This window comes from Microcaecilia unicolor, chromosome 1, assembly GCF_901765095.1.
Source record: "Microcaecilia unicolor chromosome 1, aMicUni1.1, whole genome shotgun sequence".
In the NCBI taxonomy this organism is placed as follows: domain Eukaryota; kingdom Metazoa; phylum Chordata; class Amphibia; order Gymnophiona; family Siphonopidae; genus Microcaecilia; species Microcaecilia unicolor.
The window spans coordinates 626335297-626623654 of record NC_044031.1 but is presented as its reverse complement, the minus strand read 5'-3'; the positions used below and the strand labels follow the sequence as shown (position 1 = coordinate 626623654).

Here is a 288358-nt window from a genome sequence, read left to right as displayed (position 1 = left end):
TAGGGAGGAATTTGGGGTGGGTTTGGAGGATAACTCTGTCATGGTAGAACCCACTAGGGCTCGAAGTTTGTTTACTCTTCTGACAGAAGAACTTTACTTTATATGTGTGGAACTTCAAAGAACAGGAATGAAGTGGTTCAAAAGGAGGTTTTATGAGAGCCATTGTAATGACATTGAGATCTCAAACCACAGGGGAGGGGGGAGGGGGAGTTGATAGGTTTGGCATGAAATTGGAACATTTTTTGAATGGTGTCTTTTATGTTTTTCTGGCTAATTTCGTTATCTTTGAAATATATTGTTGGCCCTTTGCCAACTCGTGTCCTCAATAAAAATATTGAACTATAAAGATAACACAATGATTAAAAATGTAATTATTGAACTTTAAAACACAACCTTAATACTTGTTTATTAAAATTATAAAATACATATCCTTAAGAAACTGATGCTGTGTCTTCATAATTTTTGCTCCTTGTCAGTGTACCGTGAGATGAAAAAAGTTGAAAATCACTGTCATAGAGAAACTAAATACAGAATCATGTAGCATAAATGATCTACTACCTAATGAAACAGACATGTTCATAGCAATTAGAGAAGTTCAACTAGAAAGTAAGTCAGTTTATTCTTTCATTTGGATTATTAGAAGGAAAATTTGGGAAGCAAACTACTTTTTACTTACTGAGAGGTCAGTTCTCAAACTCACTGCCTAGGTGCAAAGTCTACAGATTTTCAACCTAATTTTCAGAGGAAAAGTATGAGTGTATTTTCCCTTTCAAAATTGTCCTGTTCTGTCCTCTGACAGCCTTGCACTAGTTTATAGTCTGACCCTAAAATGTGTTTAATGCCTTTACTGTTATTCTCACTTTTAAGGATTTTTAGTGCTGCAGTCCTCACTGCAAAGATATATGAGCAATGCATTGTGCAAAATGTAGTCTCACATGTAAGGCAGCCACACCTGTCTGTATAAGGACTGCTGCAAGACCTCTTCTCTTTCTCAGCCAAGCTTGGCTCCTTTGACTACCTGCTATCATTTCCTGGTCATTCTTACTGTCTCTGTCCTGAGAGGTCAGCCAGGTATGACCTTTCCCTCCAATTGAGGGCTGCCCTCTGGGACCACCCCTGCTACCTGATGGCAGGCTCTGTCCCTATTGGTCCCTTTACTTCCTCCTCCCTAGGCCTGTGTGAGCCCCTTCTTGATCTCTCTTTCTCCGTGAGGAATTTTTTATCTTGCTTCAGACAGCAGGTCCTGCTAAAGCCCTGGTAATTAACTCGTTTTTTACCTTGTAATATATCTTTCTAATAAGGTATTGCATATTCCAGCCACCCAGCTCTGAACTACCTGGCATCTGTTTAACTGTTCTCTCACCTCTGAAATAAAGCTGCCTTTCATCAGATTTCTATCTCCAACCACTGATTCAGCTCTCAGAACAAAGGAGTCTCTGCTGCCATGGGGCAATACTTCTGAACATCTGACTGTGAGTGAATTATCTATATTTATTCAATAAAGGAAATTTCAGAAAATAAATAGGCGTCAGCTGTGTGCTGATGTGCCAAGGTTATACTCCAGGATATTAAGGCTTTAGAGGTATAAATCTTGAGAGGCCTGACACGTCCACAGGTAAAGAGTTCCTGTGAATTCAGCACTGGCTTTTTTGTGCAGCTGCAATTCAATTGAAAAATAATTTGTATAGTTTTGAAAATCTATTCCTTGTCAACAAGTGAGTGATATCCATCTCATATCAGAAATAACTTTTACTTAAATTTGACAATAAATTTCACATACAGTATACGTTCGTAATTGTGTTTTATAAATGCAAGGTGTGTAAATTGCTTTAAGGAGAGGGTCTTGTTTAAATGATTACATGCCCTTTTTTGATAACCAAGTATTTCCTGGTGCAGGGCATTTTCAAACACAAAGGGATTACCATTTGTTCATGACACAGATGAGGTCAGTCTCTGCTTTGGAGATACTGACAAATCACAAATGCTGCTAGAGAAACAAGTATTTTTCATCCCCAGCTGCTCTTAAGGTCTCGATTTTATCATCCTCCACCCCCGGGTGCACCTCCCTGCCTGCTTGTAATTACTATGTACAGTGGTAAAACCAGTTTCTTTCAAGGAAGAATAAAAGCTTTGGTGTCTTTCACCAGTTTCCTTTTCTCATTTCCTCCAACGCCCCATTACTTCCTGCATGAGGGATCCCTGGAGTGTATTGTCTCATATCAGGATTCCCTCCCCCTCCCCCCTTGAGATTTAAGTTGTAAACCAAGACCAGGGCAGAACAGGGCCAGACATCCACACTTCACATGTAAGCCCAAGGCCCACTATTCTGAGTTTAATGGGTTGGAGGTTCTTATGCTTCTATGTGTTGTGGTAGACACTTTTCTATTTTAAATATGATTTTTTTTTCAATCTCTCTCAGTAATTGCAGGATCCTCGATATAGGGGACTACGATTGGATATTTTAGATTTTCTTGAAACATAGTTTGCTTGCTTTTATATTTTGGTTTTGCCTTTGTTATATTCAAATTTCTATAACAAGTATTTTGCTTATAAAACCCTTATTCTTTATAAAAATACAGTTTAAAAATGCTTTTAAATTGGCATCAGAGTCATCTTTGTCTTCAAGGGGTGATTTTCAAAAAGAAAAGGCAGAGGGTTGGGTAGAGGAAGAGGAAACGAGCTGCAAAAGTACAAAGACTAGGGGGACACTCTAGGAAGTTACATGGAAATACTTTAAAAACAAATAGGAGGAAATATTTTTTCACTCGGCGAATAGTTAAGCTCTGGAACTCTTTGCCGGAGGTTGTGGTAACAGCAGTTATCTGGGTTTAAAAAAGGTTTGGACAAATTCCTGGAGGAAAGGTCAATAGTCTGCTATTGAAACAGACAGGGCCATGCCAACCCGGTAAGCGGGGTAAGGATGGCAGGGGGGCACCTGCCAATCAAGGGCGCCGCCGGCGCCGGCCAAGTGTAGTATTAAAAATTAAAAAATAAGTCGTGTTGGCGCGTCGGCGCCTATGCGCTTGCGCTGCTCTGCTGCCTTCCTGTCCTGTGCGCAGCGCTCGGCTGTTTGGCATCGCCCCCAGCTCTTCCACGCACGCGCCTTGGATTGGAGCCTCGCTCGTCGTGGATGCGGAGCAGGAGCACATTGCCAGGCAGGCGCAGTCCAAGTCTCCGACCGCCGTCGAGTTATTTCGAGAGTGCTGAGAGGACAGCGGAGAGGACAGAGGAGAGCCACTGCTTGGATTGGATCGGATACGCAATTAATTTTGTTTTTTGCTGACATTGTTTTGATTACTGTAATGGCCCTGGGCGAGCCTACTTATGGAGATAAAGAAAGTGCATTTGATGATTTGGCCCTGCAGGTTGGGGGAACTGGGAGTGAACCAGCTGGGAAGAAAGGAACAAAGGCAAGGAAATTTCTGGGGGGGGGGGGGCGCCAACTGATAGTCTGCAGGGGGGCACCAGAGACCCTTGGCACGGCCCTGGAAACAGACATAGGGAAGCAACTGCTTGCCCCGGGATTTGTAGTATGGAGTGTTGCCACGATTTGGGTTTCTGCCAGGTACTTGTGACCTGGCTTGGCCACTGTTTGGAAAACAGGATACTGGGCAAGATGGACTATTGGTCTGACCCAGCTACTCTTTTGTTCCTATGTTCTTATGAGAGTATTCTCTTTCCCTGTCTGTTCTCAGGCCCACCATTCTCTCTTCCCTCATCAGACTCATCTTTTGCTGCTGCTGCCCTTTCCTGTTTAAGTCATTTTCCTCTGGTCAGTAGGGGATGTTCATGCCCAGGACCGTAATGGTCCAACTTCCTCCCTGCTAAGGCTGCTCTACAGGGGCTCCTGGAACCATATCAGTCTGGCCTCTTTTTCCTCACCATAGCAGGAGAGAGGGGGGTAACAATTGCGTGATAAATATTCCTTGCAAATCATAGAAATACAGAAACAGAAAACAATGAAGGCAGATAAAGACTATACGGTGTGGGGGAGTAGCCTAGTGGTTAGTGCAGTGGACTTTGATCCTGGGGAACTGAGTTCAATTCCCACTGCAGCTCCTTGTGACTCTGGGCAAGTCACTTAACCTTCCATTGCCCCTGGTACAAAATAAGTACCTGAATATATATAAACCGCTTTGAATGTAGTTGCAAAAACCTCAGAAAGGCAGTATATCAAGTTCCATTTCCCTTTCCCTTCTATATGGCATGCCATTATTTACATTTGCTCAGAATGGGGTTTTCACTAGCAAATAAGCATGTAATAATATTTCTGAGACACAAGTTTCTTGAAATGTTTCCTGAAAAGCAAAAGTCACACAATGGACTGAAGAAAAGTATGTGCAAAAGCGATATTACCAGCAAAATGTTAAGGTGTGGAGGAGTGTGAGCGTTTAGATCAGTGCATCATTGATGACCATGTTTAGCAGTGATGCAAGCATCTCTGCACATGCTTTACAGCAAATGATGGAAATTTTAAACATGCACTTTAAACTTTCAGTGGTAATAACTGAAATTCAGTATATTTTTGCATGCACATTGATTTTGAGCATAATGTTCTTTCTGTTCACATATATCATTTTCATTTGTTATTAAATAGGCTTCAACTTCTTCAGAACACAGCTGCAAGACTGATTTTTAGATGCAAACAATATTATAGGGTTACTCCCCTTCTGATAAATGTTGACTGGCTCCCTGGTCAGAACACAGATCGTTCATAAAATTTCATGTATTATTTTTAAAGCTTTTTATTTTCTTTTCCATGAAGTTTTATTAATTTTTAAATGAAAACATATACAATAACAACATGTAACAAAACTAAGAGCAGTATATAACTATATGTCAAGGAGTATTTGTACATCTGATCGTATGCAGTCATACAAATGAAAGAGAAAAAACAAATGACAAATAAGAGTTCTACATCAAATAAAAGTGTTCAAAGAGTCCACATGTTCAGTTAGAGAGGACCAAATGGCATTCTTCTTAATTATTGAGCCTGTGCGTTCAGCTGAGGCAAGTTCATACTTGTGATATAATAATACTGATTGCCACCAGAAGTGCTCATTAAGTAACAAGGAGTTTTTCCAGTTAGTGAGTATAATTTGTTGAGCAATTGTAACTAATATATCAAACAGTGACTTCTGATGACTAGATAATTGTATGACTTCAGAACAAGATTTAAAAATAACCAGTGACAATCAGTGGCATAATCGAAAGAGAAGGACACCCATCTTGTGACACAAATCGGGAGATGGGCGGCCTTCTCTCAGGGTCGCCCAAATGGGCATAATCGAAAGCCGATTTTTGGCGTCCTCAACTGCTTTCAGTCGCGGGGACAACCAAAGTTCACGGGGGCATGTTGGCAGTGTACCAAAGGCGGGACAGGGCGTGGTTAAGAGATGGGCGTCCTCGGCCGATAATGGAAAAAAGAAGGGCGTCCCTGACGAGCATTTGGCTGACTTTACTTGGTCCAATTTTTTTCATGACCAAGCCTCGAAAAGGTGCCCAAACTGACCAGATGACCACCGGAGGGAATGGGGGATGACCTCCCCTTACTCCCCCAGTGGTCACCAACCCCTCCCACCCCCCCAAAAAAAAAATTAAAACACATTTTTCCAGCCTCTATGCCAGCCTCAAATGTCATACCCAACTACATCACAGCAGTGTGCAGGTCCCTGGAGCAGTTTTTAGTGGGTGCAGTGCACTTCAGGCAGGCCCATCCCCCCTACCTGTTACACTTGTGGTGGTAAATGAGATCCCTCCAAAACCTACCCAAAACCCACTGCACCCACATGTAGGTGCCCCCCTTCACCCCTTAGGGCTATGGCAGTGGTGTACAGTTGTGGGGAGTGGGTTTTGGGGGGGGGGGTTGGGGGGCTCAGCACCAAAGGTAAGGGAGCTATGCATCTGGGAGCAATTTGTGGTCCACTGCTGTGCCCCCTTAGGGTGCCTAGTTGGTGTCCTGGCATGTCAGGGGGACCAGTGCACTATGAATGCTGGCTCCTCCCATGATCAAAGGGCTTGCATTTGGTCTTTTTTGAGATGGGCATCCTCGGTTTCCATTATCGGCGAAAAACGAGGTCGTCCAACTCTAAGGTCGACCATCTCAACATTTAGGTCGACCATCTCTTAGGTCGACCTAAATGTTGAGATTTGGGCGTCCCCAACCGTATTATCGAAAAGAAAGATGGACTCCCATCTTGTTTCGATAATATGAGATGCCCTGCCCCTTCACAGGGATGTCCTCAGAGATGGGCGCCCCCGTTCGAAAATGCCCCTCCATGTTAATGGGATATCAATTTGAAATATCTTACAGATGATTCTCCATATTGTCTTCCAAAAAGATTGAATTTGTAGACATTCAAAAATCATATGAACTAATGTTCCTGGTGAGATTTGGCAATGTCAACAGAGATTCTGCTGCTATCTGTCCTCTTAATTCTGTTTCCAGGGCTTCCTTTCCATTTATTTCTTTCCTTTCCTCCTTTCTTCATTTCTGGTCCTCAGCTTCTGCCTATTTTCTTCATCCATGTGCAGTTTTTCTCCTCTCTTCCTTTTCCCTTATCTTATCTCCTTCCTCACTCTTCCCTCCCCTCCATCCATGCCCAGCATTTATTCTCTCTCCCCTCCTCTCCCCCTACCCTCCATCCACCCATGGCCAGCAGTGACCCTTCTCTCCCCTGCCCTCCATCCACTCATGGCCAGCGACCCTTCTCTCCCCTGCCCTCCATCCACCCATGTCCAGCAGTGACCCTTCTCTCCCCTGCCCTCCATCCACACATGCCCAGCAGTGACCCTCCTCTCCCCTGCCCTCCATCCACCCATGTCCAGCAGTGACCCTCCTCTCCCCTGCCCTGCATGCACCCATGGCCAGCGACCCTTCTCTCCCCTGCCCTCCATCCACCCATGGCCAGCGACCCTTCTCTCCCCTGCCCTCCAGGGCCGTGCCGACATGGTAAGCGAGGTAAGCATGGCAGGAGGGCGCCATCCTCTGGGGGGCGCCCCGCCGCACCATGCTTACCTCGCCCTCTTCTCCCCAGATCCTTGTCCTTTTTTTTTTGTTTAAATTTACCTCTCCAGCATGTGGCAGCATAGCGTTAGTGAGGAGGCGGCGCTCCCCCGCCCCGACGTGTCAGTCTCTTCCCTTCGCTCGGTTCCGCCTTCTTCTGACGTCAGAAATGACGTCAGAAGAAGGCGGGACACTGAGCGAAGGGAAGAAGACACCTCGGGGCGGGGGAGCGCCGCCTCCTTCTCACTAACGCTACGCTGCCGCGCGCCGGAGAGGTAAATTTAAACAAAAAGGAAAAGGATCTGGGGAGAAGAGGGCGGGTAATGTAGCGATCGTTTTCGGGGGGGGGGGGGCACCGGCGGGGCCAACTGCAGGGGGGCGCCGGAGACCCTAGGCACGACCCTGCTGCCCTCCATCCACCCATGTCCAGCAGTGACCCTCCTCTCCCCTGCCCTCCATCCACACATGCCCAGCAGTGACCCTCCTCTCCCCTGTCCTCCATCCACCCATGCCCAGCAGTGACCCTTCTCTCCCCTGCCCTCCATCCACCCATGTCCAGCAGCTCCCCGAAGAATTCGATAGTCAAGGTAGGATCTGTGAGGGACCAGATCCGGAGGGCGGAGGGAGGGAGAGCCGGCTCGCCCTTTCGAACAACCGGCTCGCAAGTCCAGCCAAAATTTAACAACCGGATCTTGCGAGCCAGAGCAAGCCGGCTCCAGCACACCACTGCTATCTATTGATCATAAACAAGATTGAGTGTGGGTGAATATAAAGTTTTCTTTTAAAAGTGATTTCAGTGACGAAGTGGTGAGGGAATGGAAAGGAATAGGATGTGTTCAGGATTGTTCAAGAAGAAGCCAAATGGCAGAGTAGTTGCTTTCAAAAGGAAATCAACCACATCTTTGTTGGGCAATAAAGGCCTTGTGAATGATACAGAAGGAAATCAGGAAACATAAAACCAAATTTTTCTTTGGGTGCTTTTAATTTTGTGAGAGGTGTGGTTTTGTGAGAGAAATTCTAATTTGTTTAGACTTCCAAAGGAAGGAGGATAGAAGTTTTTGAACTTGTTTATAGAAGGAGGTGCTGAAAAAAACAGGAATCATACTTACTATGAAATTTATTTTCAAGCTTTTTATGGTCAGTCTTCTTACCTTGTGATTGCCTTACTGAGTACATTCAGCTTCCTCCTTTAATTCTCAAGACTGGAAGTTACTTAGGGGCTCATTTTCAAAAGAGAAAAATGTCTAAAAAGTGGCATAAACCAGCATTTGGACATTTTTCTTGCCAAAATTTCCAAGTTGGTATTTTTGAAACCCATTTTCCAGACATTTTTCTATGCTGTTCATCTGCAGTGTGTCCAAATCTCAAGGGGGCATATTAAAGGCACAATTTGGGTATTCCTAAGACCTGGATGCCTTTCAGCCATAATGGAATAAATGAAAAACGTCCCAGACTAAAACTAAGCAGATCCTTGGAGTAGCCTAGTGGCTGGTGCAGTGCACTATAGAGAAAGAGACCCAGGCCCATAATCCACTCTAATTGTTACACTTGTGGTGGAATGTGTCAGCCCTCCAAAACCCACCAAAAACCTGCTGTACCTACATATAGGTGACACCTGTAGCGATAAGAGCTATTGTAGAGGTGTATAGAGTGCCCCACTGCTCTGCTGGAATGTTTGTGTGGTCTGTCTAGAAAGAATTCTGGCTCCTCCTACATCCCAATGGCTTGATTTTGTGCATTTTTCACTTGCCTTTTTTTTTTTTTTTTAAAAAGGACCAAAAATTAAATGCACAGAGCACAAAAATATCTATCAGGGGGGTGGGGGGGGGGGGGGGGGGGAAGGGGATTGATATACTGCCTTTCTGTGGTTTATTTTGCAACTACATTCAAAGTGGTTTACATATTTAGGTACTTATTTTTGTACCAGGGGCAATGGAGGGTTAAGTGACTTGCCCAGAGTCACAAGGAGCTGCAGTGGGACTCAAATTCAGTTCCCCAGGATCAAAGTACACTGCACTAACCACTAAGCTACTCCTCCACTCCAGCAAGTGGCCATTTAAAAAAAAAAAAAAAGAAGAAATGATAGATGTTTTGCTGTTTCAAAAAAAATCACATTTTTGCTATTCAGATTCTGAGGAAAATGTCCAAAGTCGGACTTAAACGTCATATCAAAATACCTCTCCACATCTTCCATCTGTTAAGAGCAAGGAGATTTAATGACAGGAGACAATCAGGCTTATTTTTGAAAATGATCGCTGGCGATCTTCCGACATAAATCGGGAGATGGCCGGTGATCTCTCAAAAGCAGCGAAATCGGTATAATCAAAAGCGGCTTTTTTGACACCATCGCCGCTTTCCCCTTCGCCGCGCCAGCAAAAGTTCAAGGGGGCATTCGGTGGCCTAGCGAAGGCGGGACATGGGCGGACATGGGCGTAGCTACCAGATGGCCGGCTTTCGTGGATAATGGAAAAAAAAAGCGGCGTTAAGCAATATTTCGCCGGATTTACTTGGTCCTTTTATTTTCACGACCAAGCCTCAAAAAGGTGCCCCAACTGACCAGATGACCACCGGAGGGAATGGGGGATGACCTCCCCGTACTCCCCCAGTGGTCACCAACCCCCTCCCACACTAAAACAATAAAAATAAACACCTTTTTTTACCAGCCTGTATGCCAGCCTCAGATGTCATACGAGTGGCCTAGTGGTTAGGGTGGTGGACTTCGGAACTGAGTTCGATTCCCACTTCAGGCACAGGCAGCTCCTTGTGATTCTGGGCAAGTCACTTAACCCTCCATTGCCCCATGTAAGCCGCATTGAGCCTGCCATTAGTGGGAAAGCGCGGGGTACAAATGTAACAAAAATAAAATACCCAGCTCCATGACAGCAGTATGCAAGTCCCTGGAGCAGTTTTTAATGGGTGCAGTGCACTTCAGGCAGGCAGACCCAGGTCCATCCCTCCCTAGCTGTCACACTTGTGGTGCTAAGTGTTGAGCCCTCCAAACCCCCCAAAACCCACTGTACCCACATGTAGGTGCCCCCCTTCACCCATAAGGGCTATGGTAATGGTGTAGAGTTGTGGGGAGTGGGTTTGGGGGGATTTGGGGGGCACAGCACCCAAGGTAAGGGAGCTATGCACCTGGGAGCTATTTGTGTATTTTTAAAACATTTTTAGAAGTGCCCCCTAGGGTGCCCGGTTGGTGTCCTGGCATGTCAGGGGGACCAGTGCACTACAAATGCTGGCTCCTCCCATGACCAAATGCCTTGGATTTCGCCGGGTTTGAGATGGCCGGCATTTTTTTCCATTATCGCTGAAAAAAAAACTGGCGATCTCAAACCCGGTGAACTCTGGCATTTGGCCGGGCTAAACCATATTATCGAAAAAATAGATGGCCGGCCATCTTTTTCCATAATACGGTTCCAGCCAGCTGTTACGCCGCCGCCAAAATAGATCGCCGGCGACGTTCGATTATGCCCCTCAATATGTCACAAGAGTGAAGCTGGTCTCCACCCACTCCATCCAAGGAGGTTTTAATTCTCCCCAGTGCAGCTACCACCATCTGGGTACACCCAAAACAATGTAATTGATAGGGCAACAAGCTCCGCCTACTGGCCAGCCCACATAATGGGCTAGATATGCTCAGGCCATCTCCTGTTATTAAACCTCCTTGGTTAAGGGAGTCACCTATAAAAGGAACTTTCATAGCTCTTTCCTTTCTCAATCTGCACATCTTTGGAATAGCCTTACCCTATTAGGCAGGAAAGATCTCATTCCATAACTTCTCTTTTTCATAAGTTTCTATAGTCATATATATCAACTATATTTATTCTTAGCTTGTATTTTTTCAATGTTTAATTAGAATCTTTTGGTTGTATACTGCTCAGGACCTTCGTGGAATAAGTGGTTTATAAAAGCCTAGATTAGATTAGATGTTCAAGGTTCAAGGCTGCATTTATTTTATTAATTATCTGATTTCAAGCCATCAAAGCGGTTTACATTACAGTAATATCCAAAAAAGGAAATAGAAATATAATGTATTAGAGCAAAGCAAAGATACATCAGACTTGTGCTTCACAGGACTCCGTGATCAATAGCTGTCCCCTAACCTAACAAACCTGATTTATGTATTGAAAACTAACTGAAAAAGATGTCTTTAGCAAAACTTTAAACGAAAGAAGGGAGGTCTCCAAGTGTAGGAACCGCGCTCCATTATGTGGGCCCTACCACACTGAACACTGATTTCCGAAATGTACAAAGGTGGATGTTCCGTACTGAGGGGACATTCAGTGAATGTTGTTGGCTAGAGTACAGAATCCTTGATGGAATATATGAGACAAAAATGACGGGGAACCTGTATATTTATTTATTTATTGCATTTGTATCCCACATTTTCCCACCTCTTGCAGGCTCAATGTAGCTTACAATACATCATGAATAGTGGAAGTATCATTGAAAATGAACATTTAGTGTTACAGAAGGATCATGGGCTACATGATAATGATCAAGCATGATAGTAATATAACAAGCAAATGATGTAAGACATTTCTGAATATACAGTATGTGGAGGAGTTGTGTATATTCACATTGGTTGATCTTTGTGGTAAGTCTTGTTAAAGAGATGGGTCTTCAGTAGTTTGCAGAAGTTCGTTAGTTCGTAAATCGTTTTTAGGTTGCGCAGCAATGCGTTCCATAGCTGTGTGCTCAAGTAGGTAAAGTTTGATGCGTGCATTAGTTTGTATTTTAGACCTTTGCAGTTAGGGAAGTGTAGGTTAAGGAATGTGCGGGATGATCTTTTGGTATTCCTGGGAGGTAAGTCTATCAGGTCTGACATGTAGGCTGGTGCATCTCCGTGAATGATTTTGTGAATTAGGGTGCAAATTTTGAATGTGATACGTTCTTTGAGTGGGAGCCAGTGTAGGTTTTCTCGTAGGGGTTTAGCACTTTCATATTTTGTTTTACTGAATTTGAGTCTAGCTGTAGTGTTCTGGGCTGTCTGAAGTTTCTTGATTATTTGCTCTTTGCAGCCGGCGTAGAGTGCGTTGCAGTAGTCTAGATGACTAAGCACCATTGATTGTACCAAGTTATAAGACCTTGAATATCCGTAATAAAATTTTGTACACAATATGGTGTTCCACCGGAATCCAGTGTTCAGTTCTCAGTAAAGGGGTCACATGCATATGATTTTCAACTGCAACTTAACTCATCAGAATGGGAATCAAGTCTGGCAAATTGTCTCTACTCTTTTTGGTCTCTCCACACCTATAGCTCCTAAGCTAATTATTTTTGGTTTCTTATTACTTGAAGATTCCCTGGAGATTAACCAGTCTAAAATTTCAACATCCTAATGGCGATAGCTCTCAAACTGGTTTTAATAACTGGAAAGATAATACCAAACTAAATATTCATTTTTGGTGGCACTCTGTGCTACAAACACACAAATTTGAGCTTTTGCTTGCCAGTAACCTTAAATCTCTACTGTATACTCATAAGGTCTGGTTGGCCCTTGAACCAGAGGTATAGCCAGGTGGGTCACCAGAGGAGCGGCCGCTCCCTCAAATGGACTTATGATGGCGAGAGCGCCTATTTTTCATGTGATCTGTCACATTTAAAATATGTGCCGGCGCTGTTGGAAGTCTGATCTCTGCTCTCCCTGCGCCCTCATCCTGGCTATGCTTCCGCCTTGAACATTATTTAACAGCATCTGATATTGGTTCTTAAATATTGCTTTCCCTTCCTTCTCATAGTTGTCCTGCAGTAGCCATCTCATCATCCTTATTCACTATCTTTTTTCATCCCCCTTTTATTTCTCTTCCTACTTATTTACTTTAAACATTTCAATTTAAGTTCTCTCTGAATTAATTGCAACTGCTTTACCATTGATAACTTAATTGCCATTGATTATTGTTACATATTCAATAACAGTGGATTGAATGTACATCTAATTCTCATGTTCTTGCTGTATTTTTATCTATGTTTTATTGCATTTTGTTATTGAAAACTTCAATAAAATTTATTAAAAAAAGAGTTACATGGTCATACTTTCTGGAATTAAAAAGCTGTTTCATGGCAACATTTTGTATTAATTGTAATCACCTGATCTCTCTCTGACCAATGCCCATAAGTGCAATACAGTAGTCCAGTCGCTTGATAACAAAAGCATGGATGATAACACAATGCTGTGTGGTCAAATAAGTGTCAAACAGTCCTAATCCGTCTCAGTTGACAGAAACAGGCTTTAAGAAAAGATGACACGTGAGCTTTAAAAGAAAGGTTAGCGTCCAGTATCACCCACAGAACCTTGATTGTGTCACTGGCCTGAACAGTCATGGCTCCAAAATGAAGCTATGAAGTTTTGAAGTACTTTTATTATGTCATGATTTGCAAAGAATATTTATCATACCACATATTTGTTGCATGATCATTTTATTACATTACATTTAATGCTTGTATGCCACATACCGACACACAGGGTGGAAGTGAACAGATTCCAAGAAACCAGCCCAAACAAAGAGTAAGAGCATCAAAGTAAGTTTATTGGGACCCAATACGGTCCATACTTTGGCATGCAAGCCTTCATCAGGGGTCTAAAAATCATAAAAACATATCAACGTAAATAAATAAACATAAAACGAATGAAATATAAAATGTCAAATGTCAAATATAAAATAAAGCACACAGTAGCAAAAAAAAAGGGTTATATATAAAATAAAATAAATGTCAATCACATTATAATGAATGTGTTAAAAAAAGCAACCATGTTTAAAAGTGGAACGACCATTATTAGAGAGTAAAAACCATGTTTTACTGATGTGCATCAACCAAAAGATAAAGAGTTGTGGAAGCTGCATAACTGAAGGAACAAACACAATCATGGCCACAATAGGAATGGAGCAGAACTGTACGTACCAAAATACAACAGATCGCAACGGCACTGTTGAGAACAAGTGAGCCTTTATAAAAGCACAATCATAAGGCACTGGGAAAGGGCAAGAAAACACAAAGAAAAATTATGTTGAATAAAGACTCTCTTGGTGGATGGTTGGGAAGTCTTTTTTCCCAACAGAGAGCGTAACCATGCTGTATGATGCACAACACCCAACGGTTGGAGGTCATGAGGGGTGTCTGGGATTTTTAACCCCGCTGCTGCCTTGGATATGAGCATTGGAGTGTAGAGCTCTTAGGTGGAGGAGGAGGAGGAGTGTAATGATGCTTAGGCATATAGGGGCTGATATTTAGATTGTGGGAGGCAGCTCGGCTAACCGCAGTCGGCAGTGAGACTGGATATCCAATGCCGGGCTGTTTCCAGTGACCGCCATTGAATATCCAGTTTATTTTTGGCTGGTTTAAATTTAACTAGCCAAGGTAATACTGAGCGCTGGCCATTCCTGGCTGGTTAAATATTTATTTATTTATTAGGATTTATTTACCACCTTTTTGAAAGAATTCATTGAAATATTGGGGGGGGGATAGTAATTGGAGTGCTTAAAACCTCCTGCAAATCTTCTGGAAGAAGAGGTAGCACGTCTATGGCCTGGATAGAGTTTTTATAGTATCTGTAAGTTTTTTGATTAGGTTGGCCACTACTTTCTCGACTTTGTCACCAGACAAGTTTTCTTCACAAGAATGGGCATCTGCTAGATACTCCTGGACAGCAGATTGAAGGTCGGAGACCCTGAGCCAGGAGAGATAGTGTACTGCTACTGCTAAGATGGAAATGCATGAATAGACATCAAAGGCTGAACTCGCCAGATATATTACGACAGTCGAGAAGTTTCCTGTGAAGCTTACAGAATTCCTCAGCCTTCTCAGGGGTAAGAATTCTGCAAAAGATAGAGTACTCTGTATTAGAGATTTCAAGTAAATTGTGGAATAAAGTTGCAATTGGTTAGTATTGAAGCCTGAAAAGATTTGGCCGAAATAGTCCAATGTTCTAGCTTTTCTTCCTAGAGGAGCAGAAGCATGAGATCTTGTACTGAGAGTGCATTTTAAAGCAGATTCCACAACTAGGGAATGGTGCGATAACTGTTTTCTCAGACCCCGTGCATTTCTGTATCCTAATCCTATACATTGTATCAATTTTCTTTGGGGCGACCATGTACTGTCATTACATTACATTAAAACACTTCTATTCCACAGTTACTTGCTTGGTTCATAGTGGATCACAACCAGGCTCTAGACATCCCTAGTAAAAATTAAAGTAACATCAATACTTCAATAATATATGCTGATGTATGTTTCTACAAATACTGTATTGTTTTAAAATTAATAAAGTTAAAAAAAGTAACATCAATATAAACTTTAAAAAAAAATCATCCTCACTGTCATGAATATAATAAATACAGTTGTAATATCCAGTCAACATTTGCCTAATACAAACTTTTTGAATAGATATCTTCATTGCTTTTCTGAACGTCATGTGGAGGGGCATTTTTGATATGACATTTAAATCCGACTTTGGACATTTTGTTCAAAACATCTAAAATTCAAATGACAAGTGATTTTCGAAAATGAAAAACATTTATCTTTTTGGTTTGAAAATGGCCTTTTCCTAGACATTGCTGTGCTCAGTACATTTATCTTTTGGACCATTTTCGGGAAAAAAAAAGTCCAAGTGAAAAATGCAAAAAATAAAGCTATTGGGCTATAGGAGGAGCCAACATTCTTAGTAGACTGGCCAAACATCCCAGCAGAGCAGTGGGGCACCCTAGGGGGTGCTGCAGTGGACTTCACGTAAAAGGTCCCAGGTACATATCTCACCCTTATCCCCTTATATTGTGTGGTGAGTGGTGAGCGCTCCAAAACCCACCAGAAACTAACCATACCCAACTATATACCTCTACAATAGATCTTATGTCTGCAGGTGTCAACTATATATGGGCATAGTAGATTTTTCGTGGGTTTTGGGGGGGCTGGCACTTTCCAACACAAGTGAACCAGTTCAAGTGGATTATGGGTCTGGGCCACCTTCTCCACAGTGCACTGCACCGACCACTAGGCTACTCCAGGGACCTGCTTGCTACACTAATAGGACTGGGTATAAAATCTGAGGCTGTCAGAGACTGGTATGTACTGTTTTATTCAGGGCCACTGGGGGGGGGGGGGCAGGGGGGGACAAAGTTCCCCAGGCGCGGGCCTCCAAGGAGGGCCCTTCGCCTCAGTCCCCTCCACCTGCCCCCCTCCATCCACCACTGGGCTGGGCCCCCCTGCATTCAAATCATAGCGCCTCACCTCGACCTTGCTCCGTGTGAAGGAAGTGTAGCAGCGGCAGTCTGCAGATCGCCTCCCTTTGGGCCTTCACTCCCTGTGTCCCGCCCTCGTCTGATGTAACTTGCGCGACGGCGAGACACAGGGAGGGAAGGCCCAAAGGAATGCGATCTGCAGACTGCCGCTGCTGCGCTTCTTTCACACAGAGTGAGGTCGAGGTGAGGCGCTATGATTTGAATTCAGGGGGGCCCGGCCCAGTGGTGGATGGAGGGGGGCAGCAACGATGATGATCTCAGGGGAGCGGTGGGGGCGGCCTTGCCCCGGGCCCGGCCCATCTCTTGGCGGCCCTGGTTTTACTCACATCTTTGGTGGGTAGGAAGGGGTCAGTGACCATTGGGGGAGTAAGGGTGGGGTCATCCTTTATTTGTACAGTGGTCATCTTGTCATTAAGGGCACATTTTTGTGGTTTAGTCATTATTTTTTTATTTATATATTTACACTTATTAATCAGGTATACAATAATCCATAAACCTGAAAGGAATCAGAAAAATAGAACCCTCAAAAAAGAGAGAAATAAGATAAGCAAAGAAAACTATCTATTATGTAGTCCACAATATTTAGGGGTCAAATAAGAAAAATAATGGAAGAAAAGGAAAGAAAACTCCCCACAAGGAAGCAGTTTTAGGGGGTCTTTTATGTTGGCGCGCTGGTGTTTTTAGCACGCATTAAAAATAAGTGCGTGCTAAACGCTAAAGGCGCCAATGTATTTTTATGGACGTCTTTAGCATTTAGCGCGTGCCTATTTTTAACACATGCTATAAACGCCAGCATGCCTACTTAAAAGACCACCTAAGTAAACAACAAACTCCTGCAGCTGGTTCACATTAACTCTGAGGTGAGTCATTCAATCCCACTACTATACCAATTACTTCTCTGGCCATTATAAAATCATTCAATTGTTTGGGTTCAAAAAAAAAGGAAGTTCTTAAATTGAAAAAAAAAATACAACACTTAGCAGGAAATTTCAAAATAAATGTGGCTCCCAAAATCAATGCTCTCGGCCTAATGGCCAAAAATTCTTTCCTACGCCTCTGCATAGCTTGTGACAAATCAGGAAATATATGAATATTTGAACCCAAAAACTGTTCATTTAAATGTCGAAAATATAGCTTCAAGACATAATCCCTATCCTATTCCAAGGCAGATGTCTCTAGGAGAGTCGTTCTGGCTGTTATAACCTCCAAGGAGCTTTCCAGAAAAGCTGTTAAATCTAATTCTTCTGGCCTCTCACCCCTTGCACCAACTGGAGTCAAACTACCAGGTTTTCCTCCCAAAATCAAATATTGAGTTCTTACTAGTGGAGGTATATTTTCAGATGGTATTAGCAGAACCTCTCGAAAGTATCTCTGTACCATTTCCATGGGTGAGATAACCAGGGATATAAGAAAGTTTAAAAACCTCAAGTTATTTTTCCTTTATTGATTTTCCATGTAGTCTAACTTTCAGACCTTTAAAGATCTGTCCTTTAGTAATGATAGCTCAAGTTGTTTCACTTCTGCCAATTGTTCTGCCTGCCTTTTTAGTTGTTTTCCATGTGAGGTTAACAAATCTCCTTATTTCTCCACCTTGGAAGAGATAGTCCCACAATCCAACTTTATCACTGACATTGCCTATTTCAGGTTGGTGTCCATGGCTTTGATAGCCTGCCAAAGAGTATCCAAAGTCACTACAGCTGGTTTCTTAATCTCCCCCAGCTCCAGTATGTTACCTCAGAAGGAACCTCCTCCACTTCATCTTCTCGCAGATCAGATCTCTTCACTGCCAAACAGGCTCCAATCTGGCGTTCTCTCTTTGGGAGACTTTTCCGAAAACCTTGGGAAAGCGAACTCATTCCTAAAGGTACCGCGAACACAGTCCCAGGTTGTGTGTGTCCTGGGGGGGGGGGGGGGGGGGGGGGAGGGGTCGGCCTCTGTTCCAGGCTCAACAAGACCTGATCCAAGCTAAGGTCTGCCGAGTCTCTCGGTGGTCCTTTTGTAGCAGAAGCTGCTGTCTCAGTACTGTTCCAACTAAAGTAGTTTGGATTAGACGTCACAGAGCTACTGAGACTGGAGGGAGAGCCCTCGGAGCTCCTTTCCGCTTTCCCAAACTCAAAGTCAATTAGGTCCAACCAAAGCACCCACCAGCTTCTAAGGTAAAGAGCAATACCATCTTGACCCCTATCTTCTCCAGTCATTATTAAAACACTAGTAAAACAGGCCTATATCTGACACAAATGAAACGGGCGCTAGCAAGGTTTTCCTTGGAGTGTATGTTTGAGGGAGTATGTGTGAGAGTGACTGTGTGAGAGAGAGAGAGTGAATGTGCGAGTGTGTGTGTGTGACAGAGAGAGATTGAAACTGGGTGCGAGTGTATCTGTGTGAGAGAGAGTGTGTGTGTGAGAGTGTGTGTCAGGGGCCCCCCCTCCCTCCCAGTTCCAGTGTCACCCCTTCCTCCGTGTTCCAGGGTCGTCCCCTCGCTTCTTTTTCTAGTTTTTGTACAGGTGGTGCATTCCCTCCCTCCTCCCCTCTCGTCCCCTCCCCCGAATTCCAAACTCCTCTCCTCCACTGAGTTCCAGACACCCCCTCCCTTCCCCGAGTTCCAGACCCCCCTCCCTCCCTCCCTCCCCCTGAGTTCCAGGCCCCCCTCGAGTTCCAGACCCCACCTCCCTGCCTCCCTCCCTCCGATTTCTAGACCCCTCCTCCGAGTTCCTGACCCCTGGACCCCCCCTGCCATGACCCTCTCGAGCCCCCCTTCCAGCCGCCAACCCTCCCCCGCTGCCATCACGTACCTGTGCTGGCGGGGGACCCCAACCTCTGCCAGCCAAAGTCCTGTTCTCAGCCGTGCGGTGTGGACGAATGATCTGATCAAGTTTGAATCTGTTTGTGTGCATGCGTCTGACATCCTGTGTGAGAATCTGTATGTAATGATGTCTAGTGTGTGTCCTTTAATATGGGTGGACTGCATATTTGGCCAGTGAAGATCCCATAGTTGGAAGAAATCCTTGCATTCATGCACGTTTATTGAGTTAGTATCTTCAAGGTGAAGGTTGATATCCCCTACTATAAGAAGGTTGTAGATAGAAACACATGTGTTCGATATAAAATCCATAAAGTGTGTTTGGCAATCCTGCCAGTTACCTGGTGGCCTATAAAACAGGACTACGTTTAGGTGGTCATGTAGGGTTGGATGATTGGTTCTAACTGAGGCAATTTCAAGTTGGGGAAGTATGGATTCGGCCATGGTTGTGACAACGAAGTGGGAGCTATAGATTATAGCTATGCCTCCTCTTCTTTTTCCATTCCTTGTCCAGTGGGTAATTCTGTAACCTGGGGGGCATAGATCTAAAATTATGGGGTCTTTGAGGTCATGAATCCAGGTTTCCCTTAGGAATAGAAGATCGAGATTGTCTGTTGTGATCCAGTCTGTTATTGTCGTTGTTTTGTTAACTACAGATCTGGCATTTATATAACCCAGTTGTATTGGTTGGTAGGGTTTGGATGGGGACGAAGTTGTATTAATTTTTATTAGTTGTCTATCCTCTTGGTATCTGGGTTTGTTGTGTCCTTTCTTTCCTTTATGTTGGTTGTGCCCGTAAGTAGTAGATTTTCCATTTAATTGGCTTTTATTCTTTTGGACAGGTGTATTGTTTTTGGGTTGTCTGCAGGGTTTGTGTACTGTGGGTAAAGTATTGTCTGTGAGAGGGGTTGTCAGTGCGTGGTAAAATAGGGGAAGAAAATAGATTATTAAGAGTAATTTGTTAATATTCATATTGGTGTTGATTTGTATAGTACAGTTGGAGCTGATGGAAGTCAGTGTTCACCAGTGCAAAGCAGTAGTGACTGATTAAAATTTACAGTCAGTGGTGCAATTTGGTGTAATGCAGTATGGTGCAGTAGGATTAGTTAAAGGTCAGAGTCAACAATATAAGTCAGATGAGCTCTCAGATGAGCCCTGGCAGTACATCTGAGAGAATGTGTTCATCTTGGAAATCCCCTGGCTGATGAGTGAGGTTTATTTATGTCATGGAATGCAGAAAACAATCAGGAAGTGTTCACTTACTGTAGAGCAATAGTTTCTGGCTCAGTTCAATTTCATGTTTCACCTGCTTTTCTTTTGTACCTTCTTTAGCGTCTTACTTTACGTTTCTGCCAGAACTGTTCTGTTATTAGGATTAATTGTTACTGTGAATCTGTACAGAACAAGTCATGACCTGAATATTACTATACACACAAAACAAACCTGAGGCAAAAATTAATATGAAATATGAAATCAGGAACACGAAGTTGATACAGATCATCCCATTCAGCCTATGCAATTCAATACCTACTGCAATGCCAGGAGACCGCACTAATGCTCCAAATTACTAAATTGGCCTTAGCTAGGTTTAGAGTAGATTTTAATGTGCAATAACTGTTAATGTGAACTTCAACAACAATTAACACATTATGTCTACAGTGCTCCAATAAACATCTAAGGCAAAATGTCATATTAAGGGCAGAGAGTATGCATAGCAATTAAAGCAGATGCCATTAACCCTTTTAATGGGAAAGGTGGGGGAGGGGGGAATAAACAGAAGTTGGCAAAGCAATATAATTTTATGGTTCATAATGTGATAAGAAACCCAGATTTCTGTTGAGATCTCTTTTCTTGTGGTCAAAATATTTCATCCTCATCATATTAACTTATAAGGTCTTACATTCCTGGATTGTTTTAACATTTTCTGTTAGTATTCTGAGCATAAAGTCACTGATGCACAGCTCTGGTCTTCAAAGTGCTGTTTCCCACTGAGGTGTCACCCTGGCTAGCTTTGTGATGTTTAGTGTGGTGTCTGTGTGAGTTAATTCTTGTCTTATCCCAGGCTTTACCCCTCATTCTCCTATAGCTACAGATCCTGAGCTTATCCCAGGCCATACCCCTCACTCCCCCATGTCTAAGATCCTCTGTGCTTATGCCAGACTTTAAACCTCATAGCTAAGGATCCTCTGTGCTTATCCCAGGCTTTACTCCTCACTCCCCCACAGCTAAATATCCTCTGTGCTTATTCCATGCTTTACCCCTCTCTTCCCCCAAAGCTAAGGATTCTCTGATGTTTCCCAGACTTTACCCCTCTCTTCCTTCATAGCTAAGGATCATCTGTGCTTATCACGGGCTTTACCCCTCACTTCCCCCATAGCAAAGGATCCTTTGTGCTTATCCCAGGCTTTACCCGTCTCTCCCCCAACAGCAAAGGATCCTCTGTGCTTACCTCTGGCTTTACTTCCTTGTTCCGTGTGTGTGTGTGTGGGGGGGGGGGGGGGGGGTTATAGAACACTGCCCTCACACTTAAGAAAAGTCCCTCTCTAACTAGCCTGGGCCTGCCAGAGGCTTACTCAAAACTGTTACTAACCCAGAGAAACTGTTGCACCTGAGATTCCTGGCTTGTGAGGTAACAGGCTCCAGCTCTCAGGTGAATATAAGTGTTTACTTTCACATTTTCTGGCTGAGTTATTCCTAGAACCACTCCAGAACCTCACCCAGGGTCTCACATGTTCTGGCAGTAATGGAATCCTGAACTTATCCTGCCAAAGGAAGCTGAATCCTTGACCATCGGGGTGCTGCTGGGCCTATTAAACAGCACTATGCTGGGACTTTGGGCAAAAACTAGGGCAGGGCTAATCCCTTTTGCCCAAAGTCCCGGCATAGTGCTGTTTAATAGGGGCACGTATGGCTAGTGCCAGACAGGTAGGCCTTTTTTTTTGTCTGGTGTACCTTGTGGTCCATGCTGCTTACAATAAAAACATGGATGGAATTACTACTACTACTACTATTTAGCATTTCTATAGCGCTACAAGGCGTACGCAGCGCTGTACAAACATAGAAGAAAGACAGTCCCTGCTCAAAGAACTTACAATCTAATAGACAAAAAATAAAGTAAGCAAATCAAATCAATTGCAGTGCTCTCTGAATTTAGGAGCTTCCATAGATGGAGATCTAGAGAGGAGGAAGGTGATGGGTCGGACAACCCCGACCTTTTGGACAGCCTACCCGAATGGAGTAGTGAGGGAGCTATGGGGAATTTAAAAAGGGTGCAGTCAGACGATTTCCCCTAGAGCAGCCTGAGCTAGAGTTGTGGCAGTAGATGGGAATCCTGTGGGCAACCAGGACCCTGCTAAAGTAGCGCCTCCCTATTTTGTGATAAAGAATGACTTGCTGTATAGGGTGGCCAAGGGAACCCTGGAGGGAGAAACGGTATAGCTGATATTAGTACCCCAGCCCTACCGTAGGCAAGTCATGCAACTAGCTGACAGTCACCTGCTAGATGGTCACCCAGGGGAGGAGAAGACCCGGGAACAGATTTTATCCTGTTTTTTCTGACCAGGCGTATTTAAGCAAGTAGGGTTCTTTTGCTAGTCCTGCCCAACCTGCCAGTTGAATAGTCCTGCGAGTGTGCCACCTGCCCCTATTGTGCCCATGCCCCTTGTTGACACCCCATTTGAACAGATAGCAATGGACTTTGTTGGACCTCTGGAATGCACTACCTGTGGCCATAAATATATTCTGGTTATTTTGGATTATGCCACTTGCTATCCAGAGGCCATTGCACTGCATAACATGAAAATCACCACAGTGACTAAAGTGCTGTGGGAAGTCTTCTCCCGGATGGGGATCCCGATAGAAATATTGACTGACCAAGGTACTATCTTTATGTCCTGAGTTATGAAGTAAGTGTGTGCGGTCTGGTGGAATGCTTCAATAAAGTTTGTGGCTTAAGATGGAAAAAACTGGGATTCTCTACTTCCATACATACTGTTCACCATCTGGGATGCACCCCAGAGTTCAATAGGATTCTCTCTATTTGAACTATTATATGGGAGATGGCCTAGAGGAATTCTGGATATGGTTTGAGAAGCATGGGAAGAGGAACCCAGCCTAGGAGGCACTTGGCTGAATATGTGCTCACCATGCAAACAAGGCTAAAGAAATTTATTGAAGCCACCAAGCTTTGCCTGGAGAAGACTGAAGTGGGTCAAACCTGAGCCTACAACCAGAAGACATTTCAATTAACCTTCCAGGCGGGAGACAGGGTCCTAGTCCTTTTACCCTTTTCTGAAAGTAAACTGTTATGCAAGTGGCAAAGTCCTTTTGAAGTTGTGGAAAGAACCAGACTTGTCAACTATAGGATGGCACAACCTGAGAAGAGAGACAAGACAAAGGTCTTCTACGTCAACCTGTTAGTTTCCATGACAGCAACCCTAGTTCAAAGAGTCAACTTTGGGACGGAAGTCCCGACAGACTCTGGACCCTTGCAAGTCTCATTTGGTGACCAGCTCTCTGGCTCACAGAGGGCCAACCTGGAACAGTTGATACCCAAGGATGAAGATATGTTTTCCGAAGGGCCAGGTTGGACTCACTTTGAAACTCATGATAATGATCACTGAACCAGGGGTGGTAGTATGGTAGCGTCCCTATCAAATCCCAGAAGCCCGGCAGCAAGCGGTGACGAAAGAAGTCACTGAAATGCTAGAATTTGGAGATATCGAAGAGTCCACTAGTAACTGGGCATCTTCCATTGTGCTAGTACCAACGTTGGATGGGATATCCAGTTTTGCATTGATTTCCGGAAGGTGAATGCTGTCTCCAAGATGGAGGCCTATTCAATGCCAAGGGTGGATGAACTCATTGAATGGCTGGGAGGGGCCCGATTCATTTCGACCCTGACCTGACAAAGGGGTATTGGCAGGTACCTCTCACCCCAGCCGCCAAGGAGAAGACAGCCTTTTCAACACCCCAGGATTTGTTCCAATTCACAGTGCTCCCATTTGGCCTTCAGGGAGTCCCAGCTACCTTCCAATGCCTTGTGGATCACCTATTTAAACCCCATGGCAGCTATGCGGCTGCCTACTTTGCCGAAATCATCATCTACAGTAAAGATTAGAGGAGCCATCTCATCCAAGTAGAAGCAGTACTGGACAGTCTATGGACAACTGGGTTATCAGCGAATCCAAAAAAGTGCTTCTTGGGAGGACAAAAAGTCCAGTATCTGGTGTACTTGGTCAGAAAAGATAAAATGAGACCCCAGATCCAAAATATAGAGGCAATCACCCGGGTGCCAGTACCCCAGATGAAGAAGCAAGTACAAGCCTTCCTTGGGATCATGGGGTATTACCTCCAGTTTATTCCCGGATGTGCTGAGAAAGCAGAACCGCTAATCCGCCTCCTGCAGAAGAAGACCCCCGAGAAGATACACTGGACGGAAGAGTTGGAAGTGGCCTTCCAAACTCTGAAAAGGTATATTTGCTCAGAGCCGGTGCTGGTCAGCCTGGATTTTAACCGGCTCTTTATCGCACAGACTGATTCATCAGAGGTTGGGCATGAGGCCGTTCTGGCCCAGGAAGTGGATGGGGAAGACCATACGGTGGCATACATTAGCCAGAAGCTGTTCCCAAGAGAAAAGAACTATGCACTGATTGAGAAGGAGGCTCTTGTTGTCAAGTGGGCCCTGGAGGTATTCCAGTACTATCTACTGGGTTGAAACTTCCTGATGGTCACTGACTACCAGCCTCTATAGTGGATGACGTGACAGAAGGATTTGAATGCATGTGTAATATGGTGGTTCCTCAGCCTTCAATCTTTTCACTATCAAATGAAACATCGGGCAGGTCGAGAGCATGCTAATGTAGACTTTTTGTCCCGGGAGGTGGACCCTGAAATAGCAGGTGATCAACTGGATACAGTTGAGCTGAGAGGTAGGATATGTGAGGGGGGTTTATAGAACACTGCCCCTTACCCTTAAGAAAAGTCCCTCTCTAATTAGCCCAGGCCACCTTAAGAGCATTGGTCCCGCTCCAGGAGAAAGTGTGTTGGAAGGGGCGAAGTCAATACCAGGGAGTATGAAAGACAGGCTAAGGTTAAGGAGACCCAGAGAAAGAAGAACTAAAGCCCAAGTCTATGCCATTATGGTTAGCTGCTGTGACCTGGCTGAGGTAAGCCAACTCTGTTTCTTAAGACTTGCAAGCATTAAACATTTACTTTCACCTTTATATACTGGCTGAGTTATTCCCAGAACCACCCCAGCAACCTGACATGGGATCTCACACTCCCTAATTAATATTAATCTTTGTTTGACTGATATTTCTAAGTGATTGTGGATGGTAAACTGAAATGTAAACCAGGAATGTCAGAGATGCTTTGGATAGGGAGGGCAAGGCTATTTCTAGGAGTTTAATTTCTATTGGGTTGAATACTAGTACCTGTGACACTTGTAGTACAGGATTTGATGTCAACTGATTAAACTAAGCTACTCTTCCACTAAAAAGTTTCAGTCACTGTAGGTTGATTTTTAGTAGGCCGTGGACTGGTTAAAATTATCCAAATAACATTAGTTGTGTATTGAGTTGAACATTCATTTGAGGCAGGTGGTCTATAAATATAAAAGTATTGTAACATGTGAGTAATATAGTATGTGGTTTACAGTGGGCTATAGAAACCCGAAGGTAATGTGCCAATATCCCAGAAGAGACATTTGTGCGAGGTGAGTCTAGTGTCAGTGGCATGAGCTTGGGGACACGTTTGGAAGAAAAAAATGCCAGTGAGAGGAATATAAACTGGATTCTTAACACTGCTTTTAGAGATATTGAGATCACAGTGCAGCTGCACAGATAAATGACACAGCGGCTGGTGGTACCTTGGAGACAACAGATTTACTGAAGCACAAGTTTCTGAGGGCAAGAGTCCAGATGCACCAATAAATCTGTTCATGTCTAAAGTGCTTCCAACGTCCCTAACACCCTGGCTACTACAGACAAACACAGGGCAGTTTAAACTATGATGCATTAAACAGTCCAGGCTCTGGAATTAGAGAAAGAAGGGACATGGTCACGGTACCATTGAGGCAGATAAGCGAGTTGACATTTCATGGTTTGCAAAGCAGTGCTTCCGTTAACCCAAGATTTCTGAATAATTGTTTTATTATTTTAGAAAAAGCAACAGAATGAAATCAAGGCTTGTCTTTATTACCTAGAGACCAATTACATTTTATTATAGCTAATATAGTTTCAGTTTGGAGGTGGGCTCACACTTTTCTATGTATAGTTTGGGAGAGGCAGGCTCCTTGTTTTTCTATATTAGCAATAATAAATTCATTCATCCATTATAAAAACACTTGCATGAAACGTCATTAAAGTGACATACACATATGGAAAGAGAGAGAATTTTGGATGTATCGGATGAGCTCAGGGGTCCAACAATGGCAAAAGGTACAGAGTTACAGATCCAATCCTAAACAAAGGTATGTGGGGGTGGGGGAGGGTAACCTGTACAGAGCAGCAGATACAATCTTAAGCAAAGGCATAGAAAGGGGTAACTTGTACAGAGCAAGAGCTAAAACCATAATCAAAGGCATGGGGGGGGGGGGGGGGTAACCTGTACAAAGCAAGAGAGACAACCCTTAACAAAGGTATAAAAGGGGTAACCTGTACAGAACAAGAGATCAGGGCTGGTCTTAGGCAGAGGCGACCGCATAGGGCCCCGCGCTTAGGGGGGCCCCGCACGGCGCGCCTCAACTCTGCCTCTCCCTGAGTCCGACCCCCGCTCGCTCGGACCGCATGCGGCACGGCATCCGCATCATCATGATTGATCCCACGCCGCTCACGCCGATTCGTTCAGTGCCCCCGTCAGCTCTCTCGCGCAGGGTTGCCAGGTGGAAAAATTTTTTCCCACCCAATCGAGGCCAAATCCAGCCCAAAACCCGCCCAAAGTCAAACCCCGCCCCTGACACCCCACCCCCGTGTCATCACCCCGCCCCCGCTGTCATCAACCCCGCCCCCGCTGTCATCGGCCCCGCCTCCCCCGTCACCGGCCCCGCCTCCTCCATCATCGGCCCCGCCCAAAACGTCACTAACCCCACCCCCCGCGGCTGAAAAAAACGCTTTTAAAACCGCCCAAAAGACCCAAAAGGAGCCCAAAAAACCGCAACCCGCCGCGGGCAAAAATTACCTGCGGCAGGTCGCAGAAAACCGCCCAATTGGGCGGTAAAACCGTCCACCTGGCAACACTGCTCTCGTGAGTCTCGCCACGCCCCCCAGTGAAGTCCCAGCAGCAGGCAGCAGCACAACGTGCAGAACTCGATGGCCCAGCCCCGCCCCGACACAGAAGACAGACAGTTGCAGGCTTGCAGCAGGCACGACGAACGTCTCACCCCAGCTTCCTTCCGCCTTCCCGCTCAATTATGTCCCGCCTCCTTTGATGGTGTTTCCTGTTTCTGGACTACGAGGGCGGGTGGGAGACGAGTCATTGAGTGGGAAGGGAAGGAGCTGGAGCGTGGTCAAATCCTGAGCCATCGTCGATTCGCTGGGCCCTGGGGAGTTGAAGTGCGGCAGTGGCAGTGCCGAGTCCGAAGAAAGTCTCAAGTGAAGTGGAGCAGCACGAGCAGTGAGCACCCACACCCACCCACCCACCACCACCGCCTGGAGGAGCAATGAGCAAGTTTGCCCAGTGATTCGGAAGGTATGATTGATGATTGATGATGCAGACTTTTGGTTGAGACTGAGACATCAAGTTCTTTCTGGAACCCAGGCTGAGGCTGCATGTGTGCTTAGGTGTTAGAAGAAGCTTAGCTCTGGTCTCTGGAGTCAAACCCAGGTGGTCTTCTATTAGCAGATTAACTGTCTCTGTCTGGGCTGGGCTGGCCTCTAAACCAATCTTTTAATGCATAAAGGTTCTTTAAATACCATAAGACAGTGGTTCTTTCTTTCTTTCTTTCTTTCTTTCTTTCTTTCTTTCTTTCTTTCTTTAATTATTTAAAATAAAACCAAACCAAGTTAACATGGAACCAGATTTTTGTTGGTGTCAAGTTTCATAACTCACAAGACAACTAACAATAGAAAATGTTTCATGATAGCATTGTGCTTATTATTTCAATCAGTTTTTTTTGTACAAGTTTAGCTTCATTTGTCTTTATTTGAAATTTCATAAATAAAATTTTTTCTAAAAATGGAATAATCTTATCAGTGGGGCACAGCTATGGTGGGGTGGGGCTACGGTGGGGCCCCACCAAATTGGTCTGCATAGGGCCCCGCACTTGCTAAGACTGGCCCTGCAAGAGATACAACCCTATTTAAAGACATGGGGTTGAGGGCAGAGCAACAGATGCAACCCTAAACAAAGGAACAGAGGAGAGTAACTTGTAGAGAGCAAGAGATACAAACCTAAACAAAGGCATGGTGGGGTGGGGGGGGGGGGGGGGGGTAACCTGTACAGAGCAGCAGATACAACCCAAATCAAAGGTATAGAGGAGAGTAACCTGTATAAAGCAAAAGATACAGCCCTAATAAAAGTCACAGAGGGGGTAATCTATCCACAGCAATACACACAAACCTAATCAAAGGTATAAAGGAGAGTAACCTGTATAGAGCAAGACATACAACCCTAATCAAAGGCACAGAGGGGGTAACCTGTATAGAGAAGCAGACATGACCCTAATCAAAGGCATAGGGGGGGGGGGGTAACCTGTACAAAGCTACACCCCTAAACAAAGGCATAGAGGAGAGTAACCTGTATAGAGCAAGACATACAACCCTAATCAAAGGCACAGAGGAGAGTAACCTGTGCAGAGAGTCAGATATAACCCTAATCAAAGGTATAGAGGGGGTAACCTGTACAAAGCAAGAGATACAGCTTAGCCACGGGTGGGCCTGGGTCCACCCAGTTTGAGCTCAGGCCCACCTAGCAGAGCTGCACCTTTAACATAGCTGGCGTGGAGTGGATCAGGCTGGGCTCTCGAGGTCCTGCATCTCCCTCCCTTAAGTGTTGCTCTCATGTGAATGGGTTCCCACATGCTACCTGCTGGTGCCGCTAAGCCGGAAGCCTCCGTTCTGCTGTGTCCCAGCCCCCTCTGTTGCAACTTCCTGTTCTGACTAGGTGCCGGGACACTGCAGAAAGGATGCTTCAGACTTTGGGGCAGGCAGCGTGTGAGAATTGCTGCCACTGCTGGACACCAGTTCACACAAGAGCGACGCTTAATGGAGGGAGTTGCAGGTCCACAGGAGCCCAGCCTGCTTCCCTCCACGCTGGCGCTGTCAGGAACCTGATCATAGAAAGTTGTGGGGTGGGGAATGAGAGATGCTGTGTGTGGGGGGGGGGGGGGGATGTCATAGAGGGAGAATTGTTGGACATGAACATGGGAGGGGAGGGGAGGGGATAATTGTTGGACATAACAGTGGAGGGAAAGGTGAGATACTGCATGGAGGGTGAGAGGGATGAGAGAGGGAGAAATGCTGCATGGCCATGGAGGGTATGAGGGGTGAAAGAGGGAGAAATGTTGGACATAGGGTTGGAGGGGAGGGAGATATGCTGCATGGAGGGTGATAGGGATAAGAGAGGGAGAACTGTTGGACAGGGAGGGGAGAGGAGAATTGTTGGATATAAGGATGGAGGGGGAGATGATGTATGGAGGGTGAGAGGGATGAGAGAGGGATAAATGGACATAGGGTTGAAGGGGTGGGCGAGAGGCCACATGGAGCATGAGAGGGGTGACAGAGGTAGAACTGTTGCATTGAGGGTGAGAGAGGAAGAATTGTTGGACATGGGGAGAGGAGTGGAGAATTGTTAGACATAAGGGTGGAGAGTGTGAGATGCTGCATGGAGGGTGAGAGGAGTGAGAGAGGGAGAAATGTTAGACATAGGGGTGGAGGGGAGGAAGAGATGATGCACGGGGAGAGAGAAGAAATGTTGGACAAGGTAGTGGACAAGAGGAAGGAAAAAATGCTGCATTGGGGAGGAGGAAGAGACATTTTGGGTACAAGGGAGGGAAAGAGAGATGGTGGATAATAGGAGAGAGGGAGAGATTTTGGATATGGAGGAAGATGATTGGGAGGGAGAGGAGAGAAAGAGGGAGATGTTGGATTTAGGAGCAGAAGAGTGGAAAGTGAGGGAAGAGAAAGGGAGAAATGCTGGAGAAATGGGGGAATGAGCAGGAGGGAAGAGAGAAGGGACAGGGAGATGTCAGGCTATGAGAGTGGAGATGGGGAGAAAGAGGGAACAGTTGCTGGGCTAGAAGGGTGGAGGGGATGGTGGAATCATGTGGGAGAGGCCAGGAGGAGGTGACAAGGAAATGAATGAGATGATAGTGATTATAGAGAGTAGAAATATGGTAATGGGGATTAGAATAAAAATGGAAGAGAATTGAGGGCTAGGGAAGGTTTGAGATGGGTCTTGGGAGAGCTACTGGGTGGGAGAAGATTGAAATTTGATAGATGGCTGAAAAGTAAAAGGAGGAGAAGGGTGATAGAGGGTGAAATTTGAGTTGACAAAGAGCAGAAAAGAAAAAAAAAGAAAAAAAAAAAGAGGAACGAGCTAAAAAGGAATGATCAATATGTTAGAGGCAGGTGTAGTGAGGGAATAGCAAAGCACCTGACTATATGATAGATCTCATCATCCTACCGCTTTGGAATACGTTCCGACTCTCCCGGTCATATCTTACCCTTCACTATCCAAACTGCAACGGAATCAAGTACAAGTCCACATATGCTACCTCCTTCTCTTTCGTTAGCACTCAGCTTTGGAATTCTTTACCGAGGACCATCAAAACCATCACAGATTATCTAACTTTCCGGAAATCTCTGAAGACCATGTTATTCAGAAGTGCCTACCCTGCGGACTCTTCCAGTGTCTCCACTGCTGGAAGCACTCCGATCTAGAGATATTTGGACATATCCCCCTTCCCTCTTCCCTCAAAGTTTCCCTTCTCCTTCCATCCATTCCTATTCTTCCCCATTATCTCTTGTAGGTTTGCTGTATTAGCTTCATTTTACTGCATTGGCATCTGCCTCTGTGGTGCATTGTAAGCCACATTGAGCCTGACACTGTTGGGAAACTGTGGGGTACAAATGAGATAATAAATAAATAAATAAATAAATAGACAGGAGAAAAGACAAATGAACAGCAGCCACTTGAAGAAGAATTAGCAGATGGCAAACAGGAAAGCAGAAAAGAGAAATGAGAACCAACATGATGGAAAAATAAAATGTCAAGACCATAAAGGTAGAAAAAAGAATTTTATTTTGATTGCTTTAAAAGGAATATGTTAGCTTTGGAAAATGTGCATAGTAAATGTCTTTGTATTGTGTTCAGTAGAAAAGGAAATGCATTTCTGTTTTTTTTCTCTCCAGTGTTGTAGTACATGCTAGATTTATCTTCTTGGGGTTCCCAGCTCAATTTTTGTCTAAATATTGTTATTTCTATTTGTGATCCCTTGTTATGTATTTGGTGAGGGTCTATCAGTGTGTTGATCAAGTCTCTACAGAGCTGTAATCTGCATTCTCAGATACGTGAACTGGTCACTGTTTTGTTTTCTTTAAAAAAAAAAAAGTTTGTTGCAAAAGTGTATTTTTTATATAAAAGATAAAATAACACATTGGATGCAAATAATTATGACAAATTGGAGAGCTTCGGATCTAGAATAGTTGTGTGCTATAGGAGATCCAGTAGTTTATTTTAGAGCCATATATGATACCTCATTGTCTTTCAAAATTAAACAAAAATTACATATGTTGATGCAATAAATTGATTCATAGTGTGTTTGGTTAGTAAGCATTTTGATATAGTTGCCACTTAGTGTGCACTCCTGGACACTTTGTGGTGTGATAGTAATGGCAGGTGGGGAAATTGGAGGGGAGGCAAAGAGAAGAGGGGTTCAGGGAGAGGGGGCTCTCCTCTATTTTCTGACCTGGGCTGTAGCACAGCTAACATCGGTCCTGACCCTTGCTGTATAGCTGGTGGGGATCCGCAAGCATACCCCGTTATGGAATTCATCCAAAGACAGTCAGAATTCCCTTCTCCCAAGCTCTGCAGTCGATGACAGCATCCTTGAGCCACCGATAACTATACGTGCGTGAGGTGCTGGTATTAATGGCTTAGGGACGATGCTGCTGCCTGCCAAACTTGGAAAAAGGGAATTCTGACCACCTTCAGAGAAAATGTAATTTATATTTGAGGTGGGGGTAGGGCGGGGCAGAGAAAATGTTGTACCCACCCACTTTGTTCTCAGGTCCATCCAAAATTTGCTGTCCAGCTACGCCACTGGATACAACCCTAATCAAAGGCATAGAAGAGTAACCTGTACAGAGCAGCAGATACAACCCTAATCTAAGGTATAGAGGGGGGTAACATGTACAGTGGGGCAGATACAACCCTAATCAAAGGCAAAGAGGAGAGTAACCTGTACAGAGCAACAGATAAAAACCTATTTAAAGCCATAGAGGAGAGTAACCTGGACAGAGCAAGAGATACAATTTAAAATAGTCAGTATTGCTGATTACATTAAAAGCCGAATAGGGCACACACCAACCATTCCAAAAATCCCCAGGGGCAAAAAAAGCCCGGTGGGTATGCAGCTCATGGATCTACCTCATCAACGTAGCAACATTATACATCCTAAGGTCAGGCAAGCGGATCCCACCCAAATTCCAATCCAAAATTAACTTAGAAAAACTAATACAAGGGCATCTTCTGTGCCAAATAAAGTAACCAGCAATAACATAGTAGCATAGTAACATAGTAATGACAGTAGATAAAGACCTGTATGGTCCATCCAGACCTGTAAAGCCTATCATCTTGTGGGGTGACCCACAATGGGAGCATCTGGAGAAGATACAACAATTTTGGCAGAGGCACCGTCATAAGCAGAGCCACCCTGCCCAAGAAGTTAATTGGAAGATCCTTCCATCTAACACAAAGCTGTTTAATGGCTTCTAACTTGTTGCACACATTCTTTTTATATAGCCAAGTGGGGTCTGCACTCAGAAGAACACCGAGGTACTTAATTCCCACCTCCACCCAGGAAAGGGGAAAATCAGACATTTGAACACGTCGACAAGGGTGTGCGAGATAGGCAAGGCCTCTGTCTTGATAAAGTTAATCTTTAGACCTGCAAAGGCCCCAAACTCACAAATAATCTGCATAACTCGAGGCAGATTAACAGTTGCCTGCTCTATGATCAGGAGCATGTCATCTGCAAACAGATTTATTCGGTACTCAAACTCTCTGAGCTGGACACCCAACAAATCTCCATCCTGTCGAATTTTTGCCGTCAGTGGCTCCAAAGAAAGAACAAAAAGGAGCAGAGAGAGTGGGCATCCTTGTCGCATGCCCCTACCCAAATGAAGCACCGGTGAAAGAGAGTCATTAAGAATAATTTGGGCAGAGGGATTCTTGTAGAGAGCCTGGACCCACTCCAAAAAAGGTCCCCTGATACTAAATCTTGCCAGGACCCAGAATAGATATTTTCAGATCACCCTGTCAAAGGCCTTTTCCGCAACCAGGCTGGCCAGAATCGCATCCCCAGGGATAGTCCTCCCCTCGTAAAGGATCTGTAGAACCTTCAAAAATGTTATCTGACCCAAAGCGGCCAGGGACAAAGCCAACCTGGTCTGAGTGAACCAACTGGGGAAGAAACGTGTTTAGCCTGGACACCAAGAGGGAAGCCAGCATTTTTATGTCCTGATTAAGTAACGGGATGAGGAGATAGGATCCCAGCAGCTCTGCATCCTTCCCCAGCTTTCGTAAAACTGTAATAAACACATGATTCATTGTACAATCCAATTCCTGGGTAGTATGCAGGTCATCATTAATAGCCAAAAAAGGTTGGACAAGTAAATCCAACCCAGATGCAGTGAACCCTTCTGCACAAAGCCATAACCTGATGAAAATAGCGCTACTCCAATCACCCAGGCTCGGGTATTCCCGTCCTCCAAGCTGCGACATGCATACAATAAAAGAAACAGGACATTAAAGCAAGGGGTGGGCGAGAGAGTATGCTGCTCTCATTTCATTCCTCAGGGTCAAAGAGGGCTCTTCCGGTAAGCTGTGGGGTTTTAGGCCCATTCTCCGGCACCTCCTTTCCCTGCAGGGAGCTCTGCTTTGGTGTGAACACTCTTTCTCAATCACCAGGGCTCCCTGACTGTTTGCAGCTCAATCTCCCCTAGATGGCACCGTGTAATGGGCTGCTTCTTTCACTGCAGCCCTCCGCCTTATTATTTGTTTCTACTGGAAGGCTGAGGAGTGGCTGTTCCTTGGATTTAAATAGCTTGGAATTTAACCTCTTTTTCTCTTGCCTGCCTTACATAAGTACATAAGTATTGCCACACTGGGACAGACCAAAGGTCCATCAAGCTCAGTATCCTGTTTCAAACAGTGGCCAATCCAGGTCACAAATATCTGGCAAGATCCCAAAACAGAACAATACATTTTATGATGCTTATCCCAGCAATAAGCAGTGGATTTTCCCAAGTCTAATTACTTCCTGTTTTAACCTACTTTCTGAGGAGAGGAATGCTTTGTGATCAGCAGTGTGTCTCTGATTAACATTTTCCTGTTTTGTCTTCTAGGTAATCAATAGTAATAGAATAAAATAAAACATAGAAAAGATAATAAGATTATACCTTTTTTATAGGACTAACTACATTTGTTGATTAGCTTTCGAAGGTAGCCCTTCTTCGTCAGATCAGAAATAAGCAAATTTTGATAAGTAACAGCATATATAAGTGAAACATCAAAGTATTTCAGTGACAGTCTGAAAGGATGAGGGAGGGGTGGGCTCCTCTCAGCCCTGTTTCTCACCTAGCCCACCCCTCCCGCATCCTTTCAGACTGTCACTGAAATACTTTGATGTTTCACTTACATATGCTGTTACTTATCAAAATTTGCTTATTTCTGATCTGACGAAGAAGGGCTACCTTCGAAAGCTAATCAACAAATGTAGTAAGTTAGTCCTATAAAAAAGGTATAATCTTATTTTCTTTTCTATGTTTTATTTTATTTTATTCTATTTCTATTGATCACCTTTAAAAGTGGACTAACACGGCTACCACATCTCTCTACTCAGTCTTCTAGGTCAGAAGCAGTTGGACATCCGTACACAGTCACACCAACTACTAAATTTCTAATTTTGCATTTGATCCATAGCAAATTGTTAGGAAATATGAGGGAAGACAGGAGGGTTCTGATGAGGGTTTTATCTGATCCATATAGTCCATGAATACATTCATGCAATTATACCACCTAACTCTGAACATGGATGGTGGATTTATGAATGGATAATCCGCGTTCTACTGTACTTCCTACTTCACCAGGGTGATGCTCTCATTTTAGGAGACCTCCCTCCTCCAATACAATAATAAAGGGCTGCCAGACTGGAGGTGGAACTTCTCTACAACATCCCTGTAGGCCACCTCTATGTTCCTCTCTGTCTCCCTCAGCTCCTCCAAGTCTGCTACTCTAGCTTCAAGAGAATGAACTTGTTCTCTGAGAGCTAGGAGCTCTTTGCATTGAGCACACAGATATAACCTCTCAGCAACTGGGAGATAATCATACATGTGACATTCAATGCAAAAGACTGGATAGCACCTCTCTCACTGCTGGACTGCTGTCTATATCGTAGTATTACTGAGTTGATTAATAATTTAAAACTTGTTAAGGTATTAGGGATATTAGACTAATATAAATGAGCCTTTAGATTATATAGTATATTGTGTGATTTATTTAGTGTTTGCTTCTCAGAAATTAATAAAATATAATTAAAACTCTGTAATGAAGACTCCTCATTTTGTTATCTTATTTGGAATAATTGACTATAAATTAAGACTACAATTGAACGGATGAGCAAGAGGTGGGCAGGAGTTGCGGAGGGGAGGGCCTGAGGGGGATCCAGGGAGAGTGAGTGTCATAGAACCATGTATGTTGGTAGTTCCCAGTCTTCTGGAACCCAATTTGATTTGGCAGGAGGAGTTGGTGAGACCTGAAATCATTGTCCCTATGCGCCTGTCAAGTGTTTCACGCAAGCCTTTTTGGGTAATGGGTCTCAAGTTTTCCTAGGATACCAGAGCTTCTGTAGTACTAAATTGTCCTACATTCCCATCCTGCCACTAGAAAGACTGGATTTGAAGGGCATAAACAATCAATGAAGATATATAATTTAATTTGACGCATTTATGTTTTGCTTGACCAGCCAGTTCTGAGCTGATTACAAGCATAATCATACACAATACAATGTAATACAATACAAAACTAAACAGATCATAAAAATACATAGCAAAATATAATACACCTTCAAGAAGATATGCTGTGTTAATACATCAATGTTACCTGTCTTACCAGTTATTTCTTACAAATGTTTCCTATGGCCATCTCAGCTGCTTTGAAAGGCTTTGCTTATATACAAAAGAGCAGGTTACATGAAAAGGTGTTGTAAAGTCATTGAAAGGCTTCAAAACAATGTTAAGAATTATTCTAGAGCATTGTATTCCAAAAATATTATCCTACTTTCCAAAATCAGAATGATGATGAAAGTTAACTATACTGGTCCCCATTGTAGGGCCATTATCTAGACTATGAGGATTAGCCGAAGTTCTTGGTCTGAAGAGTTAAAAAGTACAGGGAAGATGGATGCAGTTTCAACGGACAAAAATTAAACCTTATAAACCTCATTAAGTTCCTCCAATCACTGCAGCTGAGGTACACTACCACAGAAGACAAGTACACAATGAAAAACAAAAAAATTATCATATACTATCTCCAAGATTAGCCAGAAGGGATGAAACCTTCTCCAAAACAGTTATTTCGCCCTCCTCTAAGCTAATAGTACAGACTAAACAAAAATAGCCTAATTCACTATACACTCGATTTAGAAGCGCCATCTATTAAATAGAACCAATCAAATGTTTATTGAACAGTCAAGTTTTTAAACTAGGCCAAAATATCATATACGTAGCTCTTAATATTCCAAATAAAAGTTGGAAGAAGATTCCAGAGCTCAGTTCCTTTACCAACTAATGTCCATTGTTTCGTGGTTTTCAACATACAAAAAGCTTTGGATCAATTAACCAATTTTATTTCTGTCACTGAAAGGAGACATTGTGAGGGGGTATAAATTATCACAAAATCTGTTAAGTAACTAGGACTGAGACCGTAAAGAATTTTTATTTATTTATTACATTTGTATCCCGCGCTTTCCCGCTCATTGCAGGCTCAATGCGGCTTACATAGTAACAAGAAAATACAATCTGTAGTATCAGAATTAACAAAGGAGGTATTTAAAAACAAAAACTAAAATTTTAAACCCAATTCTAGCCCTTAAGGGTAACCAATGTAACTAATTCAAATAAGGTGTTAAATGTCAAATCTCCTAAACTAGTTTTGCTGCAGCATTTTTGAAACAGGCTAGTGAATCAGAAGACAAAAGGCCAAATTTGGTTCCAAACAAGGCAACTTTATTGCTAGCAAGTGAACAGTACCGAGTAGTCTCGGGACACTGTGTGTCGCGAATCACCTGACACTTACATTTATACTTCCCTACTGGGCCTGCGCACTAGGCCCCTTACACGTCACATTTGGCATGCGCAGTAAACAGTTGTAGTTTTTACAGTGCATAGTTGTAGTTCTCAGTACGTACATACGTCATAATACTGAAAAGATACTGGCGAGAGAAACGAAACTTAGCAGCTTATTCTACATACACACAATGCTCCTTTCTAGCACAGGAGATAAGGCTCGTCGGCTCAGAGATGCAGGGCGGGGGTGTTAGCACCCTCCAAGGCCACCTTTTCATGTGGCATCTACGTGCAAGCTGATCTTGTACTGGCCTTGCTACTACAGTTACAGTTACAAGCTATATGTCTAATAGCCCTGCATTCTGTCTTACATTAGTAAACAATAAAACTGGGTAAGGCACAAAAGTCCAGTGCATTTATAAAGTATGGCTAAAAGGCCAAAAGCAGAGGTAGAGTCCATAAGTATAAGTCCATCAGTAGGCACAAAACATGAGGTTGTTCTGGTGGTCAGTAGTATACATAGTATTCGAGTAGTATCCGGCGTTCCACTCCTTCATTCCCCCCTTTTGATACTTGAACATCCATCTGGTGGAGAGTATCACCTCCAGGAACCCTGAAAAAGGAAAGAAAGGACAAGGATAGTTAGCGAGAGGCAACAAGCGAGCCCTAAGCCCTTGCGCAGCCGTTGGTTGCTTCGCCGGGGTTGAGACGGAGGGCCCCTAGTGGAATCCCCCTCCCTTTGTATCCGGTCTTATGCTGACACAAGGGTACTGGCCCATTAAGTGACTCAGGAGGTGAAAGGTGCACGTCAGCCACAAGGTGCTTCATCGTCAGCTTCATCAGACTGGGGAATGGGGGAGTACATCTGGAGAGCCATAAGTTGGGCAGCAGCACGGCGGTCAGCGATGCTTTCCATGGTGGAGCGGAGACACCTGAAAACTAAGGGGAGAGACAAAGGAATTAATAAGCAGGACAACAAGAACAGGCCACCCATGACGAGGAGGCCCTTCAGGCTCCCTGAGGTCGGCAGCCAGTTGGTTAGGGAAGAGGTCCAGTCCCAAGCGCTGTTCCAGGTTTGGACGGGGACGTGGGCCAATTTGACCATTCGGTCAGTTATCTCACTGATGACTTGGCTCTGGTCATCAATCTGTAAGCAGCAATTACTGAGGTTAAACTTGCCGCACACTCCGCCTTCCTGGGCCAAGAGGTAGTCAAGAGCCAAGCGATTTTGGTAGACTGCGGTAATGAGCTTAGTGTTCTGTCGGGCTAGGATGTTGAGGGCAAAGGCCGAATCATTGGTAAGGATCTCAAGCACCGCCTGCAAGCGGATAATGATATTTAGCATGTAGATAGGAGTACGGTACCCGTAGGTACCATCTTCAGCCCATGTGGCCGGTCCATAGTAATGAATGATACGTTCTGGAGGCCATTCGTTGTCTTTCCAGTCTCCGATCTGGACTTTGGGTTTGGTGTTTGGCAGGGACCGTTTACGTCTGCCAATGTTTGCAGGCCCCTTTTCCATGTAAAGGGGGATGCCCAACGTCTCGCCGACTCGCAGGGGTAGGAGGAAGAAACTAGGTCGGACGGTGCCCAAGAGACAGGTACCGTACCAGCGGACAGGGAGCTGTTCATATGCCCTACGGCCGCAAATATAGTAGTAGCCCTCCGGGGCTACCCACTTAAGGGAGGCATTCCCTCCGTGTGTCCATGTTGCGTTCAAGGTGGGTTCAGTCCAGATGGGCTCCGGGGCAGGCAGGCGGTCCGTCTGCCACCAGGTATGTCGACTTCCGTTAAACTGAAGGACCCCCGTGCAAGCGGAATCTCCCACGGGCACAGAATAACGCTTCGATGGCGCTCGACTAGCGCAGAGGGTACCTATGATGTTGGTTCTCAGGGCCCATTCGTATGGCTTCGGGCGCTGGGGAAAGGTAATGTTAGTGGTGTTCAGCGCATCCCACGTATGCTGTCGGATCTCCTTCGCTTCCCACGGCCATTGCTCACCCATATCGGTGCCTCCACAGACGAAACAGTTGGTAATTCCCAGGGAGAAGGCAATGTTTTCGGCCAGGTTGAGGAACATATTCCGAGCTTCTGTGGAGATGGGGAACTTAGTCGCTGCTTCTTCAGCGCGGGCAATTTCGTCGAATACATCCTGGTACCCGACAACCGTAGTCTGGTAGTGTGTGGGTGACTTCTCCTCAAGGCTCTGATATATGGTAATATACGTCAGCGGATCCATTCCTCCTCCGTCTATGCCAAGGCCCCACGTCCCGCGCCATGGCATGTCGTGGCCTCGGATGGGCCAATCTAGAGATACAGAGTTACCAGCACCTCGACGGAATTCGCCCAGGCCGGTACATCCGGCATAGCCTCCTCCCGTATAAGCGCAGACTCGTTCCCAGCCCGAGGCTCGAGTGTCGCCGGCACAGGGGAGCCAAACCCAAGGGGAGCAGCATCTCATGTCTGGACTGAAGGGGCAGACATACTTGTGGTCGTTCAGATATGCCTGACGCCAACTTTGGCTTCCACACTTACGGGACCAGGGGTGTTTGTCCATGGCGGCACAAACGTCAAAGGTGAGTGTAGCCACAGTTTGGATACCGCCAACAAGGATGCGAGTGGAATTGACGTAATACAGAATGCCATCTCCTTCGACCCCCGGGGGCCCGGCCACATACGCAGGGAGTCCTACACTGAGGGTGACATTGTAATATCTTGGCTTGGTGGGGCTATGGCAGACGGTGAGGTTGCCTTGGAGGCATCTGTGGAGCTGTTGGAGGCCCTCCGGGGTGATGATGGCACACGCCGGTAGGAGCTTGCAATCGCCCTCTGGTGGCTGCGTCTGGTGGATGAGAGTGGTGACCAGGTGATATCCTCCCTCTATACGATAGCGCACCAGGCGCAAACATTCAGTGCAATTCTGGCTCAGGGTGGTAGGATGGCTCGAAACTGAGCAAAGGAGGAGGAGTAGGCTCAGCATTATATATGTGGTGGGAGGTATCCGAGCCTTTGCAGCAGGAAGATGATGAGACCCACGATGATGGCTGCAATGAACAAAGAGCCAAAGACGCAGTGGGTCCAAAAGCTGAGCTCCTGTTGCTGGGCAGGCATGGATCTGACGATTCACGTTTTCCTGAGGGTTAGCCGTAGTGGAGCGTCAGGATGTTGATGTGCAGTCCAGCGCTTCGGGGCGCTACTAGTAGAAGCAGCGGGCTTCAGTCGGGTCCAATGTATCCACACTGGATTACCTGCAATTTTAACAGCGGTTGGGGTTGTTAGGAGAACAAGGGAGGGCCCCTTCCATTTGGGTTTCAGACAGTCAGAGTCATCCCACTCTTTTACCCATACCTCCTCTCCTATCGTGAACCGGTGTATGGGACTGGTAAAAACCAGGGGAGCTACCCTCTCAGTGTATTGCTGGATGTCTTGCACTACCTCGTGTAAGGCTTTCATCTGTCTCACTAAGGAATTCTCGCCCTGTATCTGCAAGGAGTCGGGAAAAGAGGGTAGTGGTGGTGGCCTGGCATACATCATCTCGTAAGGGGTAAGGCCGGTCGCCTTGGGGGTACACCTGAGATGTAGCAAGGCCAGTGGCAGCAGGTCGGGCCATTTGGCTTTAGTTTCTTGGCATAGCTTGGCTAGCTGGTTCTTCAGGGATCGGTTAGCTCTTTCCACTATTCCACTACTTTGGGGTCGCCAGGCACAATGCAATTTCCAGTCGAGGCCCAGTCTTGTACTGAGCTGTTGAGTTACCTCACTGGCAAAGGCAGGCCCGTTGTCAGAGTTTATCTGCTTGGGGAGACCGTATCTGGGTAAGATATGATGAATCAACAGGGAGGTGACTTCTTTAGCCATTTCCGTTCTAGTGGGCTGGGCTTCAATCCATCCGGTGTATGTACACGCCGCAACTAGGATAGCTTTGTAGCCCCGGGCCGGGGGCATATGCGTGAAGTCGATCTGGCAAACGTGAAAGGGCCTAGTACCTCGGAGAACATGTCCTGGCGCAGGACCAGGCCCTGTTCTGGGGTTGTTCCGAGCACAAGTTGCACATTGACTAGAAGCATTTTTGGTCCATAGAGATAGTTTGTTGATGTAGTAGGTTTTCTCAAGTAGGCGCCCCAGAGCGTCCCTGCCCAGGTGGGTGCGGTCGTGAGCCTCCTTGGCCACCGTCCAGGCCAAGGCTTCGGGTATCCATATGCGCCCATCCTGTAGTATCCACCAGCCATTTCGTGATTCTAGGCCCTCCTGCCGGGCCCACTCAGTCTCTTGTGGGGCATAGATAGGGGTCTCTGTGGGGAGCTGGACGACGAGTACGGGATCAGAAGGGCGAGAGGAGTAAGAGAGGTGACTTGCCCTTTTTGCAGCATCATCCGCCCGTTGGTTACCGCGGGCAATAGGGTCCGTCCGGCCGGTGTGGGCCCTACAATGCATCACAGCTACTTTCTTTGGCTTCCACACCGACTCGAGTAATTGGCAGATCTCAGTGGCATTTGCAAGTCCTTTCCCCTCAGCTGTCAGAAATCCCCTCTCCCTGTACAAGGCTCCATGCACCTGGAGGGTGAGGAAAGCGTATTTGGAGTCAGTGTAGATGTTAACAACTTTTCCTTCCGCCCACAGGAGGGCTTTGGTGAGGGCAATCAGTTCCGCCTTCTGGGCTGACGTTCCGGGCGGCAGGGCCATAGCCTCGATCACGTGGTCCTCCGATACAACAGCATAGCCAGCTTTTCGACTTCCCTCTATTACTTCGCTACTTCCGTCGGTGAACAGGTTGATGCCCCCTTGCCAGGGTTGGTCCTTGAGGTCAGGCCTGCTGGAATGCACTGTGGCCATTACCTCCTCACAGTCATGGAATGGTGGTTCAGGGGCTGGAAGGAGGGTGGCGGGATTCAGGTTAGTTGTGTCCAGGATCCGCACCTCCGGATTTTCGCACAGGAGGGCTTGGTATTTGACCAATCGGGAGTTGGTCATCCATCTGGGTCCGTGGCTCTCGAGTAGGCCGCGGATGGTGTGGGGTGTAGTTACAAAGAGTGTTTGGCCGAAGGTGAGCTTATTGGCCTCGTGTATCAGCAGACAGGCAGCTGCAATGCTTCGTAGGCAGCCCGGCCATCCTCTTGCCACGTTGTCCATGCCCTTGGAGAGGTATGCTACAGGGCGTTGCCAGGTGCCGACCAGTTGGGTGAGGACTCCAAGTGCCAATCCCTTCTTTTCGTCGATGAACAAGTGGAACGGCTTAGTCACGTCTGGCAGGCCGAGCGCTGGTGGGGCCACAAGGGCCTCCTTGAGGTCCTGAAGGGCTTTCAGTTCGTGTTTCTCCCACTGGAGATTTTGGCCCTCGAGTTCAGGTCCTTTCAGTTTGGCGTACAAGTCTTGGGTCAGGACAGCGAAGTTGATGACCCAGATCCGGCAATATCCAGCGGCTCCGAGGAGTGCCCGCAACTCCTTCTTATTCGCGGGAGTGGGTTGGTTGCGAATGGCTTGGGTCCGGGGCGTACCAAGCCTTCGGGTCCCTTCTCGGAGGCGAAATCCCAGATACTCGACCTCGATCTCGCATATCTGGGCCTTCTTGCGACTGGCCCGGTACCCCTGGGCTTCCAGGGTTTTCAAGAGGTAAAGGGTAGCTTCTGCACAGTCCGTGTACGTTTCACGGGCCACCAACAGGTCATCTACGTATTGGACGACCGGCCCGTACTCGTCTTGGTACGTTTTCAGGTCCTGGGCAAGTTGGTCACCAAAGAGGGTGGGCGAGTTCTTGAATCCCTGGGGGAGTCGTGTCCAGGTAAACTGCTGCTTATTACCAGTCTGTAAGTCTTCCCACGTGAAGGCAAACAATTTCTGGCTGTCGGCGGCAAGGGGGATGGAGAAGAAGGCGTCCTTCAGATCAATGACACTATACCACTTGCTCTGGGCTGGCACTTGGGCTAAAATGGAGTAAGGGTTCGGTACGAGAGCAACTATGTCGGCCACCTGGTTGTTGACCTTCCTCAGGTCCTGGACGGGTCTGTATTCTGATGTTCCTGGCTTCTTAACGGGCAGTAAGGGGGTGTTCCACGCGGATCTGATCGGTTTAAGGACCCCTTGTTGAAGGAGTTTCTGTAGATGAGTTTGCATACTATGCCGAGCGGCATAAGGGATGTGGTATTGTCCTTGGTTGACAACTTGAGCATTTGGTTTGAGTTCAATCCAGATGGGGATAGCGTTAACGGCCAGTCCTCCGGGGTTCACTTCTGCCCATACATCAGGCACCTCATCCATTATGGCCCGTCTCTGCTGAGCAAAAGGGGTGTTCTGGTCGTATCGACAGTCGCCAGGCCCGGCAGTTGGGGGAACGTGTAGTCTCCATTCTTCTCTTACTGGGCAGATAAGTGTTACTGGCCGATCTTCAAAGCTGGCTTCCACTTCACCCGTGGTCTTGAACTTCAAGGTGGCTTGGAGCTTACAGAGTAGGTCTCGACCAATCAAGGGGACTGGGCACCCGGGGATGTGTATGAACTGATGAGACACCATCGTCCCTCCGATCTGGACTTGGCGTTCCTTGAGAAGGGGTGCTGCAAGTGATTTTCCCGAGGCCCCCACAATTGGTATGGTTTCTCTCGTGGCCGGGGCTATGGCAGTGGTGATAACAGATCGCTGGGCCCCCGTGTCTAGTAAGGCTTTCATTAACTGCGTCCCCACTCGAATTTCCACCAGAGGGTCAGTGGGGACTCTGCCCTCCCGGTCTCTTCATGCGGTACTGTCCCGGGTAGCGTCGACAGCCATCTGCCATTCCCTTTGGTCGTCCCGTCCTCGACCTCCTCGGCCTCGGCCCCGGCCTCGTCTGGGGCCCCCTGCGCGGTCGTTGGTCTCCTCCTCTCTCGGGCGGTCCCAAGGTTCCTCCTCTCTCGGACGGTCCCGTAGCTCCTCTGGGCAGTCAGCCCACCAGTGCCCTTCTTGCCGACAATTTGCACACTGGTTCCGTCCTATGGGGGACCGTGTTCCTCTTGTCCTTCTTGCCCTCCCCTTTGGTCTAGACCTCATGCGCTCCTCCAGTACCGTGGCCAGCACATCTGCCTTCTCCCGCATCCGTCTAGTTGATTCCTTCCGGGCCTCCGTCTTCTCTTCTTGGTCGCGATATCCGAATACGCGATCAGCTATAGCTTTCAGTTGGCTGATGCTCATCCCTTCAAACCCCTCCGTTCTCTGCAGCTTTCTTCGTATGTCCGGTGCTGACTGGCTAACAAAACTCATAACCACGGTTGGGAGGTTCTTGGGATCTTCAGGGTTTATTGGACTGTGCCTTCTGAATGCCTCCATAAGTCGTTCAAGGAAATTCCCCGGGCTCTCGTCCTTCAATTGGACTACACTGTGGATTTTTCCCATATTTGTAACCTTCTGCTTCCCCTTCTTTAAGGCGGCCAGGTACGCCTGCTGATACCTGCGGATAAGGGTCTGGCCTTCAGCCGTTCGGTAATCCCACGCAGGGGCAGCGAGGGGCGCCTCCGTTTCTATTAGATTCTGTAAGTTTGCATGGGCTGGGTTCGCATCCCGAACAGCTTGCTCCATATTCTGCTGCAAGAGACGGCGTTCTTCCGTTGTCAGAATATGGGCGCTCAATTGTCTAAGGTCTCCCCACGTAGGATTGTAGCTGTATATAATTCCTTCCACCAATTCTACCAACTGTTCGGGTTTCTGATCATATGATGGCCCGTGCAATTTCCAATTATACAAGTCGGCACTGGAGAAGGGAACGTGGCTGTAAACTGTTGATTCAATGGGCTGGCCCCCTTCCTCTGCCGGGTTAGGGGTAAAAGTGGTAGATAGTCGGACTGGGTATATATTGATGGGCCCCCCTTTACGGCCGGGAGGGAGGGCCTGTCGCGGACTTGATTGGGGAAACCGGGTAATGTTCTTCACAACCCGTTTGCTCTTCCGGGTACTCGCTTGGCCAGCTGGTTCAGGTGAGGCTGGAGGGGAAATCTCTTCGGTCTCCGACTCTGACCCGGAAGCTTCGGCGTTATCCGGGCCTTCTGCTAGGCCCGCGAAGTCGGGGTATAAAGGGGCATATGGCGGTGGTGCGATATCATCTTCATATGCTTCCGCCGTAGCAAGTATCGGGGCCTTTGGAGGCTTCTTTTCGGGCAAACCCTGAACTTTCCCTCGGGTTTCCTTCGGGGTTTTTATTTTAGAAAGTGTGTTGGTAGTACGGGGCGTAGTTCCTGCCTTAACAATGGTAGCAGGGGGCGTGGTCTCAGTGGCTTCTACGCTAGGGGCGGTCGGCCGTATAGGGGCGGTCCCTGCGGCCTTCTGAACGGCAGCGGTTGCCGGGCTTTGGAGAGCGAAGGCATAGGTCGACAGGGCTTTAAGTTTAGTTTTCCGGCCTTTTCTCTGCTTTACCACCATGAGGGCGGCTTTCTCTACCTTCCGTTGGGCCCAAGCCGGCGGATCCCGGACTACATCCAACCACGCTTGGATGTACGGAATGTCCTCGGGACAGCCTGGGTTCCCTTCAACTATGACTATATTCATGACTGCCGCCACCTTTTCGTACTCAAATGACCCTCCCGGGGGCCATTCAGCAATCCCTAGCCCTGGCCACATAAATTGACATCGCTGTATCATCCCGGCCCTGCTACATTTATCTTGATCGAACACTTCGCTAAAGTGTTTCGTCATTAATTCTAACGGTGTGGACCCACCCCCGCCCATCCTAACCTGAGTGCCAAAGGATAGGTGACGGACAAAGGGGGAAAGGGGAGGTGGAGGAGTAAGGGGTCTCGTTCCACCAGACACAGAAGGTTCAACACTCGGCCTGACCAGATCGCGGTCGCCCGGCCTGGAACTGCAAGCCCATTCACACACTCTCATACGCCACAAGAAACCCTCCCCTTCGCCGCTCGGTTTCTTCGTCGGAGCCTAGTGAGTTTCGGGACCTGGTCTCTATTACCAATAGCCCGTATTAGTCACTGGCTAAAAGAGGGTGATCACGCCTCTTCTTCGGCCCTTACTGGGCCGGTCACTACGTAGAGTATACTTGCCTGTCCGCCGGGGTCGCAGGCCGCGCCGTCGTACGCTTCTCCCTGAAATAGAAAAGGTGCCTTGCCGGAACCACACAGCCCCCTCTACAGTCGGGCGGAGTTGATCGGCCCTCCTCCGGGAGATGGACGCTGAAATCAGCGGTGGCCACTCACCACCTTCTCGGGAGGGGATCGATGACCCGATCCGACCGCAGTGGGGGAGGGGAAGAATATAATCCGATTTCCCTTTTGATAACACTCCTGGCTGGCTCGCCAATGAAACAGGCTAGTGAATCAGAAGACAAAAGGCCAAATTTGGTTCCAAACAAGGCAACTTTATTGCTAGCAAGTGAACAGTACCGAGTAGTCTCGGGACACTGTGTGTCGCGAATCACCTGACACTTACATTTATACTTCCCTACTGGGCCTGCGCACTAGGCCCCTTACACGTCACATTTGGCATGCGCAGTAAACAGTTGTAGTTTTTACAGTGCATAGTTGTAGTTCTCAGTACGTACATACGTCATAATACTGAAAAGATACTGGCGAGAGAAACGAAACTTAGCAGCTTATTCTACATACACACAATGCTCCTTTCTAGCACAGGAGATAAGGCTCGTCGGCTCAGAGATGCAGGGCGGGGGTGTTAGCACCCTCCAAGGCCTTTTCATGTGGCATCTACGTGCAAGCTGATCTTGTACTGGCCTTGCTACTACAGTTACAGTTACAAGCTATATGTCTAATAGCCCTGCATTCTGTCTTACATTAGTAAACAATAAAACTGGGTAAGGCACAAAAGTCCAGTGCATTTATAAAGTATGGCTAAAAGGCCAAAAGCAGAGGTAGAGTCCATAAGTATAAGTCCATCAGTAGGCACAAAACATGAGGTTGTTCTGGTGGTCAGTAGTATACATAGTATTCGAGTAGTATCCGGCGTTCCACTCCTTCATTTTGAACTGCTTGTAATCTGCGTATTTGTTTTTATGAAAGATAAATACAATAATCTAATGTAGTAAGAAGCAGAGGTTGAACAATCCATTTCAACTGTTATCCCTCAAAATATTGCTTAAGTCTCTTCAGCAATTTTCATTTAAAGAAACATTTCTGAACGACACAACTAATATACAAATCCATGGATAGCCTGGAGTCAAGAATAACTCCTAACAGTTTAATATTTGATTTCAACAAAATTTCAACCCCTGCTAATTTTGGATTTATTTGAGGCATCATCTGCCTAGAATTCCCCACCCATAGAATATTTGTTTTGGCAGATTAATCTTAAAATGATTCAGAAACATCCAAATAAAAGTAGAACGAAAATCACTGTTCATCACAGCATAAAGTGCAGACAAATCGGAATGCATAGGAAACAAAAGCACTGTAGGAGCAAAACTGTTGGAATAATGTATTGTGTTTTACATGCATTGTCTGTCAGCAATGTTTTTTTTTTCTCTGTGATTACTCTGTGACCTCTGATGTCAATTACCTAGAGAGGTCACACCCATGCAACTTCCTGTGGGGGTTAGACACAACACAGCACATGGAGCTCTAATGGTCTCTCCTAAGCTGAGGATCTATGTTGTGAGCATCCATTACCATCTAAGCACATGGAAAGAGCTGATAAACCAAATGTATTATATTATGTTATATAAGCCTGCTGAATATATATCTAACTACAAACTGTGAGTAAACAGATGTTTTGTTACTTCAACTTTAAAGTGACTCAGCAGTGAATTATTCTGGGGTGTATGTGAGAGAGATGAAGAAAAGAAATTAACATTTCTAAAGCTGAAGCTGTGTGTATAACAATCTGCTAATTATTTACTACAAATAATCCAACAAAAGGGTTATGGGCCCAGCCCAGGAATTGAAAAAGGAAGAAGAGAAATATTACCAGGCAGTGAAAAAGCCAAATTTTTCTCTTAAGTTTTAAAAGAAAGATTCAGTCTGTCTCTCTCTCCCCCCCCCCCCCCCCCACACCAAACAGTAAGCAATGGCTGAGGGAGGAAATTCACCATTTTTCCACTCTCTCAAGGTGCCTAAATTAACTGAAAATAATTATCAGCTATGGGAGCTAAGATTCAAATGTCTCCTTCAAGCAAAGAAATTAAGCATATGTTTAGACCAAAACAAAACAGCTGAAAATATGGCTGAATGGGACAATGCAAACTATTATGTGAAGTGCATGTTTTTTGAAGCTCTCTCAGAGAAACAAGCCATATTGGTGGAGGCAAAAGATACAGCAAAGGAAATTTTAGAAAAACTGAGAACTATGTATGCAACTACATATGCAAAACAGCAACCAATTTGGTTGGCAGAGTTAAATGAAACCAAATTAAGGGATAAAAGTAAGTGTAATGATCACATTACGCATCTTATGTCTTCATTTCAAAAGCTAGAACTTTCTGGAATTCCCATGTGTGATGCATTGAAAAGAGCATTTCTTTTTACCTCACTATCAAAGAAGTTTGATGTCTTTAGGTCTGTAAATGAAGCCATTGAAGGGCAATCGTTTGAACAGGCAGCATCAAAACTGAGGCAGGAATGCATAATTAATGATTTTGAGGAGATGTGTTCTCAAAGACAGTCAGAGAGAAATGAAACAAATTTCTTGGCAAAGAATAGAGGAAGGCGGAGCTATGGGAAAACTCCACCCAAGGGCAAGCTGATTTGCTATTCATGTGGAAAGGAGGGACATGTATCTAAATGGTGTAAGGAAACACAAAACACCCCCTCTAGCTCACCTAAGCCAATGGAACAAAAGAATTTTCCAAGCAGGAAATGTATGAAGGACAATGATAAACATAAGAGCTTTCTAATGGCAGAAAAATCTTTGACTATGGTAAATAATAATTCAAATGAAAGTACTTGGATTTTGGATTCGGGGAGCACATGCCATTTAACCAATTGTAAGGATTTCTTTCAGGAAATGAGTCCAGAAGAAGGTGTTCTTCATACTGCAAACGCAGGGACTGCTAAGATCCAAGCAAAAGGCATTGGATTCTTAAAATGCAAAGTGTCTAATGAAGTTAAAGAAATTCCTGTAAGTGATGTCTTGTATATTCCCCAAGCAGTTTGCAATATGCTTAGTGTATCTACATTAGATAAGAAGGGATTTGTGATTCATTTTGAAAACAGTAAGTGCACAATCTCTAAAAATGATGAAGTGTATGCTGAAGCTTTTATGCATAATGATATTTATAAACTAAGCATTTCAGGTGAAGCCTCACATATGGCGCAAGTAAGGAAGAATGATGGTAAATGTAGTCTGGAAATCTGGCACCGCCGCCTGGGACATCGTGATTTTAAGGTGATCCAGGATCTTTACAGTAAGCAACTTGCTACAGGCATTGAAATAAGTGCAGATACTGGTAAAATGGAGAAATGCATAGACTGTGTTACTCAAAAAGGTGTGAGACCCTCATTTCCTGCATACACAAGAAATAGGAGTAATAAAGTACTGGACTTAATACACAGTGACTTATGTGGACCGTTTAATATCCCATCATTGGGAAATAACAGATTTGTGCTAATATTCTTGGATGATTTCTCTAGATACTGTGTGGCCTATTTGCTGAAAGAAAAAAGTCAAGTCACAGACATGCTGAAGAAATACGTAGCCATGGTGAGCAATAAATTTGAAAGAAAACCAAAGGTTCTTCAGACCGACAATGGTGGTGAGTTCACTTCACAAAGCATGCGCACATTTCTAGAACAAGAAGGCATTCAGCATATCACAACAGTAGCTTATACACCAGAGCAAAATTCTGTTGCAGAGAGAAAATTTAGGTCACTTGTGGAAATGACCAGATGTATGCTGTCAGATAGCAATCTCCCTAAAAGACTATGGGGGGAAGCCATTCTCACAGCAGTGTACCTACAAAACAGAATGCCAACTAAAGGCGCTGAGCGCACACCACATGAGACATGGCATGGTAGGAAGCCAAACCTGTCACACATAAGAACATTTGGAAGTACAGCATATGCTCATGTACCAAAGCAAAGAAGGCATAAGCTGGATTCCACAACAGAAAGGGGCATTTTAGTTGGCTATGCTCCAGGACACAAAGGATATAGAATTTTGAATCTGAAAACTGGCATTGTTGGCATAAGACATGTTACATATTTTGATGAAAACAAAAGGGTTGATAAAGGCTGGATTATCCCAGATGAGCCTTATCATCCAGAATATGAAACTAGAACCATAATAGACATGCCAGTGTATATAAATGCCATACCAAGGCAGATGTCTGAAAGCAACTCATCTGTATCTAACGAGGAACAGGCAGAGGAAGCAGACACAGAAAGGATCATTGAAGAAGACAGTACAGTTGGAGAAGGGGAATCAATTGGAGAAGGACTCTCAGATTTAGAGGATGCGGAAAGGTCGGACCAACCTGTTGTCAGACGCTCATCCAGGGAAAACAAAGGTGTTCCACCCCCAAGACTGTCTTACCTAACAAAGTCAGCAGAAGCTCAAGAGCCCTTAACATGGGATGAGATTGAGAAAATGCCAGCAGAAGAAGCTGCTGAATGGCGTAAAGCTGCACAAGAAGAAATTGATGCATTGCATAAAAATAAAACTTGGATTCTTACAAAATTACCTCCTGGCAAGAAAGCTATAGGATGCAAATGGGTATTCAAGTTAAAAAGGAATGCACAAGGAAAAGTGGAAAGGTATAAAGCCAGATTAGTCGCAAAGGGATATCTTCAAAAATATGGAGAAGATTTTGATGAAGTGTTTGCACCTGTAGTGAAACACACGACAATTAGAACACTTCTGAGCATTGCAGTCTCAAAAGGCATGCAAGTCAACCACATTGATGTGAAAACAGCATTTCTTCATGGAGATATAACTGAAGACTTGTACATGGAACAGCCAACAGGTTTCATAAATACAAAACAAAGACAGCTAGTGTGTAAATTAAACAAAGGTCTTTATGGATTAAAGCAAAGTGCAAAATGTTGGAATGACAAATTGCATGAAATATTGACAAATTTAGGATTTAAGCAAGGTGAAGCAGATAAATGCTTGTACACTAGGTGCAGAAATGGACAATATGCATACATTTTAGCTTTTGTTGATGATCTGCTCATTGCAAGCGAAAGTGAGCAAGAGTACAAGGACATTGTAAAATATTTAAACCTGAATGTTGAGATAAAAGAACTTGGTAATGTGTCATACTATCTTGGTATAGAAATTGAGAAACAAAATGATGGTTCTTATCTTCTAAGCCAGAAGCAGAAAATAAATGAGCTTATTGAAAGTTTAGGTATGCAAGATGCCCAAGTTGTAAGCACTCCCATGATCACTGATTTTCTGAAGGATGAAACAGTAAGAGAACCTTTACCAGATAACATCCAATATAGATCAGCCATAGGTAAGCTTTTATATCTGACTACCACATACAGGGCTGATATAGCAAATGCAGTAGGAATTTTGAGCAGAAGGGTCAGCTCACCTACCAAATCAGATTGGACTGCAGTTAAAAGGATGGTAAGATATTTAAAGGGTACCATTGATTGTAAATTAAAGATTTCAGCCAATAGTAATCCAAAACTAATATGTTACTGTGATTCAGATTGGGCAGGGGATCATTCTGATTATAAATCCACAAGTGGATATGTGTTTATGTATGGAAATGTACAAATTTCTTGGGCCAGTCATAAACAAAGTATTGTGAGTCTGTCTTCTACAGAAGCTGAATATGTGGCTATATCAGAAGCATGCAGAGAACTGATGTGGATTGAAAAACTTTTGCTGGATTTTGGAATAGCTGAACAGAGACCAATCCAGATAATGGAAGATAATCAGAGCTGCATCAGACTGTCACAGAATGACAAGGTTCAGTCACGCACCAAGCACATCGCAACGAAATATCACAACGTGCGAGAGCTGGCGAAAGAAGGGGTTATCAGTCTACACTATTGTCACACCAGTGAGATGACAGCTGACATCATGACCAAACCGTTACCCAGAGAACGTTTTGAGAATCTGCGAATAAAGCTTGGACTTTGTATGAATTAATAATTGCATGACAGTTATGCATGAGAAGGGGTTTGTTGGAATAATGTATTGTGTTTTACATGCATTGTCTGTCAGCAATGTTTTTTTTTTCTCTGTGATTACTCTGTGACCTCTGATGTCAATTACCTAGAGAGGTCACACCCATGCAACTTCCTGTGGGGGTTAGAAACAACACAGCACATGGAGCTCTAATGGTCTCTCTCTAGCTGAGGATCTATGTTGTGAGCATCCATTACCATCTAAGCACATGGAAAGAGCTGATAAACCAAATGTATTATATTATGTTATATAAGCCTGCTGAATATATATCTAACTACAAACTGTGAGTAAACAGATGTTTTGTTACTTCAACTTTAAAGTGACTCAGCAGTGAATTATTCTGGGGTGTATGTGAGAGAGATGAAGAAAAGAAATTAACATTTCTAAAGCTGAAGCTGTGTGTATAACAATCTGCTAATTATTTACTACAAATAATCCAACAAAAACAAGCAGTATTTTTTTTTTTTTTTTGGTTACATTTGTACCCCGCACTTTCCCACTCATGGCAGGCTCAATGCGGCAGGCAATGGAGGGTTAAGTGACTTGCCCAGAGTCACAAGGAGCTGCCTGTGCCGGGAATTGAACTCAGTTTCTCAGGACCAAAGTCCACCACCCTAACCACTAGGCCACTCCTCCACACTATGTATGAAGTATGAAGCACTATATGTGTTCCTACATAACAAAGATATTTGGGATTATAATACATGGCACTATCCAACATTAATAACCTGACTTCAAAAATGCAGAATCAAGCTTAGTCCATCTTTCGATGTAAAGCCTGTTATTTGCTGAATCTGCCACTTTGCATATAGACAAGGATCCTGATGTGCTAGAATAACAATGTTGTCATCAGCACCGACATCATGGCCAGACCAGACCAGACTCTTGGAGTCTCCCATGCAGCTGGAGAGACGCTGTGGCTGGCAAGTTGTACATTGTTTATGAAACCCCGGCTTCTTGTCAAGGTGACCCCCATCAGCGTAGAGCCAAGGTCGGGACCCCTGAAGTCTTAATAATGGGGAAAACAGTGTTATGTTTGCATCACACCAAGGCCAGGATGTACGTCATTAGCATAGCTGTAGCCCACGATTTCTGTATAAAAAGGGGCCCTTACATGAGGCAAAGGGCTGCTGTGTTGACATTCCATTCAAGGAGCACCTAATAGTGTTTGGGAAAACCCTACTGGAGCATGAAAAAAGATAACTTAAGGCACTTGATCAATTGACACAATCTGGTCTAACATTATCATTAGACAAATGTAAATTTTTACAGCAGTTAAACATGTTGGGCACACTCCAGTCGATATTCAGCCAGCAGCGGTCAGCATTTTTTCTAAAAACTCTGACCATCACTGGCTAGATTAGCCACTCATATTCAGTGCTGGACCATATCTGGGCAACAGCACTGAATGTCTGGGGCTACTTGAAAGGGCCCTGGCTGCTGGAGCTTATGGGACCTGCATAAAATTTTGTCCCCCTCCCGAACCAGCCATTTTTCTGGGATTTGGTTAATATTTCGCACTGTATCCTTATTCCTGTTTGTGCTTTTTCGTGTGGCCTCCAGAGTCTCTAATCACGGTCCACACTACTTACACAATCCAATTCCTCCCAATCGTTATCTTAAGAGCTGGACAGCGGATAAAACTTATTTAGACTGAAATAAAGAAAAAAGGACCAGAGAAGCGCTTCTCGGGGTTAACACTGGTTTATTTAATTATCCAGAGATTAGGATAAAAAATTAAGAAGATAGTCATAAGAATAGTCTAGGTAGGATATGGTAGAAATAAGAACATATTACAGAAATAGAAATTACAAATGAAAAGTAGGCCAGGGCAGACTCCCAGTTCTCTGGCATGAGACAGGAGCACTGCACACTGACCTGCCTCCTGTCTGGCAGAGAGATATTATATAGGATTTCTTTTTCTCTTTCAATACCAGAGGAGCACAGGAAGGGGGAAGGGTTTCTTCTTACCCCCCTTAATTAGCATCCCATGTTCAGGCAGGATCTCCTGACAATAAAGAAATATATAGCATCTGTTTCTATTTCCTTTTGAGGATGCATTTGGTCTGCTGTCCAAGTGTCTTGGACATACCTTTCTTAAACCTTTTAATTAGTATTTTCTCCTATTCTGAAAGAGGAGAAAAAAGGTTAATTATTGTTTCCTTATAGAGTTGTTATAGAGGTGTTATGTTTCTCTTGTCAATAGAACTATTGCTTTTGACTCCAGGGACCAGGGAGATAGTGTTTGAATTGTTCTAGGCAGAGAAGGAAATAAGGTGTTACCTGATTGTGGTTGTAAAAGGGAAATTCTGTCCTGGATATATTAGCCTTACTTCCAAGGGCATGGGAAAGAGTTCTGTTTCTCATGGGAAAGAATTCTGTCTCTTGGCCATATTAAAAGGGGAGAGATTCTCCCCCTTCTGCAATAATGTTTTCTTATCCAGTCCTTATTACAGGATTTCTATCTCTCTCTCCTCTGTCAACCCTGCCCCCTACACCTGGAACTTCCTTTGATCTGCATCCTAAAAGTCTCTCAAAGGCTAATACACACATTCATATGGACAACAAATGGCAGGAGCTCATTGTCTTTCACTTGCTTGGTCAGAGGACTGTGGGGGGAAGAGGTGGGGGTACTTGCTTCACCTGGCCTGCTTAATATCATTGTAATTTACAGAAAAAAGAGAAATTTCCACTTCTCCTCGTCTGTACATTAATTCTTAGATATTAGATATTTAGCAGCACTGAAACTGCTTGGTTCAGGCCTTCATAAGTACAATGTACACCTCCACCAACATTCCCTAATTGGAAGTATAACTGAAATAGATGATAAGTTAGTGTAAATGTTTTTTTAATTGTAGTATTTTGAGGGACTTTAAGACTTGCTGTGAATGATCTTCCCCAGCATCCTTTGAATGGTTCACCGATATGTAGCCTTTACAAAACCCAACTCTTCCTTATTAGAACATGCAGGAAGGGCTGCAAGGCACCATTTGCTTTGCTTCTTACGAGAACATTTGGTTGCAGCTTCTGCAGTAATTCAGGGAGTTCTACCTGCCTTTAATCACACAGGAGCCAATGTGATGAAGTGCAGGAGGTTTTGCCCAGAGTTTAGCACAAGCTCTGCGTTACTGCCCCTGCTCAGTGCTTAAATACAAGCTAACTGTGCAAAGGCTCAGGCTGACATCAGCACACAATTTATTCAAATCTCTCAGTAATCAAGGCATTAGCTAGTAAACACAGATTGAAAGAAGTGTGTAAAAGACCTAAATGCAGATTGCAGGCCTTTTCAAATGCAGCTTCTTGACAGTTCAATCTACATCTTCACACATGAGCAACTCTAGAAAACAGTAGCCAAAAAGCAGTGGAAGACTGCAGGGAACGAGGGGTTTGATGGAGGTGCAAAGAAGCAGAAACCAGTGGAGAAATCTTATCAGTTAATACTTTAAACACTAGCATTAGGATTTTCTAGGAGGGACTTGGCAGAGAAAATGCCCCAAGCCCAGCTGAAGGCAGCCTGTCTTGATCAATACTGCTGTCAGCATCAAAAGGGGACTGCAGGGAGGGGGATGAAGGTAGTGCAAAACATGCTGGACCTGTGGGGGGAAGGGCAGAGAGTGGAGGGGGAGGGAGAGGGAGAGATGCTGGATCCATGGGGGGGGGGGGGGGGGGGGGAGGAAGCGGGGAGTAGAGGGGAAGGGAGGGGGAAATGAAAGATGCTGGACCCGTGGAGGGGGGCAGTGGGAAGGGGAGAGACCAGATAGGAAGAGAGTGGGAGAGACATGTTACCCGAGGGAGGGGGACAGGACAGAAGTCAGAAAGAGAAAGAGATCAGATTGGGGGGGGGGGAGCTAGACATAGAGAAAGACAGGGACATAGAGAACAGATACTGGGCAGCAAAGACCATAGGGATAGGGGGCAATGCTGGACATGGGGGGGGGGGGAAAGATACACAGAGGGGAATTCTAGAAAAGGGGTAGTAAAGACACAGAGGAGCAATGCTAGACACAGGAGGAGGTATAGGGACAAAGAGAGGACATGCTGGACAGGGCAAGACAGAGACATTAAGGGGAGATGCTGAATATAGAGGGGAGGATAGGGACATTGAGAGGGTAGATGCTGAACTTGGAGGGAAGATAGGGACAGAGATGGTGATGCTGGACAGGATGGATAAGGACACAGAAGGAAGATAGTGAACAGCATGGCACAGTCATCACTCCTTCAGCATAGCACAGGAGAGCAATGAATAGTCAGCGCTCCCTCAGCATACCATAGGAGAGCACGACACAGTCAGCGCTCCCTTAGCACACTACAGGACAGCATGGCATAGTCAGTACTCCACAGAAGAATAAAGCACAGTCAGCGCTCACTCAGCACATCACAGAAAAGCAGGGCACATTCATCAATCCCTCAGCTGAAGGAGAGCACGGCACAGTTATCATTCCTTCAGCACACCACAGGAGAGGACAACCCAGTTATTGCTCCCTCAGCACTCCACAGTAGAGCACTGTATAGTCAGCACTTCCTCAGTAAACCACAGGAGAGCACAGCACAGTCAGCACTCCCTCAGCACTCCACAGGAGAGCACAGCATAGTCAGTATTCACTCAGCACACCATAGAAGAGCATGGCACAATCATCATTCTCTCAGCACATCACAGGAGAGTACAGCACAGTCAGCATTCCCTGAGCACACCACAGAAGACCACAGCATAGTCATCACTGCCTGAGCACACCATAGGAGGGCACAGCACAGTCATCACTCTCTCAGCACTCCACAGGAGAGCTCGTCACAGTTAGCACTGTCTGAGCACCACAGGAGAGCATGGCACAGTCAGCATTCCCTCAGCACTCCACAGGAGAGCATGGCACAGTCAGCATTCCCTCAGCACTCCACAGGAGAGCATGGCACAGTCAGCACTCCCTCAGCACTCCACAGGAGAGCACAGCACAGTCAGCACTCTCTCAGCACTCCACAGGAGAGCTCGTCACAGTTAGCACTGTCTCAGAGCACCACAGGAGAGCATGGCACAGTCAGCATTCCCTCAGCACTCCACAGGAGAGCATGGCACAGTCAGCACTCCCTCAGCACTCCACAGGAGAGCACAGCACAGTCATCACTCTCTCAGCACTCCACAGGAGAGCTCGTCACAGTTAGCACTGTCTCAGAGCACCACAGGAGAGCATGGCACAGTCAGCATTCCCTCAGCACTCCACAGGAGAGCATGGCACAGTCAGCATTCCCTCAGCACTCCACAGGAGAGCATGGCACAGTCAGCACTCCCTCAGCACTCCACAGGAGAGGACAACCCAGTTATTGCTCCCTCAGCACTCCACAGTAGAGCACTGTATAGTCAGCACTTCCTCAGTAAACCACAGGAGAGCACAGCACAGTCAGCACTCCCTCAGCACTCCACAGGAGAGCACAGCATAGTCAGTATTCACTCAGCACACCATAGAAGAGCATGGCACAATCATCATTCTCTCAGCACATCACAGGAGAGTACAGCACAGTCAGCATTCCCTGAGCACACCACAGAAGACCACAGCATAGTCATCACTGCCTGAGCACACCATAGGAGGGCACAGCACAGTCATCACTCTCTCAGCACTCCACAGGAGAGCTCGTCACAGTTAGCACTGTCTCAGAGCACCACAGGAGAGCATGGCACAGTCAGCATTCCCTCAGCACTCCACAGGAGAGCATGGCACAGTCAGCACTCCCTCAGCACTCCACAGGAGAGCACAGCACAGTCAGCACTCTCTCAGCACTCCACAGGAGAGCTCGTCACAGTTAGCACTGTCTCAGAGCACCACAGGAGAGCATGGCACAGTCAGCATTCCCTCAGCACTCCACAGGAGAGCATGGCACAGTCAGCACTCCCTCAGCACTCCACAGGAGAGCACAGCACAGTCATCACTCTCTCAGCACTCCACAGGAGAGCTCGTCACAGTTAGCACTGTCTCAGAGCACCACAGGAGAGCATGGCACAGTCAGCATTCCCTCAGCACTCCACAGGAGAGCATGGCACAGTCAGCACTCCCTCAGCACTCCACAGGAGAGCACAGCACAGTCAGCACTCTCTCAGCACTCCACAGGAGAGCTCGTCACAGTTAGCACTGTCTCAGAGCACCACAGGAGAGCATGGCACAGTCAGCATTCCCTCAGCACTCCACAGGAGAGCATGGCACAGTCAGCACTCCCTCAGCACTCCACAGGAGAGCACAGCACAGTCATCACTCTCTCAGCACTCCACAGGAGAGCTCGTCACAGTTAGCACTGTCTCAGAGCACCACAGGAGAGTACAGCACAGTCAGCATTCCCTGAGCACACCACAGCATAGTAATCACTGCCTGAGCACACCATAGGAGGGCACAGCACAGTCATCACTCTCTCAGCACTCCACAGGAGAGCTCGTCACAGCACTGTCTCAGAGCACCACAGGAGAGCATGGCACAGTCAGCATTCCCTCAGCACTCCACAGGAGAGCATGGCACAGTCAGCACTCCCTCAGCACTCCACAGGAGAGCACAGCACAGTCATCACTCTCTCAGCACTCCACAGGAGAGCTCGTCACAGTTAGCACTGTCTCAGAGCACCACAGGAGAGTACAGCACAGTCAGCATTCCCTGAGCACACCACAGCATAGTAATCACTGCCTGAGCACACCATAGGAGGGCACAGCACAGTCATCACTCTCTCAGCACTCCACAGCGGAGCTCGTCACAGTTAGCACTGTCTCAGAGCACCACAGGAGAGCATGGCACAGTCAGCATTCCCTCAGCACTCCACAGGAGAGCATGGCACAGTCAGCACTCCCTCAGCACTCCACAGGAGAGCACAGCACAGTCATCACTCTCTCAGCACTCCACAGGAGAGCTCGTCACAGTTAGCACTGTCTCAGAGCACCACAGGAGAGCACAGCACAGTCATCACTCTCAGAGCTCTCTACAGGAGAGCATGGCACAATCATCACTCCCTGAGCACTCCATAGGACTCTGAGTCCATTCAGCCAACGTACTCTAACAATGTTCCAACTGGTACAATCCGGACAAGGCTGGGACACTCTGTAACAATATTCACTGCTCCTCATACGTCTTGTAACGCAAATCCCATACCATTTTCGTAACTTTTCTTTGCACCGCTTCAATTCTTTTTACATCCTTAGCAAGATACGACCTCCAAAACTGAACACAATACTCCAGGTGTGGCCTCACCCATGACTTGTACAGGGGCATCAACACCTCTTTTCTTCTGCTGGTCACACCTCTTTCTATACATCCTAGCAACCTTCTAGCTACGGCCACTGCCTTGTCACGCTGTTTAGTCGCCTTCAGATCCTCAGATACTATCACCCCAAGATCCCTCTCCCCGTCCGTACATATCAGACTCTCCCCGCTTAACACATATGTCTCCTGTGGATTTCTACACCCTAAGTGCATCACTTTGCATTTCTTCGCATTGAATTTTAATTGCCAAACCTTAGACCATTCTTCTAGCTTCTGTAGGTCCTTTTTCATGTTTTCCACTCCCTCCCGGGTGTCCACTGTGTTACAAATTTTAGTATCATCTGCAAAAAGGCAAACCTTACCTTCTAACCCTTCAGCAATGTCCCTCACAAATATATTGAACAAAATTGGTCCCAGCACCGATCCCTGAGGCAATCCACTACTCACTTTTCCCTCCTCCAAGCGAATTCCATTTACCACCATCCTCTGGCGTCTGTCCATCAACCAGTTCCTAATCCAGTTTACCACATCAGGTCCTATTTTCAGCCCATCAAGTTTATTTAAGAGCCTCCTGTGGGGAACCGTGTCAAACGCTTTGCTGAAATCTAAGTAGATTAAGTCCATAACATGTCCACGATTCAATTCTCCGGTCACCCAGTCAAAGAATTCAATGAGATTCGTTTGGCACGATTTCCGTTTGGTAAAACCATGTTGTCTGGGATCTTGCAACTTATTGTCTTCCAGGAAATTTACTATCCTTTCCTTCAGCATTGCTTCCATTTCTTTTCCAATAACCGAAGTGAGGCTTACCAGCCTGTAGTTTCCAGCTTCTTCCCTATCACTACTTTTGTGAAGAGGAACCACATCTGCCATTTTCCACTCCTACAGAACCTCCCCCGTCTCTAAGGATTTATTAAACAAATCTTTAAGAGGACCCGCCAGAACCTCTCTGAGCTCCCTCAATATCCTGGGGTGGATCATGTCCGTTCCTACGGCTTTGTCCACCTTTAGATTTTTAAGTTGTTCATACACACTCTCTTCCGTGAACAGTGCTCTATCCACTCCATTCTCATATGTACTTTTGTCAGTCAATTGTGGTCCTTCTCCAGGATTTTCTTCTATGAAAACAGAGCAAAAGTATCTGTTTAGCAGATTTGCTTTTTCTTTATCATTTTCTACATAGCAGTTCGTAGCATCTTTCAGTCTCACATAGTAACATAGTAGTTGGCGGCAGATAAAGACCTGCATGGTCCATCCAGTCTGCCCAACAAGATGAACTCATGTATATACCTTACCTTGATTTGTACCTGTCTTTTTCAGGGCACAGACCGTATAAGTCTGCCCAGCACTATCCCCTCCTCCCAACCACCAGCCCCGCCTCCCACCACCGGCTCTGGCACAGACCGTATAAGTCTGCCCACCACTATCTTCGCCTCCCAAAAACCAACCCCTCTTCCCCCCACCAGCTCCACCACCCAATTTCGGCTAAACTTCTGAGGATCCATTCCTTCTGCACAGGATTCCTTTATGTATATCCCACGCATGTTTGAATTCCGTTACCGTTTTCCTCTCCACCACCTCCTGCGGGAGGGCATTCCAAGCATCCACCACTCTCTCTGTGAAAAAATACTTCCTGACATCTTTTTTGAGTCTGCCCCCCTTCAATCTTATTTCATGTCCTCTTGTTCTACCACCTTCCCATCTCCGGAAAAGATTTGTGTGCGGATTAATACCTTTCAAATATTTGAACATCTGTATCATATCATCCCTGTTCCTCCTTTCCTCCAGGGTATACATGTTCAGGTCAGCAAGTCTCTCCTCATACGTCTTGGAACGCAAATCCCATACCATTCTCGTAGCTTTTCTTTACACCACTTCAATTTTTTTTACATCCTTAGCAAGGTACGGCCTCCAAAACTGAACACAATACTCCAGGTGGGGCCTCACCAACGACTTATACAGGGGCATCAACACTTCCTTTCTTCTGCTGGTCACACCTCTCTCTATACAGCCTAGCAACCTTCTCGCTACGGCCACCGCCTTCTCACACTGTTTCGTCGCCTTCAGATCCTCGGATACTATCACCCCAAGATCCCTCTCCCCCTCAGTACATATCAGACTCTCACCGCCTAACACATAAGTCTCTCGTGGGTTTCTACTCCCTAGGTGCATCACTTTGCATTTCTTCGCATTGAATTTTAACTGCCAAACCTTAGACCATTCTTCTAGCTTACGCAGATCTTTTTTCATGTTTTCCACTCCCTCCCGGGTGTCCACTCTGTTACAAATCTTAGTATCATCCGCAAATAGGCAACCCTTACCTTCTAACCCTTCGGCAATGTCACTCACAAATATATTGAACAGAATCGGCCCCAGCACCAATCCCTGAGGCACTCCACTACTCACCTTTCCCTCCTCCGAGCGAACTCCATTTACCACCACCCTCTGTCGTCTGTCTGTCAACCAGCTCCTAATCCAGTTCACCACTTCGGGACCTATCTTCAGCCCATCGAGTTTATTTAAGAGCCTCCTGTGGGGAACCATGTCAAAAGCTTTGCTAAAATCTAAGTAGATTACGTTTATAGCATGTCGATGATTCAATTTTGCAGTTACCCAATCAAAGAATTCAATGAGATTTGTTTGGCACAATTTCCCTCTGGTAAAACCATGCTGTCTTGGATCTTGCAACTTATTGGTTTCCAGACAATTCACTATCCTTTCGTTCAGCATCGCTTCCATTACTTTCCCAATAACCGAGGTGAGGCTTACCGGCCTGTAGTTTCCAGCTTCTTCCCTATCACCACTTTTGGAAACTACAGGCCAGTAAGCCTCACCTAAATTCCCTTTTTTGTCTTCCTCCTTTCACTAATATACCTGAAGAAATTTTTGTCACCCCTCCTTACCTTTCTAGCCATTTGTTCTTCCACTTGCGCTTTCGCCAGACATATCTCTTTCTTGGCGTCTTTTAGTTTCATCCGGTATTCCTCTCCGTGTTCCGCTTCTTGAGTTTTTCTGTACTTCAGGAACGCCAGCTCTTTAGCCTTTATTTTTTCAGCCACTTGCTTGGAGAACCATATCGGTTTCCTTTTTCTCTTGCTTTTATTTACTCTCTTTACATAAAGGTTTGTGGCCTTGTTTATAGCTTCTTTCAGCCTGGACCACTGTCCTTCCACTTCTCATTCGCCCTCCCATCCCATCAGCTCCTTCCTCAGGTATTCCCCCATTTTACTAAAGTCAGCATGCTTGAAATCCATGACTTTGAGTTTTGAGTGGCCGCCCTCCACTTCAGCCGTCATATCAAACCAAACCGTTTGATGGTCACTGCTGCCCAGGTGAGCACCCACTCGGACATTTGACACACTATCCCCATTTGTGAGCACCAGATCCAGCGTCGCTCCCTCCCTCGTGGAAGCAGAGCACTTTGAAAAGCATCCACGATCTCTCTACTTCTTTCCGATTTTGCAGACGGAACCTTCCAGTCTACATCTGGCAGATTGAAATCTCCCAGCAACAGCACCTCTCTCTTCTTTCTTAAGTTTTGAATATCCGTGATCAGATCCTTATCTAGTTCCTCCAGTTGTGTCGGGGGTCTGTAGACAACACCCACATGGACAGAGGTTCTATCATCTCTTTTTAAGGTGATCCATATTGCTTCTTCTTTTCCCCAGGTCCCTGTCATTTCAATTGCCGTGATATCATTTCTCACATACAGAGCTACTCCTCCACCTTTATGACCATCTCTATCCTTCCTAAATAGATTATAGCCTGGTATGTTTGCATCCCATTCATGGGAACCATTTAGCCATGTTTCTGTGATTGCAACATTGTCTAGGTCATGAACTTTATTGCTTAGACTGTGAGCATTTGTGGTTATCGCTTTCTATCTATATTTCCTGGTATGTGTTTCAACATTAGTGATTTGGGGGTGTCTTATCCCTTTGGGTCAGTGGCGTTCCTAGGGGGGCTGACACCCGGGGTGGATAGCCGATGCGCCCCGCCCCCGGGTGCAGCGCCACCTCAGAACAGCGCGACGCCCCCCCGGCAAAAGAACCCCTCGATCCCCCAGCGAAAGAACCCCCCCGGGTGCACACTGCTGGGGGGGGGGGGGGGTGCTGCGTGCCTGCCGGCTCTTCGTTTTCATGCTCCCTCTGCCCCGGAACAAGAAGTAACCTGTTCTGGGGCAAAGGGAGCATGAAAACGAAGAGCCGACAGGCGCGCGGCACCCCCCCCCCCAGTGGTGTGCACCCGGGGCTGACCGCCCCCACCGCCCCCCCCCCCTTGGTACACCACTGCTTTGGGTACCTTCCTATCTTTTTGTTCCACCTTCATTGCTTTTCCTTCTGCCTCCATTCTATTTTCAGGAACATCACAGTGCTGTAATGGAGCAAAATAATTCTGTAGGCAGGGCCGTGCCAAGGGTCTCTGGTGCCCCCCTGCAGACTATCAGTTGGTGCCCCCCCCCCCCCCATTTCGCTTCTTCATTAGATGTTTCTCCATTGCTACCTGTCTTTCCTTTAGACTGAAAACTACAGGCCCAGCCAGACCTGACAAAAGGGTCTACCACGCCCTTCAATGTCAAGCATATACTAGAAAACTGTAAATTAGCTTACACAAGAAAGCAGTTTAAAAAAATAAACACAATTCCTGCTGTTTCTTAACACTGCTCTCCAGAGAAAGCACTGCCTTTATAAAGAGGCTTTTCAGTAGGACTTAGCCTATTAAAAACTATTAGCATAATTAGGAATGGCCAGCCCTTGTAACTGCAGAGACCTAAGCTTTGATTATGCATGTTCCTGTCTTTGTTACAGTGGGGGGGGGGTCTCTTCATCTCATTTACACAGTCTGACCTCCCTGGCTCACTGGGAGCCCAGTCTCTTGGAGACTGCTATACATTGCAAAATAAGATAGCAGATGTAAATTCTCAAAGTGGACATATTCCAAACACTAAAATGAAAATAAAACGATTTTTTTCTACCTTTGTTGGCTGGTGACTTTCTTTTTCTGATCATGCTGGCCCAGTATCTGATTCTGTTGCTGGTATCTGTCCTCTTAACTCTGTTTCCAGGGCTTCCTTTCCACTGTATGTATCCCTCATTGATAAGTCTCTGACTCTAAAGTTTAGCAATTTCATTAAAGCAAAATGTATTTTCAAATATCACAAACTCTCCCTATCCAAGCAGAATGTTTTATATAAAAACAAACACACAAAAAAAGCAATCAGATTTTTACTTACCAGCTATTCTACACTATACGTCAGCTAAACTTCCTCAGCCAATTAAATGGATTTTAGCTGTAGCTATGACAATTATGTACACATCATTGCAGTCATGCCCTCCTCTCAGTGTACATGCTCAAAAAACAAAAACTTTGAACCACTTACAGATAACAATTACACTATTTATTTTTTATTTCTCCCCAGTCTCACTTGCACACCTGCCTCCAAACCTGTTCTCTTTAATATGAATGTTGTTCCAGCTCACCCTGAATGAAAGTTGTTCACACACCAAAGCCATAAATAGCTGCTGGTTGTAGTCTTTGAAGCAGCTTTAGCAGAGCAGCGTGTCTGTCTCAGTACTGCTGGGCTACCTTCACTTCCTGATGCGGGAAGGGCAGGGGAGAGAGGAGAATCACAACTTCAGGTAAAAGATTTTGCAAGTGAATGGCGCCCTCTAGAGGTCGGCGCCCCCCTGCATTGCTTACCTCGCTTACCATGTCAGCACGGCCCTGTCTGTAGGGGCAACGCTTGTGAGGATGCTTCTGTGTTACATAACGAAGTCTGCCTGAGCCTACCATGAACCATCTATTCTTAGGTGGTTTTATCCTTTGAGGCAGTGGTGTGAATTTGGCTTGATTCTGTGCCGTATGATTTTGTGGAGTCTTTGAAGCTGCTTTAAGTGCATCTAATTCCTGCTTTACTTTATTGAGCTCCTGTTTTAAACTAGTGAGCTGATGACATATAGGGCAAGCCTTTAATCTCCAGATGATCGGCCTTAATTAAAGCACCACAATTATTACAGAGAATAAGAGTCATCCTGATTTATTGGAATGCAGTGGCGTACCAAGGGGGGGGGCGGTGGGGGCGGTCCGCCCCGGGTGTCAGCGGGTGGGGGGTGCTCCGCGAGAGCCGACAGTTTTTTTTTAATCCATGCAGCGATCGTTGATGCAGGCAGCGCCTCGCGTCTGCCCTGCATGAACTGAAAAGAGGAAATCGCTTTGCTGACGTCGGGCCTTCCCTCGCTTGTTGTCCCGCCCTCGAGGAAATAGGAAGTTACCTCAAAAGAGGGCGGGACAACAAGCGAGGGAAGGCCCGACGTCAGCAAAGCGATTTCCTCTTTTCAGTTCATGCAGGGCAGACGCGAGGTGCTGCCTGCATCGGCGATCGCTGCATGGATTAAAAAAAAAAAGCAGAGTGGTGGCTTTAGGGTGAGGGCTCAGGCCTCTCGATGGAGGGGGGGCTCAGAGGGGAGAAGGGGATTGGTGAGGTGCTCAGAGGGAAGAAGGGGATTGGGGAGGGTGGTCATAGGGGAGAAGGGGATTGGGGAGGGTGGGGGTGCTCATAGGGGAGAAGGGGATTGGGGAGGGTGCTCAGAGGGGAGAAGGGGATTGGAGAGGGTGGGGGTGCTCATAGGGGAGAAGGGGATTGGGGAGGGTGCTCAGAGGGGAGAAGGGGATTGGAGAGGGTGGAGGTGCTCATAGGGGAGAAGGGGATTGGGGAGGGTGCTCAGAGGGGAGAAGGGGATTGGGGAGGGTGGTCATAGGGGAAAAGGGGATTGGAGAGGGTGGGGGTGCTCATACCGTAGGGGAGAAGGGGATTGGGGAGGGTGGTCATAGGGGAGAAGGGGATTGGGGAGGGTGGGGGTGCTCATAGGGGAGAAGGGGATTGGGGAGGGTGCTCAGAGGGGAGAAGGGGATTGGAGAGGGTGGGGGTGCTCATACCGTAGGGGAGAAGGGGATTGGGGAGGGTGCTCATAGGGGAGAAGGGGATTGGAGAGGGTGGGGTGCTCATAGGGGAGAAGGGGATTGGGGAGGGTGGTCATAGGGGAGAAGGGGATTGGGGAGGGTGGGGGTGCTCATAGGGGAGAAGGGGATTGGGGAGGGTGCTTAGAGGGGAGAAGGGGATTGGGGAGCTCAGAGGGGAGAAGGGGATTGGGGAGGGTGAGGGTGCTCAGAGGGAAGAAGGGGATTGGGGAGGGTGGGGGTGGTCATAGGGGAGAAGGGGATTGGGGAGGGGAGTGCTCAGATGGGAGAAGGGGTCTGGGGGGTCTGACAAGGGGGCAGGAGGGAAAATGGGTCCATGCCTGGGGCAGGTGGGAGAATGGGTCTGGGGCTGAAAAGGGGGGATGCAAGGCATGTGGTGGATGAAGGGGGCTGGAACTGGGGGCTGAAAAGGAGGGTATTTGGGATAAGGGGGCTAGTACTGGAACTGGGGGCTGAAACGGGGCAGGGGCTGAAACTGGGGGCTTTAAAGGGGACAGGGAGAACTGGCTGGGGCTGAAGCTCGGGACTGATGGGAGAAAAGGGCTGGGGACTGGTGGGATAGTGGGGCTGAAAAGGGGGGCAGGTGGGAGATGTGGGCTGGGGCTGGAACTAGGGACAGGTGGAATAAGGGGGCTGAAAAGAGGGGGCAGAGAGAGAGGGGACAGACCCTGGATGGAAGTGGGGAGCGTGAGGGAGGGCAGACCTTGGATGGATGGGAGAGGGAGGGCAGACGGATTGAAGAGGCAGAGAGAAAGGGCAGATGGTGGGTGGAAGGGGGAGAGAGAAAGAGGGCAGACTGGGGTAAATGGTGGATGGAAGGGGCAGAGATAGAGGGCAGATGTGGATGGAAGGGAGAGAGAGATGGCAGACTGGGGCAGATGGTGGATGGAAGGGGCAGAGAGAGAGGGCAGACACTGGATGGAAGGGACATTAGAGAGGGCAGACACTGGATGGCAGAGAGTGAGCGAAGACATGCTGGATGGAAGGAAGACAGTGAAAAGAAGATGAGGAAAGCAGAAACCAGAGACAACAAACTGTAAATATATATTTTAATTATTTTGCTTTAGGATATAGTATTGTAGCTGTGTTAATAAATGTTTATAAGTAGAACATGTAAATAAGGTCATCTTTTTATTGGACTAATTTTAATACATTTTGACAACTTTCAGAGAACAAAACCCCCTTCCTCAGGTCAGGATAGGATAATGTAACAGCACTATACTGTATTGACCTGAGGAAGGAGATTTTGGTCTCTGAAAGCTAAATGTATTAGTCCAATAAAATGATGATATTTGTTTTATTTCTATTTGTTAATTTGTAAAGTGGTGATTGGTATTTGTTAGTTTTTTCAAATTTACATCTGCTGTCTTTATATTTTGCACAGTACTAGGGGACAGTTTCTGTTTCTGTGGTGTTGCATTGTATGCAGAGTCTGGCATCTTGGGGGTTCAGTTTAATTTTTGTCTAAATAGAAAGTTTAAATATTACTACTTATTCTATAGTGGATTAGGGTGTATCTGTGTTTGTGAAAAAGACATGGCTTTCAGTTGGCATTGACTGTGCAGGATCGACGATCTGTATTATTCTGTCTGGTTTCGTTTTACAATAGGTGAATTGATGTTCTAGTGCTCACTGTAGTGTTTAAGATGCTTTCCTTTTCCTTGTGTGACTCATAGAAATTACTGCTTATGGTATGGTAGAATCGCTCTATAGGTCCTGATGTTTTGTATTCTCGGTATGCCTAGTACTGGATTTGGGGGGGGGGGTGTTAAAAAATGACCGGCCCCGGGTGTCAACTACCCTAGGTACGCCAGTGTTGGAATGGGTATGAATAGGTATGCTATGATGGGGTTAATAGTATGCAAGATTAACTTTACTTTTCAGCCACACAGACTTGTTGAATTTCCTTCTTTTGGAGGGGATATCGTTCTTACTCCAATTCCAAAGAATTCTAAAGCCAGTCTTTCTGAGGTCAGTAATTATCGACCTGTAGCTTCCATCCCTTTATTTGTCAAAATAATGGAAGAGCATGTAACTGAACAATTAGTTAATTATTTGACTCATCATGAGCTTCTCTATGCTACTCAGTTTGACTTTAGAGCAAATTATCTCTTGAGGAAGGATCAGTTTGCTATCATTTTTACAATTTGACCTCTCTAGTGCCTTTGACCTGGTGGATTGTTTCCAATGTGAAATTCAAGATAAGGCATTAGCCCGCCTACAGGGTTTTCTAATGAGTCAATGCTACATGGTTAGGAAAGATGGAATTTTGTCTGACAAATGGAGGGCACTAAGTGGTGTTCCGCAGGGTTCACCACTCTCCCCTGTGTCTTTTAATTTGTTAATGAGATCACTAGGCATGTTGTTAGATCAATCTAAATTTATGTACTTCATTTATGCAGATGATATTACCATATTCCTAATCCTACCATGTTCTCTGTCAGAGTAGAAACTTTGTCTCGTATTCAATTGTGTATGATATTAATAAATTCTTGGATCTCTATCCACCACTTGAAATTGAATAAGGAGAAAACTAAGTTTCTCTGGATACAGTCAAGTGAAGGTATGAGATATACATCACATTTTTTAGTTGATGGGAATATATTTTCATTAGCTCTGTAGTCAAACATTTTAGGTATAGAATTGGATAATCTTCTAACAATGCAACAACATGTACCTTTGATGTTGAAAAAAATGTATCTTGTCCTTAAAAAACTCAGAGCTATCAAAAATATTTTTCCACAGTAACTTTTAGAGTGTTTGTTCAGTCACGCATATTATTCAGATTCGATTATTGTAATCTCATTTTGATTCGATGCTCTAAAACTTTAGTCAATCATTTACATCTTATGCAAAATATGGCTGTTAGACTGATTTTTGTTTTCTCAAGGTATGACTCAGGAGGTATTATTTAAAATTACATTGGTTGCCAATTATGGACTGTATCTATTTTAGGATGAGTGTAACAACATTTAAAATTTTATCTGGCAACGTTCTATGACAGACCTAGTGGCATTGTTGCATAGAGCTAGCACTCAGAATAATTTTTTCTTGCGATTTCCAACTGTCACCAAACTAAGGGGTCCTTTTACTAAGCCGCGTAGGTGTCTACGCGTGCCAAACATGCCCAAATTGGAGTTACCGTGTAGTTACCACGTGGTCCTTGCAGTAATTGAAATTTTGGCACGCGTCCGCTATGCACGTCTGAAAAATATTTTTTATTTTCTGGCGCACGTAACGGACACATGCCAAGTGGCATTTGACGCATATAGGTCAGCACCACCCTGATTCTTTACCGCTAGGTCAATGGCTGGCAGTAAGATCTCAGACCCAAAATGGATGCACAGCAATTTTGATTTTTCCGCACATCCATTTTCGGCAAAAAAAGAGGTCTTTTTTACAGGCGCAATAAAAAATGGATCGGCATGTGCCCCAAACCCACGCCTACACTACCGCAAGCCATTTTTCAGCGCACCTTTGTAAAAGGACCCCTTAAAATCAGTTAAACATTTTTCTTTATTGCTTCAGTATCAAATGGCTACTATGTGGAATTCGTTACCTCTATTTTTGTGACATTGAGGGGCGTAATCGAACGTCGCCGGCCAAATAGGTCGCCGGCGATCTATTGTGGCGGCGGCGCTACAGCTGACCGGAACCGTATTATCGAAAAAGATGGCCGGCCATTTTTTTTCAATAATACGGTTTAGCCCAGCCAAATGGCTTGGATTTCGACGGGTTTGAGATGGCCGGGTTTGTTTTTCAGTGATAATGGAAAAAAGTACCAGCGATCTCCTACCTGGCGAAATCCAAGCCATTTGGTGGTGGGAGGAGCCAGCATTTGTAGCGCACTGGTCCACCTGACATGGCAGGACACCAACTGGGCACCCTAGATATGTGGGTACAGTGGATTTTGGAGGGCTCCCATTACCAGCACAAGTGTTACAGGTAGGGGGGGATGGGTATGGGTCCGCCTGCCTTAAGTGCACTGCGGTACCCACTAAAAGTGTTTCAGGGACAGGACTTGTTGCTGCTGTATAAGCTTGCCACACCAGTTGACACCTGAAGACTAATCTCTTTGAAAAAGTCCTTTATTTGAATAAGCACGTTTACTCACAGTTAACTGCAGATCAGAGGTTGTGCCCCACTGGCAAAGAGTCTCCCTGGTACTGAGATTAGCAGTAGGTCAGAGCTGGCAGAATGCTGTACAATGCCCTCTTTCAGCCACATTCAAGGTAATAACTAAGTTCTCTAACGTGGCTAACACATGAAAGAGATCTAAAACTGGCTTACAAACATGGCCACTACCTCATGGACTAACGGAAGTAAAACAGGGCACACTCTGACCCAGTTAGCAGGGGGAAAAGCACCATGGGAGTACAGCCCAGTACCCTACACCCACCACAATGCATTGCTGATGTGACTCTGCAGTGCACCTAACAGAAAAGGTGTCACACTCACAACCAGGGAAAGGCTGTCGGAAGATAGAACACATTCTGCTGTCATGGAGGTGGGTACAGCATTTGAGGCTGGCATACAGGCTGGCAAAAAAGTTTTTCATTTTATTTTTTTAGTGTGGGAGGGGGTTGGTGACCACTGGGGGAGTATGGGGAGGTCATCCCCCATTCCCTCCGGTGGTCAGTTGGGGCACCTTTTTGAGGCTTGGTCGTGAACATAAAAGGACCAAGTAAACCCGGGGAAAACTGCTTATCGCCGGGTTTGTTTTCCATTATCGGCGAAAGCCGGCCATCTGGTAGCCACGCCCACACCCGCCCATGTCCCGCCTTCGCTTAGTTGGCAACATGCCCCTTTGAACTTTTGCTGGCGAGGCAACGGGAAAGCGGCGATGCTGTCAAAAACGCAGCTTTCGATTATACCGATTTCGCCGCTTTTCCGAGATCGCCAGCCATCTCCTGATTTATGTCGGGAAATGGCCGGCGATCACTTTCGATTATAAGCTGGATTGTCAACAATATCTATTGTTTAGGAAAAATCTGAAAAGATTTCTTTTCTCACAGAGAGGGCTTCAGACTTCTTAGATTTGATTTATTTGTGATTATTTAGGTTATTCTATTTTGGTTATTGTAATTGGCTTCTTTATTGTTGTGACCTGCTTTGAACTGAACAAGTTTTGGCAGACTATAAGATATGATGTCTCATAACACATCATGTATCCATTCCAGAGATAAAATCTTATGGGTGTGTGGAATTCAATCCCATGGAATTAAAAATTGGTATATGACGCGTTGTAGTTTGAAAATTGTTTTATTTAAAGAATTTTTATTGAAGTGAATGGGAACTGGGGGGGGGGGGGGGGGACTGTAAAGCTTAACATTTGTTTTATTTTCAGTTTTGTGTTCAGTTTTGGAGGCCGTATCTTGCTAAAGATGTAAAAAGGCTGGAAGCAGTGCAAAGAAAAGCTACAAAAATGGTATGGGATTTGCGTTGCAAACCGTATGAGGAGAGACTTGCTGACCTGAACATGTATATCTTGGAGGAAAGGAGAAACAGGGGTGATATGATACAGACGTTCAAATATTTGAAAGGTATTAATCCGCAAATGGACCTTTTCCGGAGACGGGAAGGAGGTAGAACTAGAGGACATGAATTGAGGTTGAAGGGGCGCAGACTCAGGACTAATGTCAGGCAGTGGCGTACCAAGGGGGGGGTGGTGGTGGGGGCAGTCCGCCCCGGGTGCACGCCGCTGGGGGGGGGTGCTGCGCGCCTGTTGGCTCTTCGTTTTCATGCTCCCTTTGCCCCGGAACAGGTTACTTCCTGTTCCGTGGCAGAGGGAGCATGAAAACGAAGAGCCGGCAGGCGCGCGGCACCCCTCCCCAGTGGCATGCACCTGGGGGGGGGTTCTTTCACCAGGGAATTGTGAGGTTTTGCTGGTGGGGGGCGTCGCGCTGTTCCGGGGGGGGCGCTGCACCCAGGGGGCGGGGCGCATCGGCGATCCGCCCGGGTGTCAGCCCCCCTAGGAACACCACTGATGTCAGGACGTATTTTTTTCATGGAGAGGGTGGTGGATATGTGGAATACCCTCCCGCGGGAGGTGGTGGAGATGAAAACGGTAATGGAATTCAAACATGCGTGGGATAAACACAAAGCAATCCTGTTTAGAAGGAATGGTTCTGTGGAATCTTAGCAAAGATTGGGTGGCTATGCCGGTAATTGGAAACAAAATGGGAGCAGGGCAGACTTCTACGGTCTACGCCCTGATCGTGACTGAATAGATAGGGATGGGCTGGAGTGTAAATTTTAAGGGGCTTCGATGTTAGCTTCAGAACAGTACAAGAATAGTACTGGGCAGACTTCTACGGTCTGTGCCCTGAGAAAGGCAAGGACAAATCAAACTCAGGTATACATATAAAGTATCACATACCATGTAAAATGAGTTTATCTTGCTGGGCAGACTGGATGGACTGTACAGGTCTTTATCTGCAGCCATTTACTATGTTATGTTTTAGTGTTTATGAAATTTGTATCGGGGCATGTTCTCCAGAAAGGTTAGTTTTATGCGTACCATGACAAGAATGAACGTCTCTCCTAAGTCAGGGCATGTGGAGTATGATCTCATTTCTCAAATTTCCTGCTAACGTTCACTGTGGTACTGTATATACGAGAACTTTGCACTCTGCTTTAAATGTTCTGTTGTATTCTTAAATGCAAAGAATTAAAATTAAATGCCATGCCACTGAATAAAGCATGATTTGAAACCATCTAAGTTAGATATTTCATATTACATGTTGACAAGTCAACAAAAAAGGAGAAAAATTCCTCACATGTGTGAAGCAAACTAGCAATGAATGAGGAAAATAAAATCCAAGGAAAATGTTTGTTAAATACAATGGATTTTTAAGAAACATTTTCCTTGGATTTCTTTTTTCCTTACTTATCGCTGGTTGTTTATTATTATATTTTGACTACATGACTGAAATTGACCCCCTAAGCATCTGTTTAAGGTTAGATGTGTATTTTCCAAGTAGCACCTAATAGGTTTTTCTGCCACTGAAAAAACTCTCATGAACTTAAGCATATGTCATATATGTTTTAAAGCTATAGAGCAGCCATTGAGCTCAGAGTTGTTAGGAAGTTTCCCACTAAAATTGTGTACCAGAGGCCTTTGTGAGGACTTCAGCACTGCAGCTACACAGCAGAGACCACTGTAACACACTGTAGCAGCTATGCACCTGCAGGCCCACTGAGGCCTCCCCCAGTACCCCCAGTAAAAGAGACAGGGCTGAGGAGATGCAGAGGTCTTTATTGCAGTCTACTGCCATGGGTTATTTGTAAAGGCTGCCATGCTCTGGGGAAAAAGGGCTTTACCAGACAAACAAAGGCTTTCCATCTTCCTTAGACAAATGCTTCAGACATCTCAGGAGAACGAGGACATCCTTCAGATCATCAGCGGGCACTGCAGAACTGGCTGTTTTCTTCAGGGTCTCGGGGTCCATAAGGGATTTTAATTCATTGCTCCCAGGCTGCGGCCGTTCTTTCAGAATACCGTATGTGTTCACCAGATATTCGGAGAACTGTGGATGCACCTTGGGGTCATAGCCATACTCGCAGAGTTTATTCATGATATCTGAGTAACGTTTCAGCATTTCGGAGCGCTTGTTTTCGTTCACTTTGTTCGTCTGACAGTCAATAGAAAACTGCACAGGAAAACAAGGGTCAGATTCAGAAGCAAGATGAGGCCTAGGCACCAGCCTGTGTTCCCAGCACCAGCCCCTCTGTACCCAATCCATCTTTATCCCTGAGCCCTCAGCAGCAACCAATCTGTACCTGAGCCCCCAGCCCCAGCCTGAACACCCAGCACTAAATTGTGATCCCCAGCCCCCCAAATCAGCCTGTTTATAAACTTGAGCTTCCGATTGCAGGCTGACTATAAATCCTCAACCCCCACTACCCTTCCAGTCCCAACCAGTCGGTAACACTGAGCTTTACTTTTTGTCTATTAGATTGTAAGCTCTTTGAGCAGGGACTGTCTTTCTTTTGTGTTTGTACAGCGCTGCGTACACTTTGTAGCGCTCTAGAAATGTTAAATAGTAGTAGTAGTAGTAGCCCTCAGCCCTGAGCCTTGAGTTTCAACCAAAGTGCCTCTGTAACCCTGAGTCCCATCCCTGATCAGTTGATAACACTGGGCTGGCAACCCCAGTTCATCTGAAATCCTGAGTTCCCAGCCCCAACTAGTCAGTAACACAGAGCTCCTAGCCCCAATCTCTCAATACCCTATAGCAAAACACAAGGCAGGGGAAAGAAGTGGGGCCAATATAAAGCTGTTAGATGCCCTAGGTGAACCTTCAATCTTGTGCCCCCCCTCCCTACAATTATCTTTCATGCTCCTATGTTCCATTGAGATTTCCATAATTAAGATCAATAACCATGTGTATCCCAATTTTACCAGTCCCAGAGCAATTCTGTAAAAATGCACAGATGGAAATTACACTTAAATGTTAAAATTTTCCGTTGCATTTAGATACGTAATGAAGGCAATTTCAAAATCCCACTTACCCAGGAAAATGGCTATTTATCTGAGCTATTTGAAAATTACCCTCCCTCCCTGCAGGTACAAAGCAGGTTCTGATTGTTCTTTGAGTTTGATGACTGTGAGGATGTATTGTTTTGCTTTGACTATAGTGGTGCATTGCTGCCCGCTCCCTGTGGGTAAAAGTATGCATTGATGGTTCTTTGAGTTTGACGACTGTCAGGGCCTATTGTTTTCCTTTGACTGCAGCAGATCTTTGCTGCCCCCCTCTCTGGGTAAAAGTATGCATTGATGGTTCTTTGAATGTGTGACTGTCAGAGTCTATTTTGTTTTGACTGCAGTGGTTCTTTGCTGCCCCTTCCTGTGGGTAAAAGTATGCACTGATGGTTATTTGAGTGTGTGATTGTCAGGATCTATTATTCTGCTTTGACTGTAGAGGCTCTTTGCTGCCCCCTCCCTGTGGGTAAAAGTATGCATTTATGGTTCCTTGAGTGTGTGACCGTCGGGGTCTATTGTTTTTGTTTTTTTTATTGTAGTGGCTCTTTACTGAACCCTCCCTACAGGTAAAAGTATGCATTGATGGTTCTTTGACTGTGTGACTGTCAGGGTCCATTGTTTTGCTTTGACTGTAGCGACTCTTTGCTGCCCCCTCCCTGTGTGTAAAGGTATGCATTGATGGTTCTTTGAGTTTGATGACTGTTAGGGTCTATAGTTTTGCTTTGACTGCAGCGGCTCTTTGCCTCCCCTTAGAAGCTGCCACCCTAAGTACCATTTAATTTGCTAATGGTTAAGCTGATTGTGGAAAGAAAGAGCAGCACTAATAGGGATTAAAAACATTTTTAGAAATATCTTGATAGGAACATAGAAACAGAATCACACAGAAGGGTAACTTTCTACAGGGGACCTAGGTTAACTGAGCAGGAAGGCATCTGTGTACATTCATTTCAAGTACAAGTGTTTGTGCCCCCTGATGCAGATGCAAGCCGCAATGTGGTCACAATGGACTCGTTTGAACAAAAGTGACTTTCACCCTACTTCACTGGATTGTATGTTTTATACAACTTTTTCCATACTTCCTTAATTTGAAGTGACATGAAAAATGTCAATTTTTCACATGTTGTTTCTTTCCTGAAATGACATGAAAAAACCTGAAATGTCTTTTTTAATTTTTCATATTTTGAACAAATGAAGCCAAATCATTTGTAAATCAGACAAACAAAACAATACAATTACACCATAACCTAAGATTACAAAACATAATCCAAGAGAAAAAGGACGGGACAGTCTTAAAGAATTAAGAAAAAGAAAAAGAAAAGACAGATACATCACTATCTAAACCAAATCCTATAAATATAAATACAAGTATAGTCTCATTATCAAGTCATCAAGTATTTTATATCATATTCATTGTTAGTTTAATCATGACTTGATAATGAGTGTGACAGTTGGGCAGACTGGATGGACTGTTCCGGTCCTTATCTGCTATCATTTACTATGTTATTAAGACATACCAGAGCCAGTGCTCTGGATTTCAATCTTTTTAGACTGCTTGTGTCCTTCGAGAAACATAAGGAAATAGATACATCAAATCTCCGTGAAGTTAACCAGTTGCTAAAGAAAGAACTTAACACCATATTCTTTTCAGACAAACTGGTAAAGGTAGCTAATATAGAACCTCGCAAGGATGTCTCTTGTATTGAAGTTTTGAATGATACCATCAAATTTGCCTCTAAAGATCTCCAAGTCCCACACCTGCAACACTTTTTTTTTACATCAGTTAGAACATAATAAACTTTATATATTTGCAGAACAGAGTTGGAGTCCAATGTAACATATTAACTATTTACAGTTTGAACATTTCTACAGCAGAAATCGTAATAGCAATAAGGAAATTATAAAAGTGCAAATTACAGCGTAACTGGTTTTCAGTGCTCTCGAGCTTGTTTTCTGAAGCAATAACGTCAGAAATTAAGTGTTAACACTTTCCAAAGCTTCAACCTTTCCAGAATGTTCCAGGAGCTCCCCACGGTGATCACCAGCTTATAGTTGCTTTGACCACCGATTTCCCAGAGAATTGACACAATTGTGACAGCCAGCCAGATAAAGATTTTGGCCATCGATCACCACAATTCCATGCTGGTTACTTCTCGGGGAGAATGGGCCAACATACCAAATATAGGATCCATAGAACCTGAAAAAGAAACTAGTTTCAAGGCTGAAATGTCATGTGGGAAGGGCATAATCGAACGGGGACGACTATCTCTAAGGGCGCCCATCTCTAAGGACGTCCCAAAAAAGGGGCGGGGAAAACCGTATTATCGAAACAAGATGGGCGTCCATCTTTCATTTCGATAATACGGTCGGGGACGCCCAAATCTTAACATTTAGGTCGACCTTAGAGATGGTCGACTTAAATGTTGAGATCGCCGACCTTAGAGATGAGCGACCTCGGTTTTCGCCGATAACGGAAACCGAGGACACCCATCTCAAAAACGACCAAATCCAAGGCATTTGGTTGTGGGAGGAGCCAGCATTCATAGTGCACTGGTCACCCTGACATGCCAGGACACCAACCGGACACCCTAGGAGGCACAGCAGTGGACTTCACAAATTGCTCCCAAGTCCATAGCTCCCTTCCCTTGTGTGCTGAGCCCCCCCCCAAACCCCCTCCCCACAACTGTACACCACTGCCATAGCCCTTATGGGTGAAGGGGGGCACCTACATGTGGGTACAGTGGGTTTTGGGGGGGGTTGGAGGGCTCAACATTTACCACCACAAGTGTAACAGGTGGGGGGGGGGGGGGGGGGATGGGCCTGGGTCCGCCTGCCTGAAGTACACTGCACCCACTAAAAACTGCTCCAGGGACCTGCATACTGCTGTGATGGAGCTGGGTTTGACATTTGAGGCTAGCATAGAGGCTGGCAAAAAATGTTTTTTTAAGTTTTATTTTTAGGGTGGGAGGGGGTTGGTGACCACTGGTAGAGTAAGGGGAGGTGATCCCCGATTCCCTCCGGTGGTCATCTGGTCAGTTCGGCCACCTTTTCGAGGCTTGGTTGTGAAAAAAAATGGACCAAGTAAAGTCGGCCAAATGCTCGTCAGGGACACCCTTCTTTTTTCCATTATCAGCCAAGGGCGCCCATCTCTTAATCACGCCCCAGACCCGCCTTCAGTGCGGTGCTGACACTCCCCCATGAACTTTGGTCGTCCCCGCGACGGAAAGCAGTTGACGGCGCCCAAAATTGGCTTTTGATTATGCCGATTTGGGTGACCTTGCGAGAAGGATGCCCCTCTCCCGATTTGTGTTGGAAGATGGGTGCCCTTCTCTTTCGAAAATTCACCTGACAGTAAGCACTCTTTGGAAAAAGAGTGCCCCCTATTAACAATATTTCACCTGAAACAAAACAGTTTTATAAAAATGTGAGGATTTTTGGGCAGGACCTAATTATACAAGAGTGCATTTATGTACTTAAAATACAAAAGGGGGGTACTTTTATAGACTTTTTGACATGTGGAACGCCGATTTTCATGAAAACGGCCTGTTATTAAATAGGTCCCATATGAAAATGTGAGCAGCGCAAGATGCTGTGCACTTGGAGTAGAGGGAGAAGTAAAGAAACAGTGTGATTTCTGCCAAATCAGTGACACTATAAAAAGTACACACCTAAACATTTCAAATTGTCCAATCAGGACATAAGAATAACCACACAGGGTCAGACCGATGGTCCATCTAGCTCAGTATCCAACAATGGCCAATTCAGGTCACAGGTACCTGGCAGAATCCTGAAGAATAACAAGCTACCGATTTCAGAGATAACTAGTGGCTATAACCCTTTCTTAACAGAAACAAAAAAAATGTTGGCAGATAAAGACCATACGGCCTATTGTTTTGTTTTGGGGTTCAGAGACCCCCTTAGGTTCTGTCTGGTACTGGAGCTCAGCTGTCCAGTGGCAGAGAGAACCCCCCCCCCCCCCCCCCCAAGAAGGCTGGAGTGACCTCAAATCTGACTCCATCTCTAAATAGCATTAGTACTGGGGTAATCAAGAAGTTGTGAAGTTCTAAAAGGAATTGTCACTGAGAGAGACATTAGTCTGCCTCTCAGCACTGGCAAGGAAAAGATACCAGCCTAATGCAAACTGGATTTAGGCTACAGGTTATACAATGCAGCGAAAGAGAGCCTGATAGAGCAGAAGCATCTATACTTACAGCCTTTGATCATTAAGTGAAGCCCATAGAACATCATTTGGGATGAGGAGTTTATTTGCCAAGATACAAGTCAAATCAGTGATTGACAACAGGCATGTACAATCAATTAGTTATAGGAATATAATAATCCAGCTGCAAACAGGTGCTATCTGAATCTTAGTCTTTTATAGTTTCTTTTGGTTTTACATGGGAAAGCAATTAGGTCATTTGTTAATTCTGCTGGTCACATTGGTTTCCCTTGGAGAGAGTGGCAACCCTTCTCTCTCGCTTAAACCAGGAAATACACTGCTTTTTATAGGTGCACTTAGGATATGGGTGATATGACAGTAGATATACCTAATTGGATCCATGCTAATGTCATGGTTACCACTGATTGGCTAATGATAATGAGTAGCCTTTATCTTGTAAACATGTTTTCGTCTTTAGCTCGCTTGACCACAAATCTTAAGCAAGACCCTACATCTAGCTATACCTTTCCTTTCTCGCAATGTTGCTGACCACAATGTCACTCTGTCCTTTGGACTCCCACCCTTGTGTTTCCTGTTGTTCTCCAACACTGGGAGTTCAAGCAAGAGTCACACAGGCCTGTAAGTTTTTCCCTCATTTCAGAGCCTGAACCAAAGTCTAGGCAGGGGACCAAGGCTCATAGCTGTAGCATTTTTATACATCTCCCCACTTTGAAGGCCTTTAGGAAAGGGCTCCAACAATATGTGGTTTGACAACTTATAGTAGGCCAAGTCAATCATCTAGGCCTTATGTTCATACCTCAGAACAATAAGACTAGTACCCTGACCGAAGGCTGTCTTAGGTTGGGACAATTAGTCCTCCTTACCCGTCATGGCCAAACGATCTTTCTGAGCACCAGGGAGGTGGGCGGTAAGTATAAGTATGAGAGATATTATTAAGGGGAGTCTTTGTGTTCAAGATTGCCAATGATGTAGCTAAGAATAGGATGAGGGCAACAGTTAAGGCTTCTATCACAGAGTAACATGGTAGTAACATTTTCTATAGGTATATGATTCTTCAAAGGAAGAAATTGGGATTTGTAATACCTGTCTTTAGCTCGCTTGACCACAAATCTTAAGCAAGACCCTACATCTAGCTATACCTTTTCTTTCTCCCAATGTTGCTGACCACAATGTCACTCTGTCCTTTGGACCCTCACCCTTGTGTTTCCTGTTGTTCTCCAACACTGGGAGTTCAAGCAAGAGTCACACAGGCCTGTAAGTTTTTCTCTCATTTCAGAGCCTGAACCAAAGTCTAGGCAGGGGACCAAGGCTCATAGCTGTAGCATTTTTATACATAAGTATTGCCATACTGGGAAAGACCAAAGGTCCATCAAGCCCAGTATCCTGTTTCCAACACTGGCCAATCCAGGTCACAAATACCTGGCAAGATCCCCAAAAAGTACAAAACATTTTATACTGCTTATCCCAGAAATAGTGGATTTTCCCCAAGTCCATTTAATAATGGACTTTTCTTTTAGGAAGCTGTCTAACCCTTTTTTAAACTCCGCTAAGTTAACCGCCTTTACCACATTCTCTGGCAATGAATTCCAGAGTTTAATTACACGTTGAGTGAAGAAAAATGTTCTCCGATTCATTTTAAATTTACTACAGTCTAGCTTCATCGCATGCACCCTAGTCCTAGTATTTTTGGAAAGCGTAAACAGACACTTCACATCTACCCGTTCAACTCCACTCATTATTTTATAGACCTCTATCATATCTCCCCTCAGCCGCCTTTTCTCCAAGCTGAAGAGCCCTAGCCACTTTAGCTTTCCTCATAGGGAAGTTGTATCATCCCCTTTATCATTTCCGTCGCCCTTCTCTGTACCTTTTCTAATTCCACTATTATATTTTTTGAGATGCGGCGATCAGAATTAAACACAATATTCGAAAGGCATTATAACATTCTCATTTTAGTTTTCCATTCCTTTCCTAATAATACCTAACATTCTATTTGCTTTCTTAGCCGCAGCAGCACACTGAGCAGAAAGTTTCAACATATCATCGACGACGACACCTAGATCCCTTTCTTGGTCGGTGACTCCTAATGTGGAACCTTGCATGACGTAGCTATAATTCGGTTTCCTCTTTCCCACATGCATCACTTTGCACTTGCTCACATTAAACGTCATCTGCCATTTAGATGCCCAGTCTCCCAGTCTCGTAAGGACCTCTTGTAATTTTTCACAATCCTCCCGCGATTTAACGACTTTGAATAACTTTGTGTCATCAGCAAATTTAATTATCTCACTAGTTACTCCCATCTCTAGGTCATTTATAAATATGTTAAAAAGCAGCGGTCCCAGCACAGACCCCTGGGGTACCCCACTAACTACCCTTCTCCACTGAGAATACTGACCATTTAACCCTACTCTCTGTTTTCTATCTTTTAACCAGTTTTTAATGCACAATAGAATACTACCTCCTATCCCATGGCTCTCCAATTTCCTCTGGAGTCTTTCATGAGGTACTTTGCCAAACGCCTTCTGAAATGTAGTAGATTGGTGAGGCAAGATTTCCCTTCACTAAATCCATGTTGACGTGGAGGGGAATAATCGAACGGCGCCAGCGAAATACATGGCCGGTGATGTATTTTGGCGGTGCCGCATACAGCTGGCCAGACCCGTATTTTTGAAAAAGATGGCCGGCCATCTTTTGTTTCGATAATACGGTTCCGGCCAGCCAAATGCCTTGGATTTGGCCAGGGTTTGAGATGGGCAGCTTCGTTTTTTAGTGATAATGGAAAGTTATGTCGGCCATCTCAAACCCCGGCCAAATCCAAGGCATTTGGCCGTGGGAGGAGCCAGCATTTTTAGTGCACTGGCCCCCCTGACATGGCAGGACACCAACCGGGCTCCCTAGAGGTCACTGCGGTGGACTTCAGAAAAGCTCCCACGTGCATACAGTAGCTCCCTTACTTTGGGAGCTGAGCCCCTCAACCCCCCCCCCCCCAAACCCACTACCCACAAATGTCCTGCACCCACTAAAACTGTTCCAGGGACCTGCATACAGCCTCTAGGACTTATTGCTGTTGTATAACTTTGGCACACCAGTTCACACCTGAAGACTAATCTCTTTGAAAAAGTCCTTTATTTGAATAAGCATGTTTACTCACAGTTAACTGCAGATCAGAGGTTGTGCCCCACTGGCAAAGAGTCCCCGGTACTAAGATTAGCAGTAGGTCAGAGCTGGCACAATGGTGTACAATGCCCTCTTTCAGCACCATTCAAGGTAAGAACTACGTTCTCTAACGTGGGTAACACAGGAAAGGGAACTAAAACCGGCTTACAAAAATGGCCACTACTGCATGGACTACAACAGGAAACAAAACAGGGCACACTCTGACCCTGTAAGCAGGGGGAAAGCACCAGGGGAGTAGAGCCTACCAACTACCAATACCTACACCCACCACAATGCATCGCTGATGTGACTCTGCAGTGCAAATAACAGAAAACGTGTCACACTCACCCCAGAGCCACATCACAAGCAGGAAAAGGCTGTCGGAGGACAGAACACATTCTGCTGTCATGGAGGTGGGTACGGCATTTGAGGCTGGCATACAGGTTGGAAAAAAAGTGTTTAAAGTGGGGTTTTTTTGGTGGGAGGGGGTTAGTGACCACTGGGGGAGTACAGGGAGGTCATCTTTGCTTCCTTCCGGTGGTCATGTGGTCAGTTTGGGCACCTTTTTGAGGCTTGGTGGTGAAAATAAAAGGACCAAGTAAACCCGGCAAAATACTGCTTAACACCGTATTTTTTTTCCCATTATTGGCGAAAGCCGGCTATCTGGTAGCCACGCCCATACCTGCCCATGTTCTGCCTTCGCTTCGCCGCCAACAGGCCCCTTTGAACTTTCGCCGGCGAGGTGACGGGAAAGCGGCGATGCTGTCAAAAAAAGCAGCTTTCGATTATACCGATTTCGCCGCTTTTCTGAGATCGCCGGCCATCTCCCGATTTGTGTCGGGAAATGGCCGGCGATCACTTTCGATTATGAGCTGGATTGTCTCATTAATCCAAGCTTTTGAATATGCTCTGTAATTTTGTTCTTAATAATAGTCTCTACCGTTTTGCCCGGCACCGACGTCAGACTCACCGGTCTATAATTTCCTGGATCTCCTCTGAAACTTTTTAAAAAATTGGCGTTACATTGGCCACCCTCCAATCTTCCGGTACCACGCTCGATTTTAAGGATAAATTACATATTACTAACAATAGCTCCGCAAACTCATTTTTCAGTTCTATCAGTACTCTGGGATGAATACCATCTGGTCCAGGAGACTTGCTACTTTCCAGTTTGTAAAACTGCCCTATTACATCCTCCAGGTTTACAGAGAATTCATTAAGTTTCAATGACTCGTCAGCTTCAAATACCATTTCTGGCACCGGTATCCCACCCAAATCTTCCTGGGTGAAGACCAAAGCAAAGAATTCATTTAATCTCTCCGCTACGGCTTTGTCTTCCCTGATCGCCCCTTTTACTTCTCGGTCATCTAGCGGTCCAACCGATTCTTTTGCCGGCTTCCTGCTTTTAATATACCTAAAAAAAAATTTTACTATGTGTTTTTGCCTCCAACGCAATCTTTTTTTCGAAGTCCCTCTTAGCCTTCCTTATCAGCGCTTTGCATTTGACTTGACATTCTTTATGCTGTTTCTTATTATTTTTAGTTGGTTCCTTCTTCCATTTTCTGAAGGATTTTCTTTTAGCTCTAATAGCTTCCTTCACCTCACTTTTTAACCACGCCGGCTGTCATTTGGTCTTCTGTCCTCCTTTTTTAATTCGCGGAATATATTTGGCCTGGGCTTCCAGGATGGTGTTTTTGAACAGCATCTACGCCTGATGTCAATTTTTGACCCTCGCAGCTGCTCCTCTATGTTTTTTTTCACCGTTCTTCTCATTTTATCATAGTCTCTTTTTTAAAGTTAAACGCTAACATATTTGATTTCCTATGTATACTTACTTCAAAGCTAATATCAAATCTGATCATATTATGATCACTGTTATCAAGCGGCCCCAGCACCATTACGTCCCGCCACACCAGATCATGCGCTAGGTCTAGAATTTTTCCTTCTCTCATTGGCTCCTGTACCAGCTGCTCCATAAAGCTTTCCTTGATTTCATCAAGGAATTTTACCTCCTTAGCGTGCCTCGATGTTACCTTACCCAGTCAATATCGGGGTAATAGAAATCACCCATTATTATTGTGTTTCCCAGTTTGTTTGCGTCCCTAATTTCCTTTAACATTTCTGCATTCGTCTGTTCATCCTGGCCATCCATGCCATCTACTCTTCCTGTCACTCCCTTAGAGATCCTATGTACTTGTCCCAAGCTGTCTTGAATTCAGATACTGTTTTCATCTCCACCACTTCCAGCAGGTGGCCATTCAACAAATTTACCACACTTTCCATTAAGAACTATGTCCTCAGGTTACTTCTGAGTCTATCCCCTTTCAACTTCATCCTATGCCCCCTTGTTCCAGAGCCTTCTTTCTATTGAAAGAGACTCATCTTCTGTGCATTTAGGTATTTAAATGTCTCTATCATAAATCCAATATCCCCTCTCCCGCCTTTCTTCCAAAGTATACTTATTGAGATCTTTAAGTCTGTCCCCATACACTTTATGACGAAGATCACTGACCATTTTAGTAGCTGCCCTCTAGACTAACTCCATCCTCTTTATCTTTTTGAAGGCGTGGTCTCCAGAATTGTACACAATATTGCAAATGAGGTCTCACCAGAGTCTTATACAAGGGTATCATCTCCTCCTTTTTCCTACTGGCCATTCCTCTCCCTATGCACCCAAGCATCCTTCTAGCTTTTGCCGTCAACTTTTCTACCTGTTTGGCTACTTTAAGATCATCACACATGATCACACCCAAGTCCCACGCCTCTTTTGTGCACAAAGGTTCTTCACCCCCTATACCGGACCATTCCCTCAGGTTTTTGCAGCCCAAATGCATGGCCCTGCATTTTTTAACATTACATTTTATCTGCCAAATTCCAGACCATTCCTCTAGCATTAGGGGGTGTCTACCCTACTGCAGATTTTGGTATCATACACAAACAGGCAAACCTTACTATACATCCCTTCAGCAATATCGCTTACAAAAATGTTAAAAAGAACCGGCCCAAGAACCAAACCTTGTGGCACACCACTGGTAATATGCTTTTCCTCAGAATGAGTTCTATTTACCACTTCCCTCTGTCACCTTCCACTCAACTAGTTCCTAACCCAGTCAGTCACTTTAGTGCCCATACCAAGGGCGCTCAGTTTTTTTATTAGTCATCTATGCGGAACCGTGTCAAAGGCTTTGCTAAAATCTAAATACATCACATCTAGTGCTTTCCCTTGATCTAACTATCTGGTGACCCAGTCAAAGAAATTATTCAGATTTGTCTGACAAGACCTGCCTTTAGTGAAACCATGTTGCCTCGGGTCTTGTAATCTACTGAATTCCAAAAACTTCACTATTCTCTGTTTTAAAAGCATTTTCATTAATTTACTTACAACAGAAGTCAAAGTTACTGGCCTGCAGTTCCCAACCTCTTCCTTACTTCCACTTTTGTGGAGTAAATCCAGTTGCAACTGGTGCAAAGTACAGCTGCACTTCTAATAACAGGGCCCAAGAAATCAGACCACATTACGCCAGTGCTTCGTCAATTACATTGCCTGCCTGTTGAAGCATGCATCAGTTTTAAGATGTTGTGCTTGGTTTATAAATCAGTTTATCTGGCACATCCAGCTTACTTTTGTGATAAGCTGTCTAATTATACTTATTTACGGGAATTTCACTCTTCTCAAAAAAATCTTTTGCAACTCCCGGGTCTTGGTATTATTAAACTTTCAGCCACTAGAAAGCATATATTTTCATATGCTGGCCCCCTCCTCTGGAATTCTCTGCCTGAGGAACTTCAAAATGCTCATTCATATTATGCATTTTGTAAGCTTTAAAGACCTGGAGGTTTTGTAAGTATTTTATTTGATGTATTGTAGATTTTCTTTAAACCATACTGTTTGTTTATAAGATTTTATTATGATTGTAAAACACTTTGACACATTGGTAGAAAGCAGTATATAAAATTAATAAATTCAAACCAATCTGCTCTTCTCCAGTCCTCTGGGACCACTCCCAACCTTTCCTCTAGGAACCTGTCAAAACTCTTTTCTTGTTGAGTAGTTATTTTTATTAATAGTGAAACAATGCCCAACAACAGCAAGAATATGGTAATTTTTCAATAATACAGATAAATCTCAAACATCCCTCCCAACCACCCAACTCAATCCAATGTCCAAAAGAAACATCCTGTTCCAGACTCAGTGGGAGAACCGTACACAAAGTACAAAAATCCATGGTATTCCCTCCCCCCCCCCCCCCCCCCCCCCATTAACAATGTAATACCTAGCTTCAAGCTCTATGAAGCATAACCAGCCAAACTGGTTCTCACACTTTCATAGAGGAATGGTCCGGTATTTAGATTTAATGCTAAAAAATGCAGGGCCATGCACTTGGGCTGCAAAAACCCAAGGGAAAGGTACAGTTTAGGGAGCAAAGAACTTTTTTGCACAAAAGAGGAGCAGGACTTGGGGGTGATCATATGTGATGATCTTAAGGTGGCCAAACAGGTAGAAAAGGTGACAGCAAAAGCTAGAAAGATGCTTGGGTGCATAAGGAAAGGAACCAGGCTGGTGGCACTAACATTTAAAATAAGGAGATGGAGCAGCTTTTAAACTAAAATGGGGAGGAAAGCAGACAGTCACTCAGGAGTGCATGGTTCATTGTGGAGTATCTTTGAAGGATACTATTGAAACAGGATCTTTAGGGAATCCCCATAGAGAGGTTTCAATAATGGTGAAAGAAAGCCAGGAGTGTTTAATGGGAGAACAGAGTAAAGGATGCAAATTATCCCCATCAAAGTCAAAGCAGTTTGTAGATGCAATGAAATAACACAATTTGAAGTGTTTATATACAAATGCTAGAAGCCTAAAAAATAAGATGGGAAAATTGGAGTATATAGCACTAGAGGTAGATATAGGCATCTCAGAGACCTGGTAGAAGGAGGACAATCAATGGGACACTGTGTTAGCAAGGTACAAATTAGTTGACCTATATATTAAAGAGGAAATTGAGTCAAACAAAATAAATATTCTACACGAAACAGCAGCGTGGAATCCTTCTGGATAGAAATTCTATGTATGAAGGGAAGGAGTATTATTATAGGGTTGTACTACCATCCACCGGGACAGAATGAACAGACAGATGAAGAAGTGTTTACAGGAATTAGGAAAACTGAAAAATCAGGCAACAGTATAATAACGGGTGATTTCAATTACCCCAGTATTGAATGCTACATCAGGGAGTGCTAGGGAGATAAAATTCTTAGATGTAATAAATGACTGCTTCTTTGGAGCAACTGGTTCAAGAACGGACAAGAGGAGGAGGTATTTTAGATCTAGTCCTTAGTGGAATGCAGGGCATGGTACAAGAAGTAACAGTGTTGGATACGCTGGGAAACAGTGATCATAACATAATCAAATTAAGCTGATATCCAGAGTGAAGTCACTAAAGAAATCTACAGTAGCAACATTTAATTTTTGACAGGGTGACCAAGACAAAATGAGGGAAATGGTTAAAACGAAGCTAAAAGGATCTGCCACAAAGGTTAGGACTTTATATCAGGTGTGGACATTGTTTAAAAATATCAATCCGTACAGTGACCAAGAAAAATCACATACAAAACTGTATCAGTTCTTCCATGAATTTATAATAGCTTTGGAGGAAAAGACTTCACAAGTTCTCTGGCTTAACAGCTTCAAACTGAACTGGATATAAATTCTACTACTACTACTACTACTACTATTTAGCATTTCTATAGCGCTACAAGGCATACGCAGCACTGTACAAACATAGAAGAAAGACAGTCCCTGCTCAAAGAGCTTACAATCTAATAGACAAAAAATAAATAAAGTAAGCAAATCAAATCAATTAATGTGAACGGGAAGGAAGAGAGGAGGGTAGGTGGAGGCGAGTGGTTACAAGTGGTTACGAGTCAAAAGCAATGTCAAAGAGGTGGGTTTTCAGTCTAGATTTAAAGGTGGCCAAGGATGGGGCAAGACGTAGGGGCTCAGGAAGTTTATTCCAGGCGTAGGGTGCAGCGAGACAGAAGGCGCGAAGTCTGGAGTTGGCAGTAGTGGAGAAGGGAACAGATAAGAAGGATTTATCCATGGAGCGGAGTGCACGGGAAGGGGTGTAGGGAAGGACGAGTGTGGAGAGATACTGGGGAGCAGCAGAGTGAGTACATTTATAGGTTAGTAGAAGAAGTTTGAACAGGATGCGAAAACGGATAGGGAGCCAGTGAAGGGTCTTGAGGAGAGGGGTAGTATGAGTAAAGCGACCCTGGCGGAAGATGAGACGGGCAGCAGAGTTTTGAACTGACTGGAGAGGGGAGAGGTGACTAAGTGGGAGGCCAGCAAGAAGCAGATTGCAGTAGTCTAAACGAGAGGTGACAAGGGTGTGGATGAGGGTTTTGGTAGAGTGCTCGGAAAGAAAGGGGCGGATTTTACGGATGTTGTAAAGAAAGAAACGACAGGTCTTGGCGGTCTGCTGGATATGAGCAGAGAAGGAGAGAGAAGAGTCAAAGATGACCCCAAGGTTTCGAGCTGAGGAGACAGGGAGAATGAGAGAGCCATCAACAGAAATAGAAAACGGGGGGAGCGGGGAGGTGGGTTTGGGGGGGAAAATGAGAAGCTTGGTGAGCCGCTTTGTCACTACTCAGAAAAAAACTCATTGCTATTAATGTCTATTTTAAAATTATTTTTAGTCCTTCCGAAGAAGCAAGTCACGAAACAGCAGCTCTTTGTTGAGCTATTAGCAAGTGAAAGCTGGGTTACCCATCTTCTAAAGTTTTATAAGATATATCAATGTGGAATATGAAACGTTAATGCATGGGAAATATATAAGCACTGAAAATAATTATAAAATAGACATTAATAGCAAGTAGGTTTTTGTGACTAGTGAAGAGGTGGCTCACTAACAGAATTTATATCCAGTTGAGTTTGAAGCTGTTACGCCAGAGAGCTTCTGAAGTCTTTTCCTCCAACGCTATTATAAATTCATAGAAGAGCTGACACAGTTTTGTATGTGATTTTTTTTCTTTACTGTATGGATTGATATTGTAGCAATGAACAAGAATCAAGCCATTAGGATTTGAGTGTTGTTTAAAAATATCATTATGGAAGCCCAGATCAGATGTATTCCACATGTTAACAAAGATGGAAAGAAGATGAAATGACAGTCAGCATGGTTAAAAGGTGAAGTGAAAGAGGTTAAAAGAACATCCTTCAAAGAATGGCAAAAGGATCCAAATGAACGAAATAAGAAGCAACATAAGCACAGTTAAGCTAGATGCTAAGCATTGAAAAACAAGGCTGAAAGAGAATGTGAAGAAAAACTTGCCACAGAGAAAAAACGCATAGTAACACCTTTTCAGGTACACCAGAAGCAGAAAGCCTATGAGGGTATCCATGGGGCCGTTAGATCATGAAGGAGCAAAAAGGGCACTTGGGCAGGATAAGGATATAGTGGAGAGATTGAAAGAATTCTTTGCTTCAGTTTTTACAGAAGATGTAAGAGATTTACCTGTACCAGAAATGATTTTCAAAAGTGATGATGCGGAGGAACTGTGTCTAGTTTGAAAAATGTAAAGACGTTTTGGAAGTAAAGTCATTTTATAGAGCGTTATATGGCCCCATTAATGATAAAGTTAGTGTAGACCAATTCTGAAAGTGTCCTAATGGTGGTCAGTAAAGAATGAACGTTAACATCATATAACCTTGAAAGGCAATCAGAGAGCTGGATACCTACTAATTCTATCTGTTCCCCAATGAAAAGGAAAGTCTGGAGTCATCCTTCTGTAGCGTGATATGAGTTTAATCATCAGAATTAAATGTGTAGCATGATGTTGGGTTGGATCAGATACATATATATACAGTACACCAATATATTTGTACAGCTTTAAAAACATATTGAAACTGCAGCAGAAACTGGCTCCTCTCCCCCTCCCTTTGGGAACATTTAAAAGACAAAAGGTACTGCTGCAAGGACCTCACCTCCCCCTTTTCTCCCTCTTTAACAAAAGACTTCTCAAGTAAGAGACTGCCTCAAGGTTAAATTGACTCTCTTCCTCTGATCAAAAAGCCTGGCTGATCAACACAACAAATATCAAAGGTAACCAGTAGAGGCAAGGAGACAGGCAGGTGGGAAAGGTGTGAAATCCAGCTACTAAAGACAAAGGACACCTGCTGGCCGCCCCAGACAAATCTTATCAGAGTATCTACCACAGAGATTCAAGCAGGAAACCTTGCACTTCAATAAACTATTTGTCAGCAAAATCCAGGCAGCAAGTCTTGTGATGTCATAAGACATGAGACCAAGATACCACAATGCTTTGCAAATGTCCAGGGGTCGTGTGCAAACCAGGAAGCCAAGACAGAGATTCACGTGGCATGTCTTCCTGCAACTTGCAAGATATAAAAGATAGAAGCTGTTCCAGACAAGGAGATGCTTCTCTTCAACTGCAACTCAGATCCATCACTGCAGAAGCCCTGCTCCCTGCTCCTGTGACCATATGACTCATTACTCTGCTGAATAATAGAACTTTTCCAAAAGACTTTCTCTCTCTCAGCTTCAACAATCCTACAACAAAGACTGTTCTGTAAGTTATAACTTTTGATCTAGATTTGCTACTTTACTTAAGCACAGATTATCTGTAAAGATCTATTAAAAGAACTATCTCTCGTTTATATGATTGCATTAATCTTATTGTAACTTAATAAACCTTCTGAATCTAAATATATAGTGTTCTTGTTCTTTAAAACCTGGTAATGCAGGTCAATGCAATCCAATAAATATTCTTGCAATTGTAAATCATTCTTACCTTATAGGTAAGTGGTGGAGAAACATTAGTGAGTGCTCTAGCTATCCCCAAGTATAAATTAATTCCTTGTAACACTTCCAGGTTCTAAATTAATCAGAAGGGCCATAATTTTTGAATAATTCAGTTTCAATCTCACATATCTGCCAAGATTTGAAAATTCAGACAAAACTGCTGTCAACGATGCCTAGGGATCCGTGAGAAATAACAAATATCATCTGCAAAAGCCTGGAATTTGACCTCAATAGAACCAAGCTGGACCCCATGTATAGCTAGTGTTTCTCTAATTAATTGAAGAAATGATTCAAGAAATAGCACAAACAAAAGGGAGATGGGGGCAACCCTCTCACATACTTCAGTGAATGGAAACTCCTTTGGAGACCAATCCATTAATACAGCTGCCTGTGGAGCCTTGTACAAGGCCTGCAAGGCAGATTGAAAAAAACCAGCAAAACCCACAAAAATCTAACATGTGAAACAGGAACGGCCATGACACTTGGTCAATTGCCTTCTCTACATCACAGCTGACTACAGGAGCTTCTATGTAATGATTACTACAGTGCTCCCAGGCAGCTAATATTTTCCTGATGTTATACAAGGCTTGGCTGTTTCCCACGAACCCCACTTGGTCATCCCTGATTAAAGAAGGTAAAATGTCAGCCAAATGAAGGACTAACACTTTGGCCTTAATTTTTACATCAACAAAGAAATGGGTCAATAAGATGAGACCAAAACTGGATGTTTCCCGGGTTTTGGGATAAGAGCAATCAAGGCCATAGCGGAGAGATTTAATGAATTTTTTGCTTTGATTTTCACAGAGGAAGATATGGGAGAGATACTAGTGCCAGAAATGATATTCAGTGCTGATGAGTCAGAGAAACTGAAACAAATCTCTGTAAGCCTGGAAGATGTAATGGAGTAATTTGACAAATTGAAGAGTAGCAAATCTCCTGTGCCGGATAGTCTACATCCCAGAGTACTGATAGAATTGAAAAATTAACTTGCAGAGTTATTGTTAGTAATTTGTAATTTATCTTTAACATCAAGCATGATACTGGAAAATTGGAGGGTGGCCAATGTAATGCCAATTTTTAAAAAGGATTCCAAAGATAAGCCGGGAATTTATAGACTGGTGAGCCTGACATCGGTGCAGGGCAAAATGGTAGAGACTATTATAAAGAACAAACAGAGCATATACATGAGCATGGATTAATGAGACAAAGCCAACATGGATTTATTCAAGGGAATTCTTGCCTTACCAATCTATTGCAATGTTCCTGACTGATTCCATTGCACTTTTTGTTCCATCGGTGCCAAGATTGCCTCCTGGATTCTCTAGCAACACCATGCTTTCCCTGCATGGACCATTATTGGCTCCACCCACTTTGGGATGTCACTAGTGGTGCCAATAGTATATTTGGCAGGGGCTAGCACCGGAGGCACTCCTACAGTGTTCTTGATTCCATCTGTACTTTTTGTTCCATCTCTTTTGCTATGCTTTTTTAAAATTAAATTTGTACATTGTGTTCTTCATTGAATTTGTATATTATGATTTTTTTTTTTATTGCAAACCGTTCCGAGCTCCTAGGTGTGACAAGGTATACAAGACTTCCCATGTTATGTTAATGTTGCTGGACCAAAGCACATTCTTGTTGTTTAAAGCAGGTAAGATTACAGAGCTCTCTAGCTGTGCAGCAATTAACAGGAGAATTAATTGTGCAGCCAGTACTTGTAGAACATCTCTTTAAAGGTGTTAGCTTTCTAGGAAGTTGAGATCGTCCAGGAAATGGGTAGTTAGCCAGCCTTGTAGAACTGCTTATTCATCTACAGTAGAGGAAAATATCTATCTACATTGCTTTTTAATCTTGAAACAAGGTAAATTAGTCTTTAAAGTCTAGCGTCTAATACCTAACAAGTCACTTCTGTATGCTAGAGCTGAAAATCAAATGACTGTACTTCACTCCAGAATGAATTTCATCTGGAACTTTAATGCTGAGGAGTGTTCAGCAGGATATCAGAAATTTAGATAGTATTATTTAAAGATACAAATTTCAACTCACAGACTGCATTTATTGTTTCACTTTGCAGTTTCTTGTTGTGATGTCCTTTGAAGGTCCAACTTATACAGAGATGTTTGCATGAAATGTGTAGGGAAGGCAAAAAGTTGCCTTTCTCCAAACAAAACAAATGAAAAAAAAAAAAAAACTAAGTGAAGGAAAGAAACGTGAAATAAAACTGAGGACTGGTAGCTCAGTATAGATTGACCAGAAGTATGTAAATATCTGAGCTATAAGTAAACAAAAAAGTGCATTATTTAACCTAAATTACAGGAGCCTGAATTGAACACAGCCTCTGCCTTTCCCAAATCCCTTTTGTAGTAATAACTACTACTACTTATCATTTCTATAGCACTACTAGACGTATGCAGTGCAGTACACTAAACACATATGAAACAGTCCCTGCTCTACTACTTCTAGCATTTCTATAGTGCTACTAGACGTACCTAGCGCTGTACACTGAACATATAAGAGACAGTCCCTGCTCAACAGAGCTCACAATCTAATCAAGACAGACAAACAGGACAAATAATAAGGGAAAGAGAACTGGGACTTCATATACTGCTTTTCTGTGGTTTTTGCAATTACATTCAAAGTGGTTCATATACATATACTTATTTGTACCTGGGGCAATGGAGGGTTAAGTGACTTGCCCAGAGTCACAAGGAGTTGCAGTGGGAATTGAACCCAGTTCCCCCAGATCAAAGTCTGCTGCACTAACAGCTAGACTACTCCTACACTCCAATAAGAAATTGGATGTTAACTAATGATTTAAAAATAAATCCTAAAAAGACAGGATATTTTTTTGGTCAAATAATTTTTTAAGAGTATTATAGTACGATACAAAACATGTACATAATATACTGCATATGGTTAAGGAAGAAGATGTGAGTACTTTAACCAGTTATAACATAATACAATGGAATAAAATATGAAAAAGGTACAAAACAAAGAACTTGTGAGTTCTCATATGGTTGGTAATATAGTGATATTACCATTAATTTACCAAGGAAAGAGAAATTAGAGTAATATTTAGTCATTGTGTGTTGCATTTGCTGAAAAGATCATCATCACTGGTGACCACATACGATGGAATTTCTTTCAAGTATTTCACTTTTCCGCTATTCTACGTTCATAAGGTAGTTTGGAGCAGATATAATTCCACCAGTGAAATATTAACAGTTGCTATTAAAATATCAAATATTTGTTGTGTGTCTGACAATGTGTCAGACAGGACTCTGAGTGAAATATAACAGCAAACTACTGAAGACCCATCTCTTTAATAAGGCTTACCACAAAGATCAACAAACATGAACAAACACAACTCCTTCACATATATTCTGAAATGTCTTATAATATCTGCTTGTTATACTATTATCCTGTTCTTTTCTTTTTTCATAATCATGTTAACTAAGATCCTTCTATAATACTAAATGTATATTTTCTAATGATATTTCCACCATTCATGATGTATTGTAAGCCACATTGAGCCTGCAAAGAGGTGGGAAAATGTGGGATACAAATGCAATAAATAAATAAATAAATAAATAAATATAAGGATATGGAATGACAAAGGATTGTTAATTGGAATATTCCATATTTTTGACCAATAAGATTGTATGAGTAAGCATTCGAACATCATATGTTGAAATGTCCCAGTCATGGAATGACATCTCCAGCATACAGAAGTTGAATTAGTTGAGATATATTGACTCTTCACATGTGTCCAAATAGCCTTATGAAGTATAAAATATAAGAGAAGCAGAGTTAAGCACTTTCCGCTGGATTCTATATATCGCGCCTAGTTTTCCGTGCCAAAATCCAAGCAATCCCATGCCTCCAAATTCTTTGGGTCTTTTCAATTTAGTCAACGAGATCCAAGGTGGTTTGGAGGACCATAAATATGAGGATAAACTTTTGTCCAACAATTTGAAAAAGGATGCAGGAAAAGGAAGTGGTAGCATTTGAAGATTTGAGGAGCAAAAATCATCTTAATTGATTCTAGTTTGCCATTCCTTAATTGATTAATATTCATTTTATCATTACCTGGGTAATGATAAGATGATTATTATATTGAACTGTTTCTTCCCAGTTTGGTTTGAATTTAATACCAAGATATTTGGAATTGCACCATTTCAGGCCAAAGGTTGTTATTTCAGAAGTACAAAAAATATTCAAAGTCATGACTTCCGTTCTGTCCCAGTTGATGGAATAGCCAAATAACTGGCCAAAGGCTTTTAGCAGTGTTAATAGAGAAGGAATAGACTGTTCATGTTTTGCTAGATATAATAGTACATTGTCAGCAAAGGCAGTAACTTTAATAACTGTATTCTTTAAAGTTTTATCAACAGTATCTGGATGCTATCTAATCCTCATCAATAGTGGTTCTAGGGCCATATTAAAAAATAGAACAGATAAGGGACACTCCTGATGAGTCCCCCTACTTAATTTAAATAACGATGTTAAATGACCTTCTTCCTGTAACCTGGCTTCAGGATTAAAATAGAGTCATTTTACCAAATCAATACATCTATTTCCCAAATTAAACCAGTGAAGAATGTAATAAAGATATTTCCTCTTTATAAAACCACTTTGGACAGGATGGATAAGACGTGGCATGACTTCAGCTAACCTATCAAGTCCATCTCAATAATAGACTATGGACTTTTCCTCCAGAAACTTGTTCAAACATTTTTAAACCCAGATATGCTAACCACTGTTACCACATCCTCCAGCAATGAGTTCCACAACTTAACTATTCTTTGAGTAAAAAAAATAATTCCTTCTAATTGTTTTTAAAGTATTTCTATGTAATTTCCTTGAGTGTTCCCTGGTCTTTGTATTTTTTGAAAGAGTGAAAGATCGATTCAGTTTTTTACCTGTTCTACACCACTCAGGATTTTATAGATCTCAATCATTCTCCCCTCATTCACCTCTTTGAGGAGCCCTAACCTTTTCAGCCTTTCTTTATATGGAAGGAGTTCTATTCCCTTTATTATTTGGTCGCTTTTCTGTGAACCTTTTCTAATTTTGCTATTTCTTTCTTGAGATATGGTGACCAGAATTGAATGCAATACTCAAGGTGAGGTCACACCATGGAGCGATACAGAGGCATTATAATACTTTTGGTCTTTTTTATCTTTCCTAATAATTCCTAGCATTCTGTTTTCTTTTTTGGCCGCCGTCACACACTGGGCAGAAGATTTCAGCGTATTGTCTACGCATCAGATAACTATGATTTGGATTATTCTTCTCAATGTGCATCACTTTGCATTTGTCCACATTAAATTTCATTCGCCATTTGGATGCCCAGTCTTCCAGTTTCCTAAAGCCTTCCTGCAATTTTTCACAATCCGCATGTGTTTTGACAACTTTGAATAATTTTGTGTCATCTGGAAATTTAATCACATCACTCGTCATTCCAACATCCAGATCATTTATAAATATGTTAAATAGCACTGCTCTAAGTACAGATCCCTCTGGCACGCCACTATTCACTCTCCTCCATTGAGAAAAATGGCCATTTAACCCTAGCGCCTCTGTTTCCAATTTATGATTAATTTGCCGCATAAAATATTTTTTGTAGTTAAAACATATTCAGATGGTAACATATTCATGGAAGCAGGGTACATTGTTACATATATTTAATATATTATTTGTATTCAATTGCATTGTCTGGGTATAGATAGCACTGTGTATTAGGACTGCTAGCCCTATAGTTTGCAGTTTCCTGTGATTGACTCCTTGTGGGCTTTCCCTATTGGCTCTTAATTCTGAGTCAGGGTCAGCCCTCCCCATCTCTTCCTGGTGGCTGTGATAGAGAGTCCCAGTCTTCCTAGCATACATTTGTGATCAGCAGCTGTTCTAGGGGCTGATCCCTCTCTAACTACTGTGATTCCATCAAAATTCTTTACTATTTTCACAGGTCATTTCACAAGTTTATCCACACTTTCCCCTTTGAGTATTACAGCTTTTCCTCTCAGCCGGGATCATGTTCTGATCATCTCCTTGCCTTTGAGATGGCTAGATATGGACTCTGTTTGCAGAGGGCAACAATTCCTTCCAAGCAACTAAACTGTAAGTTGATTTTATTTATTTGCTATGATTGCTACATTAGATTAAGAATAGAGAGTTTACTGGTAAAGTTTTACTAGGGAATGGTTTACACTGGCTTTTGAAGCTTTGTGACCATCACCTAGCCTAGAACAGCATAGTAATAATTTTGGAATTATCCAGTGGGTTCTACTAATAAAGATTATAGTGGATATTCTCAAAGTATCACATGTGTGGATAACAGAGTATATTCCAAGTTAAGTTCATTGCTTTAAAGCTTCTAATTTGTGACCTCAAGTGAAAATTGAATGGTGAATGGTATAAGTCTGCAATTGAATTGTGCAGTGTTTATCTTAGCTCCTTCAAGGAAAGCCATAACCACTAATTCAGCTCTTTGTATAGAGTGAATGTATCAGTTGTGGATGCATATGAAATTAACTCTGAAGCAAGCCTCACTCCTAATTCTAAGCTGCAAAAGTTTGTCAAGTAAATTGCATTGCCTTGAAAGAATTTGTGAAGTTCTTCTAAGTATCAGAGCTGCTGTGCTGTGAGGAAAGCTCATGTTATTCCCATTGCGGTTTGCTATACTGCTTTGGAAGCTTCAATTACTGAAGGAGAGGCAGTGGAGCAAGCTGGTATGAGGCACTGAAAAAAGTGTGCTCTCTATCTCCCTCTGCTGTCGTTATGCTCATATTAGCCCTCTCCTCAAGTCACTTCACTGGCTTCCTATCCGTTTCCGCATACAGTTCAAACTCCTCTTATTAACCTATAAGTGCATTCACTCTGCAGCTCCTCAGTACCTCTCCACTCTCATCTCTCCCTACATTCCTCCCCGGGAACTACATTCACTGGGTAAATCTCTCTTATCTGCACCCTTCTCCTCCACTGCTAACTCCAGACTCTGTTCCTTTTATCCTGCTGCACCATATGCCTGGAATAGACTTCCTGAGCCGGTACGTCAAGCTCCATCTCTGGCCGTCTTCAAATCTAAGCTAAAAGCCCACCTTTTTGATGCTGCTTTTAACTCCTAATCCTTATTCACTTGTTCAGAACCCTTATTTTATCATCCTCACTTTAATATTCACTTTTTCTCTTGTTTGTCCTGTTTGTCTGTCCTAATTAGATTGTAAGCTCTGTCGAGCAGGGACTGTCTCTTCATGTTCAAGCGTACAGCGCTGCGTACGTCTAGTAGCGCTATAGAAATGATAAGTAGTAGTAGTAGTAGTAGAGCTGTGGACTCATAAGCTTCAGCAGACAATTTGATACCATAGGTTCCTTTTCACAGGGTGCTTTAGTGCAGAGTGCATAAACAACTAACCAAGGGCCAGATGCACTAAACTTAACGAGCCATTAACGAGCAAGTAGTAAACCCTGGCATGAACTAAAGACTTTTTCCGACAACGGTAGCAGCTAACGAAAATGGAATGCAGATGAGCAAATTGTGTAGAAATCCTTTTCCGATTGCCTTAACGCTGGAAAATCTAATGAGAGGGCTGTACCTCTTGTTGAGGCTGCGAGGGATTGAAAAACTGCTACAAAAGTAACAAAAACAAAAAATCGGGGGGAAAAAAAGTCAAGTGCTCGTCAGGGACATCCTTTATGGACGTCCTTCACTCATCAAAAACAAACAAACAAAAAATAGCGCTCCGCTTCAAAAAAGATGTCTATTTTGGCCGTCATCCCCCCCCCCCCAAAGACGCTGTGCTGCTCACCCCCTCTGATGCGGCTCGATCCAGAGGACAGTGCAGTTGAGGACGCCCATCCAAAAAAATGTCCATTTTGGCCTTCATCCCCCCCCCCCCCCCCCGCAATAATAAAAACGTATTTTTTGGCAGTGCTTCACTCAGCTGAGAGACCTGGAAGTCCCTGAGCCAATCACAATGCTTGGCTGCTCTGCGCATGCTTGACTGGCCGATTGGCCGACTGTTTAACGATGGAATAGAGAATGCAAGTGAGCTACAACGAGCAGCTTATTTGCATTCCCTTTCCTTAATGCATGCCCGTTCCTTACCGCTTCGCTAAGGGAATCAGTAAGGGAAGGGCTCTAACGATTGTTTAGTGCATCTGGCCCCAAGCCAGAGCTACCTGCACACCCCCCACCATTGCTATAGTGATAAGCAAAAATATCTATTTGAGCACACACACCCAAGACACACTCAATGCCTGCAAAGATATTTGAAGAAAAAAGTGCTTCCCAGCTCCACAGTCCCTAATGACAGTGCTTCAAGGTGTTGTGTGTGAAAAAAAATGTAGAGCTGCTTGTACCTTCCCACTGCTGTTCCAAAAATGTAACATTTTGTCACAGAGCCAAGGTTTGCAGTCAACTGGAAAGGAAGAAACGTTTTGTTCTTGCCAGTGAAATTATAAATTACAGCGCATTCCAAATTCAGTGAGGACCACGGAAGTCACTGATATGATGGCACAAAATATTCAGATTGACATAGCAAACACCGGTAAAATAGCACAAGCCAGTATGGGAAGTGAAATGGAGTTCTGAAAGGTCCAAAAGACCACATATACTTACATAGAAAGCCACATAAATTTATGAGGCAGAAGTACACTAGTACTAGGATTCTCAACTGTTGGAAATAGGATGCTGTGCTTGATGGACCTTCGGTCTGTCCCAGTATAGCAATACTTATGTTCTTATGCTCTCCTTCTCCTAGAAAAACTCTGGCTCAAAGTAGGGCAGGAGATAAGTGAGGTTTCAAAGAGGAGCAAACCTGATAGCCTCCATAATGAGCAGTCTTTAAGCAATATCAACAAAACTCAGAGAAATATTACCAATGTCTAAGCAGAAAATATATAGAATATTCTGGCAGCTCTAGGCACAGCACTAGAATGCCTAGGCATGGATGCTGTTCACAAATACCATCCTGGAAGCCCAAATATAGGTCATGTATTAAAAGAGGAGGAATGAAGACTAAGCGATAACCAGAATGGTTACAAGTGAGGTGAAGGAAGCTACTAGAGCTAAAAGAAAATCCTTCAGAATGTGGAAGAAGGATCCAACTGAAAATAATAGGAATGGCAAGCGCTGATAAGGAAGGCAAAGAGAGACTTTGAAAATGAAGCACAACTCTTCATTTATAGTCATTATACTAATTAGGATAACAAAAGGGGTGTTTTCATCAGAGTTTTAATTACACTTAATTAGTTTCTGAGAAGCAAACACAAAATAATTACACATTATACCATATCATCTTAAGGCTCTTTATATACATCTAATAACCCTAGTACCTTAAGAAGTTTTAATTAAACAATTCTATAATACTATAATGCAGACAGCAGTCCAGCAGTGAGAGGAGTGCTATCCAGTCTTTTGCACTGAGTGTCAAATGTATGATTATCTCCCAGTTGGTGAGAGGTTATTTGTGTGTGCTCAATGCAAAGAGCTCTTGGCTCTCAGAGAATGAGTCTGTTCTCTTGAAGCTAGAGTATCAGACTTGGAAGAGCTGAGGGAGACAGAGAAGTATATAGAGGAGGCCTATATGGATGTTGTAGAGAAGTCCCACCTCCAGTCTGGCAGCCCCTATGCTGCCTTGGAGGAGGGATATCTCCTAAAAGGAGAGCATCACCCTGGTGAAGTTTGAAATAATCCTGTTGCCAGGACCAGCCCACCAAGGGATGAAATATCTTTTCACACTGAGGATGTGTCTCCAGGAGCTTCTGCCCAGGAGGGAAGGGTCAGGATGGCTGTTGCAGTTGGTGATTCGATTATTAGGCATGTGAATAGCTGGGTGGCTGGTAGATGTGAGGATCACCTAGTAACTTGCCTGCCTGATGTGAAGGTGGTGGACCTCACACATCACCTAGATAGGATTCCAGATAGTGCTGGGGAGGAGCCGGATGTCTTGGTATAATTGTAGGTACCAATGACATAGGAAAATGTGGGAGGGAGGTTCTGGAAGCCAAATTTAGGCGTCTAGGTAGAAAACTGAAATCCAGATCCTCCAGAGTAGCATTTTCAGAAATGTTCCAACGTTCCAGGCAAAGCTCCGGAGTCTCAATGTGTGGATTAGGCGATGGTGCAAGGAGCAGAGTTTTAGATTTGTTAGGAACTGGACAACATTCAGGGGAAGGGGGAGCCTATTCTAAAAGGTTGGACTCAACCAGGGTGGGACCAGATTGCTGGCATCGGCATTAAAAAGGAGATAGAGGAGCTTTTAAACTAGAAACTAGGGGAAGGTCGACAGTCACTCAAAAAGCACACAGTTTGGAATAAGGTATCTTTCAAAGATATCACTAAAACAGGTAAGATAGGGCATCCTGATAGCGAGGTTGCAATAGAGACCATAATAGGTGTCCTTAAATAAAGAGCAGGCAGATTTTCAAGATTGCACATTATCACTGTCAACTGCTGAGCAAGCTATAAATAGGAACACAAACATAGTTTGAAATGTCTATATGCAAAAATTACACACCACTGGGATACTTGCATGATATTTGGGACCAATGCACATTTTTTGTCAGAAACTAGTTAGGCAAAATTTCACTGGGTGGCACTACAGTCCACTCTGTGGTGTTCACCCTGTCGAGCAGCAATCTTAGTAGTTGGCAAATGCAGGGTTAAGGCTTTAAATATTCTGAAAGAAACAGACCTTTTTCAAGTTGTAAATTCAGACCAGGCTTGTGAGATCAAAGGCTTCCAGCAACAGAGAAACAAATGACTTCTATGTGAATTGTTTTGCAGAGGGGATTGATGATATTTGCCTTTAGTTTTAAGGAATCTAACAGATTCAGAATTTTTCCTTTGGTCATGAACATGTGTGGTTGTCCTGGTTTTCTGTTCTTTCCATTGTGACTCTGGGCAAGTCACTTAACCCTCCATTGCCCCAGGTACAAATAAGTACCTGTATACAATATGTAAGCCACATTGAGCCTGCCATGGGTGGGAAAGCGCGGGGTAGAAATGTAACAAAAATAAAAAATTGCTTTCCATTGTAATGTAAAATTGAGCTTATTGTGGTCTGACCACAGTATCTCTTCCCATTTGTGGTTATTTATTGTGTGATTGTTGTTTGCTGGTAACCTATGGGCTAGTATGTCCAATAGGTGGCCTTTTGTGTGGGATGAGGTGCCTTGGGCTGTGGTGAAGTTCCATTGGTTGAGGAAGTTCATTAGGGTTTTGGTATCATTTTGTTTGTCTAGGTGCAGATTGATATCGCGAATTAGAAGGACATTTTGTTGGTTTGTGCAGGTGTTTGATACAAAGTCCATAAAGTCATCTTGGGCTTTTGTCCAGCTACCTGGGGGTCGATAGAACAGTATGATACTTAGTTGGCCTGCAAGTCTTGTGTCAGTGATTTTGCATGACAGGATTTCGATAGCTGAGGATAGATGTTTAGCGACAGGCTCAATGGTGAAAGTGGCTTTGTATATTATTACAACTGTTTCTCCTTTCTTTTTGTTTCTTTTGATGTGTATCCTGGTGGGCATAGGTCCAGCAGTACTGAGTTATCATCTAGGTGTAACCCTGTTTCTGTTATGAGTAGTAAGCCTAGTTTTTCAGTTTCAATCTAGTCTCTCAGTAGTGTTGTCTTGTTTACTGCCGATTGTGTGTTTATATATCCTATGGGTATCTTGGTGTATGAATCCTAATTGAATCTGGTGTGTTTGATAAATTGTAGTTGTCTGTGAAGTCTGTCTGTTTTAAGATTGTGATCTTGTTGTGTGTTGTTCTGGCTTGTCTTTTTGTTGTTGGTTGTTGGTTTTGTCTCTGTTTTGTTATGAGGGTTGTATTTTGGTTCTTCCAGTTGTTGGTGGTGTTTTCATTTATCAGTGATGCGTATAGGGATTTTGTTCTATTCTTAAGGTGATGTTGCTAGTATCCTAGTTATCCATATAATTATTTAGTAGGAAGCTGTAAACCTCACAGTCATGGGGTGGTGTGATATGGTCACCACAGCCTGTGCCCCTCCCTGGGCAACCTCTGCTCTTTCACAGTCTGGAAGTTTTTTCTTTTGCCCCCCCAGAGTTCTGTGGCTCGGAATCTCACAAGGTCCTTTGTAATCCACCAGCCTACGGGATGGGCTTTATTGTAATCCACAGTCAAGGTAATCTTGCTCTGCCACTTAATTTATATAGTCTGGATTATTCCTCTTAGCTGTCCCACGACTCGGGACTACAGCTCCTAGGCGAGTGTGGTCCCTCAGCGTTTCCAGGTTCCCCCACCCCTCAGCCTCCAACTCCCTCTGAAACAATCCCTCCCTTTCCCTTCTCCTTTCTCCCCTCAAAAGGGGAGGGGAACAGTGGGGCTCTCCCATCTCCCTCCTTCCCTCTCGCTTCTTCAGTTTTCCTGATGAGGGAGAAAGTCCTGTTGCAAACCCCCCGTTTAAACAGTTCACCTTCTATCACAGTACAAACCCTAAGATTCTCTCTTCCGCTTCAACCTTCTCTTCCCCTACCCACCTACTAACAGGCCAGGGGAATGTAAGGGCCCCATCCTTTCACTGTCAGCACCAACTCCTGACAACCACCCACATGACCCAGGTTGAAACATTCATTCCCTAATCCCTCCTCTGATGCAGCCACCTTTTCCCTTCCTGCATTAAGCCAGAGAACCAGGCTGCCATCTGCCCTCTTAATTCTCTACCTTTAGCTTTTGCCAGAGCAGAGATATCCATGGACTCCTCTTCCAGGCTCTCCTCTCTCTCTCTCTCTCTCTCCCTCCACCACCCCCTGATTGCCAATCCATGGGTTCTTCTACACTCCTCTCTCTCAGCTGCTCTTCATTCCCCTGATTGAACTTGCTCAGAGCCTCCTCCTTCCCCTTAGCCTTCTGAGACTGGTAGTGTGAACCACTCTTACCTGTTCTACCCTGTATCTCCACCAGGGGCTGCTGGGAATTGTAGTCCCTGGCTCTACTTTGTTTCTCCCTCGGGGGCTGCTGGGAACTGTTGTCTTTGGCTTTTCCTATTGCATCTGGGGAAGGTGACCAGCTGCTTTCCCTAGCATGCTGGATCCTTGGGCACCGTAATCTACGGCGCCCACCCCTGCGGAAGGTCTCCGGCCACCCCAAAGGAGTCTTTCTCTCTCTTTCCCTAGCAATTACCCCTCCACGTCCTCGTACTCTTCACAAAGCCCATGTTCTTAGGGTTGCCATTCTGAGGTGCTTTTAAAATGTTCAGGAGACTGTAACACAGCTGGGGTTGAATATGTAATTTTTATGCCCATGCAAACAGTGGTACGTTGGCCAAACTAAGAGAAAGGTGAAACTTAGAATAGGGGAACATCTGAGCAATATCAGGAGAGGAAATGGAGAGGCGCCTTTGGTAAAACATTGGCTAGACATGAAACATACATTAGATGATTTAAGATTTTCTGTTTTAATAAAGATAGAGATGGGAACCAGAGGTGGTGATAAAAGACAGAGATTATTAATCACTGAACAAAGGATTATATTTACTTGGAAAACGTTTTTCCCGTATGGGCTAAACAAAGATGTTGAATGGACTGAAGTAATTTAACACCAGGCAACAGCAATTTATTTAATGGGTTGATTGATGACAGCTGCGACCAGTGGCTTGTGAAGAAGATTTAAACAGGGTAGAGTAGGCAACATTCTGTTGCATATGGACTTATTTGCTTCCTATTGACTAGAGGTGCACGGGACGAATCCACCGAATGGATCTCCTGTCTGAGAGATTGTGCCGAAAGGAGTTTGATGAAAAATTTGTCATTGTAAGTAATTTTGATATGTATATGAACTAGAATGTTGAAATTAATAGATATGAGACTGATGGTGTAACATGTATTCACAGCCATTGCAGTTGTTATATATACAATGGATGAATCAGAGTGATATATCGCTGTGCTAATGCGATGTTTAAACAGCTCCTGAGGACGCCGTTGGTGAAACACAGCACTGTGTAGAGCTGCAAGAAAGGATTTTTTTCTGTATAAAGAACTGATGGACAATGAGCTAAAATAGCTTTAATTTATGATACAGACTTTTGGAAGAACATGAATACAACTGGAATGGACAATGTAAAGTATAGATTTTAAATAATGATGGAGTAAAAAATTAATAAAGAGTGGATTTTGTTAAAATTAAAATTATATCTATTCTTATAAGGTTTTGTGTTACATAGTTGGTGGAATAGTTAATATAATTGTTCCCTTGCGATAGTTTATATCTGTGTTTTCAAGGTGCCAGGCCCTGCCCTCACTCACATTACTACAAGACCCATCTTAATTTTTTCCATCTGGGGCCTATTTAGTCCAAGTTACACTACTGATGAACCCACATCCAGTGGAGAATTCACCAGATAATCTTCCCATTTATATTTTGCCAGGAGAATTGTTTGCCTAATTTAGTGATGAAAAAAGATGCTGTCGAGATCCAGGCCTCTACAGCAATGCAGGAGGAGACAAACAGGCTTATTTTCAAAAGAAAAGGGCGCCCATTTTTCGATACAAATCAGGAGATGGGCGTCCTTCTCTCAGGGTCACCCAAATCGGCATAATCAAAAGCCTATTTTGGGCATCCTCAACTGCTTTCCGTCGCAGGGATGACCAAAGTTCACGGGGGCGTGTCCGGAAACATAGCGAAGGCAGGACAGGGGCATGCCTACACATGGGCGTCATCAATCGATAATGGAAAAAAGGAGGGCGTCCCTGATGAGCACTTGGGTGACTTACTTGTCCATGCTTTCTTACGACCAAGCCTCAAAAAGGTGCCCGAACTGACCAGATGACCACCGGAGGTAATCGTGGATGACCTCCCCTTACTCCCCCAGTGGTCACTAACCCCCTCCCACCCTAAAAAAATTTTTTTAAATATTTTTTCCAGCCTCTATGCCAGCCTCAAATATCATACCTAGCTCCATCACAACAGTATGCAGGTCCCAGGAGCAGTTTTAGGGGGTACTGCAGTGCAGTTCAGGCAGGCGGACCCAGGCCCACCCACCCTACCTGTTACACTTGTGGTGGTAAATGTGAGTCCTCCAAAACCTACCACAAACCCACTGTACCCACATCTAGGTGCCCCCCTTCATTCCTAAGGGCTATGGTAGTGGTGTACAGTTGTGGGGAGTGGGTTTTGGGGGGCAGAGCACACAAGGTAAGGGAGCTATGCACCTGGGAGCTTTTTCTGAAGTCCACTGCAGTGCCCCCTAGGGTGTCCGGTTGGTGTCCTGGCATGTGAGGGGGACCAGTGCACTACGAATGCTGGCTCCTCCCACGACCAAATGGCTTGGATTTGATCGTTTCTGAGATGGGCGTCCTCGGTTTCCATTATCACCGAAACCGGGGATGACCATCTCTAAGGTCGACCTAAATGTTGAGATTTGGGCATCCCCGACCATATTATCGAAACCCGGACTCCCATTTTGTTTCGATAATACGGGTTTCTGTGAGGACGTCCTCAGGAAATCTTGGGCACCCCGTTCGATTATGCCCCTCAAAGTGGTCAATTAGTGGGCCACTGACAATTTACCCACTCAGAAGACTTTCAACATGGGGCAGATATCCCATTCGGCAAAACGTATTCCCTTTCAGAAATAATACGGCAGTAAGGGGAGAATCCTGTAAGTGCTCCCTGATGCTGCTGATGAAAACCTTTTCTAGAACAGATCTGGGTGCTCGGATTCTGTTCTAGAATACTACTCTAACCGAGTATCAGCATGCCTGATTTTAATGCACCCATAGTTACCCCAGCGTCTACATGTTCCAGGGCCGTGCCTAAGCTACAGTATTCACCAAGAGAGAGCCACATATATGTCCTATCCATGATTCGCCCATGTACATGTCCCCTTGAATTTACACACTGGAGTGGGGGAGAAGCTTAATGGGGATGGAACTCTTCTCATATGAGGAAAGGCTGAAGAGGTTAGGGCTCTTCAGCTAGGAAAAGAGAAGGATGAGGGGAGATATATTTGAGGTCTACAAAATCCTGAGTGGTTTAGAACAAGTAGAAGTGAATCAAGTTTTTTACTCGTTCCGAAAGTACAAAGACTAGGGGACACTCAAGGAAGCTACATGGAAATACTTTTAAGAAAAATAGGAGGAAATATTTTTTCACTCAAAGAATAGATAAGTTCTGGAACTCTTTGCCAGAGGATTTATTAACAGCAGTTAGCATCAGGGGCGTATCTGGAATCCGGCGGTAGGGGGGGCCAGAGCCAGAGAGGGGGGGCACATTTTTGCCTCCCTCCCCCCCCCCCCCCCCGCCGCCGCCGCCGCCGCCGCACGCCGCGCCTCTCTCCACCCCCATCCCCGCCGTCACCCTCCCCCGCTGCTTACTTTTGCTGGCGCCGAGGTCCCGACCCGCAGTCTCCGTTTTTCGTCTTCCTCCGTGGCCGTGCTTCCAGGAAGTAACGCTGCAGTGCTGATTTCGTTGACCCCCAAGTTCGACGTCTGACGTCAGACGCCGGAACTGGATTCAACGAATCAGCACTGCAGCGTTACTTCCTGGAAGCATGGCCACGAGGAAGACGAAAAAATGGAGATTGCGGGTCGGACCTCGGCGCCAGCAAAAGTAAGCAGCGGGGAGGGTTGACGGCGGGGAGGGGGGCCAGGGCGAAATCTGCGGGGGGCCCCAGGGCCCCTGTGGCCCCACGCAGATACGCCCCTGGTTTAGCATATCTGGGTTTAAAAAAGGTTTGGATAAGTTCCTGGAGGAAAAGTCCATAGTCTGCTATCAAGATGGACATGGGGGAAGCCACTGCTTGCTCCGGGATTGGTAGCATGGAATTTTGCCACTATTTGGGTTTCTGCCAGGTACTTATGACCAGGGTTGGCCATTGTTGGAAATGGGATATTGGACTAGATGGACCATTGGTCTGACCCAGTATGGCTATTCTTACATTCTTTTGTAATGGTTAATGCAGTAGACTGAGAACTAGGGGAACTGGTTCAATTCCTACTTCAGCTCCTGTGACTTTGGATAAGTCACTTAACCCTCCTTCACCACAGGCACAAAACAAATAGCTGCATATAATATGTAAACCGCTTTGATTGTAACCACAGAAAGGGGGTATATCAAGCCCCACCCCCTTTCCCGTTCCCCTTTACACACTATACCATTTATAAGTGCTCTTACAGAATGGCGCGTAGGCACCTGCAGGAACTTTCTTGGCTAAGTTTATACTGTATACTAAAAATGCAAAAGAGGAGAGGTAAATATATCACAAAAGTCTTACAACAACTCTTTCTAAAAAAAATGAAAAACTGGGCATTACTTAATCAAATGGAGTACAATAAAAAATGTTTGGAAGGAAAAAAGCCTCAGTTCCCAACCTCCACCTTGTACATTTGCTTCATAGGTGGTAGGATTTTAAGAGGGCTATCACTCTTCACAGGCATTAAAAAGCACCCCTCCAAAAACAATTGTTAGATCTCCATTTGTCTTCAGTTTTAATGGAACCAGAAAATACGAGTAAGAGAAAAAAACACAAAAAGCAAACTTAGCTTAAGTGAAAGGTGCTCGTTTGCTATTAATCATCAATCACATTGACTACGGCCAGAGTTTCGCTGGAACTGCTGTATCAAGACGTGATCCCAAATATCAGGATGATGCAGGATATCAAAAAGCGAGGAGCAGCCACAGATTGTAGAGGAACGCTCAATTCCTACGTCAAAGTAATGCACCTTCTGGTGGGATATCAAAAAGCACCAGAATATAGAATGCATCAGCACAATCCCAATGAAGTTTTATGAAGTGAAATGGATGCTCCATCCAGAGTGAGTTACGTGCTTTGTTGCTTTATACGCCATTGATTGCTTTTGAGAGGCAAGGTATGTTTTAAGAAAAACAGAAACTTTTCAAAACATAATTTAAAATAATAAAGAAATTGTAAAAGTTATGGGAGGTTTTTTTTTTTTTTAGATCGATGAAAGAAAACTGACCAGCTTACAAAGAAGCATATTGCTTGTGGTGTTACCTGTGAAGTCTCTGAGGTATTTTTCTCCCTAGATGACAAATAGTTTTCAACTTATTAGTAAAGACTGAAGGCTGGGATGTGGTACTATATCCACCCTGACATTACATAATATGATAAACTTAATCTCATAGAATGTGTCTGTGAGTATATGTGTGTGTGTGTGTGTGTGTGTGGGGTTTCTTATCTCCGATTAAGCGCTCTATAAATTCTTCAAGAATTGAGAAGACAAGGGACAGACGTTGCTATACTCCTGAAATACACTGTTCTGTCCTAATTACACGGGACTGCTTGTGTTATCTGTGTGTAACAGATTACATGTCTGTACATTTGTTAACCTGTGCCAACAAACAATATAACTTCACTGTTATAATGTGTACAGTTCTCATATTACCCAACAGTGTCTCTTAAAAATGGAGGAAAAAAAGCCTCAGAAATGGATAGGCGTTACGTATCTTCACACATCACCTTTTCAATCATTAACTTTTAAATAAAAAAACTCCAATCTTTTTAATTCAACTACTTCTTCTTTTTAAATTGTCATCATTATTATCATTTGTATGAAACATATGTACTTAACTCCTGTGATCATATCAGGTCTCCAAGACGTTGGCCACCATTTCGAGGTGCCAAATCCTGCTGCTTCAGGGGGTATTGACCTTTAATTAATCTAGAAAACAGAAGATAAAATAAAAATTTAGCGTTCATTCAAAATTCAAAAATCACATCTTATAGATAACACTCACTGTTTCAGGTTGTACATTGATCTCGCCACTGATTCAAAATGGCAACTCAGCATTTTATGAGTGGTATATATATATATATATATATATACTATATATATCTTATATATATATATATATATATATATACATATACATATATACATACATACTAGCCTTTATCCAAACCGGTGGCTTATGAGGACTAGTCATTCATTCGCCCACAGCCCAATGAATCATTTTCAAATCAGACTGGGTTTAAAGGAACATATATGTTCACCTCATTCTCTCAGGATTAATAAAAATGATGCCATTCCATATAGGAATTCAATCCATGTTGGTGCAATGTTTTCAATCTGTAAATCCAAATCTGTTCTGTCTGAGAAGATGAACCATCAGTTGTCTCCCCTCACATCTGGAATCACTCTATCAATCACACAAGCCATCAAGATCAGTGAAACATGTTCCTTTTGTAAACAATGATCAACAGTATGGGCCTCCTTTAATTTCCTGTTGAGAGAGCGCTGTGATGTTCAATTAATCCTATTTCAAACTTCTGAATATCTGCCCTACATACACCTTAGAGCAGGGGTATAACGGGGACATATACTACCTGTTCAGTTTCACATGAAGTATCTGAATCTCAAAACATAGGGGTCCTTTTACAATGGCGCGCTAGCGTTTTTAGTGCGTGCTAATAATTAGCATGTGCTAAATGCTAGAGATGCTCATAGGAATATATGCCAATTGAGAAACCACTATCAGATAAATATGTGGAGACTAAAGTATAGACACGATTTTACGTGATGTTCCAAACATCAAAACTCAGTCATAAATTTCTTGGCGGCCATTTTCTCCATATGCAGGAGTATATGAATCATGCTATCAGAGCCTTTTCCTTGAGGAAGCTTTTTGCGAAACCTGGCCACGTCGGTGGAGGTTCTCCTGCTGATAAAGGCTGCTGCCGCCTTATAAAGATAAGTTTGTGCTAAAATGCACGTTTTTGATATATAAGTGCTGTTGGTATATTAGACAGCTAAGTCATAATGAAAGATATAAAATAAGAATTAAGAAAATAAGAAAATAAGGGTGACCCTATGACAATTTGCACCACAACCATTTTCTCACATGTAGAAAGAACATTGTTGTTCATATGGTGTGAGTTGCAGCTATATCTGATGATCCCTATACAGAACAATACAGTATATTTCCAATTGCAGATTGAAAGAAATTTATGACTGTTTTGATGTTTGGGACATTATGTAAAATCATAGGAATATATGGGCATCTCTAGCATTTAGAATGTGCTTATTTTTAAAACACTAGCTTGCCTTTGAAAAAAGATCCCATAATGTTTTTGATCTTGAGGATGGATGAAAACATCTGTGCATAGCATAATGTCACAAACTGAGCATGACTGACATGCACTGTGTCCTTTAATGCACTGCTCTTATTGGGCTCAGTGGGTGAAATCAGTTCCCTTAAATTCATGCCCAATTAAAAGCCCATCTAATTTTCTTGGTCTTGAAAACTTGAAAGTGCAGTCAAAACATTTCAGTGTTTACGTAAAATTTTCCCAACTTTATTGCTGCCTCTACCATGTTGTAAAACACAAGTGGATAGATTTTCATTATCATGAGTTTTACTTTGCAGAGCACGTGACATTTCACGAGTATTATACAAAGCCCATTTATACACTGCTTTTGTAGTTTTAGAATATCCTCTTACCTGGAGCTTTCAATTGCAAGGATTTTGATTGATATTTATACTCATACCCTTGAACAGCATAATACCTATACCAAAAGAATGTGATACAAGGAGACTATCTTAAGGGCAAGTGGAAAGACAACTGTCCATAATGTAAGAAAGTTTTTGTTCTGTCATCTTTTTGAACATTGTGGTTGAAAAAACCCTGTTTCACCACAGAGGTCTTAATATCTGAAAATGAGATCGTTTGTTTTTGAAAATTCATAACAAATTTTATAGTAGGGTGACACATATTCATATAGTCAAAAAAATTGTACATTTTCAAGAGTGTCTGACCAAATCAAAAACAATACTATCAATAAATCATTTCATAAGTTCACCTGAGAAAATAATCCTGAATGATATAAATAATCTTCATCAAATTTTGACAAATAAATTAGCCACTGATGGGGTCATTGTTACCCCCATGTCAACCCAAGATGTTTGCTGAAAAAAACTCTCATTGAGTATTGTAAGCATGTATATATACCATGAGGGTTCGGTATGATCAAGGAGCCTTGTATTTTCACAGATGATCGGAGATTTTTTAATAAATGGATATTGATTCTCAGTAAATGCTCATTAGACCTGATGGTCTTAATTATTGAAAAACAAAATCAGTGAGGTAGCCACAGATCTTTAAAAAGTAACAGAAAAAGTGGCAACATTTAAAGAGAAACTTGAGGTAGAAGAGTTTGATAAAACTCGCCTTGAATGGCTGGATTCATTTAGATTGGAACTTCAGAAACAAAAATTGAAAAAGTTTAAGCGAGATGAAGGTGATTACCATTGTAGGGAAAGTATATCAATGGCAAAATAAAGAAATATCTACCTCTTCCCGTAATAATGTGGCCCTTTGATGGCTCTGATGAGTCCTCCAGTGATTCCTCAGGGTCTGATGGGGAATCACAAAACATTTGATTTTTAGGGAAAGGAAGAGGTTGAAGGGGAACCAGACCTCAAATGCGTCAACAGAGAACGAAGGAAATGTAATAGTAATCTTTCTACTTATGTTCTGTCTGAAGCAGAACAGAATGTTCTCATAAAAGGTTTATCATATGTTCCCTTGTATAGAGTGGACAAATTTTAATTAATGACAGATCTGGAAAAGGTTTTTAGGAAATTACATCTTAAATAGTATTATGAAAAACATTCTGAGCTGACAATGGATAGAGAGGGTCTATAGTAAAGAATATCTCTAAATGGATCCTACCTGGAAATCCAGATCCTCACCTTCAACCATATAAAACTCTGGTATTGAAAGACTTTGATGCATTACAAGATCAAGAGTTCCTAATTAAGAGGAAATTATCTATAGAGGAATGGATGACTCTGAAAACTTGAGATCGAATGAACAAATTATAATTAAAAAGGCTGGCAAAGGAGGAGTGATAGTCCTTTTGAATAAGGAAGATTGCATACAGGAAGTTTATCAACAACTGCACAATAATGTCAATTATGTTAGATTATCTGCTGATCCTACAGTGGAAATGCAAGAAATGATTAAGAAAGTAACAGAGAGGGGTTTTCACAAGGGTATTTGACAATGAATGAGTTTCTTTTTTGGAATAAGGAACATCCAAAAACACAGTTTATTTATATACTACCTAAAATTCAGAAAACATTGGTAAAACCACCAGGAAGGCCCATAGTGTCAAGTAAGGATTCTCTTCTAGACCCTCTATCTATTTTTATTGATTTTTTTACATCCTTTAGTAGAGGAATCTTCATCCTATATTAAGGATTCTACACATTTTTTGAATTTATATTTAAGCATTTTATTAAACCATAACAAATACAATAACATCAGAATCGCGTGCAGCATTTTACATCAGTTTTCTCCCTATCCCTCTCCCCCCCCCCCCCACCCCTGCCCATCTACAACCTTCAGCAGAAGAAGAGGAAGAGATAACCTTAGTTACATAGGATGTAACTTCCTTATACACAGTGATTCCATATAATGAGGTACTATCAGTGCTAAAACATTTCCTTGACCGATGATTGGACCCTATATGGCTTATTTTCGAAAGAGAAGGGCGGTCATCTTCTGACACAAATCAGGAGATGGGCATCCTTCTCCCAAGGTCGCCAAATGGGCATAATCGAAAGCCGATTTTGGGTGTCCTCAACTGCTTCCCGTCGCGGGGATGACCAAAGTTCACAGGGGCGTGTCGGCAGCGTACCGAAGGCGGGACAGGGACATGGTCAACAGATGGGTGTCCTCAGCCGATAATGGAAAAAAGAAGGGCGTCCCCGACGAGCATTTGGTCGACTTTACTTGGTCCTTTTTTTTTCACGACCACATCTCAAAAAGGTGCCCGAACTGACCAGATGACCATCGGAGGAAATTGGGGATGACCTCCTCTTACTCCCCCAGTGGTCACCAACCCCCTCCCACCCAAATAAAAAAATAAAAAAATACTTTTTCCAGCCTCCTATGCCAGCCTCAAATGTCATACCCAGCCTCCATCACAGCAGTATGCAGGGTCCCTAGAGCAGTTTTTAGTGGGTGCAGTGCACTTCAGGCAAGCGGACCCAGGCTCCCCCCCCCCCACCTGTTACACTTGTGGTGGTAAATATGAACCCTCCAAAACCCACCAGAAACCCAATGTACCCACATGTAGGTGGCCCCCTTTATCTCTAAGGGCTATGGTACTGGTGTACAGTTGTGGGGAGTGGGTTTTGGGGGGGGGGGTTGGGGGGCTCAGCACCGAAGGTAAGGGAGCTATGCACCTGAAAGCAGTCTGTGAAGTCCACTGCAGTGCCCCCTAGGGTGCCCGGTTGGTGCCCTGGCATGTAAGGGGGACCAGTGCACTACGAATTCTGGCTCCTTCCATGACCAAATGCCCTGGATTTGGTCATTTTTGAGATGGGCATCCTCAGTTTCCATTATCGCTGAAAACCGAGGTTGCCCATCTCAACATTTAGGTCGACCATCTCTAAGATCGACCCAAATGTTGAGATTTGGGCATCCCTGACTATTATCAAATCGAAAGATGAATGCCTATCCTGTTTCGATACAATGGGTTGCCCTGCCCCTTCGTGGCGCCATTCTCAGAGATGGGCGCCTTTAGAGATGCCCCTCCACGTGGGTCACAACTGATTTCATATTATCACTAACTGAGATAGCGATGTCAAAAAATATATTTTTCTTTGATAGGCATTTATTTCAGCAAACATCTGGGGTTGCCATGGGGGCAACTATGGCCTCGTCAATGACTAATCTATCTATGTCAAAATTTGAGGAAGATTTTGCATATCATTCAGGATTTTTTTCTCAGGTGAAATTATGGAAACAATTTATTGATGATTTGTTTTTTTTTTTAATTTGGTCAGATACTCTTAAAAATCTACAATTTTTTGACTATCTGAATATGTGTCACCCAACTATAAAATTTGTTATGAATTTTCAAAAATAAACTATATCATTTTTGGACATTAAGATCTTAATGGTGGAACTGGGTTTTTTTTCACCCACAGTGTTCAGAAAGAAGACAGACCGAAGTACTTTCTTACATTATGACATTTGTCATCCGCTTGCACTTAAGAACAGTTTTCCTGTGTCACAATTCTTTCTTTCGGTATAGGCGTTTATGCTCTTCAAGGGATGAGTATAAATATCAATCAAAATCCTTGTAATCAAGCTCAAAGTAAGAGGATATCCTAAAACTACAAAAGCAGTGTATAAATAGGCTTTGTACAATATTCGTGAAATGCCATGTGCTCCGCAAAGTAAAACTCATGATAATGAGAATGCTATCACTTGTTTTGTACAATATAGTGGAGGTAGCAATAAAGTTGGGAAACTTTTGCGTAAACACTGGAACGTTTTGACTGCACTTCCAAGTTTTCAAGACAAAAAAATTAGATGGGCTTTTAAATGGGGCATGAATTTAAGAGAACTGATTTTACCCACTTTCCTTCCGCTGAGCCCAATAAGGGCAGTAGGCAATATTAAAGGACACAGTGCACTTTAGTCATGCTCAGTTTGTGACATTATGCTATGCACAGATGTTTTCAATCCTCAAGATCAAAAACATTATGGGATCCTTTTACAAAGGCACACTAGTGTTTTTAGCGCAAGCTAAAAATAAGCATGTGCTAAATGCTAGAGATGCCCATATATTCCTATGAGCATCTCTAGCATTTAGCGCTCACTAAAAATGCTAGCACGTCTATGTAAAAGGACTCCTGTGTTTTGAGATCAGATACTTCATGTGAAACTGAACATGTAGTATATTTCCTGTTGTACCCCTGCTCTAAGGTGTATGTAGGGCAGATATTCAGAAGTTTGAAAATAGGATTAATTGAACATCACAGCGCTCTCAACAGGAAATTAAAGGAGGCCCCTATTGTTGATCATTGTTTACAAAAGGAACATGTTTTCACTGATCATTGATGCTGTGTGATTGATAGAGTGATTCCAGATGTGAGGGGAGACAACTGATGGTTCAATCTTCTTCAGACAGAACTGATTTGGATTTACAGATTGAAAACATTGCACCAACATGGTTTGAATTCCTATATGGAATGGCATCATTTTTAATTAATCCTGAGAGAATGAGGTGAAACATATATGTTCCTTTAAACCCAGTCTGATTTGAAAATGATTGATTGGGCTGTGGGTGAATGAATGAATAGACCTCATAAGCCATCGGATTGGGTAAAGGCCAGTATATATGCCACCTATAAAATGCTGAGTCGCCATTTTGAATCAGTGGACAGGTTGACATAGAACCTGAAACAGTGAGTGTTATCTATCAGATGTAATTTTTGAATTTTGAATGAACACTACATTTTTATTTTATCTTCTGTTTTCTAGATTAATTAAAGGTCAATACCCCCTGAAGCAGCAGGATTTGGCACCTCGAAATGGTGGCCAACGTCGTGGAGACCTATGATCACAGAAGTTAAGTACATATTTTCCATTAAAATGATAACAATGATTCAAATTTAAAAAGAAGTAGTTGAATTAAAAAGATTAGAGGTTTTTTTTTAAAGCCAAAGATTGAAAAGGTGAGGTGTCTTCAAGATACATAATGCCCATCCACTTCTGAGGCTTTTTATCCTCCATTTTTAATAGACACTTTTGGGTAATATGAGAACCGTTCCCACTATAACAGTAAAGTTACATTGCTTGTTGGTATTTAGTTGCTTCACTCTTTCTTGTTGAATAGTATTTTTCCTGTGCACTTGGACCAGGTCCCTGTATTTCTTCAGTCCTCTGTGATTAGCCTTTATGAGCACCTGTGTTCTGCTCTCATGTGCAGTGCTGTTCTGAACAGTGCCGGAGAAATACCACCCAATCAGTGCTGCAAAACAGCTCCCTAACATTCAGCACTAATGGAAAGTCATGGGATAGGAGGTAGTGTTCTACTGTGGATTAAAAACTGGTTAAAGGACAGAAAACAGACTAGGGCTAAATGGTCAGTATTCTCAATGGAGAAGGATAGATAGTAGGGTTCCGCAGGGATCTGTGTTGGGACCACTGTTTTTTAAACATATTTATAAATTATCTAAATATGGGAATAACTTATGACGTAATTAAATTTGCAGATGACACAAAGTTATTCAAAGTTGTTAAATTGCAAGAGGATTGTGAAAAACTGCAAGACAACCTTATGAGACTTGGAACTGGGCATCCAAATGGCAGATGATGTTTAATGTGAGCAAGTGCAAAATGATGCATGTGGGAAAGAGGAACTAGAACTATAGAAATGTGATGCAAAGTTTCGCTTTAGGAGTTACCGACCAGGAAAAGGAACTAGGAGTCATCATTGATGATACATTGAAACCCTCTGATCAGTGTGCTATGGCGGCAAAGAAAGCAAATAGAATGTTAGGTATTATTAGGAAAGGAATGGAAATAAAAACAAGGATGTTATAATGCCTTTGTATCACTCCATAGTGTGACTGCACCTTGAATACTGTGTGCAGCACCTTGAATACTGTGTGCAATTCTGGTCACTGCATCTCAAAAAAGATATAGTGGAATTAGAAAAGGTACAGAGAAGGGCGACAAAAATTATAAAGGGAATGGGACGACTTCCCTATGAGGAAAAGCTGAAACAGCTAGGGCTCTTCAGCTTGGAGAAAAGTCGGCTGAGGGGAGATATGATAGAGGTATATAAAATAATGAGTGGAGTGGAACAGGTAGATGTGAATCTCTTGTTTACTTTTTCCTAAAAATGTACATAAGTATTGCCATACTGGGAAAGACCAAAAGTCCATCAAGCCCAGCATCCTGTTTCCAATAGTGGCCAATCCAGATCACAAATACCTGGTAAGATCCCCAAAACTACAAAACATTTTATACTGCTTATCCCAGAAATAGTGGATTTTCCCCAAGTCCATTTAATAACGGTCTATGGACTTTTCCTTTAGGAAGCTGTCCAAACCTTTTTAAACTCCGCTAAGCTAACCGCCTTTACCACATTCTCTGGCAACGAATTCCAGAGTTTAATTACACGTTGAGCAAAGAACATTTTCTCTGATTCATTTTAAATTTACTACATTGTAGCTTCATCGCATGCCCCCTAGTCCTAGTATTTTGGAAAGCGTGCTAGGACTGGGGGCACGCAATGAAGCTACAAAGTAGTAATTTAAAACGAATCAGAGAAATATTTCTTCACTCAACATGTAATTAAACTCTGGAATTCATTGCCAGAGAATGTGGTAAAAGCAGTTAGTTTAGCTGGGTTTAAAAAAGGTTTGGATAGCTTCCTAAAGAAAAGTCCATAAGCCATTATTAAAATGGACTTGGGAAAATCTACTGCTTATTTCTAGGATAAGCAGAAATAAAATGTATTGTACTGTTTGGGATCTTGCTAGGTACTTGTGACCTGGATTGGCCACTGTTGGAAACAGGATACTGGGCTTGATGGACCTTCAACACAGGAATAAAACACTCCAACCACATTCTGGGTCATAAATGCTGTAAAATAAATGCTGTAAAACTGAAAGCCAATCTTGTTTATATTTGCTGTAATTCCACTGCAGAATCACAGCAAGATGTTCTGTTGAATTGTCCAGTGTTATTATTCACTGGCACACTTGTTTAAAACCAATTTCTCAAACTCTACACAGAACCATGTTTCACCTCCAATGGTGTCATCAGGAGTCAAGATTAAAATGAAGTGAAAAAAAAAAAATCTACATTTACATCAACCAACTATTCATACCATACATTACTTAATTTAAATCTAAATAAGATTTGCATTCAACATACCTCAACAATATTCTTATAATATCCATTGGCAACTACCAAGGCAATACTCCTCTGGCTTGATGAGTGGTCTGCTCCACGTTCTCCCATATCGGAAGTCTGGATTAACAGCATACTACCTCACAATATATAGACAGTTACTTATACATTCAACCACTCCACCTCCTTGTTTAAACCAATTGGTTCCACCATATTCCACATATAGATCAATTTTTGTTTTTTACACAACAGAAGGGAAGAAATGTACAATTTTTGACATGGGCACCTGATAGCGTATATCACTCGCTTTGAATTACATAAGAATGTAAGTGTTGCCATACTGGGACAGACCGAAGGTCCATCAAGTCCAGCATCCTGTTTCCAACAGTGGTCAATCCAGGTAACAAGTACCTGGCAAGACCTCAAAACAATACAATACATTTTATGCTGCTTATCCTAGAAATACTGTCAAAATACTATAAGGCGTTCTACTTATTATGTCCGAAATAACACAACAGGTATATTCAAAGTAGAAAAGTTAGTGCAACAAGTACTACTCTAATTGAATATCAGGGACATCTCATATAGTCACATTTGGCTGTACGTACAAAAAAAGAGAGATATTCTTGTGTCTCCCTGCCGTGACAATCTTTAATCATTGACGACCCCCTACCATCCAATTTTTATAAGTATTTTATATGCAAAAATCATTAATAAGAGAGTACTTGGGGCACACACTTTGAGACAAAAAGGAGGCTTCTGTTTTCACCACAACAGTTTGTGCTATACTATGTGAAAACTTTGGCATTTATCAACTACGTGAAAACTTTGCCACTTATCTGCATGCGTATTGAGGAGCGCCCAGGAACCTATATTATCCCGACAGGACCTGTTTCGCTGAATTGCTTTGTCAATGGATAATCGGTTTCAACTTCCTGGGATGTCTTACGCAGTGGATTCTCCCTAAGCCCACCTTAATAATGGCTTATGGACTTTTCTTTTAGGAAGATAAACATTTTTAAAACTCCACTAAGTTACCTGCTTTTACTACATTCTCTGGCAACGAATTCCAGAGTTTAATTATACATTGAGTGAAGAAATATTTTCTCCAATTTGTTTTAAATTTACTACTTTGTAGCTTCATTGCGTGCCCCCTAGTCCTAGTATTTTTGGAACGAATAAAAAAGCAATTCACGTCTACTCATTCCACTCCACTCATTATTTTATAGACCTCTATCATATCTCCCCTCAGCTGTGTTTTCTCCAAGCTGAAGAGCCCTAGCCACTTTAGCCTTTCTTCATAGGAAAGGCATCCTATCCCCTTTATAATTTTCTTTGCCCTTCTCTGTACCTTTCCTATTTCCACTATATCTTTTTTGAGATGCGGTGACCAGAAATGCACACAGTTTTTGAGGTGCGGTCACAACATAGAGCAATACAAAAGCATCCCATTCCTTTCCTAATAATGCCTAACATTCTATTTGCTTTCTTAGCCACCTCCACACTGAGCAAAAGTTTTCAACATATCAACGATGATGCCTATATCCCTTTCCTGGTCAGTGACTCCTAATGTGCAACCTTGCATCACGTAATTATAGTTTGGGACCCTCTTTCCCACATGCATCACTTTGCATTTGCTCACATTAAACATCATCTTCCATTTGGATGCCTAGTCTCATAAGGTTCTCTTGTAATTTTTCACAATTCTCTTATGATTTAATAACTTTGAATAACTTTGCATTGTCAGCAAATTTAATTACCTCACTAGTTACTCCCATCTCTAGATCATTTTAAATATGTTAAAAGCAGTGGTCCCAGCACAGACCCCTATGGAATCTCACTATCTACCCTCCTCCATTGAGAATACTGACCATTTAACCCTACTCTCTGTTTTCTACCTTTTAACCTGCTTTTAAACCAGAATAGAACACTACCTCCTATCCCATGACTCAATTTCCTCTGGAGTCTTTCATGTGGTACTTTGTCAAAATGCCTTTTGAAAATCCAGATACACAATATCAACCGGCTCACCTTTATCCACATGTTTGTTCACCCCTTCAAAGAAATGTAATAGATTGGTGAGGCAAGATTTCCCTTCACTAAATCCATGTTGGCTTCATGTCTCATTAATCCATGCTTTTGAATATGCTCTATAATTTTGTTCTTTATAATACTCTCTACCATTTTGCCCAGCACCAACATCAGGCTCACCGATCTATAATTTCCCGGATCACCTCTGGAACCTTTTTAAAAAATTGACGTTATATTTGCACCCTCCAATCTTCTGGTACCATGCTTGATTTTATAGATAAATTACATATTACTAACAATAGTTCTGCAATTAGTGTGAGCCAATAATTTAAACTCCTTGTTCATTCCAGGTACTGTAATAGCAAATTGACTGTATACACAATTGTAACAGTAGGCACAGGCAGAATAAGACGTGACACAAAAGCATCTGCCTTCACCACTGCTGACCCTATGTAATTCTTTTACTGCATTAGAGCATTGTGAGGCACAAGAAAACAGAACTGAGATGGAACCAGAACCAATAAAGATAGATCATGAGAAAAGATACTCCCAAAGCAGAAATAAAACTCGAACCAGAAAAGTGTTGCTGTTAGGGGATTCCATTATCAGAAGCATTAGCTTTGGAACACAGTTCAAGGGGCAAAGTAAAATACCTTCTAGGATCAGCTAGCAGGAGTACTAGGCAAATACTGACTATGATCAAAGAAGAGAAGAAGGGTTCTAACACTGATGTTGTAATCCACCTGGGCACAAATGAACTAGTCAATAATACCCTGCTTGTAGCAGAGAGAGTTTTCAGGGGTTGGGAGAGGAATTAAAACCTTTGGTACAGACAGTAACTTTTTCTGAAGTTCTATCTCCTTATGGAAAGGGAGAGGAAAGACTACAAAATACTGAGAACTTTAATAAGAAGGTTTTAGGTACATAGGATGATGGGGAAATATATGGACAAACAAAAGACTATATTGTAACGATGGGCTGCATCTCACTGTGGCAGGAAAAAGAATCCTTGATGAGAGATTCAGACAATATGTGTCTAGGCATTTAAACTAGAAGCTGGGGGTGGCAGTAGGAAGCAGGTCAATTCAGGTAGTCACCCCTAGCAAAAGACAAGCTACAACAGTAATAAAGAAAGCAATGAAAACAAAGATCTTAGCAATTCACTTCTTAGCAATACCACAGTAGGTGAGACTAAATTAAAAAAAAAAACTACACAGAAGATGAGACTGCAACTTAAATGTAGCTAGAAAGCAATGAACACAAATGCTCGCATTGCAAGCCCTGATGATAGAGGCAGATTTAGATGTTGTCGCTATCACGGAGACATGATTCAATGATTCCCATGAATGGGACGCAAACATACCGAGCTATAATCTATTTAGGAAGGATAGAGATGGTTCAAAAGTTGGAGGAATAGCTCTGTATGTCAGAAACAATATTAAAGTGACTGAAATGCAGGGGATCTGGGGAAAGGAACAAGCCATATGGATTGCCTTGAAAAGAGAAGATGGAAACTCTATCCACATGGGTGTTGTCTACAGACCTCCGACACAATAGGAGCAGCTTGATAAAAATCTGGTTGCAGATGTCCAAATGTTGGGAAAGAAAGGGGAAATGCTGTTACTGGGTGATTTCAACTTGCTGAATGTAGACTAGAAAGTTCCATCTACAGAATAAGAAAGAAGTAGGAAAATACTGGAAGCCTTTCAAAGTGCTCTGCTCAGACAAATGGTGATGGATTCCACAAAGGAAGGAGCAATGCTGGATATGATGCTCACAAATGGGGAAATTGTGTCTAATGTCAGAGTAAGTGCCCACCTGGGCAGTAGAGATCATCAAGTTTGGTTTGATATAATGGTTAGAGCGAAGGGCATCCATTCAAAACTCAAAGTCCTGGATTTTAAACATACTGACTTTAACAAAATTGGGGCATACCTGAAGAAAGAGCTGAGGGGATGGGAAGACATACGAGAAGTGGAAAGACAGTGGTCCAGGCTGAAAGGAGCTGTTAAAATGGCTACTGACCTTTATGTGAGGAGAATAAATAAAAGCAAGAAGAAAAGGGTTCTCCAAACAAGTGGCTGAAAAAATAAAGACAAAAGAGGTGGTGTTCATGAAATACAGGAAAACTCAAGGAGAGGGACACAGGAAAGTATATTGGGATAAACTGAAAGGTATTGGGAGATACGTCTAGTGAAAGAAGAAGCAGAAGAGCAAATGGCTAGGAATGCAAGGACGGAAGACAAAATTGTTTTCAGGTATATTAGTGAAAGAAGGAAGGCTAGAAAAGGAATTGTGAGACTGAAAGATGTTGTGGATGGCTACGTGATGATAAAAAAGCGAATGTGCTAAAATCCTGGAGAAGGCCACGATCAGCTGTTAAAGGTACATATACGAATGGAGTGGATATTGCGCCATTCACAGAAGACTATTTATGGACAACTTGAAGAATTGAAGGTGGACAAAGCCATGGGACCAGATAGGATTCATCCCAGAATATTGAGGGAGCTTAGAGAGATTATGGCAGGTCCTCTTAAAGATTTGTTTAATAAATCCTTGGAGTGAGGAGAGGTTCTGCGGGATTGGAGAACAGCGGATATGATCCCTCTTCACAAAAGTGGAAATGGAGAAGTGGGAAACTACAGGCCGGTAAGCCTCACTTTGGTTATTGGAAAAGTAATGGAAGCTTTGCTGACGGAAAGGATAGTGAATTTCCTGGAATCCAATGAGTTACAAGATCCGAGGCAACATGGTTTTACCAAAGGTAAATTGTGCCAAACGAATTTGATTGAATTCTTTGACTGGGTGACAAGAGAATTGGATCAAGGACGTGCACTAGATGTAATCTACTTGGATTTCAGCAAAGCCTTTCACATGGTCCCTCATAGAAGGCTCTTAAATAAACTTGAAAGGCTGGGGTTAGGACACAAAGTGGTGAATTGGATTAGAAACTTGTTGACAGACAGATGCCAGAGGGTGATGGTCAATGAAATTCACTGAGAGAGAGGAATTCAGTCGCGGAGTGCCTCAGGGATCGATGATGGATCCGATTCTGTTCAATATAGTTGTGAGTGACATTGCCGAAGGATTAAAAGGTAAGGTTTGCCTTTTTGTGGATGATACCAAGATTTGTAACAGAGTAGACATCCTGGAGAGAGTGGAAAACATGAAAAAGGATCTGCAAAAGTTAGAAGAATGGTGTAACATTTGGCAATTAAAATTTAATGCAAAAAAGTGCAAAGTGATGTATTTGGGGAGTAGAAACCCAAGGGAGCTGTATGTTCTAGGAGATGAGAGGTTGATATGCACAGACGGAGAGAGGGACCTTGGGGTGATGGTGTCTGAGGAGCTTAAAGCAAAAAAAACAAAACAAAACAGTGTGACAAAGTGGTAGCCGTAGCCAGAAGGATGCTAGGTTGCATCAAGAGAGGAATAACCAGCATAAGAAAGGAGGCGTTGATACCCTTGTACAAGTCATTGGTGAGGGCCCACCTGGAGTATTGTGTTCAGTTCTGGAGGCTGTATCTTGCTAAGGATATAAAAAGGCTAGACGCGGTCCAGAGAAACACAACAAAAATGATATGGAGTGTGCACCATAAGACATATGAGAGAGACTGGAAGACCTGAATATGTATAGCCTAGAGCAAAGAAGGGACAGAGGAGATATGATACAGACATTTAAATACTTGAAAGGTATTAATATAGAAACAAACCTCTTCCAGAGAACTGGGAATGGTAAAACTTGAGGACATGAGCTGAGGTTGTGGGATGGTAGACTTAGGAGTAATGTCAGGAAATTCTTTTTCATGGAGAGGTTGGTTGATGTCTGGATTGCCCTTCCGATGGAAGTGGTAGAGACAAAAACAGTGACAGAATTCAAAAAGGCATGGGATGAACACAGAAGAACCCTATTTAGAAAATAGATGGTAGAAAACAAAAATAAATTTAAAAAAAACCTTAAATGGATGCAGGGGGTGGATGTGTGAGTGACGCTTGGACAGCTACTCCAGCTGTGAAGAACTAAGGCCGGTGACAGGGCGACTTTGTAGGTCTGTGACTGTATATTGCAATCCAGTTTAGGATAGGCTGGAAAGGGCTTCAATGGCAACTTCAGTAGCTAGAACCGAGGACAGTGCTAGGCAGATGTTTGCGGTCTGGGTCCCGCAAATGACAAGACAGATTTGGGTAGGCTGGAGTGAACTTTGACGGCAACTCCAGTAGGTGGAACATAAGGACAGAGCCGGGCGGACTTCTACAGTCTATGTCACACAAACAGCAAAGAAAGACCATGATCAAGTATGTAATATCACATTCATTGTTGATTTAATCATGAATTGATAATGAGTGTGACTGGATGGACCGTTCAGGGCTTTATCTGCTATCATTTACTATGTTACTATGTTAAAGTGGCCCTTAATTGATGGTACATTGTTTCCTGTGTTTATCTATTTCTACTTAAGAACTTACTCAAATTATGCCAACGAGTGTATGCAAATTTGGGAATCCTCTCAAAGTGTGGATGCAGAGAGAGTATAGGCCAATGTTTACAAATAACCTTACAAACTTTATGAACCTGTGTAAAATATGGCAAAACACCAAGTCATATTCTGATCCTTATCCCTTTCTGGGCTTCTGGGCTCCACAATAATCAATCCCTGTGAGGGCTTTATGCACAACTTTTTAGGGTAACCCTTTTGGCTGAATCTCTGTTTCATTGCAAAAGCTTGAGTGACAAAAATGTCATGATCTGATCATAATTGTTTTAACCTCAAAAACTGCCCAACTGGAATTCTATCTTTCAATTTTTTTCGGATGAAAACTCCTGTAGTGTAACATAGTGTTCTTGTTGGTGTTTTTGCAGTAGGTCTGAGTCTTGAACATTCATTGATGATAATTTATATGGATAGCCAGAAAATTAATTTAATTAAATTTATATCCCACAAACATCCCCCAATGTGAGATATAAAAATTATGTTGGGGACACAACCATTTAAATATTGAATAAACTGGTTCAGCATGTGCTCTTGCATGACCACACTAACATTACATCATCAATAAACCACTTTCACAATAAAATGTCTTTAACGAAAGCTGATTTATAAACTAACTTTTTTTCAAATTCTGCCATATTTGCAGGCTTATTTTCGAAAGAGAAGGGCGCTCATCTTTCGACACAAATCGGGAGATGGGCGTCCTTCTCCCAGGGTTGCCCAAATTGGCATAATCGAAAGCTGATTTTGGGCGTCCTCAACTGCTTTCCATCGCAGGGATGACCAAAGTTCATGGGGGCATAGGCGCCCGGTATAAGAGGCTTGGGGAGGCTAAGCCTCCCCAGCCAGAAGTGCAGCAGGGGCGGGGCGGACCGGACCGCCCGGGTGCAGCTCCTGCTGCCTTGAACATCTCCCTCCCTCTCCCCCCCCCCCCCCCGACTGGTGCGTGGACCTGCGATCTTTACGGCCCCCCCCCCCCGACTACTGCCGTATCACTCTCCCCCTCTGCTCCTGTCCTGTCACGTCGTCTTTGAACGTCAAGGATTCCTTCCAGTAGCAGCAGCAGCATCGGCAATGATGTAAGCGCTGCTTTCAGCCTGCCCCGGAAGCACTCTCTGGACAGCGTCCCTCCTACGCGGGAAACTGTACAGAGAGTGCTTCCGGGGCAGGCTGAAAGCAGCGCTTACATCATTGCCGATGCTGCTGCTGCTGCTGCTGCCGCTGCCGCTGCCGCTACCGGAAGGAAGCCTCAAAGTTCAAAGACATGACAGGAGCGGAGGGGGAGACCGATACCGAACTAGTCCGGGGGGGGGGGGGGGGTAGCGAGTGGTGGGGTGATGCATTATGCCAGCCAGCTGCCACACCAAAGGGAAAGGGGTGGAGAGAGGAGGATGTGAGGTGCCACATCTAAGGGGAAGAGGGAGGAAGGAAAGCAATGGCAAGGAATGGGAAAAGGGGGTGGAGAAAGGAGTGAGAGTGATGGAAGCAAGAAGGGGAGGGAAGAGAAAGGTGGGATGCATGAGGACGCTGGAGGAGAGAGAGAGAAAGTGAAAAAGTGCAGGGGAGAGCCAGGGACATGCAAAAGAGCAGGGGGGAGTCAGAGAGAGATGGGGAGAGAAAGAGGGGACATGGAAGAGAGCAGGGGAGAGCCAGAGAGAAGATGCTGGATAGAAGAGGAGAGAGAGAGAGATTAGTGGAAAGATGGGGAGAGAAAGAGGGGACATGGGCAGGAGAGAGAGAGAAGCTGCTGGGGAGAAACTGGGGGAGACCCTAGCTGTCAGACGGAGAAATGCTGAATGAAAGGAGGGAGAAAGAGGGAAGACACTTTAGGTAAGGGTAGGGAGGGAAAGAGGAAAGACACTGGAAGGATGGGAATAGAGAGGACATGTTGAATGGAAAAGGGTCGAGAGAGAGAACTGTTTAGAAGGAAGGGGAGATAGAGGGAGACAATGGATGGAAGGAGAGGGAGACAATAGACGGAAGGATTGGGAGAGGGTAATGGGTAGAAGGATGGAGAGAGAAAGAGGGATGACACTGGATGGAAGGGTAGAAGGGAAAGAGGGAAGGTGCTGGACATGGATGGATGGAGGGGAGGGAAGAGAGGAGAACTGTTGGACCAGGATGGAGGGAAAGAAAGACAAAGGAAGTAGATGCACATGGATGGAGTGGAAGGGAGAGAGGAGAAATGCTGGATATGGATGGAGGGAAGGAAAGACAGAGGAAGTTCATGCACATGGATGGAGGGGAGGGGACACATGCTGGATATGGATGGAGGGAAAATTGCTGAATTTAAGGGCTGGATTTGAACACTTTGAGGGCAGATGCTGAAACTGGAGAAAGGATAGGGACAGGGCTACAGATGGTAGACAGGACGCAGAAGGACACAGGAGGATGGTGGAAATGTTGAGAGAAAAAATATCAAATGGAAAGAAGACACTGGGACCAAAGCAAATAGAAAAACTAAATGATCAGACAACAAAGGTAGAAAAAAGTATTTTATTCAGAATTTATTAACTGGAATATATCAGCTTTTGGAAATGTACATCTGTGATATTTTGCATGTAAGTTTCAATTTTTCTAGTATTGCTGCATGCTGAGTCTGACTTCTTGAGGTAACTTTCCAGTTTTGCCTTCATATCTGTTGTGTCATGTGTTTTTCATGTGTAATCAAGGTGCAGTATTCTACTAGTGTGTAGTATTTACAGCACTTTTTGGGGTTTATTTTTTGTTTCACTAGGTTGTGTACTGGTGTTTTAGAGCCTGGTGTAATTAGAGTGCTGCTTTTCCACGCATAAGGTTGTAGCTCGTCCTGTCCTTGGAATTAGTGCTGTTATGGTTTGCTAAGGTTATGAGTGTGTTTTTGCACAAGTTTGTGTATAGTGTTTTGCAGTGGAGAGATTGTGTATTGGCATTACTGAGGTGGCACCAAAACATCAAAAAGGGTTTTAGAGCCTAAATCATGACACACTACTTCTTGAAGGATCTACATGTAGTTGTTAATAAAAGGAGCTCATTGTGAACACTATCCACCCTAAAAGGGTGTTTTGTGGCTCTACATGAGAATTGTGATATTATGATCCCTTGTTTCATATTGTTGATGGTGTGCATTTTCTATATGGGTGGTATATTGGTGTATTAGGGTCTGCCTAGTGTTATGGTACAGTAAGGTTCTGAGTGTGTTTTTGCACAAATTTGTGCATAGTGTTTTGCAGTTGAGCGATTGTGGTTAGTATATGCTTTGAGCAACCACTTTATTCTTTGACATATGATACATATCTAATATCTAAATTTAATAAAAGGTATTAATTGTGACTTTTATTTTTACTTATTTTTTTCTGTGTTAATTGTGGCTATAAGCTCCGCCCCTGGCTCCACCCCTAACTCCACCCCCTTTAGCCTCCCCAAACAGTTGGGCCACTGACCGCCTATGCATGGGGGCATGTCGGAAGCATAGCGAAGGCGGGACTGGGGCGTGCCTAACACATGGGCGTCCTCGGCCAATAATGGAAAAAAGAAGGGTGTCCCTGACGAACACTTGGACGACTTTACTTGGTCCTTTTTTTTAACGACCAAGCCACAAAAATGTGCCCTAAATGACCAGATGACCATCGGAGGGAATCGGGGATGATGTCCCCTTACTCCCCCAATGGTCACTAACCCCCTCCCACCCTAAAAAAAAATGTTTTAATATTTTTTCCAGCCTCTATGCTAGCCTCAAATATCATACCCAGTTCCATGACAGCAGTATGCAGGTCCCTGGAGCAGTTTTAGTGGATGCTGCAGTGCACTTCAGGCAGGCGGACCCAGGCCCACCCACCCCACCACCTGTTACACTTGTTGTGGTAAACGTGAGCCCTCCAAAACCCACCACAAACCCACTGTACTCACATCTAGGTGCCCCCCATCATCCCTAAGGGCTATGGTAGTGATGTACAGTTGTGGGGAGTGGGTTTTGGTGGGTTCAGCACACAAGGTAAGGGAGCTTTTTCTGAAGTCCACTGCAGTGCCCCCTAGGCTGCCCGGTTGGTGTCCTGGCATGTGACGGGGACCAGTGCACTACGAATGCTGGCTCCTCCCACGACCAAATGGCTTGGATTTGGTCATTTCTGAGATGGGCATCCTTGGGTTCCATTATTGCCGAAAATCAGGGACGACCATCTCTAAGGTCAACCTAAATGTTGAGATTTGGGTGTCCCCGACCGTATTATCGAAACTAAAGTTGGACGCCCATCTTGTTTCGATAATATGGGTTTCCCCGCTCCTTCGCTGGGACGTCCAGCGAGGACGTCCTCAGGAAAACTTGGGTGCCCCGTTCGATTATGCCCCTCATAGGCATGCTACCGTGGGGGCATGCCTATATATGGCAGATTCCCTTAACCTGCATGGCAACTCCCTTAACCTGGAGGAAAAATTCTTCATGAAATTCAAAATAATTCCTCTTAATCAGTTCTGCTATTTGGTTAAGGAATTGGATATGTGCATAAGACAAAGGTAATGATAGTAAATGATCATTTATTAATTTCAATGCTGCCCGCTGAGGTATATTTGTATACAGCAGGGGCGTAGCCATGGGTGGGCCTGGATGGGCCCAGGCCCAGCCAGTTTCCCTCCAGGCCCGCCCAGCCCCGGGTGTCAGCAGGTGGGGAGGGGGGTGTTCTGCTGCCGCTGCAGTCCCCACCTGCCTACCAGCTCCATGATCGACGAGCAGACGACCCTCGTCTTCCATCCGGCACCAAGCCTTAAAAAAAAAAACCCCAGAGAAACACCTCGCATCTGCTGTGCACTGCTGTAAAGCAAGCAGCAAATCGCTTTGTCGCGTCGGCCCTTCCTTCACTGTGTCCCGCCCTCTGATGTAACTTCCTATTTCCGCGAGGGCGGGCACAGTGAAGGAAGGGTCGATGCGACGAGACGATTTGCTGCTTGCTTTACAGCAGTGCACAGCAGATGCGAGGCGTTTCTCCGGGGTTTTTTTTAAAAGGCTCAGTGTCGGGTGGAAGACGAGGGTCATCTGCTCGTCGATCATGGAGCTGGTAGGCAGGTGGGCTCAGATGGGATGTCGGGGTGGGGTTCAGATTTATAGTATTTAACTTTTAAAGTTCATGGGGGCGGGGGCGGAGAAGGGAAGAAGAAATGCATGCCCACCCAACCTACCCAAGGGCCCCCCCAAAATTTACATTCTGGCTATGCCACTGGTATACAGGGCATTAACATCAAGAGTAACCAATATGACATGATGATCTTGGGAAGGACTCAAACTATCTACTATCTGCTACATATTTGCTGAGTCCTTAACATAAGAGGGAATCTTATTAACCAAAGGATGAAGAAAAAAATCCAATTAATGGGAAAGAGGTTCAAATAAGTACATAAGTACATAAGTATTGCCATACTGGGCTAGACCAAAGGTCCATCAAGCCCAGCATCTTGTTTCCAACAGTGGCCAATCCAGGTCACAAATACCTGGCAAAATCTCCAAAAAGTACAAATCATTTTATGCTGCATATCCCAATACTATGGGTCTACCAGGAGGATTACATAATGTTTCATAATGTTTTGTAGATTTTCGGAACAAAATAAATAACTGCTGTCACCGGGTGTGTTCTATGTAAATACTTGTATTCCTTCAACGTTATAACTCCTTGTTGTTGTCCGGACAGTTTTTCACATTGGTCCTTGTTTTGCACAACTACACCACCCCCTTATCTGCTCGCATAAATACTATCGACTTGAGGAAACAAAACCCTGACTGAAGGTCCCTTAGCACCAATTTCTGAAACGTGTCAATGGCTGAATCTGTGGGACCTGGGGGACATCAAGATGAGGGTAAACAATGTCGGTCTGAGAATGTCTCACCCCTACAATTCTCTGTTGTGCTAAAGCTGAACCAAAATGTACCTGCAGTCGCAGTTTCCTGAACATTTTATGCAAAAATACCCTAGATGAAAATGAGTCAAATGATTGAGAAGGAAAAAACAAAAAACCCAACTGTAGCACTTCTACTTGCTGTTTTGTGAGTTGTTTTGAAGATAGATTAAACACTACACTTACATTTTCTGTTGTTATGATGTGGTCTGGTACTTTGTGTTGCTGTGGGGATAACTAGTGGTTGAATTTGATTGACAACTGGTGGAAAGGTTGGCGCAATTTCTGATGTGGCTGATATTTCAATGGCACTAACCCTTGCTCCTCCCTGTGTCCTTAATAGGTTGAAAGAGGAAATAGTTGAATTTTCGCTGTTACCCCTAGAATCTTGAGATTGTTTATGGGGTTAATTATTTAATGCAGCGGTTTCCAAACTATGCACCGTGGCACCCCATGGCACCGCAGAAAGCTCTCTGGGGTGCTATGGCATATTTTCCTCACCTACCTCTTGCTGCCACCCAAACTGCTACTGCTGCTTCTCTAGATGAGAAGCAGCAGAGACAATACAAGCAGCAACCACCACGGGGCCAGATTCTCCATAAACACGGCTGATGGTCCTGCCCCCTCGGGCGTCACTTCCTGTTCCAGGGCACAGCTGGCAGCTGCGTGAATAAAGAGTCCTGTCTTGCTTTGCCTCTGTTGCTGGTCTACAGAAACAGCAGCGGCAGGGATGGGGGTGTGTGGGGGAAGGGGGACAGAAAGGAGCAGATGCTGAATTGGGGGAAGAAACAGAAAGGGGGCTCAGGCTGGATGGAAGGGGAGAAAGAGCAACAGAGCAGAAGCTAGGTAGAAGGGGTAGAGGAGGCAGAGGCAGGATGGAAGTGGTTAGAGAGAGAGGGCAGGGGGGGGGTGAGAGGGAGAGCAGAGACTAGATGGAAGGGGGGAGAAAGAGAGGGCAGACACTAGATGAAAAGGGGGACGAGAAGGAAGCCATGTGTGTCACGCTTCTCACGGAACTTCTAGGTTAGTGAGCCCTTGGGCCACTGCCGAGGAGCGGCAGCGGCAGGAGAATCACCCAAACACAGGACTGGCAGAACAGACTTCCCGGTACCCTCGGCCGGAACTGTCCGACAAGGCTGCTGCCCAGGCAGCACAGGCAGACACTAACAGGACTGGGAATAGCCCAAACTTCACCTGCACTTAACCACCGTTCCTCAAGGGTTGAGCCCCAGAGTGCAGGCGGGTGGCAGGACTTACCGGACAGGGCAGGAAAGCAGAGCTGCAGGGACCAGCAGGCTAAAGGAACCAGGAACCCGGCTGGAGCAGGGCAGGCAGCCGGCAGCAGAGTAAGCCAGGAGACAAGCCGGGTCTGGGCAGGCAGCAGTCCAAAGAATAAGTCAGCAAACAAGCAGGGTCAAAACCTAAAACAGGAAAAACCCAGCAGCACTGCAAACGACCTCCACCAAAGGAAACTCCTCTGAGGACCTGTGTTGCAAGGCAACTAGGAACCTTCCCAGGTGGTTAATAAAGGCAGCCCACAAGGGAGTTCACCCGGTACAGGGTACTGCTTAGTTCCAAAAAACTCCCAAAACAATCTGGTGGGCTGGAAGATCCAGACCAGACCAACATATCTTCTGGAACATGGGAAATGGTAAACCATCAATTCGCAGCATTCCCTGGGTCTAACCCCCGGGATCCGAGGTGACTGCAAGCCAGGAACCGGGACACAACTATAACAATGTGTGGGAATGCAGGCGTCGGTAGCTGAAACATCCCACCAATTTGCTTGCTGCATAAGCAGCACAGAGCTTGGGCCTTGGGCAGTGGACCTCTTCAGATGACAGGGCCTGGGCATCTCAAAAGTAGGACTCAACACTGTGGTGGTGGTGGGGGGGCAGGGGGAGACCTGAGAGGAAATGTCTAGCTTAGGGGTGCCATGACCTAAGAAAGTTTGGGAACCACTGATTTAATATATAATATAATAATGATTTTGATATAATTCAAATAAATGTACCTATATATTTATGTTTATTGCAGCAGATATATTTTTGAGAAGTGTATGGCCAAGACTGCTTTTTTTAGATTGTGAACCCTAATTGGTAATTTGTAATGCATATTCATTAGGGAAAGCCTGAAAATCCAATTGGGTTACAGCCCTCGAAAATTGAAGTTGGACACCCCTGGTCTAGAGCTTTGTCAACTGGCAGTTAACCAACTTAGCTGAAAGGTTACTTAGCCTGTTAATTGTAGACTAGTAGCTAGCCTCCTGTTGGAGGGAGTATTTAGATGCACACAATTGTTTGCACAACTTTTCAATCTAGCTACAGAACAGAAAAAATGCTCACTGTTATTTTACAGGAGCTTAGATTGTTATTGGACTGTGGCCAACAGGCCATTATGATGCAGCTTGATCTATCAGCTGCATCTTATTTTATTGACCATAATTTTATGTTACAGAAATTAAGTGAACAAGAAATTTCAGGAAACGTGCTAAATTGGTTATTTGAGTTTTTGCATGGTGAAATGGGGAGATGAGTTTCCATCTCATGGAAGATAGACCGTGGGGTGCCATAGGGTTCCCCTATATCCCTTTTTTCTATTCAATGCATTTTAAAATACTCTTCATACCATCTTTTATACCTGGATATTTCTTGAGATTCTTATGCAAATGGCATTGTTCTCATTGTTCATTTTCCAGATGATCTGACTGAGATTTATATCCCCCGACATTCATCCTGTGGCAGTCAGCACTTTTTAAAACACAGGCCCCAAATGCAGATCTGTTTCGAGTCAGAGCTGGCTCCTGGCAACCACACAATGAGGAACCATCCTCCTCCCCTCTCTACATGATGCTGGAGTGGTTTTCCACCACCTTCTCCCAAGGCATAGAGGGTTAAGTGACTTGCTCAATGACACAAGGAGCCACTGTGGGATTTGAACCTGAGACTTCTGGTTCCCAGTCACTAACCATTGAGCTGCTCAATATCTCTCTACTCAGGTCTATCCCTACTTCCCTCCCTGGCAACTCCACTGCCAACTCCAGACTCCATTCCTTTTGTGTTGCTGCACCTTATGCCTGAGATAGACTTCCTGAGTTGGTACGTCAAGCTCAGTCTTTGGATGTATTGAAATCTTGGCTAGAAACCCATCTTTTTAAGGGCTGCTTTTAACTCTTGACCTCTAGTTACCTGTTCAGTATTCATGTCTGTTTTAATCATTCCCATGATAACTCTCCCATCCCTTATTTGTCCTATTTGTCTGTGTTAAATAGACTGAAAGCTGTGTTGAGCAGTGTCTGTCTTTTATGATTATGTACAGCATTGTGTACTTCTAGTAGCGCTGTAGAAATAGGTAATAGCAGTCTGCTACTCTTCTACTGCAAACATTGGCTACCAAAGGCAAAAAAAAAGGATATTCAGTGGCAGTGCCCAGATAGTGGCTGCCGCGGAATATCTGGATAGTGCAGTGAGCAAGTCTGTCCCCTTTCACCTTCATCCTATGCCTCCCTCATTCCAGAGCTTCCTTTCAATTGAAAGAGACTCGCCTCCTGTGCATTTATGCCATGTAGGTATTTAAACATTTCTATAACATCTCCTCTCTGCTTCCTTTCTTCCTCAGTATAGGTATTGAGATCTTTAAGTCTGTCCCTATACTCTTTATGACGAAGACCACTGACCATTTTAGTAGCCGCCCTCTGGACCGACTCCATCCTGTTTATATCTTTTTGAAGGTGCGGTCTCCAGAATTGTACACAATAGTTATAGTTTATTTGGGTTTGTTATACTGCTATTAACTAACTAGCAGATCACAGTGGTGTATAATTCTAAAAACCAAAAGAAAACGGAAAAGAACAACAAAAATGGATAGGACAGTGATTGAAGATCCTGACCATTCACCCTTTCATGCAGGCCACAATATTCTAAATGAGTCTTATATAGGGGCATCATCACCTCCTTTTTCCAACTGGCCTTTCCTCTCTCTATGTGGAAGCAAACAAAGCAGATCAGTAGTAGATACAAACAAATCTTTATTGTACAACTTCAAACCAATACAATGCCTGACACAGGCCATATTTTGCCCATAGAAGGGCTGCATCAGGGGCTACAAAAATAACAAATAATCAAAATTACAAATATAAAAACATAATAGTAATTTGTAAGCACAATACAAAAATAAAAACTGAAAGCCATGACATGTAGAGAATCAAATGTAACATACGTAATACTTAAAAACTAAAACATAAAAGAATTTGCAAAAGGTATTGATAACAACCTGACAAAAAATGTAACATATATAATATAAACTTTATGTACATTTACAGTACGTAAATAATAATACCATCCTGATTTTATACCTTTAGACCATTTGAGCTTACATGCAAAAAAAACCCCCATACATATGTAGAAATAGCACACATACCTTTGTGGTATACAGAAAGTTCTTCACCACCAAAATACTAGAACAAAAGAAACATTAAATAAACTTGTGTGTCAACTTAAAAAAATAAAATGGATCCAAACTGCATAACAAAAACAGCTAATGAACCAACATAGTACTCACTTAATACCCTTTTGAATAGGATACCATAGCAGATTAAAAAAAAAAAGTAGCACAATCACTACACAGTTGTCAAAACTGAAAACCAAAAAGACAATAGAGAACAAACTCTCAAAAAGGAGTGCTCTACCTGCTACTTTCCAGAAGATGGCAATGTATGCTCAATACAAAAGCTAACAAGAAATCTAAAAGCAAAGAAATATACCAACCACTCTCCAGGAGATGGCAGCGTACACATTCAGACACACAGCAGTAATGCAGGAAAAAACGCAAGTGAGACAAACAAGACATATATCCCCACAGGGGTTAAAGGTCAGATTTTAAAAAGGCACCAAAATATTGTTTAGAAAATTAAAAAAAACAAAACAATTGGCCCCTATTTTACAGATCTTAATTCAATAATTAAAACAACACAAAAGCTGCAAAAACAATAAAATCCAAAATATCGCTGTTAAAATGTTATGTAAATGAGATGGTGCCAACACATAAAAGTAAAGGAAAAAACTACTAGCTAAAAATAACTAAGATAAGATACTACTAAAATGCCAATCTTATGCAAATATTAAAACTGAAAATTGTGAATTAAAAAAAACGTAAAAATCGCCACTAATGACATCAGAAGAACATTGCTGTGTGTCTGAAAAAAACTTGAAATAATGTAAACAAAAAGTGTATTGCAGCGCTAGCGTAACACTCTGAGTACTTGTTATTCAAATGAGATAGCTCTGGCATACCAAAATCAAAAAACAAAATTACAGCACTCATGTCATGCATTGCACTGTTTGAATTTCTGCAATAAAGATTTGTTTGTATCTACTACTGATCTGCTTTGTTTGCTTCCATATTGGATCTTGCTTCTAGCTTTCACCGTCGCCTTTTCTACCTGTTTGGCCACCTTAAGATCACCGGCAGTGACAATCTTAGGTCGGCTGCCACCCGGGGCGGATCGCTGATGCGTACCCCCCCCCCCCCCCCCCGGGTGCAGCATGACCCACCCTGGCAAAATGACACCCCCCCCTGGCGCATCAACCCCCCCAACATCGGGTGCATCTTTACCTGCGGGGAGCAGCCGCGCGGCTCTCAGCTCCGCTGGCTCCCTGCTCCCTTTGCCCCAGAACAGGAAGTAACCTGTTCTGGGGCAGAGGGAGCAGGGAACCAACGGAGCCGACAGGCGCACGGCACCCCCCAGTAGCGTGCACCCTGGGCGGACCACCCCCACCGACCCGCCCTTGGTACGCCGCTGATCACTGGATATTATCAATCCCAAGTCCTACTTATCTTCTGTGCCCAGAAGTACTTCAACCACTAAATGATACCACTACCTTGGGTTTTTGCAGCCCTAGGGCCCAGTTTACTAAGCAGCATTATAGTATCTTTAATGCGTGTTAACCATGTATGCGCATTAACTGTATACGCGCTTTAATAAACAGGGCACAAAATGCATTTCCTTAAAATGTTCTGAACATTGACCCCATAATTTCTTGAATACCTGTTTCTTGAGAGTTGAAAATTGGATGACTTTTAATTTTTTAATATTATAATTTTCAAATAACAAATTTGCTGGGGGGAGGAGCCAAAATTAGAGCTGGACTGAATAAGAATAATGAAAAATATTATTCAGTTGAATATGAATACTGAATATGAATAATGGGCATTGAGCTTTAACATAACAAACAATAAAAGAAGCAATATGAAATTAGAGATCAAGTGTTTATTTCAGTAGGATTGTTTACTCTTTCCCTACTCCTCCCTCTGCCTGGGAATCAGCTGTTATTGAGGCACACAATGAAGCTACAAAGTAGTAAATTTAAAACAAATTGGAGAACATTTTTCTTCACTCACCGTGTAATTAAACTCTGGAATTTGTTGCCAGAGAATGTGGTAAAAGCAGTTAGCTTAGCCGGGGTTTAAAAAAGGTTTGGATAGCTTCCTAAAAGTCCATAAGCCACTATTAAGATGGACTTGGGAAAATCCACTGCTTATTTCTAGGATAAGCAGTATAACATGTATTGTACTGTTTTGGCATCTTGCCAGGTACTTGTGTCCTGGATTGGCCACTGTTGGAAACAGGATTCTGGACTTGATGGACTTTCAGTCTGTCCCAGTATGGCAATGCTTATTGTTCTTATTTGATAATAGTTTCCACTATTTTACCCAGCATTGAAGTCAGACTTATCAGTCTGTAATTTCCCAGATCACCCCTGGAACCCTTTAAAAACAATTGGCGTCACCTTGGGCACCCTCCAGTCTTTATGTAATATGGACAATTTTAACAACAGGTTACAGATCACTAGCAGTAGATCAGAAATTTCATGTTTCAGTTCTTTCAATACCCTGGGGTGTATACCATCCAGTCCAGGTGATTTTAACGTGCCAATTTGGCTCAGTACATCTTCCAAGTTCATTGAGATTTCTTTTAGTTTCTCCACTTCGTCACCCCTGAAAACCATTTCCGGTACAGGCAGATCTCTTACATCTTCTTCCGTAAAGAAGCAAAGATTTTATTCAATCTCTTCACTATGGTTTTGTCTTCCCTGAGTGCTCCTTTTGCCTCTTCCTGATGTAACAGCCCCACAGATTCCTTCAAAGTCTTCCTGCTTCTGATATACCTTAAAAAAGTGTTACTATGAGTTTTCATCTCCTCTGCAAGTTTTTCTTTATATTCATTTCTTAACCTTCATTATCCATTCATGCTCCAGTGTTCCAGCATTCTAGTCCTGACCTTGTTTTCCATCCTTGTTTTAGTGTTCCAGGATTCCTTTTCTTAACTAGGGTTCCATCCTTGTTTTAGTGTTCCACAATTCTTATCTTGACCTAGGGTTCCATTAGCACTGTGAGCTTCAGCGGCTACTATTCAGGGCTTCCGAACACCAGAAATCGCCCTTAACATCAGAGACAAGGCTGACCTGTGAGTTATGTGCCCTCCTGCATACTTTAAACTTTTGAATTGTGGCAGCAGTTAGTGACATCATCATGTGGTGATTAGAATAGCACACCTGCCACTGAGGCATTGCACCTCAGGTTTTGCGCTGAAGGGGCATGCCAAAAGTGCAGGTCATACCCCTTTGTGTACCCCTTCAGGCGCAACTTTAAAGCAACTTTGTTATTTTTCCTATATCCTGTTCCGTTACTTTACCTGAACTGAACATGATTAATTATCTAGAGAATTAATGTGTCTCTATATTCCTCTCATAATTCTTTCATTCAAACTTCAGCATTTAACACTGATAATGTGGCATCATTTAAGAGCTGTATCACTTGTTTAATGCTATATTACTGGATTATAGGTCCATTACTTAGATTGTAAGCTCTTTGAGCAGGGACTGTCTTTTGTGTATGGTGTACAGCGCTGCGTATGCCTTGTAGCACTATAAAAGTGATAAGTAGTAGTAGTAATCAAAGCTACCACAGAATTCTACAACATCCCATTAATTCAATCAAATCAGTAGAGGCCAAGATGGCAACCTTCCAGAGAAAGTGTTTTTACCTCCCATTCCAGAACTCTATATGTAGAAATGCCCTATTACAGTATTTCACCAAAAATCAGCTTAATGATATTATCAAATACACTAAACATAAAATCAGCCGTCAAGTAATTCAAATAAAACTTCACACAAACACCAAAAAAACTATGTGCCCTGGTTGAAAACCTCATAAACACTCAGGAGATAACATCTTCAAATGAAAATACTCCTTCTGCATCACAACTGGCAATATATTGTATGTACCTATTCCCATAGGTTTGTAAATGCTTGAGTTGTCATAAATAAAACAGATATTGTCCGTGATTGGATAGAAGAGGAACAATTCAATTAGGCCTTGCACTGATTACAAAAATTTGGCTAAATTCTAAAGAAGACCCAACCTTGCTCAACATTTGTCCTCCAGGACATAAAATTAATCATCTGACTAAAAAATAGAGGGGGGGATAGCAATCATGAAAACAAAACACTATGAAAGAAAGCAACTAGGGATTACAAACATAAAATTAAAAAAGCCAAAATTAAATACTTTGAAAAATTGATAGGAGGTTAATGTACAAACACCAAAAAAACTATATGCCTTGGTTGAAAACCTCATAAACATTCAGGAGATAACATCTTCAAATGAAAATACTCCTGCATCACAACTGGCAATATATTTCAAGCAAAAAATATGCAAGCTTAGACAAAATGTAATCCATCTAACAGGCAAGCTAGACAGTTATCTAGAAGAACCTAATATATTGTCCATTGCTGCAGATCAAGTATGGTCTGACTTCTTACCTCCAATTTTTTTCTACATAAATATTTTACCTCTCATTGCATCTTAGACCCTTGCCCAAGCTACCTTCTGAGATCAGCTCCTGACTCCTTCATTGAATGTCTAAGATCACATTTATCATACTTACTCAAACATAGCATCTTTCCTGAAACAAAAGGTACCATCATATTAACTCCCATCCCTAAAGCTCCATCGGGGGATCAAAATGATGTGACCAATTACAGACCAGTAGCATCAATTCCACAGATTACTAACTTAATGGAAGGTATGGAAGCACAACAACTTACAGAATTTTCTAAACTCCTTCTCATTATTACATAAGACACCAAACAAAATAAAACATACAAAAGAAAATAAGATGATACCTTTTTTATTGGACATAACTTAATACATATCTTGATTAGCTTTCGAAGGTTGACCTTCTTCGTCAGATCAGACGAAGAAGGGCAACCTTCGAAAGCTAATCAAGAAATGTATTAAGTTATGTCCAATAAAAAAGGTATCATCTTATTTTCTTTTCCATGTTTTATTTTGTTTGATTTCTATTGATAACCTTAAGAGTGGACTAACACGGCTACCACACCTCTTTACATAAGTCACAAACCGGTTTCAGACCCTGTTACAGCACTGAGACAGTCTTAACATCTTTAATATCTAATTTTAGGAAAGAAATTAGTAGAGGCAGAAAAATTCTTATCCTACAATTTGTTATGTCCAGTGCCTTTGATATGGTATATGATATATTAGTGAGAATACTGGACAACTTGGGAATATGTGGCAGAGTTCTTCAGTGGTTCAAAGGGTTTCTTAAGTTGAGACCTGTGTATTTCACTTGATACACTCTTATCGCCCTATCTTGTAAGTGGTGTACCACAAGGCTCTCCATTATCTCCAAACCTCATTAACATCATCATGGCCCCACTTGGGAAGAAACTAGAAGAAAATGGCTTCAACACCTTTATTTATGCAGACAAAGTGGACCATTTAAGTGAAATTTTCAATATTGTTAAAGCAGGACTAGCCCTGATGGAATTGTGGGCATCCACCTTCAACAGAAACTAAATAAGGAAAAAAATTCCTAATCCTTACTGATCCATTCATATCTTGCCAAAGAATTTGTTATAGGTCAATGTAAGTTCCCAGTAGAACAGAACATGAAAATTCTAGGTATTACAATTGATCAACACTTTTTTAAAATCTGCAAGTATCTCTAGTGATAAAGAGTCTTTAAAACTTTATGGAGTTTGAAAAGAGTTAGACCCCTTTTCTCAAAAGAAATTTTCAGAAACTTAGCCCAAACCCTAATATTATCCCAATTTGATTATTGTAATGCAGTGTATGAAGGATGCAAGGACAGGGTTATAAATAAACTACAAACTGCCCAAAACACTGCCGCAAGACTAGTATATAACATCTCACAATTTAACAAGCATCACCACTTTTTTACTCATTACATTTTGATAAAAGCCAGGATTGCCTTCAAATTATGTTTTTGCATTCCAAATTACATATGGTAGGGCACTGGCTAAATGCTCCCTTTGATTGACCTCTCTACGTATAATTCCTTATTCCTGTGTTCCTGGATTCTAGTCTTGAACTAGGGTTCCATCCTTGGCCCACTGTTCCTGAATTATAGTCCTGACCTAGGGTTCCATCCTTGTTCAAGTGTTCTTGAATTCTAGTGCTGACTTAAGGTTCCATCACTGGTCCACTGTTCCTGAATTCTAATTCTTACCTAGGGTTCAATCCTTGTTCCAGCATTCCAGGATTCTAGCCCTGACCTAGGGTTCCATCCTTGTCCCAGTTTTTCAGGATTCTAGTCCTGACCTAGGGGTCCATCACTGTTCCAGTAGTCCTGAATTCTAGTGCTGACCTAGGGTTCCATCCTTGTTCCAGTGTTCCTGAATTCAACTCCTGACCTTGGCTTCTATCCTTGTTCCACTTTGTTTGAATTCTAGTGGTGATCTAGGATTACATCCTTGCTCCAGTATTCCAGCATTTTAGTCCTGACCTAGGGTTCCATTGTTGTTGGCTGTTCATTTTCTTATTGTTTGCTATACTGTTTTTACTGCTGTAGTGACTGCTTTCCTGTTCAGTACGTTTTACAAACAAATAAATGTTGTGATAGCACAACATAGAAATGTTTAAGATTTTTCAAAAGGTTAGAGCCACATAGCTTTTTTGCACTTTCCTGTTTACGAAATTAGCGATTAATTCTCTGATGTCTAACTAGGCACATACATCGTTCTTAATTGTCAGCAATAGTCTTAGAAGGATCTCTTTATTTCATACACCTCATATAAAACCATTTCTTTCTGCTTCCTTCCCATGCCCACACTCCCACACAATCTTTACACATTTACCAAACCCACATACACATACCAACTTCTCCCCACTAATACCACTCTTGTTCCCACACATCCCAGTTCCCATACACACCCATCCTTCATGTATGCTGGCTAATTCTACATCCCACTACACCAGTGGTCTTTGTTAATATTTAAGTCACAGGTACTTTGGGTCCAAAAAGGCTGAAGGAGAGCCGATAACTATTTTTCTACATAGAGCCATATGTGAGCCGGCATCCACTCCCACTGGAACACTGGTCCTCAGTCACAAATGCACAATACAGATAGCTTCTCTTCAAATACAGGATAAGTGACTATAGACTAAAAGTACTAATGTAGATCAAATGTAAACTGAATCCTAAGTTCCAGACTCTGCATGCAGCACAACACCAATTGTATTTCATCCTATACAGTGCAAAATATAAAGACAGAAAATGTAAATTTTCAAAACTGACAAATTTCAAACATTAAATTGAAAAAACAATTATTTTCTTACCATTGTCTGGTGATTTGATTTTTTTTTAATCATCTAGTTCCCAGTTTCTGGTTCTCTTCCCTGTCTGTTCTCATAACTCTGTTTCTAAAGACTTCTGGCCATTTGCTATTTCTTTTCTCTCTTCCTTTCTTCTTCACTTCCTGCCCCACATCTATCCAGGGCCGGCGTTAGGTGGGAGGGCAAACAGGGCAGCTGCCCTGGGCCCCACAGCTCCAGAGGGCCCCCGTAGGCCAGCATGTTCTCCCCTTCTCTCTACTCCCGTCCAGCATCTCCCTCACCTTCCCGGTCTAGCTTAAAATATATTTTTTTAAGCAGAGGGTTTCCAGCAAGGGAACGATTGAGAAACATGCTGCCTTCGACAAAGTTTGACTTCCTCAGTGCTCTTCCTCTGCCGCCATGGTCTGCCCAAGCAGAAACAGGAAGTTGTGTCAGAGGTGGGGCAGACGCAGTGGCAGGCAGAGGAAGAGTGCCGAGGAAGCCAAATTTCGCTGAAGGCAGCATGTTTCAATTGCTCCCATGCTGTAAACCCTCTGCTTAGAAAAAACATTTTTAAGCTAGATCGGGAAGATGAGGGAGATGCTGGACTAGGGTGGAGAGAAGGGGAAGACATGCCCCCTGAAGCAGCTGTTTTTGAACTAAACTGGGAGGGAGGTAAGGTTCAAAAAGAGGGGGAGATACCAGAATGAGGGTGGTGGGAGGAGGTGAAAGGGAAAAAATAATGGGCTTGGAAACAGAAGAAAGGGAGAGAGATGGTAGACAGTAGCATGGATGGAGGCAAGAGAAAGGGAGAGATGTTGGACCTGGGGTCTGGAGGGAGGGAGACAGAGATACTGGATGGGAGGGCAGTTGGGAAAAGAAAGGAAGTGATGGTGGACCCGGGGGTGGTGCAGAGGGCGGGAGAAAGAGATACTAGATAGAAGGCCAGTTGCAAAGACTGAGAGAGAGACGGTGGACCCGAGGTGGTGTGGAAGGAAACTGTTACGTCTGTGCTTTCCTCGCCCTCTGGTGGCCAGAACGGGTGGCTGCTATGGACCATCACCCGTTCCAGAATTCTGCTCAGTCCAGTCCAGATCTGGTTTGCTTGTGTTGTTTGAGCCTGCACAGCACCCGTAGTTGCCTGGTGATTGCTGCAGCTGAGTTCTAGGTGCTGCTGGGCTTATTAGCCTTTTGGAATCTCTCTGCAGTTGCCTTTGCATCGTCTAAGGCCCTGGTTTGTTGGGGTGCTGGTGCACTTCTGCTGTTTCCAGTTTCTGGTTTATTCCTGCCCTGATTCTTGTCTGTTCTTGCTAGTTTGTGGATAGTTAGATTAGATTGTTGGTTGGTTGGTTGTTTTCTTGTCTTGTCTCTGAGTTGTAGTTCTGTGTTTAGTCCTTGTCTGTTTGTATTTTACTAGCTGCTCTGCAGCTTTTAGTTTTGTGTCTTGTTAGTCAGTATTTTGCTCCCTGTTTTAGTGGCTGTTTTCAGCCTTCAGTCCTGTCCTTTATTTTACCCATTCCTTGCCCTACTGTCCCTGTATGTTCCTTTCCCCTCTGACCCTTAGTCCCTGTGCTGCCTAGCTGATATCCAGTCCCGGCCCTGTCCAGTAAGTCCTGCCGGCCACCTGAATCCAGAAGCTCAACTTCTGGTGAAAAGCGGCCAGGTGCAGGTGAAGCCTAACTGTTCATTTAAGCTCTGCCTTGTCATTGGTGTGGGGGGTTTTGCCTGCCGCTGCCACTCCTTGGCAGTGGCCCAAGGGCTCACAACCTAGGTTCCAGCTTGTAAACGTGACAGAAAGAGAGATGCTGAATAGGAGGGAGAAAGAAAAAGAAGCTGGAACTGGGGATGGGAGAGAGGGAAAAGAGAGGGAGAAATGTTGAGTGTGGGGATGGAAGGGAGGGATAGGTGCTGAACAATGGGATTGATGGAGGAAGAAATGCTATATCAAGGGGGGATGGAAGAAGAACAGAAAAGAGAGAGAGTAATGTTGGACCACGGGGTGGGGAGAGAGAGAGGAGGAGAGATGGACCCATGGGGGTAGATAAAGGAGATGGGAGAGAAAGATGCTAGAGGGTGGAGGGAAAGGGACAAGGAGATATCAGGCAATGAGATTGGGGTGGGTTACAAGAGTGGAGAGAGGGAGAGGAGATTCTGGAAATGGTGGAACCATGTGGGAGAAGTCAAAGGAAGGTGGCAAGAAGATGAGTGAGAGGTGAATAGTCAGTACAGAGGTAGAAATGTGGTAATGGAGAGTAGGTGGAAGGAAATAGAAGGCTGGAAAAGGAGTGAGATGTGAAATAGAGCTAGGGACTGAAAAGAGAAGAATATTGTTAGGTAGCTGAAAATTAAAAACAAGAAGGGTGAGATAGAGAGAGAGTAAAATTTCAGATGACAGAGGCAGAAAAGGAAAAAAAGGGAAGAAATAGCTGAAAGGGAAAAATCAATATGTTAGAGACAGGTGTAGTGAGGAAGGAAGAGAGAGGGGACATGCTGGACATGAGAGACAAAGACATGCAAAAAGATGCTGGACAGGGAAGGAAAATTGGGACTGGGACACAGAGGGATAATTCTGGATGGAGAGAAAGAGAAAAGGGGAATGTTGCACATGGATAGAAGGGAGGGGAAAGGAAAGAGAGAGGAGATGCACATGGAGGAGATGGGAAAAGAGAGGGAGGAACTTCTGCAAACTGGGAGAAAGAAAAAGAGAAAGAGGAGATACTGTGCACTGATGGAGGGGAAGGGGAAGAGAGGGAGGAAATGCTATGGATGGCGGTGAGGGGAAGAGAAGAAAAAAAGAGAAATGCTGTACTTGGGAAGAGAGAGGAGGAGTAGGCACTTCTGTTCACTAGAGACATTGATCTAAAGATTATATTTCACATTTGTGAGATTATTGACAGTTTAATTGGGGGGAAGCTTCAACAGACATCAGAAATTTAGAGATAATATAGGTTAAAGATTTGAACTTCAACTCACGGAATTGCAGTTATGGTTTCATCACTATGCAGTTCCTGAATCCTTGTGTTGTTTGATGATCCAATTGACGCACTAGAGGCTTTTTTTAAATGACCTTATTCATCTCTGTACCCATGTAGACATCTGATTTCAAGAATGGGCTCAGGAGAGGCAATCCTTTCGCAAAATGGTCCATCTGGCACCCAATATTCAACATGTCCTTCACATGTCTATCAAGACTGCTGTGCCTGCCGACGCTGAGGAACCCATGCAAATGGATCAATCTTCCCTTTCAGACCAAGAGAAACAGCAACAGGTCCCAGGGGCTGTATCTATATTGTGGGGAGAAAGGCCACTATGCTTTCTGGTGCCCACCAAAAAACAGGAAACTACCGGGCCTAGCCTTGGCCTGGGAAACAGAGCTAGGCCTCCATGTATGGATTCCCTACACGCAATTCTATACTATACATATTCTTATATTCTGCTATATTCAAAAAGATTCTAAGAGGATAACAAATTAGATTCCTTCAATCAAGGAAAAATACAATAAAGTTAATAAGCGTAATTCTAACTCTTAATCTCATTTACTCTTATAGATATCATTTTCTATAAGCAATGTTTTTAATGCTCTTCTAAAAGTATAGTAAAGCGATAGTCTCCAAATAACTAAAGGTAAATTATTCTACTGTTTGATACCTTGATACAAAAAAGAAGATTGAAGAATTGATTTTTAAAAACACCCTTAAAAGTAGGATAATTCAGCTTCAAATAAGGTTCTGACCTTGCCAAAGTAAAGGAAGTAGGAAAATCCAAATAATTAATCAATTTGTCGGAACACTCGCCATACAATGATTTATACACCATACAAATAATTTTAAATTGTATTTATAAACTTAGAGGAAGCCAGTGTAATATATAAGTCTTGCGACCGTATTCTGCAAAAACAGTAGCCTATTTAAAAGCTTTTTGTTGCAACCTCCAAGCAGAGAGTTACAGTAATCAAAATACGGGAACAAAATTGCTTGCATCGCTATTCTAAAGCTATTGGGATGAAGCTTACAGTGAATCGCTCTAAGCTGCCTCAATAAAAAAAAAATCTTTTGGACAAGCCTTTTACATGTAATTCAAAAGTTAAGGCAGAATCTAATACAACTCCCAAAACCTTGAAATGATTCTCTGTTACTAATATCTCTCCTGTTTCTAATTTAAAACTCTTTTCTGGCAACACATCATATGCTCCAAACCACACAACTCTTGTTTTTAACCTATTTAATTTTTAAAAATTAATTCTAGCCCAACTATCAGTTTGAATATCAATCCATTTCAACTGATCGTATCTTTCAATATTATCCCTAGCTTCACATAATAAAAAAATATCATCAGCATAAAAGGATACAGAAACTCCCAAGGTGGACAACACATTGCCCATCATTCTCAGATAGATATTAAATAATGAAGGTGACAATGGTGACCCCTGTGGGACACCACAATTCGCATTTCACCCTGATGATGCATTAGAATCTTTCCTCACTCTATAAGTTCTTCTGTTCAAAAATTCTCCGAACTACTTCAATACAATCTCACTCTCTTCAATCTGACAGTCTATGTAATAGTTGGTCATGATCCACTGCGTCAAAAGTGGCTGAGATGCGAAATTGTAAGAGAATCATCTGTTTTCCCCTACTTAAGGTGAGCTTAATTTCTGTCACCATCTCTAGTAACAAAGTTTCTGTGCTATGTAGTGATCTAAAACCATGTTGTGAAACATGGAGAAGATTTAATTTTTTTAATATAATCACTAAGTTGCATATTCACTACAAGTTCAATTAATTTTGCAAAACAAGGGATACTCCTCGCTGCTGGCCTGCAATTTTCAACTCTAGACAATCTGCTCCCATTGATTTAGGAATAGGTGTTAACTTCTACTACTCAAAATAGAATTAACAAATAATCAGGCTCATTTTCGAAAGAGAAGGGTGCCCATCTTTTGACACAAATCGCAAGATGGGCATCCATCTCACAGGGTCGCCCAAATCGGCATAATCGAAAGCCAATTTTGGGCGTCCTCAACTGCTTTCCATCGTGGGGACGACCAAAGTTTACGGGAGCGTGTTGGAGGCATAGCGAAGGCGGGACTGGGGCGTGCCTAAAACATGGGTGTCCTCGACCGATAATGGAAAAAAGACGCGCATCCCTGATGAACACTTGGACGACTTTACCTGGTCCTTTTTTTCTTACGACCAAGCCACAAAAATGTGCCCTAAATGACCAGATGACCACTGGAGGGAATCGGGGATGACCTACCCTTACTCCCTCAGTGGTCACTAACCCCCTCCCACCCTCAAAACTAATTTAAAAAATATTTTTCCAGCCTCTATGCTAGCCTCAAATGTCATACCCAGCTCCATGACAGCAGTATGCAGGTCCCTGGAGCAGTTTTATTGGGTGCAATGCAGTTCAGGCAGGCAGACCCAGGTCCCCCCCCCCCCCCACCTGTTACACTTGTGGTGGTAAATGTGAGCCCTTCACAACCCACCAGAAACCAACTGTACCCACATGTAGGTGTCCCCCTTCATCCCTAAGGGCTATGGTAGTGGTGTACAGTTGTGGGGAGTGGGTTTTGGGGGGCACAGCACACAAGGTAAGGGAGCTATGCACCTGGGAGCAATTTCTGAAGTCCACTGCAGTGCCCTCTAGGGTGCCCGGTTGGTGTCCTGGCATGTCAGGGGGACCAGTGCACTACGAATGCTGGCTCCTCCCATGACCAAAGGGCTTAGATTTGGTCGTTTCTGAGATGGGCGTCCTCAGTTTCCATTATCGCTGAAAATCGGGGACGACCATCTCTAAGGATGACCATCTCTCGCAATTTGGCCATCCCCAACCGTATTTTTGAAATGAAAGATGGACGCCCATCTTGTTTCGATAATATGGGTTTCCCCGCCCCTTCACGGGGACGTCCTGCGAGGACGTCCTCAGGAAAACTTGGGCTCCCCTTTCGATTATGCCCCTCAATGTCACCCAAGTTACTGTCTCTGGTTATATCTTTTTGAACAAATAAGAAGGGCAGATATCTATAAGGTTGATCTTCTTATAAAAATAGCCTGCCAATTCCTCTGATGTAGATTGCAAATCATAAGACATTTCTTGTACTATATCAGTTGTTGTCAAAGAATTGAAAATTTGAAAAAGCTGCTTAGATAAAGTTTCAGACATATCTATCAACTTCTCATAATAATCTCTTCCCTAGAACTGGATCAGGCCTTCATTGATTCTGGAGCAGGAGGGAGTTTCATAGATGAAGCACTTATCTGACACTAAAGTATTCAAGCTCAGGAACTCCCCAAGCCCATAGGGAACATTCAGGGGCATATTGAGGCCAGAATGGTGCCGCGTCACCTGAGAATCGGCCATTTTCTTGTACATCCTTCAGACGGCAGTCAATCCTCTTATTCTAAGACTCCCCTGGCTTCAAAAACGTAACCCAGGAATTGACTGGGACAAGGGGGAGCTCTCTGCCTGGAGTGTGTCCTGTCAACATCGCTGCCTTCAGCCATGGCTATTGCCACCGGTATAACAGAAACTCTGGCTGGGTTACTCCTGGCCTACAGGGCTTACGCCATCTTCTCTGAAAAACAAGCTCAGACTCTTCCTCCTCACGGGGATTATGATTGCCCCGTTGAGCTCCTGCCTGGAAAGAAGAAAGGGTTTACCCGCTGTCCATCCTTGAGACTGTTGGCTACATTACGACACCCTTCAGAGGGGTTTCATCCATTCCTCCACTTCCCCTGCTGGGGTTGGTTTCTTCTTTGTGGGGAAAAAGGATGGCTTCCTGCACCCTTGTATAGACTACATGCCATCACAGTCAAGAACTGTTTGAATGGATGCCGTGCACTTATCTTTACCAAGCTGGACCTCTGAGGTGCCTAAAATCTGATTCGTATTCCTGAGAGTGATGAATGGAAGACTGCATTTAACTCCAGGGACAACCATTATAAATATCTAGGAATGCCATTCGGTCTCTCAAATGCTCCAGCAGTCTTCCAAAATTTTGTAAATGACATCTTCCATGACCTACTACAAAAGTGCATCCTTGACAACATCTTCATATTCTCTAGAACGCTGGTCCAGTACCAAGAGCAAGTCAAACAGGTCCTGCAATGTCTACAGGAGAACCAACTGTATCCCAAGCTTGAGAAGTGTGTCTTCGAGCGCAGAGAATTACCTTTCTTGGGATACATCAGATCAGAGCAAAGCCTGAGGATGGACCTAGCAAAGCTCTCTGCCATCCTGGATTGGCCTTGCCCCCAGGGACAGTGAGCAGTGCAACAGTTCTTGGGGTTTTTGAACTGTTACTGTCAGTTTATCCAGAACTAATTCCTCCATTGCCACGCCTTTGACTTCCCTGACCCATAAAGGGAACAACATCCAGGACTGGTCCAAAGAAGCTATAGCAGCCTTTGATCTTCTGAAACAGAGTTTTATGACAGCTCTAATCCTCCGTCATCCTGACCCGGATAAACGCTTCTTCGTGGAAGTCGATGCATTGTCCATCGGGGCTGGTGCCATCCTTTCTCAACCTAGCACAAACGGCAAATTGCTATCTTATGCCTTTTTCTCTAAAAAATTTTCATCTGCCAGAAAGAATTATACCATCAGTGACTGGGAGCTTTTGGCCACCAAGTTAGCAATCAAGGAGTGGCGTCACCTTCTGGAGGGGGCTAAACATTAATTTACCATGGCTATGGATCACAAAATCTTATTGTACCTTCAGGAGGCCTGTAGACTTAACCCCTGTAAAGCCAGTTTTTCTCCCAGTTAGATTTTAAGGTGGTCTTTCATCCATGTTGATAGCCAAGAAGAACCATGACCTTCAGACCACCCTGGACTCTGCCAAGATCCAGGCAGCCGTAGCCATGCCAGTCCCTCCAGGCAAGACAGTGGTGACCAAGCAACTCCGGGACAAGGTATTGAAACGGGGACATGAATCCAAGATTGCTGGCCATCCCGGGGTGCAGAGGACGCTAGAGCTCAACTCCAAAGTTTGCTGGTGGCCGCAGCTGAGGAAGGCATACGCAATTACGTGACCTCATGCCCTGTATGTGCCTGTTACAAACCATTCCACTCCTGCCTGTGGGGTCTCCTCCAACCGCTTTCAGTACCAGCAACACTGTGGCCTCATATTACAATGGATTTTATCACAGACTTCCCAGAGTCTGATGGATTTATGACCATTGTGGACCATTTTTCTAAGATGACCCACTTTATTCCTTTACCTGGGCTTCTGTCTGCACCTGTATTGGCCTGACACTTTTTCAAGGAAATCTTATGGCCTCCCTGAGTCCATTGTGTCTGACAGAGGAGTGCAGTTCATGTCAAGGTTTGGCAGAAGCTGTGTGGGACTCTATAAATTAAGCTGAACTACTCTTCTGGAAATCACCCCCCAGACCAACAGCCAGAGAGGTTCAACCAGATCAAGAAGTCCTTCTTACAAAATTACGCATCCTTTCAGCAGAATGAGTACTCACAGCTATTGCCTTGGGCAGAGTTCTGTCATAACAACCGTGTGGGTGCCTCCTCCAGGGCCTCGCGTTCAAGATCATGTTCAGGCATCACCCAAGGATAATCCTACCAGTACCCCTCACACCCACTGAGCTGGCCGCGGAAGCTGGAGCTGAGTCTCTCACGAACCTTTAGAAAACTACTCAGGAACTGGTACAAGCCACTGAGAAGTACAAGCAGCAGGCAGATAGGAAGAGATGCCCAGCTCTTCAGCTTCACCCCGGAGCTTTCCACACAGAACTTGCATCTCAAGACTCCGTCCGTAAAGGTCGCTCCTTGATTCATCGGACCCTATCCTGTGATTCGCAAAGTGGAACCTGTTGCCTACCAACTGAAACTATCCATCGCCTTGCCTATTCATAATACATTTAATGTGTCCCTTCTTAATCCATTTGTAGTAAGAGGGAAGAACAGAATGCCACCAGTACTGACCCCCGTTGCCACAGTCCCGGATACCAAATATGAGGTTCATGACTCCAGGAGGGTGCGAGGTAGGATCATGTACTTCATTGCCTGGAAAGGGTACAGACCTGAGGAAAACTCCAGGGAACCTGCAAACCAAGTCCACTTCCCACACTTCTCCGGAGATTCCATTTCTTGTTCCCCAAGACCGATACCCGGATTGTTCAGAAGGGGACCTTTTGAGGGGGAGGTACTGTCATGACCCTGGACCATGCCCCAACCCACCTGTGAGCCTTGGTGGAGAGTCAGGGTTGGCTCCATGGTCTTCCAGGGCTGGGCCATGGAATGGGAGAGCAGTGTGATGGACCCTGATGCTCTATTATCAGGTGTTCCAGAGGGGCGCTCCTTCCTGACCTTCCATATCAGCATCTGCTGGTTCCCTAGTGTGCACACGCCTGAAGTGCACTTGAGGCCCCACTGCTGAGAGAGCAGCGGGATGCCCCCGATTATGTCGGGATGCCCCAATGACGTCAGGCTCCCTAAGTCACTTAAGGCAACCTGGTTCCTTCTCCTGTCGTCTTCACAACTGCTCTGGCCTCTCAGTGTTACCTCTGGCCCAGCTTTGCTGTTCATGCCTCCTTCCTAGCCTTGTCATGCCTATCTTTAGCCCAGCCTCGGCGTCCTGTCTTCAGCCTAGCCTCTGCATCCTGCCTTCCACCCAGCTTCAGCATCCTGCCTTAGGCCCAGCCTTCTCCCCAGCCTCAGTTTCCTGCCTTCCACCCAGCCTCAGCGTCCTGCCTTCCAACCATCCTCTGCATCCTGTCTTCAAGCCCGGCTTCTAGCATCCTGCCTCAGTGGTCCTATTAAGAGTCCTGAGTTCCAGTGTCCTGCCCATTCTCAAGGGCTCTTTTCAGAGCCACTCCAGGTCTAGGTTCTGTCGTGCTTGCCCCCAAGGGCCCTTTTCAGGGCCATCCCCTAGACTCCTCTACTCTAGAGTGCTTTTTGTCGGGACCCTCCTGACCTCCAGGTTGGGAACCTGACGACAGCCTAAGGGTTCACCATCCAGAGCTGAGACACTACTGTTTCCAAACTTAAAGAGAAAATTGATGACCTAGAAAATCGGTCCAGGCGATGTAATTTTCATTTGGTCAGCCTTCCAGAATCCACTTGAGATATTGATTTGAGAGCTTTCTTAGAGCAATGGCTGCCACAGGCTGTGAAATTGAAACCCGCTGTAGGGCCCCTCTATGTAGAGAGGGCTCACAGACTTGGTCAACAGAAAGATATTGACCCTTACCCAAGAACAGTAATCTTTAAAGTTCTTAACTTTGTTCATAAACTGGACATTCTGAGGGCTATAAGAGCAAAAGGGTCATTACACTAGAACAACCATAAAATTCTGCTTTCAAGATTTTTCAGCTGTGGTGTCAGCAAAGCAAAAGGCCTTTACCATGGTTGTATGCTAAGAAGATCCTATTTGCCTTAAAATATCTACAAAGCTCAGAATTACCTAAGAAGGCAACACCAATATTTTGCTATAGCTGCAGATGCCATGAACTTTGCTAAACAGATGCCTGATCCAGCTGGGGCAGTATGAAAGTGATCTTGTGACTTCACGATATGCTACATTTAAATGTTTTTTGCCATGGTGATTACTCAACCCTTTCTCGAATAGCTGATTACATCCTTACTGCAGGTCTCCTATAACTGTTTTCAGGTTTATTGTGCTCAGTAAGATCCTTTACCTACCTGATTTATGCATGAATCAGAGCAGCCATGGTTGGCGCTTTTGCCATGCTCTAAGCCATAACATTCTTGTTTAGAGAATCTTGCTGGATTGGATTCACATTGTGATGTGTGGCCAGATTTCAATTGATGATGGACAGTTGGATTTTATTGGCCTTCACTCTTCATGGTGTGCCATGCCAGGAGAGGAATTATACCTGGATATTGAGACAATATTATATTCATGGGCATCCACTTTTTCATTGGATTATCATGGAGCTGACAATGGTTCATCTTTTCATGACCAGGCTGGGTTTTATTCTATGGGATGAATGACTGGCTTGTGATTACAATTGACTTATTTTGAGATATAGTTTACTCACTTTTAGTCCAACATTGTAATGAGTATGAGTGGTCATCCCACAGAGAACATTCTTGAATCACAGACTTGGAATTAGTACCCAGCTGATGAATGGGACATTTGCTTGAGATTTGTCTCATTGGATTTTATAAGTTCTCCTGTATGGAATACTTTAATTAGGGAGCTACAAGTTTCTCTTTTTTTTTTATTTTGGGCACGGTTCACATCACTGCACTCAGCATCTTTAGTAAACATTCTCTTGGTTATAAATATTCACTTTTGGAAATAGGAGACAACCACAACTTATCATATGCTATGACTAATAAGGGTCTTGCTGATTAAACTTGAAGACCCCTGTCCAGTTTTTTTCCAGTTTTGTTTTACCCTGTTTGACCCATTGGATGGGGGTACAGCTCTGGTTGTTGGTAATCTCTGTATACAACTTACAACGTTGGGTGTTGACTAATAGTGGGGCTTCTGTGATGTTTGACAATTGGGGGTTTTATTTCCTATATATGTCACACCTTTCTTATTACAAAGTGTATGCAGTTTATTTATGACAGCCCTTCGTTCAGGGTTACGGTTTTTTTTTTCTTTTTTCCTCTATTGTTTTTAGTTCAGAACAGTTCATTGCATAAACTACTTTGCTGTAACTGTTATTCTCAAGAGGAAGGGGGCGCTCAGTCTCACAGTGACCAAGGTCTGATTTGAGAACCCATAGAGGCATTTGAGAAGGAATCATGGGGATTTTAGGGTGGGTACTACTGGTTTATTCAACTTGCAATTCAAAATAGTGTTCTGGGTAAAGTGCCAGGACTGGATGGCTTCCTGGCTGAATTCTGTAACATTCTTTCCACATCAATAGGTCCCACTTTGGAGGCTATGTACACTGATATCTTTGCTGACCAACAGATCCCAGACTCCTTGCAAACAGCCCAGATGATTGTCTTGCCCAAACCAGGTAGAGGCCTGCTAAATCCACCATTGATCATCTCATTTCACTTTTAATCTATGAAATCAAATTACTGCTAAATTGTTAGTGAATTGCCTTGTCAGGGTTCTGCCTTCTCTGGTTGATGAGTCCCAGGTTGGTTTTGTGAGGAGTCGCACAGCAACTAAGAATATTAGAGCCATCCTGGTCTCACTGGAACAGGTTCAAGGTCAGAAAACACCTTCTCTGCTTGTTAGTTTTGACACTGAAAAGGCATTTGACCAAGCCTTTTGGGACTTTTTATTCATAGTTTTGAAAATTTGTGGGATATGCAGCTTTTTTGAGGAGGCAATCCAGGTTCTTTATTTGAATCCACAAGCTATCATTAATGTTAATGGTATTAGTTCTAGTCCTTTTATGATCCGCAGAGGTACCTGACAAGGTTGTCCCCTCCCCTCTTTTGTTTGTACTCACATTGGATACTTTGATTAGAGAGGTTAAAACAAATCCAGAAGTGCAAGGCATTAAAATCAATAACTCTTTAAGATATCATTCTTTGCGGATGACTTGTTGGTGCACATAAAAATCCCTACCTGCTTTGATGGAAACATTGGAATAATATGGAGATTATTCAGGCTTCAAATTGAATGTCAATGTCCCTCACAACCGCATATCTGGATGACATGGCAGGGTCATTTGCCTCTTAAATGGGCAGCTTATTCTTTTAAATACTTAAGGATACAACTAACCATACAACTTCAGTTTACATCTGGAACATTGTTGAGATGGAGACATCCAGGGCCGGTCTTAGCAAGTGCGGAGCCCTGTGCAGACAAATGTGGTGGGGCCCCATCCTAGCCCCGCCCCTGCCCTAGCCCCACCCTAGCTCCACCCCATTGATAAGATTATTCAATTTTTAGAAAATGTTTTATTTATGAAATTTCAAATAAAGACAAATGAAGCTAAACTTGACCAGAAAAACTGATTGAAATAATAAGCACAATGCTATCATGAAACCCCCTCCCCAGAAATTATTCAGTTCAAGTCCACTACAATTAGTAATTCCAATTCTCATAACAAAGGAGAATAAAGAATTAATATTTTTCCTTTATTCTCCTTTGTTATGAGATATGGAGGGGAGGACAGCTTAAGGTTGTAATAGGGGAATTAATATTAAGAAAAGATCCAGTACTTTCAAATTCCCCTATTACTCTGTAACCCATCAAACCAGAGAGGCAACACAGAGATCCCCAACCCCAAGTAGCCAAAAAAGATGTAAGGACAGGACGAGCTACAACCTTATGCGTGGAAAGGCAGCACTGTAATTACACCGGGCTCTAAGACACCAGTACACAACCTAGTGAAAAAAAAAAAAGGGTGCAAATACTACATGCTAGCAGAATACTGCACCTTGATTACACATGAAAAACACATCACAACAGATATGAAGGCAAAATACTGAAGTGGAAAGTTACCTCAAGAAGTCAGATTCAGCATGCAGCAATAGAAGAAAAAATGAAACTTACATGCAAAATATCACAGATGCACATTTCCAAAAGCTGACATATTCCAATTAATAAATTCTGAATAAAATACTTTTTTCTACCTTTGTCTGATCATTTAGTTTTTCTATTCGCTTTGGTCCCAGTGTCTTCTGTTTTATGCAGTGTCTTCTTTCCATTTGATATTTTTTCTCTCACCATGTCCACCATCCTTCTGTGTCCTTCTGCGTCCTGTCTACCATCTGTAGCCCTGTCCTTATCCTTTCTCCATTTTCAACATCTGCCCTCAAAATGTTCCAATCCAGCCCTTAAATTCAGCAATTTTCCCTCCATCCATATCCAGCATTTCTCCTCACTCCCCTCCCCTCCATCCATGTGCATCTACTTCCTCTGTCTTCCCTTCCTTCCCTCCATCCATGTCTAGCATTTCTGCTCTCTCCCTTACACTCCATCCATGTGCATCTCCTTCCTGACTTCTCTCCCCTCCATCCAACCTTATCCAACAACTCTCCATTCTCCCCCCTCCTCCATCCATCCATATCCAGCAAATAACCTGTCTCTCCCCTGCCCCCTCCATCCATCCATGTCCAGCAATTCTCCTCTCTCCCCTGCCCTCCCCTCCATCTATGTCCAGGAACTCTCCATTCTCCCCTGTCCTCTCCTCCATCCGCCACAAGAAAAAATGGGAAAGAACCAAGTTCAAGAGATCAGTCCAAACACCAGGATACGATGCTCCAAACACAACTTTATTTGGACCCTACATAGTCCGTGTTTCGGCTATAAAAAGCCTTCATCAGGGGTCAATCGATGAGTGCTCAATTTTTTTATCGACTGACGATGAAGCGCATGAATAATTATCTCTTGGTCAAGGAGGGTATAGTTTCCAACCCGAACAAATTTTTCATTTTGATTTGTTCGAGTTGGAAACTATACCCTCCTTGACCAAGAGATAATTATTCATGCGCTCCATCGTCAGTCGTTATCCTGGCGTTTGGACTGATCTCTTGAACTTGGTTCTTTTCCATTTTTTCTTGTGGTGTTTTGTTTTTGTGGAAAGTGTGAACCCCATTTGTTTTTTTTTTTTCTCTCCTCTATCCACCCATATCCAGCAAATTTCCTCTCTCCCCTACCCTCATTCATCAATCCATGTCCAGCAATTCTCCTCTCTCCCCTGCCCACCCCTCCATCCATCCATGTCCAGCAATTCTACTCTCTCCCCTGTCCACCCCTCCATCCATCCATGTCCAGAAACTCTCCATCTCCCCTGCCCTCTCCTCCATCCATCTCCAGCAAATTTCCTCTCTCCCCTGCCCCCTCTATCCACATCCAACAATTCTCCTCTCTCCCCTGCCCTCTCCTCCATCCATCCATGTCCAGCAATTCTCCTCTCTCCCTTCCCCTCCATCCATGTGCATCTCCTTCCTTTGTCTTTCCTTCCCTCTATTCCTGTCCAACATTTCTCCTCTCTTCCCTCCCCTCCATCCATGTGCATCTCCTTCCAGTCTTCCCTCCCCTCCATCCATCCATGTCCATCAACTCTCCTCTCTCCCCTGCCTTCCCCTCCATCCATCCATGTGCAGCAACTCTCCTCTCTCCCCTGCCCTCTCCTCCATCCACATATCTAGCAAATCTCCTCTCCTCTGCCCCCTCCAGCCATCCAAATCCAGCAATTCTCCTCTCCCCTGCCCTCTTCTCCATGTCCAGTGATTTCTCCTCTGCCCCGCCATCCTCCCCTCCATATCCAGTGATTTCTCCTCTCTTCCCTGCCCTCCCCTCCAAGTCTGATTCTCCTTTGCCTCTTGTCCACCCCTGCCATCCAATTTTTCCAAGTCTGAAAGGCAAACCTTACTCTATGTGTATCAAAAATATTAAATTACCAAATCTATACTTTACAAAATAAATAGAAAAAAGTCAAATCTTTAGTGTGTGTTTACAAAATCAGCAATTAAAACAAAATTCAAATACTTGAATACAGGACTGTATGTGTGTATTTTAATCTATATACACATATATATTCAATCCTACTCTATGTCAGAGAACTCAATTATGAATTTCATATAGAAAAGTTACTCCCATCATCAGAATCTTCTTTTGTATTTGAAACAAACTATTGGAAAACATTAGTGCAATGAGCAAGTGACATCCAGAGCCAAGTAAACAGGCTGCTGCTGCCTGCAGGAAAAAGGGGCCTCTTTCCCGACCTGTTTCTCCTGGTACTCTCACCTGTCACCTCCACAACATCACATCGGTCCATCAAGCACCAAATAAAACAGTAACCGGGCCTGGAGATCCAGGTGGAAGCGTCTGCCTCCCCCACCCCATCAAGAGCTGCAGAAAACCCGGCGAGGCCTTATGGCCTCACATCCCTAAGTACGTCCCTCACCCAATCTGCCCACCCCTACCACTCCAGTCACTACTTACAGGAAAGGCCCGTATGCGCATCTTGGTGTCTCTCCTGCTGCCCGTGCTTTTGCTGAGGTTCAACATGTTCAGCGGCTTTGGAGGGGGGACAGCCTGGGGGGAGAGGAGGCGGCCATGTACAACTCCGCGTGTCCTTTGTCGCAAGCAAAGGAGAAAACGTTGACTTAATTTACATAAAAACTAAAAGAAAAAATGAAAGGGAAAAGGAGATAACTGAAGCCCAGGGAAGAAGGTCAGGCGACGCGCTGAGAAACCGTCCTGAGGGTGGGCGGCGCCGCCTATGACTGTGAGTGCTGGTGCTGCAGGAGCGGAGCGGGATGAAGTGGAGGAGGCAGAGTTGAGGCGAGGCGCGTCGCGCGGGGCCCCCTTAAGCGCAAGGCCCTATGTGGCCGCCTCAGTCGCCTCGGCCTAAGACCGGCCCTGCTTATGCTGTTTCTTATTATTTTCAGTCAGATCCTTCTTCCATTTTCTGAAGGATTTTCTTTTAGTTCTAATAGCTTCCTTCACCTCACTTTTTAACCATGCCAGCTGCCATTTGGTCTTCCTTCCTCCTTTTTTAATACATGGAATATAACTGACTTGGGCTTCCAGAATGGTATTTTTGAACAGCAACTATGTCTGATGTAAATTTTTGACCTTTGCAGTTGCTCCTCTAAGTTTTCTTTTCACTGTTCTTCTCATTTTATCATAGTCTCCTTTTTGAAAGTTAAATGTTAATGTATTGGATTTCCCGTGTGTACCTACTCCAGAACTGATATTAAATCTGTTCATATTATGATCTCTGTTATCAAGTGGCCCCAGCACCATTACTTCCTGCACCAGATCATATGCTAAGGACTAGGTCTAAAAGTTTTTCCTCCTCTTGTTGGTTCTTGTACCAGCTGCTCCATAAAGCAGTCCTTACGGAGCAAAGAGAACACAGTGGGGTTTTTTTCTTGTTCTTTTTCTTTCTTTTGCTTTAGCTGCTTCTGGACCTTTTGGGCATTTTCAGGAGGTCATAAGAGTACAGGCCTTCTGATATAGCATCAGTTGATTCTTTGAAGAGGTTTTAGGCATGTGATTGTTTGTGTTGGTGGGGGAGAGGGAATTATGTTATAAAATGTTAACTGTTATTTTGTTCAGTTTCCTGATGATTCTTCAATAACTTGTAATCCATAAAATGATTTCAAACGTACTACTGAGTACCTACTCGTCTGATGTAATGGCTTTCCAGGCACCCTTGAAATAGAGGAGTCTGACCCTAATGGAAGGTAGTTACAAGAATGGAATATTCCTTTATCTTTAAGACACTGTGGAGGGCTGTTTTTCTTTCTGAAAAGACCTTAGCGATTTTGGCAACATCTGATAAGGTTGAATTCGTTTTCTGAAAAAAAGTTGGAAGAATTGCAGATTTTACTGTCTCCTGTACAAGGCTGACTGATTTACATGGGAAGAAGTCAGTTGATCTGGGAGTTGAGTGGATAATCCATGAAGAGTTGAAGAGAAATTCTTTATTTGAGATGTAGTCCGGCTGATAGTCAAAACTGTGAAAGAAAAGAATATACGCATAGGAATATACTACTGTCCTCAAGCCAGAAAGATGAAGATAAGTTATCAGAAATTAGAAAAGCTAGCAGATTTGGCAACAGTGTAATAACTGGGTGATTTCAATTGCCCCAATTTTGACTGGTTAAATGCCACATCAGGGAGCACTATGGAAGTAACATTCCTAGACGTAATAATTGAATACTTCTTGGAGCAACTAGTCCAGGAACTGACAACAGGGGGAGCTATTTGCAGGGCATAGTACAAGAAAAATAGTGCTGGGAAACACTGTTTAATGGACTATAGTCACTAAGGAAATCTACTGTAGTGGCATTTAATTTTCAAAAGTATAACTATGATAAAATGAGGAAAATGGTTTAAAAAAAAGTTGGAAGTCTCAGCATGGACGTTGTTTAAAAATATCACTGGAAGCGCAGACCAGATGTATTCCACATATTAATAAAGGTAGAAAGAAGAGCTAAGAACAGCCAGCATGGTTACAGGGAGAAGTGAAAGAGGTTATTGGAATATGGGAAAAAGATCCAAATGAAGAAAAGAAGAAGCAACATAAGCACTGGCAAGTTAGATGCAAAGCACTGATAAAGAAGGATATAAAAGAATATGAAGAGAAACTTGCCTCGGAGGCAAAAACTCATTATTACTCATAGTAATAACTTTTTCAGGCATATTAGAAGCAGAAAGCCTGTGAGGGAATTTGTGAAGCTGTTATATTATCAAAGAGTAAGAGGGGCACTCGGAGAGGACAGGTCCATAGCAGAGAGGCTGAATGAATTCTTTGCCTAGGTCTTTACTGAACAAGATGTGAGAGAGCTACCTGTGCCAGAGATGGTTTTCAAGGGTGACAATGTAGAAGAACTGAAATAAATCTTGGTGATCCTAGAAGTATTAAGGCATAGTAAATCACCTGGAATGGACAGTATTACACCCCAGGGTACTGAAAGAACTCAAATATAAAATTGCAGATCTGCTGTGATCTGTAACTTGTCGTTAAAATTATCCATAGTACCTGAAGATTGGAGGGTGGCCAACATAACACCTATTTTTTAAAAGGGATCCAGATGTGATCCAGGAAATTATAGACTGGTAAGTTTTACATCAGTGCTGGGCAAAAGAGTAGAAACTATTATAAAGAATGAAATCACTGAACACATAGAAAAGCATGGTTGAATCGGACAGAGTCAACATGGATTCAGTCAAGGGAACTCTTGCCTTACCAGTTTGCTTCATTTCTTTGAATATGTGAATAAACATGTGGATAAAGGTAAGTCAGTTGATGTAGTGTATCTAGATTTTCAGAAAGCATTTAACAAAGTCCCTCATGAGAGACTCCTGAGAAAATTAAAAGCCCATGGGGTAGGAGGCAATGTTCTGTTGTAGATTAAGAATTGGTTGAGGAGGTTTAAATGGCCAGTTCTCTCAGTGGAGGAGGGTGGAGTGCCCCAGGGATCTGTACTAGGACTAGTGCTAGTTCACATATTTATTATTGATCTGGAAATGGGAATGACAAGTGATATGATTAAATTTGCAGATGATGCAAAACTATTCAAAGTTGTTAAAACGCAAGAGGATTGTGAAAAATTGCAGGAAGACCTTAGGAAGTTGGAAGACTGGCATCCAAATGGCAGATGAAATTTAATGTGGACAAGTGCAAAGTGATGCACATTGGGAAGAATAAGCCAAATGACAGTGACTTGATGCTGGGTTCCACCCTAGGAGTCAGCATCCAAGAAAAAGATCTAAGTGTCATCATAGAGAATACACTGAAATCTTCAACCCATTGTGTAGCGGCTGCCAAAAAAGCAAACAGAATGCTAGGAATTATTTAAAAAGGGCTAAAAAATAAGGCAAAGAATTTTATAATGCCTCTGTATCGCTCCATGGTGCGAACTCATCTTGAGTATTGCGGGGCAATTCTGGTTGCCAAATCTTAAAAAAAGATATAGCAGAATTAGAAAAGGTTCAAAGAAGGACGACCAAAATGATTAAGGGGATGGAACTCCTCTCATATGAGGAAAGGCTAAAGCGGCTAGGGCTCTTCAGCTTGGAGAAAAGACGGCTGAGGGGAGATACAATAGAGGTCTATAAAATAATGAGTGGAGTGGAACGGGTAGACGAGAATCACTTGTTTACTCTTTCCAAAAATACTAGGACTAGAGGGCACGCTGTGAAGCTACAAAGTAGTACATTTAAAATGAATTGGTGAAAATATATTTCTTCACTCAACGTGTAATTAAACTCTGGAATTTGTGGCCAGAGAATGTGGCAAAAGCAGTTAACTTAGTGGGGTTTTAAAAAGATTTATATGGCTTCCTAAAGGAAAAGTCCATAGACCATTATTAAAATGGACTTGGGGAAAATCCACTGCTTATTTCTAGAATAATCAGCATAACATGTATTGTACTGTTTTGGGATCTTGCCAGGTACTTGTGACCTGGATTGGCCACTGTTTGAAACAGGATGCTAGGTTTGATGGACCTTCGGTCTGTCCCAGTATGGCAATACTTATGTACTTATGTATATGTACTTATCTCCAAAAAAGAGGTTAGAAGCACTTCTAGTTCAACATTGTCTTCAATATAAGCATGATTTTAGTGATCTCCAATGTTGGGTGATTGACCAGATGTCACCAAGCCAAAGAGGAGGGGATTTTTAAAAACTGCTTTGGCAGCATTTGAAGGGTTTGGAGCCAACAGGACTGAATGCAGCCTTTGAATGGAAAGCATTTCTTAAGTCCATTCATGTTTTTCTTTATGCCCTCTTAATGGTGTGTTTGCTACCCAATCACTAAGTAGCCTTTGGTAGAGAGCAGCTTTGATTTGGTCTTGTGGATCACAGTCTGTATTTTCTTACAATTCTTTTAATGAGTTTTTTTTCTCAATGAGTATTTTTCTGGTACTTTCATTGGTGGATTATTATCTAATTATAATGTAGCCTTGGAGAGCAACCCTGATTGGTCATCTCAGTCACAGTCTGTTTTATCAATGAGCATTCTTTTCAAAGATCTTTTTTTTTCTTTGATGGTTTCTTAACCAATTACAATGTAGCTCTGGGTAGTGGGAAGCCATGATTGGTTATTTGGAACCAAAGTTTGCATTTATAACGCGGACACCATCTTGGAAGGTAGGAGGATAGTGATGAAATTGCTGCTGGTAATCATTGGTTTGTTTTTTTTTTTAGATTATAAGATTTTTTTTGTACTGGTTTTGGATTACATTTTTTATTTCTTCATCTGTTTAGAGCAGAAATCTCTTGATACAGCCTCAGCAAAACAGGCGTCCTTGTCGGGAGTTGCTCACTCACAAAACTCTTCCAACTCTTCCAGGCACTTCTGCAATCACTAAATACTCTTCTTGCACATTACTCTCTGCATTATTAAGGTAAGTACTTCTTTCTTGTATATACCTTCCCTATAGGAGGGACTTCAATTTATTTACAATATACATATATATTTTTTTGTGTGTGTAATACTGATTTTTCCCTTCTGTACCCTACAGTAGTTTTTTTGCTTTACACCAGGCTATATGTGTCATTTTGTGAATGTTTATGTCACAGGACGAAGCCTGAAATTTGGTTAGCTTTGCCAAGTCCTTCCACAATCGCTTACAAACTACAAAATGTAAAACTATCCAAGATTATGGACCTGTCTTGTGGAATTCTTTTTCAAATCAGCTTAGAATGATCTATTCCTATTGATTGTTTAGACAACAATTGACAATTTGGCTTGTTCGAAAATACCTGTTAGCTTCTGTGAAATAGTGGGATATGCTGAGATTGAAGCATATTGTAATATTTTTATATTTTTAACTGTAATCTGTCTTGACCTTGTGGAATGGTTTGCCTCTTTATATTAGAATGGAGCAATCTTGGAAGAAATTTAAGAATATTTTAACAACTTCTGTGTGTTCTAGTTCATATTCTTAATTCATGAAAGGTGCCTGGAAAACAGGTTACTACCTTGCAGTCAGATGTGCTGTAATATGATGAGTGTGTTCTTGATATGAGTGTGATCTTTCCTATTAGATACTAGTATTCCTTTCTTATTGAACTTTTAAAAAATTGTACATCACTTTGATTTATGCATTAAAAAAAGCGATTAATAAAATTTTAAATAAACAAACATGAACATAAAGTGCAATATTAATGCTCATATTAAATTAAATTCAAACCTCAACCTCATCAGTGAGGTTTTCCCTATCTAAACCTCAACCCCATCAATGCCAGTTTTTACAAAGGGTTTCACAGGTGAGCTGGGAAATTTATAGACCAGTGAGCCTGATGTCGGTGTCGAGCAAAATGGTACAAACTATTATAAAGAACAAAATTACTGAGCATATACGTAATAAGCATGGATTAATGAGATTAAGAGGGGCATTTTCAAAAGGATGTCCAAGTCTGAATTTGGATGTCCTCACAAAGACGTCCAAAATCAGGTAGGTATAATCAAAAAATAGTATAGACGTCTTTAGACATTCAAAAATCGCAGCGCAAAATGTTCAAATCAGAGACGTCCAAAGTAAAATAAAAAGGACGTCTTTCTCGCAGGACCGCCGAAAGATGTCCATCTTATAGAACCACCGAAGGACATCCATAAGGCAAATGTTGCCAACTACATTCACTGTAGTTGCGGGACATCTAGGTACTGCAAAAGTAAGGAACGTTCATATTTTACATTGTATATATGAAGACATTCACATACTTGATAATCATCCATATAAGGCTCCACACGTATGAACATGTAATCATCCCGCACGTGTGATGACGGTCCATGCACGTGATGGACATTGATGCGTGATGGTTGTCCACAGGCCGACTGACCATATATGGGCTAGGACATCCACGTGCTGACCCGTCCATATATGGGATGGACGTCCATATATGGAGCTGTGCATGTAACGACGTCCATACGTATTGGATGTCCATATAAGGTGATGCACGTTTTACAACGTTTATTCACTGAGAAACATGGCTCTGAGAAGAGAACCCAATTTCAGTGTGCCAGAAAGCATGTGCCTAGTGCCAACTACATTCTAGGGTGGATACTGTTTCATGGTATTCCTGCCTGAGGTCCTGCTATTAGTGGATGTCATAGCATGATTTTAAAGTAATAAAAAGAAATAGTGCTTCCCCCCCTCCCCAAAAGCTGGTCATCCAACCATAGTCACAACTCAAAATGCGAACATGGTGCTGAAGAATGAGTGTGCCCTGCCAACACATCCTGTGTACTCTGTGTCAGACCAGCTTCCAGGCTTCCCTGTCATGTCATCTTATGCATCTCACATCCCAGGCGTATAGCCCAGGGTTCACCACTGACCACACCTTTCCCAATCCACCGCCTCATACCAGCCAACTCCTGCACTATGCAAGGCATGTTGGAAGTGCTGATCTCAAGGACAATCCTTTTACATACACAGGGCAGCAGCAGCAGCAGCAACATGAGGAGGCGGCGGCAGTGGTGGCAGCACCGGTGACAGAGGAGGAGAAGGAGGAGGAGGAGGAACAACAACAAGTTCCATTTGTTGAAGGTGGGGAATGGGAGATGCCACATGCGCCCGACCAATGGGCAGATATGCCTCCTCTGGAGGGGGAAGAAGAGGAGGAGGAACAGCACCATCAGCAGCCCCAGCACCACCACCACTGGACAACAGTGCCGCAGTACTACAACTCCTGCAGCAACAGGGTGCTATGCTACACCAGTTGCAGCTGGAGGTGGCAGCACTGCAGCACTCTGTCCAAAAGCAGCTACAAATTCAGGATCATATCCTGCTGCTGCTGATACAATTTTTAAGAAGGGTCATGGAGGGAAGGGAGAACCTTCAATGTGTTTGGACAAAAAAAATGTTTACATAGTTGAGTTTTTATTATATACTAGTAAAAAAGGCCCGTTTCGGACAAAAATGAAACGGGCGCTAGCAAGGTTTTCCTCGGCTCCCCTGCAGCCACCCATGTCCAACGACCCTCCTCTCCCCCTGCAGCCACCCATGTCCAGCGACCTTCCTCTCCCCCTGCGCCCACTGCAGCCACCCATGTCCAGCGAACCTCCTCTCCCCCCTGCACCCCCTCCTGCCACCCATGTCCAGCGACCCTCCTCTCTCCCCTGCCCCCCCCAGCCACCCGTGTCCAGCGACCCTCCTCTGGACATGGATCAGCTATGAGGCATGTTTCCCCCCCCCCCCCCCCCCCCCCCCCCCCAGGTTCTGAAGTTGACATGAGCCACGGTCCCAGGCAGCAAGTCAGAACTCTGGAGGTGAGAATTATTATATAGGATTACAACATTTAACTTTTTCACCTACCAGAGTGTCTGTCTCTACTTTGTGCACTACATATGTGGTATTATCAAATGCTGGGGTTGAGGTGAGAGGAGGCAGCAATCTGGGTTGCATGACAGGTCAACTGTGACAGAGAAACTTTGGTACATATGTGTCATAAGTGTGGCCATATAGAAGGCCACCTGTTCCTTCCAAACTGCATGGCTGTATAGTAAGGGGGGGCTGGGTGGGCCATCGAGCCTCTCCCCCCTTACCATACAACCCCACAGCACAGAGTTGTCTAAATAGGTATGTTGTCTTGCACTAGCGATCTGCAAAGTACATACTTGCAGATAAGCATAGGCAGTGCCTAGACTATTGTTTGCTCTCTGTTCAGCAGATAACCTTACCCACAACCAAACAACATTGGTGAGGGCCAGGAAGGAGCTACAAACAGCTGGGTCATTTTTTCTCGTTGAATTTATCAGCAATGGTATATAGTGCTGAGGAGAAAAGGCAAAACAACAGTAAAAGCATTAGATGGATGTTTACTTCATCACAATTGCAATATCAGGTACAGAAGGGCACAGGCTATGGGAATTGTATGGGCACCACGCTGTAGCACCTGCAGGTAATTTAGAATAGGAACTGTAACGAGAACCCCTCTCCCTCACCATGACTTAAGGGCTCAAGGCCGTGGTAGGCACGCACCTGTGGCCACCTAGAAAATGGTTTGCAGGATAGAATTTAGAAATGTTGTTGTTCCATAACTATGGAGAATTGTAGGACTGTGTTTAATAATGTGGAGAAGACATTCAGTGCATATATGCTTCCCCCCTCCCCACCCCCAGCAACCTTGAGAATGGGTGGGCACTTCATAAAAGGGGACTGGGGTTCACCACATAAAGAAGGATGGAACCTACTGGGGAGACACACGAGGTGCAAAGCGGGAGAAAAGCTACCAGATGTGGATACCCGTGAACCTGGTGAAAATAAAGGTAAGATTTGAATCCAGAGAACATACACAGAATGGGGAGCCCTTGACCATGAGGGATGCACACATCCATTCTCAGGGCCGCTTCCCCTCCCCCACCCCCATCCCACAGGCAGCCACAACTGAGTGTGTCCAATAGAGAACAAGACATTTGTACAATGAATTGGGTAGAAACAATCATCACTATCAGAGTCCAGTGTATTAGAGTCCACTGCTATCTCTTGCAATCCTCTTGACCAGCTGTCCTGCAAGATGCAAGAAGTGTTTGTTTAGCACCTACATAGAAGAAAGGGAAGAGGTGGCTGAGAGGTATGAGCTTACCTTGAACTTGTGGTGCAAGAATCTTTGCTCCAAGGGACCAGAGGCTGCCTGCTTCAACAAAGGTGAGAGAATGGGGGGGGGGGGGGGGGGGGGGGGTGGCAGTGAGGGACTGCATCAGACATTGCAAGCAGCTCCTGGAGGGCAGAGAATGGAGAGTTAGTCAGATGTAGAAAATGCAGAGTATATGCTAAGCTGCCAGCTAACACCCAGTCAGAAACTTTTTGAAAGGAAAAGTACACAGCCCACACACCAGTTATCTTTCAAGAATTGGCCAAAAGGTGTCCCAATAAAAAAAAAAAAAAAGCCTACAAACGCATACAGTGGCAAAAACAAGGTTTACTATAACTGAAGCTAAAATGCTTAGAAATACCACCCCATAATCTAAAGAAAAACATCTAAAGTGCAAGCACAAAGACGTTTTAAAGAGGTGCCAATAAAGGGAATGCAAACTTCCAAACTGGAAGAGCAGCTGGGGACATTTATCATTTTCACCCATAATCAAAATTAGGACGTCCAAAACACAGAGCAGCTGGAGATGTCTATAATTCCCACCCATAAGTGAATTAGGACGTCCAAATCGGCAGAACAGCTAGTGACATTTATGGATTTTGCCCATAATCGAAATTAGGACGTCCATCTTGGGATTGTCCATCCCACTCTTACATGGATGTCCTTGGGACAGTATTTAAACGTCCTTCTCAGTATTTTCGAATTTTTGGATATCATTGTCAGAATGGCACCAAAACAGGCACCCACCCGCAAGGGTAATTTCAGTGAACCTGAAATCAAACTGCTGGTGCAAGAAATAGAAAAAAGGAACACACATCTCATTGCTCCCAGGAGCCAGAGGTTGGCTGCTTCAACAAAGGGGAGAGAATGGGAGGCAGTAAGGGACCGGGTCAATCCAGTCTTCCACAAGACTGCAAGCGCAAGTGGCGCCAGCTGAAGCGCGATGTGAGGCAGAAGGCTGGTGCCAACCCCCCAGCAGATGACACTGCTAACTGGATCCACGGCATTGGGTCCCAGGACACATCAGCACAGTCTGAGGGCTCAGGTAGGTTGATCATTAGGAAGCTATGGTATCTGTTGTGCTGCACTATACTCTGTTTTCCACAAGTGGGGGACAGTGTGGTGCTCCTAAGTAGGGGAGGGGGTGAGAACACCACATGTAATACAAATAACTATTTATTACAGACCATGACACAGGGAGTAGGCAGGTGGAGGGTGGAGAGGGGGGAAGGGTTTCCAGCTATGTGTGTGTAGGTTACCACTGTTTCACAGCTTTGGGGGCCTTCCCCACTCCCTCCTCTTTTCCCATCACCAAACTGTGCATATCTGCTTTCCACACCTCCGTGCTGTAGCCACTGTGTCCTCTGCACTCCTTCCACAGTTCTATGTCTACCCACCTGCCTGTGTGGCTCTCTTGCTCATCTGTCTCTGAAGTACATTGCGCTCCTCGTCTCCAGCTCTGTACCATATACAATAACATCTGTGGGTTGCCTGCCAATCCTATTCCTCACCATCTGTTTGTTGGGTCTTCACGTGTAGGGCTCTTCATATGAATGCTGCAAAACAAAAGTGGGTTATTTTGACCAACACACTTCCTCCCCTTTTGCTATGCAGGTGATGACAGCCAGTCAGATGCAGAAGCTGGCTCTAGTGGCCACCAGTCCCAGCACACTGAAGAGCAGACAGAGCAGCAAACCAGTGGGCCTAGAGGTGTGACTGCACAAGAAACCATGCAGGAACACTCACATGGGGTGGAATCACAGGACACAGCAGCAGTAGAGGATCTCCCTCCCCCACCCACAGCCTTTGCTGATGTTGGCACAGAGGACGAAGAGGCAGAAGGGGGGGCACATCCTGAGCAGAGGCCATCCAGCCAGAGGAGGCAGCCGCTGCGCCTTGCAACCCAATTGCTGGGCCACAATGTGCAGCTCGAAGATTACCGGCGCCAGAAATTGAAGCTGCAAAGGGAAGCGGAACAGGCCCAACGGGAAGCAGTACAGACCCAACGGGAAGCGGTACAGCAGCTCCAACGGTTGGAGCAGAGCATAGAGGGCCTACGGCATGACCTCCAAGCACACACTACAGCCCTGATGCAGCAACAAGTGCCGTCTCCTTCCACCAGTGCACAGCAACCACTGGCAAAGAAGAGGAGGTTGAGATCCTCAGCCCCTCCACCCCCCCCCCCCCAGCCACTGGTCCAGCAGCCACCACACCAGCTTCCCTTCTGAGTCCTGTGCCCAGGTTGCAGGGCAAAACACAGACCACAAGGTGGCCGGACTTCCAGAGGGCAGCCGAGGCAGCAGGCTGCCTTGTTGAGACAGAGAACAGTGGGACCTCATCAGGGGAAGATTCTCAACAGAGTTCCCCAGCAGCACTGACAGATGGACTGCCACCAGCTGCTCAGGAATATGGTGGGAGGAGTAGACGGGGCCGGGGCCAGGGGAGGGGGCAGGGAAAGTAGACAAGAGTGTATGTGATGGGACATGCTGGGGGGTGGGGAGTATGGAGGTGGTAGGGGTAGGGGTGGGGGGTGCTGGGAGGTGGGAGGAAGGAGTGTGAGGGTTGGAGGGAGGGGAATATGCACAGAGCGGGTGATGGTGGTGGGAGGGGGTGGTGGTGGTGGTGGTGTTGGTGTGTAACTAGTATGTGATTGCAATAAATGTTTACTTACTCTCACACAAAACTTGTCTCAATGAGTCTTTGCCTGGCTCGGACCTCCAGTTGGTGGACACTCTGCTCTGCTCTGTGGCCAGGAGGTGGAGGGGGCTCTTCATCCTCTTGATCTGGGGTCTGCTGTTCTGGTTGCTGTGGCTATTCTGAGAGGGCCTGTCCTCTGCGCAGGGTCAAATTATGTAGCATGCAGCAGGCCAAAAAGATCTTAGCCACCTTTTGGGGGCTGTACAGAAGCTCCCTTCCAGAACAATCAAGACATCGGAACCTGTTTTTAAGTTGTCCGAAGGTGCTCTCTATGATGCCACGTGTGGTCTGATGTCTGCTCTTGTAGTACTCCTTGTTTGTGGGTGCACTATGGGGGTCATGAGCCAACTCTGACATGGGTAGCCTCTGTCACCTTTGGGGAGAAGCAGGATGAGAAAGATGAGTGTGCATTGTTTGGAGTGGGTACCTTGTGGAGGTGGGGTGGGAATAGTGGGTTGTGGAGTGAGCTGGAGGGAGACAGTGCTGAGGGTTGCCCGGTGGAGGAGCTATAGTTTTGGCAGATCCATGCTGCACTTACCTAGGAGCCATTTGCCGGTGATCTACCCTCAGTCAAACCTGTGGAAGATTCCTGAGTGCTGCAATATGTAGGCATCATGGGTTGAACCTGGGTATTGGGCACACATGTCTAGAATCTCCCCCTGGGTGTCACACACAACTTGCATATTCATTGAGTGGAATGCTTTCCTGTCCCTATAGGTGGCATCTTGTGCCCGGGAGGGTCTGAGTGCGACATGTGTGCAGTCAATGGCGCCTATGACCGAGGGAAAGCGAGCTATGGAGTAGAAGTCAGACATGTTGTTCTGCAGGGCCTGGGGGGTGGTGGGGAAGGTGATATACTCTGAGGTGTGGGTAAGAAAGGCATCAAGGAACTGGGTGAGGCAGTTAGAAATGGAACGCTGGGTGAGGCCCGTGTTCACAGCTAGCACTGACTAGAAGTTCCCAGTGGCCAAAAAAGAGAGAGAATCAGTGATCTTGAGGTGCACAGGCATGGGATTGTTCCTACGGGTCCTGGGCTGCAGGAGAGGTTGGAGATGCTCACAAAGGTGCTGAATGGCAGCCCTGTCAAAGCAGTACCTAGTGAGACACTGCAGGTCAGTAAGATCTAGGTAACTGCTACGGGGCCTGAAAACTCTGGGGTGTGAGTATTTCCTGCGGCGCCTCTCCTATTTCTCCAACATGTGAGCCACCTGTGCATTTAGTGCCTCCATTTCCCCACACTACAGGTGCAATGCAATGACACCAGTGCTCACCTCTCCCTATCAACCTGGTGAAACCCACTACCAACAAACACAAGCTGACACTCACTCTCCCACCACTGAAAAACAATGCAGTCACACATAGCACAGCCAAACAGCAAGCATTCTCTCACCCACTACACACTCTCCTGCCACTCCCTCTAGCCACTCACTCTCCAAGCAGCAACCGGCAGTCTTCACAAACACACACACACACACACACACACACACACACACACACAGCAAGCAGCAGCAGCACACAGGACAAAGAGGCAAACACAGACAACAAACAGGTAAGGGAATGAAATGTGAACCTGGGGACAGTGAATGGAGAGGGATGGGGGAGGGGATGAGGGAGACAGAGGAAGGAGTAGTAGTGGCTGGGGTTGGGGGCTAGAAGGGGTAGGGAAAGCTGAAAAGGTCACACACAAAAGAGGCAGGTGAGGGTGAAAACGTTCTGACTAGGGCACACCGACAAAGGTAACAGGTACTCAACAACTCTCAGCTTTCTCTCCAAACAATGATTCCACCATTCTCCAACTCCACAAAATCACTAATGGGTCTAAAAACGACTTACCCCTTACCCTAAACGCTTTTATATCAGGTCTAACTAAGGACATCCATGTTCCCGCCAATGCGAAAGCATTTCACTGTCCGTTATAAGTTGGAGACGTCCATCTTGTAACACCGCCCAAAACACACTTCTAACACGCCCCCTGTGGAGACATCCATAGATGGACGTCCTTGAGCTCAGGACGTCTTTACAGCCCTGTTTCGATTATTGGATTTGGATGTCTTTCTTTCACAAGGACGTCCATGTGCCTTTTATGTCGCTTTTTGGATGTCCTTCTCTTTCGAAAATGAGCCTGCTAGCCAACATAAATTTAGTGAAGGGAAATCTTGTGTCACCAATCCACTACATTTCTTTGAAGGGGTGAATAAATATGTGGTTAAAGGTGAGCCAGTTGATGTTGTGTATTTTGATTTTCAGAAAATAATGGGATAGGAGGTAGTGACCTATTGTGGATTAAGAACTGGTTAAAAGATAGAAAACGCCTTTTAGTGCATTTTATGAACCCTCAGGATTCTTTATGGGTCTTGATAGTTATTCTGAATATGGGGATTTTTTCCAGCTTTCAGCTTAATCTGACTAAATCTCTGGCATCAGCTACTTTGGACTTGGTCCAGAGGAGTTGGAGAGGTGATTTTCCCTTATAATGGGCAGAGGGTTATTTTTGTTATTTGGGAATAGATCCTACTTGTTCTACTTCACGCTTATATAGATTACATTTTGAGACCCTTTTGGACTACACGAAACCATGTTTAACTAATCAGTCAACTCTACCAGTATCTCTTCATGGTCGTATTTCTTTATTTAATATAATTTTATTCTCTAAATGATTGTATACCCTTCAATTGCTTCCTCTGCATCTCTTGAAGAAGGATATTCAGTCCTTATATACGATACTTTCTAAGTTTTATTGGGATGGCAAGAAGCTGAAGACTCAGTTTTGTTTTTTTATTTGGATCTTGGAGGAAGGGGGGATGGGACTCCCAGATTTTCAAAACTATAATCTGGCTTCTTTAATACGGCATCTCTGAGATTGCTTTCTAGATGCTCACATGTATACCCTGACAGATTATGAACAAGAATCTTACAGGCCTTGGTATTTTAATTCCTTGGTGCATGCTCCCTTGCATACCATACCACAGTATTTGCATTCTAGTTTCTTACTGCGACCTCTATGTGATGTCTGGAATATTCTGATGCATGTTCTGGCTGGAGACCCTGGAATTTCAGATCAGCTTCCACTTCGAGGTACTCTCCAATTTTTATCAGGGATAGATAATCCTGGTTTTCTTAATTGAAAGTGGCAAGATTTTCGGGTTTTAGAGCATGTTTTGGATGCAGATGGAACTTTGCATTCTTGGGACTATTTTCAATCTCAGCATATTTCTGAATCAGGAGACCTTTTCACTTACCGACAATTACAACATTATTGGCAGACTTCGAATATTGCGATTTTATGGTTTCATCTAGGGGATCATTTGTGCCAGTTTTTTTGATAAATTTCCAGAAGAAGGGCCTTCTGTATCTGCACTTCAAGAGTTGAATGCTTAAAATGTGCTCCCAGATTATTCTCTTTTAAAGGCGTGCTGGAGTTGTGATCTCAAAGTACCTGTCAAGGATTTAGATTTGACTCCCTTACTTAAGAGAATCCCGGAAATTTTGGTTAGTGCGAAGCTTAGGGAATGTCAATGCAGGGTCATCATTAGGGGCCTATTTTTCTCAAGAGCAACTATACAAGTCAGATTAAGTGGATGTGCTGACTTGTTTAAAATGTTCCCAAACATCTAACTCAATCTTTCATGCTTTTTGGGCTTGTCCCTTAATTAAAACTTTTTGGCATAAATTAGTGTGCTGTCTAGAGCAGCTCTTTGATCATCCAATAACCTTTTCCACAATGGGGCTTCTTTTGGATAAATATGAGCTTTTTAAGTTGCCTCACTGATGGTTAAGGTGGGAGTATTGGGGGGAAAAGGTTATACTTAGTGTATAGATCACTTCTGACATGCTCTTTTTTTGGGACTGAATCGACTACACGGCTTAATGTTGTTGGAGCAGAGACATGCCAGATTTGATTTCAGAAGCAAACAATTATTTTTGAATATTTGGGAGGTGTATATTCAATCAGTACCTCATCATGCGTGCAGTCTAATTCAATTTCTAACTCCTAACTCCTAGTCACTTGTTTAGTATCGATGACTGTTTTATAATTCCCACCTTAAGTAATTCCCTTATCACTTATTTGTCCTGTTTGTCTGTCTTGATTAGATTGTAAGCTCTGTAGAGCAGGGATTGTCTCTTACATGTTCAGTGTACAGAGCTGTGTATGTCTAGTAGTGCTATAGAAATGATAAGTAGTAGTAGTAATTCTTTTAACTTTTTCTTTTGATGGAGGAGGGGGCTCCCCTAACCATCATCTCTCTTATTCTCATCTCTGTTTATTTGGGGGGGGGGGGGGAGGGATAGGTAACTACATAAGTACATAAGTAATGCCACACTGGGAAAAGACCAAGGGTTCATCGAGCCCAGCATCCTGTTCACGACAGCGGCCAATCCAGGCCAAGGGCACCTAGCGAGCTTCCCAAACGTACAAACATTCTATACATGTTATTCCTGGAATTGTGGATTTTTCCCAAGTCCATTTAGTAGTGGTTTATGGACTTGTCCTTTAGGAAACCGTCTAACCCCTTTTTAAACTCTGCTAAGCTAACTGCCTTCACCACTAGTCCTATTAATTCATCTGCAACTTCAGTGGGAGAGTTTAACCCTGTTCTCTCAGTTATATTCATATTGTCGTATGGTTACATTTTTTGTTCCAGTGTGCAGATTTTTTCATCTCCCACCACTCTTTTTTTTTTTAGTTTATTGCTTTGAAATGGAGCTGAGGGGTGGGTTAGGAGGGTAGGGAAGGGAGACTAGGGAGGGTTCTCTTGGGAATGTAGGTAGGGAGGGTTTTGCTAAGAATGGAGGGGTAGGAAGGTTATCATAACAAAAATTGGAATTACCTTATGCAATAACTGATTCTGTTGCAGTTGTTTTGTTGTTTGCCTTGTTTCTGTTTTCTTTTCTCCTTTTGGAGATGTGTGTTCTAACCTCAGGTTTGTTTGTGTGATGGTGATTCTTTAATAAAAAAATTTAAACTATAAAAGATAGAAAACAGAGAGTAGGGTTAAATGGTCAATATTCTCAACGAAGGATAGATAGTGGGGTTCCCCAGGGGTCTGTTCTGGGACGGCTGCTTTTTAACATATTTATAAATGATCTATAGATGGGAATAATGAGTGAGGTGATTACATTTGTTGATGACACAAAGTTATTCAAATTTGTTAAATCACAAGAGGATTGGGGAAAATCGCAAGAGGACCTTATGAGACTGGGCATCAAAATGGCGGATGATGTTTAATGTGAGCAAGTGCAGAGTGATGCACGTAGGAAAGAGGAACCCAAACTATAGTTGCATGATGTAAAGTTTCACATTAGGAGTCACCAACAAGGAAAAGGATCTAGATGTCACTATTGATGATACGTTGAAACCCTCTGCTAATGTGCAGCAGCAGCTAAGAAAGCAAATAGAATATTGGGAATTATTAGGAAAAGAATGGAAACCAAAAATGAGAATGATATAATGCCTTTGTATTGCTCCCATGGTGCGACTGCACCTCGGATATTCCCCCGATTCTATAAAGGTCACCAAAAATTGAGCATGCAAATTTAGGTACGTTCCCAATTTGTATGCACAATTTAATAGAATAACGATCAAATTAGTGCCAATAATTAGGTTTTTAACAAGCAATTATTGGCACTAATTAGATTTAATTGTGGATTACACTTTTAATGTTAAACATGGGATCCATATCTATAAACATATGGCCTCCCCCCAAAAAGGGTGTGGAAATGGGAGGGTCATGGGCGGATGAGGGTGTGGTTTTGTGTTACACAAGGAATTATAAAATAACAGTGCTCCATGTTTTTGTTGGTGCAAATGATGGCACCTAAATTTATACACGACCTGTCCGCTTAAGGGTTTATTATATAAACCATTCTGAACTTTACGTACAGTTGTTATAATGCCACAAGCATGTTTTTTCTGTGCCAATTTTTTAGGCACTATATATAGAATCGAACCCTTTATGTGCAATTCTGGTCACGGCATCTCAAAAAAGATATAGTGGAATTAGAAAAGGTACAGAGAAGGGCGACAAAAATGATAAAGGGGATGGGATGACTTCCCTATGAGAAAAGGCTAAAGTGGCTAGGGCTTTTCAGCTTGGAAAAAAGACGGCTGAGGGGAGATATGATAGAGGTCTATAAAATAATGAATAGCATGGAACAGGTACACATGAATTGCTTGTTTACATTTTCCAAAAACACTAGGACTAGGGGGCATCAATGAAGCTACAAAGTAGTAAATTTAAAACAAATTGGAAAAAATATATCTTCACTCAACATATAATTAAACTCTGGAATTCATTGCCAGTGAATATGGTAAAAGCGGTTAGCTTAGTTGAGTTTTAAAAAGTTTTGGATAGATTCCTAAAAGAAAAGTCCATAATCCATTATTAAGATGGACTTGGGGAAAATCCACTGCTTATTTCTAGGATAAGCAGCATAAAATGTATTGTATTGTTTTGGGATCTTGCCAGGTACTTGTAACCTGGATTGGCCACTGTTGGAAACAGGATGCTGGGCTTGATGGACCTTCAGTCTGTCCCAGTATGGCAATACTTATGTACTTATTTCTGTGATGAGCAGCGTAAAATCTGTTTTACTTTTTGGGATCTTGCCAGGTACTTGGATTAACCACTGTTGGAAACAGGTTACTGGGCTTGATGGACCTTTGGTCTGTCCCAGTATGGCAATGGTAATGTGCGTATGAGGTCTTCCCCATCCAACCCAAATGCCCATCAGTGTGGTCTTCCCCATCTATTCTGTGACTCTCAACTTTACTTCATCCCCATTACTGTCACTTCTCTCATACATTCTGCATGACTTACAAGCAGGATAGGTTCTTCCATGAGGCCATGCAAAGCAGTTGCCTCAGATACCACATTTTTGGAGGCAGCATCAGCATAGGTGAATGAAACAAGCATGGTACTTAGCTCTAACAATGCTGCTACACTGCCTCCAAATCTTCTGTTTAATTTACATCATTCAACTTGGTAGCAGCAGGAAAAGTGCTTAAGCAGACATCTCATGCTGCCTTGGGCCAAGTCTTGTGTTGAGTCATGTGATCTGAGAAAGTGGCATCAGCTACAGAAGATTAGAACATAAGCATTGCCATACTGGGACAGACCAAAGGTCCATCAAGCCCTGTTTCCAAAAGTGGCCAATCCAGGCCACAAGTATCTAGAAAGATCCCAAAAGAGGGAAATGGACAGATTATAAAAGTGCTCCAGGGAGCTGTGCAATAATAACCCTGCAGTAAGCAGCATGGCATTGTGAGGGTAATTTTACAGCATGGAAGAGCTGTGTTGTCTGTTTGAAAGTGGCTGGAGAGGCTCAGCTCCTCCTATGATACCAAATATGGGGCTGGAGAGAGATGTGCACAGGGCATGATGGCAGAGCAACAATGCAATCTGACTTTGAATTGGAGCAGAGTGGGACAAAGGGATCACATGACAGGATATTTGGCAGTGGCTGGATGAGATTGTGCAGAAAAGTGAGGGTCCACTAAGATTTTGAATTGTCTGTGGCAGATTTAAGGCAAGATATGATGGACCTAGGGAGGTCTGTCAAGTAGCTCGAAGTGAGAGAATTGCATCAGATGACTATTTGGCATTAATGGTGGAGTAGCTCTTTAAAAAAAATGAGGACTTAGAAAATTGTTCTAGAAGGTGTGACATCATAGTGAGAGGAGGAAGCATCTAAGGACAGTGTGGCAAAAATAAAGTCACTCTGTACAACCATCCTAATCCAGGAAGCAGAAAGGAACCCCAAGACAATGGTGTAGGTGGATAGGGCAGATGGGAGCCTGGGACCATGGCCGAGTACAGGGCTGAGAGACATTATAGCCTGTATGCAACATTATGCAGAAAAAAAAGAAACTGAGGAAGGCGAGGCAAGAAGGTGTGATAAAGTGGAAGGAGTTGTTAGTGAAACTGTACAATGGCTTATCTCAGTTTACCTTGTAGAAAAGGACAGTGATATGAGAAATAACAAATACCAAGAAAACAGGCAACTGATAAAAATTAACACATCTATGGCCCGGATCAAACCTCATTATCCAATCCAACTGGGATACATAAACGCCAGGTCAGTAGTAAACAAAACAGAGATTATAACAGACTGGATCACCACAGACAATCTTTGACCTCCTATTTCTCACTGAAACCTGGATCCACGACCTTAAAGATCCCATAATCTTAGATTTATGCCCACCAGGATACAAAATTACCCACTGGACAAGAAACGGGAAAAGAGGAGGTGGAATAGCCATAATATACAAATCCGAGTTCACTATCACAACCACAGCTGAATCCATCCTACCTCAACTTGAAATTGCCTTGGTAAGAATCAATCACCCAAACTTGCAGGAACACCTTAACGCAATCCTACTTTACAGGCCGCCAGGCAACTGGCAAGACTCCCAAACACACCTCATGGACTTCATCTCAAACACATGTGTCTCTACTTCAAACCTTATCATAATAGGCGATATTAACCTGCACCTGGAAGATCTTACCTTAACAAGCACCCAAGAATGCAAAGAATTCCTACAATTATGGGATCTTCACGTACCAAATGAACAACCAACACACACTAAAGGACACACACTAGATATTATCACATATAAATTCGATCCAGATTTAAACCTTATACTAGCAGATACAAAATGGATACCCACACCATGGTTAGACCACCACAAAGCATACATCTCCCTCCAATGGCGAATGAAAACCACAATAAAGAAAACAAGAACAAAGGAAGAGTTAGGGGTTACAGAGGATGGGAGACTGGATGGGCCATAAGGCCTTTTATCTGCTGTCATGTTTCTATGTTTCTATGATATACTTTGTATTGATTTATCATCCTTCCACCAGAGATTTGAGATTCCAAGATTCAATTAATTTAAGATACAGCTTGTAAATTTCTAACCTTTGCATTTTGGGAGAATTTAATGATCATTTTGAGTCATAGCCTAGCTCCTCGAGCAACAAAGATGTATTATTTATGGATGCCTTGGACTTAAGCAACACAACATTTTATTTTCCTCTCATAAACATCTATTAGATTTGATCTTTACTTCTTTACTTTTCTGTAGTGAGCATAAAACATCTTAAGTTAGTTTATATTCAAGGGTCATTTATAGGTCCCCTTCAGGCAGCTTTCCAGGAGCCCAGGAAATTTCGACAAATAGCAACTTGTAGATTTTCTCTCTGATTTTGAAGTTCTGCTATTGTCCAAGCAGGCTACATTTTGGGATACCATTCTATTGGAAGCGTTTGAAACTCATGCCCCACTTACAACATTTAGGAATATGTCCACAAATCACCAAGCCTGTTACCACCAGGGTTTATCCCTTTTGAAGTGCCAAGCTAGAAAGGCTGAACGAGTAAGAAGATGTATGGACTAGAATAAACATTTTTTTGAAAGAATTGGCCAAAACGTCTTACTATTCTTCTCAGATGATACACAGTAATTGTCCTTCAAAGACAATTTTCTCTCTTACTAAACAATGGTTAGGTAAAACTGAGCTGCACTGCTCTGTGGTCACTGTGGAACATCATGCAAATGTTTTTGTAGAGAAGATTAGGAAACTTCAAGTATCTTTTCCTATGTCAACTCAGAAGTCTTTTCAATCTATCACCTCAATTGAGGGATGTGAGGGAGTTTATAGGAAGTTACCACTCTTCCCTCACAGTTGCAGAGCCACCTTAAAACTCACAGTCCCACCCAGGGGGGAAGTAACACAGGGGAGGTGGAGCCGGGAGGATATGGTCCAGGCGGTATAAAAGCTCAGGGCCCAGCCAGGTTAAGGAAGCAATTGGTTGTTTAGTGAATATCGTAAGAAATATAAAATGTATTTTTGGCCCATAAAGCATTTTATTCTGGTCTTACACTTTATTTGCTTATGCTGTGTTGCCCATTGTGTGCTTTAAGATCCCAAAATCAGAACTGTGTGGTAATTTCACCACTCTCTAAAGCAAGACTTGATTCTACTCAGAATTCTGCCTTTTTTTTTTTAATCTAGCTCCAGTGCTATGGAATTCTCTCCCACCTCATCTTCATCTACAGATAAAATTAATTTCTTTTAAGAAAGACTTGCTTCTTTAAGATGGATTTTCCACAGTCTGCATAGATCAGGCAGTTTATGTTTCCTGTTACTTCCTTTCCATTGTTGTATTGATTATTTTTGTTGTATGCATTTTCTACATTTGTTATTTGAATTATTTGATTGGCTTTGGTTGTAATCTGAATCATATTATTGTAAACCACATTGATTGGCTTTGCTAAAATGGTGGTATACCAAGTTTTAGAAATAAATTTGAAAATAGGGAGCAGGGGTAAAATGGGAGATAATAAAGAGGTATGATCTGCTTCTCTTCTGTTGGTGCACTCCTCTGGGGGTGGGGGGGGCAGATATGGTGAATTATAGATTGTCTTAGGAGAGATGGGGTGGGAGATCAGCGGGATAAAAGAGGGAAGGGAAGTGGGGAAGTTGGGAAGAAAGGAAGGCAAAAGTTGGCAGTGACACTGGTGCAAGAAATTCACCTTGGACCTACCTAAAGATGAATGGTTGCTGCATGTTGGGCTTATCCACAAGCATAGTTTAGTGCTAATAATGGGCAGTTGAGAGTGATGGGCAGTTTCAAATGGAGAGGGTGGGGAGAGATGGTGTAGGGAGGAGCTGAAAGAGGTATGTCAAGAAAGAAAGTTCCTTATGCAAGTGTATCTGCTCCAAACATTAGACAGTCAGACTTTTATAGACAATTTTGTTAGAAGCTTTGGATTTGGGGCAGGGGAAATAATGGGAGGGAACTTTAATATGGCTTTGAATGCTGTTTTAAAATGACTAGTGTATTGAGTATTATAGCGAGAAGAAAAGGCACTGTAAAATGCTTTTGTTGATCATTCTAGAGAGGGAGGGAGTTAAGTATGAAGCATCGAAAAAGGTTGAAGCTATGCTAAAGCTGCTGAACTAGGTTAACATACAGAGATAGAAGAATTATTTATTGTACTCCCACACAGTGCATGGGGTGTACACAGGGTTCATTACATTTTTATAAGTAGATACCTGTTACAATAAGTGTCACGCTTCACACGAAACACTGGATAGTGAGCCCTTGGGCCACTGCCAAGGAGCGGCAGATCTCTGACAAACAGTTAGGCTTCACCTGCACCTGGCCACTTTTCACCAAGAGTTGAGCTCCAGGCTTCAGGTGGCCGGCAGGACTTACTGGACAAGGCAGGACTGGATAACAGCTAGGCAGCACAGGGACAGCAAGGCAGGGAAAGGATAGGCTAAAGGACAGGACTGAAAGCTGCGAGCAGCCACTGAAACAGGGAACAAACACAGCTAGACAGGAGACTGAACTGAAAGCTGCCAGCAGCCACTGAAGCAGGGAACAAACACAGATAAACCCAGAACTAGACAAAGACATACAAACAAGACACAAGACTGGGAAACAAGCAATACCCTAAACTACACATAGACTAACCAGAACAGGCAAGACTTCAGGCAAGAACAAGACCAAGGAAACAAACTCAGGCTGAAGTGCAACAAGCACCAACACACCAGGGCCTTAGACACAATGCAAAGGCAAAGCAGAAAGGTTTCAAAATGGCTAATAAGCCCAGCAGCAGCTGAGACTCAGCTGCAACAATCACCAGGCAAATAAGGGTGCTGTGCAGGTTCAAACAAAACAAGCAGGTCTGGCAGTCTGGAAGATCCGGACCGGACTGGGCTGAAATCTGGAACGGGTGACAGCACACAGACAATCTAATGCAGCCAGCACACAGAGACAGAGACAGAGACAGAACTAACTCACAAAGAACAGACAGAAGCCAGCTCAGAAGCTGACCACAGGAAATAAGGTGAGTCTGAGAGGGGGCACGGCCACAGATGTGACAGTAAGTGTGGGAGTCTGAGGTAGGGGTAAGAGTTTTTTCAGATCACACCTTGATCTGGGTTTCCTTGCAAGGATTTGGGGGTCTGAAAGGCAAAAGCTTTCAGAGGCTGAATGAGTTGCTCCTGAGGGACTCTGAGGTAGTTAAGGATGTGAAGGAACGCATTGGGGACCATCTCCGTGTGATAATGTGAGAGAGGGTTGGGCATGGAGCCTCCACAGATACAGCCAACAATAGTAGAAACACAAAACTCTTTATTAATATATTCAAACAATGTATACAGAAACCTACATTAAAACATAAGTGTTGCCATACTGGGACAATCCAAAAGTCCATCAAGGCCAGTTTCCAACATTGGCCAAGCCTGGTCAAAAGTATCTGACAAGATCCCAAAAGTGTAAAACAGATTTTATGCTGCTTATCCTATAAATTAGCACAGGAGTCTTTCATGTGGTACTTTGTCAAATGCCTTTTGAAAATCCACATACACAACATCAACCGGCTCACCTTTATCCAAGAAATTTTGTAGATTGGTGAAGCAAGATTTCCCTTGACTAAATCCATGTTGGCTTTGTCTTATTAATCCATGCTCATGCATATGCTCTGTAATTTTGTTCTTTATAATAGTATTGACCATTTTGCACAGCACTGATGTCAGGCTCACCCATCTATAATTTCCTGGACCACCTCTGGAACCCTTTTTAAAAACTGGTATTACATTAGTAACTCTCCAATCTTCCAGTACTATGCTTGATTTTAAAGATAAATTACGTATTACTAACAATAACTCTGCTTGTTCATTTTTCAGTTCCATCTAGTCCAGGTGATTTGCTATTATTTAATTTATCAAATTGCCCCATTACATCTTCCAGGTTTTCAGAGATTTGTTTTACTTTCTCTGACATCAGCATTGAATATCATTTCTGGCACTGGTATCTCCTCTGCATCTTTCTTGGTGAAGACTGAAGCAAAAAATTCATTTACGGGACCTTTTAGTGAGCTCCGATAAGTACTAACACATGTTATCCCTAAGTTTTTTGGTACAAGATTTTGAGAGGTTGGTGGGTTTTACAGTAAATATGGACAGGAAGCAGAGTGACGAGATGTTGGGCTCTGGAGGGTGCTAGAAAGAAAGGAGGGAGATATGTCAGACTCAGGGGAGGGGTGAAAGAGGGAGAAATGTACTTGGAGGAGGGAGTGGGGGAAGGAAGAAATGTTGGACTCAAGGGAGGGAAGAAGAGAGATGGACTCTTGGGGGGAAGAGAGAGAGAGATGTCAGACTCAGGGATAGGGTAATGGAAGGGAAGGATTCATGGGAGTGGGAAGGAGAGGGAGAGATGGATGAGGCAGATGAGGAAGAAGGACCTGGGGTAGGGCAAAGGCAATGGAAGGGGGACAGGAAGAAATGGTGGAGGGTTTAGGAGTGGAAGGGAGACAAGGAGAGATGGTGGAGGGGGAGGAATGGGAGTTGGACAGGGAGACAGCTGGCGGAGGGTGGAGAGGTGGAAGGGGGATAAGGAGAGATGGCAGAGGGGGAGGAAAGGAGGAGAGGAAAAAAATGGACGGGGAGAGTGGAGTGGTAAAAATGGGGAAAGGGAAAGAGATTCAGGGGAGGGGACAGATGGGGGAGAAGGAAAGATGGATAGGGAGGAGGTAGAAGCAGAAAGGGGAGATGAACTCAAGGAAAGCAGAGGAGGGGAAAGAGAGATGGACAGGGGAGGTTAAAATGAGATGGACTCAGGGGGCAGAAGGGGGAGGGAGAGATGTCAGACTCATGGGGAGGGAGGAAGAGATGTCAGACTTGGAAGTAGAGGTGGAATAGCAGAAAGGAGAGATGGACTTGGGGGAGGAGAGGCAGGTAGGAGGGAAAGAGGAAGTGATGCTGGGTTATAAGCGTGGAGCCAGGGATAAGGAGGGGAGATGCTAGGAATGGTTGATCCATACGGGAGTGATCCATGTGGGAGGGTTGTCAAGAAGATGAGTGTGAGGAGGATATTGCATACAGAGGGTAGAAATGTGGTAATAGGGAGCAGAGAAATGTGGTAATAGGGAGCAGGTAAAAGGGAATAGGAGGATGTGAAATGTGAAAGCTAGGGGATGAAAGGAGGAGATAGAAAGTTGATAAGTAGATGAAAAGTGAAAAGGAATAGAGCAAGAGGGTAAATTTGAGTGGACAGATGCAGAAAAGAGAAAAACGGAGGAGATAGATTTAAAAGAAATATTGTTGTGTCAGAGACAGATGTAGTGAAGGAATATAACAAGACAGGAGGAGAGAGGAGAAATAAAAAATGGACTGCAGTTGCTAGAAACAGAATTAGCAGAACATAGGAAAGCAGAAAAAAGAAACTGGGACCAATGTGATGGAAAACTAAAATGCCCAGAACCATAAAGGTAGAAAAAATTTGTATTTTGAATTTATTAACTGGAAATGTGCATCACAGATGCTTACGTATTGTGTTCAGTAAAAAAAGGAAATACATATGTTTTTGTTTTTCAAGTCTGGCAGTATATGCTCAGCTTAACTTCTTGGGGGTCCTAATTCAATTTTTTGTCTTCATATTTCTATCTCTAATTTGGGATCCCTTGTTCTGTATTTGGTGGAGGTCTGTCTGTGTTTTGCATGTGACTAAGGTGTGATATTTGTTTGCATACTGTTTCTGTGTTGAGATCTGTAGCAGACCCACTTGTTCTGTTGTACTTATATAGCAGTTTTGGTGTATTGGGGTCCAGTGTAATCAGTGCATTTTTTCTAGCGAAAAAGGTGCTGGTACTCATATGCCAGGCCACCCTTAAGGGGTGAGGTGATCAATGAGGGACCCTCCCCACAATAGCAAGGCCCCCTGCAACTAGTCACAGAATCTAGGACAAGGCAGAATTGGTGTGTAGAGCCTCAGCTCATTAAAACTTGGGGACCATGGATCAGTTTTAGCAAACAATGGAAAAGGTGCCGGTACTCAGTACCCCCAAGTACCCCCTCAAAAAAGCCCTGAGTGTAATATTTGTAGTGCTGCCTATTTATAGGTTACTCCTGAGGAAATTCTGCACCATTGCACAATGCAAACTTTGTGCAGAATTCTGCACAAGGAGCAGAAGAGAACAAAAAATTGTCAGGTTTCTGATCCCCCTGTCCTTGTGGCACACACCTATAGAGTGTTTGTACAAATCTCCCCCCCCCCCCCCCCCCCAGCTTACCCTGTTCTACCAGATCATGTTGCATAAAGAAGAAACATGTAGCTGTGCATCAGACCACTTCCCCCTCCTGATTTGAATAAGCAGTGGGCCCAGGCCAGCAGAGGAGGAGGAAGTGATCTGATGTGCAGCTGCATGTTTCTTCCTTATACCATGTTATCCAGGAGGAAAACACAGTAATGTGGAGGCAAGGAGAGAGAGAATACAGAGAGTTAGGGGTTGAGGACTAAGGTGAGAGAAAGAACTAGGGGGCAGAGAAAGCTGTGGAAAGGGAAAGGGTTCAAGCTTAATCAGGGTGTGGAGGGTGGAACCTGAAGCTAAGTTTCTTATATCACATTATCTAGGAGGTAAGGCAAGAGAGAATATAGAGAAGTAGGGGAGAGGAAAACTGTGGTAAGGGAAGGGGTTCAAGCCACATCAGGGTGTGGAGGGTGGCACCTGGAGAGCGATATTACTGGTGAAGGAAGAAGCTGGGGGAATGATTAGGTCTTATGATTGGGAAAATTCTGCATTAAAAATTACAAATAAAGATGCAGAATTTTAAAAATATTGTGCGCATTTATGTGCGGAATTTTTCATTTTGTGCCAAATTTCCCCAGGGGTAATAGGTAGGGTACTTGCGGTTTGAATCTTGTACCACATATTTGCTAAATGTATGTTGAGTGTATTTTCTTTAAGTTTTACATTTCACAATGTGCCTGGTAGATTCATGTTGCTTCTCTAATGACATGGGAGTCAGAGTACTTTTATTATGACTTCCATGGAGAAATATCCTAGTTATGATCTGCACTTGTTGGAAGGAGGTTGGACTTTTGTGGAGGAGTGCATATTTACGTTTAACTCACAAGAACTGCTATATTGTGTCACCAAATGTCACAATCCAGATGCTGCAGAATGATGGAGAGCCCTGGTGACAACTCCTCAGACGTAGATAGGTGGCTTGAAGGCTGGAGAAGCTTCACCTGGACAGATCACCATTCCCCAAGGGTTGAGCCCCCAAGTGCGGGCAGCTAACAGGGCTTTGGAAAACCCTGAACAGCTGATGTGGAGACAGAACCATCTCCAGTCAAGATTGAGACATGGCAGAAGTGGGCAGGGCCAGTGACCAGGCAGGGTTGAGGCAGGCAGCAAGCAGATGTGGTCAGAATCCAGGCAGGGTTGAGGCAGGCAGCAAGCAGATGAGGTCAGAATTCAGGCAGGGTCGAGGCAACGAGCAGGCAAAGCAGTCAAGGCACTAGGAGCGAAAGCAGACGGCACCAGCATGACAGATCTAGCTGAGGTCCCGAGGAGAGTGCAAGACCTTCAGAAAAAGGCAGCAAGTCTGGCGTCATTTCAGCAACGCACCTGCCATTTATTTTTATTTATTTATTTTTGTTACATTTGTACCCTGCGCTTTCCCACTCATGGCAGGCTCAATGCGGCTTACATGGGGCAATGGAGGGTTAAGTGACTTGCCCAGAGTCACAAGGAGCTGCCTGTGCCAGGAATCGAACTCAGTTCCTCAGGACCAAAGTCCACCACCCTAACCACTAGGCCACTCCTCCACTCCATACTATCAGTCACTGCCACCCAAGGTCAGCTGTAAGCCCTGCACACTTGCAGCGACCCGGAAGGATTCATGTTGCGAGGCAGAGGGCGCATGTGTGGGGAGGAGCACGAGTGTGGACCGGATTCGGGGATATGTGTGGCTGTGGACCCGAATCGCACAGATAAGCTGGTGCCTTGACAGTTCCCTCCCTGCAAAGCCCTGCCTCTGTCTCTGTAGACCAGGTTTGGAGAGGTAACAGAGATGGAAATCCTGCAGTAAGGCAGGGGAGTGGACATGTTCCACAGGCTCCCAGGAGTTGTCTTCTGGGCCAAAACCCTTCCAAGAGAGTAGATAATACATATGACTGGCCTGACGTTTACAATCCATAATCTCCTCTACTTCATATTCTGGGTCCAGATCAAGTAGGGGAGTGAGAGTTGCCTGCTCTGGATGCCATCTGGAGGAAGTGAAGAGTTTGAGGAAGGAAACATGAAATGCATTGTGGACTTTCAAGGTGGAGGGCAGATGGAGGCAGTAGGTAGTAACACCAATATGCTCCCACACCCGAAAAGGTCCAATAAATCGAGGAACAAATTTTTGCGACAGCAGTCGGTGGGGGGGGGGGGGGGGTAAATATTTGGTACTAAGCCACATCTTTTGACCAGGATGGAATAGAGCAGCTCTGCTTCTGCGCCAGTCAGCGCAACGCTTGTAGGCAGCAGAGCTTAGATGAAGTTGATGTCGTACTTGTTCCCAGATTTCCCATGTGTTGATGGCAGCCTGTTCAGCTGCAGGAGTGTTCACGGCCTCCATGATAGTTACTTTCAGATGTGGGTGGTGGCCATACATTGCATAAAAAGGAGACATCTGGGAGGAGTCATGGGTGTTTTTGTTGTATGCAAACTCAGCCCAAGGAAGATCCAAACCTTTTTTAAAACCCGCTAATCTAACTGCTTTTACTACATTTTGTGGCCATGAATTCCAAAGTTTAATTACACTCTGAGTGAAGAAATATTTTCTCCAATTTGTTTTAAATTTACTACTTTGTAGTTTCATTTCGTGTCCCCTAGTCCTAGTATTTTTGGAAAGCGTAAACAAGCGATTCATGTCTACCCGTTCCACTCCACTCATTATTTTATAGACCTCTATCATATCTCCCTTCAGCAGCAGAGCCCTAGCCTTTAGCCTTTCCTCATAGGGAAGTTGTCCTATCTCCTTTATCATGTTCGTCACCCTCCTCTGTACCTTTTTTAATTGCATTATATCTTTTTCAAGATGCAATGACCAGAATTGCACACAGTATTCGAGGTGCAGTTGCACTATGGTGTGATACAAAGGTATTATAATGTCCTCATTATTGTTTTCCATTCCTTTCCCAATAATACCTGACATTCTATTTGCTTTCTTAGCCACTACCGCACACTGAGCAGAGGGTTTCAACGTATCAGCAACGATGACACCTAGATCCCTTTCCTGATCAGTGACTCCTAATGTGGAACCTAGTATCACATAGCTATAGCTTGGGTTCCTCTTTACCACATGCATCACTTTGCACTTACTCACATCAAACGTCATCGGCCATTTGGATGCCCAGTCTCCCAGTAATTTTTCACAATCCTCTTGCGATTTAATGACTTTCAATAACTTTGTGTAATCAGCAAATTTAACCACCTCACTAGTTTCTCTCATCTCTAGATCATTTATAAATATGTTAAAAGCAGCATACCCAGCACAGACCCCTGGGGACCCCCACTATCTACCCTTCTCCATTGAGAATACTGACCATTTAACCCTACTCTCTGTTTTCTATCTTTTAACCAGTTTTTAATCCACAATAGAACACTACCTCCTATCCCATGACTCTCCAATTTCCTCTGGAGCTTTCATGAGGTACTTTGTCAAACGCCTTTTGAAAATCCAGATACATAATATCAACCAGCACGTTGTGCCACTGCTGGGGTGGGGGTGGGGGATAGAAAGCTGAACACTTGCTCCCTGTGATCATGTGTCCCTACAGACATTGAGATCAGGCACTGCACAGTTAGTTACACTGGAGCATTACATTTTCCAAATCTTTTCAGATCATATGTTTGATTATAATGTTTTATGTACTGCAGCACTAGCAGGAACAGAGATTCTCTTAGCTTAAATTTTAGTCAGGGGTGCCATCATTATATTTTGCACAGTACAGGACTAAATGCAATTTTATCTCTGGTTTTGTACTACATAACTGTTTGAGGCTTGTACAGATGGAATTAGAGCTTATGAGGATGGAGATGGAGACAGAGCTCATGGGTGGGGATGGGGAAAGAGCTCATGGGGCGGGGCAGGGACGGGACAAACTTTGTCCCCATGTCATTCTCTACCACTAAATCAGCTGCAGAGTGGGGGCTCCATTCTTCGCTCTGGCTGTTCTCTCTGTCAACACTATACAGTTGCTCAATTCATGTGTGATGCAGGAAGTAGTCATTCTCTACTTTCAACTCCTGTGCAGTTCTGGCAGCTAGAGTGGATTGAATGAAGAAAGGAGTTCCCTTCTCTGCAGCAGATTTACTGGTGCTGGGCAGATAGGAGAAGGGAGCTGATGAGACCAGTCTGTGTTATGATTCTGCTGGATAGGCAGGGGAATGTTTGGGACTCGCTCCTGATTGGCTTGTCAGGGGCTGAGCCAGCAGATGTCAGAAGCCTGATCTATTGTAGCCTGCCTTTCCCTGCAATCCTTGCTTTAGAGTTGATTGCTTTGTTTGCTCAGCTGAAGCCAGCCTGTGCTTCGGTGCTTGTGTTCAGATTGGAGTTTAGCCTTCTCCTCGGTACTTGTTTATTCTGTGTGTGTGTGTGCTGGGTATTCCCAGCAAGAGCTTGATTGCCTCACTTCCCTACAGCTGATCTGTTTTCTGCTGCTGTAAGGTTGTGCTGTCTGTGGTAAGCTTGTGCCTTGTATTGTTCCAGTTTGTTTGTTTAGTTTTTTCTCTGTCTCTCTGTTCCCTTTGTTGTGCTGAGCTTCTGCTCTGCTCCCTGTGGTTCTGCTTCCCCCTGTCCTTGTATTTTGCTCCTGTTTGTTTGTTTGTTTTAGTTCTCTTTGTTTGCTGTATCTGCCTCCTGTTTCTGGTGAGCAGTGCTCCTTTTCTGGTCTGTGTGTGTTTAGGCAGCTTCCTCTGTTTGCTTACTTTTCCCTTTACCTTGCATATGGTGTGGCACTGCCCTGTATATTTCTATAGTTGTTCCCTTTTCCCTTGTGTGTTGTGGGGCCAGCTTTGTGTATTCTTATAGGTAGTTTCCTTTACCCTTGTGCAATGCGTGGTACAGCCTAGTGTGTTCCTTGTAGAGCTTCCTGTATCTTTGTATGCTGTAAAGTGCAGCCTAGTTCCCTTGAGTACTGTGGGGCACAGCCTAGTGTATTCCTATGAGTGGTTTCCCATTTTCCTTGAGTGCCTAGTGGCACACCTTAGAGTATTCCTTTGAGTGGCTTCCCTTTCCCTGAATGCTGAATGGTTCAGCCTAGAGTGTATTCCTATAGTTGGATCCCTTTTTCCCTTGAGTGCTGTATGCTACAGCCTAGAGTGTTCTCTTCTGGGGCGTCCTGTATTCTTGATCGCCCTATGGCACCGCTTTGTGTATACCTTTAGAGGCTTCTGTCTCTCACCCTTTCCCTTGTGTCTCTACCCTGCACTGTGTGCGCTGCTTGTGTTACGGTCCCTTGAGGGACCCTTCGTTGTTCTTTCTCCCTTCCAAGAGTGTGACTGGGTTCCCGGTCGGCCGTGAGGCCTGCATGCTTGGACTCTGCGCAAGTGGGTTCCCGATTGGCCATGAGGCCCGCTTGCTTGGACTCTGTGCAAGTGGGTTCCCGATTGGCCGTGAGTCCCGCCTGAATGCTCTAGCTCCCACTTTCTGGTGGTGCCTGTTGGCTGTTGTGTGTGTGCGGGGCTTGGTGGCTGGGTTGATGCATAGGGCCTGTTCGGTCTACCGTAGGCCTTGACCAAAATCCTAAACTAGGCCTCGGCCTGGGCTCAAGGGCTCACGTCCAGAATAACAGTCTGCTGTGGGATGGGTAAAGGGGGCTAGAGGCAGGTGGGAGATGGGAGCTGGGACTTGGCACTGAGCCTTCTATAGGGGATGGGAGGAGGCATTGGTGGTGGGAGAAGGCGGAGAAGGACAGATATTGTTGGGGGGAAGAAACATGGGCATATGCAGGGGAAGGTGAAGATGGACAGGCACATAGATGAATGCTGGGGTTAAAGTGGAAGAAAGATAGGATAGTGGATGATAGGGAAGTAGAGAAGGAACTACGGGTGAAGAGGTAGGGACAGTGACTGCTGGGGAAAGGGGAAAAAGAAGGCTACAAAGTGTTTGAGGGATAAAAGAAGGTGACATAGGTGAGAAAGGGTAGAAATAGGGGAGGTAAAAGGGGGCATGGGAACATGAATAAGGGGGTAAGATATAAGAAAGGGAATGGAGGTGGTGAGGGGATGAATAACAGGGAGGAGATGAGAGGCGGAGATTGATGAAATCTGGAAGGTGATGAATACAGAGGTTAGAAATGGGGAAGTAGAAAGAGTGAAATTCAAGGAATATAAGGCTGGGGAAGGAATGAGAGAGGGGTGGAGATAGGAGAAGAAGTGAGGAAAGTGTAGGAAGCTGATAAGCAGGTGAAAGAGGAGACTGAGGATTGTGGGGAGAAGGAGGGATGAAATCTAGTTACTGGTTCATAAAAAGGCAGATGAGAGAAATGGAGACAATGAAAGTGAAGGATCAGGGTCAGGGCCAGGCATTAGGAGGAAGACAGGGCAGTGAAGAAACAGAAAATGGATATGAGATCCTGGAAAGGGAGAAAAGCAACAAAAGGAAGTAGTAAAGAGACCAGACCATCCCAACTGAAAAAAATAAAATGGTCATAAAACAAGGATGCAAATACATTTATTTTTGATATTTAGAGAAAGATAATGTCAGTTTTGAAAATGCGCATGTCTTGCATTTTGTTCTGTATTGAAGGAGATGCATCTCTGTTTTTCTTGGATTTCACTCCTTACAGTCTGGTTTCTTTTGTTTTCGTTTTCATTTTTTTCCCCTACATTATGTTTCTAGTTAAGTGATGGCCTGTGTTTTCATTGTGTAACAGGGATGAGGGATTCAGTTGATATGTAGATTCTGTATAGGAATCTATAGCAGTCTGTCTTTTCCAACTGAAAACGAGCTTTTCACCCCCTTTGCTTAATAAAAGACCCACAGCCCCAATCCCTAGAGATGTGCTGGTGCTCTAGAACATTTGCAATGCCAACTTTTCATAGGTAGCATTGGTGCAGTTTGAGTTCTTAAGTTGGTGCTGATATGATATGGTAAGCTTCTGAAGGTCTGTTTGCAAGGTTTTGTCTTATATCACACAGTGTTTGGTAGTAGAGGGAATTTATGTTGCTATCACTGATTTGACACCAGAATTTGTATGTTGAGTTGTAAACTGAAACATTCTACTTCTGCTCTGTACCCCAGGTCTCGGAGGTGTGCAGCTAAGTCCTGGCAGCCACCAGCACCAGAGGGCTCAACCCTGGTGGAATGAACTGGACATTTTTCTTTTGTGTGGGGTTTGACTCCTCCATTAGGTTGTTCAACTTTGGTTTTATGTTCATACTAGTAAAAAGGCCCGTTTCTGTATGAAATGAAATGGGCGCTAGCAAGATTATCCCCCCCCCCCCCCCCCCCCGTTGCTGTGTTCCTCTGGCCCCTCCGAGTCCCACGCCACCCTCTCTCCCCTCCGAGTTCCACGGCCCCCTTTCCTCTCGTCCGATTTACAGGCCGTCCTTCCTCCCCTCTCCCACTCCCCTGCAACTCACCAGTTTGTGCATAAGTATGCAGGTGTTCTCCACGGCCCTGTGATCGGCCGCCGCGTGCTTGTGGTGGCCCACAGCCTTCAGGTCGTGTTGTGGCTTGTTGTCATTAGTGAAGTGTTTTTGTGTGTGTGATAGATATTGTGTTTTTGTTTTCAGAATGTTGTTTGAGGGGTGGAAAAGGGAGAGGTGGGCGGGGTTAACTAGTTGGGAGGGTGTGATGGTGTGTGTGAGTGAGAATGTTAGGGGGAGGGGTGGGGGATGGTGAACTGTGAGGGAGTGGCGAGGGGGTTTTGAAGGGGAGGGTCTGCGTTCCTGTGGTGATGGTTGAAAGTGAGGGATCCTTGAGGTTGTGTTTTTGGTGGCTACCAGTTGTTTTTTTTTGGGGGGGGGGGGTGCTAGAGAGTGTGTGCGTGTGAATGTTTGGGGGGGGGGCGGATGGGGAACTGTGAGGGAGTGGCTGTGGGCTTGGAGGGGGTTCCAAATGAAACAGCTTTACAGTTGGTACAGATGGACGAATAATAAAGAAGGACAACCTGGATGCAGCAGCTCGTGCGTTTGCTTGCTTTATTTTGAGTGTATAGCAATGACGGGTGCGTGGGAGAGTGAAAATAGAGATCAACCAAATTGGCTTCCTTGCTTACAGGGAAGTAAATAGGCTTACCTCTTGTTTCTGGTGGGAGGAGCTGTGAACATGCTCTGTTGCTTTTGCTTTCTTTGTGTAGTACTCGGGAGGACTCGGAGGGGGCGGGGTGGGAGGTTCAGCGACGGTGGGGGCTTGGAGGGGGTTCAGGGGCTTTCAGGGGGGGTCAGTGTTGCTTGGGGGTGGGGTCGGCCCCTCACAGCGCCTCTCACCTCCGTGTGAAGGTGCTGCAGCAAAGTCAACAGCTGATCGTTTCCCTTTGGGCCTCCCACCTTCCCTCCCTGTCCCGGCCTCGTCTGAGTAAATTCTGCGAAGGCGGGACACAGGGAGGGAAGGAGGGAGGGACGAAGGGAAACGATAATCTGTTGCCTGCTGCAGCGCCTTCCCTCGGAGGTGAGAGGCGCTGTGAGGGGCCGGGCGGTGGGCCGGTGGCAGACGGAGGGGGGGGGGGCGAGTGAAGGGGGGAGCGACGGTGACCGCGAGGTGGACAGGGCCGTTGGCGCCTCATGCTTGAGACACATCATTTGCCCGCCCTCGACGTCATCACATTGTTGTGACGCAAGGGCAGGGCAGACAGTCTGTGGCAAACCGGATATCTCGCTCACTTCAAGTTTCCGATGAGGCTTCATTAGAACGTTGGGGTTGCCTTTTATATATAGAGATAATATATAAATATGTGGTTTATATAGTTTCATGATTATGTAATAAACCTAATTGTTTGGCTCCTGTCAGTTTATTGTTTTCTATCACACCCAATCACCCTACTCTCTGATTGTAGCTCTGCAGAGGGAGGGGGTAGGATTCCGGTGGGCTGGGGGCGCCACCTCATCCCTCACTTCAGGCAGCAGATTGGCATCAGCCACCCCTGGGAGGGTAGCATGTGTTTAGTAGGAACTGAAGAACGTGGGGGGGGGGGGGGGGGGGGGCGGGGAGCAGTGTCCACAAGGAATGAATGTGTTTTTTGTGGTGGATAAAGGGGGAATGGATCTTTATTGAGCGTGTGGGTGACGGCAGGGGGGAAATGGTTATGTAGGACTCCATGTATAGGCACATAAAGAGGGTTGTATAAATTTTGATATGGTTAGTGATTCTACTGCAGTTACTGATATTTGGTGTATTTACAATATTTAATAAACATTTAAAGTTCAAAAGTCATGTGATCTCGCAGCTCATACTATAAGACTGGCCTTGCAGTCAGAGAAATGTGCTTAGGTGCTTCTCATTGTGCCAGATTGGATGGTATGATTGAAAAACAAGATTGGAAGTGGTCTGGTAACACTGCTGGAAGTAAGGTCACTGTCTGGCATGCTCACATCCTCCATCACCACAGCCTGTATAGAGGGTTTATACACCACACCTCTACCGTGCAGCTGACACCCTCTTCCGGGATCCTTGATGCACACAAACTACCTAACTCAGACACCCTTTTATGTCACTGATCCAGACGTTCCAAATAAAATTGATACCCCCACACACAATACCCATGAAGCACACAGCCCCTATTCCCTCACCTCAGATATCTCTCCCACAGCAGACACCCCCTCCAAACCCCACAATTCCCCTGCTCCCCTGTACACACTCCTAGAAACACAGAAACATGATGGCAGATCAGAGCCAAATGGCCCAGCCAGTCTGCCATCCACAGCAACCACTATCTCCTCGTTTCCCTAAGAGATCCCACGTGCCTGGCCCACTTAAATTCAGACACAGTCCCCGTCTCCAGGAGGCAATTCCACACGTCCATCACCCTTTCCATGAAAAAGTATTTCCTTAAATTACTCCTGAGCTTATTTCCTCTTATATTCATCCTATGCCCTCTCATTTCCAGAGTTTTCCTTCATTTGCAAGAGGCTTGCCTCCTATATATTAATGCCAGATACCCACTCACCCCTCCCCACACACAAACATACCTGGCCCTGACATTCATACACACCTCTCCAGCCACCCATTAGTTTCCACACCAGCTCTCTTCCCTGCTCCCTGACCATAACTATAAAGACCTTCCTCAGCTCCCAGTACCTTGCAAGGACAATTTCTTGTCCCTTGTCCCAGGTATCAGGTGGTTTTGAGCCAGCCACATAGCACCGATCCTCTTCTGTCGCTAACATGCCAGTCCCCAGTGTAATGGACTGTGTGTTTCTCCTCCCATTCATTCTGTTTAACTTATTTACACCTCCCAACTTCATTTCTTCTCCCCACTTTACAATTCTAATTCACCCACCATGGAAGCCTGAATCATCTGTCCTCAATACCTAGACACCTTTCCAAAGGTTCTCTTGCCTACCTCATTTATTTTTTCAGTAATGTTGGACACAGAAATACCGTAGAGTCTGACTCGGTCCTGAAAGACGGAGGCTAGGATGCGTCGGTCTAGCTGAAAGGCGATTTCACCAACAGTTCTCTCCATGCAGCGAAGCTGATGAGAATCTGAGAAAGAAGAAGTTTTTTTTGTCTCTGTTATATACTGTTGTATAGAAAGTAAGCATTAGTGAGTTTGATATTTAAAGCTGTGTATCTGGGAAGCAGATGCTGCTACCCAAATAAACAGCGCTGATCAGGGCCAATCAGAAATGTTCAGTGACACTGTCCAGATAATACTGCTGAAAATTATCACTAACTATTTTGGCACTGTCTGGATAGTACTGGAGTGTAGTTACCCAATTATCAATGATATTCAGCCCGCAAGCTAAGTAACTAGCTGGATAATGTTAAGACAGCATAAAGGTAGGTGGTCTGAAACTTATGCACAGTGTTATCTGGGAATCGGTCTAAATATCACGAATACCAAAGTCAATTCTATTCCGCAAATTAACAAAATGGTCCAATGCAGATTAGAAAAGAATTATCTAGAACATTTGTAGGATACACGCATTAAAGCAGAAACAAACTAAACTGACAGGAATTTCTTAAATAAAAATGTTTGTAGCTTCTTTTGAAATATCATGCAATCAGTTTCCAATCTGAGATCGGGTGACAGAGTTCCTTGGTAGGGAAGAGACTGGACAAGAAATCTATGATGTTTTACACCTCTGGCCTCCAAACCTAGATAATCTGATTGATTGAGGGCATACTGTCAACTGACACTAATATAATGAAGCTTGTCCTTGTAAGATCTTTAAAATTAGACGTAACAGTTTTAACACATAATCTGCCCTGAACTGGTAACCAGTGTAATTGTATGAGCCTCGGTAAGGTTCAGTACGGATATACAAGAAGCCGATCAATCATTGGAAATTACAGAACAGCTTGTAATAAACCAGAGTTGCATAAAATTTGCTAGCATAACCTGATAATCAGGTTGATGTATTTTGAAGTAATTGCAATTGAGTGGGTAATTTCTCAGTGCATCCCATATGTAACACTATTACAGAATCAAGTTGTGTTGAAACATAGGATTGAATTACAAGTTTCAGTTGTTCAAAATGAAAACAACCTCTAATTTTCTGAAGATTTCTCAGCTTTCAAAAACTTTTCCTAGTCAGAACAGCTGTCTGTTGATCCTTAATTAGTAATGGATCAAGAATGATTCCTAACACACTCAAAGATGTCTTGAAAGAAAAATGGACGTCATTGAGATCAAATCCCCTTTTTTTTTATCATGTGAGAATGTTGATTCCCTAGCCAGAGAAATGTAGGGGCTCTTTCACTAACACAACCTAATGCCACTACCTTCTCTTACAGGAGCACACAGCTATGGAATGCACTACCTACAGACCTGAAAACAATCAACGAAATAACCACCTTTCGCAAAGCTCTGAAGACACACTTCTTCGACAAAACCTACAATGAGAACCGATAATCGATGACCTCACTAAACCACCCCACCAACCTACTCAGTTATGAAAGTCCACCTTCTATAACTACCCTAATCAATCCCTTCTTTCCTCTCTCTTCCCTACGTAATCTTTACACAATACTAACTGTATCTGATATCCTGAAATGACAATGCTATTAAAACTATGTAAGCCACATTGAGCCTGCAAATAGGTGGGAAAATGTGGGATACAAATGCAATAAAATAAAATAAATAAATAACACAGCAAAATTTGGCCAAATGCAGGACCAGCAAAACCATCCTACATTATTTTTGGTGCCTGTGTACGCATTTATTTATTTTCATATTTTCATGGGGAAGGGGCAGAGAGTTCATCCGGAAGTGGTAACCAGTTAGTGCATGTATCATTAATGCACGCAAGCCGCATTAGCGAACAGTTACTGCGGAGCCCTTACTGCTTCATAAACCAGAGGCAAGAATGGCCTGCACACTGAAGGCATCAGTACACAGATATTACCACCGACTACCAATCAAGGCAAGACTATTCTTCAAAACAAGAACCCTAATTTACAGATACTTTTTGGAATGTTCCCAGAATATATGCTAGACCTGATTGAACTATCCCCAAGAAACGTAAGCCCAGAAACCAGAGGCCTGCCTAACTTCTTCTCCACCTACCAAACTGCAGAAACACAATCTACAAAACCGTCTACACGGCCAGATTTAGCTACCTAGGGTCCAAATGGTGGAACTCAACACCCAAGGCCCTAAGACGCATCACTAATTATCTACAGTTCAGAAAAGAAGTGAAAACGGAGCTTTTCAAAAAATTCTATGACTAGCAACATAAACCACACCTCTAACTGTAGCATCACCTAACTGTAAAATTGTAACTGCAAAATTGTAAGCCGCTTTGAACCGAAACCTGTTTTTGGAAAATAGTAGGATACAAGAGTGTAAATAAATAAATAAATATAAATGAAACAAATTGAGAAAAGGCCTTTTTAAGGTCTAACAAAAACTGGGTTTAGTGCATGGGGCCTGTGTAACAGTGCACTAAGCCCCCCCCCCCCCCCCCCCCCAGGTTTCCACCAGGTTGAAACATCTTTGGATTTTATTCAAGCGCTTTGAAAGTACAGATGTTAGGGGGATTAACAACATTCCCTCAACATTTTTAAAAGACTAGGGTATTACCGGGAAGACAGTGGGTTAGAGGGGAAAAAAAAGAAAGTGATCAACAAGTGGTAAATTATAATAAGGAGGATATTGCATGTCAGAAGATAATAGCTCAAATTGTTATGTAAATGTTAAAAGTTTAATAACTAAAAACAATACAGACATATATAACACAAATCCACATCCAAAGAAACAAAAAACAAAAAAAAACTTTTCACTGTTACATCAGTCTGTTTCATTCAGCTCCAGAAGGTACAGTATAACAACATAAGAATATAAGCATTGCCATACTGGGACAGACACCGTAAGTCCATCAAGTCCAGCATCCTGTTTCCAATAGTGGCCAATCCAGGCTACAAGTACCTGGCAAAATCCCAAAACAATACAATACATTTTGTGCTTTTATCCTAGAAATAAGCAGTGGATTTTCCCCAAGTCCATCTTAATAATGGCTTATGGACTTTTCTTTTAGGAAGTTATCCAAACCTTTTTTAAACCTCACTAAGCTAACTGATTTTACCATATTCTCTGGCAATGAATTTCAAAGTTTAATTACACATTGAGTAAAGAAATATTTTCTCCAATTTGTTTTAAACTTAATACTTCATTGCATGCCCCCTAGTCCTCCTATTTTTGGAAGGACTAAAGAAAAGATTCACATCTACCCATTCCACTCCACTCATTATTTTATACACCTGTATCATATCTCTCTTCAGCCATACCTTCTCCAATCTGAAAAGCCCTACCCACTTCAGCCTTTATTCATAGGGAAGCCAACCCATCTCCTTTAACATTTTCATCAATCTTCTCTGTATCTTTTCTAATTCCACTATATCTTGTTTGAGATGAGGTGACCAGAATTGCACACAGTATTCGAGGTGCGGTCGCACAATGGAGTGATACAAAGGCATTATAACATCCTTATTTTTGTTTTCCATTCCTTTCCTAATAATACCTAACATTCTATTTTCTTACCCGCCACTGCCCACTGAACAGAGGGTTTCAATGTATCATTGGTGTTGACACCTAGATCCCTTTCCTGGTCAATGACTCCTAATGTAGAACCTTGCATCACATAACTATAATTCGGATTCCTCTTTCCCACATGCATGACTTTGCACTTGCTAACATTAAATGTCATCTGCCATTTAGATGCCCAGTCTCCCAGTCTCGTAAGGTCCTCTTGTAATTTTTCACAATCCTCTCGCGATTTAACAACTTTGAATAACTTTGTGTCATCAGCAAATTTAATTACCTCACTAGTCACTCCCATCTCTAGATCATTTATAAATATGTTAAAAAACAGCGGTCCCAGCACAGACCTCTGGGGAACCCCACTATCTCCATTGAGAATACTGATCATTTAACCCTACTCTCTGTTTTCTTTTAACCAGTTTTAATCCACAATAGAACACTACCTCCTATCCCATGACTCTCCAATTTCCTCTGGAGTCTTTCATGAGGTACTTTGTCAAATGCCTTTTGAAAATCCAGATACACAACATCAACCTACTCATCTTTATCCACATGTTTGTTCACCCCTTCAAAGAAACATAGTAGATTGGTGAGGCAAGATTTTCCTTCAGTAAATCCAGGTTGGCTTTGTCTCATTAATCCATGCTTTTGAGTATGCTCTGTAATTTTGTTCTTTATACTAGTCCCTACCATTTTGCCCCGCACTAACGTCAGGTTCATTGGTCTATAATTTCCCAGATCACCTCTGGAACCTTTTTTTATTGGCATTACATTCTCCAATCTTCCGGTACCATGCTTGATTTTAAAGATAAATGACATATTACTAAAAATAGTTCTGCAAGTTAATTTTTTTTTCTTTTTCTAATTTTTTTTATTTATAACCATTTAAATTTTTACAAGCGATAAAACAACTTGCCAGAAATACAGAGAAAGTAATATATAGGAATTATTTCAGTTAGGTAATTTCTAGTCTCTTCCTTAGACCACTAAATAGGGAGAGTGAAACAAGACAAGGAGATCAATTAAACAGTAAACAGAAAAAACCCCGTGGTATTAATCTGATTATCCCCAGATATTACTCGTCTAATTCATTATTCCACATTGATCATCTGGTTGGCTTCTTCAAGGCCAATACGGTGTATAGTCAAATCATTTCACTGAAAACATACTTATTGTCCAATATTAGTTAGACATAATAGATCTGATTACATTCTTTCTCTTTTAAAAACCAGAAGTTGTTTAACAATATACATATACTTAAGTCTCTAATTCAGATCCCACTGATTAAAGTAATTCCAGTTTTCACAGGCTTCACTCCAAAGTAATAATTGAGGAAATATTTCTGAGGAAAACTTTAGGAGTCATACCCGGAACTCTGGGAAAAACAATAATCTCGATATTAATAATCTATAATAATGTTCATTTTATTATTCAAAGTTTCTGGTCTATTATCATTTTCACGATCATAACCACTTCTTGCTCGTGTAGAATCATTTGTTATATCAATTTTTCACTCTCAAAGGGTTCAGTTAAATTGTCCATGTAACTCTTTAATAAAATTATATCTGAAACAAAATTATTTACTGCCACCGTTACGTCCCAAAGCGCCTTCCAGATGGTATTCAATGTAACCTCCACGGGAGCCAAACACTCCAAGTTGATTTCTCTTAGGTGTTTAGGAGTGGTTCCGCCAATTTGGGTTCTGCTGTAAACGTCCTCCGTTTCTGCATATGCCTCTAATTCACTCCTCCACTCCTTTGGACATGGTGGTTGAATAATTCGGGAGCGATGAAGTTGTTTTTCCAGGTCCATGAGCGTCGCCGCTCCTTCGCCGGCGCTAATCAAAGGACTCGCCAACCCTTTTATCTGTGGGCAGTTCGTCGTTCAGCGGTCCCGCACTTGCTGCTCAGGGGACAAAACGCTGGCCATCGGCGGCTGACCGCCGGTTGTCCCCTTCCTCTCAGTTAAGGTAACTGCAATTGCAGAGAGGAAATTTATATAAAGAAGACGAAACATCAGAGGGCAGCTGGGCTGTTGGGCATACGAATTGTTAATTTTTCAATTCTATCTATACGCTGGGATGAATATCATCTGGTCCAGGCGATTTGCTACTCTTCAATTTGTCAAATTGCCCCACTGTCACGGTCCTATCATGACTCTGCAGCTCTGATTGCACAGGCAGTGCTCAGTGGGAGGAGCCATCTTCTGGATCCGGGGTTGCGCTGCTAGCAGGCAGCGGGAGGAGCTTATACCGGGCATCGCGGGACCTGTATGTACCAGCACCGGCACACCCTCAATGACATCAGACACTGGGAACAGGATTTATCCCCGACCGTGCTTAGCCTGAAGCTCTTGCATCGTTAGCTGCTCCTAGCTGCTGTATTGCTCCTGTGGGTCCTTAGACACGTTCCTGCTGCCCTCTCTGACCAGCCTGTCCTGCCTTGCTACAATCTGTGTAAGTGGGTTCCAGCACAGCGTCTTGCTGCTATGTGAGTGGATTCCAGTTCTGCCTTGCATCTGTCTGTGTGAGTGGGTTCCAGTGCAGCTCCCCGTTGCTGTGTGAGCGGGTTCCAGTTCTGCTTCCAGCGTCTGTCTGTGTAAGTGGGTTCCTGTTCATCTTCCAGCATCTCTGTGTGTGTGGGTTCCAATGCAGTTTTCTTCTGTGTGTGAGTGGGTTCAAGTTCTGCTTTGATACTACGTGTTTGTGGGTTCCTGTGTAGCTATTTGCTGCTGTGTATGAGTGGGTTCCAGTCTAGCCTTACTATTGTCTGTGTGCGTGGGTTCCAGCTGTGCTATCTGTCTTCACATGTGAGACTGGGTTCCTGAGAAGCTGCCAATTTTGTTGTGAGAGTGAGTTCCTGGAACTCTGTGCTTCCACTTCTGCTGTCCCATGCTAGCCCCGTATCTTCCCAGTCTAGGTCTGTCTCATCCTTTGCCTGTTGGATTCAGTCTATCATGTTCCAATTTACATCTTGCTCAGCAATTTGGCAGTGATAATTTGCAATCTTGAAAATCTGTCTACTTTATATTTAGACACCTGGCCTACTATGGTCTCTATTGCAACTTCACTATCGGGGTGCCCTATCTTCCCTGTTTTGGTGATATCTTTGAAAGATACGTTGTTCCTACCCATGCACCTTTGAATGACTGTAGGCCTTACTCCAGTTTCTAGTTTAAAAGCTGATCTATCTCCTTTTTAAATTCCGATGCCAGCAGCCTGGTCCCAACCTGGTTAAGGTAGAGCCCATCATTCCGGAATAGGCTCCCCCTCCCCCAGAATATTGCCTAGTTCCTAACAAATCTAAAACCCTCCTCCATGCACCATCACCTCATTCATGCATTGACTGTGTATGGAACGGGGAGCTCTTCTGAAAATGCTACTCTTGAGGTTCTGGATTTGAGCTTTCTACCTAAGAGCCTAAATTTGGCTTGCAGAACCTCTCTCTCACATTTTCCTATGTCATTGGTACCCACATGTACCAAGACATCCTGCTCCTCCCCAGCACTATTTAAAATCCTATCTAGGTGATGCATGAGGTCTGCCACCTTCGCACCAGGTATGCAAGTGACCAGGCAATCCTCATGTCCACCAGCCATCCAGCTATCTACATGCGTAATAATCAAATCACCAACTACAACAGCCATCCTAACCCTTCCCTCCTGGGCAGAAGCTCCTGGAGACTCATCCTCATTGTGAGTGGATATTGCATCCCCAGATGGGCTGGTCCTGGCTACAGGATTACTTCTAGCTTCACCAGGGTGATGCTCTCTTTTTAGGAGACCTCCCTCCTCCAAGGGACTGGAGGTGTGACTTCTCTACAATGTCCCTGTAGGTCTCCTCTATGTACCTTTCTGCCTCCCTCAACTCCTCCAAATCAGGTCTCTTCATAGGTAGTTGAAGGTGAGTTACATTCAGGTACAGGAGATATTTATTTATTTGGGTCCAGCTCAGCTCTTTTCAGTGGTAGTTCAAGGTGAGGTACATCCAGGTACAGGAGGTATTTATTTATTTATTTATGTATTTGGATGTAGTTCAAAGTGACTTACATTCAGGTACAGGAGGTATAGCAAAGATACTTACCTGTAGCTGGTGTTCTCCGAGGAAAGCAGGCCGACAATTCTCACATCTGGGTGACGTCATCAAACAGAGACCAGTGCAGAAGCTGACTAGCTATTAAGGTAGAAAGTTCTAGCAGCAACTCACCGCACAAACACTAATGCCTTCCCTCCCAAAACGCAAGCACAGGTCCTCCAGTCAGGTGAAAAAACAAAAAGCCTATAACTAAAGACAACTCCTAGGGGAGGTGGGAGGGTATGTAAGAATAATCGGTCTAATGTCCTCGGAGAACATAACTATCTTTGCTTTCTCTGAGGACAAGCAAGCCTTCATATTCTCACATCTGGGAATCCCTAGCTACCAGGCTCACCAAAAACAAGAAAGCTAGGATTATGGAGTCTCGAAACGTTGAGACGAAAATTTCAATCAACTGTAAACTATATATATACTAGCTTTGTAGGTACAGCCTGGAACAGAATAAAACAGGACCTAGGAGGGTGAAGTTGAATTCTAGACACCGAACAAATTCTGCAGAACTCTCTGTCTGAACCAACTGCCGTGTCAGGTGTCCTGATACAAACAGTAGTGGTAAATGAATATTTGGACTGAAGACCACATTGCAGCCTTGCAAATCTTCTCTGTGGAGGCTGATCTCAAGTGGGCTACCGAAGCAGGTTCTGTCATTGTGAGCTGTGACATGACCCTCAGAGTCAGCCCAGCCTGAGCATAAGGAGATGCAGTCTGCTAACTAGTTTGAAAGAGTGCATTTGCCGATGGCCACCCCCAACCTGTTGGGGTCAAAAGAAATGTAAAGCTGGGTGGACTGTCTATGGGCTTGAATCCACTCCAGATAGATGGCTAAGGCTCAATGGCAGTCTAAATTATGCAGCACACTTTCACCAGGATGGACATCAACGTCAACCCTGGTGAGGCGCGGGCATCCAAGATCTGGGCACCAGCACCGATGGAGTCATGGAGAGGACCTGGGGCAGTTCAGACAGTGTCGCAAGCGCCCACGATGCCAAAGTGGGAACCCCCTGCAGCAAGTGCCCCAGCTCCTCTTGGAGCATGCTGCAGAACCGTTCATCAAAGGTGAACATCGACAAAGGCATGGTAGCTGGGACAGAGGCAGCCTGAGATGATGTCAGTACCAAACTGTTGGTGAGAACCAGGCTGCTCAGTGGCTTGCACACCAGCACCTCTTCTAAGGAGGGGAGCACTCCTCCTGGCGCCAGCACTTCTTGGGTATCAGAGGTACCAATATCCTGGTGCTCCCAGCATCGTGCATCGATGAAGATTGATGCTTATGCTTCTTGGGCTTCCCCCAATGCATACAGCCTCAATCCCCTGGTGCCAATGAGGACACCGCTGAATCTGTACAGGTCCTCGGTGTCTAGTCTGATGTTGACCGGTCCTAGGTCCTGCTAATAGTGCTCAGTGTCGAGGCAGCTACAGACCCACTCAATGCTGGTGCACTCCCAGTGGACATAGAAGTCAAAGCAGCCATGGAGATCGAAGCCACTGGTGCCGAAGTTAATGATCCGGCCTTCAAAGAGCCAAAAAGATGCTCCATTTGAGACAGTCACACCTGCTGAAATATTATCTGCGTTTGAAAACAGAGATCACAAACAGAGGAGGGGTCATGATCTGGCACAAGGCACCTGATACATCAATTGTGCAGGTCCGAGGCAGAAATCATGTGTCTACACTTGGCGCACCTCTTGAAGCCACTGGGGATCTTCTGTGACATCAAGAAAAGAATCTCAGCCAAATTAAACTCCTCAATCTTGAACTGAGTAAAAAGGGGCAGGATTCAAATTGAGGACGGGGCTGCGGCCTAACTGTGCAGAAACACACGAAAATAAAGGAAACTTAAAAGAGCCAAAAAAATATCTAAAAAAATAAAGGGAATGGGCAAAAACCAAAACTGAAGAAATAATACTGATGAAAAACACCCACACAGGAAGGCACTTGCAAGAATATGAAGCACAACATGAGGGAGAGAAAATGAAAACATGTCCTCTCAGCTGTGTGGAAAAATTAAGACTGGAGGACCTATGCTCGCGTGTCAGGTAGGGAAGGCACCAGTGCATGCGGTGGGATGCTGCCAGAACTTTCTACCTTACTGTCTAGTCAGCATCCATACTGGGCTCCATTGGATGATGTCACCCATATGTGAGAATATAAAGGCCTGCTTGTCCTTGGAGAATTATTTATTTATTTATTTATTTATTTATTTGAATTGAGCTCAAGTCTTTTCATTGGTAGTTCAAGGTGAGTTACATTCAGGTACAGGAGGTATTTATTTATATATTTGGATTTAGAACATACATAAGAACAGAAGAATAGCCATACTGAGTCAGACCAAGGGTCCATCTAGCCCAGTATCCTGCTTCCAACAGTGGCCAATCCAGGTCAGAATTACCTGACAGAAACCCAATTAGTAGCAACATTCCATGCGACCAATCCCAGGGCAAGCAGTGGCTTCTCCCATGTCCATCTCAATAACAGACTAGTTCTTCCAGGAACTTGTCCAAATCTTTTTTAAACCAAGATATGCTAACCACTGTTACTACATCCTCTGGCAAAGAGTTCCAGAGCTTAACTATTCATTGAGAAAAAAAAATTTTCCTCCCATTTATTTTAAAAGTAATACCATGTAATTTCATTGAGTGTCCCCTGATCTTTGTACTTTTGAAAAAGTGAAAAATTGAATCACTTTTACCCGTTCAATATCACTCAGGATTTTGTAGACCTCAATCATATCCCCCCTCAGTCGACTCTTTTTCAAGGTGAAGAGTCCTAACCTCTTTAGCCTTTTCTCATATGGGAAGCATTCCAACCCCTTTATCATTTTGGTCGCTCTTCTTTGAACCTTTTCTAATTCCACTATATCCTTTTTGAGATATGGTGACCAGAATTGAATGCAATACTCAAGGTGAGGTCGCACCATGGAGCGATACAGAGGTATTGTAATATTCTTGGCCTTATATTGCATCCCTGTCCTAGTAATTCCTAGCATCCTGTTTGCTTTTTTGGCCACCTCAGCACACTGTGCAGAAGATTTCAGCTTATAGTCTGCATTGACACCTAGATCTTTTTCTTCAGTGCTGACTCCTAAGGTAGACCCTAGCATCAGGTAACTATGATTTGGATTATTCTTCCCAATGTGCATCACTTTGCATTTGTCCCCATTAAATTTCATCTGCCATTTGGATGCCCAGTGTTCCAGTTTCCTAAAGTCTTCCTGCATTTTTTCATAATCCACATGTGTTTTGACAACTTTGAATAGTTTTGTGTCATCTGCAAATTTAATCACCTCACTCGTCATTCCGAATTTCAGATCATTTATTAATGTGTTAAATTGCACCCTTCCCAATACAGATCTCTGTGGCACTACACTATTCACCCTCCTCCATTGAGAAAAATGGCCATTCAACCCTACCCTCTGTTTTCTGTCAATAACCAATTCTTTATCCACAGAAGGACATTGCTTCCTATCCCATGGCTCAGGTGTTTTCACTGGAAGTTCAAGTTGAGGTAGAGGAGGTATATATTTACTTGGATTTAGGTCAGATCTTTTCATTGGTAGCTCAAGGTGAGTTGTGTATGGTAAAGATTATATACCAAAACTAATTAGGACTAGGGGTAACAATAATCAAGATAAGCTTTTAGACTGTGTGAATGATAAATTATAAACAGGCGACCTACCTGTCTGAGGTGTATCTGATTAGAAATTTGAATAGAATTAGCAAAAACATTTTGGATAATTTAGCACCAAGGGTTGAGAAACTGAAAATTAGAAGAGAGTCAGATCCATGGCATACAAAAGAGTTATTACAATTAGAGCAAGAGTGCAGACAATAAGAAAGTGGAGAAAAACAAAGTGTGAGGATTATAGATTAAAATGGAGAAAAATAATTAATAAATATAAGTTACAATTAGCCAATACTTAAAAGAAGTACTTTTCCAAACAGGTAGGAAAAGAGAGCATAGGCAGTAACAAAAAAACAAAACAAAACCCCACCACTCTTCTCTTTAGTAAATCACTTCACAGATGCGGATGATTTACAGAATGAGTGCAGCTTGGGTACTCCTGCAGCAGAAGATATTGCTTTTTTATTTCAGTAGTAAGGTGAAAAACAGAGAAAGAGTTTTTAAAATGGAGAGTCTCCCTTATTGTTTAGACAAGGTCTGACTAATGATATTCCTGTAGACAGAACCTGGACAAAATTTCAGGCTGTGTCCAAACAAATGACCACCATGTTATTTAAGAAATGTATAAAGAAACAGAGGTTTTTTTTAGATAAGTGTCCGACATACTTAATACCACCCTCATTTTTTGATACTATAACTATAGTGAACTTTTGTTGGGTAATTTTCATTTGATGGAGGGAAATATCACACTGACCCCAATTTTCAAAAATAAAAAAGTGAAAACAGGAAATCACCAACTGTTGTCCAGTGGCGTCTATACCACTATTCACAAAAATCATGGAAGGATGGGTTAGTGTTCAACTGGTTAACTTCATGGAACAATTTGACATTTTACATTATTCCCATTCAGGTTTTAGAACAAGCTACAGTACCAAAACAGTGATTTGTTCCCTGGTAGATCAAACTAGACACCTGCATGCTAGGGGAAAAAGTTCTTTGCTTATACAATTTCACTTGCCAAGAGCATTTGGTTTGGTTAATCATGGAATAATTCTATAAGAGTTGGAAGAAATAGGAATTTCTGGTTCAATTTTAAAAGCAGTTCTTTAGCTTTATAACTCAGCGCATCTATAGAGTGAAGAAGGATAAAGTTCTATCAAATTCTTAGGATGCAGAATGTGGCGTCCCACAGGGTTCACCACTCTCCCCAATATTGCTCCACATTTTAATGAGACCATTAGGGAACGAACTGGAAAAAACAAAAAACTGAATATTTCATCTATGCTGATGATACCTGCATTTTGTTCCCCCGGTAGCTGATGATAATGAAAATCTAGATGGATGGACGCATTATTTACATTTAGTAGAAACATGGGTTTACTTAAACTCAAGTTAAATAAAGAAAAAACTAAGGACCTTATTTACTAAGCCGCTTTATAGGTGCGTTAACATTTTAAAAACGTGTTTATTTATTTATTCCCACATTTTCCCGCCTATTTGCAGGCTCAATGTGCTTGCATAGTATCGTAAAGGCGTTTGCCAGTTCGGTTGATAACAAATACAGGTCATGTTGTGGATGAGGTAGATGTGAGTCAGGTGTCATGGGGTCGAAGGGAATGTGGATAATAAATTGTCCAGTACGATCATTGGTTGTGCTGTGTTGCTGGGTGTGGGGATTTACATTGGATCGGTGGGATAGGCCTTTTTGAAGAGATGGGTTTTTAATGATTTCCTGAAATTTAAGTGGTCATTGATTGTTTTCACAGCATTTGGGAGTCCATTCCATAGTTGTGCGCTTATGTAGGAGAAGCTAGATGCGTAAGTTGTTTTGTATTTTAGTCATTTGCAGTTTGGGTAATGTAAGTTTAGGTATGATCAGGATGATCCGATTCTGTTTCTGGTTGGTAGATCTATAAGATCTGTCATGTATCCTGGGACTATGTCATAGATAATTTTGTGGACCAAAGTGCAGATTTTGAAGATGATCCGTTCTTTGATTGGGAGCCAGTGCAGCTTTTCTCGAAGGGGTCTTAGCGCTTTCGAATCGTGTTTTACCATATATCAATCTGGCTGCTGTGTTTTGGGCAGTCCGGAGTTTTTTTGTGAGTTGTTCTTTACATCCTGCATAGATTCCGTTAACCATGTTAACGGATTCCGTGTTAACCATGTACGTGCGTTAACTGTGTATGTGCCTACAATATCCCTATAGGTGCCTACACAGCGCACACTAATTGTAGGAGCGTTAAAAATGCTAACGTGGCTTAGTAAACAGGGCCCTAATTTATTTGATTTGATACAATAGATAAAATAAGAATGGGGCTAATACTCTCTTTAGGAAATAATTTAAAGATCGAGACTATTGACCGAGTATTATGAATCTTAGAGGCATGTTTTCAAAGCACTTAGCCTTCCAAAGATCCGTAGGTTTCTATGGAACTTTGGAAGTCTAAGTGCTTTGTAAATATGCCTCTTAGTCGACAGCCAACTTACAATGGAACATCAGGTTAATAAACTGGTGAAAAACTCATTTAATATGCATGGACAATTAAGGGCTATCAGGAAGAACTTTGAAGAATCAGCTTTTTAACTGATGGTTCAAACACTTATATTGTCATATGTAGACTATTGTAACATGGAATATACAGGATATACTAAATTTTTTCTTAGAAAATTGCAAACATTTCAGAACACTGCAGCCTGATTACTATATGGAGTAAGTCGTTAGAGTTTCCCCTCTGTTCCAGAAGCTTCACTGGCTGCTGATACAGACGTGGATCATATTTAAATTATGTGTTATGATATTTGGGATCTTTTATGGTCAAGCTCCTAAGTATTTGATGCTGCTAATTAATTTACTTCCTAGCAGACAATTCTAGTTGCTACAGAATCAAATGCAGCTTAGTTTTCATTCTTTGAAACCTATCAAGAGTTATGGCCATTTAACATCATCTATTTCCTATCAGGTTTCCTCCTATTGGAATTCATTACCACCAATAATTCAATTTGAGTCCAATTGCTTCACTTTTAGGAAAAAACTGAGGACTTTATTATTTCAACAATTTAATAATGCTAAAGAACTTCATGATTAATTTACATTGTTAATGGTTATATAAGACTAGTAAAAAAGGCCCGTTTATGACACAAATGAAACGGGCGCCAGCAAGGTTTTCCTCGGAGTGTGTATGTTTGAGAGAGAGTGTGTGAGAGTGACTGTGAGAGAGAGAGAGAGTGAATGTGCGAGTGTGTGGGTGTGTGACAGAGAGAGTGAGTCTGGGTGCCGAGTGTGTGAGACCGAGAGTGTGTGTGAGACCGAGAGTGTTTTGAGAGTGACTGTGTGACACATAGAGAGTGAATTTGATACAGTGTGACATAGTGTGACTGTATGAGAGTGAGAGACAGAAAGACACGTACTGTGAGAGAGTGTGTGTGTGTGTGACAGAGATACCTCCCCCTCCCTCTCCCTCTGTGGTCTCAGCACCCCCTCCTCTGGTCTCAGTATCCCCCTCCCTCTTAGGTCTGAGGACCCCCTCCTCCCCTCTGTAGCAAAAGGTGGATTTTGAGCGTGGCTTGGTTATTGTTTTGTTGGGGAGTGTGTGAGTTGCATGAGCAATCAGTGCTGCCATTTTGGTGTTGGGGATTTGTCAGGGGGAGGGTACCTTTGTTCCACATAATTGTATGTGTTTCTGTTGTTTGTGGATGGGTTGGGGGCTCAGAGGGTGTGTGTGGGTGATTGAGGTACTGTGGCTGGGTCGGCCATCCAGGACCCAGCCAGGCTCGACCCTGCTTAGCTGCCTCTTCCTCCACACGACTGTTGCCTTCTCTCCACAGCAATCTGGCTCCTCTGAGCCTTGGCTCCAGGCCCTGCGAACTCCTAGGACTTCCTCCTCCCTCCGTTCCTTTCACAGAGGCACATTCAAAGCCCAATGTTTATAAGTAAGAGCTTTTATTTTCTTGCTTCAAATCAAACAAAACACCCTTCACTCCAGGTTGTTTAGGCCAGCAGCCCAGAGCACAATTCAGGTTCAACACAGTCAAATTCAGGTTCAAAAACAGTCCATATAACTTCAAACTCAGGTTCAAAAACAGTCCATATAACTTCACTTCACTTTAGCTCAGATTACGTCACTTAGGGAACAGTACATTATCAGAGGGAAAAACCCAATAGCTTGGTAGGTTGCAGCCCAGACCTTTTTAATATGCAACAGTTTACACAGTCTTTCTTGCACCTTATTACAGCACGGTTACACAGCTTTATTCCCACCTGGTTCAGGCTGGGGTTTCAATTGTGCCCAGCTCTCTTTCTCTCCCACAGGCTGCACCTGTTTCCTCTTTAGTAGAGATTTCCCCCAGTGCCTCAGCCTCTCTCCTCCGGTCTTCCACCAGTCTCTCCAAGGTACAGCTAGCCACCCTCTTACAGCAGCTTTTTGGGTTTGAGCCAGGGCTCCAATCTCCATCTGTTCCTCCCCTAGCCCTTCAGTAATCTCCATTTTATCCTCCTCTCCAACTTCCCCCACCCCCAATCTCTCCAGCTGGCCCTCATCACCTTCCTCAGAGACCATTTCCCAATCTTCTATCTCCTCCCCTAACTCTTGCACAGCCGGGTGAGGAAGAGAAGGATTCTGGGACTGGTAGTTCCTCCCCTTCTTCCTTAACCCAGCGAACCTCTCTGCCTCCGGTAGCCCAGCTTTCTGAATATGGGTGTTGTGCACATGAAATCTGCCCCATTGGGATTCCCCGGCTCCCTGTACCCCCTTTCTTCGTGCCTTCCCGGATCCCCTTTCACCTGCACTCTCACAGTACATAGGTGTGTGTGTGAATGAGAGAGATGCTGTCTGTGCATGGCACAGTGTGTGTTTGTGTTCACACGAAAAACAGAAACAACAGAAAAGATAACCCTAGACTTGACTAAGATCTTTAGCTCGCCTGGAACAACTTGCAGTGAAGTATTGACACAGGCTGTCTTTGTCCTTTCCCTAGAGTGTGTAGCCTTCTGGCTCCTGATTTATGTGCATTATCCTGCCCGGGAACAGGCGTTCCATTTGGGCTCTGTTTTGCCTCTTATCCCACTAACAGAAGGATGGGACCCTCTACTACTACTACTTGACATTTCTAAAGCGCTACTAGGGTTACGCAGCGCTGTACAATTTAACATAGAAGGACAGTCCCTGCTCAAAGGAGCTTACAATCTAAAGGACAAATGTACAGTCAGTCAAACAGGGGCAGTCTAGATTTCCTGAAAGGTATAAAGGTTAGGTGCCGAAAGCAACATTGAGCTTTGAGCAAGGATTTGAAGATGGGTAGGGAGGGGGCTTGGCGTAAGGGCTCAGGAAGTTTATTCCAAGCATAGGGTGAGGCGAGGCAGAATGAGCGGAGCCTGGAGTTGGCGGTGGTGGAGAAGGGTACTGAGAGGAGGGATTTGTCCTGTGAGCGGAGGTTACAGGCGGGAACGTAAGGGGAAATGAGGGTAGAGAGGTAATGAGGGGCTGCAGACTGAGTGCATTTGTAGGTAAGAAGGAGAAGCTTGAACTGTATGCGGTATCTGATTGGAAGCCAGTGAAGTGACCTGAGAAGAGGGGTGATATGAGTATATCGGTTCAGGCGGAATATAAGACGTGCAGCAGAGTTCTGAACAGATTGAAGGGGGGATAGATGGCTAAGTGGGAGACCAGTAAGGAGTAGGTTGTAGTAGTCAAGGCGAGAGGTAATGAGAGCGTGGACGAGAGTACGGGTGGTGTGCTCAGAGAGGAAAGGGCGAATTTTGCTGATGTTAAAGAGAAAGAAGCGACAGGTCTTGGCTATCTGCTGGATATGCGCAGAGAAGGAGAGGGAGGAGTCGAAGATGACTCCGAGGTTGCGGGCAGATGAAACGGGGAGGATGAGGGTGCCATCAACTGAGATAGAGAGTGGAGGAAGAGGAAAAGTGGGTTTTGGTGGAAAGACGATAAGCTCAGTTTTGGACATGTTCAGTTTCAGGTGGCGGTTGGACATCCATGCAGCAATGTCGGATAAGCAGGCCGATACCTTGGCCTGGGTCTCCGTGGTGATGTCTGGTGTGAAGAGATATAGCTGGGTGTCATCAGCATAAAGATGATACTGGAAACCATGAGATGAGATCAGTGAGCCCAGGGAAGAGGTGTAGATTGAAAAAAGAAGGGGTCCAAGGACAGATCCCTGGGGAACTCCAATAGAGAGCGGGATGGGGGTGGAGGAAGATCCATGAGAGTGTACTCTGAAGGTGCGGTGGGAGAGATAGGAGGAGAACCAGGAAAGGACAGAACCCTGGAACCCAAATGAGGACAGTGTGGCAAGAAGTAAATCATGATTGACAGTATCAAAAGCAGCGGATAGATCAAGGAGGATGAGGATGGAGTAGTGGCCTCTGGATTTGGCAAGGAACAGGTCATTACAGACTTTAGAGAGTGCCATTTCTGTCGAGTGTAGAGGGCGAAAACCGGATTGAAGTGGATCGAGGATGGCATGAGAGGAGAGAAAATCAAGGCAGCGGCTGTGAACAGCACGCTCAAGTATTTTGGAGAGGAAGGGTAGGAGGGAGATGGGGCGGTAGTTGGAGGGACTGGTAGGGTCAAGTGATGTTTTTTTTTAGGAGAGGTGTGACTACAGCGTGCTTGAAGGTGTCAGGGACAGTTGCAGTGGAGAGAGAGAGGTTGAGGATATGACAGATGGAGGGGGTGACAGTTTGAGAGATGGTGTTAAGTAAGCTGGTGGGGATGGGATCAGGTCTAATACCTAAGAATAGCCACAGGCTAATAGCCAGAGGCTTCTCCTTCCTCCTCCCCTCCCTCTCTCAGCGGTTCCAGCTGTCGAGGAAGCGACGCCCACTCGCACTCCCGTACCTCTCTCCAGCCCGTGGAGCTGCAGTGATGTCTGGCGGAGTGAGCCAATCGGACGGTGCTGGGAGAAGGGTGTTGCGGAGGCGGGTGTAAGGGGAGACTTGTACTAAGGAGCCGGAGTAAGCCAATCGGTTGACGCGGTGGGCGTGGCGGAGAGGAGGTGGGAGTAGCAGGGGGCGGGGTTAGTAGTGTTGAGGCTGAGGAAGTCGTGGGACGGAGCTGGACTCAGGGAGCAATCGGCTGCTGTCTGCGATCAGGTGAGTGTCCGGCTGTGTACCCGGTGCTGCCGGTGTCGGGGAGAGGACGGGACTTTTGTTTTTTTCTTGGTAAGAAGAGATCGGGCACTGGATGTGGCTGAAGGGGGGAACCAGACCTGGGCTGGCACTGGCACCAGATACTCTCTTGCATAGAAGGAAGCCAAGTGTTAGCTCTGTTGGGTCTTGTTTTCTTTTCTGCATCCTCCTCCCAGGGAATGAACGGTCCAGTCAGTCTGGCATTGAGGGGCTTGGGTGATGCGCCGGGGGGGGGGGGGTGCTCTGACAGCTGATTCCTAGGCAGAGGGAGGAGTAGGGAAACACGCTCCGCGTGTTTCCCTACTCCTCCCCCTGCCTGGCTTGCGGTTTTGTGTGTTGCGTCCGGGTTGGCGACATCATCCGAGGTTTCATCCAAGGCACAGCCAATCAGACACGTGACACGGTCAGTGATTGTCTGCCATTCGTTCAGTGTCAGTGCTCAGCCCTCGACGTCATCACGTTTGACGCGTGGGCGGGGCAGACACTCATGTAGGAAAAGCAATCTCAGCCACTTCACTTTTAGAACATTGGGTAAGTGAGGCTTCATTAGAACGTTGGAGGTGCGTTTTATATAGAGAGATTATATGTTCATCTAGGAATGTTCTATAAATTTAGGAAAGTTATTGTAAGTAACCCTTCTAGAAGTAAAAAAGGTAAACGTGGGCTATAAGTCTTAAATGTAATGTAACAGATGTAGGATTCATGAATTTAGCATTTATTGTCTTGTTTCATTGGATGTCTCATCGGCTTTTCATACTGTTAATATTGATCTACCATTACAGAAATTGAAGAACATTGGTCTGGATGGGAAGGGAGTGGTGGTGTTCATATTTGAAAGACAGGACTATACAAGTGAAAATAGGTCAACAAATATCAACTACATATAAGCTCTCCATGGGCATCCCACAGGGGTCAGCCTTATCGGCCTTATTTTTTTTAATGTGTATATGGCATCAATAGAGGAAGGCTTTGATCTAAAAGTGAGCAACAGATTATATGCTGATAATGTACAATATTTTTCCCAGTATTATTAGTTGATGATGTTTCTGTTGAAATTAATCGTTGCATGATGTTGCGAGTTGAGTCTTGGATGAAGACTAATAATTTAATGAAAACGGAGGTTATGTTGATTGGTAGGAAAATGCAAGTATTGCCAGACTTGAGCTTGAGTTTTAGTGATAGTGAGGTATCTATTGAAACATCCATGAGGAATTTTGGAATGATTTTGGATTGTAATCTTTCCTTCCAGAATCAAGTTATACAGTTTTGTTTCTATTATCTGCGATTGGTTGCAAAATTGAGTTCTATGCTTGCATTATAAGATTTTAGGATTGTTGTACAAAGCCTAGTGTTACCTAGACTAAACTTCTGCAGTAACCTGTATTTGGGTATTTCATAGAACAAACTTGGGAGTCCTTTTACCAAGCTGTGGTACAAATAGCCCTGCGGTAGCGGCAGGGGTCATTTTTTCCACACCCAGGGCCCTTTTAACTGCAGCAGGTAAAAAGCCCCCCCCCCAAAAAATGAGCATGCGGTAAGATTACTCTTAGCGTTTATGGCTCTGCAGCAGGAATCACTTACCGCCACCCATTGAGGTGGTGGTAAGGGCTCCCGCTGTAACCCAGTGGTAACCATGCTGGGTTAGCACCGCGGTAAAAATTCTGCATTGGGCCGGTGGTAGTTCCAGGTTGCTGCACAGCGACCCTTTTGTAAAAGGGACCCTTGATGCGTTATAAATGATACAAAATGCAACTGCTTATATGATTGGGCATTTGGGGAAATTTGATCATGTGTTCCCGATATTGCGAGCATTACATTGGTTACATGTAAGATATTGAGTACAGTTTAAAGTATTGGCTTTACTGTTCCAAGGGTTATATGAAGTCTCTCTTTATTTTACTGAGGTAACACAATTTCAGACATCAGATAGGTTATTGAGAACATATAATGATAAAAAAAGCAGAAGTGCCTGATTTGGGGCGCATTCATTAATTAGAAACAATAAAATGTGCATTCTCTGTTGCGGGTTCACTATTCTGGAATACCCTTCCAGGTTTTTTACAGAATTGTACTACCCTGAAGCAGTTTAAGAAAGATCTAAAGATATTTATTTCTCCAGTCTTTTAATATCTGATGAATCTGTGATCTGAGAAGTACAGGCAGAGATGTGTTAAATATTTTTTGTTTGCTTTTGTATTTTGTGTCTGTATTTGTTTTTGATTTTATGATTGTATTGTAAACCACTTAGTTTTTAGGTGGGTATAAATTTTATAATTCAATTAATTATATATAAATAAGTTATTTTGAATATTGGCCCAATAATATCAACGTAACACTACCCCCAGAATACCCCAAATTCTCCCCCCTTTTAGGACATATAACTAGAGCGTGCAGTAATTTATACATTCACAATTGTTCATTCAATGTCCTCAGATTAAAAAAAAAAACAAACTTAACCGCATATGTCCTTTTGAATATCATCCTCTCTCTGTGTATAAAAACTGTGTAGCAATGGTGAAATAATTTCAGCCGACTGAAACCTACAAAAATAACCTCTAACATGTTACAAATATTTGGGCCAGTGCTAGCTATAAAACATGTTAATGATATCGAGCAAGAGAGGTTATACAAGACAGAAAAACAGTATTTAAAAAACTATAATCATATTAAAGAACATAACATAAGCCAGAAACAAAACAGAATAAATGAATGTGGTGTGGAGTGAATCGCTCACCTGAATACTTTAAGCAGAAAGGCTTAGACATTATATCCAACGGGGAGCTCAACACATCTTGACTTTTCGAATAGGAATCTACGATCAACAGAAAAAACAGATGTAATGGTGCCAGAAAAACAGGGTGAACTTAGGTTAATAACGAGTAAACCTTTCAAAATATTGAAAACACTGCACCTGATATTCAGAAAAGCTCAGCTCCTAAGTCAGCCTCCTACATCTGTGCCCTATTTTCAGCCAAACTTAGAAGCTTAAGCTTGCAGCTGAAAATTCATCTTAATTCAGGAGCTTAAAGATGACGCTTAGAATGCCAATCCTGCCATTTCATTTGAGGCTAGTTCTGGAAATCAGTGCTAAGTTCCTAACTTTTTTCATTGCCTTAAATCCACCCCTTTTTATATTCCTGTGTTTAGGAGTTTAGTGAAAATTTCAACATAAATAGAGTTACTCAACTCTAGAAAATTTTCAAGGAGGCCAATTTAGGAGCAAAACTCATAAGGCCCTTTTACTAAAGCTTAGCGCGTGCTAAGATACATTAGTGTCTAAGTGGACACGTATGCCCATAGGTAGAAGACAGGATGTGCAGCGTTTAGCGCGAGTTAAGCTTTAGTAAAAGGGCCCCACAGTTAGTAGCATAAATCCTTTGTTCACTGGCCACACACAGAATTAATTAGAAAGCAAAACGTACAATTAAAAATCAGGAAAAATATTTAATAAAAGAATGGCTTAATCGCTTAGGGCTTTGTTTTCTAAGATGCACTAGCATTTTTAGCATGTGCACAAAATTAGCGCACGCTAACTGTGTTAGCACCCATAGGATTATTGTGGGCGCCTACACAGCGCACGCGAAAAACGCTAACGCACCTCTAGTGCGGCTTAGTAAACAGGGCCCTTAATTACATGTCTACTAAGCGGAGGTATAACTGATAAGAAAAACTAGCTCAGAACGGATTGTCATCATATATGGACTGGATCTTGGGGTCCTGTGGGGCGTACAGAAATCCAAACAAGAGCAAAAAATCCATGCAAAGCAAAATGACTCTCAGGGGAAATCGCATCAAAGAGCTCAGAGACCAAAAATAGATCTCACAGAGCTAAATGGACACAATGGTCCTCTCTTCATCATAGGCAAAAATCCCTGGTGCCACAGTTCTGAAAAATCTATTCGCTGTGGTCAAAAAACACTTTTTTGTGTATATTTTTCTTTTAAAGTAATGACAAATAATGACTGGTCTTCAGTGTACAGAAATCCACCATTCAATAAGTATAGGTTGCCGCTAATGTTGCTTCAGACAGGAAACAGACACAAGAAGAACATTTGTTTTGTGTTTACCAATGTCCCATTCAGGGAAACATGCAAGGGAGGCCCCTTCAAATGATGCTACTGTTCTGTTTGTATTACGCTGAGTCAGCAGGGAGGGCAAGTTGTCTCTCCACATCACCGGGACCCCCAGCTCTGTACACTGCATATGCTGATATGGTCAGTTTTTGTAGACTTGTTTCACTGCTCCACAAGATGTGTCTCCAATGACGTGCTGTCTTTTCAATATACAGGCCAATTTCGTGGTCATCTTTTTTTAATGCTTAATGTGGTACTTAAATATTTTACATATTTTCAGTGTTAATATCCACAGAAGCAGCAGCTCTGTATGTATGTAACAGTCACAACTGCCGCCACGATGTGGATATCAAGTAACGTCCAAAAAGAGGTGTGAATAACAACTGTGCTATTTCCAAACCATCACCTCAAAACATACCATAACCTTAACAAGGCTAAAAGTATTTTATATATATTTTAATATCCTGTTTTCAAACTTACACTTAGGGGGGGTCAACATTAGGCCGGTGGCGCTGAGCGTTCTGCTAAACCATCACTGCCCTTATTCCCAGATATTCAATGCTGAGCCAAGTCTGTACTTCAACACTGAAATCCGGTTTTGCAGAGCCAGCTAAAGCTCAGGTTCAGTCTGATATTCAGCATTTTGGGATCCTTTTACTTAGGCGTGCTAGCGTTTTTAGCATGCACTAAAAATAAGTGTGTGCTAAACGCTGCAGATGCCCATTTAGTCTGTTACTGTCGGGAAGGTAGGCCAGAGCAGACCAATGGCTTATGGCTCTGGCGGTGTCTTCTCGCTGATTGCTGTGGCTGCGCCATTGGTCGGCGGATTTGGCATCTAAGCAGAGACTTGCTTGGCTTCCTTTCCGAGGTCAACTTCTCTTTGGAGAAGATTTGGAGATAGAGATCCGTCCATCATTTACCTTGGTTTCTGGAAGAGGCTAAAAACCTTCCTCTTTCCAAAGACTGCTACATAATAAACATAACTTCTTAAGCCACTGAGGGACAGTAGAATTACAAACCACCATATTTCCACCCTCACACCCTTTAGAGTTATTTCATACTACATCTAACCAACAAAACTGTCCCAACAGCAAGATAATCAAAGATTGTATTCACCCAATGTCTTATTGATAATATTAGTACATAAGTACATAAGTACATAAGTAGTGCCATACTGGGAAAGACCAAAGGTCCATCTAGCCCAGCATCCTGTCACCGACAGTGGCCAATCCAGGTCAAGGGCACCTGGCACGCTCCCCAAACGTAAAAACATTCCAGACAAGTTATACCTAAAAATGCGGAATTTTTCCAAGTCCATTTAATAGCGGTCTATGGACTTGTCCTTTAGGAATCTATCTAACCCCTTTTTAAACTCCGTCAAGCTAACCGCCCGTACCACGTTCTCCGGCAACGAATTCCAGAGTCTAATTACACGTTGGGTGAAGAAAAATTTTCTCCGATTCGTTTTAAATTTACCACACTGTAGCTTCAACTCATGCCCTCTAGTCCTAGTATTTTTGGATAGCGTGAACAGTCGCTTCACATCCACCCGATCCATTCCACTCATTATTTTATACACTTCTATCATATCTCCCCTCAGCCGTCTCTTCTCCAAGCTGAAAAGCCCTAGCCTTCTCAGCCTCTCTTCATAGGAAAGTCGTCCCATCCCCACTATCATTTTCGTCGCCCTTCGCTGTACCTTTTCCAATTCTACTATATCTTTTTTGAGATACGGAGACCAGTACTGAACACAATACTCCAGGTGCGGTCGCACCATGGAGCGATACAACAGCATTATAACATCCGCACACCTGGACTCCATACCCTTCCTAATAACACCCAACATTCTATTCGCTTTCCTAGCCGCAGCAGCACACTGAGCAGAAGGTTTCAGCGTATCATCGACGACGACACCCAGATCCCTTTCTTGATCCGTAACTCCTAACGCGGAACCTTGCAAGACGTAGCTATAATTCGGGTTCCTCTTACCCACATGCATCACTTTGCACTTGTCAACATTGAACTTCATCTGCCACTTGCACGCCCATTCTCCCAGTCTCGCAAGGTCCTCCTGTAATCGTTCACATTCCTCCTGCGACTTGACGACCCTGAATAATTTTGTGTCATCGGCGAATTTAATTACCTCACTAGTTATTCCCATCTCTAGGTCATTTATAAATACATTAAAAAGCAACGGACCCAGCACAGACCCCTGCGGGACCCCACTAACTACCCTCCTCCACTGAGAATACTGGCCACGCAATCCTACTCTCTGCTTCCTATCTTTCAACCAGTTCTTAATCCATAATAATACCCTACCTCCGATTCCATGACTCTGCAATTTCTTCAGGAGTCTTTCGTGCGGCACTTTGTCAAACGCCTTCTGAAAATCCACCAACCCTAATCCACCTATGATGTAAACTGCAATTCAGTGGCAATCCTAGGTCGGCTGCCACCCGGGGCGGATCGCCGCTGCGCAACCCCCTCCGGGTGCAGCGGCGTCCATCCCCCCAGGGTGCAGCACAACCCCCCCCCCCACGGCGCATCAACACCCCCTCAGCGCATCAAACACCCCCCTCTGGCGCATCAACACCCCCCCTTCCGGTGCATCAACACCCGCCCCCCCCCCCGGGTGCCTTCTTGGCTGCTGGGAGCAGCCGCGTGCCTGTCTGCTCCGCTGGCTCCCTGCTCCCTCTGCCCTGGAACAGGAAGTAACCTGTTCCGGGGCAGAGAGAGCAGGGAACCAGCGGAGCTGACAGGCATGCGGCACCCCCCCCCCCCCCCAGCAGCGTGCACCCGGGGCAAACCACCCCTCCCGCCCCCCCCCCTTGGTATGCCACTGCTGCAATTAACCCTAAATAGTGGATATTAGCGGTATATAGGGGCATAGCCAGACCTCGGTGGGAGGGGGGTCCAGAGCCCGAGGTGGGGAGACACAGTTTAGCCTGCCAACCCCACCGCCACTTTGGACCCCACTCCTGCCGCCGACCCCCCCTGCCGCCACCACCGACCTTCCCCCGTCGCTGCTGCCAGGTACCTTTGCTGGTGGGGGTCCCCAACCCCCGCCAGCCGAAGTCTTCTTCAGCGCTGGTCGACTCCGGCGGCTTCGCTGATGATGTTTCTAACTCCTGACGTCCTGCGTGCACGTCCTGTATATAGCCCTGTGCAGGACATGCATGCAGGACATCAGGAGTCAGAAACAGATCATCAGCGAAAGCACCGGAGTCAACTGGCGCTGAAGAAGTCTTTGTCTGGCGGGGGTTGGGGACCCCTGCCAGCAAAGGTACCTTGCGGCGGCGGGAGATGGTCAGCGGCAGCGGGAGGGGGGATCGAAAGTGGCGGGGTAGGGGCGGCGGTGGGGGGAGGGGGATTGAAAGTGGGGGGGAGGTTGGCAGGGGGGGGGTCAAAAGTAGAGACAGCGAGGGCTTAATCTGTGGGGTCCCATGCCCCCTGGCCCCACCTAGCTACACCCCTGGCGGTATATAAGCAGATGAAACATTTTCAGCATCTAATGTAGACGAATTTTCTCAATCTTGTCAAAAAAGAAAAGAGAGAAAACTTCACTATCTAATTGTGGGGCAAAATCCTGTTTGGCACCTCTGAACACTTCAATAAACTTTTTAGTCAATTTAGTCTATTTCTAGACCTATTCAATGTCTTAGACAACAGTTGAGAGAAATAGGTCTTCTTGGTCTCAAAAGTGAAAGTCTATAAGCAGAAGCTTCCTTTTCCCATTTAGCTTTATTAGTAGATGACTGATTTTTATATCACACTCTCTCAGCTTTCCTATCTGCTCTTTTCAACTCCTGAAGTTGATCATTACACTGAGGAGATGAGACATTCTGGGTAGGAACTTCAACCTCTTTGTTAGAAGCTAAACTCTTAAATAGAGTATTTACCTCAGAATTTAAATGATCAACTTTCTCATCAAGTATCTGAGTAACTGTTTTCAATTTTAAATGAGAAAACCCAAGAATGGATTATCCCAGAGCAGCAGTTAGTCAAGCCTATTTAAGAGCAAGTTTTGCGCAAAGAGAATTATTATTACAGAAAATATGTACAAGATTTAAGAAGTGCTAAAATGTGTTGTCCTGTTTTCAACCTTATCAAAATATTCTGCTCAATTTATTAGAAATCATTGAGACGTTATGTAATTGATCCTGTTTCTTTCTTCAGATTTCCCAGTTATGGCATATCAGAGGGGGAAAAATATAGGTGAATGTTTGGCCTCTTCGTGTTATGAGATGATGGCAACTGAGATAATTCAAGCAACTCATGAACAATATCAATATCAATATTATTCTTGTTAATCGCCTTTTCCCAGTTAAGGTTCACCATGGTGTACAGAGAAAATTTAAGATAAACAATATAGTGTGCAAATTTCACATAAAGGGCTAGATTCTATATATCACGCCTAAAAAAATTGGCACTGAAAAAATACACCTAGGCATATTCTATGAAGTATGCCTAAATTTAGGCATACTTTATAGAATACACCTAAATTTCCACATGGTTTATAGAATACGCCAAGCGCCCATCCGCATGACTAAATTTAGTCGCAGGCAGTTAGGCCAAGTAAAACTTGGTGTAAATGCCAACACCTAAATTAGGCGCAGACCAGGTGTATTCCATAACAACATGCATAGATTTTAAAAACGTCCGTGACTAGCCCATTCTTTGCCTGTGACCACGCCCCCTTTTCAACTGTAAGAATTTGCACGCATCACATTGCAGAATACGTTTAGACAGTTGTGTGTGTAAATTATAATTAATGCCAAAGTGTCAATAATTGCTTCTTAATTGGCAATTATCAGCACTGATTGACTTGTTAAGCTGTGTGCACAATTCTAGAATACGACTGGATTTGCGCATGCAACTTAAGTCACACTGTATAGAATCTGGGGGAAAATTAAAAAAAACTAAATAAAATAAACAATTTCAATCATAAAAAAATCAACATCATAGAGTTTAAAAACACCCTAAATTATATTCATTGTCTATCAAACAAGAGCGTTTTAAGCTTTTTCTGAAATCTTGGATAGCGTTATTCTAATCTCAATGAAAAAGGGAAAGAACAATGTTCTCTCTGCCAATGTGTCTTTGTACAGTGACAGGAGCTTATGGACTGATCCAGAAACAAAATTATGCATTGAAGCTAGAAATGCTACTTCTTGTGTGAGTTTGAGGGTAGTATATATAATTATTTGTCCATGCAACCTTATGTATGTGGGGTGTGGTCAACCTGTTAAAATACATCTTTATGAAAACAAATCAAGGATTATAACAGGTAACCTTCAAGCCCCATTACTACAACATTGGCAGGACAAACAACATACTGTTGCTGATATTCTCTGGAAAATCAAAGCGGGTTTCTGGAGGGGGGGAGGGTGGTCAGTATGAAAGACTATTGAATTATAAAGAGCAGCATTGAATGTATTATTTGTATACAGTAATTCCTCATGTCTTAAATGTGGAAATCAAATGGATAACATTAGTTTAAATCTTTGATTTCTGTGATTGGCCAGAAGCGGTCAAGTGATTTTGAGTCATAGGGTGTAAATAAATGAAAGAAACACTACCTCCATTTTGATTGAATTATGGTATGGCTTACTTTAAAGGTATGATGGATATGGCAAACTTCATTGCTAAATTTTCTATTGGTTATAAAATAGCCTTTAGAAAACAATTTTGTTTTTAATATTATATGTGTATATTATATTTTTTTATATTTATGTGTATATGTGTATATTTATTTTGGTTGAAGGGGACACTCCTTGATACAGCTTGATGTGAAACATGATTTCATGTCGGATGTGAGCCCCCAATCCAACTTAGTACAAATTGCTTTCCATTTTTCTATTTTTGAGAAGAACATGAGGAAAAATGTATTGCAAATTAAAATTGAAAAGTAGAAGCTGCATTTTGGACATATGATTATAGTCCGTTGACCTCAGTGAAAGCAAGTTGACTCGTGATGGGCACTTCTGAAGGTCCAACATATTCATTTTTTTTAGTTCAAGTGTATTTATTAACGTTTCAAAAAATATAATCAAGTATACAAAGTACAAAAACAAAAATAAAAAATAAACAATCATATCCATGATATGTGGAAAGTTTCAAACATTGCAACATCATTATATATGCAGTGCCATTACAAATGATTAGAAATTATAAGTTATACAGGTTTACTTTATCGTGACAGCATACAAAGGAAACAGTAATATCCAAAATATCATAAACAATTTCTTAAACTTAATTTTGGCAGAATGTGACAACTTAGTCCCATGTTTTGACAAACAAATGCATGGAGTTATTACGTTTAGCTAATATTTTTTCATATTCAAGAATCATACATACACTAGTCCACCAAAAACAAAAAGAGACCAATTAAAAATTCTTCCAATTCTTTATAATAGTGAGTAGAGAGATGTGGTAGCCATGTTAGTCCACTTTCAAAGGTAATCAATAGAAATAAAACAAAATAAAACATGAAAAAGAAAATGATACTTTTTTATTGGGCATAACTTAATACACTTCTTGATTAGCTTTCGAAGGTTGCCCTTCATCGTCAGATCGGAAATAAGCAAATCTTGGTAGATGACAGTATATATAAGTGAAACCATCGGGTATTCAATCCACCTGGGTTGTGTTCCTACCCAATGGTTTTTCTTGATAGAAGTTTTTTACATTGGAGGGTATAGTTTTGAAAAAATTGAAAAAAAGAAAAGACGAAAAAACAAACAAAAATATAATTAAAAACATTAAAAGTTGGACCAGTGATAGATGTGCCGATCAGCAGCAATGGCACTCTGTGAGTGAAAACAGCGAGCATGTATTCCTCGCGGAATAACGTCTACAAATACTAATCAAGAGCCCGTAGAGGGTCTAATAGTTGCTCTATAACAAATTTCACCTAGTGACCTCTACTCATGATGTGGTGTCTAATTAAATGTTTTTTATTAGAGGAGTGTGGTAGCCGTGTTTTTTATTAAAAGAGGATGAGGTATCCAAATAAAATAAGTGGTGTCATTATGATATTTTCTTGCAGATACAACAGTCGAAAATCAGTCGTGATAATCCCACGGACTCTGATGAAGGAGGTGAAACTTGGGCCGAAGTTGGGCTGTGGACGGGGTTAAGAAGACTGTGACTGTATATAAGACTACACAGTTGTGAAACGGCAGCAAGAGAGCAAGATAAGTAACCCTCGTATTTCATTATCAAACTTTTATGAAAAGTATTTGAGGGTTACACGAACAGAGAAGAGGTTTTTTAGCCTGTGATGATTAGGCAGTGCTCCCTAAAGTTGGTTTCAACGAAAGGAGTATTTGCCTGGGTTTGAGGCTTTTCCTCTTTTAATAAAAAAGCATTTAATTAGACACCACATCATGAGTAGAGTTCCTCGCGGAATAGCCACGCTGGGCATTACTGAGGTCTGGCAAAACACTAATAAAAGAAATTGTTATCCACCCAGCCGAGAGACAAAAATCCTGTATACCATCTGGTAAAAGATTGAATACAACATAGATAAGAAACCAGTGGTCCTCAAAGAAACTAGTGGTTACACCAAATAACATATTGTGTATAACCAGTCATATGTATAATTTACAGATTAAACTGTGAAAGGACACACTGCTCTTTAATTGCAAATTAGTGCAACAAACAACTTCTAAATGTACTGACAAAAATAAATATTCCTCAAACAAATACTATTAACCCACTAGTACTTATTAAATGGGCTAGTAAAACAAAAACAATGGATTTAAATAAGTACAGCAGAGCCAGCACAACTTGTCTCCTCCATTTTGAAAATGCTGCCTTAATCGCACAATAATTTTAAAAAGTCATTACTAGAGCTGTTAACACCTCTAAAATATCAGCATCCCATACTTGCTGAACTGAAAAATGTGTTCCTCCAACACCATCAATTGCTGCTAATTATTAGAGGGGCTTTAAAAACAAGGGGGAAACAAAAGCACTGAGTCCACACAGGTCGAATAGCAACTCAGCTAAGCAAGCACAATTCAATTTAAAACTTTGATCTTAAAAACATTTATTAAGTAAACCAACATAGGGCAGGTGCTTGTAATTAAATAATTAATGCAACAAGCAACTTCTTAAAACGTAGATGGTTATGAATATATTATTCTAACAAAATGAAATCCTCTTAGCATACTGTTACTTATTGTTGAATGGACCATCAAGTCAAAAAGCAAGGGGCAACCACTCTACTCACAGTGCGATACATTTAAATGCATTTCAACACAACAAACACAAAGGGGACAACTACTCTACTCACAGTGCGATACATTTAAACGCATTGCAACACAACAAACACAAAGGGGACAACTACTCTACTCACAGTGCGATACATTTAAACGCATTGCAACACAACAAACACAAAGGGGACAACTACTCTACTCACAGTGCGATACATTTAAATGCATTGCAACACAACAAACACAAATGGGACAACTAATCTACTCACAGAGCGATACATTTAAACGCATTTCAACACAACAAACACAAAGGGAGCAACCACTCTACTCACAATGCAATACATTTAAATGCATTTCAACACAACAAACACAAAGGGGGCAACCACTCTACTCACAATGCGATACATTTAAATGCATTTCAACACAACAACAACAACACAAAGGGAACCACTCTACTCACAGTGTGATACATCTAAATGCATTTCAACACAACAAACACAAAGGGGACAACCACTCTACTCACAATACAATACATTTAAATGCATTTCAACACAACAACACAAAGGGGGCAACCACTCTACTCACAGTGCGATACATTTAAATGCATTTCAACACAACAAACACAAAGGGGACAACTACTCTACTCACAGAGCGATACATTTAAACGCATTTCAACACAACAAACACAAAGGGGGCAACCACTCTACTCACAGTGTGATACATTTAAATGTATTTCTGCACAACAACAGAAAGGGGACAACCACTCTACTCACAATGTGATACATTTAAATGCATTTCAACACAACACAAAGGGGGCAACCACCCTACTCACAGTGCAACAATTTCATTTCATTTCAACACAACAATTACTGCCTTTCATAGCACAGCAATTAAATAAGGGGCCCTTTTACCAATCTGCTGAGGCCTCCTTTTACTTCAGCGGGTAAAAGTTATGTTTTTCTTTTTTTAAAGAATTTGCTATGTGTCAAGTGACGCACTTGCCGTATGGCCATTTTGGAGAGGAGCCCTTACCACCCCCATTGAGGTAGCGGTAAGGGCTCTAGCGCTAAACTGGCAGTAACCAGATATGACGGCGTGCTGGTGGTGGAAAGTACCACCAGGTTGCTATGGTAGCCTGACAGTATTTCCTTATTAGCGAGCGGTAAGCATGTGTTGGGCTTACTGCTGCTTTGTGAAAGGGGCCCTAACAACTCTAAACTATCATCCTAATAATGTTTTATATAATTGCAGTTATCATAGGACATTAATGATGTACTATATTATTTTCACTTATATTCTTATTCACATCATTTTTATAATGTTTTAGAGCATGCAATTGTGACATAGTACTTTTTATTCATGTTTACATAATTATCAGGCTCATTTTCGAAAGAGAAGGACATCCAACTTTCGACATGAATCGGAAGATGGATGTCCATCTCCCAGAGACGTCCAAATCGGTATAATCGAAACCCGATTTTGGACGTCCCCAACTACAGTCTGTCTGAAGGACATCCAAATTTCAAGGGGGCATGTCGGAGGCATAGCAAAGGCGGGACTTGGGTGTGCCTAACACTTGGACGTCTTTGATCCATAATCGAAAAAAGAAAGGACGTCCATGACAAACACTTGGACGTTTTCACCCGGACATGTTTTTTTTACGAATAAGGCACAAAAAGGTGCCCGAAATGACCAGATGACCATCAGAGAGAATCGGGGATGACCTCCCGATACTCCCCAGTGGCCACTAACCCTCTCCCACCCTCAAAAACATCTTTAAAAATATTTCATGCCAGCCTCTATGCCAGCCTCAGATGTCATACTCAGGTCCATGACAGCGCATGAAGGTCCCAGGAGCAGTTTTAGTGGGTACTGCAGTGCACTTCAGACAGGCGGACCCAGGCCCATACCTTCCCCCTACCTGTTACATTTGTGGAGGAAACAGCGAGCTCTCCAAAACCCACCACAAACCCACTGTACCCACATTTAGGTGCCCCCCCCCCTTCACCTGTAAGGGCTATAGTAGTGGCGTACAGTTGTGGGTAGTGGGTTTTAGGGAGCTCAGCACACAACGTAAGGGAGCTATGTTCCTGGGAGCATTTTATGAAGTCCACTGCAGTGCCCCCCTAGGGTGCCCAGTTGGTGTCCTGGCATGTCAGGGGGACCAGTGCAATAGAAATGCTGGCTCCTCCCACATCCACATGGCTTGCATTTGGACATTTTTGACTTGGATGTCTTTGGTTTCGAAAATCGCCGAAAGTCAGTGACGTCCAAATCCAAGGACGACCAAATCTATGGACGTCGAAATTAAAGGACGTCCTTGGATTTGGACATCTCTGACGGTATTTTCAAAACAAAAGATGGGGATCCATCTTTTTTCGAAAATACGGTTTTCCCTGCCCCTGGATTTGAACATTTTACAAAGATGACCAAATCGCAACTTGGACGTTTCTTTCAAAAATGCCCCTCTATATATAACAGTAATTTGGCTCATGTGCAGTATAGAATGTTTTTTCATATCTGGGGGCCCTTTTACCTAGCCGCGTAGGCGCCTACGTGTGCCCAACATGTGCCAATTTGGAACTACTGCCCGGCTACCACGTGGCCCTGGTTGTAATTTCATTTTCTATGCACATCTAGTAAGCGCAACAGAAACTTTCCGGCGTGTGGTGCTAACTGGGCAGGAATGGGCATTGTATGTGTACTGATGATTACCGCCCGGCTTAAGATGCAGTGTAATAAAGTAAATCACTAATGAAATAGCATTTTATATTGGCTAAGAATTGCAGAGAGCATTGAAAATATTGAAGGATATGGAAAAGAACTGTTAATTTTGTGCATAAAGAGGGTATAGAGGAAACAAATCAAAATGGCAACATTAATAACAAAGAGCAAACAAACCAGGGGGTCCTTTTACTAAGGTGTGCCGAAAAGTGGCCTGCGCTGGTGTAGACGCCTGTATTGGAGGCGCGCAGGTTCATTTTCAGCGCACCTGCAAAAAAGGCCTTTGTTTTCTTTGGCTGAAAATGAACATGCGGCAAAATGAAAACTGGCACACGTCCATTTTGGACCTGAGGCCTTTCCGCCACCCATTGACTTAGCGGTAAGGTGTCACGCGGTAAGGTCCAAAATGGATGCGTGCCAATTTTCATTTTGCTGCATGTTCATTTTCAGCCAAAGAAAACAAAGGCCTTTTTTGCAGGTGCGCTGAAAATGAACCTGCACGCCTCCAATACACGCGTCTACACCAGCGCAGGCCACTTTTCGGCACACCTTAGTAAAAGAACCCCCTGGTTTATTTGCTCTTTGTTATTAATGTTGCCATTTTGATTTGTTTCCTCTATACCCTCTTTATGCACAAAATTAACAGTTCTTTTCCATATCCTTCAATATTTTCAATGCTCTCTGCAATTCTTAGCCAATATAAAATGCTATTTCATTAGTGATTTACTTTATTACACTGCATCTTTAATACAATCTGTAAGCCACATTGAACTCAAAACATTTTAGGGATAGTGTGGGATATTTATTTATTTATTGCATTTGTATCCCACATTCCCCCACCTATTTGCAGGCTCAATGTGGCTTACATAGATTTGTTAACATTGTCATTGCAGGATATCAGATACAGTTAGTAATGTGTGGCGATTCGGAAGGGAAGAAAGAAGAAGGGGAGAGTGATTAGGGTAGTTATATAAGGTGGGCGTTCATAATTGAGTGGATTGGTGAGGTGACTTAGTGAAGCTATAGGTTCTCATTGTAGGCCTTGTTGAAGAAGAATGTCTTCAGAGATTTTCGAAAGATAGTTGTTTCGTTGATTGCTTTCAGGTCTGTAGGTAATGCATTCCATAACTGCGTGCTCATGTAGGAGAAGGTAGTGGCATGCATCAGCTTGTATTTAAGTCCTTTGCAGCTGGGGTAGTGCAGGTTGAGAAATTTGCGGGATGATCTTGTGGCGTTTCTGGGATGTCATAATAAAAATAATAATCACCATCATCATTTAGATTTGCATGACCATCTGCCTGTGCTGTTCTATAATACTGGATGCCTAAATCTCATAGGGTTTTCTTTTTTACAAAGCGGCAGTCAATACGGGCTTACCGCAAGCTGTAACGGAATACTGCCCTTTGCAGCTGCCAGTGGTAGTTCCGGCTGGAGCACGCACCTATTTTTTTTCCCTGGCGCGGTGCTAACCTGGCGGTAATCGGACATCGCCGCGTGCTGCCTGGTTACCATGGGGTTACCACAGGAGCCCTTACCTCCACCTCATTGGGTGATGGTAAGTGCTTCCCGCTGTATAGCCATGCGATAAGGGTTATCTTACTGCAAGTCCATTTTGGATGGGGTGCTTTTCACCTGCTGTGGTAAAAAGGGCCTGGCACACAGGAAAAACGGTCCCTGCCGCTACCAAAAGATATGCACTTTCTCTCATTTTATTTTTACTTTTCTATGTGTAATAATATGATTTTGTAATGTGATCTACATTTTTTATATGTCCAATGGTTTTATGTATGTGAAGTAAGTTATTTCAGTTATTTGTCCCTCTGCTTGTAGGTGGGATCCTTGTTCTAAATGAATTGCTAACTATGACCCTGACACAGGCACAAAGGCGCTGAAACCAATTGGACAGTTGACTTAATTGCACAAATTTCATCTACACCTTTCGCCTAATTCTGTAAAAGTTGCCAAAAATTACGCATGCAAATTTGGGTGCATGCCTAATTTAATTTAATTAAATAACAATCTAAGTAGAGTCAATAATTGGCTTTTTAACAAGCAAGTATTGGCACTAATTGTATTTAATTGAACTTTACACATGTAAATTTAGGTGCAGGATCCATGCCTACAATTTACACGTGATTTGAAAAAGGAGGCGTGGAAATGGGAGAGTCACAGGCGGAATGGGGGTGATCCTAAAATACACGTTGTTATAAAATAACGGGGATATGCATCTAATGTAGACGCATACATTTCTACCACATTTCAGCTGGTTGAAATGGCCGCACCTAAGATTAGGTATGATTCCCAGGCATAAGTGCTATTCTATAAACTGCACCTAACTTTAAGCGTAGCTTATAGAATAGCGCTTTTTTTGTGTGCCATATATAGAATCTAGCCTCTTATGTATAGGGCTGCTCTTTTAGGGCTTCTTTTACAAAGCCACGCTAGCAATTCCCACGCAGCAAATGAGAGGAAGCCCTTAGGAACTGAATGGGCTTCCTCTCATTTGCCGCACTGGGAATCGTTAGTGCGGATTTGTAAAAGAAGCCCTTAATAAAGTATGGGCCACTTTTACTAAGATACGTAGGTGTCTTCGCGCGCCCAACGTGTGCCAAAATGGACCACGTGACTCTTGCAGTAATTTCATTTTTGGCGCGTGTCTGAAAAATAATTTTATTTTCAGACATGCGCCAAGTGGCATCTGACACGCGTAGGGGTCCTTTCTGCCCAAATTCTTTACCGCTAGGTGTATGGCTGGCGGTAAGGTCAGAGACTCAAAATGGATGCGTGGCAATTTTGATTTTGCCGCACGTCCATTTTCGGGACAAAAAGAGGCCTTTTTACAGGCGCACTGAAAAATGATTCTGCGCGCACCCAAACCCCGTGCCTACACCACCGCAAGCCACTTTTCAGCACGCCTTTGTAAAAGGACCCCTGAGTTTTCTATTATGGCTTCTACTTGTAGTTAACTGCTTTTCCCCAGAGTCCAATATCCACTTCAGTTGAATGTAATACCCTCATAACCACTTTAAAAATTGTGATCCAGACACTGAGTTAAATCACTGAAGTTTCACCGAAAGCAGAGACATTTAGAAAATGCAATGCAAACTGTGAACACCTCTGGCAATGACCAACAGGCTCTGACCATTATTTGCAGGGGCTGTGCCCAAAGAAACACAAGTGGTAGGCCCCCCACCCCATATATGAGATGTATTAGTCAATCCATTTAACAATGTCTTTAAATAATGCAATTCTCACCGTAGGATGCAACTTCCTGAATGTTCAGGACTGGAAAATAAAGTTTTGGAAATTAGCAAGGGGGGAAATTTTACCCCAAAGTGCGAATGAAGTGATTGTCAGAAGTCCTATTGTGGGGCCCTTTTACTAAACCGCATAAGTGTCTACGCGCAGCCTACACATGCCAATTTAGACTTATCACCCGACTACCGCGTGGCTCTTGCGGAAATTTCATTTTTGGTGTGCGTCCGATATGCGCATTTGAAAAATAATTTTTTATTTTCTGTCACACGTCCATTATGTATGCCAAGTGACATAGGCCGTTATCGTCAAGTTAACGCATGAGACCTTACTGCTAAGTCCATGGCTGGCGGTAAGGTCTGAGACCCAAAATGGACGCACGGCAATTTTGATTTTGCTGCACATCCATTTTTGGCAAAAATTTTAAAAAGGTCTTTTTTGCAGGCACGCTAAAAAATGGATCGGTGCGCACCCAAAACCCGCACCTACACAACCACAAGCCAGTTTTCAGCGCGCCTTAGTAAAAGGACCCCATTAATTAAAAAGGATGACATCAGAAGATAGAATAATACATCTATAGAAATTAGTTTGGAAATATCATTCTGAAAGGATGAGTCAGTGCTTCATGTGATATACTGAAATCATGCCGTTAGTAAATCAGTTCCAAGAGTATGAATAATATGATGGTCATTCATATTAAAAAAAACTACATCATTAGAAAATTAGGATCTCTTTTACTAAGCTGCGGTAAAAAGGGCCCTGTGCTAGCAGTGAGGGCTGTTTTTGTGATGCGCTGAGACCCTTTTTACCACAGCGGGTAAAAAGGCTAAAAAAAAGGCAGGGTCATGCGGTAAGATTGAACTTACTGCATGGCCATGCGGGGGAGGGAGAACTTACCATCACCCATTGAGATACTACTACTACTTATCATTTCTAAAGCGCTACTAGACGTATGCAGTGCTGTACACTTGAAAAGCGAAACAGCGAAGATGACTAACAAAAAAACCCAAAAATAATCCAAAATTAAAAACAAGAAAAGATCAAATTTGTATTTAAAAATACTAATACATAAAAAAATTAAAAAATGAAAAAGACGACACTTGTTTATAAAAAATTAAAACACTTTATTAGCTAAAAGATAGCAGGGAGAAAGGGACTCGACACAGCTGTGTTTCGGCCGTGCAGGCCTGCGTCAGGAGTCTTCTCACCGTGTGTTGATTTTCAATTCTATCCAATTATAAAGGAAATATGTGTGTCTCTTTTTGAACTGTAGCGTTAAATGATCCTTGTAACAAAGTAAAGCAAAGAGCATCAGAGCAACGCTTCTGTTTCTGTGAGTCTGACGTGCTGTACGTATGTGCAGGACGTCAGACTCACAGAAACAGAAGCCTTGCATATCAGCAACGCGGCCGCGCCGGAGAAGAGGACTTCAGCTGGCGAGGGTTGGGGACCCCCGCCAGCAAAGGTACCTGACAGCGGCTGGTTGGCGGTGGTGGAGATGGGGGGGGGGGGTCAAAGGTGGTGGCGGCGGCGGGGGGGGGGGGGGTCGGCAGCGCCAGGGGGGCTCAAATGTATCCCCTCACCATGGGCTCTGGACCGCCCTCCCGCAAAGGTCTGGCTACGCCCCTGTAACACAGGTACAATATATAACTTAGGGGGTCTTTTTCTAAGGTGCACTAGTGTTTTTAGCTGATGCCTAGGAACACAGACTGGGTCAGACCAGGGTCCACTGAGCCCAGCATCCTGTCCCTGACAGTGGTCAGTACCTTGCACCTTTTAATGGGAAGTTCCCTCCCTGCTGCTCAAGTCCAGGTGGAGAAGGTGGTGATCCCCATGCATGCTGGATTTCTGTGCTCCTGAAGCGTATCCAACCTTTTCTAAAATTTATCTTCACCGCATTCTCCGGCAACAAATTCCAAAGCTCGATTGCACACGTGTTGACTGAAAACCCTTTCTTAAATTTGATCTAAACCTGCTGCAAGCTAACTTGCTGCACAGAGACAGCACACTTAAAACAAAAGGGCTACCATCTTCACTAAATGCACTGGACACAATGAGCCTTATTTTTATACGATACATCAAAAAAGAACCAGGAGCCTTCAAAAATGGGACACAGTTCCTTTAATCATAAAAATCGATTTTCCAATAAGGACCCGACACGGGCCGTGTTTCAGCGCACAGCACCTGCATCAGGGGTCAAGTACTATCTAAGATGAACTGAATGCAGCAACCAAACTTCTTCCTTATGAAATAAAAAGGAGTTCCGTCCGCTGTATAAGGTGGTAACTCCAGGCACTGAAGAGCCCTAACCACTTTAGCCTTTCCTTATAGGAAAGTCTCCATTATACCTTTTCTAATTCCGCTATATCTTTTTTGAGATGAGGTGACCAGAATTGCACACAGTATTTGAGGTGCAGTCACACCATGGGGTGATACAAAGGCATTATAACATTTCTCATTTTTGTTTTCCATTCCTTTCCTAATAATTCCTAACATTTTATTTGCTTTCTTAGCCACCACCATAGGAGCCAACTTTTCAAAATTATTGGGGATGCTAAGCCCAATGGAAATAACCCCTCCTTGGACACATACAAAGAATTTTCTCTATATTGGGGGTGCTCAAGCATCCACAGCACCCACAGAGCTGGCTCCTATGGCCGCCACTGTACACTGAGCAGAGGGTTTCAACGTATCAACACCTAGATCCTTTTCCTGGTTGGTGACTACTAATGTGGAACCTTGCATTGTGTGACTATAGTTCGGGTTTCTCTTTCCCACATGCATCACTTTGCATCACTTTGGGACGCCCAGTCTTCTAGTCTCGTAATGTCCTGTTGCAATTTTTCACAATCCTCTTGCAAATTACAACTTTGAATAACTTTCAGGCTTATTTTCGAAAGAGAAGGGCGCCTACCTTTCAACACAAATCGGGAGATGGGCGTCCTTCTCCCAGGGTCGCCCAAATCGGCATAATCAAAAGCCGATTTTGGGCGTCCCCAACTGCTTTCCATTGCGGAGACGACCAAAGTTCCCGGGGGCGAGTTGGAGGTGTAGCAAAGGCGCGACTTGGGCGTGCCTAACACATGGGCGTCCTCGACCCATAATGGAAAAAAGAAGGGCATCCCTGATGAGCACTTGGCCGACTTTACTTGGTCCCTTTTTTCTTACGATTGAGACTCAAAAAGTGCCCAAACTGACCAGATGACCACTGGAGGGAATCGGGGATGACCTCCCCTTACTCCCCCAATGGTCACTAACCTCCACCCACCCTCAAAAAAACAACTTTAAAAATATTTTGTGCCAGCCTCTATGCCAGCCTCAAATGTCAAACTCAGGTCCCTCGCAGCAGTATGCAGGTCCCTGGAGCAGTTTTAGTGGGTGCAGTGCACTTCAGGCAGGCAGAACCAGGCCCATCGCTCCCCTACCTGTTACACTTGTGGTGGTAAATGTGAGCCCTTCAAAACCCATCAGAAACCCACTGTAACCACATCTAGGTGCCCCCCTTTACCCCTAAGGGATATGGTACTGGTGTACAGTTGTAGGTAGTGGGTTTGGGGGGCTCAGCACACAAGGTAAGGGAGCTATGCACTTTGGAGCAATTTGTAAAGTCCACTGCAGTGCCCCCTAGGGTGCCCGGTTGATGTCCTGGCATGTCAGGGGGGACCAGTGCACTACGAATGCTGGCTCCTCCCACAACCAAATGGCTTGGATTTGGTCATTTCTGAGATGGGCATCCTCGGTTTCCATTATCATTGAAAATCAGAAACGACCAAGTCTAAGGACGACCATCTCTAAGGTCGACCTAAATTTCAGGATTTGGGCGTCCCCGACCATATTATCGAAACGAAAGATGGACGCCCATCTTGTTTTGATAATACGGGTTTCCCGGCCCCTTCACGGGGCCGTCCTGTGAGAACGTCCCCAGGAAAACTTGGGCGTCCCTTTCGATTATGCCCCTCTTTGTGTCATCAGCAAATTTAATTACCTCACTAGTTACTCCCATCTCTAGATAAATATGTTAAAAAGCAGCGATCCTAGCACAGACCCCTGCAAACCCCACTATCTGCCCTTCTCCATTGAGAATACTGACCATTTAACCCTACTCTCTCTTTTCTCTCTTTTAACTAGTTTTTAATTCACAATAGGACATACTTCCTATCTCATGACTTTCTAATTTCCTCAGGAATCTTTCACAAGGTGCTTTGTCAAATGCCTTTTAAGAATCTATCCACAAATATTATTCACCCCTTCAATGAAATGTAGTAAATTGGTGAGGCAAGATTTCCCTTCTCTAAATCCATGTTGGCTTTGTCTTAATCCATGCTTATGTATATGCTCTGTAATTTTGTTCTTTATAATAATCTCTACCATGTTGCCCAGCACCAACATCAGGCTCACTGTTCTATAATTTCCCGGATCACCTCTGGAAACTTTTTAAAATTAGCGTTACATTGGTCGCCCTCCAATCTTCTGGATTCATGCTTGACTCGTTGTATCCCCTTGTCCTAGCACTATTTGAGAGTATAAATATGACCTAATTTCTCCTTCCATCTCACTCATGAGTTTTTAGACCTCTGTCATATCTCTCCCTTCGGTTATCTCTTCTCCAAGCTGAAGAACCCTGACCTCTTTTGTCTTTCTCATAGGGAAACTGCTCCATCCTCTTAATCATTTTTCATTGACCTGAAGAAGGAAGGGTAATAGTTCTGAAAAATTACTCAGAGATACACTGTGTAGTCCTGTAAGCAGGTCTCAGTTTGTTTGACCCTTACTGTATTTCTATGTATTCATGCGGATTACCTCAGCAACCACAGTGTTTTAAAAATGTTCTGACCACAGCTGCATCCTGAGCCAAGGATTTCAACATATTGTGTACATGTTTGTAACTCGCCTTGAACTTATATCTGGAAAGACAAATCTAAAATTTAAATCCAAATCGTTTATGGCAACTCAAAGATTCTTTGATGGGTGATAAGAAAAATAGTTGAGTTCCATATTAGGACTCATCTGCATCACTTTTTGCACTTGTCCACTTTTTGACCCTTCAGTCCAGCTAGGTCTATCTGCCACTCCTCATAGTTTGCTTGTGTTTTTAAGTACTGTGAATAATTTTGTCATCTCCACACTCAATCAGTTCATGTGTTGTTTATTTTTAATGTTATTGAATATATTGAGCATAGATATCAGTACAGATCTTGTGACACCTCACACTTTTCTATATTGTGAAAATTGTCCATTGAGCCATTTTAATCATCCATAGACAACAATGACTTTTGAATTTCCTTAGGTCTCTTATGAGGAACTTTGTCAAACACTTTCTGAAAATCCAGGTACACTACTATATTAACTGGTTCACCTTTATTTCCCCCTTCAAAAAATTCTGCATGATAAGTAAGACTGAAAAAAACGCTGCTGCATCCAAGGCCAAGCAGATAAGGTCTGACCCAAAGGAGGCGAAACCAGCAGAGAGTACGAAGCTATAGAAATTATGATTGGAAATCAAGTGAGCACCATCTTTGACATTACACTTTCTGGACAGAGATACAAACACAAAGGATGAAACAGAAGATACCTACGGCCAGTGCAAACCACAGTTCAAATAAGATCTCCTTTTTAAAAGGAGTAAAGGGAAATATATACCACCTTTCTGTGGTTTTTTTTTTTTTTTGCAACTACATTCAAAGTGGTTTTTCATAGTATATTCAGGTACTTATTTGTACCAGGAGCAATGGAGGGTTAAGTGACTTGCCCAGAGTCACAAGGAGCTGCAGTGGGAATTGAACTCAGTTCCCCAGGATCAAAGTCCACTGCACTAACCACTAGGCCACTCCTCCACAAACAAACCTTTATTAATTCTTCCACAGCAACTTCAATGACATTCAGTCCTCTATCAGAAAAATCAAAAGCCTATTTTTACAGCCCTTCCATTGAAACTTCCCATAAGGTAACACTTAAAACCTCTTCAGTGCTGAGCCTTAAAGCGTCATCAGTTTTTTTAATGTCCCGCTATTCAAGTGGCACTCCCTGGACCTCCGTTGAAACTTCCCTGCATGGCCCAGATTCTCCCTCCCCCCACCTTACCTCTTATGTTTGCTTTTTTTCTTCATCTGTTTTTCAAAGGGTAGCATCAATTTGCAAATAAATATGACTACTTAGCTTTTTATATCACTACAAAGATGGTTGAAATTCCAAAGATTGATAGAAATCGCACTGATTTATTGTGAGGGGCGGGATATCAAATATAAAATAAACTAAACCAATCACCAAGAATATACTATTGGCTCTTAAGATGACAGAAAAAAGAGAATCTGATTGTGGTGAAATGAAGAACTATTACCTCTCAGCATAGGAGCCAACTTTTCAAAATTATTGGGGGTGCTAAGCCCAGTGGAAATAACCCCTCCATGGACACATACAAGGAATTTTCTCAATAATTGGGGATGCTCAAGCACCCACAGAGTCTCGGCGCCTATGCCTCTCAGTATTAGTCTTACGGATGCAGTGGACCAGTTCCTTTCAGGTGTGAGCATCCAGCAATTAAAGCTCCTTAATATTATTTCTGAAATAGTCCTCCAGCATTCCAAGGCCATAAATGAGTCAGGCAGATAAATGTACACCCGATGATTTATTACCAAAACACATAGGATCTGCTGGAGGAGAGAGGATCAGCAGTCCCTGAAATTGTCCATAATTTCAGAGGTAAAAAATATAACCTGGTTCAAAAACAGATGGGGTTTGCCTATCCTGAACACTTCAACATAGGTGTTATGGGCATCATCCCAGCTTCAGTGCATCTCTAAACCATAACCCACTAGGGAAGGATGCAACATAGATATGGCCTCATCTTCAACTAGGATATACACACCTGGACCATGAGCGTGCAAGGACATGGTAGTGAGCAGAGACAGTGCTCTTTGCTCTTGGATCACTCTGTCAATAATGCTTGCTTGTAATATAACTTTCAGTTGAGTTGTTGTAAGAACAGGTTCTTCCTGGAGTGTTATCCAGGTTGCAGGGACCTCTTTATCCCTCCCAGCCCTAGTACATATGTGATTTCCACACGCTCCTACCTCTGGCTTTTCTCTCCTCGGTGGTGACAGTAGCAGAAGAATGGACGTGCTGTGGGTGCGAATGGTACGTATCTTTTTTCTCTATGCTGCCATGCTCGGCGAGAATGTACCTCAGCTCCACATTCTCTTGGATTAATCCCACCAGCTTGCGCAGCTCACTGTTCTCCTCCAGCAGCTTCTCATTCTGGGCTTTGATAGTCTTCAGGTCGTGGCTGTTTCGAGCTTCCATTATAACGAGCGACGAGTTACAAGGGAGGCTGAGTTGCTAAGGTTCAGCTACACCTTATAGTAAGGAGACTTCCTGCAACCAGCTCAACTACTCCTCACTCACATTGTGAGGTCACCATTTATTACAAAGCACACAGTGACATAGGAGGGAGGTCCAGAGCTGCCAGAGCCTAGAGGCAGGAGATAATCCTTCAGCAGCAGGGGAGAATCCCGCAGAGATTGTTGCCCCAACAAACAAATCCTAATCAATCACATCCCATCTACACCAGCAACCCATAGAGACAAACTCACCTATATTCAATTCACACACAGCCTCATGTATCCCCTCCCACATACCTCATACACCCCCCTACATACTTTATATACATACAAACAAATAAACACACAAACATATACACACATATAATCTCATCTATCCCCACTATACACACAAACACACACACACACACACACCTTACACACCCATATAAACATACATTCACACATGCATCATACACACACTCACATAACACATATTCACATATGCATTTATACACATATAGACATACCCACATAAACACACATTCATGCATGCACTCACATATACACACACGTAATCTCATCTATCCCCACTACACCCCTCACACATAAACACACATACAGACATAATCTCATCTATGTCCCAACACCCCATCCACACACACAAATACATACTCTCTCTCTCACACAGATATAATTTCATCTATCTCCCCACCCGCCATATACACATATACACACACACACACACACACACATACTTATAAAAACAGATATAAACATACACACACAAACAAATACATATATATATACACAAACATAAACACACACACACACATACTCGCACACATGTTGATATGGGGGCCTATTTCTGCAGGAAAGAAAAAGAAAATCCTCTGCTAAGCTTTGTTGAATGTGTGGTCTCTAGTGGCTGGCAATGGCCTTGTCTACTCCTCAACTTTAATTCACATTCATCTTTTCCCCTAGACTGTTTATGGCAGCATCACTTTGGTTTTTCTGTGTAATATCTCAAGGATCATTTCCCCATTCACACAGAATGAAATAGATGTATTGATGTCTTCTGAAGGCTGCTCGCCGTGAAGAGCTTTACTGTTGCATTTTGATGACTTCACTCACAGCTGCCTTAAAGAGTTGCCAGCACTGAGGACACTGGAGTTTTTTTCCATCTGGCACCCATTTTAGTGAACATTGCTTTAACATCTGCTTTCCAGGAACTGTTCCATCATCTCTTGAAAAGTGCTTGCTTCAATTAATTTTGCTGTTCTGCTTTGAAGGTGTCACCCATGGCTGCCTTAAAGAGTTATCAGTGCTTAGATATCATGCCAAAGTGGCAGGTCATGCCTTTTTGTGAGACTCTGCAACATATTTTTTATATAATTTTTATTTTGTTTGAGTGTTTTTTCTTGATTTGATTGATAAGGTTTTATCTGTTGAATTTGATGATTCATGCTTGTGCTCATGCTTTGAGGTTGGGAATTTAATATCAGCAGCCAGTTCTCAAGATGAATATTCTTTCTCAAGGGCTGATTTTAAGCATATGTAATGAGGCTTATGAGTTCAGATTTAGGGGTGCTGGGTGGAATTAGGTTGCCCTTTCAATTTGTCTCAGCAGCAATAACATTATGTTTTTATATTTTTTTGGTATTTTTTGTGAGCTTTATTGTTTACTTTTACCATTCACTGGTTATTTGCTTGCTGTTTATATTTGATTTTGGGGGGAGGTGGTTGGGAGGGAAGGTTGAATATTTCTCTAATTATACATTCCTGCTATTTGAACTTCACACCATAAATTCAGGTCCAGAGTTAGTTGTGAGGTGGTCCTAGATGTTTAATATATTGTGTCTAATTCATGCCACCAAGTATTAAAGAAATTCAAAGTAAAAGGCCAGCCAAAAGATATTTAATATCCATTTATTCTAGAAATCATTCTTTTTTGAGACCCGTACTCTTGACCTCCCTCGATCACTCTCATTGAAACTTATTTATCAGTTCCTCATTTCTATTTTAATGCTAGATCGATATCTAATAAGGCTTTTTTTGTTAAGAGATCTACTAGGGGAGTTTCAGTTTGGATGTGCTTCTATCATAGAAACCTGACTTCAAGATCTTGAAAGTTCTTTATTGCTGGGACTATGTCCTTCCGGCTACAAAATAATTCATAGCCCTAGAATTAGGAGAAGTGTTGGAGGGATTGATATAATGTATAAAGACTTCTTTCCCGTAAGATGGTTAGTTCTATGATGCCTTCTAGTTTTGACATCATTGCATGTCAATTTCTGGAAGACTCTTCATCTGGATCATTAGGATAGTGTTAGACCACTGGTAACTATGTTGAAATACAAACTAATCTATATGATTGTACAGCACAGTATGCTGCTTTTTTTTTTTACTCATTTGGATATTGTAAGTGATTAAATTTAGATGATCTCTCTGATCATCAATAAACGTGGAAACTTGGATTCTAATTTTCAACCTTCTTAGCTTTTTTAGATTCTTTACAAATATCCATGCGTAATGTCAGGGCTTTTTTTGAGGGGGTACTTGGGGTACTGAGTACCGGCACCTTTTCCATTGCTGCTAAAATTGACCCATGGTCCCCAAGTTTTAATGAAAGAACTCAGGTTCTACACACAAATTCTGCCTTGTCATAGATTCTATGACTGGTTGCAGGGGGCCTGGCTATTGTGGGGTGGGTCCCTCAGTGATCACCCAACCCCAAAAGGGTGGCCTGGTATTTGAGTGCCGGCACCTTTTTCGCTAGAAAAAACACACTGAGTAATGTACAAGTTACTAGTACTAAGCTGAAAGATGCTTAACTATCGCAGTCTTTATTCAAGTGCGATACCCAGACAATTGCACATCATAGACTTACTGAAAGTGGAGAAAACAACCTCAGTAATCAAAGCATGGCAACCATATAATATTTATATTTAATGCCAGCAATCACTTGATTCCGTTCTTATCATTGGTCAGTAAACTCCACTTGGCGTGCAGGTAAAAGGCTCTAAATGAGACTTGTATATACCCCATTGAGAACAACTTAGGCAACTGCTTAAATAATAATGTTACTTAGCTTTAACAACTTCACCCAACGGGGCTCACCATTTCACTATTACAATTAGCTTCCTCAGGGGGCCAAGTAACTGTCAGCAAGTCATATTGCCTTCAACAATGGCGTCCGTGATCTCCAAGATACCGGAAGTGAAGTGAACTCATTTTATTGCTTCCTCTTCCCCATTAATTGATTTTAAGTCAATTTATGTCTCTTCTTGAGTAGCCCTGGTTAGGTCATTTTCTTCTGGAATTTTCCTTGGAACATCCAATGACAAATTATCTGCACAAGAATTCAAGGACAAAAATATATAGGTAGACATAGGATTGATGGAATGAGATTTTGGTATCCTGTAATTCCTTCTCTTAGTGTGATTGAGCTGGATCCAATCAAAATGTTGTCTAATTGGAACCATGTGATCTTGGATATTTTATATCACTTTGTGCCATTATCTCTAAAGAAGCAGTCTAGATTGTATTCTCAATCACTGCAAGAAGAAAAGAGGGCTTGTCATTAGCTGGAACATGCATGGAGAAGAACAGGAGATCTCCAAACTAAGTTTATCTGGAAATTCTCAATTCAACAGTATAACCTGAAAGTTACTGAGGCCAATAAAACCTTTTTCTTCCAGCTTAATTGGCCTAGATAAGCCAGATCAGGAAAATATTTTCAGACTTGTCTGGGATCTCTTTCTTCCCTCTGCTGTCACTTCTTCTTGCAGTGATGACCTGGCTTATTATTCTACTGTTAAAATGGAACCGATCATCCTTGACAGAAATGGACTCACTTCCTGTACTAATAGAGACTGATCTCAGGGATCTGAATATAAGAATACCTGAAGATAGAGGGTGGAACTCATTTTCTTTGGTACCTGTGTGTACAGTCACATACATTTTGCGTAAATACTCATTTTCACATTGCATTTCAGATGTTTGTCCTTTCCTATTGAAAGAACGTCCCTGTGAGATTGTAGACTGGGTAATGCTCTTTATTAATAAAGCTTTAAATACAGGTTGTCTTTCAGATTCATTGGGTAATATTGTTTTATCTCTGATTCAAAAGTCAGAGGGGCTAGATTTGACTACTCCTAACTGCAGAACCGTTGTTAGTATACCTTTAGGTTATTAAACAGATGGATATCTTGGTAAAATTTCAATTTTCTACTTCTATTGATTCATATGATTGCCAACACCTGTCACAATTTGGGTTTGGGCACTTACATAGCACAGAGTCACTTCTTGTTTATTAGTGACTGAAGATAAGCAAACATTAAGGCAGGGACAGCAATTGGCTTTATTACAATGTGATAATTCTGCTGCTTTTGATAGTAGACTATTTGTGAGATAATGATAAAACTGAACCTGAGATATCTTATTTTAAAAAGTTTTCTCGGCAAGAGGAGTTATAGTGTAAATAAAACTGGTACTTCATCTTTCACCTGGAATTCTACTATGTTGTTTCGCAGGGGCCCCACTTTCCCCTATGCTGCTTAATATTTATATTTATTTATTTATTTTGGCATTTGTATCCCACATTTTCCACTATACATTGTTTCAAAGTGGTATTAGATTAGTTACATCAAGTGTAGACGTTTAGATGTTGAGGTTGTGGAGGGTTAAGTGAGTTCTCTGTATGTTCATGAAGACATTAGTGAAATATTTCTGTTCGATTCAAAATGTGGTAGGGTAGTTCTTTTGGTGACTAGTCGACTGTCTGTTATAAGAAGGCTTGATTGCGGGCTAGTGAAGAGAAGTGAATTTGTGAGGGACTTTCAGATTTGTGTGAGTGATTTGGAGTTTCCCTTTGAGTCTTTATAGAAGGATTGTTTGAAGAAAAACACTTTGAGAAATTTATAAAAGAATAAAGTAGTTGTTCATGCTTCTTAAGGCTTTTGGGAGCGTGTTTCAGTTTTTTGTGCTTAGATATGTGAATATGAATATTTGGGCAGTACCTTGCCAGCTGAAGGTATGAAAGTTTTCTTATATGTTGATGATATCTTTGTCCTTGCACTTGCTCTGACTGTTTTGAAAGTTAGAGTGCTTTGATATTGTGGAGAAATGGGTTGGATACACTCCTGGAGTTAAATAAGTAGAAAACAAAAATCTTATGGTTAAATTGTTCATCAGACTCTTTACCAGTGGGAGGGAGTTACACTTGATTCAGGAGAATTTCTCCCTATAGACAAACCGCCAGGATATTAGGAATGATCCTTGATCAAGTGAATTTAGAAGCGTTCTTTTCAAAATTGTGATCAATGAGGTCATTCTTCTTCAAGGGTGATTTTAGGTTGTTGGTCCAAGCTTTAATACTCACTCAATTAGATTACTGCAATTCTTTATATTTAGGGGTTTCTGCCAAAATGCTTTTAAAAAAAACCTCTGGTTGTTATAAAATATCACTGCTAAAATGCTTTGTAATTCTCACAAATATGATAGGGCTTCTCCTCTGCTGATTCAGTTGCATTGGTTTCCTTTTTATGCACAAATATCTAGGTCACCTAAAGTTGGATGCCCAAGGCAGATATGCATACAAATTAATGAGGTACCGAGGTGTAAACAATCAATAACTGGAGTTAATTGGCATCATTTTGGATTTGTGCACACATCTGGCCTAGTTCTTATTCTATACATTTGAGTCAATTGCAGAGCATGGAAGAGTGAAGGGCGTTCCCAGAAATTATTATTATTATTAACATTTGTATAGCTCTACCAGACGCACGCAGCGCTGAACATCCAACATAGAGAGAGAGACAGTCCCTGGTCAAAAGAGCTTAAAATCTAAAAATAAGACAGACAGACAAAACAATTAAGGACAAGGGAAGTACTGGGTGAGAAGGAACAAGGGGAGGGCAAATTAGCCATGATTTGGATTTGGGTGCCCAACAGCCACCAGTTGGACAAGAAGATTTACATTAGGTTTCAGCAGGCGTTAAGTCCTCATGCACAAAGTCGGGCATGGGGATCTACTCTAAGCACCGTTCTAGAAAGGACACTTAGTGCTAAACAACCTTTTCAGAATTGGTGTTTAGAGCGGTCCTCGGGTGCCATTCACTGAGTTCAGCCCATAATGTTTCAAGTTGCCTGTTTGGTTTTTAAGACATTCAATGGCCTGGCACCAGAGTATCTCCACCAGGGGCGTATCTGCGTGGGGCCACAGGGGCCTGGGCCCCCCTAGATTTGGCCCTACCGCCAACGCCTTCAACCCCCCTCCCACCGCCAACTCTCCCCCGCCGCCGCTGGTACCTTTGCTGGCTCCGCCAGCCGAACAAGTCCTGTTCTCCGGCACGTGCAGGACGTCAGACTCACAGAAGTGAAGCCTGCCCTTGCAGATCAGCAACGCGGCCGCGCGCTTCTGTTTTTGTGATGGCATGATGTCCACACGGTCCTTCCCGTCGAAGTCTGGCCTGATCTAGTCCAGTCCAGGTCAGCGGCCATCCGACTGCACAATTCTTTCCGCTGCCACCCTGTTGCTCACCGCCTCGTTGTGCCTCACTGCCGCCCTGGCTGGCTGCTCACTGTGACCCGCCTCGTGCCTCACAACTTCGGGTTCGCGAACTTCGCGCCAACCAGTTACCACTCACCAGAGGAGGAGGACTGGAGCACTGAAGAGCCCATCACCGACCAGAGCCACCATCTGCTGCCTAGCCTGCCTATCACTGCAGCAGCACCAGCACCAGCACCAGTAATCCTCCAGGTTCCACACTGCCCTGCCTGCTGTCCACTCCAGAGTCCAGACTAAGAATCCAGACTCTCCAGGTAAAAAAAAAAAAGCCCAAAACAAAACAAAAAACTTTGGGGACACTGGTGAAGTGATGCTGGGTTGGGCTGGTGTTGTGTGAGTTGTGGAACTGTGGGAACTGCAGAGTTAACTCGATGCTGGGTGATGTGGGGTTAGTGCCCCCCCCCCCCCATTTAACTCTGGCCCCCTCAAAATGTCAGGTCTAGATACGCCCCTGATTCTCCACTGATTAATTACTTACCCGAATTAAAGGTGTTCTCATTTTATCATCTTCATTATCAAGGAGTAAAAGGTATCAGGCATAAATATATTGTTGATGGTTCTTTTACATTTCAAGCTAATAGAGTCGGTAATAGTTTACCTTTACAAATTAGACTGCAAATTTCTTACAACTATTTTGATAGCATTTGAAAAATGTTTATATTTTGAAAATAGTTCAGTGAAAATTAAGTTTCTTAGTATGATTGGTAATGCTTTGTTCCTGATTCATTTTTTTAGCTGTGTTAGAACTTTTATTGTAACTTACAATTTAAATTTAATGTTGATTCTTTTATTTTAAACTGCCTTGGACTTATCGAAATTAAGAATAGAATAGAATACACATAATTTAATCTATTCCCCCATAACACACCCCATCCACACACAAACACACACATTCGCACACACACACACACACACACACACACACACACACACACACACACACACACCATCTGATGTATCAAATGAGTGAATAAACACAAAGACACCCAATCTGATGTATCCCAAAACACCCTATCTACACACACTCATAGACACACAATCTAAACTATCCCAAAACACACCCTATCTACTCACACACACAATCTGATGTATCCCAAAACACACCCCATCTATACACATATGCATACACACACACACACACAAACACTGATGTATCCCAAAACACAGCCTATCTGCATATACACACACAAATACAATCTAGTTTATCCCTAAACACAATTTATCCACACACACACACACACACACACACACACACACACACACACACACAATCTAATTTATTCCTAAACACAACCTATCCACACAAAATCTAATCTATTCCAAAACACAAAACACATCCCTTCTATACACAAAAACACACATGCACACAGCATCTGATATATCTCAAAACACACCCCATACACACACATGTACACAATCTAATTGATCCAAAAATACACACCATCTACCCACACACACTCTGATGCATCCCAAGACACACCCTATCCACACACTCACAATCTAATCTATCCCAAAACACATCATCTAACACACACACAATCTGACGTATCCCAAAACACACTCTATCCACACACACAATCTAATCTATCCCAAAACACACCCCACCTACACACACACAATGTAATCTAAACCAAAGCACACCCCATCTACACATATACAATCTGATATAGCCTAAAATAGAAACACACACAAGCTGATGTATTCCAAAGCACACCCTATCCACACACATACAATATAATGTATCCCAAAACACAGCCCATCTACATACAAACATATACACACACAATCTGATGCATCCCAAGACACACCCTATCCACACACACTCACAATCTAATCTATCCCAAAACACACGCCATCTAACATACATACAGTCTAATGTAGCTGAAAACACACCCCATCTACACACACACATACACACACACACAATCTGATGTATCCCAAAACACACTCTATCCACACACACAATCTAATCTATCCCAAAACACACCCCAACTACACACACACAATGTAATCTATACCAAAGCACACCCCATCTACACATACACAATCTGATATATCCTAAAACAGAAACACACACAAGCTGATGTATTCCAAAGCACACCCTATCCACATACACACACAATATAATGTATCCCAAAACACAGCCCATCTACATACACACACATACACACAATCTGATGCATCCCAAGACACACCCTACCCCCACACACACACAATCTAACCTATCCCAAAACACACACACACATACTCTCTCTCTCTCTCTCTCTCTCACACACACATCTGTTCCAAAACACACCCCAATCTACATACCCACAATCTGATTTTTCCCAAAATACATGCTATTCACGCACACAAACACAGACACACACGCAATCTGATATATCCCAAAACACACCCTATCCATGCACATACACAATCTAATCTATCCCAAAACATACCCCATATACACACAAACAGTCTAATCTATTCCAAAACACCCCCCCATCTACACACACACAATCTGATGTATCCCAAAACACATTATATCCACGCACACAGATGCACACAATCTTATCTATCCCAAAATACACCTTATCTTTACATACATGCAAAATCTGATGTATCTCAAAACACACACACATATAATCTGATATATTCCAAAACACACACTGTGATGTATCCCACAATACACCCTATTCACACACACACACACACACACACACACACACACACACACACACACACACACACACACACACACACACATATAATCTAATTTATCCCAAAATGTGCCTCCTCTACACAAACACACACAATCTGATGTTTCCCAAAATATACATAATCCATGAATACAAACACAGACCCACACACATTCTGATATATCCCAAAACACATCCTATCTATGCACATACACAATGTAATCTATCCCAAAACATACCCCACCTACATACACACACACACACACACACACACACACACAGTCTAATCTATTCCAAAACACCCCCCCATCTAAACACACACAATCTGATGTATCCCAAAACACATTATATCCACGCCAGGGGCGTAGCTACGGGTGGGCCTGGGTGGGCCCAGGCCCACCCAATTTCAGCTCTGGCCCGCCCACTCCCATTGCTCCCATTGCCGGCCACTGCTGCTTTTCCTGTTGAGCAACAGGGCCGGCGCTACAAAAAGAAGAAGCGCTCAGCTGATTGAGCTGAGCGCCGCCGCCAACGTTAACAACGAGAAAAAAATGTAAAAAAAAAAAAAAAGCGCGGCACCGTAGGCAGCCTCGAAGCATTGGCTGCTGGCTCTGCAGGCTCCTCCCATCTCTTACATCACTGCCCCTGGAGCGAACCAGGGGCAGTGACGTAAGAGATAGGAGGAGCCTGCAGAGCCAGCAGCCAATGCTTCGAGGCTGCCTGCGGTACCGTGCTTTTTTTTAAACATTTTTTTCTCGTCTTTAGAGTTGGTGGCGGCGCTCAGCTCAATCAGCTGAGCGCTTCTTCTTTTTGTAGCTGGGGCTGGCGGGCCTGAATCGGGTGGGCCTGAATCGGATGGCAGGATGGGGACTGGGAGAAAGAAGGAAAACGGAAGGATGGGGAGAGAAAGAGGGAAAACAGATAGGAGGATGGCAGAGAAAGAGGGAAAACGGAAGGATGGGGAGAGAAAGAGGGAAAACAGATGGGAGGATGGCAGAGAAAGAGGGAAAACGGAAGGATGGGGAGAGAAAGAGGGAAAACAGATGGGAGGATGGCAGAGAAAGAGGGAAAACGGAGGATGGGGAGAGAAAGAGGAAAAACAGATGGGAGGATGGCAGAGAAAGAGGGAAAACGGAAGGATGGGGAGAGAAAGAGGGAAAACAGATGGGAGGATGGCAGAGAAAGAGGGAAAATGGAAGGATCGGGAGAGAAAGAGGGAAAACAAATGGAAGGATGGCAGAGAAAGAGGGAAAACGGAAGGATGGGGAGAGAAAGAGGGAAAACAGACGGAAGGATGGCAGAGAAAGAGGGAAAATGGATGGAAGGATGGCATAGAAAGAGGGAAAACGGATGGATAGGAAGAGAGACACTGGATGGAAGGATGGGGAGAGAAAGAGGGGAGATGGATGAAAGGATGCAGAGAGAAAGGGGCGAGACTGGAAGGATGTGGAGAGAGAAGGGACACTGAACAGAAAAGAGTAGAGAGATAGACACTGGTTAGAAGGAGGGAGAGAGAGACATTAGATGGAAGGATCAGGAGAGAGGGTAGATGGGTGGAAGGATGGTGAGAGAAAGAGGGAAGACGCTGGATGGAAGGGTAGGGAGAAAGAGGTGACACTGGATGGAAGGATGCAGAAAGAAAGAGGGGAGACTACTGGAAGGATGGAGAGAGAGAGGGGAGACACTGGAAGGATGGGGAGAGAAAGAAGAGAGCTGCTGGATGGAAAAGGAGAGTAGTGAAAGACTGGAGAATAAGAGGAAGGGGCATGGGGAGAACAAGGGTGAGAAAAAGATGAAAAGCCATAAGTAGATGAAGGAAATTAAAGAATGGATAGTAAGAATGAATTAAATCTGGACAGAGAGAGAGAGGCAGAAAAATATTGAAGAAAGCAAAGAAAAAGGAGAGAAAAATGACAAATGGCCAGGAAACCCTGGCAGAAGAGTTAAGCGAAAACGAAGGAAAGCAGAATCTAGAGACTGGGAGCAACACAATGAGAAAAAGTAAATGGCCATACAACAAAGGTAAAGAAAATAATTGTATTTTTAATTTAGGATAAAGTAATATGGTGTTAATAAAGTTTCAGAGACCAATACTTCCTTCCTTAGGTCAGGAGAGGATACCGTAACAGCATTATACTGACCTGAGGCAGGAGGTTTTTGTTGGAATGTATTGTATTTTGCATGCATTGCCTGTCACCTATTATTTCTCTGTGATTACTCTGTGACCTCTGATGTGAATTACTTAGAGAGGTCACATAGCTATGCAACTTCCTGTGGGGGATAGATGCAGCAGATGCAGCACATGGAGCACATGGAGCTCATGATCTCTCCTAACCTGAGAGGATCTATGGTGGTGTGAGCATCCATTACCATCTAAGCACATGGAAGGAGCTGATAATACAAATGTATAGTAATATGTATATATAAGCCTGTCTGATTATAATCTAACTACAAACTGTGAGTAAACAGATGTTTTGTTACTTCAACTTTAAAGTGACTCAGCAGTGAATTATTCAGGGGTGAATGAGAGAGAGATGAAGAAAGAAATTAACATTTCTAAAGCTGAAGCTGTGTGTACTAAAATCTGCTAATTATTTACTACAAATAATCCAACAGTTTTGGCCTCTGAAAGCTCACTGAAAAGGATTAGGCTATTAAATAAATTGTCTGAAATCTGATGCACTGAAAAGCAGCACTTTACCCTGTGTGACAAATGTATCTGAGTGTGACTACATTTTGCTGGGGGAGGGGGGTAGAGAGAAAGTTTTGTGCCCACCCACTTTGGGTTCAGGCCCACCCAAAATTGGCAGTCTGGCTACGCCACTGATCCACGCACAAGATGCACACAATCTTATCTATCCCAAAATACACCTTATCTTTACATACATGCAAAATCTGATGTATCTCAAAACACACAAACATATAATCCGATACATTCCAAAACACACCCTATCCACACGTACAGTACATACATATAATCTGATACATCCCCTTATCAGCACCAGTCACCAATTCTGAGAGTCTTTCTGAATGCACTCTGGCTAAAACCGTTATATATGTTTTCTCACTTTCCATAGTTTAATGCACTGCTAATACATCGGGATGTCCGCTACAAGATGTTCATTAGTAACTTTATGCACTGCCAATATATCGGAATGTCCGTTACACCTACGTTCATTAGTAATTTTGTTTCTCATATACAAAATAATTTTTTTGTAAAACAATTGCAACAAATCATTAAGTTGGCTTTAGTTCTCTAGATGATGCATCCTTTGCATGCTTTTATTTATCTTTCAAGTATCCACGCTCAAACTTCTTCGGTACTCACAGATATTATTTCTTTTGGCGCCATTTTCAAATGTATGACGTAAGCTTCCAATATACCAATCACAGTTTAATGTTCAAAACGTTTTTAGCATTGTTCAAGCCTTGAAAGTCCTTTTTGAACATGTACACATATTAGTTCATTCACTCATTTATTTTCATTCACTTCACTGGTTTATCAAGTCCCATTTTTTCGTTTTTTCAATTCACAGACGCTGCTTGCGACTGTTTCTTTTTATTGTAACACACATTTTCTTTAATTAATCATTATTATATACTAGTAAAAAAGCCCTGTTTCTGATGCAAATGAAATGGGGGCTAGCAAGGTTTTCTTCTGTGTGCATGTGGGAGTGTGTGTGTCCCTGCCCTCTGCCCTCTCTCCCTTCCCCTGTGATGTCTGTCGTCTCTGTCCCCTCCCCCCTCGGAGTCGAGTCCTTCAGTGTTAAGTTTCCTGCTGTGCTGTGTTTGTGTTACAGAGATAGTGAGGGCTTCTGCCCTCTCTCCCCTCCCCCCTCTGAGTCCTTCACTGTTACAGAGAGAGCGATTTGATTTCGTGCTTTGCTGTGTTTTCCTTCACTGTTTGTGTTACAGAGAGAGCGAGGGCGGGGCAGACACTCATGGGGAAACCGGATATCTCTCCCCCTTCACACTTCCGGCTGGAGACTTCATTTAGAACATTGGTGGTGCCTTTTATATATAGAGATTCTTCCGTTCATAATGTGTATAAATGTCATTAAAGTAGTGATACTTGGGGTCTCTGTGTCATAATAATTAAACTACATTTCATATGTTTTGATATGCAAATGTATGCATTCATCCTTCATGTTTTATGTAGATAACCAAAGGATTTCTCAGCCAGGACCTCACTTTAGAAACGCCTGTTGTTAAGCACTCTGCTATAACATCAGAGATATTTCCAGTGAAAGTGTGTAGGGCTAAGCTGATCTTTATATGCCCTTCCCCACCAGGGGACCTATCAGTTCTTTATCCTAGATTCCCCTGAAGAGGTCAACTGAAATTGAAATAAAGCACAAACACAAAATATATGTATACTAGTAAAAAAAGGCCCGTTTCTCGAAGAAATGAAACGGGCGCTACCAAAGTTTTCCTCAGAGCGTGTATGTTTGAGAGAGTGTGTGTGAGAGTGACTGTGTGAGAGAGAGAGAGTGAATGTGTGAGTATGTGTGTGTGACAGAGAGTGAGACTGGGTGCGACTGTGTCTGTGAGAGAGAGAGTGTGTGTGTGTGAGAATGAGAGTGTGTGCCAGGGTCATCTCCCTCCCTCCGAGTGCCAGGGTCATCCCCCTCCCTTCCTCCCTCCCTCTGAGTTCCAGGGTCATCCCCCTCCCTTCCTCCCTCCCTCTGAGTTCCAGGGTTGTCCCCCCTCCCTCCCTCCCTCCCTCTCTCTGAGTTCCAGGGTCATCCCCCCTCTGTCCCTCCCTCCCTCCCTTTGAGTTCCAGGGTCGTCATCCCCCCTCCCTCCCTCCGAGTTCCAGGGTCCTCCCTCCCTCTGAGTTCCAGGGTCATCCCCTCCCTCCGAGTTCCAGGGTCATTCCCCCCTTCCTCCCTCCCTCCGAGTTCCAGGGTCATCCCCCCCTCCTTCTGAGTTTCAGGTTCCCCCTCCCTCCCTCCCACCCAGTTCCAGGGTCCCCCCCTCCGTCCCTCACACTTTACCTAAACTAGACAAAACCGAACTCTCTACACTAGACTGCTTCATTTACGTAGTCACTAATGAACGTTATGTGTTATGCACCACCACTTTATTTCTCATGCCGGAAATGAACTTTCTATATTTGACTGTCTAACTTACTCTATAATTTACTCTATCATTTATGAACTTTAATGCAATACCATTTTGCAATCTACTCTACCATTTATACACTTTAATTCATACCACTTTGTATTTCTCAATCTAGAAATGGCGATCGCCATTACAGCATAATGTAAGCCACATTGAGCCTGCAAATAGGTGGGAAAATGTGGGATACAAGAGCAACAAATAAATAATAAATAAATAAACAGCTTTTCTATTTTTATAATAACATCTGAGCCTTGTATCCTTTCATGTCGGTATTTCTTTGGGCTAGGATGAGTTTGGGTATCGCTGTCTAGAGAGATGCATAATTTCATATATCATTCCGGAGTGCTATTGTTTATAATTTGTTACTTGTGTCTACATCCCCTCTTTGCCTGTCTCTATGGGGGCATGGTAATATGTGTTTTAGCCCCACATATTTGGAGGTTCCACCAAGATCGCATTCCAGATGGAATGGGGGGAGGTACTTGAAATAACTATTTGGCATGTTCCCTCAACTTTGTGTCTTTGTTAAATGCTATATCTTTTTGTTCCATGTGAACTAATACCATCCCAATACAATTGACTGATTCCATGGAGGATCTAGTGTTTTAATTCACCATTTGCTGTCTCTACTCAGTTTCCTACTTCGGCAGTGGAATGTAGAGCATGTGATTTACAAGTTACTGAGAGGGCAACTTTTAAAGGCTCAGAAACACATTTTTCTGTGTGTGTGCTTTTTTTCAAAGTGATGTTCTTTGAATGTATTTTTGGCAGTAGTGTGGAGCCATGCAGTAACAGCTTGCCAGCCACTGTTAGCTAAAATCTTTATTATTTGTTTTCAAAGACTGATCAAAGTACAATCATAGCAAGGAATTCTGGCTTTAGTAACAGGAGTCAGAGATTAGTTAGTCCATCTCTCATACACACTGCAACAAGTGCTTTGTGCCTTCCTAAGGAGTGAATCCATCTCTAATTTGGTTTACTTGCCATGTAAATATGGCTTTTAAAATGAATCCCACTTCTAAAGGCAAGTGTGAGCAAGAAGTAGGCAGGGTTGAGAACTCATGTGCACCTTCCTTGAGGAGGAGAAAATTTTTGCACAGGGGGGCATTTCAAAAGAAGAAATCAGGAACTGCTATCATTGGTGACCTTCTTAGAATGACAGGACAGGCTAGCATAACCAGTTCTATATGCAAAGACCCCACCAGTGAGCATGTATCTGAAGGGAATGAAGTTCCATCAGTTGCTAGGGCAAGACAATTAGCATGTCACACAGTGTCTTCAAAAGGGTACCAGACAAACAGAAAGAAGTGGCATCCAATGGCAAAAGTTACAACAGAACAAGATCTGTCTCCAGAGGCGGAGAGGGATTGAAGCTGCGTGGAACCATTTTCCCACATCTTCCACTCAATGCAAGCATGTAAGATAAACTGTCATTTTACCTTTCCCGTCTCAAGAAAGTTCTGCTTTTTTATTGCTAGGAGAATTTTTAGGTAGAGAGCAACTTGCTTTGCTGCTTTGTTAATTTAAGGATGTCCCTGATCTGACACATAGAACAGGGTTTCCTTGTGTTATTTAGCTATGTGCTACCTATTCAGACTCTGTGTCCAGTAACAAAAGTAATAAAATTTCAACTGCATCATTGACATCTTTGAAGTGCAGTTAAGTCCATCAGAGGGCAGCAGAGCTTTACTTTTCAGAGCAGAGCTTTACTTTGCAGGAAGGATTATCTGTGCTGTTTTCCAAGGGGGAAAGAAAAAGTAATAAAAATCTTATGTAGCTAGAATGTTAAAACACTTTAAGTTTGGGAATGACTGTTGTGAAATATGATTGCATCTCTTAGGTCAAATAAACCTATGGTGTTTGTTCTGCCAAGTCAAACTGAAGGAAAGATGATGAGTAATTCTTACTTTGTAGGAAACAGCTTCCTAGCACTTTCTGTAAAGAGTTGAGAGGTGTGGTAGCCATGTTAGTCCACTTTTAAAGGTAATCAATAGAAATAAAACAAAATAAAACATGGAAAAGAAAATAAGATGATACCTTTTTTATTGGACATAACTTAATACATATTTTTGATTAGCTTTCGAAGGTAGCCCTTCTTCATCAGATTGGAAATAAGCAAATGTTGGTAGATGACAGTATATATAAGTGAAACATCAAAGCATTTCAGTGACAGTCTAAAAGGATGAGGGTGGGTAGGTGAGACAGGGAGAGTCTGGTGGATGAGGGGCAGGGAGTTATGCATGGAGATAGGAGGGTGACAAAGCAGTACAGTTTTATGGTTTATAATGGGCTATAAAACCCAGATCTTTAAGTCCTGTCTGGTAGGTGTCAAAATATTTAATCATTCTGACTTCAAAGGTCTTACGTTCCTGTATTGTTTAAAGTTCCCTTTTAGGATTCTTACCATAAAATCACTGGTACAGTGTTCTGGTTTTGTAAAGTGTTGCCCCACAGAGGTGACATCCTGGTTGGTATGGCATTTTTCATATGGTGTCTATGTAAATTAAATCTCTTCTTTAGCATCTGACTTGTTTCTCCAATGTAGCACCCTTCACTGCATTTTTTATACTGAATGATATATACCACAGTGGAAGATGTCACACCCACCAGACAGGACTTAACAAAGATCTAGGTTTTCTAGCCCATTATAAACCATAAAACTGTACTGCTTTGTCACCCTCCTATCTCCATGCATATCTCCCTGCCCCTCATCCACCCGACTCTCCCTATCTCACCTACCCACCCTCATCCTGTTAGACTGTCACTGAAATCCTTTGATGTTTCACTTATATATACTGTAAGGAGTTGAAACTTGTATTCATTATAGTCTGGACAGTCTGTTGTTCTTTCAAGTGTAGGACTGATGTGAGCCCTATATGGGTCTGGAATAAAACCCAGATGAGTCACAAGACTTCTAAATTGTTGAGTGATAGCTTAGGGCACAGACCCTTGCCAGCACCTGTCTGGAACACTCAAGGGCTGAGGTGGATCTCAATGTACTGAGATTTGTATGGATACTCATATGTTTTATCTTTCTTTGTACTACAGCATTTTGAAATATTAACTCTGTTAGCATATGATAAAGGCAGATGCCTTTTCTTAAAGGGTAGTGTGGCTTCCTAGGAGAGAAGAGCATGAGAGTGTTATCATTTTGTTGATGTGAGATTTGCCTTGTTCATCATCGGAGGGTTTTGTTTTCGATTTGCTGTATATTGATCTCATTGTCTGATTAATCTGTTGATCTATCAATAAAATTGTTGAACCATAAAAATGATTTATAACTGGTCTTGCAGGTCCCGGACCATTGTATTATCTGTCAGCTGGGAGCAGGGACATAAATACTAAATCCTCTCTACTGGAGTTTATTGTTGTATTTTTTATTTTATTTATTTGTTGCATTTGTATCCCACCTTATCCCACCTCTTTGCAGGCTCAAAGTGGCTTACATTACATCATGAGTAGTGGAAGAATGTTAGTAGATAAATATTTGGTATTACAGGATCTTGGTCAGCATGATGTTAATAAAACAAACAAACTAAACGAAGTCATAGTATACAAGCAGATATTAAGAAACAGTTCTGAATATGGATGTGCGCGTTATGCATGTTTACATTTGTTGATCTTTGTGGTACGCTTTATTAAAGAGATGTGTCTTCAGTAGTATGCGGAAGTTCATTCTTTCGTATATTGATTTCAAACTGCGCGGCAGTACGTTCCATAACTGTGTGCTCAGGTAGGTAAAGTTTGACGCATGCATTGTTTTGTATTTCATTCCTTTACAGTTGGGGAAGTGCAGATGAAGGAATGTACGGGATGATCTTTTGGCATTCCTAGGTGGTAGGTCTATCAGGTCTGACATGTAAGCTGGTGCATCACCATGGATAATTTTATGAACTAGAAGGCATATTTTGAACGTGATGCATTCCTTAAGTGGGAGCCAGTGTAATTTTTCTCGTAGGGGCTTGGTGCTTTCAAACTTTGGTTTGCCAAATATGAGTCTGGCTGCAGTGTTCTGGGCTGTCTGGAGTTTCTTGATTATTTGTTCTTTGCAGCCGGCATATAGTGCGTTGCAATAGTCTAAATGACTGAGCACCATTGATTGTACCAGGTGGCGGAAAACATTCCTTTGGAAGAAAGGTCTTATTCTTTTTAATTTCCACATTGAGTGGAACATCTTTTTGGAAGGTTTAGAGTTGGTGTGTTAATGGCGGTGAATTCTTTCTTGTTGTGTTGTGAGTATTAGGTGTCTTAGCTAGTTTCATATGAATCATTTCTATTCTCTATTATCTGTGTTAACATTTAAAACAGTAGTTATAATTAGCTAAAGGAACATAATACTACTAGCTAAATAGCTAAGTAAGTCATTTGTTTTTTTTCTTTCCTTTTCCTTGAGTAGCCTTTATAATGGAGAATATCAGATAATAAACTGTTTAGAAGCTTATAATCAATTCTTAAGCATACAGCTTATCGTCAGATTAGTAGATCTGTTAACACACTAGCATCCTTTGTTGGGAATTTACCCTGTCTTATAAATTCAAGGGATACTGGGGGGCAAGGTGGGGGGGGGGAACTAGTTTATTGAGCACATGTATTAAGCCTTCCGAATCTAGCAGGATTCTTTGTTTTAACCTGTGACCTGAGTTGAGCATCTGAATCATTCTTACAGTAGTTAAGTTTAGGAAGTGATTAGGGATGTCCTAGGGTAAATCACTTCTGCTTTACAGTTTAAGTGTGTTTGCTTCCCATTAGCAAATGTGTTTAGTAAAAGTTTGCTATGTTACAGGTAGCCAGACATTCATGTGCCATCTAAAGAATGCTAGACATTGCTAGGCCTAATGTAAAATCACCCGTGAAGGTTCAAACTAATCTCTCTTCTCTGTGTAATTTTACACCAAAGGTTAAAACTTCAAAAGAAAGTTCTGCAATCTCATATGCCTTTTACAGGAATACAGAAAAGAAATACCAGACCATCGCTTGCAGACAGATGATCAAAACCCCACGCTGTTCCAAACAGTGCTCCAAAAATAGCGCTGGAACAGCGCAGGGCGTTATTAGACCTATGATCAGAGATAATTGCATGCAAATTTAAGCACGCAATTATCTCTGATCATGGAGTAGAAGTGCGAGAGAATTGTGCCTGAGCATGCGCTCAGCACAAACCTCCAACACTTGTTTGACAGGTCTGGGCTGTCAAAAGTCCAAACCTGTCAAACACAGGGGCTAGAGGTCCATGGGACCACCAGGCTCCAACTACCCCTGACCCAAGCAATGGGGGCTGGAGGTCCAGCGAACTCCGGTCTCCCCAACAATCCTCCCCCAGGTTCAGGGAGGGCTGGAGATCTGGTGGGTCTCCAGCCCCCCCCCTAGTCTCCCAGCAAGGGGTCCCTGGTGGTCCAGTCCCCCCCTACCCCTCTACCTTGGAGGAGGGAGGGTAGCCTGCCTCCCTCCTCTTCCTGCGAAGCCACTGGGATGCGCTGGGTGGGGCTATACACCATATATACCCATGCTGCTTTGTTAAAATATCTTTGCTGTGCCTGTCCTGTATCCACCAGTTTCTATTCATGTAGAGACACTAACACAAAAGTTTTGTCTTCAATTAGTTACCAATGTCTAACTAATTATGCTAAATTTAAAAGCAAATTTCATGTATGTTTGTCTCTATATGTAAAACCCTGTCGAGTTTTGTTTTAAAAGCAAAAAAAAAAAAAAAAAAGACAAGCCACAGCAGAAAGTGCAGTGGCACAGATATGATTTTTTCACTTCTGCTCTAGTGGAAGACTATTATCTGCTTTTGCCACGGCAATGGGGGCCCAGGAATGTTTCTTGTGCATTCTTGAACTCCAGGGGTCTTTTGTAAAAATTTTGCATTTAGTATCCTTCTTTTTGAAACAAAAACTGAATTCAGTATCAATTTGATTTTCATGCATTTTCCTTGTTGATGTTTCATGTTTCATTTTTCTGGAAGTGAACTGCCCTGGATTCTAAAATAATAATCATAATAACAAATCACTTTTTTTTTGCATTTTCCTATCAGCATCTCTCCTCTAGATAGGAGTCTGATGTGCAGAGGTTAACTGAGGGGGAGGGGGCTGGTATCACTACACCAAATATGAGAGCACATCACTGAATGACTTTAGAGCTTTCTGTCCTTCCAAACAGACAGGACCTTTACTATTAAGTCATAGCAGCGTTGCTTGTTATATCTTGTAGGTTTATAGAGTTTGGGTTGTTTCTCCAACTCTTGTACAGGGAATTTTGCACCTCAGAGGTGTGCCTAGTGAGTGGTGACTCCAGCTTCTTGACTTGGTAAGTCACTCTGCTCAGTTCACCTTTTACTTCAATCTGTTGTTATACAGTGCCTGCATGGGACACTTAAGTCCAAACAAATAAAAATTAAAAATCATCCATAGCACAGTCGTGCAGTTTGGCTCGGGGTCACATAAGTATGCAGCCTGTTTGTTCCCCTATATAAACAACAGTTTCTTTCACTTTCCAATCCACCCTTTCAGCATTACCTCTTCACCTGTGTTGCGTGTGAACCCACATAGAGCTCCTTGCAAATTACATCTCTTTATGCAATGTTTAAAAAGTGTGAAGGTCATTTAATTTGTTTTGATTCCATCCTCTTTGAATAGCAAGATGGATGCCTGTATAGGTTATAAGAAATTTACTGTTAAGTTTCCAAGTTTATTTCAATCTTGCTACCCCGCAAATCATAATAATATATCTATGTGGTTTACAAATCAAGAAAAACAACAAAGGAGAAAGAAAAGAGGAAATCAGAAGGGAAAGATAGTAGGGAGAGGGAGAGATGGAACTCCAATAAAATAGGACAGAGGGGCAAAAACAGTGGCAGAAAGAAGAATAAAGCATCTGTACTAACTTGCAGGTCTACAGTCTGACCCCATGGGCTACTTTATGTAAAAGCATCTTCAAAAAGGAGCGTTTTAAAGGAGTGGCCTAGTGGTTAGAGTGGTGGATTTTGGTCCTGGGGAACTGGGTTCGATTCCCACTGCAGGCACAGGCAGCTCCTTGTGACTCTGGGCAAGTCACTTAACTCTCCATTGCCCCAGGTACAAATAAGTACCTGTATATAATATGTAAGCCGCATTGAACCTGCTATGAGTGGGAAAGCGCGGGGTACAAATGTAAGAAAAAAAATGCATGACATAGTAGACCTGACTGGTCCATCCAGTCTGCCCAATAGTAACATTCATCATCAATTACTACTTCGGATGAGCCAGAAAAGCAGGAGTGTCTGAACTTTTGAGTTTAAAGACCAGTAAAAGTATTGTGTAAGTAATTTGGTGTGTAATAGATAACCAGTGGGCACTTTTAAGGAGTGGAGTTACATAATCACATTTCTTTCATCCTGCGATGATCAGGACAGAGGTCTGCATTGGTGTCATTTGATCTCTACCCTTCAGATGCCCGTATTAAGGGGACACTGCTGAACCTCTGATGCAGCCCTGACCTGTCCACAGTCAGTTACCTTGTTTGGCCTACATACACATACATCTGAAATATGTTTTCTTTTGGCCTAATTATGCATATAAATATTAATTATGTTTTTAAGGTACCTATTATTTCCACACTCACATTTTTAGAGTGACTTGCACTAACACATCTGTCAAGCAATTCCAAGTGTCATATTTATATTTAGGGATACTCCACTTGGTAGCTTGTTATTTTAAGTGACATAATACTATGTTTAGTGCAAATAAATGGGAAGGTTTTTTTCTATCATTACCATTCTAGTTTTTCCTTTCAAAACATCATTGTAATAAAGCTGTCTGAAATAAAACTGCCTTATCACATGCCATCTACACATCCAAGTGTCAAAGAAATTCCCAAGTTTTCTATACACTGTGTGGTTTTTACCTGTGTCATAAAGTCATAATACAGTATGTAATTCACCTATTGTTGTTGATACTCATAGTTATAAATAATGTAAGGTTTGCACTATACTGTATCATTGTGTATTGTACATGTGTTATGTTCCATCATTGGCATGTGTTGACTGGACTTTGGTTTTACCATGATAACCAGTTTTATGTTGCAACCAGAGGATGGATCATAGTCTGGTGTTATCTACGCACAATGAAAATTACTTGTATAGTGCATGGATTTAGCAGTTTTATCATTTTCACTACAGTAACTGTTGGCAGCATTTGTTGCAAGCCTCAAGAAGAATGCATCCAGTATCTAGTCACCCTGATAGATTACTTACAGGGTGCTAGAACATCAACTGCTGGATATGTTAAATTTATTTGATAACTTTTACCATTCATGTGGTTAATATCATTGCATCATCATTACCTTGGTACAAGTGACATTTCTCTTCCAATGCACTGAGCTATTTGCACCACTTGGCTTACTCTTGGACATTGACCAAGGTCATTTAAATTGCTTGCAACCTTATAATAACCTATGATATCATTTAATATGCTCTTATGTTCATCTATGTTGTTAAGATTGCTGCATTTGCATTACTTCATCACTGAATTTGCATATGCTGTATTGATGGTATCTGTTCATAATCATGTTACTGTGTATGTCTTGGTAGGCAAGAATACACACACTGCTAGTGTTTCAAGCCCTTTAGCTTCTTTTAAAGCTAAAATCCTTGAAAAGGGGGGATGTAGGAGCAAAACAGGCACTACTATGATGCACTAACTATACTACAATATCAGCCTGACTTTCTAAAGATTTTGGCCATGTCAGTTCCTATGCAGAGGCTTGTTCCTGTAATAGACCTCAAGAACATTGCTGACACATCAAAGCTAATGGAGGCAAAACAACTGCTCACAACAACTTTTGTTTACCATGCTGGAGACCCTCATAGACAAGAAGACAACATCTACAGCGTCAGGAAATAGGTCCTTGTGCCCCCAAAGCCACAACACTGGAAAACACCAGACTTTGTTATTCTAGTCAGCATGACACTAAAACCAGAGGAAAGGGTATAAGACCCCTTCCATAAGCTAATAGCTAGCTGGCTGTTATCTGGGGCAGTTTGTACGAGCTGCTATCAGCTAGCCCCGAGCTGGCCATATGATGAAGACTCATCAAAAGATAGCTGGCCTCCCTGCCTGCATGTTCAGCTGCATGGATAGCGCTGCCATCTGTACTGTCTGCTGACCAGCCTAAGGTTCCTGCTGCTGCCTTGCCAGATCGTGAGGTGAAACCCACTTGCCTGCCTCTGTCAACAGGTCCCTGACTACCGCTGGATCCTGTATTCGTGATTGGGTGAGAGTGTTAGCAGGTTGAACTGCTTTCTCTATGTGCCTTGGGAGTCAGGTGTTCTATAATTTATAGAATTAGGAGCTTGTGTGTGTTTTCCTTGCCCTGCCTTGACAGATACATAATTTCTTTGTTCTACCATCATAAGTGCAGTATCTCTTATTTGCATTGCTATTATTGCTGCCAATATAGTTAATAAACAGCTTTTCTATTTTTATAATAAAATCTGAGCCTGATGTCGTAGTAACATAGTAGTAACATAGTAGATGACGGCAGAGAAAGACCTGTACGGTCCATCCAGTCTGCCCAACAAGATAAACTCATACGTCCTTTCATGTCAGTATTTCTTTGGGCTAAGGTGAGCTTAGGTATTGCTATCTAGAGGTACATATAATTTTACATATCAATCCAGAGTGCTATTGTTTATAATTTGTTACTTGTGTCTACATTCCCTCTTTGCCAATCTCTAGGTGGGGCATGGTAGTATGTGTTTTAGCCCCACATACCCTCCCCCTACTTCCCACTCCTGCGCCAGCACCTCCTAGCTCAAAATATAAACACTTTATCTAATGAGGATCCTCATGGTCTGTCAGCTGAAGACTTCTTCTAAAGTCAGCCAGATCTCCTTTTTACCAGCCTGGCAGACAGCAAAAATGTCCATGAGCCACCGATGCCAGCACCCCATGCATGCTTAGTTGTCGGTGGCTCAAAGATGCTGCCACTGATTGCAGAGCTTCATAGAAGAGAATTCTGGCTGCCTTTGGAGGAGGTTCTCAGCTGATAGTGCTTGGGGATCCCCATCAGCTACAGCAAGGGTCAGGGCTGGGGTTAGACATGCTAGGACCCAGGTCAGAAAATAAAGGAGGGCTCCCCAATTCCTTCTTTTCCCTGCCTCCCCTCCAATCTCCCACGGGTTCACAATTTTGAAATAAAAATACATAGTGGAGTGGAGGAGTAGCCTAGGGGTTAGTGCAGTGGGATCCTGCTAAACTGGGTTCAAGTCCAACAGCAGCACCCTGTGACCCTGTGCAAGTCACTTAACCCTCCCATGCCTGAGGTACAAAATAAGTACATGAATATAATATGTACATCACATTGATTGTAACCACAGAAAGACCGTATATCAAGACCCATTCTATCCCCCTTAAACTCAGCATGTACTGCAACACTGAAGAAATAAAAAAGGCAATGCATTTCTTTTTCTAGTTAGCACAATACAAAGACATCTGTTAGGTGCATTTCCAAAAGCTACCATATTTCAGTTAATAAATTAAAAACAAAATGTGTTTTTCTACCTTTCTTGTGTGAACATTTAATATTTCCATCATTTTGGCTCCAATTTCTCTTTTCTGCTTTCTTGTGTGTCCTCTACTAATTCTCCTTCAAGTTGCTGCTATTCATTTGTCTTTACTCCTCTCCCCTGTCTTGTTCCATTACCTCACTACACCTGCTTCTGACATATTGATCTTTCATTTTTGGCTCTTTCTTCTCTTATTTTCTTTTCTGCCTCTCTGTCCACTCAAATTTCACCCTCTTTTTCACCCTACTTTTTCTTTTTACTTTTCAGCCACCTGTCAAGTTTTCATCTCCTTCTCTTATCTACTAGCTTTACCACTCCCCATCAGAGAATGACAGGGGAATGGGGAGGTATGGTAAACCACAGCAATCCACGGGAAATCTGCAGGAACAGTAAAACTTTCCCATGGTTTACCGCAGAAACAGAAAGCCTGTGAGAAAATTAGAGTTCGACTAAATTTCAGTTTTGGCTACAGCACCAAAAATGGCTCAAAAATCCTTTTTCTGTTTGGTTTCAGTTTTGGCCGAAAGGTTATTTTAATTTTTGAACATGTTTTCAGTTTTGGCTGAAAATGACCAGGTGTTTTTGGTGGAAGCCAAAAACATGTTCTTTGTCCCATTTGTCTCCCTCCTCCCTTTCCACCAAACAGGATTTTCTCCTCCTTCCTGACCTCTCCCCCCCACCCGAGTGCCTCCTACCACACCCATAGGTCCCCCGGGCCTTTCTTACAATACCTGGTGTTCTAGGGGTGTAGTTGGGGCAGGAGCAATCCCCAATTATTCCTGCCCATTCTGGTTCTGCTCTCAAAGTAGCTGCTGCGACTGGGCCATTGCTTCTGCTCTGACTACACTATTAGATCACCAAGGATTGTAAAGTAGTCCTGGAGGGAGGGGGGCTACTCAATGTATTGTTTTGTTTTTACTATGGGTTATGATTTTGCACAGTAGTTTATAAGGTAAACAGCTTGTTCCAAATGAGGCAGCCATGGGCAGAGAAAAATCATATTTGTTAATTCTAACTTTTCAGTCCTGCAAGTGAAGGAATGCCAGCTGGATTTAATTACTTAGAAAGGTCAGAGAGAGAAACTTCTTTGACCCCTTGTGATTGATGGATTGCTAAATGCTAGCACATCTGTATACTATTATGAATGAACAAGGCATGAGCCAGACATACGGTAGTTTAAAAGATTAAGCTGAAATACTGTTTAGAAGTTCTTGATATGTAGATTTGTTATAAGGAATACTGATTCTGTGTATTTTAGAATATGTCTTCTTTTAGAATATGTGTATTTTGTGTAGTTAATATGTAGAATACCTTTTTAAATCTAATGTTTGTTCAACTCTTTGCCTTACGTTCTGAGTAGGGCTGCAGTGAAAAGGTCAGCATATGGTTTGAATTTTCTGCAGTTCTGGCTGGTTCAATGTATGAAGCTAATAAGTGAAAGAGGTCAGAGAAGTCAGCTCTCTTCTCCTTGATTGATTAGCTAAGTATAGGAATGGTCTTGAAAGTAATAACAAACTATAGCTGTATGCTATTAAGTAAGACTGGCCCTTGACCCCTTAATGAATGCCAGAGTTTAGTTAGCAGTTAGTATGGAGTTGACTAGGAATATGAGAATTTAATAATAATAAAATGTAAGAGACTGGTGCCAAATTGTCTAGCGTGAGGGGCCCCAGGTCATAGGTCAGTTTGAGAAATATCAAACCTATGTAACTGATATTTTTAAAGTAATGATTGGCTGAGGCAAGGTAACCAATCTATTCTTTACCATCTGGAAAGTAAGGGGGGCTAGAGAGGGGGATAGCACTGTATATAAGTGGGAGTAGAAGCAGCTTACGTCAGAAGGAACAGACAGGAGAAGGAGAGCTGAAGGAAGACAGACAGCAGAAGAAGAGAAGCAGCTGAGACAGAAGCCATAACATCCAGAGAGCTGAGAGAGAGAGAAGAGAGCTAGAACTGATGTCCTGCTTTGTTTGCTTGCAAATAAAGAAGATTTCTCCCTCATTCTGGTGTGTGCTGCTTGACTCCTGAAGTACCACAGATTCTGCTAACAATAGGGGTAATTCATGCATCCATTCCTGCAACACAAATAAATGCTTTTGATAGAAAATTTTAGCAGGAATATGTCTGTAAAGGGTATGTTTACTAAGTGTGTTAGCATTTTTAATGCTCCTGTAAATTTAAGGCACATTAAACGATAACGCGCCTATACGTTTCTATGGGCATGTTAGCGTTTAATGCACGTAAACCATTTACGTGTGTTAAAAACGCTGATGTGCCCATAGCGCCGCTTAGTACACATAGGTGTAAATTTGGGATGATAAGCTCCATAGGAATTAGCCTTTCTGTGGAGTTAATGACATCAGCTGTTGAGTGTAATGCAGTCAGCCACTGTAAACACATTGTGGTTTATAGTTTCAATTTTCATTAGCTGCGATCCATGTGGGTGGAGGCTATTTTGCTTGGTCTTTCATTATTTAAATCATTACATTCTGGCGTAGATACTGTGGGTTTAGCAGAGGGATGCAACCCGCAAGCTCTGACAATCCCCAGCAGCCCTCACTTGTTCACATTCACACAAATTTGAGTTTTTGGTTTCAGTTTTGGCTTTGACAGAAACCAGGTGATGGATTTTGGCTGCAGTTTCAGTTTCAACCAAAAGCTTTGAAACAGTTTTGGTTTTGGATGAAACTGAAAAAAAAAAAAAAAAAACAGTTTCAGTCAGCCTCTAGAAGAAAATCAGTGGGACCCATTACATCTTCAAGGAATAAAAGGGGCACAGAGAGGACAAGACTATAACGAACTGACTAAATTACTTTTTTCTTTCGCTTTTTACTGAAGAGGGTGTAAGAGATCTACCTGTGCCAGAAAAGGGGGAAAGCTGACAGTCATGAAAGACTCCAGAGGAAATTGGAGAGTCGTGGAATAGGAGGTAGTGTTCTATTGTGGAGTAAAAACTGGTTAAAAGATAGAAAACTGAGAGTAGGGTTAAATGTCAGTAAATGTCAGTATTCTCAACAGAGAAGGGTGGATAGTGGGGTTCCCCAGGAGTCTGTGCTGGGACCACTGCTTTTTAACATATTTATAAATGATCTAGATATGGGAGTAACTAGTGAGGTAATTAATTTTTCTGATGACACAAAATTATTCAAAGTTGTTAAATCGCAAGAGGATTGTGAAAAATTGCAAGTGCACCTTACGAGACTGGGAGACTGGGCATCCAAATAGCAGATGATGTTTAATGTGAGCAAGTACAAAGTGATGCATGTGGGAAAGAGGAACGCGAACTATAGTTACATGATGCAAGGTTCCACATTAGGAGTCACCAATCAGGAAAGAGAGCTAGATGTCATAGAGGGGCATAATCGAAAGGGGCGCCCAAGTTTTCCTGAGGATGTCCTCACAGGACGTCCCGGCGAAGGGGCAGGGAAACCCATATTATCGAAACAAGATGGGCATCCATCTTTCATTTCGATAATACAGTCGGGGATGCCCAAATCGCGAAATTTAGGTCGACCTTAGAGATGGTTGTCCCCGATTTTCGACGATAATGGAAACCGAGGATGCCCATCTTAGAAATGACCAAATCCAAGCCATTGGTCATGGAAGGAGCCAGCATTCGTAGTGCACTGATCCCCCTGACATGCCAGGACACCAACCGGGCACCCTAGGGGGCACTGCAGTGGACTTCATAAATTGCTCCCAGGTGTGTAGCTCCCTTACCTTGTGTGCTGAGCCCCCCAGATCCCACTCCCCAAAACTACACCACTACCATAGCCCTAAGGGATGAAGGGGGCACCTACATGTGGGTACAGTGGGTTTCTGGTGGGTTTTGAAGGGCTCACATTTACTACCACGCGTTTAACAGGTAGAGGGGATGGGCCTGGGTCCGCCTGCCTGAAGTGCACTGCACCCACTAAAACTGCTCCAGGGACCTGCATACTGCTGTGATGGAGCTGAGTATGACATTTGAGGCTGGCATAGAGGCTGGCAAAAAATATTTAAAAAGTTTTCTTTTTAGGGTGGGAGGCGTTTGGTGACCACTGGGGGAGTAAGGAGAGGTCATCCCCGATGCCCTCCGGTAGTCATCTGGTCAGTTCGGGCACCTTTTTGAGGCTTGGTTTAAGAAAAATGGACCAAGTAAAGTCACCCAAGTGCTCATCAGGGACGCCCTTCTTTTTTCCATTATGGGTCGAGGACGCCCATGTGTTAGGCACACCCCAGTCCCGCCTTCGCTACGCTTACGACACACCCCTGTGAACTTTGGTCATCCCTGCGACGGATAGCAGTTGAGGATGCCCAAAATTAGCTTTCGATTATATCAATTTGGGTGACCCTGTGAGAAGGACGCCCATCTCCCAATTTGTGTCAAAAGATGGGCGCCCTTCTCTTTTGAAAATATGCCTGAGAGTAACATAGTAACATAGTAAGTGGCAGCAGATAAAGACCTAAATGGTCCATCCAGTCTGCCCAATCATTGATGATACATTGAAACCCTCTGCTCATTGTGCAGCGGTGGCTAAGAAAGCAAATAGAATGTTAGTATTATTAGGAAAGGAATGGAAAACAAAAATGAGGACGTTATAATGCCTTTGTATTGCTCCATGGTGCGACTGCAACTCGAATACTGTGTGCAATTCTGGTTATTGCATCTCAAAAAAAAATATGGTGCAATTAGAAAAGGTACAGAGAAGGACGGCGAAAATGATAAAGGGGAGAAGATGACTTCCCTATGAGGAAATGCTAATGTGGCTAGGGCTCTTCAAGCTTGGAGAAAAGACAGCTATGATAGAGGTCTACACTATAATGAGTGGAAGATAATCGGATAGATGTGAATCGCTTGTTTACTCCTTCCAAAAATACTATGACTAGGGGGAACGCATTGAAGATACAAAGTTGTAAATTTAAAACAAATGGGAGAAAATAATTCTTCACTCAACATGTAATTAAACTCTGGAATTTGTTGCCAGAGAATGTAGTAAAAGCAGTTAGCTTAACGGGGATTAAAAAAGGTTGGGATAGCTTCCTAAAAAAGAAATCCATAAACCATTATTAAGATGGACTTGGGGAAAATCCACTGCTTATTTCTGGGATAAGCAGCATAAAATGTATTGTACTATTTGGGGATTTTGCCAGGTATTTGTATCCTGGATTGGTCACTGTTGGAAACAGGATACTGAGCTTTATGGACCTTCGGTCTTTCCCAGTATGGCAACACTTATATTCTTATGTTCTAAAGATGATGATAGGTAAGAACTGAAATAAATCTCAGTGAAACTGGAAGACGTAAGTTAAAGTGTAGTAAATCACCTGGGCTGGATGGTATACACTTCAGGGTACTGATAGAACTCAAACATGAAATTGATGATCTAATAATGATCTGTAACCTGTCTATAAAATCGTTTGTAGTACCTGAAGATTGGAAGGTGGCCAATGTAATGCTGAATTTCAAAAAGGGTTCCAGGGGTGATCTGGGAAACTACAGAACAGTAAGCCTGACGTCACTGCCTGGCAAAATAGTGGAAGCTATTATAAAAAATAAAATTATCACACAGAGACAAACACAGTTTAATGAATCAGAGTCAACATGGAATCAGCCAAGGGAAATCTTGCTTCACCAAGTTGCTTCATTTCTGTAAAGGCATGAATAATACTTGAGGGGAGGTCATTCTAGAGCCAAGGGGCCAGGAAAAAGAAAACAGGTTGTTGTGTGGATTCATAGTGAGCCAGCCTTGGTTTGGGCAGAGCAAGACGATGAGAATGTAGGGATCTGAATAACCTTGTAGGGGTATAAGGGAGAGTCAGGGAAGCAAGATAACGTGGGACACCTACATGATAGTATTTGTGAGTCAGACAAAGAAGCTTATAAAGAACTCAGTAGTAAAAGGGAAGCCAGAGTAGACGAAGGTAAAGTGGGGGTGAGATAGTCGAACTTTCAAAAACATGACAGAGGAGCCTAATGGCCATATTTTGGAAAGTTTGCATATGTTTAGCTTGATAGGAAGGGATGCCGGCATAGATTACATTGCAGTAATTCAACCAAGATATCAGGATAAGCATATAGAATGTGAAAAATCAACAAAGCCGCAGTGCAAGTTGCAAAGTCTGCGCAAAGACAGAAAACCAGTCAAAACTACTGAAGAGATTTGTTTGTGAAGATTTAATTTGGAGTCAAGAATGATCCCCCCAATAATGAAATGACGAAACAGGTTCTGTTGGTAGATTAAAAAGTCTTAAGGGCATTACAGGCTGAGAAAATACCCCAGTTACCCTGCAGGCTGCTGTCTTGTTGGGATTTCAAACTAATTTTTGTTCTTTTAACCATAAAGCAAGAGAGTCAAGATAAGATTGTAGTGAACCAAGGACAATATCAGAAGGGGAATTTGGAAAAATCAGCAAAATATCAATGGCATAAAGGCATGCCTTGATGTTATGTGACTGGATATGAGTTGCCAGGGGACCGAGGTAGGTATTAAAGAGGAGTGGTGAAAGGATAGACCCCTGCAGGACACTGCAATAGGAGTGGTCCTGGAGAAAAGAGGTGAACCAACTGAGCACTGACCTAGCAAGCCCAATTTGTGAAAGAAGAAGTGAATGGTCTACTAAGTCAAAGGCAGCTAAAAGGTCTAAAAAAATAACCTTTATCTAAAGAAGTGTGGACTAGTGGAGTTCACTTAGGAGGCCAGCAAATACCATTTCAGTGCTGTAATACTGACAGAAACTCACCTGTCTTGGGTGTAAAATAGAGGATTGTTCAATGTGGGATGCCAATTGTTCAAAAAAACACTTTTTCAAGAAGCTTGGACAGAAAACAGAGGTTGGAGATAGAACAGAAATTGAATTTCATTGTCATACAGGCTTTAAGCATTACAAAGAAACTTTGGTTATTTGGGTTTCCTATAATGTTATAATCTTGTATATAACTGTAGGTGATCCTTGCTGCTGGTTTATGTTGTCTTGTTTGTCAGAATGTGATCATTTGTATTCAGAACATACCTAATGGCTATATATGAAGGTGATTTGCATGCCTTCTACTTCCATTGTATACAAATCTCTCTCACGTAGGGATGTCCTGAAAAACCTGATCTGTTGGTGGTTTCCAAGGATTGGGTGTGAAGGCGAAGGACATGTATGATCCATAAGTATATCAAATGAGCTTCTTAGTATTTACCGTGTGCTAAATCTGATAGCAAACCTTAGTAAAAGGATCCGTTAGAGAGGCTGTTCCCCAGACAACTGACTTCCTAGGTCAGCTTCTTGACCTTGGTGGACAGTAACTAACCATGAACTGTTAACATGAACCCATTTGCTTTCTGGGTACCAGTCTGGTTACCCCATGTTTGCATCTTGTATAAAGTGGTGTGCTTGCTATGTTAGTCCACTTTAAGGGTAATAGAAAGCAAAATAAAAAAGGAAACAAGGTGATACCTTTTTTATTGGACTAACAATTCAATTTTTTGACTAGCTTTTGAAGGCAGAACCTTCTTCCTGATTTTCCTTTTTCTTTTGTTTTATTTCTATTTATTTCCCATGTTTGCAGGATCAGTAACTTTGGGCTTCCTTTCTCTGCCCTGTCTTTTGCTCTAGTCACTTCTCCCTTTGCCTTTGACCTCAAGGGAGTGAAAAGTGGGTTCTGAAACCCTATTTCCTATCCCGGTCCCTTTGGTCTCTCCCTGTATGGCAACACTTATATTATGTGCTAGTTTCACTTGCTTCCCCTGGTCAGTTAATCCAGGCTTCTGCCATTTCTCAGCTTTAAGGACCTTTGTAGGACCCTCACTATAGCCCTGATTGCTCCTGCCCTCAGGACATAGCAGAGAGGAGGTTTATACCATCTGGTTACAACACACACAGCTTCTTTTTGTTTTGTCTAAGGGACCGTGTCTCCAAATTAGTTAGTTTTGCACATGTCATGACAATAATGAACCTTGTTCCTAAGCAAGGGGATCTGAAGTATGATCTTAGTCTCTCAAATTTACTAACTCAAGGTGCCAAAGAGAGCTTCCTTCTGGAGTTTATAAGGTGTAACCCTTCCAGTGCACTTTAAAATTCCTTTTAATCAAGCCTGTGACTCCCAAAACAATGGGAAATATTTCTGTATCTTTATGGAGCAGCTGATTCAGGAGCCAACAAAAGAAGGAAATATTCCAGACCTAGTCCTTAGTGGAATGCATGATCTGGTGCAGTAGGTAATGGTGCTGGGGCGACTTGATAACAGTGATCATAATATGATCAGATTTGATAACGTCTTTGGAGTAAGTACACACAGAAAATCCAATATGTTAGCATTTAACTTTCAAAAAGGAGACTATGATAAAATGAGAAGAACAATGAAAAAAAAACTTAGAGGAGCAGCTGCAGTCAAAAATTTCCATCAGGCGTTCAAAAATACCATCTTGGAAGCCCAGGCCAAATATATTCCGTGTATTAAAAAAAGGAGGAAGGAAGACCAAACAACAGCTGACATGGTTAGAAAGTGAGATGAAGGAATCTAATAGAGCTAAAAGAAAATCCTTCAGAAAATAGAAGAAGGAACCGACTGAAAATAATAAGACACAGCATAAGGAATGTCAAGTCAAATGAAAGCATTGATAAGGAAGGCAAAGAGGGACTTTGAAACAAGATTGCATTGGAGGCAAAAACACATAGTAAATTTTTTTTTAGGTATATAAAAAGCAAGAAGCCAGCAAAAGAATCGGTTGGACCGCTAGATGACCAAAGGGTAAAAGGAGCAATCAGGGAAGACAAAGCCATAACAGAGAGATTAAATTAATTCTTTGCTTCAGTCTTCACCGAGGAAGATTTGGGAGAGATACCTGTGCCAGAAATGGTATTCAAAGCTGACGAGTCAGAGAAACTAAATGAAATCTCTATAAACCTGGAGGATGTAATGGCGCAAATTGACAAACTGAAGAGTAGCAAATCTCCTGGACCAGATGGTATTCATCCCAGAGTACTGATAGAATTGAAAAATTAATTTGCAGAACTATTATTAGTAATATGTAATTTATCTTTAAAATCAAGCGTGATACCAGAAGATTGGAGGGTGGCCAATGTAATGCCGATTTTTTAAAAAGGTTCCGGAGGAGATCCGGGAAATTATAGACTGGTGAGTCTGACATCGGTGCTGGGCAAAATGGTAGAGACTATTACAGAGCATATTCAAAAGCATGGATTAATGAGACAAAGCCAACATGGATTTAGTGAAGGGAAATCTTGCCTCACCAATCTATTACATTTCTTTGAAGGGGTGAACAAATGTGTGGATAAAGGTAAGCCAGTCAATATTGTGTATTTGGATTTTCAAAAGGCATTTGAGAAAGTACCTCATGAAAGACTTCAGAGGAAATCTGAGAGTCATGGAATGGAATTGACAATGTCATAACAATACTCTGTAAGCCACATTGAGCCTGCAAATAGGTGAGAAAATGTGGGATACAAATGCAATAAATAAATAAAAATTAAAAGATAGAAAACAGAGAGTATTTCTTTATTTATTTGCTGCATTTGTATCCCACATTTTCCCACCTATTTGCAGGCTCAATGTGGCTTACATTATGTCGCAAAGGCGGACATCATTAACAGAATACAAAATATTGTTGCAAATAAGGAACAAAGAAAACAGGTAAATTAGAAGTAATAAGTAAGTAATTTGGAATATGTGAGTGGGGGTAAGACAAGGTATAATGTTCAGTAATGATAATGTGGATTAATGTGGTTAAATGGTCAGTATTCTCAATGGAGAACAGTAGTTAGTGGGGTTCTACAGGGGTCTGTGCTAGGACCGCTGCTTGTAACATATTTATAAATGATCTAGAGATGGGAGTAACTAGTGAGGTAATTAAATTTGCTGATGACACAAACGTATTCAAAGTTGTCAAATCACAAGAGGACTGTGAAAAATTACAAGAGGATCTTATGAGTCTGGGAGACTGGGCATTTAAATGGCAGATGACATTTAGTGGAAAGCGATGCATGTGGGAAAGAGGAACCCGACTTATAGCTACGTAATGCAAGGTTCCATATTAGGACTCACAGACCAGGAAAGGGATCTAGGCATCATCGTTGATGATACTTTGAAGCTCTCTGCTCAGTGTGCAGCAGCAGCGGCTAAGAAAGCAAATAGAATGTTAGGTACTATTTGGAAAGAAATGAAAAACAAAAATGAAGATGTTATAATGACTTTGTATTGCTCCATGGTGCAACCGCACCTCGAATATTGTGTTCAATTTTGGTCACCGCATCTCAAAAAAGATATAGTAGAATTAGAGAAGGTACAGAGAAGGGCGACGAAAATGATAAAGGGGATGGAATGACTTCCCTATCAGGAAAGGCTAAAGCGACTAGGGCTCTTCAGCTTGGAGAAAAGACGGCTGAAGGGAGATATGATAGAGGTCTATAAAATAATGAGTGGAGTGGAATGGGTAGACATGAATCACTTGTTTACTCTTTCCAAAAATACTAGGACTAGGAGATATGAAATGAAGCTACAAAGTAGTACATTTAAAACAAGTCAGAGAAAAATTTTCTTTGCTCAACATGTAATTAAGCTCTGAAATTCATGGCCAGAGAATGTAGTAAAAGTAGTTAGCTTAGCGGGGTTTTTAAAAAGTTTGGATGGCTTCCTAAAGGAAAAGTCCATAGACCATTATTAAAATGGACTTGGGGAAAATCCACTGCTTATTTCTAGGAAAAGCAACATAAAATGTACTTTTTTGGGATCTTGCCAGGTACTTGTGACCTGGATTGACTACTGTTGGAAACAGGATGCTGGACTTGATGGACCTTCCCAGTACAGCAATATTTAAGTACTTACGCCACATTTTCTTGGTCTCAGACTGTATTTCTTGGTACTTAAGGATTTTCTTCTATCCACATGATTCAGAATCGCATGGGACTGACACCTTTATGTTCAATATTGTTCTGGTGTTTTTCTCTTTTACCACTATGTCTGACTTTTTGCATCAAGCTTTTTATTAGTTGGCATGAGAAAATCCCAGGCTATCATAACCTCTTCATTCTGCATAATTCTCTAAAGATCGTGATCCCAATGCTTTTCTGGTATAGCAATGTCTGCAAAGTTTGCAATGGTTGAAATATGCCACTTTGTTGTGCCTTTCTGTATAGAAATTTTCTATCATCAGAACTTCACAACGATCTACAAGATGAGTAATCATTTCTAGCTCTTTCTCACAGGATCTACAAGTGTCTGTTATTATACCAGTTTTTCTACGCTCACTATCAGCCATCTTGACTGTAGTCTGCTGTTCTGGACTGCACTGTCTTATGTGAAGACTCCTATGTTCTTTTTGTTTTCTGTCCAGTGTGAAGTGAGAAGTTCCAAGAGAAGAGAATATTTCTCTGGTAAGTGAACGCTATTTTGCTTTGTGCTTTGGGAACTTAAAGATTGGGGCTTAAAGGAGGAATTGTAGGTTAGTGTTAGGCAAAATAAAAATATAAAAAGCAAATGTTATCAACTAATCTCCATAGTCTTTTCCACTTAGTTTTAAAAACTTTGTACCACAGCATTAACAGATAGAATCTAACAGGCACTGCAGGATCTAGTTTAGTCTTCCCACCCACCCCTAGGACAACTCTTCATTTATAGGCAGTGTTGTAATTAGGGTAACAAGCAAGGAGTGCTCTTACAGTTTTAAACACATTTCATTACCATCTAAGAAGGAAACACTAACTAAATCATACAATATACTATACAAACTAAAAGACACTTTTATATTAGGCTAATATCCTTAATAATGTAGCAAGTTTTAAATTATTGAAAAACTCAAAAACACTAAGATGGAGTCAGCAGTCCAGCAGTGAGAGGGGTGCTATCCAGTCTTTTGCATTCAGAGTCACATGTATGATTATCTCCCAGTTGGTGAGATGTCATATGTGTGTGCTCGATGCAAAGAGCTCCTAGCTCTCCGGGAACATGTCCGTTCTCTTGAGACTAGAGTAGCAGACTTGGTGGAGCTGAGGGAGACAGAGAGGTACATAGAGGAGACCTACAGGGATGTTGTAGAGAAGTCCCACCTTCAGTCTGGTAGCCCTTGTGCTACCTTGGAGGAGGGAGGTCTCCTAGAAGGAGAGCATCACGCTGGTGAAGTAGGAAGTACTCCTGTAGCCAGGACCTGCCCACCAGGGGATGTACTATCCTCTCGCACTGAGGATATGTCTCCAAGTGCTGCCCGGGAGGGAAAGGTTAGGACAACTGTTGTAGTTGGTGATTAGATCATTAGGCATATAGATAGCTGGGTGGCTGGTGGACATGAGGATCGCCTGGTGACTTGCCTGCCGGGTGCGAAGGTGGCGGACCTCACGCATCACCTAGATAGGATTCTGGATAGTGCTGGGGAGGAGTTGGCTGTCTTGGTACATGTGGGTACCAATGACATAGGAAAATGTGGGAGAGAGGATCTGGAAGCCAAATTTAGGCTCTTAGGTAGAAAGCTCAAATCCACATCCTCTAGGGTAGCATTTTCTGAAATGCTACCCGTTCTATGCGCAGGGCCCAAGAGACAGGCAGAGCTCTGGAGTCTCAAAGCGTGGATGAAACGATGGTACAGGGAGGAGGGTTTTAGATTTGTTAGGAACTGGGCAACATTCTGGGGAAGGGGGGAGCCTATTCCGAAAGGATGGGCTCGACCTTAACCAGGGTGGGACCAGGCTGCTGGCATCGGCATTTAAAAAGGAGATAGAGCAGCTTTTAAACTAGAAACGGGGGGAAGGCCAACAGTCACTCAAAAGCGCATGGTTCAGGATAAGGTATCTTTCAAAGACATCACCAAAACAGGGAAGATAGGGTATCCTGATAGTGAGGTTGCAAAAGAGACCGTAGTAGATCAGGTGTCCCTAAATAAAAATAAAAATCAGACAAAAGATTGCAAATTAGTACTGTCAAGTACTAAGCATGATATAAATAGGAGCAACAAACACAGTTTGAAATGTCTATATGCGAATGCCAGAATCCTAAGAAATAAGATGGGAGAGTTAGAATATATTGCACTAAATGAAAAATTAGATATAATAGGCATCTCTGAGACCTGGTGGAAAGAGGATAACCAGTGGGACACTGTAATACCGGGGTACAAATTATATCGTAGTGATAGGGTGGATCGAATTGGTGGAGGGGTAGCATTGAATCAAATAGATTGAAAATTCTGCAGGAAACAAAACACATCTTGGAATCACTGTGGACTGAAATTCCATGTGTAAAGGGGAAAAGGATAATGATAGGAGTGTACTACCATCTGCCTGGCCAGGATGAACAGACGGATGCAGAAATGTTAAAGGAAATTAGGAACACAAACAAACTGGGCAACACAATAATAATGGGTGATTTCAATTACCCCGATATTGACTGGGTAAATGTAACATCAGGACACGCTAGGGAGGTAAAATTCCTTGATGAAATCAAGGACAGCTTTATGGAGCAGCTGGTACAGGAACCGACGAGAGAAGGAAAAATTCTAGACCTAGTCCTTAGTGGAGCGCATGATCTGGTGCGAGAGGTAATGGTGCTGGGGCCGCTTGATAACAGTGACCATAATATGATCGGATTTGATATTAGCTTTGAAGTAAGTATACATAGGAAATCAAATACGTTAGTGTTTAACTTTAAAAAAGGAGACTATGATAAAATGAGAAGAACAGTGAAAAGAAAAGTTAGAGGAGCGACTGCGAGGGTCAAAAATTTACATCAGGCATGGATGCTGTTCAAAAACACCATCCTGGAAGCCCAGGCCAAATATATTCCGCGTATTAAAAAAGGAGGACGGAAGACCAAACGACAGCCGGCGTGGTTAAATAGTGAGGTGAAGGAAGCTATTAGAGCTAAAAGAAAATCCTTCAGAAAATGGAAGAAGGAACCGAATGAAAATAATAAGAAACGGCATAAGGAATGTCAAGTCAAATGCAAAGTGCTGATAAGGAAAGCTAAGAGAGACTTCGAAGAAAAGATTGCGTTGCAGGCAAAAACACATAGTAAAAAATTTTTTTAGGTATATTAAAAGCAGGAAGCTGGCAAAAGAATCAGTTGGACCGCTAGATGACCGAGGAGTAAAAGGGGCGATCAGGGAAGACAAAGCCATAGCAGAGAGATTAAATGAATACTTTGCTTCGGTCTTCACCGAGGAAGATTTGAGTGGGATACTGGTGCCGCAAATGGTATTCGAAGCCGACGAGTCGGAGAAACTTAATGAATTCTCTGTAAACCTGGAGGATGTAATGGGGCAGTTCTACAAACTGAAGAGTAGCAAATCTCCTGGACCGGATGGTATTCATCCCAGAGTACTGATTGAACTGAAAAATGAGCTTGCGGAGCTATTGTTAGAAATATGTAATTTATCCTTAAAATCGAGCATGGTACCGGAAGATTGGAGGGTGGCCAATGTAACGCCAATTTTTTTAAAAGGTTCCAGAGGAGATCCAGGAAATTATAGACTGGTGAGTCTGACTTTGGTGCCGGGCAAAATGGTAGAGACTATTATTAAGAACAAAATTACAGAGCATTTTCAAAAGCATGGATTAATGAGGCAAAGTCAACATGGATTCAGTGAAGGGAAATCTTGCCTCACCAATCTACTACATTTCTTTGAAGGGTTGAACAAACATGTGGATACAGGGGAGCCGGTTTATTGTGTACCTGGATTTTCAGAAGGCATTTGACAAAGTACCTCATGAAAGACTCCAGAGGAAATTGGAGAGTCATGGGATAGGAAGTAGAGTTCTATTGTGGATTAAAAACTAGTTAAAAGATAGAAAACAGAGAGTAGAGTTAAATGGTCAGTATTCTCAATGGAGAAAGGTAGTTAGTGGGGTTCTCCAGGGCTCTGTGCTGAGACCACTGCTTTTTAACATATTTATAAATGACCTAGAGATGGGAGTAACTAGTGAGGTAATTAAATTTGCTGATGACACAAAGTTATTCAAAGTCATTAAATCGCGGGAGGATTGTGAAAAATTACAAGAGGACCTTACGAGACTGAGAGACTGGGCTTCTAAATGGCAGATGACGTTTAATGTGAGCAAGTGCAAAGTGATGCATGTGGGAAAGAGGAACACGAATTATAGCTATGTCATGCAAGGTTCCACGTTAGGAGTCACGGACCAAGAAAGGGATCTAGGTGTCATCGTTGATGATACGTTGAAACCTTCTGCTCAGTGTGCTGCTGCGGCTAAGAAAGCAAATAGAATGTTAGGTATTATTAGGAAAGGAATGGAAAACAAAAACGAGGATGTTATAATGCCTTTGTATCGCTCCATGGTGCGACCGCACCTCGAATATTCTGTTCAATTCTGGTCACCGCATCTCAAAAAAGATATAGTGGAATTAGAAAAGATGCAGAGAAGGGCGACGAAAATGATAACGGGGATGGGACAACTTCCCTATGAGGAAAGGCTAAAGTGGCTAGGGCCGTTCAGCTTGGAGAAAAGTCAGCTGAGGGGAGATATGATAGAGGTCTATAAAATAATGAGTGGAGTTGAAGGGGTAAATGTGAAGTGTCTGTTCACACTTTCCAAAAATACTAGGACTAGGGGGCATGCGATGAAGCTACAATTTAGTAAATTTAAAACGAATCTGAGAAAAGTAATTAAACACTGGAATTTGTTGCCAGAGAATGTGGTAAAGGCGGTTAGCTTAGCAGAGTTTAAAAAAAGGTTTGGACGTCTTCCTAATGGAAAAGTCCATAGACCGTTAATAAATGAACTTGGGGAAAATCCACTATTTCTGGGATAAGCAGTATAAAATGTATTGTACATTTTTGGGATCTTGCCAGGTATTTGTGACCTGGATTGGCCACTGTTGGAAACAGGATGCTGGGCTCGATGGACCTTTTTATCTTTCCCAGTATGGCAATACTTATGTACTGCCAGTCAACATAGCATTGTGAAGTTTGCTGAGTAAGCTTGGGAAGCACTTATGTAAGGTGGTTGTATGACTACTTTTAGGGGTTCACTTTGCTTTTTACCCCTATTAGTTTTTTTACCCCTGACGCAGCCTGAGGGCGAAACGTGGCCACGTCGGGTAACTTGTAATAAACCACTTCTTCTGTTACCCTCCTGTTCCATTTTTTTGTCTTTTTTGATCTGCTTTTTTTCTTTTGATTTGCTATTTCTGTGGCAGATCTTTGCCTTTTTTTTGTTTCTGTCATACCCCTTCTTTCCTCCAGGACTTTCATTTTGAGTTCCTTAACCCTTGTGCTGCTAAGAACATGTTGCTAATGAAAAATAGGCACACAAAGAAAAACTGCCTAACCAGGGGGTCACGTCCTAGTGATGCTCCTTGTGGCCTTGGGCAAGTCACTTATAACCCTCTTTGCCTCAGGAACACAGACCTAGAGGTCTTTTTACTGTGTGGCAGTAAGCACTAACGTGTGCTTACCGTGTGGGAAAATTCACTACCACGGGGCGCAATCAGGCATCCTGCGGTAATTTTGGCATCTGCACACGCTTGGGAGTGGAGAGTAGGTGTGTCCAGCGCTAACTGGTTAGTGCAGCTACATTGCCACACACCAACCGATTAGCGCACGGTACACGTGGGAGCCCTTACCACCTAGTAAATAGGTGTCAGTAAGGGCCACCATGCTAATCGCCATGTGCTAATTGGAAAATTAGAACGTAGCCATTAACTGAAGAAATGGAAAATCTGCCATTTTACCTCTGTGATACAAGTGGCCTTGGCACATGGGGAAACCCATGCTGTAGTCATAGTGCAGCCACCTTTTAGGACAGCTTAGTAAAAGGGCCCCTTAGACTGTATGTGTAGTAGGGCAAGGAAATAATTCATCTACCTGATTGTACATCACCTTGAGCTTGGATTAAGAAAGGTAAATAATTAAATGAAAAATCCAAATCCTAAAATTTAAAAAAAAAATACAGTACAGAAGTGTTGAGCCTTTATAGAGTTTGTGTTGGAGGCTCTGTAGAATTATAGAAGCTTTTTTCTGAACCACTTCCACCCTCCCAGACATCTAGGGCAGTATCACCTCCTTTTTTCTTCAAATGAACCCTCTATTTACCTCAGCATCCCCTGTTGCTTTATTACATTGACTGATTATCTTCAAGTCATCTGAGATGGTCAGTCCCAGACCTCTTTCCTGTCTTGTGGCAGAAAAAGCTAACAGTATGCCTAAGATGCACCAGCAGAAAAGAGGGGGTAATATATCTTGTGTACAGGTAAATAGCTGATAATGTGAGGCCCCCAGCCCTGCCCACAGCTTTGGAGGTGTAATGGTCTTTACTTTTTATTGCTTAGACTGTGTACAGCATTATGTGCATGGATCTTCCAAGCTGCACTCATCTCTGTGTTTGCTAATGGCTTCACCAGACAAATAAAGGCTTTCCATCTTCTTTGGCCAAAAATTGCAGACATCTTAGCAGAATATGCACCTCCTTCAGGTCACTGGCAGGCACAGCAGAGCTCACATTTCTCTTCAGGGCCTCAGGGTCCAAAAAGGCACTCAGTTCGCTGCTACCTGGCTGTGGGAGCTCCTTCAAGATGCCATACGTGTTCACAAGATCCTCTGAAAACTGAGGGTGTATTTTTGGATCATAACCATACTCCTGAAGTTTATTCATAATTTCTGTGTATCGTTTCATCATCTCAGAACGCTTTGTGTTATCTACTTTATTCAACTGACGATTTGTGGACAGCTTGAAAAAAAACAAAAAAACCAAGAGTCATAGTGAAGAGGAACCCAACTCATAACATCAACTTCTTTCTAAGCACAAACTTCCATATCCATCCTACCTATACCTGCATTCTTTTAGCCCCAATTTGTCTGCAACCCTGAGCTCCTGGCATCAACCTGTTTATAACCCTGGAGCCTCTGGCACCAGTTTGATTTTATGCATGCCACTTTGTAATCCGCCTAGAGTTGTAGATAGTGCAGAAAGCTAAGTTACTTACCTGTAGAAGGTGTCTTCCGAGGACAGCAGGCATATATTCTCATATATGGGTGACGTGATCCGCAGGGGCGTAGCCAGACTACAGATTTTGGGTGGGCCTAGGCAAGAAGTGGGTGGGCACCAAGTGCTCCCACCCCCCCCCCCCCCCCCCACCAAACAATATCTCAGCAGGTGAGAAAACGCTAATTTCTACTTTTTAAGTCTGCAGCAGGCATGTGCAGAAAACAGAGCATGAGCAGGTGCCGGTATCATGAAGGTCTTCAGCTGGCTGAGCTTGGGATCCCCACCAGCTACCACCAAACATGTGCTACTTTTGGGTGGGCCTGAGCCCTAAGTGGGTGGGCCCAGGCCCACCCAGGCCCACCTGTGGCTACGCCACTGCCACGTTGGTTCTGTGGAAACCGACTTACACATTTGTTTTACATGGAGAAGCTTACTGCTCTTACTCATGATAGAAGCAGACAACTTGACCAACTTTGGTCTCCTTTGCATACTTATCGGACTGTCTATGATATTATTTATTTATTGTACTTGTATCCCACATTTTCCCACCTATTTGCAGGCGCAATGTGGCTTACAGAGATCTGTTATGACATCGCCATAACAGGGAGGAAATACAATTGGTGTTGCACAAAGATAAAAGAAAACAAGAGGATATGGTCATGCAGCTGTACAGTGAGACATTCTGAGTAAAGGAGTGTAGGGTTGTGTTCTAGTAATTATGGGTTCTCGTTGTAAGCTTTGTTAAAGAGGCAGGTTTTCAAAGCTTTGCGGAAGTTATTCAATTCATCGATCGTTTTCAGGTGAGTTGGTAGTGCATTCCACATCTTCGTACTTGTGTATGAAAAGCTGGACGTATGTGTTCATTTGTATTTGACCCCTTTACAATTGGGGAAGTGTAGGTTGAGATAGGTACGGGAAGATTGTTTGGCATTCCTAGGAGGGAGGTCCACTAGATCTAGCATGTATATCGTGGCATCTCCATGGATGATTTTATGAACAATCGTGCATATCTTGAACGTGGTACGTTCTTTCATTGGGAGCCAGTGTAGGTTCTTTCTTAGGGGTTTTGCACTTTCGTATTTTGTTTTTCCAAATATGAGTCTGGCTGTGGTATTCTGGGCCGTTTGGAGTTTTTTGATGGTCTGTTCTTTACAGCCCGCGTAGAGTGAGTTGCAATAGTCCAGGTGACTTAGTACCAAGGATTGTACCAGATTTCAAAAGATGGCCCTTGGGAAGAATGGTTTTACTCTTTTGAGTTTCCACATGGAGTGGAACATCTTCTTCATTGTATTCTTCACGTGGTTTTCGAGTGTGAGATTTCGGTCAATGGTGACTCCCAGAATTTTCAAACTGTTTGAGATGGGGAGGGAAAAGTTGAGGGTGGTTATGGTGGTGAATTTATTTGTGTTGTGTTGTGAGGTGAGTATGAGACATTGAGTTTTTTCTGCATTGAGTTTTAGCTGGAATGCATCTGCCCAGGAGTGCAAGATTTGAAAGCTTTGATTGATTTTGTTAGTAATTTCCTTCAGGTCTTGTTTGAATGGGATGGAGATTGTGACGTCATCTGCATATATGTATGGGTTAAGGTTTTGATTGTCTAAAAGCTTGGCTAGAGGTATCATCATTAGATTAAAGAGGGTTGGTGAGAGAGGGGATCCTTGGGGTACTCCGCATTCAGGTATCCAAGGGTCAGATATTGCCATGTTAATTGTTACTTGGTAGGATCTAGTTGTCAGGAATCCTCTGAACCAGTTAAGAACATTGCCTTCTACTCCAAAGTATTCCAGGATATGTAGCAATATACCGTGGTTGACCATGTCGAAGGTACTGGACATGTCAAATTGTAGGAGAAGTATGTTTTTGCCGGTTGCAATTGTTTGTTTAAATTTGTTCATTAGGGTTACTAGCACTGTTTCTGTGCTGTAGTTCGATCGAAATCCTGATTGAGATTCGTGCAGGATTGAGTGTTTATTTAAGTAGTTAGTGAGTTGTTTCGTCACTGCGCCTTCCATCAGTTTGGTTGTTAGAGGGATAGATGCTACTGGGCAGTAGTTGGTTAGGTCATTTGTACTTTTCTTTGCGTCTTTAGGCAGTGGAGTAAGTAGAATGTTTCCTTTATCCTTTGGGAAAAGACTTTTTTGTAGCATGTAGTTCAAGTGTTTCGTGAGATCTGTTATAAATTGTTGAGCGTTTTTTATCAGATTACTAGGACAGATGTCTAATCTGCAGTGCGATTTGGCGTATCTTTTGAGTAATTGGAAGATGTTTTCGATTGATAGCGCGTCAAGGTTGGTCCATGATCGGTTTGCTGGGTATTCCCCATGGATTGGATCTAGGCACTCAAGGAGGTTTGCGTAATCAGTTGAGTTTCTGGGTATAGTGGTTCGTAGCTTAGTGATTTTTTCTTTGAAGTAACTGACTAGATTGTTTGCTGATGGGGTCTGTATGTTATTAGAGGTGACTGGTGTGGTATTTAGTAGGTTATTTACGAGTTGGTAGAGTTTATGTATATCCTTGTAGCCTGGACCGATTTTGGTTTTATAATATGATCTTTTGGTCTGTCTGATATTGTATTTGTATTTTCTTTGTAGTTGTTTCCAGGTGTTGAGTGTAGAATTGTCTTTTTTCTTGTTCTTGTATAACAATTATAAGAATTATTATAATTATAATATTTCAGAAGGGTGGGGGGAGGGGAATTCAGATTCTGTTAGTTCTGTATGCTCTGTCTTTTTTGCTGTTGTAAATGTGGTTATTAAAATATGAGTTTCAAAAAAAAAGTATATTAATTGGCGCATCAATAGCCCCCTTGAAATCTTCTAGTTGAGGAAGAAGGAGTAGCAGTTTAAGGCCTAGATAAAGTTTTTATTGTATCTGTATGCTTTTTAATTAGGTCAGCCACCTCCTCAACTTTGTCCCCAAACAAGTTTTCTTCACAACAAGGGACATCTACTACATGCTCTTGAACAGTAGAATGAAGGTCAGAGACTCGGAGCCAAGATAATTGGCGCATTGCTAAAGCAGAGATATGTGAGGAAACATCAAAGGCATGAAAGGCCTGCCTCACAAGATATGTCATAAATGTTGAGAAATTTTCTGTGAAGTTTCTGGAATTCTTGTTTGTCAGAGGGAAGGAACTCTGCAAATGATACTGTATCAGAGATTTGAAGTAAATGGTAGAATAAAGTTTTATAATCCAAAATGTGATTGGTTAGCATTGATGTTTGAAAAGTTTTTCTGCCAAATGAGTTTAATGTTCTTACTTTTCTACCTGGAGGAGCAGAAGCATAAGATCTGGCATTGTGAGTGTGTTTTAATGCGTGTGTCTCTACCACTAAAGAATGATATGTTAGTTGTGTTTTCTCAAACCCTGCACATTTTTGTATCCTATATATTGTGTCAGTTTTCTTTGGGGCAATCTGAACTGTCAGAGGGATCTCCCAGTTTTTAAGGAAAGTACTTTTCATAACAGAATGGAAGGGAACTGTAATACCCTCTCTTGGTGGAGAGTCAATCTAGAACTTCAAAAATTTCTGAATGAGGTTCTTCCTGTTTCTAGTTTAAAAGGTATAGCTTGAACCATCTCAGGAACAAAACCATGAAAAGATTTACTTTCTGAGGAAGACTTATGCCTCTGAGGTGGCAGAGAAGGATCAGACGACATAGGACTCCTCATCTGAGAGATCCTGAGGGTCCTGATCTGTCTCCCAGGAGAGGTCTGAGTCTATTTCTTCAAAGTGCTGCTCATGAGGAGTACAAGGAAGAGAGTGTTGACCAGGATGTTGCCTCTGCGTCAAGGTACATCAAGTTATATGAGTTTCTGATCATGGAGAAAGCTTCTCTGCCGACAACGCATGTGCCGGTCAGGTACGGGCTGCCTCCAATGGTCGACATCGAGCCAGTGTGTGGGACCTCTACCATGACTGTCTCTCCTATGGGCTGGGCTGAGATAGGTACAAGCACCCTGTATGCCTGTAGAGACTGCAACTGAATTAGCTCAGAAAGCTTCTCTTTGAGCATAGTCCAGATTTCTTCATGAAGGGTAGTTGTCGGTACCGACTGAGAAACTGGTGTAGATGAAGCCTGAGAGATAGCCTGTGCAGGCATAGTAGATCTAGAAGACCTCAAAGGCTCTTGCTGTGATGGGAGCTAGAGAGGAGAGCAGTCAGTGTGGCATGGATGCTTCCCATGCATTGAATGACATTGATACAGGAGAGGTATAAGCCGAGTGCCTGGAAGGGGAATGATGGTGATGGTGATGCTTCTTAGGTTTTCTGTGCTAAAGGTCCCTTGATGCATGCAGCACAGATGATGAGGACGTAGAGTCCTGACGTGATCTCGGCATCGAGTCCAATTCAGCACTCTCTCGATGTTGCATGAGGGCACCCAATGTTGATGCTGATACAGGTTCCATGTTGAATACCGAGTCTCCTGCCATGTTTGATGTCAATGCAGAACCATAACATTTTTGACACTGGAGACTGCAGGCTTTAAGGGACCTTGCCTGCATACGCTGGCAGAGGTTACAGTGATGTCTTGGTGGTCTGGACTAAACACACCAGTTATAGGGGTCCTTGCCTGATATAGTCTTATTGCATCGAGTACACTTCTTAAAACAACTCGGCAACCTTGATGACATGGAGGGAAAAATGGCCAACATGAGGTCAAAAGGCTCTATGGCCTGGGGAGCTTGAGTTATTCTGTATCCAAAAAAGGTTGATGGTTCCCAGGTAGGAAGAAGCGCCAAAAAATTTAAAATTAAAAAAAATGTATAAAAATGATTAAACTAAACAAGTTATGACAAAAAAAATAATATACAATGAAAATATATCCCAAAAAATGGAAGGAACCAAAAATGTTAATTATATCATGCTGAGGAGAGATCAAAAACACAACCTCTCTGCTCAGCAGAAAATGAAAGACTGCTGGTCCTGTATTCACATCGGGCAGGTAGGCACTTGCACATGCGTCGTGGGGGCACTTCCTCAAATATTTAAAGTGACACTGCACTTGGCAGTGTCCTTACTGGGCTCTGTGGATCATATCACCCATATGTGAGAATATTATACCTACTTGTCCTTGGAAAATATACATTTTATAAATAAATATATAAATCTTGTCCCATTAGCCTTGACATCTCACCATCTATTTTGTGCAATGTATAGCTTTTCCCCACCCCAGCCATACCGCCTAATCACTGACATTCATCCCATCCTTTTTCCTAAGACTCACAACTTTGATTCAATCCCTTCTACACTTATCACATCACTTTACCTACCACAGCCACCTGAGTCTCTCTAATTCTTA

General features: G+C 43.2%; 2 protein-coding genes across 2 annotated transcripts in view; both read right to left on the bottom strand.

Annotated features, from left to right (window-relative positions):
• Positions 1 to 74128: 74128 nt before the first annotated feature.
• LOC115460489 (speriolin-like protein) lies at positions 74129 to 204483 on the bottom strand (the record flags this gene model as incomplete). Its single annotated transcript, XM_030190254.1, has 3 exons — positions 74129 to 74461; positions 196139 to 196281; positions 204462 to 204483. Coding segments are annotated over 3 exons (498 nt in total), but the record flags the coding sequence as incomplete, so codon positions are not given.
• Positions 204484 to 282463: 77980 nt separating this feature from the next.
• The window catches only part of LOC115460399 (speriolin-like protein), a 59036-nt gene continuing 53141 nt past the window's right edge, over positions 282464 to 288358 (bottom strand). The window contains exon 3 of the mRNA XM_030190183.1: positions 282464 to 282796. Within this exon, the coding sequence (XP_030046043.1) occupies positions 282464 to 282796 (333 nt within the window). The remainder of the gene's footprint in view (positions 282797 to 288358) is intronic.